The sequence below is a fragment of the Callorhinus ursinus genome, unplaced genomic scaffold (assembly GCF_003265705.2).
Source record: "Callorhinus ursinus isolate GAN/ISIS: 27379988/994484 unplaced genomic scaffold, GSC_fseal_2.0 scaffold9, whole genome shotgun sequence".
Taxonomy (NCBI): domain Eukaryota; kingdom Metazoa; phylum Chordata; class Mammalia; order Carnivora; family Otariidae; genus Callorhinus; species Callorhinus ursinus.
In genome coordinates this window covers 27,234,015-27,522,372 of record NW_027397071.1, presented here as the reverse complement: position 1 = coordinate 27,522,372, position 288,358 = coordinate 27,234,015, and the positions used below count along the sequence as shown (strand labels likewise).

The following is a 288,358-nucleotide window of genomic DNA, read 5'->3' as shown; positions in this document are numbered from 1 at the left end:
GATGTCTTTCACACACACACAAAAATTGTTTTCATTCTCACTTACCATGTAATATACCCCAACTCGAACCTGAGGTCTTCAACTCTACCTGATGACTAAGAAGAATGTGAAGGAAGCAAAAAGATTTTTCATTGGGACTGATCGGGTGCACATCACTAGTCTTTCATTTTCATGTGCAAATGTTGTTTCATCAAAGGTAGGAATAGTGCCCAAACGGCCTTTTCATCTCACACAAAGCTTGGGCATACTCTTGGTGTTTGTTGAATAAATACATGTTTAATCATTGTGGCACTGCCTTTTTTTTTTTTTTTTTAAACTCAGATGCACCTGTTTTTATAAGGACTATTTTTTAAATTGAATTGATTATTTGTTTTAGGGTGATGCAAAACGATCTTATTCTGGTTGCTTTTATAGACTTTTAACAGTCATTAGTTCTTCAGGCAGCAAGGAATTATTTTCCTCCCTGAAGACTGAAATTGAAGTAAACCCAGGGAAATCAGCTTTTCTGGCTACAGTTAGAGGTAATACACGGTATGATGTGAGAACACCAAACATTTTCACTAACACCTATTAACTCTTGAACTTTTTACCAATTCGCTTCACTTCTCTGCACTTAGTTTCCTCATCTACAAAACAAGATTTGTTATTTGACATACATTAAACTTCTTTTTTACAACAGTTTCAGGTTTACAGAAAAATTGCAAAGACAGAGAGTTCAGTTTAGACTTTAAAACAAAATAAAAATGTTACCAGTGATAAAGAAGGACATTCTATAATGATGAAAGGAGGATTCCACCAAGAACATTTAATGATATAAATGAACATGCACCTAACAAAAGAACCCATAAATATGTTAATAAAAAACTGACAGAATTAAGGAAGAAATACACAATTAAGCAACAATAGTTAGAGAGTTAAATATCTCTGTTGTGTTCTTCCCAAAGATGCAGGATGGAACATCACCTATAAATTGGTATGGATATTAAGACTGATGACTCTAGGGCGCCTGGGTGGCTCAGTTGGTTAAGCGACTGCCTTTGGCTCAGGTCATGATCCTGGAGTCTCGGGATCGAGTCCCACATCGGGCTCCCTGCTCAGCGGGGAGTCTGCTTCTCCCTCTGACTCTCCCCCCTCTCATGCTCTTTCTCTCTTTTAAAAAAATAAAAAAAAATAATTTCAAAAAAAAAAAAAAAAAGATGACTCTAGCAGCAATTCAGAGAATGGGTTGGAGGAAGCAATGGTAGAGGCAAAGGAGAGTTGAAAAGCTTTGCAGCAATCGAGGCAAGATACGTTAATGACCTATGAGGGTTCGAGTAACAGTGAAGATGAGGAGAACTGGACAATCTAGACACATTAAAAAGTTAGAATCAGTAGGTCTTGATGATTGATTGGATGTAGGCAAAAGGATTATCAGCCTTACAGTTTGCCCAGGACTAAAGAGGTTCCCAAGACATAAGACTTTTAGTTTCAAAATTAAGAATGTTCCAGGCAAACCATTCTAGTTTTTACAGACCTATGGGGGTACCATGGATATGGATTTTTTCCCACTAACACCAAGAAAGCCCTGGGAAAATGGGAATGAATTTGTCACCCTAATGGGGTTGAAGTTGTAGGTGAGTGAGGGTGGCACTTAATTTCTGGTGCCACTGGTATCTCCAGTCACTGAGACTGGCAAGGCAGGAAAAGAAACAGATTCAGGTGGGAAGAAAATGTTGAGTTTTATTTTTGGACATGTCCAGCTTCAGGGGTTTATAGAATGCCAAAGAAGAAATGTCTAGTAGACAATTAGCTCCTTTTAAGAATCTGGTACTTGACAGGTTCTCTTACAATGATCCCCTAAGAGTCATGCTGTAAGAAGCAATGAACTCTCCTCTTCCTCTCCGCCATCTGCTTGGCTGCCACAAAGCAGCAACCATGTGTGAATGCATTTCCATCCATGTCGACCAGGCTGGTGTCTAGATTGGCAATGCCTGCTGGAAGCTCTATCACCTGGAACATGGCATTCAGCCCAAAGGCCAGATGCCAAGTGACAAGACCATTAGGGAAGGAGACGACTCCTTCAACCTCTTCTTCAGTGAGACAGGTGCTGGGAAGCATGTGCCCAGAGCCATATTTGTAGACCTGGAACCCACGGTCATTGATGAAGTTCACACTGGCCCCTACCCCCAGCTCTTCGACCCTGAGCAACTCATCACAGGGAAGGAAGATGCCGCCAACAACTATGCCAGAGAGCACTACACCATTGGCAAGGAGATCATTGACCTTGTCTTGAACTGAATTTGGAAACTGGCTGACAAGTGCATAGGTCTGCAGGGCTTCTTGGTTTTCCACAGCTTTGGAGCGGAAACTGGTTCCAGGCTCACCTCCCTGCTGATGGAACATCTCTCTGTCAATTATGGCAAGAAGTCTAAGCTGGAATTCTCCATTTACCCAGGCCTCCAAGTTTCCACAGTTGTAATCGAGCCCTAAAATTCCACCCTCACTACCCATACCACCTTGGGGCACTCTGATTGTGCCTTCACAGTAGACACTGAGGCCATCTATGACGTCTATCGTAGAAATCTTGGTATTGAACGCCAACCTACACTAACCTAAATAGGCTGATAGGTCAAATTGTATCCTCCATCACTGCTGCTCTCAGATTTGAGAGAGCCCTAAATGTTGATCTGACAGAATTCCAGACCAACCTGGTGCCCTATCCTTGTATCCACTTCCCTCTGGCCACCTGTGCATCGTCTCTGCTGAGAAAGCCTACCGTGAACAGCTTTCTGTAGCAGAGATCGCCAATACACGCTGTTGAGCCAGCCAACCAGATGGTGAAATGTGACCCTTGCCACGGTAAATACATGTCTTCTGCCTGTTGTACCATGGCAATGTGGTTCCCAAAGATGTCAATGCTGCCATTGCCACCAGCAAGACCAAGTGTACCATCCAGTTTGTGGACCAGTGCCCCACTGGCTTCAGAGTTGGCATTAATTACCAGCCTCCCACTGTGGTACCTGATGGAGACCTGGCCAAAGTACAGCGAGCTGGGTGCATGCTGAGCAACACCACAGCCATCGCTGAGGCCTGGGCTCACCTGGACCACAAGTTTCACCTGATGTATGCCAAACGTGCCTTGGTTCACTGTTATGTGGGTGAGGGCATGGAGGAAGGAGAATTTTTTGAAGCCCATGAGGACATGGCTGCCCTTGAAAAGGATTATGAGGAAGCTGGTATGGATTCTGTTGAAGGAGAGGGTGAAGAAGAAGGAGAAGAACACTAAAGTTAAAAGTGTCACAGATGTGCTGCTTTTACAGGGAAGCTTGTTCTGTTTTGAATATTGAAAAGTTACGCTCTGTTAATTTGTGGATAGCTGTGTACACTCTCATATACAATTACTGACCTATGCTTTAAAACACAATGCTTTGTTACAGACCCAAGCTGTCCATTTCTCTGATGGGCATGAATAAAGTATTCCCCTTGTCTTAAATGAATAAAAGGAAAAAAGAAAAAGAGAAAATTAGATTTTTTTTTTTAAGATTTTATTTATTTGACAGAGAGAGACACAGCAAGAGAGGGAACACAAGCAGGGGGAGTGGGAGAGGGAGAAGCAGGCTTCCTGCGGAGCAGGGAGCCCGATGTGGGGCTTGATCCCAGGACCCTGGGATCATGACCTGAGCTGAAGGCAGACGCTTAACGACTGAGCCACCCGGGCACCCTGAGAGAAAATTAGATTTAAAATATGGCTTGGAAGTTATTGGTATATAGATGGCACCTGAAGCTATGTAAATAAGTAAGACTGCCCAGGAATGGTTTATACCAGAGAAGAGGAGAGGAGCGGGAAGGGAAGTGAGGATAGAACCCTGGGAAACAGCAATAGTTACAAGATATATAAAGGTGACTGAGATGTAGCAGCTATAATGGCAAGATAAACACTAAGAGTACATTGTCTAGAATTCAGGGCAAGACAATGCTGGAAGGATGTGAGGTCAATGTCAAGTGCTGCACACAGATCAGGTAAGATAAAGCCTGAAAATTATCCTTTGGATTTAACAACATGGTCATTATTGATCTCGGTGAAAGCAGTTTTAAGAGAAATGGGAGAGAGGAGTTAGACTGAAGAATGAATGTCAGATAAGAAAACAGAGATAAAGAGAAGAAAGAAAGAAAGGAAAGAAAACTCTTTCAAAAAGTTTCCAAGGAAGAAAAATATAAATGGAATAGATGAAGGGAGATGTGGGGTTAAGGAAAATGTTTTTTATAATGGGTACCTTAGCCCAAGTCTTCTGGGAAACATGCCTGAAGTGAAGATTAAAACACTGTTCTTCATAGGGCACCTGAGTGGCACAAACAGCCAATTCTTGGTTTCAGCTCAGGTCATGATCTCAGGGTCGTGGGATCGAGTCCCACTTTGAGCTCCGCACTCAGCCCAGAGTCTGCTTGAGATTTTCTCGCCCTCTCCCTCTGCCCTTCCTGCTTGTGCTCTCTCTCTAAAATAAATAAATAAATTTTAAAACAGACAAACACTATTCTTCTTTTGTGAGATGCAAGCCCAGGGAAATGAGGGTAAGGAAAGGAGGAACAAAGCAAGGAGGGACACAAACCAATGGGATGAGCTGCACCAAAGCACTGATTGCCACTTCATAATGATCTGTGAAGACACACAATAGGGCGCTCAGCAAGTGTATCTGCAGGCCTTTGTGGAGGGCTGTACAAAGGAAGCACACCCCAGAGTAGTCCCCATGGGGTAGGCAGGAGCGTTGGGAATTTACTTTATCCTTTGCTACTCTTAAATCTCTTCGGTCAATATTCATCCTATAAGAAACTTACTCCTCCACACTTCCAGGCTATGTCATTCAATTCTCTAGCAGTCTTCAGGAAGCCAAATTCCATGCCCTGAGTGTAGTTATTAATCCAATCTGAATAAAACATTCAAGGCCCCCTGGAACAGAGAGCTCAGTGTGTGGGCCACGGGAGCCATGCAGGCTCAAGGCTCCAACTCAGACGGCAGCAAAGGTGCAGTGATGGCAATGGTGCCAGAAAATCAGTCAAAATACAGCTTAGAGAAAAAAGAAATGGAATACATGAAAGCAGAATTAAAAGAAATCATGGGTAGAATAAGAAGTTCCAACAGTTAATAGGGATTTCAAAACATCAAGAATCAGAAAGACATAATATTTGAAGACATAATGGCAGAAAATGTTCTAGAATTGAAGAAAAATCCATGTATGAAGCATGGTATTATATGATGTTGGTGTGCATCTCAGTCTTCACTACCTGTCCTATCTCTTGTTTGAGCTAGTGCTGCACTGATTAATTTCAGGCAGGCACAACCTTATTATACCTTATCTCATGTCTGTCCTGCTCACTTCTCACTTGTTGCCCTGGGGTTTCTGGATTGATATCAAGGCACAGATGCTATGGTACCAAATATGAAAACCCCATAAGTGAAAGGGAGTTAACCTTCTCTGGGGTGACTCTTTGACATCATTTTTCCTCCACCATCCACAAACTTTCAGTGCCAGGTGCTAAACAACACTCACAGGGATAGAACTCCAGGCAGAGGTCTTCAGTCACATTACCAAGTGAGCAGGTACAGTGGGTACAGGGATAAAGCTGGAAGCCATTTCCACACCAGGCTAGCTTACTGTACACAGAAGTGACTGCAAACCATAAAAATATGCTCAACTAAATGATTCCCCAATTAAATTAGATCCCCAAAACATTTCCAATATCACCCAGCTCAAGGGTAAATATGAAAGAGGATATTAGTCTGGGTTCTTCAGAGAAACAGGACCAGAAGGAGATATCTATATAGAAAGAGATTTATTTTAAGGAATTGATTCATACCACTGTGAAGGTGATCTCAAGACCCGCAGTCTGTAAACTGGAGATCCAGGAGAAATAATGGTGTAGTTCCAGTCCAAAAACCAAGGTTGAAGATCCAAGAGGAGCCCATGTTTCAGTTCAAGTGTGAAGGCAGCAGACTTGAGTGAAGTCTCAGCTCAACACTCAAGCAAAAGGAGTTCCCTCTTACTCGTGGAAGGGTAGGCAATCGGCCTTCAACCAATTGGATGAGGACCACCTACATTAGAGAGGGCAATCTGCTTTACTCAGTCTACCAACTCAAATGTTAATCTCACCCAAAAACACTCCCACAGACATCCAGAATGACATTTGACCAAATATCTAAGCACGCCACAGCCCAGTCAAGTTAACACATAAAATTAACCATCACAGCAAGTCAAAGTAGAAGGGTCTAGTGATTTTAACAAATTGCAGTAAAGTATCCTATTTTTCCAAACTTCACAAAAGCATATGACCATATGAGCATTTTGAAAGGCCAATGCAAGTGAGGGGTCCTGAGGCTAAGCTTCATTAGTTTCAAGTAATGTTGAGTGACCTAGATAGTGAGCCTATATAAATATATACCCTCAATACATAGTGTCAAAAGAAAGCACCGCTAATACCACCAGACAGCAGCTTTTGTTCTAAAATTTAGGTTTTGTCTAGTATTTTCAAAATACATGGGCTAGAACGTACCAGGAATCTTCTCCCACCACAGAGCCTGGGGCTGCCGTACCCACCTGATCATGTGAGTTAAACATTTAACTATCCTAAGTCGTCTTCATTTCATTCCATTCATCACAATAATTGCTATAAATACTTCATTTCCACTTGAAACAAATAGCACCTCTTGAGTGTTTGGACAATACTAGATTCCTGATCCTTATCAGAAAAAAAGATACCCCCATTGTCATTTGACATTGTAATTGGTTGAATGATTTTATGCTACACTACAGGATGCAATATAGTCCTTCCAGGTTTTTAGTTAAACTTGATTTTATTCTTAAAGGAAAAATCATTTGTAATTTTATATTTTCTTTATCAAGAAACAAGTTTATACTGTTTTCACAAGATCAACTATCAAGGTAGCTCTGATATCCAGTCCCATGTGAATCAGTCCCATGTGAATCAGCACCACGTACAGAATTGAGCTAGGAAAGTCACTTTCTGAAGGTTTCCAGGGTCCTAACTTTGCAAGTCACCTCAAGGAGGAGGTAGGAAAAGGGATATGTTTACTCTTTGTGTACCTTAGGGAGAACCAGAAGGAAGGCTTCTTCCTCTTCCTCTTTCTCTCCTCCTCCCCCACCCTACCTTCTCTCAGTTCTACCAGAGGGAGATGTTGGTGATCTGGTAATCCCAGAAGCTTCACAAAAATAAAGGCAAAAACTCTGAATTGCACCCCATCATACTCCCAATGGAAAGCGTATCCTGGAAAAAAAGGGTTATAGGTCAAAATCCACTGAGGAGATTCCAAACCAAGACACAAAACAATCCCTCTTTTAATCCTCTACAATCTCAGTAACAAGACCTTCTTTCTCCCTTCCTCAAGGATATCTTCATCCCAGAAGAGGGTACTGTCTAGGCTACTGAAATATTTCTGTCCAGTTCCTGCCCTCATGCTCTAGAATCTCAGGGAAATTGAAGGAAAAAATTAATATGAGGAAGACACAAAGATATGGGTAGAAGTTTAGTATGTTAAAGATAGTATAATAAATGTTTGTAGGGACACCAAAAACTGAAATTTGATTTTCTGGTGAAAGACTCAAAACTAAATTCTAGTGGTTTTTTTTTCTCCCTTTCCTTAAGCTCTCTTAACTGGCACAGCAGATTAATCCATGTTCTTTCCCCATTCCCAAATATAAGCCTTATGTCCGAGTACACTGAACATTCCCAGTTAAGACTATATTCTATCACACCTGTACCTTCTCTTCGCACCAGTCAAGTTGTATGCTCATCAAAAATCAGTTTGTGCTTGTTTTCATTATTCTAATCGCTTTATTGAGTTAAAATTAACTGATGAAATATGTGCAAGAGAAGAGAGGTAGTTTTTTTTATGAAACAAACTGAATGCTTTGGTATAAACTAGATAAAGGCAGTTGCTAAAAAAAATGCTGTCAAATTAAGTGTGAGTGATATAAAAAGATTGGTGAAAAACTTAAAATCTCAAGGGATACTGCACTAAGATTGCTTTGCAAATGTCTTTAAAGTTTTGTGCAGCTTTCAAGAAACTGAAACTGAAAATCATAGACAATGAATTATGATTAAGATTAAAGCAAAAATAAAAACAACTTAGAACACTGAGTGGATTCAAATTTAAAAAATAAAACAAGGCATTAGCCCAATATCAGAATATCGGTGTATGTATGTACATCTTGGAGTTTAATATAAAATAGAATGTCAATGTGTGTCTCATTTTGAATGAGTCCCCACTTTGAGGCTTTAAACTGATTACCATTCTCTAGAGCCTTCCACTGTGCAACACTTCCAAGCTTATCTTCCAAATGCTGTGAATACAGCATTTCCCAATGCCTGCCCAACAAACCAAACTCTGCAGTCTTAGCAAATTCTACATAATTTTGCCTAACTTAATTTTCTAATTTTATTTGCTAGTCATATCTGTAGCCTAACCGGACTCACAATTCTCTGGATCCATGTTCTAATTTTAAGCTCATGCTAGTTTCTTTAATTGGAAGAAAGAGAGGAAGGGAAAGAGGGAGGGAAGAAAGGAGGAAGGCAGAAAGGCAGGGAGGGAGGGAGGAAGACTTAGCTTCCTGATGAGGAGGCTCCAGTGACAGGTGTGAGGCAGTGATGATTTCATCCCATCACAGATGGTCCCAGGGCATCTGACCTCCCACTCAGTTCTAGCTACCCCACTTAGTACATGGATTCATGGTGATGTGCTCAAGTGCTGTCAAATGTGGCAAGTATGGGGAACACATCAACATACATAAATGACATCCATCATGTGGAAGAAAGCAGAATTCAAAAATTCTATAAGCAGAATGTAGGTAGCTAACCTTCAAAAGGACAGATGTAATTTTTGAGTGATGTAGAGAACTAATGTCCATTTGACTGTCTTATTCTATAAATTTGCTTAAGTTCACAATAAAAAGAAATGTATAAACATATACAAAATGTTCTACAAGCTGAAGAAGTTAGTTATAAAGTGAATTAAGGGAAACTAAATTACTCTGGGTTGGGAAGGAAAAGACAGGACCATTAGTTAGCAACCAGTTGAGCCCCAACCTGGGAGTTCTTAAACAACCAACAGACTACGTAATTTCAAATAATTTCTAAAATAACACATATTCTATCTTTTTAGTCCCTCTGTTTCTTCCTCATTCCTGAACCAAAAGGGAACTAATAATTCAATGATTTTTCTATCCTTTTGCATTACCTTTCTGCCTGTAATTTTATTTTTCATTGGTTCGATAAAGTTTTTCTAAAAAATGACAGAATTTTGAATTTTGAAAACTCTAAGCTAGAAAAGACCTTGAGCAATTATCTTCCATTTCCCTACTTTTAGACAGCATCACAACAATGCTATCCCAGGCAGATGATGAGCTATGTTATTTTTTAAACCTCCAGAGGAGAAGATGCTACAATCTCCCAACGTTAACTACTCCCACTGTCAGGAAATTCTTCCATATATCATCTCAGTCTCTCATGCTGCTGTTCAAATCAGTTGCCACTCAGCAGAGCTGAGTCCATATTGAGAAGAGCTGGGCTTCGGCCTCCATGCAGCAATTCTTCATTTGCTGCCACTGTAATGTAATGAGATTGAATTTGCTGTATAGCTTTGAGTTAGCCCTTAGCTTATATCCTTCTCCAAGCTGATTAACCCCAGCTCCCCAACCTACCCTGAGAGTTCATTCATACTCTTATCTGTACTCCCACATCACTTTGTAAGTATCTCTACCAGAACATAATCACAATTTAGTGTGATTATATGTTTGTCTGACTGTCTCCCCACACCTCCTTCTGTCTTATTTGCATACCTATCTCTGTGATTGGCATATAATAGGTCCTCAATAAATGACTACTGAATGACTCAATGAATGGCTGAAATGGCATCCAGATAAACCATTTTCTTCTAACCATTCAGTCACAGCTGTGGCTGTCTTCTGTTAGTTAAGTTTCTTTTGACAACAAGGAACAGAAACCAACTCTAGTAGTTTGAGCAAAAACAGGGAATTTAGTGCAAGACTAGTGTAATACCTTACCGAACCTAAGGAAGAATTAAACCAAGGCTCAGAAAAGGTAGGAACTAGTGCAGTTCCATGTATTTCTTTGGCAGGAGGTGGTGGGTCTCCCTTCCAGAGCAACTTCCAATAACACTGTTGCTCCTCTGGCAAGATTGCCAGTTCACGAGAGCGACAAACTGATTGGCTTACCTTAGAGCAGATGACAGGCCTAAGCCAGTAAGTCATGGTCCAGGAGACTCGTTCCTAACATTGAGATGGCCTTCAGGGTGGGTGGAAGGAGAGCACATACCTGTGCATGTTGCAGCTCCTTAGAGAAAGGGAACCCTGCAATATGGAGCTACCACACGAGGTGCCTCCTACAAATACTCACGGATCCTTCAGGCCGGCTGTCTCTGTTGAGTTCTTATGAGGATGTCAGAGAGCTGAATAAACAAGGTAATTCAACCTTACTTTTTTTTGCCTATTTTTCTTCCAGCCTCTGGTACCATGATTTAAGAAGATAAAAACCTGTCTTACTCAGTTGAAGTGTAAATTTCCTTTCAACTATGGATCAGTGCTTGAGCTAATGACAAATATTATCACAAGATTTACAGCACAAAGAAAAATCTTTCTTTCTGAAATTCAGTGCACTTTGTATGTCACTGAACTGGTAGCAGACTCATACGTGAGATACTGAATGGCCAGGAATAAAAGGGTAGTGGCCAAGACCCCAAACACCCTTCCAGTTGGCTCAGCAAGGTTTCAGCAGCCTATCTTGAGCTTCCTCATAAGGATATTTGTCCCAAAAAAAGACCCTGGAGAAGGAGGGAAGAAACAGTGGGTCAGCTCTATACTAGTAACACTTGGCAATAATTTAGCAGTTTTCAATTTAAGTCTCTTATCTCACTTTATAATTGAATTAAACACCTACAATACATGAAAAATAACCACAAATTCTTTCTAGCTCCTCCCACAAAGAGGAGTCCATTTTCCCAGCCCTTGAATAGCGGCTGGCCTTGAGATTTGGTTTGACTGAATGAAGAAGAAGTGACATTGTGTGAATTCCAAGCATAGGCCTCAAGAGATCACATAAGACGACAAGAAACCATGTGAGAACTTCTAATTTTGGAGGTGTTTGCTGCATAGAAATACATAATCTATACATCACCAAAACACACAGCTAATTTCAGACTATAGTAAAAGAACAGGGATCCAATAAGGCATTTACAAAAATATATATTTCAAAGTATCTCTTGCCTTTTATTTGGTATGCATAAATCTATAATTTTCCTTCAAAAAAATTTTTTATACACATACACACCTATATACATATTTTTATAACCCATCAAATTTATAAGCATATTAATCTTGATTTCCTAACATTTTGAAATAATGTTCATACTTAGAATTTGGCTAATCCAGGATCATTCTTCTCCAGGTTTTTTAAGACATTCAGGCAGTCTATAAAATCTTCTTCCGATGTAAGACCGTTTTCAAAATTCTTGCTACTCTTTTTGCATCATTTACTGAGAGAATTAAATTTATGTTTTATATGTTTCCAGTTCTGTTCTCCTGAGTGAGTTATCTGAAAGTTAACTGGGTAGTTGAAATCTATGGACCATCTCCCTGGTTGTGGAGATTTGGCTTTGTTCCACTTCATCTTCCCTGACTTCTTGATTTGGAGATCTGTCACACGCCCCTGCTGTGAGATCTTCTTTATTCTGTTTTCCTTTTATCTTTACCCAGAGACTTTCAAGAATTCTTCTTTGTTCTTCCTATTTCCATAGTTACTTTGGTTTTTGAATATCTTCCTAGGTCTCATCCTGCTAGATAGAGAAGTTTATGGATGCTTAGTTTGAATATGGAATGAGAGCTGGGATACTTAATGAGTAACACAGAAGCCAGCCTAGAAATTCCCACAGCTGGCCATATCACATGCCCTTCTGTACTCATTATTTTACTATGTTTTTGATAATATTCTGCTTCTCAAAGACTAAACAAGTCACCATTTCTTGCCTTAAAAAAATCATATTCACTTTCTATGGTTCCATCTTTTATTCATTTTTAATCTGATACCTTTATTGCCCTATGTCAGTTTCCAGTTTCTGATTTTCTTTTCTGCCATGATGATTATTTTCTTTCTATTCCTCACTCCCTCTTCCTCTAAGTCTGGTATCTCTTTTTACCACAGAAAAGAGATAGTAATCACCCTGATAAACCATAGACAAAAAGAAAACAAAAAAAAAAACTAAACTCTATGAAACGAGAGTTAGAACATTATTTTAGGAGATTTCTTCAAATCCTACTATTCCTCCATCCACTGGTATACCACAGAACTAGCTGCCCCTATTCACATTCACAACCTGCCCCTCTAAAAAAATAATGCTTTTCTGGAAGAGGGGGTGGGAGAGTGCTCCTTGGGGGGATTGAGACACTATTGACTAAAAACATCAAAAAGAAGTTCTTCTAATTCTTTTTATATGGAGGTTATTAGGTGAGAGGGGAGGGGGGAGAAGGAAAGACAAGCATTTGATCCCATTCTTCAAACAGCACAACTGAGCACTTTGCTAATACAGTTGACATCCACATGCTTCGGTTTCTAACACGCTTTGCATAAACTATCCCGTATGTGAAGAGAGAAGGTAGATAATAAATGAACTTTGTCCATGAAAAAAAGACTTTTAATACACTATACATATATAAGAAAAAATTATTTCCATTTACACCTAAGCAAAAGGGAGTCTGAAAGTTGAAGACCTGACTAATCTCATACTTCTGGTCTCCTGACCACTATGAACTTTTGTATCACACTCTTTTCCTAGAAGGCAAGGATTTATAGAAATCTCTGACTTGAAAGAGTTTACAAATCAGTTATGGAAAAATGTCATACACACAAAAGAGCAAATCATAGCATCATCATCATCACTGCTATTATTTAGTGCTTATCTTGTGCCAGACATTGTTTTACACACAATGATTCATTTAATCCTCTCTGCAGTCTCATCAGACAGGCATTATTCTATCTTCAATGTAGGGTAGAAGTAACTTCAGAACAGAAAGGTTTAGTGACTTGACTGAGGTCACCAGGAAGGTGAATGGTATCCCCAGGGTTTGAAGTCAGTTGCCTAGCTCCAGAGTCTATGTGTTGGGTTACTATATTCTACTGCCTTTCTATGAAACAGTATACAGAATGCATTCCATATTCATGATTTAATAAGTGTGGTCGAGGGTCAGGGAAATTCATATTGAGGGAAAGATAGAAGAAAGAAAGAAACAAGGGCAAGCATTCATCTCACCAAAAACAACAACTAAAAACTAGTATAGAACAGGAAAGTGGGATAAGATTTATTTGACTGGAAGAAGCTAAGAAAAGATCATGGCAGAAAAGAAAAAGAAAGTCTGTGCTTGGCATTTTCAGGAACTGCCATTAGAGCCATTCTGACCAAAGCAGAGGATTTGGGTAAAGGCATAACCATGGAGTGTTAGGTATGAATATGTTGTGGCTGGTCTACAATGAAAAGCTAGGTTTAGACTCAATAATAAACAATGGGAAACCACAAAGTCTTTTGGGAAGGAGCTAAAGTCCAGAAATTTGTTTTGCTGTGATAAACGGACTAGATTAGGGAGGGGAAGACACAAGGTCTGCAGGAAGACGTTAAGCAACTCTTGCAGTCTTCCCTGGTAGCATGAGGTAACAAGGACTTGAACCAGAGTGATGTGGAGGGCGAGGGGAGGATGAAGAGGCCATAGCTGACGTCATTCACAGAAAATTTACAGGTCCTGGTGACAGGATAGGGAAAACACTGGATTTCCAAGATATGACCCATACCCTCGCACAACAAATACTGTTCTCTGTATGGCTCCTGTAGTACTAGAATTTGCAACCTCTCAAATGTGTAGTTCTGAGGGAGTTCAGCAAAGGCATTTGCCTGCAGGAGATGGAAGACCAAAGAACTGTGGCCCCACCCTAAACCAACATGCTACAAGTAATAGAAAAATGAAGGACATGTCCAATAACCGAGAGAGGATTTTTTTAGGAGAAAGGGGCTTTAGCCATTAACAGTGACACCTTGGACAAACAATTTATATTTTCTGAAACTCAGCTTCCTGGTTTGTAAAATGAAACTAATAGGATTTACCTCCCAAAATTGTTGATGCCGTTTAATGAGGCATGCTAAATGAAACCCTTAGGATAGTGCCTAGCATTGAATAGCCACTAAGTAAATGACAATAATTATAGTTGAAGGTATTCTTTTCTGAAGCAGTCACAGACCTGAGGTGCAAATGCAAGCTAGTGTTTCTGTATTTTTTATTCACACATGTTTGTTGGGCACCTACTAGCTCTGTTGGGAAGCATCAGAAACATATAAAGCATAAACATAGTTTATGTCCTTGAGAAATTCCTTGGTAAGAAGTAGAAGGGTTAGGGCGCCTGGGTTAAGCGACTGCCTTCGGCTCGGGTCATGATCCTGGAGTCCCGGGATCGAGTCCCACATCAGGCTCCCTGCTCAGCAGGGAGTCTGCTTCTCCCTCTGACCCTCTTCCCTCTCGTGCTCTCTATCTCTCATTCTCTCTCTCAAATAAATAAATAAAATCTTTAAAAAAAAAAAAGAAGTAGAAGGGTAAGAGTAAAATGTATTAACAGGAGAAATGGACAATACCATCTAAAAAGAAAAATTATAAATCAAAGACTAGGAAGAGACAAAATTCAAGATTGGAATCAAGAAGAGCGTGTATGGGAAAATGTCACAAAAGGTGAAAGTGAAAGAATAAGTCTTAGATTATGCTGAATTTGAAATTTCTGGAAAGATACATTTCATGCTCCACAGAATAATGAGTATCCACAAATAACAACTCTGTAACAACTAACTCATGTATCACTTACTACATACCAGACACTAGTCTAAGAGCTTTATACATATTAGTTCACTTAATTTGCAGAACTTTTGACATAGCTTCTATGCTTTCCCTTGTACAAACGAATAAACAAAGGCCGACAGAGGTCAATAATTTGTCTAAAGTTATTCAACCACTAAATGGTGGAGGTACAAATTAAAACTAGGCACTTCCGGCTCCATAGTCCAGGCTCTTAGGGGCATCTGCAATTAGATCCTGGAAGAAGGGAGGTATTTTATGGCAGACAGATTTCTTTTTTTTTTTTTTTTAATTTTATTTATTTATTTGAGAGAGAGAGAGAGAATGAGAGATAGAGAGCACGAGAGGGAAGAGGGTCAGAGGGAGAAGCAGACCCCCTGCTGAGCAGGGAGTCCGATGTGGGACTCGATCCTGGGACTCCAGGATCATGACCTGAGCCGAAGGCAGTCGCTTAACCAACTGAGCCACCCAGGCGCCCTCATGGCAGACAGATTTCTAAGAGTAAAAGAAAATATAACTCTAATATAGTCAGCTCAGTGTGCTATTTTCCTAGACTAGGTAACCAAGTAGCTTCATGGAATCAGTCCTTCCTCTTTTTCTCATCAAACTTTGCTATCAGGAAAGACTAAAGCAAAACCATGGTTTTGAAGTTCTGAGGAGAAAATTAACAAACCTTGGGCACACCTAGGAGCAAGACACGCCATCTCTGCTTTCCAAGTGAGTGCTGGAATTCTGGAAGACAAAGCTGAGTTTGGGAAGTGAAAGACTGACCATACAAATAATGTTGCAGAATGGGATATGGGTTGCTCTTACACTTAAGATATTGCAATGAAGAGACCCTTCCAGAGTGAGAACAACTTGACTCAGTCAGGGAAGCGAGAGGTTCCCAATGACATGCCAAATGGATACCTGACTACTTGACACAATTCAATGATACACCAAACCCTCATCATTCTTGATTTCTATCCCTGAATACACAAAACAAAGTCAGGAATAATACCAGGAAAATGTTACTGAGTGCTTATTCTGCATCAGATATAGTTCCAAGCATTTTCCATGCAGTACCTAATGTAACCTCCCATTTCTATGTGAGGGGTTGTATGGTTTTCATTTTACAGACGGCGAGACTGAGATACAAAGACCACACAGCTAATGAGGGCTACTGTCAGAATTCGAACGCAGGTAGCCTGACGGAGAGCCCCTGCTAAGCGGAATAATTTATTACATTCAGGTACACATGTAATCTATATTTTTTCTCATTTCTTTTATACCTGGAAGTTTGTACCTCTTAATCCCCTTCACCTATTGACTGGACTGATATTTTTCACACAATTCGGAGCACTTTTCATGCCTTATCAAGGCCTGAGTCAAAAACTCTTGCTCTTAACTGCCGAAGAGCTAACCTCTTCATTAGCCTTTCTCGCGTATTAATCCAGGTTAAGCCTAAATTTTCTCATATTTTCAGGATGATATACGGGTTAAAAATATAGTTATAGGTACATACATCGGCATTGATGCTAGTTCCTAGACCGATTGAGGAAGAAACAATGATTTGAAATTTGAGTTGGTTAGCAAATATGTCTTTAAGTCTATGAGATTCATTAAGTAGTGATGTTTTCTTTTTATGTGGAATAATTTTCTGTTAACTTAAGTGGGACAGTAAGACAGGGAGTCTATTAAGTATTTTTTTCTACTTAACCAGAACTTTGAATAAAACCAGCATGAAAAACTAAAAGGTCTTCACTAAAGTCATATAATGGTTCACCACTAGATGGAGCAACTAAATTTTAAATTTTTCACTCATGGCAAAACTTTAAGCTTGTTTTGAATTTAGTCCTGATGTTAGGTCACTTATCTCTTATCTGCCCCCTTTGTTTTTCTTCATCAGATATTTGGACGTTTATTATAATCTCTGACAGAGAACATTTAATAAAAAACATCGCTGCTTTTAGTGCATTTCATGTTCGTAAACTTAAAGCTCTGTGTGAAAAGATGGACCATAGGCAAATAAAAATTCAGAGTTTCAAGTAAAATAAATTAGAAATTCAACTTACACAGATTTTAATATGCTTCACAACTACATTAGCTGCTCTCCTATCTGCAATCTGCTAGTGAACAATGTGACCCATCCTGTTGAACGAAGCAAAAATTACCTCTGACCCACCCAAACAAGTGTCACACTGTTTGTGTATAGATGTCCTCATGTATAGATGGCTTTGTGTATGCATTAAACAATGCAGGCCCGGCTGGAAGAGCCAGGATGATGTTTGGTAGTGTGGCATAGGAAACACCAGTTTAGGGTCAATAATTTTTGCACAACTGGGGGGAGTTTTTCCAGACCATGTGTATTATTCTCTTCCAGTGAAAGCCACAGTGATCATCCATTCATTTAATAAATATTTATTAAGAGATTATTAAGGTTATCATAATGCCCATATTATGGGCATCATAATCTACACTCACTTTCATCTCAGGGACAGAACTTTGTCTCAGAATTAGGCTGAGGCTGACTGTGCACTGGAAATTTCAGCATTACATGGGTCTGTTCTGGAAAAACAAGAAAGAAGGATAGCTAGAATGAGTGAAACAAGTGTTGAGGACTGTGATAACCAGGGTGTTGGAGGAAGGACATCAAAACCAAATGAGGATTTTGGCTTTCGGCTCGGGGAGGCAAAGGTGCAACTTTCTTTGGTCATCCCGAATCCAGGTTCATCCAACACCAGCCACCTCTGCAATGCCGCCTAAGTTCAACCCCAACGAGATCAAAGTTGTGTATCTGAGGTGCACGGGTGGCGAAGTCGGTGCCACGTCTGCCCTGGCTCCGAAGATCCGCCCGCTGAGTCTGTCTCCAAAAAAGGTTGGTGATGACATCACCAAGGCAACCAGTGATTAGAAGGGTCTAAGGATTAGTGAAACTGACCATTCAGAACAGACAGGCCCAGATTGAAGTGGTACCTTCTGCCTCTGCCCTGATTATCAAAGCCCTCAAGGAACCACCAAGAGACAGAAAGAAGCAGAAAAACATTAAGCACAGTGGAAATATCACTTTTGACGAGATTGTCAATATTGCCCAACAGATGCGACACCGATCTTTAGCCAGAGAACTCTCTGGAACCATTAAAGAAATCCTCGGGACTGCCCAGTCTGTGGGCTGCAATGTTGACGGCTGACCCCTCATGACATCATAGATGACATCAACAGTGGTGCAGTGGAATGCCCAGCTAGTTAACTACAAAGGAAAATGTTTCAATAAAGGATCATTTGACAACCAAAAAAAACCAAATGGGGACAGACACTTTCCCTTTATCCACTACTGTCTATGGGTGTCAACAATGCTAGACATAGAATACTAGAGATCCACGTCAGAACCACACAGAACACTAAGGTTTGTTCTGAACCTCATTGTGTTTAATACAGCTACTTGTCAGTTACATGTTCATGTTTCAGGCTGAGTCATTTTAGTCTAATTTTTTTTGTCATTATAAAGACTTGAATTAAAGAATACTTTTGCCGCTGCAAAAAACAGTGTGGAGGTTCCTCAAAAAGTTAAAAATTGGGGCACCTGGGTGGTTCAATCAGTTAAGAGTCCAACTCTTGATTTCAGCTTAGGTCATGATCTCAGGGGGCATGGAGCCTGCTTAAGATTCTCTCTCTCCCTCTGCCTCTGCCCCCCTTCCACCCCTGCTCATGTGCTCTCTCTCTCTCTCTCTCTCTCTCTCAAAAAAAAATGTTAAAAATAGAACTACCCTATGATCCAGCAATTGCGCTACTGGATATTTACCCAAAGAACACAAAAACACTAATTCAAAGGGATATATGAACCCCTATGGTTATTAGCAGCATTATTTACAATAGCCAAACTAGTGACAGAGCCCAAATGTCCATGGATTGATGAATGAATAAAGAAGATGTGGTGTATATATATTTATATATATTGTGTTTGTATATATAAATAATGGAATACTACTCAGCCATAAAAAGAATGAAATCTTGCCATTTGCAATGACATGGATGGAGCTAGAGAGTATAATGCTAAGTGAAATAAGTGAGTCAGCGAAAAACAAATACTGTATGATCTCACTCATATATGGAATCTAAAAACAAAACAAATGAGAAAGGGGGAAAAAAGAGAGAGAGACACAAACCAAGAAACAGACTCTTAACTATAGAGAACGAACTGATGGCTACCAGAGGGGAGGTGGTGGGGGGATGGGTGAAACAGGTGATGGGGATTAAGGAGAGCACTTGCTGAGATGAGCGCCTGGTGTTGTACGGAAGTGTTCAATCACTATGTTGTACACCTGAAACTGATATAACACTGTATGTTAACTAACTGGAATTTAAATAAAAACTTCAATTTCTTTTAGTTTAAAAAATAAAGAATACTTTCGTATAACATTAAAATTCTCTGTCTAGACCAATAACAGGAGTCAAGATTCTGTTGATTAGAAGAAGTAAGTCAGGTGCGCAGCCCTCTTGCCAGAATGATGCCTCGTTACAGCTTTTCCTGCCTGAACGGAACAGCTGCGCTAATGCTCAAACACTTTCCTCGTGGGCTAGTTGGGGAGCCATTCACCCAAAGACCATTTAATTTTATCTTATTTAGAGCTTGAATAAGCCTGATTATCTGGTTTCTTAGTCCTTAGCAGATCTGAGATAACAAATGAGAAAGAGAATGACAATAACAAATACTTACGAGCACCCATTATTTTCCAGGCATTGTTCTAAGCAGTTTTATTTCGCTTAATCCTCATGACAACCTCATGAGCTAGGTGCTATTATTATCCACCAGGTCACACATGGAAAAAAAAAAAAAAAACTGAAGAGCAGAAAAGCTAAGTAACTTGGCCAGGGTTACACGTGACAGATCGGAGGTGTCCCCGCAAAGAGCTGGGCTCCAGACTTACTTTGATCAACAAACTTGATCAAAGTTTTTCTCATTACTGATAGATTAGAAATTTTCTTTCATGTTCACTGCTCACGATTCCCAACGTCATTTCTAGGACTGTTGTCAAACTTGGAAAACATCAAGTTTTTATCATAAAGCAACTAGTAAGATGACAGAGCAATTCAAGTTTTCTTGGTAGGAACATAAGGTACTCTTTGAATTCATGACATTAACCTATTGCTGGGGCCTTGGAAGCAGCCCCAACAGGTGGTAAGCCCTGGAGCTTAAACCTTAATAACTTCCTGATAACCCCACTTCTGGGTGAGCAGATAATTTCCAATGTGGATTTGAGGAGCCATAGAAAGCTCAGTAGAAAATATGTGTGTGGTGGCAACAGTAGGTAGTTCCCCATAGTGTTATTTGAAGACTTTGGGAATCACTTGCAGTCTCAACAACTAAACCACACAGCATCAGCAACAACTCAGACGCTTCCTCTGGGGTGATAAATCTCTGCAAACAAACTAAAGGAAGCATTGCATGAATCTGGACCATGTCTGTCAGTAAAAAGAGTGGCCTGAGCTATCATAAAATATTGCCCAAAGGGAAAACATACACTTTCTATTTCATTTCCCAAGACCTGACTCCTTTAGAGTGGGTTAACAAAAATGCAGAAGACAAGAAGAGTGCATCATAATAGGTGGTTTTCAAAATCACTGCTTCACTTCATTTAGAGGAGACCCAAGAAATATGGTATTGTAATAGATGGTGTTTGGAGATCACACCTGATAAAACAGTGTATGGACTTTGGAATCAAGGGGACTTAGAATCAGGTCTCATCACCCAGTTTCATAATTTATTAACTCATGTTAGCTTTGTTTCATTTATACCCCCAACCCATACCAATCCCCTTCACCTCCAAGCAATTTTTAAAACAAATTCCAGAAATTGTAACTATTCATTGGTAAATGTTCTAGAAGGTGGAGGAAAGGACTAAAAGAAAGAACTTGGGGCACCTGGGTGGTTCAGTTGGCTAAGCGTCTGCCTTCGGCTCAGGTCATGATCCCAGGGTCCTGGAATCGAGTCCCGCATCGGGCTCCCTGCTCAGTGGGGAACCTGCTTCTCCCTCTCCCTCTGCAGCTCCCCCTGCTTGTCCTCTCTCTCTCTCTCTAATAAATAAAATCTAAAAGAAAGCACTGGGTGTTATACGCAAACAATGAAACATGGAACACTACATCAAAAACTAATGATGTAATGTATGGTGATTAACATAACAATAAAATTTTTAAAAATGCAAAAAAAAAAAGAAGGGGCTTTTTAAAATCAGTTTGGCTGCTATAACAAAATACCACAAAATGAGGAGCTTATAAGCAACAGAAATTTCTTTCTCACCGTTCTGGAGGCTGGAAGTCTGAGATGAGGGTGCCAGCAGTCAGGTTCTGGTGGGAGCCCACCTCCAGGCTGTAGACTGCTGACTTCCAATTGAGTCCTCACATGGCGGAGAGCAGAGAGAGGAAATAAGCTCTCTTCTGCTCTGAGGGCATCAATCCCATCCAGGAGGGCTCCACCCTCATGTCCTCATCTGACCCTGATTATCTCCTACAGCCCCCATCTCCTAATAGCATCACATGGGTAGGGGGTTTCAACATATGAATCTTGGGAGACACCAACATTCAGTCCATAACAACTCTTTAAAAAATAATAATAACCATAATATCTCTCTCATACTTTTGAACTAATAGTAATTCTGTAACATCAAGAAATATCTAGTCATACGCTTCCTCTATTGATGCAAACAAACAAACAAACAAAAAACCCAGAAAACTAAAAAAGTTAAAAAAAAAACAATAAGCTGACAGTGAAAAAGATTATGTTTAAATCTTAGTTTTGCCCAGTTGATGATCATGACAAATTCTGGACTTTGATTCACCTCTCCTAAAATGAAGAAAATGCCCGGCCCACTTAACTCTCATTTTCTCATCATGGTTATGAAGAGCAAGTTACTTAACTTCTCTGAGCTTTAATATCTCATGTATAAAATGGGAATAATAATAACCACCTTATAAGATAGTTTTGAATATTGAAGAAGACAAAACAGATGAAGTACTTGACCTAAGACCACCACTCCAAAAAAATTATATTCTCTTTCTCTTTTGAATCCCAAATTCAACTTAAAACAGCACTGCTCCATTTAATAGTGTACAGTCCATGCTTTGATTTCCTCTCTCATGTATTCACAACAACCTGGAAAAGTAAATAGCTGAGGTTGTATGTAATCTAAGGCTCAGAGAGATAGATAGACTTACCCCAAGTACACAGCTGTTAAATGGCAGGACCAGGATTTGATTAGAAAAAGCTCCTGACTTCCCTTTGTTCTTTTGAACCTGTGACATCAAATGGAAGCTAAGCTTTATTCCGAATATTCTGTTCACTAAGTTCATAATGTTTTTTAATTTCTTTAAGATTTTATTTATTTATTTATTTATTTAAGAGTGAGAGAGAGAGCATGAGTGGAGGGAGGGGGGCAGAGCGGGAGGGAGAGGGAGGGTTCCAAGCTGAGCCCTGGGCTCCAGGTGGGGCTCGATCTCACAACCCTGAGATCATGACCTGAGCTGAAGCCAAGAGTCGACACTTAACCAACTGAGCCACCCAGGCGCCCCTGTTTTTTAATTTCTAAACAAAAATGCCTATATTTTCTCATAAAACTAGAAACAATAATTGCCTATAAGAAACAGGGCAACCTGACCAAAGGCTCATTGTAATTAGTGTTTCTATTGTAATTTGGGTTGCAGGTGACACGATACCCTCCGAATATCCTTGATTTTGTGGATTTAGAAGTAAAAAGTCACGGTGTTGTGGCTTCCCACCCCTGCATTAGGAACCCAAGCATTCATTCACTTCACTCACTCACCATAACTCCTTCCAGGCAAATGCTAAGTCCTTCTCAGCTACAAAACCTGTGCAAAAAATCATTTTATAGCTCAGTAGCTGTGTATGTTTGTTTACATGAGCCTTACATGTTTTTCTTAAGCTGGCTTCTAGGTATTTCATGTCATCTGTTGCTATTGTGGGTGAAATTCCCCCCTTTAGATTTTCTCACTGATATTTGCTGATACATAAGTAAATTGTTGTGAGCCTAGTGTAGACCTGGATGAGAGAACAGAAGCTATGTTCTCAACCCTCTCAGGCAATATCAATAACCATTATCCATAAGGCTGCATCAGAATTCAAAATGACCTCGGACAACTGGAGAAGAGTCGGAAAAAAAGAACACAGTATTGAGTGGGGGCAGGTACAATACAAACAGCAAGGACAAACTAGGCAATCAAAAAGAAAAGGCAGAAAGGAACTGTGGCTATACAGATAGAGGCCAGCAAACTGTGTGGGGTCAAAGTGAATCGTTAGCTGACCACAAATGAGCAAGAAAGCACTGCACTTCTTTCTGGTATGGAAGAACCATCAGGCCAGTTTCCTTGTGTGTTCAATGCTGGTGGATCCTCTACCAGGACATCTGCCAATTCTGACAGCCACTACTTTTTTTAATCCACTCTATTCCCAAATAAACAGTGATTGATGCCACAGAATAGTAATTTAGCAACCCTCCAAATGTTTTAACTATAAAGGGCAAGGCACATTTTATCCTGGTCCTGTCTCCTACTCAGTAGATGAAGGAGCTACACCTAAATCTGTAAGTTTGTTTACTATATTAGATACTCAAGGGAGATAACAAACAAACAAACAAACAACAACAACAAATATCCCCGGGGCGGAACACTTGTGCCTGCTCTTCACACCTGGACCTTATTGGTGAATGACCTTCCTTTCTCACCGTGACCTCTATTGTTGAAAAAAACTCCTCATCCACTCTTGGTATCCTGTGTTAGGTACTGCAGTTCCATTCCTGGCTCCCATTCATGTTAATCCCTTGATGGTGTTCTCCCTGCCACCAAAAACTTCTTATACAAAAATTTTCTGAGGTTTAGTAGACATTAGTCTACACACTGGCAGGCACTATATTTACTGGCTGATACATCAGCTATGTAAAATATACATTACTTCTTTTTTCACCCAAAGACATTTTGCTGAAGAGGTTTTTTAATATATTTTTTTAAATTCCAGTATAATTAACATACAGTTTCAAATGTACAATATGGTGATTCAACAATTCTGTACATTACTCAGTGCTCAGCATGGTTAGTGTATTCTTGATCTCCTTCATCTATTCACCCATCCCCCTACCCACCTCCCCTCTGCAACCACCAGTTTGTTCTCTGTAGTCAAGAGCCTGTTTTTTTGTGAGTTTTTGGACAGCAAAAACTTTAAGAGCAAAGTAGAGATCTTAGAACCTAAGGTAACATGAGACCTATAAAGAAGCATCTAAAGTTAAAAAAAAAAATAGAAAACGGAATTACAGACAAGATAAAGGAAAGGCTCTATGATAACAGGACAGTGGCCAAGAGTGGCCATGTACACTGATGACAAGACAAGATAAAACAGGCTCAAATTGTCACTTAAAAGTCATGCCATAAATGGCAATGTTTTTAGACAGCAGATTTATTAATCATTAAAATGGATTACCACATGAGGTTGTCAAATTTCCTGTTATGAAAGTATAATTTATTAGGTTTTTCTGTTGTGCTGCTTGATTCTAAGAATACTGCCAAGTTCAGTGATCTCAGAGTATTTTTGAAGACACTAGTGGCTAAGCTAGCCACAGCTGAGAAGTAAATAATTCACCTCACTCCTGAATACAAACAAAAGGACGTTGTAGTCCAGATAGTGAGTGCCTGGGAACAATTAGAATGTTTATCTTACAGTGCTTAGTGGAAGAGGGACACAGGGTGTTTATTATACCCAGCAACCATCCAGGACTAGTCTGTGGTGTCTGCTGTGTTTCATAAGGGAAGACAGGGAGAAGCAACTTGAAAGTAAGGTAGGACCTTGTTGGATCAAATGCAAACCTACCTCTTAACCAGCTCTGAGAACAGGCACAGAAGAGATACCCAGCATCTGAAAAACAAGCCTTTACGATTTTCAAACTGATGCTGGTAGAGAGGGACAAATTGACTTAAAGAGGCTTGAGATCGGGTACATGAGTTTAAGGTTAATATAACCTCTTAGAGAAAACACCAAGAACCGGTAGGGAAAGACAATAGCAGTGCTAAAGAGTATAGTAGAGCCTAAAGAATTATTCCATGCTCCATTTAAAAATAAAAAGAGAGTATAGCTTTTCTTTGATGGTGTACTCAGGATTATTTGAGTTATGGCCTCTTGAACTGCCCTCGGTCAGGACAACATTTTTATTTTTCCCCTTCTAGACTCCCAGGATGATGATTACCCAGTTTTTTGTATCACCAGTATATTTTTCCTTTCCTATAATCCTATGTTCTTTTTTTGTAATATGCTTTTTTCTTACTTGAGACTTTTTTCAATTTATTACATTTATGTTAATGACTACTTCCTATCGTTTTAAAGTGAACTTAATCTCATGGAAATGTGCAGACAGATCTGTAATGCAAACTGACTGTTCCTAAATTGGCTGTCTTATTCTTTTCCCACTTTACTTATATCATTTCTTGACTTGTAAGATCACTATATTAGTGGTATAGAGCAATAACAGTAAGGAAGGCTGGTTGCAAAATTGGAAATACATGTGGGAGGGTCAGTTGAGTAATTACAGAAAGAATACCTAGAATACCTATAGTACGGGCGCTTGAGTCAGTGTGGGTTTGAGCAAAACTCCTGCTCCCCTCTTGAATACAGGGAAGTAATATTTTCTTCCTTCAATTTTCTTTTTCAAATTTTTCAGGAGATGTGCTTAGAGTATCAGGTTAATCCTGACCTGGGACAGTAGAGAAGCACTGCCACGGGTGCCTGGGTGGCTCAGTCGGTTAAGCATCTGCCTTTGGCTTGGGTCATGATCCCAGGGTCCTGGGATCAAGTCCCACATTGGGCTCTCTGATCAGCAGGGAATCTGCTTCTCCCTCTCTCTCTAATAAATACATAAAATCTTTAAAAAAAAAAAGAGAGAGAGAGAAATGCTGCCACTTTTTGCATCCTGCTGAGAACAGATCTTTGCACATAGATAAATTACAGGATAAATCAACCTATCTTTTCTGCATAGATAATGGTGACACACTCTTGCTCATGTTCATGGGGAGTCCTTGGTTTGGTTAGACTTTAATAGTTTTTGAGATGTTTTATGAAAGCCCCAAATTTTACAGTTAATAAACACTAACAAGATATTATTTTTAGGGCCATTTTCAAAAGATGAAAATAATGCAATATTTAATAGTTCAATGAAATCTAAAACTATTAGATTTGAATCATGGGATTTGGCAGGAAGAGCAAGAGATTATTACTCTGAAAAGTTAAACCAGATTGCAAAGGGCCTTGTATGTTATACAAACGGATTGGACTTTATCTGGGAGGTAATAGGCAGCAGACTTAGGAGTGCCAAAATCTGATTTGCATTTTAGAAATGTACCTCCAGGGCGCCTGGGTGGCTCAGTTGGTTAAGCGACTGCCTTCGGCTCAGGTCATGATCCTGAAGTCCCTGGATCGAGTCCCGCATCGGGCTCCCTGCTTGGCAGGGAGTCTGCTTCCCCCTCTGACCCTCCCCCTTCTCATGTGCTCTCTCTCTCTCTCTCTCTCAAATAAATAAATAAATAAATAAATAAATAAATAAATAAATAAAATCTTTATTAAAGAAAAAAAAAGAAATGTACCTCCAATGGCAGTGTGAAAGATGGATTACAGGAAAAATGAGGCTAGAGACAAAAACCTTTTAGGGAGGCTTTTTCAAAAGCCCCGAAAAGATGACAAACCTCTAAAGGAGGACCCTAAGGCAATGGCCGTGAGGATTATGAGAAGAAAATTAATCTGAGAGATGTCTGAAAAGTAGGTTCACTACACACTAAATGATGAGTTAGATGACTAGGAAAACACAGAAGTGAGGACAATTCCGAGTGTCCTGGCTTGATCAGGTGGGTGGCTTGTGGTGCCACTAACTGAAGTGGATAATACAAAGGGAAAAGCAGATTTGGGGAAAACAATAAAAATGAGCTTTAAGATATGTAGGGTGTTAGGTAGAAGTACTTTGTTGTTTGTTAGAAATATGGTGTTGATTAGGCGGAAGATTTGAGCAGGATATACGCCTAGGTGATCACCTGACTAATGGGAGTTAGTGTGTTAGTTGGCTGACATGTGGAAAGCCAGGTCCTGACCACTTCCCAGCCCAGGTCACCTATGTGATACATCACAGCCTCACTGGTAACTGTGACAATATGGTGATTTTTGAGAGATGTGCTCTCAGCACTCTCCCTTCTGAGTGTTGAGAAACAGACTTAGTGACAGAATCTCTGAGGATAGCAATATTTAAGGTACTACTGCTTACACTTCAGCGTGTGTAAGAACATCCAGCAAGCTCACTAGAATGAAGATGCCTGGGACCCACCCCCAGTGACCCGGATCCAGCGTGTGATGTGGGGCTCAGGAATCTGCATGTTGCAAAAGCAACACTTGGTGGGGTGCCTGGGTGGCTCAGTCGGTTAAGCAGCTGCCTTGGGCTCAGGTCATGATCTCAGGGTCCTGGGATCCAGCCCCACATGGGGCTCCCTGCTGAGCAGGGATTCTGCTTCTCCCTCTCCTCCCGCTTGTGCTCTCGCTCTCTCTCTCTCTCTCTCTTTCTCTCTCAAATAAATAAATAAAGTCTTTTAAAAAAAAAAAGGCAACACCTGGTGTTTCTTATACACACTGAAGTTTAAGAGGTTCTTTCAGAAGATCTAATAAAAAGGAAGACGAGAGTAGTCAGAACTTTAAATATGTGAAGTTTCCCTTAAAAACAACCATGTGTTTAACTTGAATCAGATTATTTCTTTTGGTTTTAAAATTCATGGTTTTAGTCAAAACCTAGAGATTCGTTTCCCTGGAAAAGTTTATAACAAATAGATTTGCCTGCTTTGAGTCATAAGAGCCTATTTCCCTAGGCTGAACAAGGGAAAAATAAAAAGTTTAAAACAAAACAAAAAAGTGAGAAGCAACTGGTTTACAAATTTTGAAAATGACTAATTTAAAATTGTGGATTATTATACTTAATGGAAAGGATCCTGGACTAAAATTCAGAAAATTTGCATTATTTGGCATTACTATGAACTTTGAGCAAGTCCTTTGAAATTTCTAGGCCTTCCTGTTCCCATTTATCACGAGAACAGAGTTGGGCTGGAAACATAAGATTCTGGATAAGACTGATGTGTTGTCTTTTCACTTGTATATTAGGTTGAGCCAAATGAAAATGATATTAAACCAAAGATGGCAATTTCATGTGGTTCAACATATCTAGGACAGAGCTGACCCTTTAGGCATGACCAGTCCAGGGGCTTTATCCCACTCCATTACATAGTCAGCTTGCTTCATTTTGTCCAACTCCAACTTGCCTTTCCCCAAGGCCAAAGCAGACCCACCTTCATGTCATTCAGACTCTGTGATTTCCATGGACAATATAACCCTTTTCACCTCTGAATTGAAAAATCCTGGAGCAGGACTCAGGTTGACATAGCTTGGATCATAGCCTCACTTCAGCCAAACGATTCCATCAGAGTACTATTATTGACTGAAAATGGATCATTTTCCTACCCCACTGCCCAGAAGGGTAGAATAGTGTGAATGACAGCCGTCAGTTCCCTAAGGAAAAGTGGTGCTGAACAGACGAACACTAGATATCCCCTACACGTCTGGATGTCTCTGGCTATGTCGTGATTTAAAATATACTTTATTCATTGGAAGGAGATATTATGACTAAACTAAACCAGAAGGAAGATTTGGATTCAACATCTTTGTGATTCAGGAAGCTATTTTCTTCTTTTGAATCCATTTTCTCATCCAAAAAAAATGTATTATAAACACCTCAAAGAGTTACTATATGATTATATAAAATCATGTGTGTGAAACTTCTTTGAAAATTGTAAAGCACTGTAGAAGTTAAGAAATCTTTCATTCAATAAGCATGTATTGAATGTCTACTGTGGGAGGGGCTGAGAACATTAAGACAAATACAATATGAGACTGTTGCCCTTTATAACACCACATAAGATCTGGATAACATCCAGTATGTGAATAAGCTCAGTGCATCTTAACTTTTTAAATATTTGAAGTAGACCAAATACTTGACAATTGAGTCAGAGAGTACAGTAGTTTAACAAATGCAGGGATAGCTTATATACCACGGAATAGTGATATGACTCAAAATTTGAGTGTAATATGAATTTCTTTAAGGTTTATTTATATTTTTAGTAATCTCTTCCCTCAAAGTGGGGCTCAAACTCACAGCCCCAAGATCAAGAGTTGCATGCTCTTCCGATTGAGCCAGCCAGGCGCCACCTAAAATGAATTTCTTTAAAGCAGACCTTTCACGTGTTTTACCTCTATACTTTCCACAGCACGAGGTCAGGTTCTGCTTACCTTTTGAACAAATGATTTCTTCCCCAAGTTTAACATTGATTGCCTTAATACTAGCTTTTATCAAAACTGACCCTGTGACCAGTACTCTACTGAATGTTTCCTATCCCTATACACCCTTAAACCTGAATACAGCAATTCTTACCCCATAGTCTCCCTCACATGCTATCTTTAAACTATTTCCAAACAACTCAGTTTTGAACTTGATTCATGTTCGTTTTTCTTTTTATCTTTTCTTGGCACAATTTTCCTATTAAATTGTGTTGTCCCACTCAAGCTTGTGCTTGGAAAAGGGTTGATAAAACTGAGACTTGTCTGTGAAATGATCTCACAGTTCTCCAGCCATTCTGAATTTAAATTACCTGTTATCATTGGGGGCAAACTGATTTCTCACAGTGGTTTACATTCCCATCACCCTGCAATACATTTTGAGATATGACTTTTTGAAAATCTTAACAAGATTAAACGACAAATTATGAGAGACTTTTCAGGAACTTCCTGCTAAAAAAAAATTGCTTGTTATGCACACGAGCCTATATGCCAATCGTAGGTTTATTCAGCACGAACTGGCCACATTGCAGTAAGTTCCTGCCCCACCACAACTGTCTAAAATTCCCAAAACGAAGGCTGGCTTAGTGGTCAGAATGCCACTTATTGCTGGTAGGTTATGCCTATTGCTCTGAGTTTTGTCATGAGTTCTTGAAATTCTTTGACTGGCTTTGTTTATTCATTTCTTTCATCAGCAAATATCTACTTAAGGTTTACTATATGCCAAGTGCTGTTTTTGGCTAGGTGGGTACAAAATTAATAAGGCGTGGTTTTTGCCTTCAAGGCCCTTACAGAGTAAAAGAGACAGAACTAAAAAGATGATTACAATACAGGAGATGCAACGGACGACGGGATCTATAGTTTGTATCTGCCTTCTCGTAGTTCCTTCAGGCAATTCCTCCCCCACTCCCTTGGTCTGAAAGGGCCAATCAGAGTGCGTCAGGAATGGACATGTAACTACCCTAGACCAATCAAAAGCCTCCTCAGAAGTTTTCTGCAGGAGTTAGAAGGGGAGGAGTATCACTATGTTACTTTTGGATCGCAGGATCTAAGGGTGGGGCCTGAAGCCTGTACATGATTTCACTATTCATGTTAAATGCCAAATGAGAAGTTGCTGATGCCATTTTTCCCATCATGTGGAAAGAACCAATCTAGGAGATACCAAAGCTAACACGGAGAAGCAGAGGAAAGCAAGACCTGAGAGATGAGAGAGGCTTGCTGCTCCCTGGGTCTCGTACGCCCAAGGCTATTACTTCCCTGGACTTAGCGCTATGCTATGTGCAGAGGTAGGCTGTCCTGCATTGGTGTGGTGGCTCCATGGTCCTCAGGGATCCAGGTTCCTTCTGTCTTTCTGCTCTGCAATCCTTAACAAGGACTTCCATCCTCGTGTAGCAACTGCATTTTTTAGATGGGCAAAAGTACCATTTTCTGTAGTCCCCATCGTTCCTTAGTATCTCCCAGACACGTGTCCTGTGCCAGGTGTCATTAATCCTCAAGTTCACAGTATTGTTTTCCTTAAGTCCTGCCCACTTCACTCCTATACATAAACCACTTAGCCCCTGTAGGCTTTCAGACTATGGTCTCTGATCAAAAGAGAGAGGGACCTCTACTTAAATATATCCCTACTGAGCTTAGGCAAGAAGTCTAACCGCTCCTTTCTTGTAAAGCTTTTAGAGGAAAAAAAAATAATAACTTGACCCACTAAAGGCAATGTTCTCTACTTCAGGATCATGGGACAATGGTGTATCTATCTTTTGTGAAGGATATGTGGTATATTGCAAGTAATTTCTCGGGTATAGATGTGCTTTTAAAGTTTGCTAATAGTACTCTTTCTTTTTTTAGAGAAGATTTAAGGTCATTGCTATGACAACATCATTCTCTCTTGCATTCTTGTATGCTTTATTGAATGGGGAGGAAAAGGGTCAGAATTACTGGTTAATTCACATAATTTGAAGCCTATTTATGAATATGTATTGAATGTGCCACATATTTGAACTTCATCCTTTACATGTAGCGGCAGCAGAGTATTGAAAGTGTAACCCCGAAGCAGATAGATGTTATGGTAAAGCTCTCAGTGGGATAGGGAGTAGAAACCAATTGTCATCACTAAACATGCAAATTGTTTCACAATTCACATTAAGTGCCAAATGAGGTTAGTGTGTTGGCCAAGTGGGGCCCCTTGTGAACTTTAGTATATGTCAGTAGGCTCTTGGGAAAGAAAGTCCCACTTTATGATTAGGAAGAGAAGATTGAAGTTGGGTTTGGAAAGGGAGTTGTGGGTGAGGAGAGAGAGAGAGAGGGAGAGAATAATCTACCTTTGAGACCACAGCTCCCTCCTCCAGTAATTCAAAAGGAGCAAGCTGTAAACACAGGGGATCTAGGGCTAGGTGAGAATTCCAAATGAGAGATGGTAGTGCCAGAGATGGGGGCTCTGCTACAAGATTTAATGGATAGAAAAAACAGAAGGAATCTGGGCATTCAGGTATAGCTGCTAGCACTAATGATGGAAAAAAGGAAAACCAACTAAGAAAAAAGTGCACTGGAGAGAATCCAGAGAATTTGATGCTAGTGTTATCAACAGTAAGCAGATCCCAGCAGAAGAAAAGTATGCAGTGGATTTTGTAGGAATAGCTGATCCAAATATTGTATGATTTAGAAGAATAGTAAATATGAGATATGAGCCTTTGAGATATATTGGGGACCTTGACAAGGGAAGCGACAGTAGAAAAAATAAGGGATGGATGTAAGAAACACTAATGAAGCAAGAAACAGACAAACCTTGGCAATGGACAATGGGTGAAGTGGGAAGGGAGAAGAGAGGTAGGAATAAAAAAATCACTTAATTATTTTAGGCCTGGATAACCAAAAGAATGAAGATGATCTTCGTAGAAGTAAGAAAACCTGAAAGGGAGACTAGTTTAAGGGGAAAGGTGATGTTGTCAGTTCTAGATAATTTGAGTTTGAGGTGAACCTGAAATATTCAAAATATTCAGTAGGAAATAGGAGGTATGGGGCTGACATTAATGAGAGAGGTCAGTCTAGAATTCTAGATTGGGAGTTATCTCTCAGCGATGTTATTAGAAGCTGGAAAAGTAGGTAAGATCGCTGAGGGAGATGCTAAGGGCCAAAGATATTGTGCTAACCATAAGTAGGTAGGATGAAGATATTAAATTATTGCTTAGAACTTAGAATTGTGATCATTTTGCCTAGATACCAGGGGTCCTTGGTTTGAATTTGAATTTCAAAATTAGGTTAATTTAGTAAAGAAATGAAATACACAGAGTAAGAATATTTGAATACCAGAAACTTGCTCCTAACTAGTGTTATAAGCTAAATCTAGTGTCAGGTACAGTAAAATTTAAGATTTCCAGCCAGGGATGCCTAGGTGGCTCAGTTGGTTGAGCATCTGCCTTTGGCTTAGGTCATGACTGGGATGGAGCCCCGCATTGGGCTCCTTGCTCAGGGGGGAGCCTGCTTCTCTCTCTCTCTCTCTCCCTGGCAAATAAATAAATAATCTTTAAAAAAAATTTCCAGCCAATACTGAATGAATAGGTGACCTTCACATAACATTTTTCCTTAAATCTATTTTGTAATATGTTTTTAAAGGAATTTCAAGATCATTGCTGAATTTTCTTAATCTTATAGTTTTAAGTTAGACAAATGAAATATTCCCTTTCAAGTATAATGTTTAAAGAATTTACTACACTGTATAATCCAAAATACCTATGCTAATGTTTAATTGTATAAAAAACATTATGCAAATGCTTAACTGAATAAGGATATAAGATGTCATTATTAATGACTTGTGAATATAATTAGAAATAAGTGATTAGGAAAAATACCATAGTAATAAAGAGTCTATTTCAAAAGTAGTACATTGAAAATAAGCTCTTCATATGTCCTTTACATACCAGTAGAATATACACATCGTATTCCTGCCTATGAAAATGGTTTGAAATGAAAAGGTAGGGATAAAAGGGTCACAATGGTCTCCTAGCTCTTTTGAGCAATTTTACTATAAAATACTACATTCTATCTATTACATAGATTTGAATAGACTAGGGATTGAATAAAATATATCCCTAGAGGAAGTCTTATCCTCTGTAAAACAAGCTGTAATCTTATCCCAAAAAAGTCATTTATACAAAAGAGTTTTGCTGCATTTTATCAAAGAGGAAAATTTTATGACTATAAAGGAATATGTAGTCAATAAATATTAGGTAAGTCTTGAAAGTATGGCCTCGTCTGTCCAAAACTGAGCCCTGAGACTGGACCACTGGGTCAGAGGTCAAAAAGTAAGGTACTTGACTTATTCCTTATTTGTTGTCTTATAGCTCCCAAAGGTCCCAGGCCTTACTAGACAATGAGTCAACCAAAAAATTTTGAATGAGTACTATGAGTGGGTGTAACAGGGAAAAGAAAATAACCTAGAGGAAGGTATTCAATGTAGTGTCCACTCTAGCTGAGGGCATGACAGAAAACCTAGAATTAATATAATGGTGTCCCAAATCATATTTTCCTAGGAACTGCCTCCTTCTTCTTGTTTGGCTCCTGTACATGTGTTCTGCCTCAACCCATTAATAAATGGATTTTAATATTCTTAGCTGTATCAGTCAATGTTTGTGTTAAGAGAGCATTAGGCTCTGGAGCCAGACAGCTTTGGATCCATTCTGTCTCTTACAGCTTTGAAGGCTTGGGCAGTTCATTTAACCCCTCTGAGTTTGTTTCCTCACCTCTAAAACGTAAGTACTAGGAGTATTTTATTGGGTTGTTGGGAGGATAAATATAAAACATTTAGAATAGTACTTGCATAAATGCTTACTGTTATAATAAAAATATTATCATTACTGTTGACATAAAAATGTATTTGACCCATGCAAATATACACACATACAAATCATGTGTTGTCAAATGTGATGTGGGTCCAATAAGTATAGTGGCCAAAGCAAACAGGTAGGCAGAAAGAAAATCTTCACTTCAGTCTCAGGGAGCCTAACTTAGAGCTGCTATAAGTCCCCTGGAGGGAGGTAAAATTGAATGTGTGTTTATTTTAAATCCTAAATTCCACTGTAGTTTCATCCTCTTTGCTTCTTTGTTCTTGACTGTTTTACTCTTTGTGGATCAGTTAAACAAGCGCCAATAAGGTCAGACAAAGAAGTACAAGATAGCGCAACACAGTCAGGTAAATGCAACAATAGTAGAATTGCAGGGGCAATTTGAACTAAAGCTAGAGCTCAAACCTTACACTCTGCCTGTTGGAAGTGGAAATGAACTTTCTTTTCTGAACCTTGGCTCATCATGTTGATCAGATCCACAAGATAACTCAAATGAAGAAGCAAATGGGGCCCTAAGGTACTCCCTTGATATTTAAGAAAACTGAATTTGGATTACATGTAAACAGATGGACAATTGCTGGACAGAGTTGAATAAGTCATCCAATTAATCTAATTCTAATATATACATGTATCTAAAAATTCTCTTTTTTCAATTGTTCAATGTAAAAATCAGATAGCTATTCTATTTTTAAAGTTGAGAGTGGAGAACTAACACATTTGACTGAAAAAAATATATAGATTTGAGACAAGGAAGATTTTTAAGACTAATTTAGAGGGAAAATATGGATATTTTTTCTTTTGAAAATTTTAAGGTTGTTTTCTTGGTTGGGTTAGGTACAAATTACCTTAGAATTATAGATTTTTTTTACAAGTATATATATCAAGAAAATAAATCCAAACCCTGAAATGAATAGAAGCTATAGCTCTGGGATATTACCCATATTCTACATGTCTTACTTCACCAACCCATTTCAAGTAATTTCTAACCATATGGGGTAAAGAAAGAGGTAAGTAGGGGAGGCTAGGGGGCCTATGTCAGGGGAAAAATGATAGTATATTGAAAAACATATTTTGCCACTTAAAAATTTAACTACTATTTGTCAACAAGCTATCTCCATCAAAGAGACCACATCAATATCACAGCAAGTGTAGAGGTAATGAATATGTAGAAAATCCTGACTGTCACACTTAAAATCTTTCCCAGGAATGTCCTACCTTTCATCCATTAACGCTGCCTTAGTCAAAAGGATGTCCTGTATGAACTGCATACAGATAACAAATCAAATCTTTAACGCCCTGAGTTAGCCCTGCTTTTCATACAAGCCTTTATAGCTTCTGGCCTCATTTACCTTTCAAAGAAAAACAAATGAGTTGAGTGTACCATTATAGCTAAGGAATTTAAATTCTTAGAGCATTTAAGTGATAGAAGGTCCAAACTGAAATCACCTTTCACTTGGTAGCTAGGGCAAATAAACAGGTGCCAATGAAAAATGATTCATTCAGAGTTGCCATTACTAGAACTGCTAGTCTATATCAGGAACCAGTGAGAGGGGGAAAAACGTGTTAGAAGGGTAATGGTTTTAGAAAGTTTAAAAGCAGAGTGCCTGGGTGGCTCGGTCAGTTAAGCATCTGCCTTCTGCTCAGATCATGATCCCAGGGTCCTGGGATTGAGTCCCACATTGGGCTCCCTGCTCCTTGAGGAGCCTGCTTCTCCCTCTGCCTCTGTCTCTCATGAATAAATAAATAAATCTTAAAAAAAAAGTTTAAAAGGAAAAATGTGAGATAATAAAAATCTGTTAAATAATCAATAGACCATAAGAAATTATTTGCTTTATTATTCTGTTAACTATATCCACATAATGCCAAACCAAGAAGTTGAAAACGAGAAAATCTAGCTTATCTACTTTTTATTAGAAGCAAATATAACTGAATTTTGACATTGTACAGTTATACCCGAATGATGTCTAGACAGTGAATTTTGACATATTTTAGTCACAGTGTAAATGATATCTTTAAAAATAACAGACAAAAAGAATTTTTTTGACTAAAAAAATTTAATTTTTTTTACTAAAAAATTTTTTTTACTAAAAAATTGTATTTTTTTAAAGATTTTATTTATTTGAGACAGCATACAAGCAAGGGGAGTAGCAGACAGAGGGAGAGGGAGAAGCAGGTTCCCTGTGGAGCAGGGAGCCCCATGTGGGGCTCGATCCCAGGACCCTGGGATCATGACCTGAGCTGAAGGCAGACACTTAACCGACTGAGCCAGCCAGGTGCCCCTGACTAAAAAAATTTTAAATGAGAGTTTAATTTTCCCTTATTTTGATAATTGTCTATGTTCTATATTTCTTTGTCTTTATTCACATATTGATGACTATATTATTCATAGTGAATTTCAAATTTTAATATGGTTTGCTCAGTATCAAAGTTTATTGTATAGTTGATAAATGTAACGTATTTTATTAACTGTCTCAGTACAAATAATTTTTTTTGAAATGTGTTTCAAATCAGGAAGGCATGCATTTCTTAGGCGAATAATTATTTACTCCAAATACAGATTTTGTCAGCATAACAGTGAAATAAAAAGATGTTGATAATATAGGCAAGCCATTTACCAATATCCATGAAGAATTTATATTAAGATAAATAAAACACAGGACAAACTTAAAAGCATGTCATAGTCTTTTGAGTAAAAGCCCTTAAAATTTCTTTATACCTACAATAGGTGAAATAATATCATTATACCTACAATACTATAGCCTTTAATAAAAATTAATTTGTAAGGTCAGTGATTTTCATTCCTTGTTTTAATATAGTTTTTAGCTTCCCATTCTTAGCATGTAAAAAACAGGAAGCATTTTTCTACGTAGAAAATGAACTCATGAGAAAGCTCTTGAATAAATTCTCTGCAGCCCCAATTTCAAGTCAATAGATTAAGTGTCCACATTGTTTGCCACTAAGTCACAGCTGTCTAAATTGCTTCAGAAATGTTTAGCAGATTGCTTTATAGCAGGATAACACAGTTTGAACCCTAGTTTCTTGAATGCATCTTGCTGAGAATTTATCTCATTCAAATGATGAAGGCAGCTGAAGCATGGTATTTGAATCATCCACGTTTTGCTCTAATAACGAAGAACTTTAGGAAGCTCTCGTTGTGATAGGCAACACACTAAAGCAATTGAAATGTGAATCTTATATTTTACACCATTCAAACTGCTTGTGTATGTGTGTGTGGTGATAAGATACTTTAAAAATAAAATTTCATTTGGTGAGAGGCTTACAGTTAAACTGTAAAAGCAATACACAGATCATGTGAATTACCAGCATATAAAAATAAATATGCAAATGACCGTAATACTCTTTTCCAAAATAGCATCTTTAATAGGAAACCCTTCATAAGAATCATTATAAAGTGACATATTTTAAAGCCATCTTTATATTTTATAAGTACTTATAACCAGCAGTTCTTATTCTTAATTAGAAAATACACATGTTTTCAGCCATACCTGAATAAACTGAATACCTGAATAAAATATGAATACGAAGAATGGGTACATATATACACTTCTACTATAAATTTAAAATTATCAATCAAATAAGTTCTCATCAAGTACTTTCTACCTATAATGAGTTTTACATATACTAAATGCTGTGGAGATTACAGAAGTCTGATTTTTTTTTTCACTCAAGACGCTTCAAATATACTTGGGAAACAAAAGGGTGAATATAACTGGGTCCTAAGGTGTGTGGTTCCCAGATATAATCCCAGCAATCTATAGGTACTCCATAAATATTGTCAAATGAGTGAATGAATTAGAAAAGCTAAACTTTGCTTTTAACTGATCAGTTTCGAGAATTTCAATTAAATATTTCAGAAAAATCTATTAATAGCAAGTTTGGGAAAAGGGCTTATCTATATATCCAGTTTGGAATGCATGTTCCAATTTTCTATTGGCATGTATATCTATTGCTTCCCCTTTCCCTAAAACAAACAAACCGTTTTATTATGCTCACAGATTTGGTTCAGGAATTTGGAAAGGGCAAAGCAGGGATTGTTTGTTTCCTTCATGATGTCTATGGCCTCAAAAAGGATGATTCCAACAGCTGGTGACTTGAACAGATGGGGGCTAGAATGGCTGAGAATGGAAGGTCTGTTACCAAGATGGCTTGCTTCTTCACTCCCCTGTCTTGGTGCCTGGGCACCAAGGTGGGACTGTTGACCAGAACACCTACATATGGCTCACTATGAGGCTTTGGCTTCTCAGAGAATGGTGGTTGAGTTCTAAGAAAGCTTACAGGGAATATTCTAAGACAGCAATTATTTAAACATAGGAACACTTGCTATGAGTGGTAAACACTTATGGTCTTTTTTTTTTTTTTTAAACGGACACAATGAATGTATTTACCTAGGACCTAGAGAATCTGATAGTTAGAGATTTGGAGCTTGCATTTTGAAGTTTGAGAAGTGGAACATTTTGCTGATTGCAAAACTCATTGGCTAAAAATTCTATGTGATGGATCCTGGGAATTGTGCATCAGTGTCCACCCTGCCCTTCTGGTTCAGTAAATGAATTGTGGTTGGGGCCATGACTAGTTAGAAAGCACATTTCTCAGTCTCACTTGAAGCTAGATGTGGTCAAATGAGGACATTTTCATAATGGAATGGGAGCAGAAATCATGTGTAGTAATTTTGCGCCTGGACCTTAAGACATAGGACACTAGATCCCCTATGCTCTCTTTTTCTTTCATAAAGGTAGATCATGGAGTTCCTTGACCCAGCTGGAACCACACAGTGGAGCATAATGCCATAGCAGACAGTAGCACAGTAGGATAGAAGGAACCTGGATCCTTGGATGGCTCCACAGGACAGAGCCAGGCTGATAACTTGGATTACTTACCTTGTGCAATCCTCATGTTTAACAGAATAACAAATTTCAGTGTTCTCTACATGATGTGTTTGGAGCCTCTTCATCACAAAAGTTTAGCTTTACACTAATTCAAATAGTAGATACACATTATTGAATAATAGCTGGGTGCTTAAGAAATGACGGTAGGAAAAGCTACCTCCCTGTTGTCCACCAGGGACAAACCCTTCAAAATGTAGGATATGACCAGTGTTAACTTCTTTGTACCTATGAATTTGTATTACCATTTTACACTTGCAAAAGAGTTTTCCTCTAAAGGAAGCACTAATAGTAAAACAGTCAGTTTTTACGTAAACTTTTTCATATTATATTCTTTTTTCATTTTGACAAGGACAGTTGAAATTTCTCATGTACCACACCAATGTTTCAAATAAAGCCCAAAATCTTGTAATTATTTTGGCAAGGTCATAGATCTTAAACTCTGGAAGCACAGAGATCACATTTGTATATTCACATGTAGAGAAACTTTACTAATCCAGAATCATCAGAGGATCAGGGGATCTGCAAAATCAAATCCGTTTTCATCGTATTAAAATGTTACTTGCCTTTTCACTCTTACTCTCCCACATGTATAAGGTAGAGGTTGTATGACATGGGATGAGGTTCTCACAATGAAATATGAGCTTGTATATTATGTATTTTAAAAATTCTTCACTTTTACACAAACTAATGATGTAATGTATGGTGATTAACATAACAATAAAAAATAAAAAACATTCTTCACTTTTAACTTTTAATACAGTAAACATCAGAAGACACAACCCATAAAAATAAAATCTCTTTGGAGTCTGATAATTTTTTTAAGGATTTTATTTATTTCAGAGAGAGAGAAAGAGAACACAAGTTGGGGGGTGAGGAGGGGCAGAGGGAGAGGCAGAAGCAGGCTCCCCGCTGAGCAGGGAGCCCAAGGCAGGGCTTGAACCCAGCACCCTGAGATCATGATCAGAGCTGAAGGCAGACCTCTAACTGACTGAGCACCCAGGTGCCCCAGAGTCTGATAATTTTTAAGAGTATAAATGGATCCTGAGGGTTAACATAAAAAGTTTAACTTCCCAGTGGTTGTTAAAACTTATTTTCTTTTTCATTACTTCAAATACATAAAACATAAAATGTTACCATTCATTTGGTGATTAGGTTTACCAAGCTAGGAAAATGGTATTTTCTGGCATCTTTTTCAGGAGAACATGTATATTTTGGGGAGAAATTTTCAAACAATCTTATTTGTAATAACAGTTAAGAATCAGAAGAACCTGAAACTGTAACAGCCTGGGAAAGGAGCAGGATTTTCCTGTTAATCTGTTGAGGGTGGAAAAAAAAGAGGTAGACCCAGGGTCAAGGTGAAAGGCATCACATCCTATAGTATGACCCCTCTTAAATCTTTGGTACCAAGATAATGAATTCACAAATGCTCAATGACACTTGGCACTGGGTAAATGGTCATGGGTTGAGCTTCAGGTCCATATCAATATAGGCAGAACCAAGGGACACAGGCAGTGGGGGGAGTGCTGTGGGAGTATTTTAGAGGGTGAGAGAAGCAGGCAACCATGTGTAAATAACCCATCAGAGTCCCAAAAATTGGACTGGGGAAATAGAGGCCCAACTTTAGAGGCTATGAAACAAGTTTATCTAATTTTCTGAGAGACAGGGGAGTCCCTAGCTGATGGTTATCCTAAAATATTTCTGTAATACATACAGAAACACACACACACACACACACACACACACACACACACACACACTATCCCACTCACAAGAGATACTGTCATAGGCCATATGAGATACATGGACCCTTTCTAGTGACTTTAAGTCTAGCAGGAGAACAAAATTGTATACAGAGAAATATAAGTGCCCAGGGGCACCTGGGTGGCTCAGTCGGTTAAACGTCTGCCTTTGGCTCAGGTCATGATCCCAGGGTCCTGGGATAGAGTCCTACTTGGGCTCCCTGCTCAGCAGGGAGTCTGCTATTCCCTCTGCCCTCTCTGCCTGCCACTCTCCCTGCTTTGCGTGCGCTTTCTCGCTCTCTCTCTCTGACAAACAAATAAATAAAATCTTTTTTTTTTAAAGTGAAAGTGAAATGTGAGCACACACTTTAAGAACCAGTAGGAATTTACCACTTTTGTTTTCCTTCTGCCATGACAATGGCTATGTTGCAGATAGAGACCACTCTGTCAGCCCGAGTTCAGAGTGAAGATGACATGGACCAGAGTCATGGTAGTATGTAGCATGAGAGATAAATAAGCCTTATTGCAGGCCATCGAGATTTTTGGAATCATTTGTTATTCAGCATAACCTAGCCTATCCTAACTGATACACATGCTCTATGAGCTCTTATTGCTCAATCTTTTTGCTGTAGCCCCACTAGCCTTTCAAAGCTTACACAAGTTTCTCCCTCCTGCCTTAGAACTTTATCTCTGTTATTCTATTTCTTTGGAAAGTTCTTTACACCCTTTTTTGCCCAGTTAATAATTTACTCACCAGTGAGATCTCAGCTTAAGTGTGAAGTACTCAGGAAAGGACTGCCTGACCTATGTTCAAAGTACCCTGAATTCCAGGCACCTGGATGGTTTAGTCAGAGGAGCATGCAACTCCTGATCTCCGGGTCGTGAGTTTGAGCCCTATGTTGGGTGTAGAGATTACTTAAATAAATGAAACTAAAGAACAAAACAAAACAAAACAAAACAAAAACACCCCCACAAAGTACCCTGAATTCACCTTGTCATTATGTTTCTTTAACTAAACTATAAGTTCCATGAAGACAAAGACTAGGTATGCCTTAGTAAGCATTATATTTCCAGTAACAGGAAGGAAGGACTTCTTTTCTTTCCAACGAGCAGATTTTTCTGCATCTTTTACATATGACGGAAAATGGCCATTCTAATCCTTGAACTCCAGGGCCACCAATTGATCAGTATTCCAGTATTTTACTTCCAAATTCTTAGAATGAGAATCTTGTTGACTAAACTTAGACATGTTCTATCATGATCTGCCCATAGTTTACTGGAAGATCTAGGTCAAGCAGAATCAACATGGCTACAGAGACTTCTCAGGGAATAGGGGAAATTCCCAAAGAAGGGAAAAGGATTTGAGCAGACACCCTCAAAACTATCTGCTGCAGTCACTATAGCTGACTCTAACAATCTTGTTCTCAAAATTATTCTCATCCATACAAGGGAACAATCTCTACAGGGGGTTCCTTAAGGAACAGGATGGTGACAAAGTAGTTCTGACTCTTTCTCTCTGAGTTTTGTCTCTCCTTTGGGATTCTGTCACTTTGATTACCACTGCTACTTCACTTTGATCCCTTGGGAGCAGGGGGGTTACTCTTCTCCTTTTCTATCAACGTTAACATTGGAAAAACAATAACAAAACCAAAACCAACCAACCAAACAAAAAAAAAAAAACCCTTTCCTTGATTCTCCATAATGCTGTTGGGATAGATAAGCCAGAATTTTCAAAAACATTTTAATAAATATTAAGGAAGAGCAAAAGAGAAATGAAAAATACAAGACCATAAAAAACTGTGGCTCACAAAGAAAAGGTTTCTAACTCCTTCCCTGGATATATAGTTCTTATCTCATTTCATTTAGGATCAAAGGGAAAAAGAGGTGCCTTATCAGAATATCTGAATGTTTCACCCCAACAGCACAGAAAATAACAATGACAAAAAAATAAAGTTCAGCTCTACTAGGATTTTTCCTGTAACATGTCTTCCAACTTAAAAAGGAAAACAGGGGTGCCAGTTAAGTGTCTGCCTTAGGCTCAGGCCCTGATCTCAGGGTCCTGGGGATGAAGCCTCAAGTCAGGCTCCCTGCTCCGTGAGGAGTCTGCTTCTCCTTCTCTCTCTGCCCTGCCCCTCCCCCACCCCTGCCTGTGCTCTCACATACATAAATAAAAATCTTAAAAAAAAAAAGGAAAACAGAAAATAACATTTTCTATCTAATTATTGTTAACTGAAACTATTTCTATATGTTTGGTCCTTTCTACCTTTTTTAAAAAAAGATTTTAAGTAAGCTCTACATCCAACATCAGGCTCCAACCCATAACCCCGAGATCAAGAGTCACATGCTCTACCGACTGAGCCAGCCAGGCCTCCTGGTCATTTCTATTTCTTAAAGACCTTTAAATATTTATGAAATATGTTTAAAGGCACCTGCCTAACTAGTGATACAATCCAGTTATTTTTTGGTCTTTAGTTTCTTACATGGACAGTCGTTTAAAACAAGAACAGCAGCAACAATAAAGCTTTCCTCTTTTTTATTGTTAATATAAATTAGAACATAACTTGAAGTAACATATAGGTAGGATTCCCTAAAAACATTTGTAGATGGGGACTGAATACAATTCATCTAAATCAACATGAGTTTCCATTAAAACTTTTTCAAGTGTGTTTCATTCTGATAAGTATGTCCCATGTCCTATCACATTTTTTTCTTTTTAAAAATTTTTTAAAGCTTTTATTTATTTGACAGAGATTTATTTATTTATTTATTTGACAAATATTTATTTATTTGACAGTGAGAGGGGGAACACAAGCAGGGGGAGCAGGAGAGGGAGAAGCAGGCTTCCCTGCAGAGCAGGGAGCCCAACGCGGGGCTCGATCCCAGGACCCTGGGATCATGACCTGAGCCAAAGGCAGATGATTAACGACTGAGCCACCCAGGCGCCCCACATTTTTTTTTTCCTAAACAGAGACTGTGAGCTGGTTTGTAGTTTTTAGCTTAAATTAAACTAATTGTTTAAACTGTTACGTTTTCCAGATTGTCATGCAGTTTTAATATTGTCTTGGCCTCCCTTTTGTATGCACTATTTTCCCCACTATACCTAATCAGAAATAATTCCCATAGTTTTAAAAACTTTTTATATTAGTTACTTACATTCACACATGATATATCAAATTAAAACTGTTTGAGCTCTAGAAATATGTAAAGTTTGAGGTTTTTTTCTGTGGTTAAAAAAATGAGGGACTATAATGCTTTGAGTTCAGTTTAAATGAGGATTCTATTTTATTTTTTAATAAGTTTTGTTTTTAATTTTTATATTTTTGATTTTATTTATTTGTCAGAGAGAGAGAGTCAAGCAGGGGGAGCAGCAGGCAGAGGGAGAAGCTGAGCAGGGAGCCCACGACCCTGGGATCATGACCTGAGCAAAAGGCAGACCCTTAACCGGTTGAGCTACACAGGCATCCATGAGGATTCTATTTTAAAGTATTTACAGTAGCATGGTGTAGGTTAAAACAAGGCTGGGCCAAGCAATTAGATTTAGGTTCATTCTCCATCTCTGCCACTAAGTAATACTGTTGTCATGCTCCTTATTAATTAAGTAAATTATGGCCTATTTTCTTTTACCTGTATTAAGAGTTATGCTAGACATTTTAAGTTTCTTCTAGTTAAAAAAATTCCCTGGTGCTAAAATATCAACATTTTCTTATATCTGAATTTAATTTTTAAAAGAATGCTCTTTGACTATGTTTCTAAGTCCTTACATTGGTAAATTTTAAAAAATATTTTATTTTATTTATTTATTAAACATTTTATTTATTTATTTGAGAGAGAGCACAAGAGGGAAGAGGGTCAGAGGGAGAAGCAGACTCCTTGCTGCACAGGGAGCCTGATGTGGGACTCGATCCTGGGACTCCAGGATCATGACCTGAGCTGAAGGCAGTCGCTTAACCAACTGAGCCACCCAGGCGCCCTAAAAAGATTTTATTTTTAAGTAATCTCTATACCCAACATGGGCCTCAAACCTACAACCCTAGAATCAAGAGTCACATGCTCTACAAACTAAGCCAGTCAGGAGCCCCTTTACATAGGTAATTTTTAATTCTGTCATTAAGCACCAACTATGTGCATGTCAGCCATGTCAAATCCATTCAAGAATAAGGCAAGGCAAAAATTAGCAAAATATATCTGCATGCATTTAATGCCATAGAACTGTACCTTTAAAATTGTTCAAATGGTAAATTTTATGTATATTTTATCACACACACACATTATATATGTCTATACAAATCTGAATGCAGTGCTTCCCTAACATTTTGTGCCTACTCTTTAAAAATTGCATCATGGGCGCCTGGGTGGCTCAGTTGGTTAAGCAACTGCCTTCGGCTCAGGTCATGATCCCGGAGTCCTGGGATTGAGTCCCACATCAGGCTCCCGGCTCAGCAGGGACCCTGCTTATCCCTCTGACCCTCTCCCCTCTCATGCTGTTTTTTTTTTTTCCTCTCTCTCTCTCTCAAATAAATAAATAAAATCTTTAAAAAAAAATAAAAATTGCAACATATTTATTTGGACACAACTCTTTCTCCAAAAGACTCGGTCACTCCAGGGACAAGGACTCTCTTAATCGCAGCTGTAACTCCAGGGCCTCTGACACTGTCTGGCTCTTAGTTACCAGGATGGGCAATTATGTGCTGGCTTTTCCAAGTGTTGCTATTGCATATATTTTAATTATCATTTCAATCAAAGCAATGCATTAAACAAGTATGTTGCAAACATTTAAAATACAGGGCAGAAAATTTCCTTATCACATATTATGAGTTGAGTTCAGAAACTCATAGTGGTCATAAAATTCTAGATCTTTAATAAATGTTTGTCAAGTTAATGCAGGAGACTTGAGAAGACAAAAAGAGAAATATAAGTCCTAGCATCACCCAACAGACCTATTTCACATGGAGTGTAAGAGAAGTACATATTGTTATTTAAGAAATACGCCAATTAAGCTTTTCAAGTAGCTATCTAAATAACCCCCTAACACTTTCTCCAAGTACCTTTTAACAAAGACATTGTATTCCAGCCTCAATCTAAAGTTAAGCAGCTGCCTGAAATACCCATTCACTGCTGAGACAAAACAAAAGCTACCTGTTGGTGACTTTATTGACATTCCCGAATACTACAGTGTCATTTTCTTAAACCAAAACTTACAATACTTAGCTATATGTCACTAACAGGTTAGCTTGGATGTTTACATCAAGGAAAGTTGGCTTTTTTTTTTTTTTTTTCCATTCGCGGGGCTAATCCGCCCGACCTCCAGTTTACTTTCAGTTAAAACAATCCAAGACCTAGTTAATCAGATTCTAAACTCAGTGGAGTTCTACAGCCCCAACCATAGCAGCTCAGTGCTTGGGAAAAGGCATCCTAAAAGCTGACTGCCAGAGATCCCAAGCGCTTTCATTTCTTGAAAAGTACAGACCACACCCCAGTCTAGCCAGCTGTGCACCTTACTGGTCGGAATGGCGCGATGGGAGTGGGAGGGAGCAAAAGGCAAGTTTAACAGCTTGGGTCCATGGGGGGTAGGGGAATAATCTATAAAATTTGAGCCCCGAAACTCTTTAGGTTGTGGAGGTTAAAATGGGGCTCGTTTACGTTAGGCCTAAACTTCGACAAGATAAGTGGCGCTAGGGGAAAAAAAAACAAGAGTAAGCTCCCGAGTATTAGTGTTCACGGTGGGGCCGTTAAACGCAGCAGAAAAGCGGGCGTGTGTTTTTTCTTCCTCTTCCCGCCTCCCAAGAGACGCCAGTCCAGTCCTTTCCCTCATTTTCACCCCGGCGGGGTCCAACGGCGGCCCCCGCCGCGGAGCCGGGTAGGAAGCCGCCCCACCCCCTGCGCTGCTCCCGCCCTCGGGGTCCTCTCCGCCCCACCTCCCCCTCGCTACTGGAGGTAGCGGCCACGGCCGTCACGTGTTCTGGCAGCCGCCAAGTGAGGCCGCTTTTGCGACGCAGTGACAGCCAAATGGTGCGACAGGAGGAGCTGCAGCTGCGGCCGCAGCGCCCCGCACCGAGAAGCTTGAGGCGGCTCCCGGCGTCGCCCAGAGGGAGCGACTGAGCAAACAGAATCTGGTGCGGGCGGCGGCGGCGGCAGCGGCGGGCGGGCGGCGAGGGGGAGCCCGCTACGAGTGCCCTCGCTCCCCGCCGCTCTCCATGAACCGGGCGAAATAAGCCGCGCCTCCAGCAGGGGCTGCGCCTCCATGAATCCCTAGGTTTTTTTTTTTTTTTTTTCCTTTCTTTCCCCGCTCCTCACCCCCCACCCCGGGTCCGGTCCCGCCTTCTCCCTTCGCCAGCGGCGGCCGCGGCCAGGTGCGGAGTCCAAAGCGGAGCGCAATGGCGTCCAACCCCGAACGGGGGGAGATTCTGCTCACGGAGTTGCAGGTAAGGGCCGCGGCCCGGGCGGGAGGCGCTGGCGAAAGAGAGAGGGAGAAGGTCTGGCCGCGGGGTCGGGGGCCCAGGGAAGCCGTAGGGCCGCCGCGCCCCTAGCCCGCTAAGTGCGGAAACTCCGGGATGTCACTCGGGAGCCGCTTCCTTCGGGAGCCGGACTCTCTTTCCCCGCCAGAGCTCTGGCCTGCCACCACTTTAATTTGACTCTACCTACCAGAGGGACCCCATCTCTGTCGTCTGCCTGCAGTCCGCTCCCACCCGGTCCCTGGAGCGGCCAGCTCACCGCCCCCTCCCTGGTGTCAGAGCGGCCCGCGGACGCCCCTGTAGCCCCCTCCCTCCTCCAGGCCAGGCCCCGCCTCGCCTTTCCCTTGTACACCGCTCCTTAAACTCCTTTGAATGACTCCCAAGCTGTTTTCTCGTCCCTCCCCTTCTCCTCCGACTCCGCACAAAGAGCGCCCCCATAACTTCCAGCCCCCAGACAAGTTTTTTCTTTTTTTTTTTCTTTCTTGAAGCGTGTCATACCAAATGCTTGCTTCATTTCACTAGCCCTTTTCAGGTGACTGAATTTCTTTCCTCTAATATGAGGGCTACCTTTTCTGCTGTCTCTCTCTCTCTCTCTTTAACCAGATGATACCTATATGATCCTACTTCTTTACTTTCCTGCTCAGATCCGGAAACTCAGATGCTGATGCTTTTCAGACTTTCTTTTTGCCTCCCGTTTGAACACCAGATAAAGAGCTGCAGAAGTTGTTTACAAATGAGCAAGCAGTAGACTGAGGGAGAATGTTGGGCACCAACATTCTTGCCTGCAGAAGATGAGAACAAAATAGGTCCCTTGATTAGTTGAGTCTATGTCGAGTAGTAATAGTATTGTTGTCCATTTACGGCTAAATAGTTAATGATGTAGGCACGATTTTTGCCCTTAAGTCTATGCTCTGCAAGAGTACCTACGTTGAGTTTATTTTTTATTACTTTGGGGTGTGCAGAGATGTTCACATCTGGATTAAAATTTTATGCTTGTTTTTTGACTTATATTTATTTTGATGTGTTTTACTGTAGACGTCTTCTAGCTATTCGGATATTGGAGATAGGAATTAAGACAAGAAAAAAACATATTTTTGTGCATTACAGTTAATTTTTTTTAAGAGAGTGAATCTGGACACTGAAGGGTTGATTCTTGATGATGCCAGAATTAAGTACTGCAACTGCTTCTAATTATTTTGCTGTTTAAATATATTTTTCGATAGATTTCTTTATAAGTTCGGTTTGTTATGCAGTTAGATGTAGGCTTGAAGGCACTATTATAATATTTGATATTTAGTGAACAAAAGTAGAGATTTCAACAAGGTATAACAATGCAGGGTTACTAACTTGGAATCCTTTGAATCAGCTTTGAATTTATGTCATTGAACGTGTTGCCATATAGTAGTAGTCTAATTACTCTTAGCCTTTTATAAGGTCTTACAGCATACCACATTTGCTAAATGAATGGAATTTATTGTTTCATTAATTTACATGAGCTTTTAAAATGAGGTTTGTTTGAGGCACATTGGAAATGCTTTCCACTGCCTAGTCTTGAAATATGAAAAGCATACTTTGGTTCTGAGAAAAATCCGTAAAAATGGGCAGGAGCATTTTTCTGTGAATGGAGTGGCTTCAGAATTTAAAGTACTTGGCATCTTTATTTGTATTTTATAGAAAATTGTCATAAAAGACACTCATTTTGGCACTGGACCTGAAAATGTATTTTCATATGTATTAAAACACTTAGGGACTTTTAATAAGATCAATTTTGACAATAAGAAGTAAGCAAGTCAGAGAGATAACAAATTTTAAACATGACTATTTAAAAAATGGGATCAAAGTAGGGGAACACTAATCTAAAGTTAGATTTCTTTTAAAAAAAGTATAACCCCTTCCAGAAAAAGAATGATTTTTATTAAGTGTTACCTTGTAAGTTGACAAGTATACCCAGGACATTTTTCTTGGTGTGTTTGACTCCCAGTTTTAATAAAAGCTATTGCATTTGGACTTTATCATGTATATTAAATTAATTGAGAACACTATAACAGCACCTAAGAGAAATGGTGATAAAATTTGCTCACCAAGTTTATCCATCTATTCAAATCTTTTACTGTTATATTGGGTCATGGAACTAGTATATAGTAACCAAATATTTCTCAAACTTGTTCAGAGAACCAGTTTTTTAAAAAGCACCTGTGTTGTTTGAATTTGTTTAAATTGAGAAATTAATATGTAGTTCTTAATGCTTCTCTGACATAACTGATTTTAAGTATTTAAATAATTATGTAGCAAACTTTAAAACTGGTGTTTAGTAGTTAAAAACTGTTACTTTGTCCTATCTTGTCTCAGGAATACTTGAACTGAAAGTTACATGTTACAACCTACTTTTAATGAAATTGATACTTATTTTTAGAAACATTGTATATCCAGCATTTTTTTAAAAAGATTTTATTTATTTATTTATTTGAGAGGGAGAAAGAGAGAGCAAGAGCACAAGAGCAGGGGGAGGGAAAAGCAGACTCCCCGCTAAGCAGGGAGCCCCACACCACGCTTGGTCCCAGGACGCTGGGATCATGACCTGAGCCAAAAGCAGACACTTGACTGAGCCATTCAGGCGCTCCTGCATATCCAACATTTTAAAACTGTTTTTCAAATTATATTGCAAAATTTGAAATACTTTACTACTTGAGTTGGAATTGGCTTATTAATAACCTTCAGTTGTGGAAAGACAAAACAAAATCTGAAACCATAATGTTTTGCCTTGTTATTTACTGTAATATTTCTATGGAGTAATGTTTCTAACTCTTGCTAGAAATTTAGGAGGCTTATTCAACAAGGAATCACTAATAAAGTACACACAAACTTTGATGGCTAGAGGCCTCAATGTATAAGGAATGTTTGCTGTAGTAAAAATAAAAATAGGCTGTTAAAAATATAAACTTAATTGGCAGTTTCTAATTTTTATCTTTTATAACTAGTTTTATCCTGTTCTCTTTATTTTTTATTTGAAGTGGAAACCTAGTGAGATATTTCTTTCGTGGGGCCAAAGAAATTAACGACTGAGCCACCCAGGCGCCCCAAGGGCCAAAGAAATTAAAGTTTATTTTTAAGGAAACTGGATTAATGAAAACTAAAGAATCTCAAAATGAAAATATTGGCTACAACAGTAATTTGGTAGACTGCAGATTCACATATTGAATACCATACTAATAAAGTTACCTTGTTGAGTATCAGTGATTTATATTCATCAAAATGCCTGATAAAGTATTAGGCCAGGAATCTTAAATTCCATTCTCAGCAGAATTTATTTAAGTAGAGGTGACTTGCTCAAGTGGAAGGTTGAGGTAGTTAGCCTTAAATTATAGGAATTCATTTCAAGAAACATTTATTGGGTATCTACAAAGTCTATCCTATATCGGAGGATATAAAGTTGAGAAGATATGACTTCACTTTCTAGAAGAGAGTACAAATAACAGTTACTGAACATTTGCTATATGTCAGTTATTGTATTTGGTACTCTGTCTACCTTATTTTATAGTCCAATAAGGTGGGTGTTGTTATTTCCATTTGACAGATCAGGAAACTATGTTTAGGACTGTTAGGTAGATTGTTCATGGTTACACTGTAAATCTGAGTTTGAAATCAGATCTGGGCGTTTTCCACTATACCGTTTTTTGAGCTGCCTCAGTTCTGTGGACCTGTAAATATTTTGCATTGCAGTGTTATTGATGTGTAAACTTTCCAAAAAATTGGCCAAAAATGTAATTAACCAGAGTTAACTTTAATATAAATGTTGTACTATTTGTTAGTCTCCTCTATAACAAAGAAAAATAATTTCTATGTTCTATTGGTAGTCTGTAATTTAGCAGTGCTTTGTTGTTGGGAATAAGCTGTAGTATTTTATAAAGAATAACAGTGCAAAATAACTTTTTGCAGGTTTTCATCATTTAACAATTACTGTTTCTAGTGAAAGTTGTCTAATGTTTGCTGAAATCTTTCCAGATGATTTTGCATTTCTCTGTAGTGTATCCCATAAGATAAACTTAGCTTTAAAACTTTAAGCCCATGTGTAACCAAGCTATGTGTTTGGCACTTAATAGGCACTCAATACATTGATGAGATGGTGCCCACCATTTGTCACCTACAATGAGAAATGTCTTGACTGTTCTAACAGAAGTTGATTATAGGGGCGCCTGGGTGGCTCAGTTGGTTAAGCGTCTGCCTTCCGCTCAGGTCATGATCTCAGGGTCCTGAGATCAAGTCCAGTGTCGCGCTCCCTGCTTAGAGGGAGTCTCCTTCTCCCTCTCCTCCCTTGTGCTCTCTTGCTATCTTTGTCTCTCTCGCACACGCTCTCAAATAAATAAATCTTAAAAAAAATTGATTATAATCATTGCCCTAAGAAATTACTTTAACATTTTGAATCCCTTGTCCCAAAAATATTCCCTTGAAAAGTTCAAAAGGGATTTCTGCCCTAGTTATGTTACACCTACATACAACACAGTTATTTTACCCATTTGGTGCGAAATTAGGTGACATCTAATTTTGCAGTGATGCTGGAAAGTAGAACGTCTCTGTCGGGATGATTAAGATTTTATGGTGGGTTGAAGGAATGTAGTATGAGAACGTAAGGGTGGATTTTACAGTTCTTTTCTTTTTTTAAAATTTTTTAAAAGATTTTATTTGTTTGAGAGAGAGAGAGAAAGAGAGAAAGCATGAAAGGGTCAGAGGGAGAAGCAGACTCCCTGCTGAGCCCGGAGCCTGATGTGGGACTTATGACCCGAGCCAAAGGCAGTTGCTTAACCAACTGAGCCACCCAAGTGCCCTTCTTTTCTTTTTCAAAAGAGAGAGAGCATGAGTGGGAAGGGCAGAGGGAGAAGAGACAATCTTAAGCAGCCTCCACACTCCGCCACTCAGCACAGATCCTGACATGGGGCTTGAACCTACAACCCTGAGATCATGACCTGAGCTGAAATCAAGAGTTGGTTGCTTAACTGGCACTTACCTAAGTGCTGGCTGAGCCATCCAGGCTGCCCCTACAGTTCTTTTAAATTTTAAACATAATACATGTTCATTGTAGAAAATCTATAAATACAGGAAAGCCCAAAGAAAATAAAAAGTGCTCATAGTTCTGTTACTCAGAGATAACTGACAAAAGTTTCCAACTTATAAGTCCCAAGGCGTTTCAGTCCATTTCCTCCCTGTCCCCCCTTTTAATTGAGATATATTTGACATACAATATTGTGTAACTTGAAGGTATACAATAATTTGATTTACTGTTTTTCCTCCCTTTATCCAATTTACTAGAATTTTAAAGAAAAATGAGGTTCATAGCCTTTTAAGATAGAAGTAGCTGTAGGTTAAGAAAATTTCTTGCCACTAGTTACAGATACATGGATCTGACTGGCTTTATTGACTTTTTATATAAAAACATTTTGATTTTACGTCAGTACTTTGAGATACAGTTGAGAAGAAAAGTAAAGAGTACAGGATAGACTTAGTAATGGGCAATGATACATAGCATCAACTCTTTGAATACTAAATTGATACAATGTGGTTTTTCAGCTTAGATTTGATTATTGCTACTCTTACAGAATGCTGCATACTTTATTGAATAAGGCATGTCTTTAAATACCTTGCCAAACACCTTTTACCTAGGTAAAAGTCTGCTGAAACTAGTGTTACAAAATGATGGCTCTAAATAGATTGTTTTCTATCATCTCTAATTAGTATAATACAGATTTTTTTAGTCTTGTACAACTTCTATTCACAAATGATCGGTAGGGGGGCACCTTCTAGGCATTGTCTCTTTAACCCAGGGCTTTGTGTTTGGTTTCTTGGGCTCTTCTCTTTTTGCTTTTCAAATTTAGCCACAGATTCTTATGCCTTTTATCAGGTTATTCCTATGTGCCCCCTTTTAAACAAAAAAGAGTAGAGTGGTTGTAGAGATAAATATCACTTAAAACTTCCAGATGTGTATAAGATATTTAAATAGGATAGTTACTTCTCAGGGCGCCTCGGTGGCTCAGTGGGTTAACCGTCTAACTCTTGATTTCAGCTCATGTCACTGTCTCGGGGTCATGGAATCGAACCCTGCATCAGTCTGTGTGCTCGACGCAGTCTGCTTGTCCCTCTCCTTCTGCTTCTCTTTCTGCTCCTTTCTCGCAAGTGCTCTCTCTCTCTCAAATAAATAAAAGGATAGTTACTTCGGTATCATTTCCTTGTAAGATGTACCCCGTTGAACAATTATCAAATGTCTGTTGTATCTCAAAAACCAATTTTACTCTGTGACAAGATCATATAACATTTAATGTGATTAACTTTTGATACATAGCAGTGTTCAAACTTGGCAGCAAAGTTGGAAAATTGAAAAGTAATTTAAAGCTTTAAAAAGATATTTAATATTTTGAATGGCAAAACCTACTAGTCAAAAAGCCCCTAATATCTTAGAAAAGCAGAAATAGAAAACTTTTATTTATTTTTTTTAAAGATTTTATTTATTTATTTGACGGAAAGAGACACAGCGAGAGAGGGAACACAAGCAGGGGGAGTGGGAGAGGGAGAAACAGGCTTCCTGCGGAGCAGGGTGGAGCAGGGAGCCCAATGCAGGGCTTGATCCCAGGACCCTGGGATCATGACCTGAGCTGAAGGCAGACGCTTAACGACTCAGCCACCCAGTCGCCCCAGAAAACTTTTATTTTGATACATGTCTAGTTTCTATTAATTTTATCTAATAAAATTTTATTTGAAATTGGCTCTGTTGTCATGTTTCATGTTTCACAATCTCACAAAAATTGTGTAATGTGTATAAATATTGTCTATTTAAAATGAACAGGAAAGCATGGGAGGAATGTATTTGATGATAATAAATACTTTAGATTTGAAAGTAAATGTTGGTGTCACGTTATGAAGATGAACTGATATATAAGAATTACATAACATATACTGTTATTAAGATCTATCTATTTTAGAAACTCAGCAGTGATTTGCTTTTTCTAATTAGTTAAAGCTTTGCTTCCCTGGCTCACAAACACCTTGATTTATTGCAAAGTTGTTACGACAGAATTTGGAATTTGTTTTAGATTATAGAAGACATACTTACATATCTAAGTATCATACATACATGTGTTAAATATCATATATTTTACACATTAATCATATTGTTTTCCCTTTCCTGTAGTTGCTACCTTGGTGATTCTCTAAGAAGGTCCTTGTTTTGCCTGTTTCAGAATTTTCGTGAACTAATTTCATTAAATTTGTTTTTTTGTTTTTTTACTTTTACTAAACCTTAAGTACACTGCATTGGATTAATTATCCATCCATCTATCACTATAATAAGCACCCATGGACCACCACTCACTCCCCACCTCCCAAAAAAACTAGGAACTTAACCTACCCCTATCTCCACCTTCTTGTCAACTAAGGTCATGATCATCTTGAGTCCTGTGTTCATTCTCTTGCTTTATTTGTATATAGCTTTGCTGGATATGTAATTTAAAAGGATATATCTTTTATTTTAGTTGTTTTTATATAATTATGTTAAATATAATCTTTCTGAACTTGATTTTTTTGTTCATAGCGCATGTTGCTATGGTCATTTTAATTTCTGTATAATATTTCATTGAGTAAACTATCATCAACTCTTCCCCTGTTGGATGTTTGGTTATTGATTCACTCACTCTCCCTTGTTGAGCATTTAGTTACGTTTTGGTTTTTGTAATGGTGAACAATGCTATTGTGGACATTCTATGCATTTTTCCTGTTGTATACATGTAAGAGTTTTTATTAATTATATACCTAAAGGTATAATTGCTGTCTCACAGGGGAGGTGAATTCCCAACTCTAGAAGATGATGCCCAACTTCCAATATGATTGCACCAATTTATATTCATATCAGCAATAGATGAGATGAAAGATCCTTTGATTATCCATCTTCTCTGACAGTTGATACTGTCTTTAATTTTTACAGATCAGAAGAGTGTAGAGTGTTATCACATTGTGGTACTGATTTGCATCTTCCAGATCATCATTGATGTAGAACATTTCTTTTTATGTTTACTGGCCTTTTATAGTTCCTTATCAGTGAAATTCCTGTTCAAGTCTCTTGCCTGTTTTTCTGTTTTTCCTACTGACTTATGGGAGTTCTTTATACTCTTCATCTTAATCCTTTGTATGTCTTCTCTCAGTTTGTAATTTGTGTTTTCACTTTATTTTAGGGAGTTTGTGGGAGGGACAATTTTTAATGTTTTAAATGTTTTACCTTTTGGCAAATATTTAGAAACATTTATATCATTGTGATCAGCAAGCCTGCACTTAATATCTATTCTAGATTTGTTACAGAAAGGGTAAAGTTACACAGATTTGACCTGTGGATTCACAAACTGTCCGAATGAACAACCATAGAAAGTCATAAAATATTGTATCACTTAACATGTACCAGGCACTCAAAAGTTAGTTGATTCAATTAAAGAATGAATTTACAAGCAAAAAAGTAGTGAAAATTTTGTGTGCAAATAGTTTATGAACTGCTGATTATTTTCCATTCTGTATCTCTTCAGGGCAAACTAATTATTATTATTATTATTTCTTTAAAGAACAAACTGGATCAGTTACTTAGTTATTTGCATAGCTTGTTAATAAATGCTGGAGTTGATTAGATTTAATGCTGGATAGAAAACAAAATATTATTGCAGAATTTACTGGTATTTATAAACCTGGAATCTTGTCACTGCTGTGGTATCTTTTGGTGAAAAAAAAAAACCCTTAATTTTAGTCAAATTTATCAGTCTTTTCTTGTATTGTAATTGCTTTTTGTGTAAGAAATTGTTCCTTACTTTGGGTCTAATAGTTAAGTACATTTTCTACTAAGAGTTTTGGAGTTTTATTTTTTATATGTAAGTCAGTACGTCTGGAGTTGATTTTTGAATACAGAGTAAAACAAAGGTTTTAAGTTATTTAATTTTTAAAATATTATGAAGTATATATCAATATCTCTTATAATGTAAATTTAAAATAGAACGTTTTTCCATTTTTAAGGCAGAAACATTTCTGAATAGCCTTATTTAATTTTTGCGAGTTAGAAGTTAAGGGTATATCGTACTAGGTTATGTAATGAATTATACTTGAAGTTATCCTTACCTAAATCGTTAGTAAGTCACTTATTCCTTATAGTACCAGTTTGTGATTTTTCTTTTTTGTCATATCCCCTGAAGCCTGTGGTCAATAAGATCCTTGATTTACTTTTTGTTAACTCCCCATCATATTCCCCGGTTGAGGCTCAAACCTATATTTTCCTAAGTCCAATCTATTCCTACTCCTTTGTTCTCAACAAATTGCTCATCTAGTCACTGCCTCTACTGAGTGATACATTTATATATATATATATTTAATAATGTGAATTTCCTCAACTTTTCTTCTCTCGATTTTAAAATTTCTTGGAATTTTAGGGGCGCCTGGGTGGCTCAGTCGTTAGCGTCTGCCTTCAGCTCAGGTCATGATCCCAGGGTCCTGGGATCGAGCCCCGCATCAGGCTCCCTGCTCAGCGGGAAGCCTGCTTCTCCCTCTCCCGCTCCCCCTGCTTGTGTTCCTTCTCTTGCTGTCTCTCTCTCTGTCAAATAAAATCTTTAAAAAAAAAAAAATAAAATTTCTTGGAATTTTAGCCATTAGTTTTTGTTGCTGTTAATCAATTTTAAGGAAAAATTGTTTGATCTCACTGTGGCTCTAATTTCCTAGATTTCTGCTTCCTTTCCATTCTTTTGCAGTATGGGGCTTTCATTTTCCCCTGATTCTTTGCCTTAAAAAAAATTTATATCTCTCCTTTTTCTTTTTAAATACTTTTTCTTTAATACTGTTGTCCCCTCAAACTTCTTTTAATCATCACATTCCTTAAAAGAAATTTCTTTTTTTCTTTATTTTTTTTAAAGATTTTATTTATTTATTTGTCAGAGAGAGCCACGCGAGAGTGCACAGGCAGCGCAGCGGAAGTAACAGGCAGAAGGGAAAGCAGGCTGTCCGCTGAACAAGGAGCCTGAAGTGGGGCTCCATCCCAGGACCCTGGGATCATGACCTGAGCCGAAGGCAGACGCTTAACCGGCTGAGCCACTCTGGCATCCGTTTAAAAGAAATTTCTTAGTTGTGTTTATTTTCTTCCACTTATTTCTTAGCTTTTTAAAAATATTACTTCTCTCGCAATTATTCTGTTGAAATTATCCTCATAAAAGCATCAGTGACCTGCTCCTTCTAGTCCCTTGAGGCAGTTGATACTGTTTCAACTTCCTGAAACTCTTGTTTAAATTAAGCTTCCTGGCCTCTGCACAATATTGGCAACTTTTATTTTATAACAATCTGCCTATATTTGCTACTATTGCTTTCTTTTGATAACTTCCCTAGTTCAAATGTTCTGTTTCTAGCCTATTTGTCCTCTAATTTATTCTTTAGATTAACCACCAGCATTAATCAGTTTGTTTTGTCAGGATTGCATGGAACAGAAACCCATTTAAATTTGCTTAAACAAAAATTGCATTTATTGGAAGGCTACATGGACATCTCACTTTATCCAAGGTGGGATAATTAGCCATGTCCATGACTACTGGACAGGAAACTCTAGGCTTGCTTTCTTTCTAGGGCTACGTGTTCTCCTATCTTTTCTTTAAGTCTGTATACTGATTTATATATTCTGTATACTGGTTCTTTTTCATATGGCCTGCAAATGGCACTCCCAACTTCTGAATTTCCATGAACTCTTCAAGTCTAATATCCGAAGTTAACTGACTCACTTATTCTGTGTCACAATTATAAATTCTTTTAAGTAGGCTCCACGGTCAGTGTGGATGTGCCACAATTATAAATTCTTAATGAGAAAATTTGATTGGCCCTGTATAGAACATGTACTCCTGATCTGGTCAGTTACAGCAATGGAGGGATGAAGTTCTCAGTACCGGTAAGTACCAATATGGCTGCAAGGACTCTCCTATGAGTTTGGGATAGGGACTGTTCTCTAAGAAGGGAGTATAGGTTAGAAAGAACTTCTCTGTTTAAGACCTTTTTAATAACTTTCCATGAATTTTACAATAAAATGTGTCACACCTTCCATTATCCAGTCCTTCTCAATCCTTTCAGATTTTTCTCCTTGCATATTATTCTGTCATATTAAAGTATTTGCAGTTCTTGGAACTACACTGCTTTTATATACTTATGTATCTTTGCTTTTGCTCTAACTTTAAGAATAGTGGTATTGATCATCTGCCTGAAAAGCTTTTGGCAAATTGGACACTCTTTAAAATTCTAAGAAAAGCATATATATTGATAGACTATATGAATATATTCATAGCCTATAATCAAAAATTTTACTTAAGATACATTTTTGATAAGTAATTTTAGTGATAGGTCATGTAGCATTTGACCCATTGGCAAATTAGCTTACTTCCCATTTTGTGGCTCATGTTACAGAATATATCATCCAATATAGGAATTGTTAAGTTATATGTGTGTCTCGCTTTTAGTGCAGGAACTAGGTCTTACTCATCTTTAGTGGCTTATGCTTGATAAATGCTTGAATAAATAAGTGACTGAGTTCGTGACTGATTCTATTACTCTTTTGCTACATCTGACTTCTCTATATTTTTAAAAGATTATCATTCTTCCCTTTCTTGCCCATGCTAGAAATCTGCTGGCCATTTTTTTTTTTAAATTTTATTTATTTGAGAGAGAGAAAATGAGAGAGAGAGCGAGCACGAGGGGGGGGAGGGTCAGAGGGAGAAGCAGACTCCCTGCTGAGCAGGGAGCCGGATGTGGGACACAATCCTGGGACTCCAGGATCATGACCTGAGCCGGAGGCAGTAGCTTAACCAACCGAGCCACCCAGTCGCCTCTGCTGGTCATTTTTGACTACTGTCTAAGCTTCTTGAGTTGATTTTTTTTTTTAATTTTGTAACTTGAATTCATTCATTATTTTGCTACTATCCACGCTGGGGCCTGCATTATCATCTCGACAATACAATATCTTGATACCCCACCTCTTCAGTCTCACTTTGTTTTATTTAGATTATGTACAACTGCCAGATTCTGAAGTTGTCTCCAGCACTCAGGGACTCCTTACTGCCTGTGAGCTCGCCCTAATTCCTTAGTTTAGCACTGATGGCTGTCATTGTTGTAGTCCCAGAATACCTTTTAATTCTTGACTTTTTTCATGTAAGCAGCTTATTTTTCAGGCACTCCATGATTACTGTTTCCTTACATATATATTTTTGCTGTAGTCTATCTACTGGTTGCTTTTTTAAGGTCCAATTCAGATTCTTTTTTTCCTTACTTACCCCTTGTCATGTATATTCTGTCCTCAAAACTTAAGTAGGATGTTTTCTATCTCATGATATTTATCATATATTGCATTGCACTGTAGTTTGTATCCCACCTCCTTTTCTCTCCTTAGTTGAGTGCTTAAAATTATTGGGAATATCTTATCGTTGTCTTTTACCCCTTAGTCCTGAGCAGAGCAACTTGTTCATAGCAGTTACTTACCAGTGTTTGTTGAATAAATAAGTCTCATGTCAGAAAATCCTCAGGTTTTACATGTATTACTTTAAACTTTTTTCTGCATTTGTTTTGGGAGCATAACTGCATTGCATCATTTTCTTTAGGTAGAGCCACTTGACAGGTAACATAATTTTAAGTTTATCACCTTCAATCATAATAATTGAGTTCCCCATCTCAGCTTGAGAATTTTCCATTGGCAGAAGGGGCTGTGTCTCAATACAACTGAAGCAAAAGTAATAAAAGTAACAAGCTTTCATTATTAAAAACATTATAACTAATTCATATTGGCTTATATCACTTAAGACAATTCTACTGAAGTAGTGCTGATATCTCCACTTTATAGGCAAGAGAGCTAAAGTTTAGAGAAGTTAAATAACACCTCCATAGTCGCATCTTAGCCTAAACCAAGATAAAAATCCAGGTCTCTGCCTTGAGAGCACAAAGTCCTCTTAACCCATATACTCTAGTTCCTCTTTCTTTTGGCGGTTTTTTTCTGTCTGCTTTTTATCCCAGTTGTGTCTCTACTCCAGTAACCACAGCGTATCTCCTGTCTGCTCAGGTCCTTACCCTAGCCCTCTACTTTGTGCAGCATCTCTCATAGCTTTCCTTGCCAGTATTTGGTTTTTCATTCAGTTTGTTCTTGATAGCTAGCTAGTTGATGTGAACGCAAATTCATGTTGAAATTTTATCTTCAAGCTTAGGTAAGATAAGTTTGAATCCACAATCTTATATTCTTGGAAATCCCAAGTCTCTTTAAGATTTCTGTTTTCCTGGGGCACCTGGGTGGCTCAGATGGTTGAACATCTGCCTTTGGCTCAGGTCATGATCCCGGGGTCCTGGGATCAAGCCCCGCATCGGGGCTCCCTGCTCAGTGGGAAGCCTGCTTCTCCCTCCCCCACTCCCCCTGCTTGTGTTCCTGCTCTTGCTATCTCTCTCTCTCTCTCAAATAAATTAAAAAAAAAAAATTCTGTTTTCCTGGTGGTGGGCACTTAAGTTCTTATGGCACTCTCTGCTCCCCTGGTTTTTGTTTCTATATGTTCATTGACATGCAAATATTTAACTGGTTTCCACAAAGATACCCATATTTCTCTTAGTCCTCCCCCTCCCCCAGTATACTCTGTTTCATATCCTATAGGTGGCTCCTTTCTCCTCAGCTTCATGTCTGTTCTTCAGTCCTTTCTTCCTTATTTGCCATAGAAATTACAAATTCTTTCTCTCCCTAGGAAGAACAGTCCAGTCTCCTCAGATTCCTCCTCTCAGATAACATAGCCAAATTTCTCAGATGTTCCTCAAACAAAAGGAACTCGTGTATGTCATCGGATAAATTCTTCTTAAAAAGTAGATATACCTTTAAATGGCCAAACTTACTTCTTACTATATCAGTAAAAGTTATCTAATCTCCTATTCTCTTGGGAGCTTTGAGGAGGGGGAAGGATTCTTTTATCTGCTAATGAGTCTATATCAGTTAGAAGTACCTGTTACAATAAAGATACTTGAGCCTATCCTTGATGCATTATCCATTTGGTTCCTGAAGAAAAGGAAATCTCTTTGAGCTTAAAAAAAAAAAAAATGCATTTTTTGAAGATACTCAAGCATGTTAACCACCACTGGGTCATGGACCAGTGGTGTTCATGATGATATTTTCACATTAAGGACAATATATGCGTATGTATTCTGAATATACTGATATAAAATTGTGAATTTGTAAGTAAAGGGGTGGACTCTCCTCCATTCTGAGATTTTGCCATTTCTACTTCTCTTTACTTCCCTTCTTGATGTCAAAATGTACTGTCTCTTAGGAAATGATGAAGATAATTGATAGTAATATCTTAACTGGCAATATAATAAATCAGTAGCCTTATATGTACCTGCCCAATTTCTTTTTGGAATTTACTAATCAATAACTTCAAGGCCTAGTTAATTCACTGACTAGTCTAGTAGGTAATTCAACTTTTGGAGTCCTATAGACTTGGGTTTAAATCTCATATTTAGCACATATTAGCTGACTGGCTTTGGTATGTGTTATTTAGCAACATGAGGCAAGTTTTCTTATAAAAATGGGGATAATTTTTGGCTCAGAAGGTTATTTATTTTTTTGGTTTTTTTTTTTTTTTTTTTTTTTTTTAATGATGTCCATGAAGTGCCTGGCATATAGTGGATAGTAACCCTTCCCTCTCTCGGTTTACATTTTAGGATTACTTCATTTTTATTTTATTTTTTTAATACTTAAGTTGTGTGGCTGACAGACTGATTAAAGTTAGGTGTAAGACCTAGAGAGCTGATTATGCTCTCTAGGCTAATTATTTTCCTCTCTTTTCTTTCTTTGGCACCATAGAAGGAATAATGAGGATAGCTCTCAGAAAGTGTGTGTATTTCCATGGTGTCTTCATTTAAAATAACAGCACTGTGGGCGCCTGGGTGGCTCAGTCGTTAAGCGGCTGCCTTTGGCTCAGGTCATGGTCCCAGGGTCCTGGGATCGAGCCCCGCATCGGGATCCCCACTCAGCAAGAAGCCTGCTTCTCCCTCTCCCCCTCCTGCCTCTCTGCCTACTTGTGCTCTCTCTCCCTATGTCAAATAAATAAAAAAAAAAAAACTTAAAATAACAGCATTGTGAGATTATGTGTGTAAGAATAAAGAAATCATAGGTTTATATATGATGAATTTCTAGGACTGAGCTTTCATTTAAGAATCTGTGGTGTGGGGGGCGCCTGGCTGGCTCAATCAGTAGAGCCTGTGACTCTTAATCTCAGGGTTGTGAGTTCAAGCCCATGTTGGGCATGGAGCTTACTTAAAATTTAAAAAAAAAAAAATCTGTGGTGTGTTATTTGTCATGTAGAAATTATTTATTGCAAATATGGAGCTATAGAAGAATTAAGTGATTTCATGAAACTGTTTAAATTCAGATCTGTATTTTGTTCTTTCCCAGAGGCTTTTGGACTTTTTAATAAAATTTGAGCTAAGATTATATACCTGCAAAGTCCACGGTGGTCCTGCACATTTCAGCACAGAGAGATAGGTTTATGGTAATATACTTATGAATATTAATAATATCAGTTCTGTAGTTGAATATGCTTGAATTTTGTATAAATTATAGTAAATGTCCAATTGTTCGTTGCTTATTGGTTAGCATAACTGACTTCTTTGCTATGGAAACCTTATCTTTGAACTCAAGCATCAAGGTGTTCATTTTATTAAAAATTTTTGTTCTGGTGCATGTTTTCATTGTGTTAAACCTCACAAAACTACACAGAATCCTACAGTTAGTTTTGATGTGTCCTTTTAAGAATGGTTGAATAACCAACAGGAACCTTAAATATCAGATCTAAAGCAAAATTCTTACTTTATCAAGTCCCTAAAAGCACTAAACTAAATTTCTAATAAAAATGGGGGGGGGTACCTTTCCTTTTGCTCTCTGCAGTTGGCAAGATAGTGGATAATCCTTTATTTTAGTAGAGTTTAATGGTAATTATAGAAAAGGAACTAGGGTTGGTTATAAGATACCTCATAAAAAATAGAACCATGTTGAAAAAATTTGAGAATATTACTAGTAGTAATATCACCCGATGTGAAGCATTTTTGAGTTATTAAGCACTTTCACCTGCATTATTTCTTTGGTTCTTAAAATGACCCTCTGAGTTAGGGATGGGGAGGGATTGTATGTACAGTTTTCAGGTGTTCATGTTCACTCAGCCAATGTCTGCTTTAACCTGAACCCTTCTGACTCCTAGTCCTCATTTTAGTACTCTATACAATTCTAGTTTTATTAACTTTAAAGTTGTAGTTTTTTCCTTTAGTATACCTAAAAAATGGTTAATATTTTCAAAGCTATGTTAAAAGTGAATGTGAAAAATATCTTTTTTTTCCTGAGATAACAGAAAATAAATATAAAAGGGAATATGTAATTTGCCACCTAGTTGTGAGTATTCATGGGAGTATCAAAGTTCTTTGTAGTATTTTTATAGCAATAAAAATATTGTGTAGAGGTGTGATTCCAGCAGAAGTAGTGTAACTTCTGGAGAGTTTATCATGGTTTAAAAGTGTGTATAAGATTTAAAAAATCACTTAAAGAAGCTGTTACTGATGTAGTTGAATGATGTTTTCTATATTTATAAATTATATATAAACTGAGAGGCCAATCATGTTACCCACAAAATAGGCTTGTGAAGTGAGTGTTTGATATGCATGAGATATTTTAGTGAACTGGAAAAATACTCATGTTTTATATCTTTTACAGGAATACGGTATTTCTGATGTTAAAATTTAGTCTGCACTTATTTCTCATTTATGTCTGTGCGAGTAAAGATCTTAAAAATAAAAAAGTTTCTTGAAAAGCTTAAGAATAAACTTTGTTTTACAAGTCCTTTCCACTTGAGCATCTAGCAACTTCCTAAAATATTTTGCTGTAATACATTAACACTTAGTGATCATAACATTTGGGTGTAAATATATCAGATAAATTTATATGGGAAAAGGGTGGTCTCTTTTATTTTTGTGTTGTACTTTAATTTTATCTTTCTTTCTTGTGTATGAGTTATTTCTTATTAATGGTGATATTGTCATCCCTACCCTAGTTTTTCCTTGCTATGCTCTTTGTGACCTGAGAGTTGTACTTTATCATGCCTTTTCACTAAAATAGTCTTCTAAAGAAGTTGATTGTTGGACACAATCAACAAATAATACATATCTGGGTTTTGTTTTTCTTACTGCTCAATGTGTGACTTACTCAAGGCCAGCTCTGTTGACAGTCCCTAAAACCAAATTAAACCAAACAACAAACACCAAGCACTCTACAATTCTGCTTTGGCTTTACTTTGTCTAGCCTTGTGACTTCTTTTTTTTTTTTTTTGACTATTATAAAAGTTTATTTAACAAAAAAGTTCAATATGAAAATGCACACGACCTGATTTTTATATTGTAGTAAAACAGGTACTATGGAGGGGACATGTGGAAGCAGTTGATTTCTTCTGATGAACACACCCATTGTTTATACTCTCTCCAAGGCTTCTAACATGATGATACTATTTCCTCATATTACCACCATTCCAATATTGTTCTGTTGCCCACTAGTTGCCATCTCCACACATTCATCTATCACAAGATTCATAAATGGATCGAACCCCTGCAATAATCCTTGGACATGTCTGCCACCATTTAATTTCAGTGACAATTTCTTGTCCATAAATTTTTTCAACTCGGGAGGGTGAGCTTTGCTCATGGTGTCTACTCGGCGAGCTCAAAGATGCCTCCCGCCTTGTGACTTCTTAAAAGAGCTCCAATATACTCTGTCCAGCTTGAGCCTGTAGAATTGAAATGCTCAGCTCTCAGTTAATGGTGTGGTAATGTAGTACAACTTGATTCACTGGGGGGTTCCCGTAAATTTTTCTCAGCAAATCTAACGTTTCCTTTGAGAAACACTTTCTTTCCTTTATTGGTGACTTTATAGTTCCATTTAGCTGTTCTGTCAGAAGTATTTATTTGGTCAAATTGTGATGCCTAATTTTTTTTTTTTTTGGTTGTGATAAAAATACACGTAACATTTACCATCTTAACCATTTGAAGTGTGCAGTTTTATGGCATTAAGTACATTCATCATATTGTGCAACTGTCACCACCATCTATCTCCAGAATTCTTTTTATCTTAGCTGAAACTCTGGTCCCATTAAACATTAACATTCCATTACCCCATTCCCCAGGTCCTGGCAAATACTATTTTACTTTTTGTTTCCATGCGTTTGACATGTAAGTGGAGTCAATCAGTAAATGTCCTTTTATGACTTGCCCATTTCACTTAGCATAATGTCTTCAAAGTTCAGCCATGTTGTAACTTGTCAGAATTTCCTTCCTTCTTTAAGCCTGAATAATATTCCACTGTATGTATATACCACATTTCTTTTATACCACATCAACCCATCCATCAGTGGATACTTGGGTTGCTTCCTTGTTTTTTTTTTTTAATATTTTATTTATTTATTTGACATAGAGAGAGACAGAGTGAGCACAAGCAGGGGGAGTGGCAGGCAGAGGCAGAGGGAGAAGCAGGATCCCCACAGAGAAGGGGGAGCCCGATGCGGGACTCGATCCCAGGACTCCGGGATCATGACCTGAGCCGAAGGCAGTCGCTTAACCAACTGAGCCACCCAGGCGCCCTGGGTTGCTTCCTTGTGATGCTTTCCTTTTAATAAGTATAGCATTGTTAGAGGTTGTTATACCTAGTCATGATCATTTGGTAGTCTGTAACTGTGTCGTTGAGTACTGTAGCCACTAGCCACATGTAGCTATTAAAATTTAAATTAATTAAATATAAATAGAATTTAAAATTTAATTCTTCAGTCACACTGGCCACATCTTAAGTGCTTAATAGCTGCATGTGGCTAGCGGTTGCCATATTGTACAGCAATGATACATAGAATATTTTGACCATTGCAGAAGTTCTATTAAACAGCCATGGTAATGGATGCAAAGGTCTATTTTAATACCTTGAATTTAGAGAAGACAGAGAAGTCCCTTGTGGATTATAGAAATATTTTTATTCACATTTGAATAAGGAAATTTATTCTGTTTAGCAAATAATTATGTCTGTTTAAAGACATTTTTTGCAGTGAGCTCAGAGGTTTTTGTTCACACTCTGGAATGTGTTAAAAATACTTTGCACTGGATGAATTTTAAATAAACTGGTTTTTCAAGTGAAGTTAATTGGTAATCCATGTATTAGAAGTTTATATTAAAAATATGTAAACTGTCATGTATGTGTACATACTAAAGATTTACAGAAAAATAGTTTGAATTTAAAGTCCTGTTTTGTATCCATCATTCTCTTAGGGGGATGTGTGTTAAATTACATTCTTTTTCTAGGACTTGAAGTTTAATTGATCTCAGGTGTAGAAGACAGCAAATGATTAGTAATGATTTGTCTAGTTTCTGCCTATTGATATCTTAAAACAGCTTATCCTAGAAATTCTGTTTTCTCTTTAAATTAAAATTTTTTTTTTGTTGAGCTATAATTGACATAGAACATTGTGTTAGTTTTAGGTGTACAGCATAATGATGTGCATATATTGAGAAATGATTACCACAGTAAGTTTAGTTAACCTCATCAACACATAGTAACAAATCTGTTTTTCCTGTGATGAGAACTTTTAAGATCTATTCTCTTAGCTACTTTCAAATATTTCAAATATATATAGTACTATTAACTGGAAATTCTGTATTCTTAAGCATTTTTACTGTCACTGAGATTAGATGAAGTTTTTTGGTTTTTTTGTTGTTGTTGTTATTTTTTGCCAACAATCTCAAATGACATCTTTAGGGAACTGGAGGAGCATGTTGTGCATGTGTGTGTAGCATTCCCTTTATCACTCTGGATTGTATGTTTTTATTTTTTTTTTAAAGATTTTATTTATTTGAGAGAGAGAATGAGAGAGAGCACGAGAGGGAAGAGGCTCAGAGGGAGAAGCAGACTCCCCGCTGAGCAGGGAGCCCGATGTGGGACTCGATCCCGGGACTCCAGGGTCATGACCTGAGCCAAACGCATTCACTTAACCGACTGAGCCACCCAGGCGCCCTGTATGTTTTTATTAATACCAGTTTGTTGACCTATCTTTTAAAATTTTTAAAAGATATCAGAAGATATTTTTAGATGTTTGAAACAGTTTTTGAACCTGCTGGCTATGTTTAGAATTATTTTAACTTGGTAAAAATTGCTTGAGCTTGAGAATGCATTTAAATCTAGCATTTTTTAGGTAATTAAAAACTAATAAATCCTTGAGTATATATTTGGAAGAGGTTAAGATAAAAGAATAAAATCTTTATTTCTGAGAGTGATCATTTATGTATTTCTTATCAAAAGTAAATAGGAAATTGATCTAATCATTTTTGAAAATCTGATGAATTTTTCTATATCAAAACTTATGACTGTTACTACATTAATTTAAAAACATTTTCTTTTTTTTTTAAGATTTTATTTATTTATTTGAGAGAGAGAGAGAATGAGAGATAGAAAGCACGAGAGGGAAGAGGGTCAGAGGGAGAAGCCGACTCCCTGCTGAGCAGGAAGCCCGATGTGGGACTTGATCCCAGGACTCCAGGATCATGACCTGAGCCAAGGCAGTTGCTTAACCAACTGAGCCACCCAGCCACCCTAAAAACATTTTCAGTTAGAACTAATACTAAGGAATAAAAAATTAGGCTGTTTGTTCTGATCTTGTGGAAAGAAAGGAGTGGTACTGATAACTCTGAAATAGGTATCTTTTTAGGCTTAATTACTGGAGTTGAGCTAAGGGAGGATACCAATTCATACCTCAGCTCTTTTGAAAACAGAAACTTTTGTTTTTCTGTTAGTAATTTGGCTTACAACAGTTACGATTAAAGAGCTGGTATAATAAGTGGCTGAAGCTGAGGAAGTAGGTAATTTCTTAAATCTAGTGTAAGTAGATACCATAAAAAAAACCTTCAATAACCAAGAGACTAAGATAGACTTAAATGAAAGGGAAATTGTTATCTGACTGTAGATATTCTTTTATACAAATAGCAGAAACAAATAACAAACAATGAGTTTAGGAAAAGTTACCAAACCAGAATTTCACAGTTCACTATTTGAATACTAACATTTTGTTTTTATCTGATGACACTTGCAGCAAGTTTTTTTTAATATGTAGGCAAGGATATAATGTATTAATTCGGTCAATTGGAATGCCTATTGTATACCTGCTATTGGAATCAAATATGAGTAAATGAATTGTGGTAGTATTGTGAAGTTAAAACAAACATATTTTTTTTCATTTCCGTAGTTCCCAGAGAAACTTTTTTAATTAATTTCAAAAGTTGTATTATTAAGATGTGTCTTTGAGGACGCCTGGGTGGCTCAGTCATTTAAGCGTCTGCCTTTGGCTCAGGTCATGATCCTGGAGTCCCAGGATCGAGCCCTGCATTGAGCTCCCTGCTCAGAGGAGAGCCTGCTTCTGCCTCTACCCCTCACCCCACTCGGGCTCTCTCTCTCTTGCTCTCTCTCTCTCAAATAAATTTATATTTATAATAAATAAAATCTTAAAAAAAAAAAAGATGTGTCTTTGAGAAAGTCTTCCTGAATGTGATCAGTTCTTATGATCTAGGTAGTCTTATGATTGCCAACTAGATATCAAATGAAAATTTCTTGTTCAGAATTTTTCATTTGTATAAAAAGAGTAGTTAAGGGCTTGCATTGTTGAAAGGATTGTATATCAAAATGGAGCCAGACAATTTTAAGTAACACCATCTACAGCTTTAGAAAACTTACCAAAATTAATCTTTCTTATTACTTAGAAAAAATAATTTTTGAATGTCCATAGACTATACAGAGCAGAGGTCACAGCTAATATGCCTTCAGGGTCTAGGCAAGTAATAAATTAGTGAAGCATGGGGCGCCTGGGTGGCTCAGTCCTTAAGCGTTTGCCTTCGGCTCAGGTCATGATCCCAGGGTCCTGGGATCGAGCCCCGCATTGGGCTCCCTGTTCGGCGGGAGGGCTGCTTCTCCCTCTCCCACTCTCCCTGCTTGTGTTCCCTCTCTCGTTCTCTCTTTCTCTGTCAAAATAAATAAAATCTTTAAAAAAAATTAAAAAAATTAATGAAGCAGGTGAGTGTAAGGGACATACATACATAGTGGGATTGGCAATGACTCTGCACAGGTAAGCCATTATAGAAGCAGCTGGTGTCAACCACTTCTCTGCTGTGGTGATTTGTTTTGGTTTGGGCTCTTACTGCCTTTTTTAGAGACAAGTTCTGAATTTTAAAATATTTGTTCCAGTTCTTAAAAGACTATTAACCAAACAAGACATGTTTGTAGGATCATTTCTGCCACTATAGTGATTTGTCTTAAATCAGATTCTGAAGTGCCTACTGTATTCGGGTACTATATTAAGAACTATAGTTTATACAGAACAACATTGAACCTGGCCTCTACCCTTTAGAACACATTGTTCATTAAAACTTCCTAGCATGATAGAAATCATATATGTGTATGTGTAAATATGTAAGTATACATATATGCTTGTAGACTTATGGTGGCAGTCATTTCTTAATGTGTATAAACATTGAAGCACTGTATTGTACACCTGAAACTAATCTTATATGTCAACAACACTTCAATTTAAAAAAAAAGAAAAATGTTATATATCCTTTTGGTAACTGTTTAATATGGTAGGCGCTAGCCACATAAAATTGTGGCTAGTACAGCTGAGGAATTGACTTTTTAGTTTAATTAAATATACATAGCCACAAGTGGTTAGTGACTACTGAACTGACAGTGGAGCTCTAGAAACTAAATTCAGTTGCTAAGATAATCCCTATTGTCCATTCTGAATTCTTTTGTGTTAATTACCTGGTCCTGTTCTAATCAAAATATTGAGGGAAAGCAACTCTAATATTTCACATTTCCTTAAACCAGAGTGCTCTAGATAATGGCAGAAATAATCCCTGTATAATTCATATTTGAATTAGTAGGGTACCTGGGTCTATAATTTTTCATATATTTTCCCTTTTTTTTTTTTTTTAAAGTAGGCTCCACACCCAGCATGGAGCCCAATGGGGCTTGAACTCATGACCCTGAGATCAAGACCTGAGCTGAGATCAAGAGTAGGATGCTTAACTGACTGAGCCACCGAGGCACCCCATTAAATTTTCCTTTTGATGCATTTTTTACTTATTTTGTGTATTTGAAGGAAGGCCAATTTATTAAACAGTATTAAGTAGTGTATAGGAACAAAACTGATTGTCATTTGGTTATATTCAGTAGCATGACTTAACACTAATGCTGATTGCCATCCTGGGGTGGGGGGACTCAAATGGTTCATTATTAAGTGTTTCCTTAATACATAATGCCTTAGTGACATCCCATAGATCTGCAGTGGTAGCCTACCTGTTATCCTCTAACTATGGTTTTTGTGGTTCAACCTGTCTAACCTGTAGTTCTTTTGTTAATGTGAATAGAAATAAGGAAACTAGTTATGGGTATTACTGCTTCTCTGTAGGTTTTTGTTACCTAACCTCACCCATAATGGAATAAGTGATTTTAGAAACTTTGTTCCACTTGGTAATAAAGAATAAGATAGTTCAAAGTCTTATGTGGCTATTTATCTTCCTTTGCAGTACTGCTTATACCAGTGAAAAAGTTGGTTCTTCATTTTGGAGTATGTGAGCTGATGTATTATGATACAGTAATAAGTCATACTTCAAAATTACCAATTCTAACATGTGATTAACATGTAGTTTTATTAAATATTGGTTCATATTATAATGCCTCATTAATGAGGAATGTAGTATATTTTCCAAATAAATTAGTCTCAATCCTTTAAATCTAAAACTTTGATTTTTTTAACACTGTTTTCGGAAATTATGTTTATATAGTATATGTCATGTTTTGCTCCCTGACTTATATAGTGTACATAGAAAATTGGACTTTTTCTTGAGGTATGCAGTACCTCTTATTTCTGTACCAAATGGCCTTAGTGGTTAGTATTTTTTTTTTCTTCTTTTTCAGTCAGATATTACTTCTCACTCAGTATTTCAGCTTTGAGCAGCCATTTTTTTCCCATTCATTCAACAAATATTTACTGACTACCTTCTATATTCAAAGCATTATTCCAAGTCTTGGTAATATAATAATGATCAAAATATTTAAAAGTGACCAACTATACTTCCCTCTCTTATGGAACTTAAAATATGGAGAGGAAGATAGACGTTAAATAATTATACAAGGATGTTGGGTCTCCTAAGGGCCCGTGAATATTAAGAACTCTGCTGAACCAGGATAATGAAGGGAAAAAGGAAGCCTATAATCCCAGATCATCATTAAAACAAAAGTTGTTTATAGGATTCAGAATGGACGTCATGTAAATTTTGAATTAAAATTAGAACCAGTTACTGTTTTGGAAAAGAAACAATTGAAACAGTTTAAGAATTTGCTATGGATCTTATAGCAAACCAGTGACAGAACCATGATTAGAATTTAGGACTTCTTCGTCATAATCATTCTTTCTTTCTCTGTTGCCTTTAATATCCCACCTTTTTTTGATCATTCTAGGTATTTTTGGTTGTGAAACATTTTTATGTATTGGAAGCATGTGAGAGCCTGAGATTTGTACATCATGTCTTTTAAAATAGAGATTTTCAATTCTATTTTTGATAGAGATATCATTTTTACCAATAGTAATAGGAAATGTGAGATATGATTGGGCTGAAAAAGTGATTTCCATATTAATGAAATAATTAAACCATAGATATTTAAGTTACTGCTTTAGATATACAATGCATTTTAATAAAAGGAATATATATTTGGAGTGCTTTTAGAGTGCTTGAAAGATACTTTACAATTGCAGATAGAAATGTGATCATTTATATTTGCTGGGTAAGTAGAGAGCTGAATCTCCGCAAGTTTCAAAACTGGGAGTAATATGAGGTTTGAGGTTTAAATTTTGTTAGTCAGAATTTGAGGAGGAAAGAACTGTATTTTATGTAATTTTCTTTCATTGCCCTCTACAGTTCTAATATAAACATATGTATGAGTTTGTTGGTTTTTAAAATTATTATACTTGGGGTACCTGGGTGGCTCAGTCGTTAAGCATCTGCCTTGGGCTCGGGTCATGATCCCAGGGTCCTGGGATCGAGCCTGCGTTGGGCTCCCTTCTTTGCGGGAAGCCTGCTTCTCCCTCTCCCACTCCCCCTGCTTGTGTTCCCTCTCTGGCTGTCTCTCTCTCTGTCAAATAAAATCTTTTAAAAAATAAATAAAATAAAATTATTATACTTGGTATATTTATATATGTGTAGGCTTGGTAAGAGAAATGGAAACAATGTGGAAAAATCATTTTTAATCTACTTTTTCCCTTATGAAGACTTAGCTTCCTAATTTCATTAAGATGAATAAACTTTTGTGACACATTATTGGCTTAAAAATTATTTCTGTTTTACATATATATTTTAGTGATTTTATGAGCTTAAAAATCACATTTTCAAGATAATTATAGTTTTTAAATAAATTAAAGTAGATATATTTCTGTGAACTTAGATCTGAGCCACCAACTTATATGAAGCATGGCTTGGTATCTTTGTATCATCAGTGTCTAGAATAGGACTTCAGACATAGTAGATATTTAATAAATTGTTGCTGAATGAAATTATTTTTTTAAAGATTTTATTTATTTGAGATGGGGGAGAGGTGGGGAGGGGCAGAGGGAAAGGGAGAAGCAGACTCCTCACTGAGCAAGGAGTCGGCAAGATGCATGGCTCGATCCCAGGACCCCAAGATCAGGACCTGAGCTGAAGGCAGATGCTTAACTGACTGAGCCACTCAGGTGCCCCTGAATGAAATAATTTTTAAAAGCAAACTGTGTGCTAAGGTATAGGACAGACGATAGATCAGAGTATCTATACCAGTTCTGCCAAAAGCTGAGTATTTATGCCAGAGTATAGTTAGACCAGTTTTGAGTATCTGTACCAGAGTATCTATACCAATTCAGCCCAAAGCTGAATTATCCTTTGTATCTGATCAGGCTGTTATAGGCTACTCCCATCCCTTCCCATTTATGTTTTTGTAGCACCTCATAGAATATGACTTGTAGGAGAAATGTGCTTGCAATTATGATTATTATATTGGTGATATAATTATTTTATGGTGATATAATTATTATTATACTACTATAAAATTTGTCAAGAGAACTAGGCACACCATATTCTGAATTGTTAAGAATGTAGTGTGTGGGATTCCTTCAGATGTGTAATTCCTTCAGGGTTTGTTATAAATTATTAAAAACATTATATTAACATGATATACCATGAAATATAAAGTATTTTAAAATAAGGTTAAGTCAGAATCCGCTTAAGGATTGGGCAGTTTTCACTTGACCCTTGAGCGAATTTCACTTGACCCTTAATATATATTATATTGGGCATAAATTTAAATACACTTAATATTTCTTACATATCGAAGTATACCTGGTAACATGGCATTTCAATTTGAAAATTCTTTTTTTAATTATTATTGAATTAAAATTGACATAGTGTTATGTTTCAGGTGTATAACTTATTGATTCAACAATTCTGTACATTACTCAGTGTTCACATGATGTGTAATTACCATCTGTCACCATACAACTTTATTACAGTGTTACTATATTTCCTATGCTGTAGTCTTCATCTCTGTGACATTTATTTTATAAGTGGAAGTTTTTATCTCTTAATTCCCTTTATTTTGTCTATCCTCCCACTGGCCTCCCCTCTGGCAAGCACCAGTTTGTTCTTTGTATTTAAGAGTGTTCTTTTGTTTGTTTGCTTGTTCATTTGTTTTTTAGATTCCACATAAAGTTGAAATCATACGGCATTTGTCTTTCTCTGCCTGACTTATTTCACTCATCATAATACCATTTAGGTCCATCCATATTGTCACAAATGGCAAGATTTCATTCTTTTCTATGGCTGAGGGCTGAGTAATATTCCTCTGTGTGTGCGTGTGTGTGTTTGTGTGTGTGTGTAAAACATCTTTATCCATTTGTCTGTTGCTGAACATTTGGGTTGTTACCATATCTTGGCTATTTATAAATAATGCTATAATAAACACAAGGATGCATGCATCTTTTTGATTTAGGGTTTTTGTTTTCTTCAGGTAAATGCCCAATAGTGGAATTACTGGGTCATGTAGTATTTCTCTTTTAATTTTTTAAGGAACCTCCATACTTTTTTTCCACAGTGGTTGCACCAATTTACTGAACATTCTTAACATGTTTTCAAGAAAGTGTATTCTCAGAGTAGAACAACTTTAAGAGGTTGAGAGGCCATTACCTGTACCTGTAGTGTTGAAATCCAGACAGAGGATTATCCTACTTTAGATGTCCTTCTGCTGGGAATTCTACAGATTCTGTAACTACTTCCACAGTAATGGAATCCGGTTATCTTTATTAGATACATCTCTCTTTTTCTTTATTGTTTGTATTATTCCTTGTTTTGTTAAAAATATTATAGACATACTAAAAGATGCATAGAGAATAATAAAACAAAACACTTATCTTCACTCAGCTAAAGAAATAAACATTACCATTGCAATTAAATGAGGGTACCTATCTAGCACTTCTTTCCCTCCGCCCCCAACTACTATAATAAATCTAGTATTTATCATTTCTACACCAGAAATTATTTTTCGATGAAATCTCTAGCTCTGAGATTCACCCTCATGGTAATTATAAATACTGTACCTCGTGTCATCAGTGGACATGAAAACAAATATGAAGGACAGTTGGAAGGTTGCACTCAAGTTTCATACACCACATTCCTATCTAATTACCAGTATAATACTTTATCGCTCACTAATTTTTAATTTGTTTTAGCCAAGTCACTTGGCTCTTTCATTGTTTCTATTTGTAACTAGCTGTTACTTATCTTGCACTTAACTAATTAGTTTTACTTACACAGGGATATCCTGTTCTATTGTCTGTATAGTTCAACTCTGAGTAAATGACAACTTGCTTTCTATTTCTTCAACCTGATCAGTAAAATAAAACATTTAATGAGAGTCTCAAGTTTGATTTCCTCCTTCCTTCCTCTTCTCTCCCTTCCTTCCCTCCTCCCTGTCTGTCCATCCATTCATCTATCTGTTTATAATCTTAGTTTGGTTGCCTTCTTTGTATACTTACAGACAACAACAAAAGCATCTCTGGGCTTTTCCTTTTTAACTGTTTCTTTAATATCTCTTTATTGAAGCCCCCCAATTCTTATTCTTATGCTTGAAATAGATATGCTACTATGTTATCTATTTTGTCTTTATTATTTTAAAAATATGTAACACTTTAGGACATTGGATGTTTGGGATGTATCACATCTGTTCTAAATTATTATTTTTTTTTTATTTGACAGAGTGACAGTGAGAGAGGGAACACAAGCAGGGGGAGTGGGAGAGGGAGAAGCAGGCTCTCCGCCGAGCAGGGAGCCCAATGTAGGGCTCAATCCCAGGACCCTGGGATCATGACCTGAGCCCAAGGCAGACGCTTAACGACTGACCCACCCATGCGCCCCTACATCTGTTCTAAATTAAATGTGACACACAAAAAATTAATTTTGGTCCCATCTTTTCTCCATTTTGATGTCCTACTATCCCTTCCCCATTTTCTGGCTGTATTTAGTGATAATGGTAATAATGTTGGCTCTCCTGGTGATTGAATAACTGATAAATGACAGATAACTGTGACAAAGATTTTGGTATTTTACTAATTTAATCACTTTAGTCCTTTGAGACATAAACCTTTGTTCTTTTTTTTTTTTTTAAAGATTTTATTTATTTGAGAGAGAGAATGAGAGATAGAGAGCACGAGAGGGAAGAGGGTCAGAGGGAGAAGCAGACTCCCCACTGAGCAGGGAGCCCGATGTGGGACTCGATCCCAGGACTCCAGGATCATGACCTGAGCCGAAGGCAGTCACTTAACCAACTGAGCCACCCAGGCGCCCCTAAACCTTTGTTCTTAATTGTTCTGATATACTTGTAGGTTTCATTATTTTATTAGAACCTTTGCTTTCTGTCACAGTTTTCTGCCTCTGCCTGAGTAACTTCCCCACCTGTCTACCTCCATCTCATAACCAGAATTTCCACATTTTTCCAAAATGCCCTGGGTAGTGATAAAGCCCCTATTGAGAAGTTCCGGCTAGAGGAAATGACTTTTAGTTCATATTTAGAGATGAAAGAAAAATAAAATGTAGAAGTAGCGCTTAATTTTTTTTTTACTTGTTGATTTTAAGAGTCTCAGTTAAAATATAATGATCACTAATGAGTGTGAGATTATTATTCTTATTTCTTACATTGTTAGGACCATGGACGCAAAACAGAGCTTGTATGTTTTATCTCCTGGGAAGTTCAGGAATGGAGGAGGTTCAGAATGAAGAAGATCCCCTGCTTTACCTTCAGAAGTGTGCAAACAAATAGTAACTAGGCATACTGAGGAGGATTTATTTCTCTGATCATCGAGCTCTGCTTAAATTTTTAACATGGTTAATTTTGTATAAAGGAAATTAAATTTGTATTCCAGCAAATTAATTAATCAAGGTCTTATTGTATGCTTTTTTGTGAATACAGTATATTTCCTAAAAAGTCTTTTTTGCATATTAGGCTCCTAAGAAATAGCTGATAGCTAGAAGGTAACTAGTTGACAACAGGCTTGACCTACATGGGTTCTGAACTTTGGGTGCTTGGATGGACTTAGGGATCTGTGAGCCCTCTGAAACCTCCTCCCACTCTGTGTTTTTGTGCCTATTTGTTGCACACATAGAATATTCTAAGAGTCCATTGCTTTCATCAGGATCTCAGAGTAGATTTGTAATCTGTGCCCCCACCCCTTACCCCAACTCCACATACACAGAAAAGTTTAAGAACCACTACTGGGGGAAAATTGATAAACTTGATCAGTGGAATGGTGATTAGATGCTCCTAGAGTTATTGATAGTTCTAGTACCTGTCACTTGATAACGAGCCCTTTGGTTTAGAATACTGACAAGATAAAGTGTTTTCTGTTTTAAGCATATAAGGGTCTAAGAATGTGGAATGTGAAGATAAAACAACAGGAAAATTAAGTAGTCATTAAAAGGACCATTACTAACAACTCATTTTGCTTACTGTATAATTTTTTTGTGCTTGAACATGCTTGTGACTTAATTGAAAAGAAAACTTGTGACTGAAAGCCCTTTCCATATTATAAAATGTAAGGATTATCTTGATTTCTAACTCTAGTTGTTTGTATTCCCAATACTTCTTTTTCTTTTTGCCTGAAAGAAAGCACTTTTTTTATTGGAGAGGGGTGGAGTTTTGGGTTTGGATGTGGGGGAATTGTTATTCTAGCTATGGAACTTGAAGCACATTTTTTTTTTAATGTCCTCAAAAATATTTACTGATTAGCTATGATGTGTCAGACACAGTGCTGGGGACACAATTGTAAACAAGACAGATAGAACACCTGCTCTTAGAGAGTTTCTCTTGCTGTCAAGCAGGGAAGACAAAGTAAGGATGTGATAGGAAACAGGCATGGATACTGAGGATCACCTCACAGGAGCATTGGGGCAGTGATCATAAATGGTACTGTGTTTTTAACTTTGGTGTCCACATGGTCATTGTGCGTCCACAGAAGTATGAATGATTTTTTTTTTGAAGTATGACTGATGTTTGGAGTGTTCTTGTAACCTGTAATATTGCTGAACTACTTTATTCTAGTAGTTTCTGGTAAATTTCTTGGAATTTTTTTTTTATGTAGATGACCATTTAATCTGCTAATAGGGAGAGTTTTGCTTCTTCCTTTCCAGTCTGTATGCCCTTTGGTCTTATTGAAATGGTTAGACTTCCCATTACTGTATTGAATAACATCGCTGAGAGCGTATGTCCTTATCCTGGTCCTGATCTTAGGGAAAAGCACTTAGTCTTTCACTATTACATATGCTAGCTGTATTTGTAGAATCTCTCAAGTTTAGAAAGTTCTCCTTTATTCCTAGTTAGTTTACTGAAAGTTTTTAATTATGAATGCCTGTTACATTTTGTCAAATGCTTTTCTTCATCAGTAGGTATGATTATGTGATTTTTTCATCTTTTTTCTTTTGACGTGGTGGATTATATTGATGGATTTTTTAATATGAACCAGTCTTGCATAAATGAAATAAATTCTTACTGGGTTCATAATGTATAATTTTTTTCATTACTGGATTCAGTTTGCTTTTTTTTTTTTGAGGATTTTTACATCTAAATTCATGGGAAAATTTGGTTTTTGTGTTCATTTATTTTATCAGAGTAACATTGACCTTATAAAAGGAGTTGAGAAGTATTCCCTCATATTTTCTGTAGAAGATTGTCTAACAGTTATAGGACTGTTCATATTACGTATTTCATATTGGGTGAGTTTTGGTGGTTTGTCTTTTTCAAAGAGTTGGTTCATTTCATCTAAGTTGTTGATTTGTATGTGTAGATTTGTTTTTAGTGTTTTCTTATTCTTTTAATGACTGTAATATTTATAGTCACATCCAGTGTTTTATTTCTGATACTGTATTTTGTGTCTTTTAGATCTTTGTCAGTCTTACTTGAGGTTTATCAATTGATCTTTTTCAATTTTTGTTTTATTGATTTTTTTATTTTAAATTTCATTGTGGTTTCTGCTCTTTATTCTGTTTCCTTCTTTTATCTGCTTTTCGTTTATTTTGCCCTTTTTCTATTTCTTGAGGTGGGAGTTTAGCTACATCCCACACATTTGTTACATTGTATTTTAATTTCTATTCAGTTTTCTTTGTATTTTTAAAAATTTCTTTGGAGACTTCTCCTTTGAATTATAGGTTATTTAGAAGTGTGTTTTTAGTTTCTGAGTGTTTGGAAATTTTTTTACTTTCTGTTGTTGACTAGCTTGATTCTTTTATGGTTGGTGACACGCTGTTTATGTTTAAATTCTTTTTTTTTTAAGATTTTATTTATTTATTTGACCGAGAGAGAGAGCACAGGTAGGGGGAGCAGCAGGCAGAGGGAGAGGGAGAAGCAGGCTCCCCGCTGAGCAGGGAGCCCGATGCAGGGCTCTATCCCAGGACCCCGGGGATCATGACCTGAGCCGAAGGCAAACTCTTAACAACTGAGCCACCCAGGCGCCCCTGTTTAAATTCTTTTAAATTGATTTAGGTATGTTTTATGACTCAGTTTCTGGTCTGTCGTGATGAATGTTCCATGAGCACTTGAAAAGAATATGTATTTTGTTCTTGTTAGGTGGAGTAGTTTATAAATAAAAATTTAAAATTTCTTTTTGATGGTGTTTAGTTCTTCAGTCTTCTTGCTGGTTTTCAATCTTGTAGTTCTGTTTTGCTGAGAGAAGAATGTTGAAGTCCTCAATTACAGTTTTATATTTTTCTATTTTTCCTCTGGGTTCTATCAGCTTTTGTTTCTTATATTTTGAATTTTTGTTTCCACATTTAGGATTACTGTGTCTTTTTGGTGGATAGATCATTTAATCATTTTGTAATGAACATATCGTGCCCTGATAATTTTCATTGCTTTGAAGTCTGCTTCTCCTGGTAATGTAGCCACTGCTGCTCTTATTTTGATTGTTTATATAGCATATCCTTTTCATCCAATCTGCTTATGCCATGATAATCAAAGATAGGGTCTTATAAATAGCCTCTAGCTAGGTTGTACGTTTTAATCCATTATGCCAATCTCTGTTCTGAATTTTTGTATTTAGACCATTTACACTTACAGTAATTATTGATATGTAAGAGCTTAGGTCTACTAGATCACTATTAGTTTTCTGTTTGTTCCTTCTGTTTCTTCCTCTTCTTTCCCTTTTGTTGCCTACCTGTAGTCTACCTGAACATATTTTAGAATACCATTTTTATTTTATAGTGTTTTTGAGCATATCACCAGTTTTTTTTAGAGTGGTTCCTTTGATTATTACATTTATGCATGTGCAAATTATTTTAGATACTATTGGTATTGACATTTTACCACTTTGAGTGAATATAGACTCTTCTACTTAGGTCCCTTTACCTATTTTAAAATCTGTCTTGTTTTCTTCTACACGCATATAAAAACTCATAAGGAGAATGATAGTCTGTTACATTTAGCTGTATTTTTATTCATTTTGACTTCTTTCTTTCTGAAGTTATAAACCTCCCTCAGTTATCATTTAAGTTTGGGGAACTTCTTTTAGCCATTCTTTAAGAATGAGACTGCTGCTGACAATTTCTCTTAGTTTTCTTTGAGAATATCTTTGTTTCCCTTTAATTCCTGATTAATATTTTCACTGGGTATAAAATTTGAGGTTGACAGTTCTGTTCTTTGAGCGTTTAAATTGTTATGGTTTCTGTTGAGAAATGCATCATTTCTCTCTAGATGCTTTCAAAAATGGTTCTTTGTGTATAGTTTTCATAAATTTGATTTGATATATCTTGGCTTTATTTGAATGTTCTTAGGGTTATCCTTTCTGGAGTTTGCTCAGTTTCTTGAATCTATAGATTTATGCCTTTTGGCAAATTTTAGAAGTTAGCCTTCCCCCCTCTCCCCCCGCAATATTTTTTCAGATACACACTCCTCTTCTCCTTTTGGGACTCCAATAACACAAATGTTAGCTCTTTTGTCCCACAGATTTTTGTGCTTTGTTTTTTTCAATCTTACTTCCTTTCTGTTGTTCAGATTGTCTTCAAGTTTAATGAGTCTGTCCTCTGTTATCTTCAATCTGCTGTTGAGCCCATCCAGTGAGCCTTTTATTTTAATTATGTTTTTCAGTTTATAATTAACTTGATTCTGTTTTTCTGTCTTCTCTTATTTGCTGAGCTTTTCTATTCATTTTTTTCATTTTTTCACTTGTTGTAGCATTTTTAACGATGACGCTTTAAAATCCTGTCATTTCAACGTGTGATTTATCTTCTTTTTGGCATATATTGACTATCTTTTCCCATTCAGTTTGTCATTTTCCTGGTTCTTGGGTGAGTGGGGTTTTTTTTCTTTTTATTGTTACCCTGGACATTTTGACTGTTACGTTATGAGACCTTGTATCCTATTTAAATCTTCTATTTTAGCAAGTACTCACTCTGTTAAGATTTAGCACATAGATTCTGGCCTGGTTTTGTGGGATATAGTTGCAATGATCATTTCCTTTCCAGAGCCCTCACAGTAGTATTCTGTTTGCTTTGTGTACTACTTGAAAGCTATTCCAAAAGGTTAGATTTTATGGTGTAGTTCATTTTCTCAAACCTTTTTGCATATGGATTCTGGTCAGCTTGATCTGTGGATTGGTTCTGCCATGTCATGGTTCTATGTAGGACTTCTTATGCAGGTTTAATTAATTCTTTTCTCCAGCTCTCTCCTTCAAGGTATTTTTCCTTTTACTCCACTCTCTTGGGGGTAGTGAGCAGGACTTCCTGTTCCTGCTAGATAGGAGTGGAATTCTTGACTTGGTCCCCACTTGGTCTTCATTGGCAGCACACCACTGGAGGAGGCGATTGTTGTCTCAGACAACCTGCTACTGTTAGATGAGGGGCAAAAGCCCAGAATCCTTTTCATTGTCTGATGCAAGTGGGAGATGGGAGTTTCACCTTGTTTCATCTTCTGTTACTGGACATTGGGGCAGGTCTCTGCTGATATCACATTGGTGAAGGAAGGGAGCATCATCCTGATTTACCTACTTTTGTTGAGTAAGAGTACGCTTGTTCTTAGTCTCTACTTAGGCTGCCCTTCGGGGGAAGCAGACCACACACCCTACTTGGTCTGGTCTCTGTTGATGTCTTTTCCTGGATGGGTGAGGGGAGCCCCATTCTGGACCTTGCTATACCCTTCAGTATACTCACTTCAGCTCGATGGGCACCATACTAACAGGGAAGGAGAGCACCACCTCAGGGTACTTAGCTCTTGCCATTCTGTCTGCTGCTACCAGTGCAGAAGTCCAGACTCTCCAGATCGGGGGGCCATCCATAGTGTTTGGCTGGGATAGGTTGGGTATTGTCAAAAAGGTTTCTGTCCTGCTGGGCTGTTCTCTTTTCACTACTAGAGAGAGAGCAGACTTTGAATTACTTTTTTTTTTTTTTTAACTTTGGCTTTGAAGGTTTGTTTTGTCTGCTACCCAGTGTGGATAAGTTGTGATAAAAAGAAAGTCCAGAGAATTTACCACCTTCTGTTCCACAAGACCCAAAGTTTCTAACTGGTTTGCCCTTTTTTTGCCTCTCAGAGTCTTATGATTGTCTGCTGTTTTATTTCCAGAGTGTTTAGTTATAGTTATCAGGCAGGACTAGAAAGAAATGAACTTGTTCCATCTTGTCCAGAACCAGAAATTTGACAAGTCTGATTTTTGTTTTAGTTTCTCAAGCAGGGACATTTCTTTCTTTCGCTTTATTTGGCTAACTCTTAATCATCTCTTAGGTCTCAGAATAAAATTTGCTTCCTCAGAGAGTCTTAGGGAGGCTTTCCTCAATGTTTTAATCAAATTATAGGTGGGTTTTTCATTGTTATGTCATGTTCTTTCATTGCAGTTGTCCCAATTTTTAATTGTGATTTACTTGTTGAATGTGTGTCTTTTCTCTAGATACAAGCTCCTTGATTGTAAGGATCCTTTTTTTTTTTTTTCTTAAGAAAAGGTACTTAACATATTTAGGATAGTTTTAAATTTATAGAAAAAACTGAGAAGACAATAGAGAGTTCCCACATACCTCAGACTCATTTTCCCCCTTTTTTAACATCATGCATAAATATGGTACATTTGTTACAGTTAATGAGTTTTATTAGAAACTAAAGTCCACACTTTACTCAGATTTCTATAGTTCTCATTTTCCTGCTCCAGCATCCCATCGTGGATGCCACATTACATTTAGTTGCCACGTCTCCATAGACTCTTCTTGGCTGTGTTTCAGTTTCTCAGACTTTCCTTTTTCTTTTCATTCTTTTCTTTTTTTTTTAAGTGATCTTAACATTTTGAGGAGTACCAGTCAGATATTTTATAGATGCCCTTCTATTGGAATTTGGTGTTTTTCCTTATTAGACCAGAGTTCTAGGTTTTTGGAAGGTAAACTACAGTGTTAAAGTACTATTTTCATCATATTGTATCAAGGGTACGTAATATCAACATGACTTATCACTGTTGATATTGACCTTGATTACCCAGATGAGGTAGTGTTTGTCAGGTTTCTCCTGACTATAAAGTTACAATTTTTTTTTTCTCCTCCTTTTCATACTCTGCTCTTTGGAAAGAAGTCATTATGCACAACTGACATATAAGGAGTTTGGGGGGGTTATGCTCCTCTTCCTTGATGGCAGAATACACACGTACACTCTGCCATTATCAGAGAGCTGAGAAAGGGATACAAACTGTTACAGGAGAATCAAAGTATTACGCATATATATGAAACAACCTCACTGAAGAGAGTGGTGGGAAAAGGTGCTAATGTAGGTAACTTGAAAATGAAGGGAACCTGCAAAAGCAAAAGGAAGTGCACGTAAGCACTGTACCGTAGTTGAGAAAGTTATTTCCGATGGGGATATGGGTTAACAGTTCTGATCCTGCTCTGCGTGTATACTGGCATTGCCTAAGTAAGTGGATGGCAAGGAGTAGGAGCCAGGTTTCTCACTGGGAGGAAATTTATAGATAAGCAAGTGAAGGAGGTTAGAATGATACATATAGATTATGGATTAGAGTTGGAGTTGTCATTATATAGTCATAATACAATATAGGTGTCCTTTATTTCCTCACCCCTGTGGATCCAATATCCATTACAGCGTCTAGCACGCATAATAGGTATTCAGTAAGTATTTGTGGGCTGAATGAATCAGTTATGTTTGGCCAGGATGTGGGACACTATGGTTTTAGTCAGATGTCCATAATTAAATCATTCAACTGTTGCCAGGGATTATGGGATCATGTAAAAACATTGACAACCTCACTAGAATCACATGGTTTGAGTGAGATAAGAAACATTTCCCAGAAACTCAAGGGAGAAGAGTATGCAAAATAAGACCAAAAATGACCAGTAGCTTCCTTTGGAAGAAAAGTAGAAATCTGACCCATTAGGTTCAGTTTCGTTGTATAAAATGAGGTTAAAGTAGAAGTGTATACAAATACTTATAAGGAATATTGATCTTGATATTGGAAAAAATCATCTCTATAGATCTGGAATTGGAGTTATCATTACTAAATTAGATAAAATTTCATGTTTCAAAGCAGGAATCTAGGTGTATTTTATTATTTGGGACTCTGATTTCTGATAAGAGAAATCTTTTTATTATGTTGAGTTAGCCAACATATAGTACATCATTAGTTTTTTGATGTAGTGTTCAACAATTCATTAGTTGCGTATAACACCCAGTGCTCGTCACAACACGTGCCCTCCTTAATGAGAGAAATCTTAAGTCAAACTAACTTAAGCAAAAGGGGAATTGGTTAGCACTATGACTAAAAAGTTTAGGGGTATGGGAATATGTTTAAACATGATTGGATTTCGATGCTCCGCTTTTGTCCTCAGTGATCTTTTTCTCTCAAAGGGTTAGCTTTGTTTTCTGGCTATCTATGAAAAAGAAAAGCATTTATCTTCATTAGTAGCTTTAAATTTTTATTGTTTTTGCAACTAGTGTTCTCCGGAGAAGGACTTCCTTATCAGTTTCCTTGAAAAGGGCATCTGAATGGGCCTACTTCAATCACATGACTAATCCTAAATCAGTCACTGAATATAAGGATTGGATACTACTCTCTCCTACATGCAGCTTATGCTTAATTTTGTCACAGGAATGGTAAGGAAGTAAGACAATTTTTCTAAGCAAGTCTATTTTAAAAAGTAATGACTTTATGTTTTATTTTTTAAAGAAGAGAATTGTTGTCTCTACCTACATCCTTCTTGAATTGTGGCAGGGGGCATAAGGTGGGGAAAAAAAAGGAAAAAAAATTTAACATAAAAACAATGTTAGATTGTTATACTTTTTATCTACTGGGATTAAATTAATAATAATATTGATACTTATAATTGAAGAGACTGCTTAAAGTGATCATTATTTCTTGCCTGGATTATTGCAGTGGCCTCAATCACATATCTGTTACAGTGTAACAAACTCCTTTCAAGATTCTGTGGGCATACTAGGTGGGTTTTTTGTTTTGTTTTGTTTTTTTCCTGTTGGTTTTGCCTGTGCTCACTTATACAGCTGCATTCAGCTGGTGCCTAAGCTGGACTGGAATGTCCCCTGTAGCCTCACTCACATGTCTGGTGCCTCAGCTGGAATGGCTGGAACAGCTGGAGTGCTTTGGTTTTCTTCCACATGGCCTCTCTCCACATGGTCACTCTCATCTTCCAGAGTCTCTCTCTAACAGAATACTCTGGACTTCTCTAAATATATTTGGGTTTTCAAGAGTGAAAACAGAAGCTGTGACTCCTCTTGAAGCCTGTGCTTGTGTCTTTCTGCCTGTCATCAGAATATCACTTCCATCACACTATCAGAGTAAGTCAAAAGGCTAGTGTTCAATCAGTGTGAAAGTGGGGGCTACATGAAAATGTGAATCCAGGGAGGCAGGATTCATTTGAGACTACTTTATAACCATCTATATAGCTTCATAGAATGGGTTTCCTTGCTTTTTTCTGCCCCCCCCGCCCCATCTCTTAATTCAGAAGGTCATAGCATATCACGTATTTGCTTAAGCCCGACCCTATTTCACTCAGAGTAAAAACCAAAGTCTTTATATTGCCTACAAGGCCTTACATGATCCTTGGTCAGATAAGAATTTATATTATATCTAAAACAAGAAATCGAAGGTAGGCAGTGTAAGATGTGTGCAGAGTTCAGTAAAGCCGTCAGGGTCTCAGGCTCTACGGGGCTTTGTGCTTTGCCATCTTTAGTATGTTAGGGTTTGTCCTGTTTGTCCCTTACTGCCACACGGTGGCTCCTACATCTTCAGGCCTTGGGTCTGCATTCTAAGCAAAAAGAGAGAAGTAGACACTTTCCCCAAAATGCTGGGCTGGCTTCTCTTTAACAAAAATTGTCATATGGCTACTTCTAGCAGCCAGAGAGTCTGGTGAAGCTAGAATTTTATCTGTGTACTTTGTTGCATCTAGCAGAGTAGGAGTTTTCTCAGTAAGGATAAAGGGAGGATGGATATTATACAGGCATCCAGTACTCTCTGCTTCAGTGCTACCTGCCAGGAACTGCACTGTTACTATGAAAACATACTTCTTAGTCCTAGGCATAGCTATTATGTGACTTAGAAATAATACAGCCAGTGTAGTTGTAATAATTCCATTTTCCATATGAGGAAATTGAAGCTTTAGCATGGTTGCAGTATCAGAATTTATACATAGCCAGTTTGACTCCAAATGCTTAGTTCTTGCCATCATACTATATTCTAACTGAGCTTTCTGTTAAACACACACACATATACACACAATATGGCCTACATTTGTATAAAGCTTTGTTGCTTCTTCAGATTATGTTTGGTTTTCACATCTACCTTGATAAATTGAATGCCTGAAAGAAAACAGGATTGTGCTCTTTTCCATTGCCTAACATTCAGTGAACATTTTGAATAAATGAAGTTAAAAACTAGAAGATAGGAAAGCCAAACATCATTTTGCAGATGAGCAAACAGGTACAGGAAGATGGGGATAACATGCTTGAATTGCATAGCTAGTGACGGAGAGCTGCTGTTAGAACTGGTTTCTCGTTTTCTGGTTGAGAGCATTCTCTCCTGGATTGGATTAGATGGTGAAATTAGAAGATTTATGTCCTGCCAGTATTCATGATTTAAGGTACATAATACCTATTAATTAATGCAAATCAGGTCAAGGTGTAGTTCACATACAAGGAAATGGATACTCCTAGGATCTCCTCTAAGAAGGCAGTAGTGTAAAATAGCACCAAACCACGAGTCAGGAGACTGGTATGGTAAACCCAGCCAGGTCACTGACTTTTCCTTGTTACCTTAGGCAAATTGCTTAGCTGCTTTGAACCTGCTTTCCTCAAAACTAAAACAAGGGAGTTAGGCTACTTGATCTTTGAAGTTATTTCTAGCTAAAACATTATATGAGCCGTTGTTCCCAGTGAGTTTTTATGGGCGCTCTAGCATTTCTTGGCATCTAACAGATCAGACTGTATTATATGTCTGTAGTGTAGAGAAAATAACAGCTTTTTTACTTCTTGGGAACTTGTCCAGTGAGGAGTAAACATCCTTTCCTAGCTCTCCCTAAATGAAGTATTTGATCATAAGTAACAGACCTTTTTCTTCATTTTGTTCTTTGAATCTGATCCTGTTCTTTACTGTTTTTCTTTACTTCACTGTCTGTTAAAATGTAATAATTTGAAAATACCAATCTATGTTTTAGTCTACAGATCAGAATTTCATTATTTTATAAAGTAAAAATAGTTGTATTTATTAAATACATAATTTCACATCTGTGTATTTGAAATACTTGGCTCACACATGATATTGTCTAATTAGCGGAATGTGTAGTCTTAGCCTTTGCCTTAAAATTGTATAGACTCAAAATAACCTAGTTAAATAGCAAATATACTATAGACTATAAGATACCAGTATAAGCTTTACATTTGCCAAAACTGAAACACAGTGGAAGTTATTTTTGGTTTCTTTTAAATAATGTCTTTCCCTCCTTATTAGATAGGCAGCATATGTTCATTACTTAAAAAAATCGAGCAAATTTAGGATACTTTGAAGAATAAAATGAAAATTCCTCTTCATTTTCTTTTTTTTTTTTTAAAGATTTTATTTATTTATTTGAGAGAGAGAATGAGAGATACAGAGCATGAGAGGGAAGAAGGTCAGAGGGAGAAGCAGACTCCCCGCTGAGCAGGGAGCCCAATGTGGGACTCGATCATGGGACTCCAGGATCATGACCTGAGCCGAAGGCAGTCGCTTAACCAACTGAGCCACCCAGGCGCCCCTCCTCTTCATTTTCTTACCCAGAAATAATAATTGTTTTTTTTAAAGATTTTATTTATTTGTATGTCAGAGAGAGAAAGAGCACAAGCAGGGGGGAGTGGCAGGCAGAGGAAGAAGCAGGCTCCCTGCTGAGCAAGGAGCCCGATGCGGGACTCTATCGCAGGGCTCTGGGATCATGACACGAGCTGAAGGCAGAGCTTAACCGGCTGAGACACCCAGGCGTCCTGACCCAGAAATAATTAATATTTTAATTTATTTTTTTGCTAGCCTTTTCCCCCCATTTTTATTTTAAACATAATTTGAAATACAGTTGTGTGTACATAGCAATATATGAGGCTGTACATACTACTGTGGAATAATAAAGGGTGAAAATAAGAGAAATATTTTCTTATTCCCTAGTCTGTTTGAAATTCTTTTGTTGTGACACTTAGTAGCATCCTCAGTTTTTCTCTCTCCCTATAAATTGGTTTAAAGCTCTGCTATTTGTAAGTTTTGTGAGGAAGTCCATGCCTATAACACTGCCTTGTGTATGTTATTGATGATTTTTAAAATTATTGAATTGACTGTTCTATGAAGTAATAGTTTGTAATTATTTCTTAGGTTATATTCCTAGAATTAGGATGACTAGGTGAAAGAAATGACTATTTTTAAGTTTATTGTTACAGATTTCCAGCTTTTGTAAAGACTTACAGTTTACATTGGATTATTGCTAACATTATGATTAGAAAAATCTTTGTCAGTTTCAGAGGTAACAGTAGTGCATTCTCTACTTCCACAGCACAGTTTTTCTTTAATGTATATTAACAGATACATGATTAGTGAACAGGAGAATGGTGTAAATATAACATGGACTCTAGGTTAGTTCACCTGTAATTTTCCCCAGAATGTTAATATTTTGAGGCAGATTAAAAAAAAAATTTTTTTTTTTTTGAGAAAGCCTTAGCAATATCTGAAGACCTTAAGATAAAATCTCAGAGTCTTATAGAAGTTTGATAGTTTTGGGCCTCTGTTGTCATTAAGGGAAGTCTTCTGTTGCTCTAATTGTCATTCATTTGTTGATAAAATGCCTTTCCTCTGTTTATTTCTGTTGTTATTTTCATTTATCTTATTACAGTTTGGTGTGGCTTTCTGGCCCAAGGATTTAAATCATTCTTCAGTTCTGGAAAATTCCCATTCATTTATCTTCATGCAGTACTTCTCCCTCATTTTCTTTATTCTCTTATTCTGGAGCTCTTCCTAGATGGATCTTGGATCTTCTCATTTTATCTTCCATGCCTTTTAATTTCTCATATCTCTGTGTGATGAACTCAGAGTAATTTCCCCAGTTTTCTACCTGCCAGTATACTAATTCATTATCTTGGTCTAATCTGCTATTTAACCTAACCGCTCAGTTTTTAATTTATTTTTGTTCCTTTGAAATCCATCTAATTCTTACTTTCTTACTCATTGGGGTCTCTATTTTATTTAGCCACTTGAAACCTATTTAACTAAAAATCATTTCAGTTCTGTAAATCCTGGGGGTATTAATTTTACTGATGATTTCCTTTTGTTTGGATTTGATCCATTTGATTGAATGACTGCATTAAACATATGGATGATGTAAAATTTAAAATGGAACCATGAAAGACTTAAAATATTTTTTAAGCAAGTATTTTGTGATGCTGAATTTAGATAAATAGGGCATAAGAAAGACAAGGTAAAATAATGTAAACAGCAAAATGTTAGATTGACTAGAATGCAGTGGCTAGCTTATGATTTCAGGGATAAAAGAGATGAGAATTAAGAGGTTTCTTTTATGTATAGATAATTGATGCAGCATTATGAATATTGTTAAGAGTTTAGTTTTATGCTTAGGATTAGTTCATTTTTTTTAATCTTTTATCTGCATACTTTCTGAGCATATTAGTGAATTTTAAAAGGAGTTTGTGATTAGAGGTTAGATCTAACTTTATTTTGAAAAGATGAAAAAAGGTATCTACTGTTTGGGAGTAGGCATGAAATTTTACAGAGTAGAAAACAGTTGTGAATGCAGATGAAAGTGTTAAGCTTGTAAACATAATGTAATATAGATGGTGTAGACAGTTATTACTGCCTGTAATAGAAGCTACTGAGACAAAGATTATCACTGAAGGTTTTCACTGGTTAAATAGCTATTTATTTTCTGAGGCTAATTTATTTTACCTATGTCAGAAATACTATTTCATTGCCCAGTACTGATTCTGGCATTTATGATATAATTGTTTTATTATTTTTTTTAGGGTAGAGACATAAGTTAATAGATAAAATATTTCATTTCACTTGTTTCAAATGCAAGAAAATTATATTTTCCAGTAAATTTCACAGTTTACTGCACTAAAATTTTTAGGAAAGGAGTAATAGAAAGTACTGTAATCTTTCCTGCCTACTGTCAGGGGACATTTATCTTAAGTTACTGATTGTACTGTAGGTATCTGTTGCTCCTTTTCAAAAAATATTTAAACCATGTCACAACAAAAGATGGGAGTAAAATATGGATACTAAAAATTTAGGCCTTTGAAAAGGAAGAGAAAGCAAACATGCTTAGCCACCTATAGTTTATATCTAATTCTAGCTAGTATAGTTGCTATGGTTGAATATCAGTTTTGCCTTTGAGTTTCCTAGAGTATAAGTTCTCTTTATCAGAAAGAGGAAAGCATGAGTTCCTCAGCAGTGACAGACTTTCCTGAATTCCAAAAGAAGAATATTAGGGACGCCTGGGTGGCTCAGTTGTTAAGCATCTGCCTTCGGCTCAGGTCATGATCCCAGGGTCCTGGGATCCAGCCCCACATCGGGATCCCTGCTTGGAGGGAAGCCTGCTTCTCCCTCTCCCACTCCCCCTGCTTGTGTTCCTGCCCTCACAATCTCTCTCTCTCTCTGTCAAATAAATAAAATCTTAAAAAAGAAAGAAGAAGAATATTAAATAATATAATGGACTAATCATTAAGAAAGCAAAACAACTGCTATGCCAGGTATAAGCCTTGCCCTCAAATTGCTAATAGTCTTTGGGATAGTGAAGAGAGGCATTTAATCTAAATTCTAAGAGGGCATAGGCAGGAAATTTCTTTCCCAGGAAGATTTGTGGTCAACTTTGAAACAAGATAGAAGTTAGGCAAAGAAGGGACTAGGAAGAGATAGTTGAAGAAAAGAAGGAAAGGTAGTATATCCCAGAGGTGCAGCATGCATTAGTAGCTGAGCCAAGAGATTGTCTCCAGCAGTAAATTCTGTAGTTTGATAGGATTGGGATTTAGGTAGCAAATTGGAAAGAAATGAGATTTGAAGTAGGCAAAAGACCCTCAAGGATTCACATCAAATACTGATGCCATTTTCATAGAACAGGGTTTTTTGTAACAGCCTTTATATTTTAGTACCACAATTCTCAAACTGTACAACAAGGCTCTCTGGGGTGCCTCAGCACACTCTCAGGATGTTGCAGTGTATTTGAAAATTTCCAGGGAAACACAGTGACACCATTTGTTGGGTATCAATTAACTGGAGTTGGTTAAGTTTCATTATTAGATTATTCTACATTTCCTTTGTATGGAGGAACAGAAAATGAAGGTGGGAGTGTCCAATCTGATTTCAGAGTTTGAGAAATGGTGAAAGTACCCAACATTAATAAGTAACTGTAGTTATTAAAGAATTTTTTTAAAATGTAATGTTTTCTTTCATATTTGTATTATTTCAAACAGCTGCTGAGTTATAATTTAAGTATTAAGTAATTAGGAACTTACTATTTAATACAGAATTGTTAGATATTTCTCTTGGCCTATAGGGCAAATGGAAAAAATTACTGACACACTAAGGTCACCATGAACCAAGAAATTTAGGGAACCTCTAGCATAGTACATAATATTAAAGCACAAATTTATGAAAGCAGTTCATGTTTTCTGAGTCTGTAAGGTTAGAAATAAAGGAATTTATTTCTAAAGGAATGCAATTAGCTTAAACTTTTTCATCTAAGTATTGTTTGCCTCAATCCACTTTACCTGAAGCCAGACAGCAGAAATTTGGCATTTTATTTTTTGACAGTAGTCATGTGCTATTATTTTTGATAATCAGCCAAAGGTAGATTCATAAACTTTGGAAACTGAATAAATGGATGATAGGATTTACATTCCACTATAAGTAGTGAAAAATCTAGGTACTGTTTTAGTCAGGTAGAAGATCATTATATATCCACATAAATAAGGATCAGAAATTTAAGGCCAATTAGGTATAGATCACTTTTCCCAGGAATTCTTCATCTCCAATCCATGGAACCTGGAAATTGTATATACAAACATGAAATTTTCTTTGTTCTACTGTTTTTTTTTTTTGTCAGAGTTCCAAAGGGGTTCTTGGCTCTAGAAACGTTAAGAATAGATTTATCAGTTACTTCATTTTTTGTATAGTATGCCCTTTGGCACAGGGTAAATTGGTCCAAAGCCAAGACTAGATCCCACATCTTCACATCTATTAACTCACTATTCTGCAAGATAACCTGGTTTTTAGTGGTTAAGAACTAGATGTAAATAAAAAGTATTTGCACCCAAGAATTTAAGCAGAACTTATTTGTATGGTTATGATGGATTCCTGAAGAAATTAAGGAAAATCTTTTAATTAATTGGATCTGTGGTTCAAAAGGTACATAAGGGTGCACAGTGAAATGTCTCTTTTCTAGAACCTTCACAAACTCAATTTTTGAGGTAAACATTGAATATGAATGAATATCAGTTTTGCCTTTGAGTTTCCTACAGGTAAACATTATCTCTAATTTTTGGGTTTCAGAAATTAAAAATTTTAAAACCAGTGGTATTATAGTAATGGAGTTTAAAATAGCAAATGATATACATATAGCTAGGACATAACTTTGGTTTGTTTTAAATGTAGATTTGATGTGCTTACCTAATCTGATTTTTATTTTAAGATGAATAACTGATACTGTGTATTATCTTAGCTTCTATCAGTAGGACATAATTGAGACATATTTTCTAGTAATGATGTTTTTGTAGTGAGTCAACCAAGTTATCAATAGGATAGTTAGCCATGAAATATATAGAGTTCTGAATATAGTCTTTCCAAATCCTGATGCATTTAATTCATTAACCAGAAGTGGTCGTAAGGATATAACTTTATTTTATTTTTGCCAATATTAGTTTTTTAAGAGGTTTTTTATAGAAGATCAAATAGAATTGTATCTTAACTATGGAATTTAATAATAATTTTCACTTATTTGAGTGACTCTACGGTGGGCCAAGAATTGTACTTGGAGCTTCACATAAAATATTTTGGATTATCACAATACCTCTGAAAGGTGGCAATATTATGTTGATTTTACAGACGATTAAACTGACTATTTGAAGCGTTAAATAACTTGCTCACGATTCACATTGTAGGCGTTGGGAATCTAACTTGGGTTCATAGGATATCAGAAATCCACTCTCTGTATAGAACCCTAAGATGTTTTTGTGTGTAGATGTGTTTACTTTAATATAAATTTGTCAGATAATGCTATTTAGTCAGTGGGCAGTTTTTGAACTTAGGATTTTGTATGGTAATAATAAAGGTAACTAGTCTGTTGCTTATTAAGGAAATAATTAAATGTAATATACTTAATAAGGAATCACTGAATACATAGTTTTGCTCTTGTGCTGCACATGTTACTGAGCAACTAACTTTCCTAAACTACCACATTTGTATGTTTATTTTTTCTCTGTAGGGAGATTCTCGAAGTCTTCCATTTTCTGAGAATGTGAGTGCTGTTCAAAAATTAGACTTTTCAGATACGATGGTGCAACAGAAATTGGATGATATCAAGGATCGAATCAAGAGAGAAATAAGGAAAGAACTGAAAATCAAAGAAGGAGCTGAAAATCTGAGGAAAGTCACAACAGATAAAAAAAGTTTGGCTTACGTGGACAACATTTTGAAAAAATCAAATAAAAAATTAGAAGAACTGCATCATAAGCTACAGGAACTAAATGCACATATTGTTGTTTCAGATCCAGAAGATGTTACAGGTATATATGTATTTTATTTGATATTTATATAGTGTATTAATAAGAATTGTATCATCTTTGAAATTAATAAGCTTTGTGACATAACCGTTTTTAGCTTTTCTGAAAGTACAGGGACTATATTTTCTCCGATTGTTAAGGTCTTATTTCTGTTCTATTCCGAAGTGCAGTGAGTTGATGGATATGAAAATTGAAACATTTACTTAGAGATGAGTAACACTGCTGTCTACTCTCTTACCCTCTGTCAGTAAGACATCACTTAGAGTTATTTTCCAAGATTAATGTTTTGTATTGAGTCAACCACATGCTCTTACCTGATTCATCCTTGTGATCAGCAACACGAGTTTGCCAGATGACTTTTTAAAAATGTATTGTGACCGAGGGATATTTTTATTCTTTGCAAATGTAATTAATCAAACCTATGACCTTTGTTCTGTGTGCTCTAAGCAACTGAATTAACAACTAAGCCACCAAGCATATTGTTTGAAAAGGAAGAAGAAAAATTTTAAAAACCAAACATTACTTTTTTCCTTAAATATAGAAAAGAAAAATAAAACCCATAAGTCTAACCTAAGATTTTTAAACAGTGGAATTACCAAATGTTCATGTTGGAAATTTTTCAATGATACAGAAAGCAAAAATAGAAAAACTACCTCTCTCCACCTAGGCTCTCTCCTTAAAGGTAGCATTACTAACTTTTTGTTGTATATCCTTCCAGAAGAAAAATTTCCATGTTTGTACCAATATTTATCCATTTATATATGCCTTCTTTCTAAAACTTTTTACTTAAAAAAATCCTACAAGACACATTTATCTAATAGTTTTGTCTTTGCAAAGATGATATTTTGAGCAAGTTTTGTAATCTCTATAACCTTCAAAGTCTTCATTCACAGAGAAAAGGAGTGGTATATGTACAGTAATGTATCCAACACCATAGAAATTTTAGAAGTACCTGTGAGATTAGCAAATAAGAAATAACAGATATAAGCAAAATTAAATTTGATTAAGAAAATACGTAAATGTGACTAAGAACCTCAAATTACCAATCTAAAATATTGGATAAGATACTTCAGATATTTAGTGTACTTAATAAAACTTATTTTACTGCATCAATTTCCACATCTGGGACTTACCTTAGGGATTTCATTTGGAGACACTCTGTATAGAGATTTCAACTTTGTAAGAAGAGTTGAATCTTAAAAATGACAGAAATCATAGAGAAACCAGTCTTCTTGTTTTAGAACTGAAATAATCCCAAAGATGGGAATTAATTTTCCCAGAATAACAAAGTTAGCTAGGAACTCTTCAACTCATCTAGTATTCTCTTACCTACACATTCAATAATTACATATAAGTGGAAATTCATGTTATGAAAATGCTTTTCTTAGCAATATCATGTAAACTTAGAAATAGCTTGTTCTTATTGGAACTCTGCCGAGCTCTGCATTTTTTGCCCATTACTTCCTTAGGAGAAGTCTAAAATAAGAAACAGCGCTGGAGCTTTAAACTCAGTTTATTTAGAGAAAACATTTTTTTCCTCACAGAATACTGATAACTGCCTTGTAATTGGAATATTGAGAGTTTTTGCCACACAAAGAGTAGCCCATTTGGTTTCCTAGTCCCTTTTAAAAAATCAACTTTACTGAAGTATAAATTACATATGATAAATGTACATTTAAGTATATGATTTGATGAGTTTTAACAAATGGATATACCCAGGTAACTGTCACTACAATCAGTGGATCCTGAACATTTCCATCACTTCAGTGGTCCTCTTGTATACATTAATTCTCAGTCTCTAGTCTGCATCCCTGGCTTTAGGCAACCACTGGTCTACCTTTTATAAGTTTGTCTTTCCTAGAGTTTCACATAAAGAAATGACCTGGGGTCCTACTAACAAATTCTTTTTCTTTCTCAAAGCCAATTTGGATATCACTCTGAAATCTTTCCTGACTTTCTCTGATTATCTTTCTTTGTTCTACTTTGTACATTCATTATTGTATCATGTTGCATCGTAATTTACTACACATTTAAACACTAAACCTCATGCTCCTTGAAGGTAAGGACATGTTTTTATTCACCTGTTCTCAAGGCTTATCATAGAGCCTGAAACATAGTAGCTGTTTAGTTGTAGATCTCAAAAAAATAAAAAGAAACCAGCAAATAAAAATCTTGTATTAGTTCTTATAATTAATACCAAAATAGACTTTATCATAGTACTTTAAAAATTTAACAACATGGGGAACAAAGTGAATAAAAGTTTTAAATTAAATCAGAAATTTTCTTTACTGATCTTTGTTTCTTTCTTATTTATTTATTTAAATTTTTTTTTTTTTTTTTTAGAGCATGTGAGCCAGTTGTGAGGAGGCAGATAGGGGCAGATGGAGAGGAGGAGAGAGAATCTTAAGTAGGCTACAAGCCCACCGTGGAGCCCAGTGCGGGGACTCGGTCTCACAACCCTGAGATTATGACATTAGCCAAAATCAAGAGTCAGATGCTTTACTGAGTGAGCCACCCAGGCGCCACTCTACTATCATTTTTAATATTGAATTTTCAGATAATTGCAGGGCAAATGTTATATGAAGTGTAACTTTCTTACTGCAACTTCTTAATACTTAAGTTTGTGTGGAATAAAATTGACAATTTTGTTAAAATTTGAGTTTATTAAAAAAAATAGTTCTCTTTGCAAATGGCATAGTACACAACTTGGTAATAAGCTTTTTTTTTTCTTTTTTCCTCATTACTTATTTAACAGCAGTAAAAGCAACAACAACACAGGATTAAAGGTAGTTCAACATTAATTTTAGGTTCGATTGCCATAAAATTGTATGTGTTTTATATTGTATATTAAGGTAAACAAAATCATTTAGATTAGATTTGACAAGAAGATTCAAGGACATGGTTCTTTGCTTTCAGTTCTCTAAAGTATGTGGATTAATAACAAGTGTTTAGCTAATTCCTTCTTCTCATCTTGGGGATATGCAAGCAGAATGACTTAAGGAAAGAGGGACAAAATTTAAGTCTGCATTGTATGAATAATTACTATGTAAATAGGAGGTCTGCTCTTAATTCACCTTTGTAATAATTAACTCTCTTAACCTTTAGTTTCTTATTTGTAAAAGTAAGGATTTTTATCAGATAAACGTCAAGACTTTTAAAACTCTCTGTTGCATATTATAATACCAAGATCTGATCATTTGGGACCGTTATTGGTGGAATGTATGATTGTTCATTTATTAGCAAGAAATTAATATTTTTGATATTTTCTTCATGCCTATGCCCTGTTTACTTTCTGTATACTTAGTCTTGTTGGTATTATCACTCCACATGGAAATTATGAAGATATGGTTAGATGAGGCTGAATGCACCTTATAAAAAAGATTATTGGATCTCTCTGTAAAGTGGAGTGGTAATCAGAGTCTTAGTTAACACCTGAGACTCAAAAGGAAATATTTGGGAAAGAACCAGGGTCCTGAATATTAAACTTTTGTGTATCATCCCTAAAGAAGAGGGTAAGAAGATGAACCATGAGAGACTATGGACTCTGAGAAACAAACTGAGGGTTCTAGAGGGGAGGGAGGTGGGGAGAAGGGTTAGCCTGGTGATGGGTATTAAAGAGGGCACGTATTGAATGGAGCACTGGGTGTTATACACAAACAGTGAATCATGGAACACTACATCAGAAACTAATGATGTACTGTATGGTGATTAACATAACATAATAAAATTTAAAAAAAAGAGGGTAAGAAAATATCTCATATTTATTAAGTATAGCTAGTAATTTGTATAGTACAAGCCCCTCTGTTTTCATCTTATTTCCTTTTCTTATACTTCTTCCTATTTCCATTTTCTCACGTTCCACCAAACTTAGACTGATTTTTACCTATTGAAGTAGTGGATATTTTCTTTAATATCTAGAATATCCAGAAGGGAAATATTGATTTAGTATACAACTAATAATACTGGAGTTTTTCAGAGGTAACCTTAGAAATTCTGCTAAATTCTGGATATAATAACTAAATTGAAGGAGTTTTCTTTCTTAATGACTAAGGTGCAGTTTATGAAGTCTTTCTTGAATAGAAGTAAGAATTTAATTTTTTTTATTCTTGGCCTATTCACCTAAATATGGCATAGAAATTATAGTTGAATTTTATATTAAAATGTAAGTGTGAAATCTATGGCCTGGTTTGTTATGTAATTCTACATATTTTTTATTTCTGACTGAATTTCTCATTTTGAGGTAAACCATACTTTGTATTAAGTTTTGAATTCTTAATGAGAGGATTGCCATTGAGTAATTGTGATCATTAATTAGCAAGTCACTCTTAATACCCCTGGATTTGTTTCCTCATCTTTAAAATCATGAAATTACATAATTCATAGATACCTAACACTTTCTTTGATGATATACTTTTTTTAAAAAGCTAATACACAGTAAAATTGATTCTTTTTTGGTAAACCATTTCATAAATTTTAATATATGCCAGGTTTATCTAACCACCACAATCAGAAAAAGGAACAGGGCTATTTCTTTCTTTGTAGTCACACCCTCTCCCCATTCCATATCCCCTGGCAACTGTTGGTCTATTCTCTGTCACAATTGTTTGCTTTTCAAGAATGTCATATAAATGAAATCATAAAGTATGTAATCTTTTGAGATTGACTTTCAGAGAATTGCATTTTGAGGTTCATCCAGGTTTTTGCATTTATCAATAGTTCATTCTTTTTTACTACTGAGTAGTAAGTCTCTTATATAGCTGTACCACAACTTGTTTATCCATTAACCAAGAGCTTTAAGGTGGTTTTTCCAGTTGTTATCAATTATCAGTAAAGCTGCTGTGTAACTACCTATTAACAGGTTTTTGTGTGAACATGTTTTTAGTTCACTTTAGTAAATACTTAGGAGTGTGATTGCTAAGTCATATGTTAGAGTATGTTTAACATTATGAGAAACAAAACAGATGAACATGGAGGGGAAAGAGAGAGGGAAGAAAACCGTAAGTGACTCTTAACTATAGAGAACAGAGTTGATGGAGGGAGGTGGGCTGGGGATGGGCTAAATGGGTGATGGGTATTAAGGAGAGCACTTGTTATGAGCACTGGGTATTATATGTAAGGGATGAATTACTAAATTCTACACCTGAAACCAATTTTACTATATATGGTAACTAACTAGAATTTAAATAAAAATTTGAAATAAAAAAGAAATTTAGAAAAAACTCCCAAAATGTTTTCGAGAGTGGCTGTATCATTTTTCATTCTCATCAGGAATATATGAGAGCTCTAGTTGTTCCACATCCTCTCCAGCACTTGGTATTGTTAATATATTTTTTAACCAGTCTAACAGGTGTATAGTAGTTGGTGATACACATTACTGTAATCAGAGGTAGGAAAGAAGAAAAAGTAGCACCATCTTTAGGAGAATTTATGAAAGAACTGTGCATGCCCTAGGTACAAAATAAAGAAGTCTTCTTTACCAGGAGATACAATGTGCAGTTTTCAAACACTAAGATGTAATAGATACAAGCAGTTCTGAAATTTTTAATGCCTAAGTTGCTTATTTAACCTTAAATAATGTTACAGCCCACAATCTCATCTATGCAATTTTTGTAAAATATTAAGAAAGCTAAACCTGAGGTTGTACTAGTCATAGAAGATTTCAGCAACATTACTTTAGTTGATGGCCTATGCCAAAGTCATCCTGAGTACACAAAATAATTGATTAAGCATCCATTAATAATAAGTGAGCATTCATTATAGTCTGAGCAGGTTCAGATGGCTATATATGGTAAGCATATCTGTTTAAACACAAAGACTCAATTGGGGGGGTATATACACCATTAATTAACACATGGCAAGATTCTGGAGCAGTTTTTTTTTTTTTTTTAAGATTTTATTTATTTGTCAGAGAGAGAGAGAGAGTGTACAAGCAGGGGAAGCAGCAGGCAGAGCAGGCAGAGGGAGAAGCAGACTCCCAGCTGAGCAAGGAGCCCGATGCCGTAACTCAATCCCAGGACTCTGGGATCATGACCTGAGCTGAAGGTAGACGCTTAACCTACTGAGCCACTGAGACGTCCTGGGAGCAGTTTATTCTTAAAATATCAATTTATAAGTACCAGGTGAAAACCAGAATACTGGCAGGTGAACAGTAGCTAAGACTTTAGATGGAAGTTTGCGAAGGAGATAAATAGTAAGCTAGTGCTTCAGCATATTACTTTGATTAATTTAAATGTGGCTAGGTTCACTTCAACTATATTTCCTCTTGTATTTTTTTTAATGCGGTAAATAAATAGTCCTTGTTCCATAAGCAGACATGCTGGCTATAACAAGTACCATTTCACGAATATTGTGTACTGGGAGTCAGCTGGGTATAAAATAAAGATCAAAGATTATATGATCTGAGATCTAATCCAGGTTGGACCATTATTTAGTTGTATGGTTACATACCACTTGCATCCCCTCCAGGACTTGTTTTTCTCATTTATATAACCTGGAGGATGGACTATATACGCCCTTTCTAGGGTGTTTTGTGAATAAAGTGTTTTAAAAGCTTGATGAAAGGTCAGTTATGAGCACCTAAGCTCTTCTAATTCTGAACGTGAAACCCCTTGTTGGAGGTAAGTAAAGTCTGAGGAAGCTTTCTTGGGCCTGGGAAGACTCGAGGTCAGCTACATTTCTGTATACCTCCAAGAGAATCAAGGAACCAGTTTAAGGCTAGACCTTAAGTAATCAGGAACCTTTTAAGCATATGGATTGCTCCTATGTTCTAGAACTCTCATTCATCTTGGAAGCCAACTACTAGTTGTGGTTTTAGAAAAAATACTGAAAACACCAAAAACAGCTTATCTGTTGCTCTATACGTTGTTGGAAATACTACTAACAAATTCAGTTTTTATTCATTGTTCTGTCTCTGAAAAATCTTAACCCTAGGGACATTTTAGCCACATCATACTTCCTGATGACTTCCAAAGCAGTACACCTGACTAAGCTCTTTAATTTTGTTACTATTTTGTCCCTCATCCTTTGCATAATACCTGGATATATATGATGTAATCAGTTCTCTGTGTTAAATTCCCTTTGTTGAAAATATGTAACCTGGTTTTTGTTTATCAACTGGGCTCTGAATGGTTTTCCCTCTTCCCATACCATACAACAAACTTAGAATATTAGAACTTCAATCTGCTTAACTCCACTTAATTTATATGCCATTGTTGTTGATATTCTAGTTCTATCATTTTATTTTCAGTTCCACAAATTAGATCTAATTATTTTATGTAGTTATTGTTGGTTTTTAATTATCCATGTTTATCATTTTCCTTTTTTTTCTCATTCTACTTTTCTGAATCTGAGATTTGCATATTTTATCAACTATGGGAAGTTCTTAGCCCCTGGGTTTTTTTTGTGTGTTTTTTGTTGTTGTTGTTGTTGTTTGGTTTTTGGGTTTTTTTGTATATTGCACCTCCTATATTCCCTCTACTCTTTCATTTTGGAACTCCAATTATATGCATGATAATTTCTTTAGATCTATCTCCATTTCTCTAATACTCTTTCTACCTGTGTCCAATTTGCTCTAGAGCATATATATTGTATTTCTAATTTCTGTTACATATTTTTTACTACTAGAAGTTCTGTTTTGTTAATCTTGGTAATTTTTGATAGTCTCTTGTCCTGGTCATTCTTTTGATACCCTTTTTATTAGTTTTATGTATTAAATTAAAAATTAAATTAAAAAATTAAATTAACTTTTCCACATTCTGTATAAGATAATGACAATAAGTGAAATTTTTGCAATGCTACTCCTGTAGCTTTTTTCTTCACTCAGGGTGAATTTTTTTTCTACCTGAGCTTTGTGATTTCTAATTGTGTGCACATTTTCACTGGAACTTCATCTGTGGGAATTCTTTTAGGTCTGAATTTATTTATTTATTTATAGATTTATTTTAGACTGCACAAGCGGGAGGGGCAGAGGGAAGGAGAGAGAATCTCAAGCGGACTCTGCGCTGAGCACGGAGCCTGATGTGGGCCCAATCCCAAGACCCTAAGATCACGACCTGAGGCAAAACCAAGAGGTCATCCAACTGACTGTGCCACCCAGGTGCCTCTAGGTCTGAATTTTTTCAAAGAGGATTTGTATTTCTTTTGGTAAGATGCCTGAAAGCATTATCAACCTGGAGCCCATTAAAATAAATTTTGGGCACCATGTAGATAGTATGATTTCCTGTGTCAAACCTAGATGAGGGCGGTAGGAATTTTTACAGGTTATCCATTCTCCTTTCCCACAGTCATTCCAAGCCAAAGGCAAGTCAATAAATAATTCAGCCATTATGGACGGCACCTTATGAGCTGTCTATCTTTAATTAGGTTTTTTTCTGATTTCATTGCCCACTTTGTAGGTTTCCCCCCACAGCGTGTTCTTGGATTCTTATTATTGATGAGAGCTTAGCAAGTCTCTTTTTATCAAAAAAGCGAAAGCATTCTCCGAAAAGCAAAGCTACAGATGTCTACTCATATTTGCTCTGGAATTGGGTCACATGCACCATGTACTGCCTTCTCCAAGTGAGACTGAGAAATTTTATTTGTTTTCCCCCTTAACTTGCCTCTTATTTTACGCAAGAGAAGAGATTGAGCATGGAGTATGAAGTTAGTACTTAACAGATTGCAAATATTTTCTAACTCTCTTAGGTATCTCATAGCACTTTTTTTGTTTTTGTTTTTGTTTTTTTAGAGTGGGTGGGAGGGAGAGGCAGAGGGAGAGAGTAGACTTAAGTAGGCTCCATGCCCAGCATGGAGTGCAATGCTGGGCTTGATTTCACAACCCTGAGATTATGACCTGAGCGGAAATCAAGAGTAAGGTATTTAACCTACTGAGCCACACAGATGCCCCAGCACTTTAAATTTTACAGGTAATTATCTTTTTAAAAAATTACTTTTGGTGAAATTAATTCCTTAAGATGTTCTCCATTTAATATAATTTTCAAATTTATTGATATAACTTATGATGTTATCCATTTAAAGTCAGCATATATCTGTAGTAACATTCCCTCTTTCATTCCTTATATTGGTATGTTCTCCATTTTTCTTCCTTGACCACTTTTCTAAGATTTCTCTTGTTACTATTCTGCCCCTTCACAAAAAATAAAAAAAAGAAATGACTTTACTGATCCTTTTGTTTGTGTATTTGATTTTATTTTGTTAATCTCTACCCTAATCTTTAGTAGTTCCTTTCTCTTGTTCTCTTTGGAATGATTTGGCTATTTTTTTTTTAACTAACTTGAGACAGATGCTTAGAACTTTAAATTTATTCTCTTTCATAATACATGTTTTCAGGGTTACAAATATCCTCTCATTATTGCTTAACTGCATTTTCCATATGTAAAATTTTTAAAATTTTTTCTTGGTATATAATTGACATGTAACATTGTATAAGTTTAAGGTTACAACATGTTGGTTTGATACATTTATATATTGCAATAAGATTACCACCATAGCATTAGCTGACACCACATCATTGTCATCTTTTTTGTGGTGGGAACAATTAGGATCTAGTCTCTTAGTACCTCTGATGTTTATAATATAGCATTGTTGTTTATAATCACTCTGCTGTGCTATAGATCTCCAGGACCTATTTATCAGTTCCAAGTTTGTACCCTTAAACAACACATCCTCAATTTTCCCACCCCCAGCATCTGGTAACCATCATTCTACATTCTGTTTTATGATATCTCAGCTTTTTTAGATTCCACATATAAGTGAAATCATATAGTATTTGTCTTCCTGGGTCTGACTTACCTCACTTAGCATTTTGCCCTCAAGGTCCATGTCACAAATGGCTGAATAATACATATTCCATTTTGTGTATGTGTGTATACATATATACATACATACATACATACATACACACCCCACACTTTATCCAAACTACTATTGATGGATCTTTAGGTTATTTTCAGATCTTGACTATTGTAAGTAAATGCTTCAGTAAACGTGGGAGGGAGTGCATATATCTCTTGGATATGGTTTTATTTCCTTTAAATATATACCCAGGAGTGGCATTGCTGAATCATGTGGTAGTTCTATTTTTAATTTTTTGAGGAACCTTCATACTATTTTCCATAATAGCTAAACCAGTTTACATTCCCATACATGGATTCCTGTATCTCCACAGCCTTCAAGGAGATTTGTTATTCTTGTCTTCTTGATGATTGAATGTCTTTTGAAAAAATGTTTATTTAGTTCCTCTACCCATTTTTAATCAGATTTTTTTCTTTTTTTGCTTAAGTTGTGTGGGTTCTTCATATACTTTGGATATTAACCCCTTATTAGATAGATGACTTGCAAATATTTTCTCCCATTCTATATATTGCTTTTCATTTTCTTGATTGTTTTTTGCTGTACAGAACAGATTGAGTTTATTTTTGCTTTTGTTGTTTGTGCTTTTGGTGTTATATCCAAAAAACTATTGCCACGACCATTGTCAAGGGCTCTTTTCTACATTTTCTTCTAAGAGTTTTATGGTATCAGGTCTTACGTTTAAGTCTTTTATTTACGTTGAGATACCAAGATTTGTCTGCCTATTACTGAATGCTAATGTGGACAAGACTGCTCCCAGGTCCTTTGGCCTGGTGCTGGATACCACAGATTCCACAAAGGCACTTTTGTTTATAGATGGATGTCTAATTTATTGCTAAAAGTGGGGGGTACAAAAAGGAGGAACATCTATGACACCATGATGCTGATATCACCTAAAGTTTTGATCAGTTTGAGATATTTTCTCATTTTCATTATGTCTGTATTGTCTCAGGAACTAGGTTAAAAGTGTATTTTTTATTTATTAAACATGAGGACTTTCCAGTTATCCTTTATTTATTGATTTTTTTTTTATTAGTTACACTGTGGTCCCTTGAAATTTGCTGAGACTTGCTTTATGTTCTGTGTGTGCCAAGAAAATAATGCATATTCTCCAGTTGCTGGGTGTTATTCTTAGTATGTTTATAGTTTAGGCATTTAACTGTGGTGTTAAAATCTGTATCCTTACCTGGATTTGTGTCTACTTATTCTATTAATTACTAAAAACATTGTTAATACTTAGTGGAATGTAGAGTTGCTGTTTTCTTTTTAATTCTGTCAACTTTTGCTTTCTTTTGTGGCCATATTTTTGAGTACCTACAAACTTAGAATTCTTTTCAATAGAAGGTGACTTGAACCTTCTTTTGCTATGAAATGAATTCCTTATCTCCAGTAATTTTTGTGCTGAAAGTGTCTTTTGCCTGTTATAAATATAGTTTGGGGTTTGGGATTATTGATTGCATGTAATATCTTTTTTCTACTCTTCTACTTTCAGCTTTTCTATATTACTATGTTTTAGATATGTCTTTTGTAAATAACATATAGTTACATTTAGTTGTATTCATTTTTACCCAGGCTTATCTTTTAATCAGTGTAAGATCTTTTGTCTTTTACCTAGGTCATTAGTCCATTATATTTAAATAATTACTGATATATTTGGGTTTATATTTTGTGCTTTCAGTGTTTCTTTCTCTCTTCTTTCTTGGCATTTTGATATGATTTTTTTTTTCAAGATTTTATTTATTTGAGAGAGAGAGAGAATGAGAGATAGAAAGCACGAGAAGGAAGAGGGTCAGAGGGAGAAGCAGACTCCCTGCTGAGCAGGGAGCCCGATGTGGGACTCGATCCCGGGACTCCAGGATCATGACCTGAGCCGAAGGCAGTCGCTTAACCAACTGAGCCACCCAGGCGCCCTTGATATGATTTTTAAACATCAGTCAATTATTTTGGAAATTTGGGTTAATTTGGACTATAAAATGCATGCTTATCAAAGACTACTGTTAATCACTGTTCTTACTCATCTCCATACAATTCAGAGGCCTTAGGATGCCTCCACTTACCCATATCTTGACTTATCTATTGTTGTTGCCTTATTTTTTATTCTAGCTTTCTTAAAACCTTTACATGACTTTTTTATTGATTTTATATAGTCATTTAAAGTTTCTCACATATAAAACAATTTTTGTGCTCTTCATTCCTTATTTCTCTTCTGATATATCAATTTGTATCACTTCTAGAGTTTTCTTTTTAAGAGTTTATGTTTGTGACATTCTTTCCATCTTGGTAGTGTTTTAGTTTTTTTCTTCATTCTTGCAAGGTATTTTCACTGAATTTACAATATAAGCTTGATAACTATATCTTATAAAGAAACTATCATTCTGGGGGCACCTGGGTGGCTCAGTTGTTAAGCGTCTGCCTTTGGCTCAGGTCATGATCCCAGCGTCCTGGGATCGAGCCCCACATCGGGCTCCCTGCTCCACGGGAAGCCTGCTTCTCCCCCTCTCCCCCTCGCTCCCCCTGCTTGTGTTCCCTCTCTCGCTGTGTCTCTTTCTGTCAAATAAATAAAATCTTAAAAAAAAAAAACTATCATTCTGTGTTCTTCTAGCTTTCATTGCTATTTTTGAAAAGTCTGCTGTCAATCTACAGTAGCTTATTTAAAGGTACCCTTTCATTGGCTGCTTTTAAGATTTTCTCTTTGTCTAGGGGCACCTGGGTGGCTCAGTCGGTTAAGCATCTGCCTTCAGCTCAGGTCGTGATCCCAGAGTCCTGGGATCGAGCCCCGCATTGGGCTCCCTGCTCAGTGGGGAGTCTGCTTCTCCCTCTCCCTCTGACTGCCGCTCTGCCTACTTGTGCTTTCTATCAAATAAATAAATCTTTAAAAAAAAAAAAGATTTTCTTTTTGTCTTTGATTTTTTGAAGTTTTACCGTGATGTGTCCAGGTATGGACTTTTCCCCATATATATATATATATATATATCTGCTTGGAGTTGATTGGATAGCTTGAATTCATGGATTGGTATCTTTTATAAGTTCTGAAAAATTTGTCATTTTCTCTTCACATAATGTCTTTGAATCATTTTTCTTTTTTTCTTCTGAAACACAGAAAGATACATTTAGATTTTTTTTTTTTTTTGCCCTCTGTGCCTTTTAATCTTTCATTTTCTATTCCCTCCACCTCATTTTTAAACTTACTTATTTTTCAGTACTAGTCTGCTATTTTTCTGGGTCAGTTTGCTGTTAAACTAGTCCCTTAAAATTGTTAAATCAAGATACTTGTAGTCTCAGAGGGAAAACAGACATGAAAATAGATCATTGTAATACTGTGTAATGTATATTTCAATGGAGGGAAGAAAATATACTTTGAAGACATTGTTAGAAAGGGCATCTAATCAGCTTGGGGGGTGGTTAGGGAAGAAAAAGGTAATGCCTAAGCTGAGTTAACAATGGTATGGAGGAAGACAAGTACATTGCATTTTGGGGGATAGAAAAATATTTTTTTAAAACAAACATTGAATTTGATAAAAAGCAGTAATGGAAAGTTAGCTAACTTCAGCATAAAGCTTTTAATGCCTAGCTATGAAAGTGGGACTTTATTTGGGACCTTTTTGATCTAATATATAAACATATTAAAACCTTGTTATTGAATTTTGTATAACAGATTATATTTCAAATTGTATGATAACGTTTAGATGGTTAGAAGTACAAATAATTCCTGTAATCCCAAACTGGTTTGGTAGTAATAGCAAATAGATACAGCAGATGGAGATTTGACATGAGTCTTAATCATGGGGTATAGTTTTTTAAAGTGGCAAAGTATATACCTAATAGATTCAACATTTGATCTTCTTAGAGTGGAAAAATAAACTTACAGAATTTTTTAAAATTTCCTTTTTGAAAGACGAGAACATTAATAGGGAGTTCCGGCTATACCCCTGTTTTAAAATATGTTTTACCATGAAGAAAAGGGTTTAACAAATATACTGGCAACCATTTATTTTATAATGCTGTAATTTACCATAACCTATAAGAAAGGAAACTGGAGAGAAGAAAAGTAGTTTGTTAAAAGGAAAAATAGGTGAAATCTGAGGGGACATCAGAGTGTTTCTCTGATTTCTAAATGAGTAAAAAAGTGGGCTTTATAAAACCAGACATATCTAAGGTTAAATTTCTGCTTTGGTGTACACTTTTGTGACTTGCAAATTACTTGATCTTTGTAAGTTTTACTTGTTTTTATTTGTAAAGTGAAGTTATATTACAAACCTTTGTGAGTTCCTTTGAAGATTAAATGAGCAGAAATACCAGCTATTTAACTGTGCCCTGACATGTAATTTTATTGAATCTTAAACATTGGCCTAAGCACTATACAGGCTTTATCTTCACAAGAACCCCTAATTTGTGGCTGAGGAAACTGCAACACAGAGATGTGAAGTAAGTATACGATCAAAACCACACCAATTAGCAGTAGCCACAGGATTTTAACCCAGGCATTCTGACCTCCAGAGCCCAGACTCTTAATCATTATGTTATTTCTTATGTTCTTATAATCCTTATTAAAACTGAGGACATACTTTTCCTAAAAATAGTGTTAGATTTTATAATATTATTACAAATTCACAGACTATTAGAATCAGTGTATCTTTCAATGTCTTAGTACGGCCTGTTTTAATGTGCAAGAATTTCTTACATAGCTTCTTTAACAGTTTATAATCTAGCTCTTGTGTAAATGCTTCCAGAGACAAGGGATTTTCTTACATTTTAAGGAATCTATTTCATTGTTAGATAACTTAAAATGTAAGGAATTTCTCTCTATTCTGTGATAAAAATTTTTATCCTCACTACCTTTATCTGTTTGTTCTAATTCTTTGCCCTGTGGGGAAATAGTAAGTAAATAGACAAATATTTAAATATTTAGGCAAGAATCCTTTCTCTTTCTCACCCTAGGCTAAACATGATCAGCTGTTTTACAGAAAACACATTTCCATACTTTTCTCAACTGAGAGCCTTCTGTGAATGCATCCCAGTTCTTTTTTTTTTAAATGTGCTTACTATAAATTAACTTTATATGCCAAATTTTATGTGACTTCAATTTCTTACAAGAGTCTTGTATCATTTATGTTAAAAGGAAGGAAGGAAGGAAGGAAATCTTAACTGTTCACAGATCTGAATCGACCTAACTTTTTAGTCATTACTGTGATCTGCAGTTCATTTATGGACTCAACAGGAGATATATGCTTACACTTCATACAATGACTACTCCTAGTTAATGTTTATTAAATATTTACTATGCACCACGCCCTTTTCTAAGCTCTTTACACGTAATTTTTAAATCGCAATAACCCTGTGAGCTTGATGCTATTTTTACTGTTTAACAATAACAACAATGAGGCACAGAGCTGTTAAGTAGCTTATCCCCTATTATATGGTTTGTACTAAATCTCAGTTCCAAAACTGAGATTCAGACGTAGGTACTCTTAACCACTATGGTACATATGTCTTAGTTCAGGCTGCTTCAACAAAGTACCATATATTGGGTGGTTTAAATAACAGACATTTATTTCTCACAGTTCTGGAGGCTGGGAACTCTGAGATCAAGGTGCCAGCAGGGTCAGAGTTCTGGTAATGGGCTTCTTCCTGGTTTGCAGACAGCGTCTTTTCTGTGTATCCTTACATGACAGAGAGAGACCATCCTCATGATCTAAATACCTCCCAGAGGTCTCACCTCCAGTACCATCACATTATGGTTTCAACGTATGCATTTGGGGGGACATAAACATTCTGTCCATAACAATATGTTAAGTAGTTCATTTGTGAGCCTGATCTGGAAAGTTGTCTATACTTAATATTAGGGTTTTTAAAATAAGAATATGTCACCTATAAAATCAGCTTTTGGAGCAGCTTATTATAATGTGGGGAATTCAGTTACGATAGAAACCTTTTTTGAATTTGAATCTCAGCTAGTAACTGTGACTTTGCCTGTTTCCTGATGTGTAAAATGTGGATAATATCTGTCTCAAGATGTTATTTTAAGGATTAATATGCATACATATACATATTTGTGTGTGTGTAATTATACTGTTACATATGTAAGTATGCATACATGCAGAGTCTAGTATAGTTGTTTACACGGTTTTTAAATGGTAAAAAGGCAGCATAGCACGGCAATTAACAAGGTAGACTTTGGTTTGGAACTGACTTGCTAGATATATGACCTTGGGCCAGTTTCTTAACCACTCTGTGCCCTAGTTTTCTTTTTCTATAATATGGGTGCAGTGCTCATTATAGGACTGTTTATGAGGATTGATGAGTTTATAGAGCACTTACATCAAGACTTACACTTTGCAACATAGTATGTAAATGATAAAATGGTATTTTATATCTGTAACTAGCATAGCACCTGTATTTTTGCAAGTTAATTAACAAATTATGTTGAATTGTTTTTAAACTCATCAGTTTTTTTAAAGGAATATAAAGCCAAATGTAAAACAGTCATTAAAATCAGTTGGTCATACCATCTTTTATTGCACTTAACCCTTAAGCACAAAGGTTAAGTAACTTTCAGTTTAGACAATTTTCCAGTGATTGCCAAGTTACTTATAACTAAACCAGGTCTAGTACCCTAGTCTTCTAAGTTGTTCTTTTTTATAAGCAAGGGACCTAGGGTAGAAAACACAAAATGATGAACTTCGATATGAATAATTTTAGTTATACGGTAAAATTAGTAGAAGTATTTTAACAATAATGGATTACCCAAAATAATTAGAAGATTCTGTTCAAAGTTTTTGTTTTTATTTTAAAATAGACTTGAAGTTTTAGATATCCCCCATCAGCAATGTGGTATCAATCAGTATCCTTGAAACACTTTCCACTGTGACTGAACATCCTCCTAGTAGAAAACAAATGTGAAATCCTTTATGTGTATGTTTAGGTTATTACTATAAAGAATGCTGACATTATATTAGTTCTGTTTACAAAGATTTACTTTAGAAGAATCTGTATAATGTTTAAATATGCTTTCTTCTTTAACCAGTCATGTAGTAAGTAGAGGTTTTAGTTCAGTTGTTGAATAGACAAGTCAAATTATTTAATTTAATTTAAATATAATAGTGTTGGGAAAACTTGGGGCAATGATCTAATTCAGTTTCAGACTCGGTGTATCCCTGGCAGATGATCCTGCAATTCTCCTTGAACATTTTTTTGGCTTGAATTCTTGTATTATCTGTAAGCATAAGGAGATTCCATTTAGGTGACTTTAAGCTCATTTCAAACCTTATAATTCTTTATTCTTTGAGAATATTAACTTTTAATTTTAAGCAGCAATTGGTCCTAGTAAGTAATTTTAACATACTATTTAATTTACAGATTGCCCAAGGACTCCAGATACTCCCAGCAGTGACCCTCGTTGTTCCACTAGCAATAATAGATTGATGGCCTTACAAAAACAATTGGATATAGAACTTAAAGTAAAACAAGGTGCAGAGAACATGATACAGATGTATTCAAATGGATCTTCAAAGGTAAGTACTATAAATATATGTGTATACAGTCAATCCTCATTATTTGCAGATTCCGTATGTGTGAATTCACCTATCTGATAAAATTTATTTGTAAACCCAACATCAATACTTTTGGCACTTTCACGGTCATTCGTGGATATGCACAGAGGGCTAAAAAATGTGAGTCATCTGTTGTGCATGCTCACAGCTGAGATCAAACAAGGTGCTCTACCTTCTTTAAGCTCTTATACTGTAAACAAGTATCCTTTTCATGGTCTGTGTATACCACAGTTTTTGCATTTTTATGCTTACTGTGATTTTGCTGTTTAAACACTGTATTACTAGGATTTCTAAGACCATTTTAGCCTCCAAATTTGAAAGTATTGACAATAAAACAAGTTAGAAACAAATAGTTTTTAAGGTAATATTTTTAGGGGCACCTGGGTAGTTCAGTTGGTTAAGCATCTGCCTTCAGCTCAGGTCATGATCTCAGGGTCCTGGAATCAAGTCCCACATCAGGCTCCTTGCTCAGGAGGAAGCCTGCTTCTCCCTCTGCCTGCTGCTCCCACTGCTTGTGAGCTCTCTCTCTCTCTCGCTGACAAATATATAAATAAAATCATTTTTTTTTAAATTGCTTACTCCTACCAAAACCAATCAAGAAAAAATTTAGCTATATGAGTAAAGGGTAGACAGGAACTTTCCATATTTGCAACTTTCCTGTGAATCTAAAATTGTTCTAAAACAAAAAGGTTATTTTTAAAAAATTTAGACTCTAGTAAGTTTTCCATCACTATAGCAAATGGAAAGACAGGACATTCTAGTGGTAGTGATTGTTTGGAGTAGAGCTGTGGGTTCTTGGGGAATCTGGAATGGGCATATAATTCCTAATTGAAAATCATTTTATGGGAAGCAGTTGTTACTAATAGGAATGTGTCCTTGTTCTGTGGTATAATGTAGAAGAGAAAATGTTGGGAACCACTGAACCAGATTGTTTTAAAGGTTCTTTCCAATCTAAGGTTCTATAATTTCCCAAAAGTCCTAGAAAGGTGGACTTATACAAAATTTACCTTGGTATTCTCAACTAATTTAAAGATCTTGCCTTTGCAAATTAATGTTTCTTTCATATTTTGATAGATTTTCCCTAATATCAGAATAAAAGTTATTGGGTTGTGTTTTGATTTTGTTTTGTTTTATTTAAGAATTTGAAATAGGGGGCAGGGGTAGAATTTTAACTTGGAGCTATGCACCCTGCCTACCCACCCAAAGAAATTTGGGAAGATACTGAAAAGAGAGACGTGTATATGTTAATAAGATTTTTTAAGCTTAATAATGAAAATTAGATTATATGCCATATTTCAAATGAATTTTTAAATTATTTTTAGAGACCTGTATTTGTTTTTACTTGATATATTGTTTATATGATATTTAATAGCATATTTTATTCACTTTGAACACTCATGGGGTGGTAGACTTTTTTTCTGTGTTACTATTTTTAGTGTTGACTTAGTTTTGAACATATTTCATTTTTATCAAATGTTATTTTGGACTTTTTTTGTTTCAAGGCAAATACTATGTTTTGGAACTGTGAATGCATCATATTATGCTGGGTGTTTTAAAATTAAATTTATTCGGGAGCACGTGGGTGGTGTAGTTGGTTGCGCCACTGACTCTTGGTTTTGGCTCAGGTCCTAAGAGCAGGGTCTGCTTGGGACTCTCCCTCTCCCTCTCTCTCTCTGCACATTCTCTCACTTGCTCACTCTCTTAAATAAATAAATCTTTTAAAAAATTAAATTTATCCAGCTACCACCCTCTGGAGTAATTTTTTTAAATACAGTAAATGGATTAGATTGAGAGGTTTATGAACCCCTTGAAGTTAAAGAAAAAGTGAATGTGTATGTTGATAGACGGATGAATGAGAAGGCCATAGGTTTCACTGTATTCTCAAAATGGTCTGTAATTGCCCCTACTCCACCCCCAGTTTGAATAGGTTTATGGAAATATTAAAAGTAAAACAGATAACTTAAGATAACCACAGGTCCAAAATGAACAGAACTGTGAGCATCCTACTAAAACAAGAGATGATTTTCCAATAGCCTTTTATTTTTTTAAGATTTATTTATTTATTTGAGTGAGAGAGTGAGTGGGGGTAGGGCAGAGGGAGAGAGAAACTTTAACAGACTCCGCTTAGCGTGGAGCCCAATGCGGGGCTCAGTCCCACGACTCTGAAATCACAATCTGAGCCGAAGCCAAGAGTCGTATGCTCAACCGACTGTGCCACCCAGGCACCCCAGTAGGTTTTTACTTTTAATAAGGGGATTAATTTGAGAAGGGGTCAGGTAGAGATCCAGCTGCTACAGTCTCTGAGGTAGACCTGCTAGTTATTTCTGTCTAGATTTGGTCTTGTTTTCATTTCGCATCTTTAAACCTCTCATTGGGTCAAAGTGTACCTCTATGAGATTAGGGAAAATTGTAAATTGAAGTTATGTGGAATATTAATTAATTTGTTAAGGACTTAACAGTAAATTTTGATGGGCTCTGAAGTATAAATGTAATAAAGTTAATGCCTTATAACATAATAGGTACTTAACAAATAATATCCCACTTTCAAAAGCTCCACTATCCAAAAAGAGGTATATGTAAATAATTACAATATATAATAGAGGTATGTTCAAGTTACTTTAGAAACCGTGGATAAGAGGGGTGCCTGAGTGGCTCAATCGGTTGGGCATCTGCCTTTGGCTTAGGTCATGATCCCAAGGTCCTGGGATCAAACCCCGCATCAGGCTCCCTGCTCTGTGGAAAGCCTGCTTCTCCTCTGCCTGCCACTCTGCCTGCTTGTCCTCTCTATCTCTCTGTCAAATAAATAAAATCTTAAAAAAAAAAAAAAAGAAACAGTGGATAAGAATCATTTAACTGCCAGAAGAAATCATTACTTAATATGAAATTTGAAGGATGATTTGGCATTTAAAAGGGAATTACTTTCTAGGGAAGACGATGTGGGTAAACACAGCAGATACAGAATAAGGAACTGTTGAATAGGGAATGGAAGTGCTTCTGTGTGACTGTAGCAGAAACTCTCAATTTATTTCTTATCCAATATATCTGAGGTAGGTAGAATACACTTTTAACAGTTGCAGTCATCTTCAGTGGAAGGCCATGCCCTCATGGGTGAGCAAATCTCAATCTCCAGAAAAGCACGTTTATTTTTGGGAAAAGTCTTCCAGGTGATTCCAACAAGACTTTTTTTTTTTTTTTTTTCTGTTCCCCACCAGTAGAGCTTTGAGTGATTTATAGTGAGAGGTATAGCATAATTGAAAGACAAACCAGATTATAAAGTACTTTGGACAAAATTAAGCAGTTAAGATCCTATCTTATGAGATACATGGAGCTACTGAAAGACTTTTAGCAGAGTAAATACATGATCAAATTTAAAGTTTAGAAAGTTCACATTCATCTTTCTCAGACTTGAAGAATTAATTAGAGAAGGGTCAGATATATAGGCAGCAAGTTTAAGTAGGCTTTTGTAGGAGTCCAGGTTAAACATGCTTCATTCCTCTTGTAACACAGTGAAAGCAAAGAAGGCAGAGTCAAGCTATTTAGGTAGCATAAATATATGGTGTCTTGATATGGGGGAGAAGGCTGAGTCAAAGATGATTCTTAGGTTGGTTGTGTAGGCATATTGGTGAATGGTGGTGCTCTTCACAAGGATAGGTAATTCACGATGGAGAGCAATTTAGGGACAGGGGTAATGAGTTCAGTTTGGTGGTAAAAATCATCTTCAGGACTCTGGTTATTGGATTCTGTATGACAAAATTACTACCCCAAACACATCATAGCCAGAGTTGTCCTTTTAAAAGCCAAGTCAGATATTTTCACACTCTTGTTTCAGAACCTCCCGTTGGCTTTCTGGCATGCTTAGAGCAAAATCCAGAGTCCTTATTGTGGCTCTGCAAGTTCATACATGACTTACCCTGGCTACCTTCTGATTTCATCCTTTAAAACACTTTTATTCTCTCTCATCACACTCTAGCTATATCAGCTTTTTTGCTATCTTTTGAACATACCAAGCACAATCTTACCTCAGAGACTTTGCATTTACTGTGTCTCTGCCTAGATGTCTCTTCTCTCAAGTACTTTTCATGCGGCTTTTTCTCTCACTTCTTTATAGTCACTTCAGCAAGCTCTTTACTACTATCCTGTGTAAAATATCAGCCCCCCCATCTCTCCTTATCTCTTTCATTGCATACTACTACCAGAAATTATAATTTACACAATTTCTTTATCATCTTTATCAACATTAGAATGTAAATTTCATGGCTCTAAGTAGCACCATTGGTTTTCAGAATAATCTGAGGGCTTCATAAGCCATGTCGAAGAGATGTTTTCCATTGATGTTTGCAGATGAAAAACTAAGCTATTTATTAAAATATGGGGTTCTTTTTAACCTCTTTAAATGCACCCAGGTCTTTTCAGACCTTTTTCTCATTTGAAAGTATCTAACCATCTATCCCAGCCTCACTGTCCTCAATATTCTAGTCTTGATATAGTCCAATTTCATCTGTATTAACAGCCCATAAAACCTTTCTGGATTCCCTCAGCTAAAATTGATCCCATCTTGCTTTGATTTTCTTTGGCTACTTTAAACATTCTGATACATAAAATAATTATTTGTATCTCTTCAATAAAATTATAGGTTTTTAAAGGTAGCATCCTAACTGATTAATCTTTGTATTTTCATTGGATGTGACCACATTTAATACATGTAAAGTAAGCCATAAATATGTGATGGAAAAATAAAGATAATGATTGGTTTATTTATTTCTGAAATCCATGTGTGATGTAGTTTGTTATAATGGTCCCACTAGACTTGCAAAACAATAATGATTACTTTTTATAAAACAAAATATTATATAATTGGAAAAAATTGTAAATTTTTTAACTTATAATTTAAAAATATTGTACATTCAAAATATAACAGGCATTGTACAGGCATTGTAGAGTGCTGATTACCAATAGAACCATATGAAATTGCTATCTTTTTAGTTCCAAATTAGTCAGATATTGGCATTTTCATATGATTCAACCTAACATACATAAAAATCTTTCCAAAGCCTTAACATAAAAACCAGTATTTCTGTAATTCAAAACCAATTCATATACTTTAGACCTACCTGTCTCTTGCTTTGAATATATTAGGTGTTCAGTAAAAAATCCATTGCATTTCCTAGAAGTATAAAGCTGACCATAAAAATTTATTGAATGCTGGAAAGCATAAGACTGACATGTAGTAACTGTAAATTGCCTGTGACAGGTAATATCCATTGTCAGTTTTAAAAGCCTTCATCATACTTCAACATCTGTGCAGATATTTTAAAATGAACTAATGCTCTTCTTTGCATGTTGAATTGAAATAGTTAAGAATTTCCAAAAAAGTAAATGACAGAACTGCTGTCTTCTCACATGATGATAAAATAATAAAAGGAGTAGCTTAATTGAAAAGCATAGTATTATATAGTTTGCTTAATATTTATACATTTATACTAGGACTTCATTGAAATAAGATAAAATCATTTTTATTACTTTTTAAAAGAGAACATTTTAATGCCAATCAAGTTCTAGGCAATGTGATTTTAGTTTTATCTAATGCTTACAAATCTCCATGTTTTAGAGAGTGGTGTCTTCATTTACATAATTTCTGCAAGAAACCTAAAGCTTGTGGAAGATAGGTAACTAACCCAAGGTTAAAAATACAGTTAAGATTTGGCTCCCAGTCTATCTGATTGCAAAACATATTTGCCCCATTAAATTAGGAGCTTTGGAATACTAAGTTTTTCCTCCTCCGAGGAGGTCTCAAAGAAATAGAAAAGCTATTTCAAATCTTCAGTTTGTCTAATGTACCTAATACTGGAAAGGAAGAATTAAAGTAAAAATAAAGTATTTTCATTTTAAATTTGGAAGGTGAATAGGTATATTCTTAAAAGCATATATAATTAGTCATAGCCGAACACCAAACTCAAGTATTTTTAACGGTAAAGCAGAATTAACAAGTACTGTCTGTGTGTGTGTGTGTGTGTGTGTGTGTGTGTGTGTGTGTGTGTGTGTACATCATGGTGTAAATTGATATTTAAGAGAATTACAGTAACTCTATTGCCCAGCTCCTTTGGTGTAAAATCTAAATATTTAATAAAGAATGAAATCTGACTAGATCTTTCTTAAATTGACTGATCTTAGGAACAGGAAAGAAATGGAAGAAAAATACGAAAATAAATTTGCAAACTGCTTTTTCTCCTGCTGTATATTAACCAACCTAGTTTGGTATTTATCATAAAATATGTCAGCGCACTTTCTTTTTTTCTTATATCAGTATTGTCTCTCACCCCACATCTTCAGCCTCCCCTTTATTCAGTGTTATAATATACTGTGTGTTTTTATTGAAATGATGCTGCACACCTGATGCTTATTTCTTAGTTTCTAGGCTTGAACTCTTCCAGAAAATATAGGTTGATTGTATCCTGTTTTATTTCCAAATCAGTACTGACTGCCTTGGTGATAAAAGTAGAGATACTTAAATAATAAGCAAAAATTGGCCTTTCTTGTGAATAAATGTTTCCTAACTTGATGCATAGTTTTATCATTTCTTTTTTTGTGGATTGAAGACTACTAGACTTTGACAACTGATATAACTAAGCAGGAGATGGTAATTAACTTCTGTTCCTTGTTGACTATGAAATTTTTGGAAGAAATTGCTGTTTTAGTTTTCTATGGCTGCTGCAATAAATCATAAATTTAGTGGCTTAAAACAATGTAACTTTATTATTTTACAATTTTGTAATTGAGAAGTCTCATGGATCTCAGTGAGCTGAAATCAGGCATTGGCAGGGCTGCATTCCCTTCTGAAGGATGTAGAGGAGAATTTGTTTCCTTGCCCTTTCTAGCATCTAGAGGCTGCCCACATTTCTTGGCTTATGGCCCTCTTCTTCTCAGTCTTTGAAGTCTACAGCAATGGGTCCATTTCTTCTCACGTTACTCTGCCCTCCTTTTCTGCCTTCCTTCCACATTTAAGGAGCCTTGTGATTACTTTGGGTCCACCTGAATAATCCAGGAAATGATCTCTGTATTTTAAGGTTGGACGATTAACAACCTTAATTCCATCTGCTGTCTTAGTTCCCCTTTGCCATGTAAGGTAACATTTGCAAGGTTCTGGGATTAGGACATAGACATCTTTGGGTGGATCATAATTTAGCCGACCACAGTTCCAAAAATGGTAAGTTTTTCTTGACTCTCTGTCAGTAACGTTCATTGTTATTGACACTAAACTAAGCTATGATAGTGACATTATTTCATTTAATTCACCTTTCTTGAAGTTAAAAGAAATAGCAGAAGTTTACTCACTATAATTTCCTTCCTTGCTTTATTGAAAAGGTCTTATTTTTTGACATTCAAGAATTTCAAGAAACCTTTCTCATTATCTCACCAATGTTGACAAATGCTGTTTCTTGTTTCCTTTATCAGATTTAAAGGAACACAGATACCATCTAGGATTAGTTATTTTAAAAATTTGCCTACATATGTGAAACTCTGTAAGAGTTTGGGAGAGGAAGTGAGGCATCTATCTTGTCACAATGCCTCTGAGTATGAGAATTATTGACCATGGTATGGGAAAATTCTTTATATTTTGTGTAAAGCAGAAAAAGAAAAAGAGAAAATTACAAATGTGAATATGGAGTTTTTTTAAAACAATAAAATTCACTTGCTTTCTCTCAAATTATGGAGTTTTTCTCATTTATAGCACTATCAGTTTGGTGGCTTTTTAAAATAAATGTATCTACAAGTATATCTATTTATATTTAAAATAAGTATATCTACTTACAGTGTTCTTTTAACTGTTTTTCACTTGCTGATAATTATTTGATGTTACTTAGAAACTATGAAAATGTTTTATTTGTCTTTTCATCTGCTTACCTTTTCAAACTTATTTTAATAGGATCGGAAACTCCATGGCACAGCTCAGCAGTTGCTCCAGGACAGCAAGACAAAAATAGAAGTGATACGCATGCAGATTCTTCAGGCAGTCCAGACCAATGAATTGGCTTTTGATAATGGTGATGGAATAGAGATAAATTGTCATTCTTATTATTATGGGCATCGTGCTTAAATAAATGTTACGTAGGAGAGAAGCAATGGTTCAAAGTTAAGGTGGAGGAAGCATTATGTTTTTTGATCTTTAGTTTTTATCTTTTAGTTTTGATTGCTAAAATGGAAGGCTTTTTATTTCAACATTGTATCTATTAAGTATTACTTGAATGTTTATTGACTTAATAACTAACTTTTAAGTTGTAAGAAATCATTTCTTTTCATGAGTTTTAATTACTACATATGAGAATATCAAATAAATGAATGGTTCAATTGCATTTTTTTTCCCCCCTCTAGCAAAACCTGTCATAAGTCCTCTTGAACTTCGGATGGAAGAATTAAGGCATCATTTTAGGATAGAGTTTGCAGTAGCAGAAGGTGCAAAGAATGTAATGAAATTACTTGGCTCAGGAAAAGTAACAGACAGAAAAGCACTTTCAGAAGTAATTTTAAATAAATATTTTAACTTAATAAATACATTATTCAAAGAATGTAATTATTTAGATGACAGTTGTCTTTTCCCTATTCAAGGCCCAAGCAAGATTTAATGAATCAAGTCAGAAGTTGGACCTTTTAAAGTATTCATTAGAACAAAGATTAAATGAACTTCCCAAGAATCATCCCAAAAGCAGTATTATTATTGAGGAGCTTTCACTTGTTGCATCGCCAACACTAAGTCCACGTCAAAGTATGATATCTACACAAAACCAGTATAGTACACTATCCAAACCAGCAGCACTAACAGGTAGGTTGCATACATCTCCTAATTATTTTTGGTGTATTTTTTTGTGTGTATATCTGGTCCTGGGTTAATAAACGAATAAGAAAGTATGCACAGATTTTTAAAACATTGTGATAAAGTTATACATAACATAAAATTTATTATTTTAACTATTTTAAAATATACAATTCAGAAGTATTTATTTACAGTGTTGTGTAACCATCACCACTATGTAGTTCCAGAACATTTTCATCATCCTAAAAGGAAAACCCATTTTCATTAAGTAGTTACTCCCCATTCCCCCAGCCTCTGGCAACCACTATTGATTTTCTGTGTAGATTTGTCTGTTCTAGATATTTCCTATAAGTAGAATTATATAATTTGTGGCCCTCTGTGTCTGGCTTCTTTCACTTAGCGTTCTCAAGTTTTGTTCTTGTAGCATGTATCAGTATTCCATTCCTTTTTATGGTAAATAATATTCCATTGTATGGATATATACTGTTTTTTTAATCCATTCATCAATGGATGGATATTTGGGTTGTTTGGGTTATTTCCACCTTTTGACTATTGTGAATAGTGTTGTTATGAACATCTGTGTTCAGGTTTTGTTTTTTTTAACATCTCTTTTTCACTTATTTTGGGTATATATCCAGGAGTATAATTAGCAGGTCATGTGGTAATTTTGTGTTTATATTTTTGAGGAATGGTCAGACTTTTCATTTTATGTTCCCAAGAGCACACATCCATACCAGCACTTGTTTTGTTTTTTATTATTGCCATTCTAGTAGGTCCATTATTGGAAGTGGGTAGTGAAATCTCCAATTATTTTTTGTGCCTGTTTCTCCTTTTAATTATGTAATTGTTTGCTTCATGTATTTCTAGGCTCTGTTGTTAAGTACACATATGTTTGTAATTTTTTTATATCTTCTTGGTGGATTGACTCATCAAAATGTAAGGTCCTTTTGTCTCCTATAACAATTTTGGATTAAGAGTCTGTTTTGTCTGGTACTAGTATAGCCATCCCAGCTTTCTTTTCCTTATTACTATTTGCACTGAATATCTTTTTCTGTCCTTTCCATATTTAATCTCTTTGTGTCTTTGGATCTAAAATGGGTCCTTTTAGATAGCCTATAATCATGTTTTTTTAATCAGTTCTGCCAGTCTCTACCTTGTACTTTTAACAGTGTAATCCATGTATATTTAAGGTAATTACCTATGTGGCGATGCAATTCTGATGCTAATTACTTAGAGTTGGGTCAGATTTCATAAGTTAATAGCCCAGTCCCCCACAAGACTGCCCTCCTTTCCAACACAAGTTGTAAACTTGGAGTTTCCCCAACTATCCACACTTTTGACAAACTGGCTACAAATTCAGGGATTCCCACTACCACTTCAGGCTCAGTAATTTTGTAGAACAACTCAAAGAAGTCAGGAAAGCTCTGTGTTTACAATTACAGTTTTATTATTTATTATAAACATAAATTAGAAAAGACGCATAAGGAGAGGTCTGGGGGTCCCAAATGTGAAGCTTCCTAGTCCTCTGCATGTATCACCCTCTTAGCATATCAGTTTCTGTCATCAACCAGGAATCTCACTTTAGCTGTGAGTATCCACAGTTTTTATTGTGGCTTTATTATGTGGGGGTGACTGGTTAAATCATTCAGCCACTTGATTGAAAACAGTCTCTAGTCCCCACCCCTCTCTGAAGGTCAGGGGGTCAAGCTAATATTATATGGCACCAGCCCTCTAATCATATGGTTGCCTTTCTGGCATAACTAGCCCCCATCCAGAAACTGTGCAGGGGCCCATCATGAATCACTTTGTTAGTACAAACCCATCTGAGGTCTGAGGGGCCCACCATGAATAACGAAGACACTGCTATCACTGGGGAAATAACAGCGGTTTAAAGGCTCACTCCTAGGAGCCATGAACAAAACCAGCCAAATTCTTTATTATACAGCAAAAAGGCTTACTTCTACCATTTTGCTATTTGTTTTCTACAGGTCTTAATCTTTTTTTTTTCCCCTGAATTCTTCTGATACTGCTTTCTTTTCTTTGAATTTTTCTAGTTTACCTTTTTTATTCCCTTGTTTCCTTTTCTGTATATTTTTTAGTTTTCTTCTTAGTGGTTACCCTGGTGATTAATATCCTGAATTTATAAAAGTATTTACCACTTTACCATCAATAGCCTACAAAAACTCCACTCCTATATAGCTGCGTCTCCCTGTCTTTATGTTGTTGTTGTGTCACAGATTACATGTTTATATAGTGTATGCCCATTAGATTACATTATAATTATTGTTTTTTGCATCTGCCTTTTAAGTCATAAAGAAAACAAAGTTATAAATCAAAAACACAGTAATACTGGCTCTTATATTTACCTTTTAGTTAGTTTTACTGATGTTATTTTTTCTCCAATTTCAAGTTACTGTCTAGGGTTCTTTCAATCTGAATGACTTAGCACTTCTGGGGAGATCTACTAGTGACAAACTCCCTTAATTTTTGTTTATCTGGGAATCTCTTTATTTTTTTCATTATTTTTGAAGGTTAGTTTTGCAATATGTGGAATTCTTGATTGACATATTTTTCTTTCATTACTTTACAAATGTCATTTCAGTCCCTCCTGGCCTTTGTGCTTTCTGATGAAAAATCAGCTTTTATTCTTCCTGAGGATTCCTTTTAAGTGGTGACCTGCTTCTCCCTTGCTGTTTTGTAAGATTTCTCTGTCCTCGGTTTTTTTCAGTTTGATTATAGTATGTCTTAAATAATAATTTCTTGAGTTTACTCTACTTGGAATCTTTGAGCTTCTTAACATGTAGATTCATGTATTTCATCAAATTTGGGACATTTTCAAACATAATTTCTTCACATATGTTTTCTACCACTTTATCTCTCCTCTCTGCTGAAACTCCATAGTGTGTGTGTATATATTCCTCATGGTATTCCAGAGGTCACTTTATCTCTGTTCACTATTTCTTTTTAAAAAGAACAAAATGTTTATTGGTATACAGACATTTTGGGGGCCAAGAGACAGAGGTAAACACAAAAGCAAGCATCAGCTTCCATGGGTTTCAAAAATTGGAGAGGTGAGGAAAGCATCAGAAGTCAGAGTCTTCCCACCAGCAAACTCCTATGAGCCCTGTCTACAAACATGAATCCTATCTCTCTGGTTTGAACTGTCAAGATTTCTCCCAAAAGCCTGGCTTTACTAAAGCTCAAAAAGAAGCTTCTCATAGGGTCTTTTTTTTTTTTTTTATTTATTTGACAGAGAGAGACACCCCGAGAGAGGGAACACAAGCAGGGGGAGGGGCAGAGGGAGAAGCAGGCTTCCCGTGGAGCAGGGAGCCTGATGCTTTGCTCGATCCCAGGACTCTGGGATCATGACCGGAGCCGAAGGCAGATGCTTAACAACTGAGCCACCCAAGTGCCCCCTCATAAGGGTCTTTAAAGTTACCCAGCCAGGGCGCCTGGGTGGCTCAGTTGGTTAAGCGACTGCCTTCGGCTCCGGTCATGATCCTGGAGTCCCGGGATCGAGTCCCACATCAGGCTCCCTGCTCAGCAGAGAGTCTGCTTCTCCCTCTGACCCAACTCTCTCTCTCTCTCTCTCTCTCTCATTCTCTCAAATAAATAAATAAAATTTAAAAAAAAATATTAAAGTTATGGAGCCAGGCATCAAACTGGTTATTAAGTCTTTAGTTTCATTGTTTTACTTCCTGCTTTTTATTTTGTTATTTTGTTTTATTATTGTTATGTTAATCAGCATACATTATATCATTAGTTTTTGATGTAATGTTCCATGATTCATTGTTTGCATATAACACCCAGTGCTCCATGCAATATGTGCCCTCTTTAATACCCATCACCAGGCTAACCCACCCCCCCACCCCCCTCCCCTCTAGCACCCTCAGTTTGTTTCTCAGAGTCCATAGTCTCTCATGGTTCGTCTCCCCCTCCGATTTCTCCCCCCTTCATTTTTCCCTTCCTGCTATCTTCTTCTATTTTTTTTTTAACATAATGTATTACTTGTTTCAGAGGTACAGGTCTGTGATTCAGCAGTCTTATACACAATTCACAGCGCTCACCATAGCACATACCCTCCCCAATGTCTTATCACCCAGCCACCCCGTCCCTCCCACCCCCCACCACTCCAGGAACCCTCAGTTTGTTTCCTGAGATTAAGAATTCCTCATATCAGTGAGGTCATATGATACATGTCTTTCTCTGATTGACTTATTTCCATAATCATGATATCCTCCACTTCTATCCACGCTGTTGCAAATGGCAAGATTTCATTCCTTTTGATGGCTGCATAATATTCTATTGTATATATACACCACGTCTTCTTTATCCATTCATCTGTCGATGGACATCTTGGCTCTTTCCATAGTTTAGCTATTGTGGACATTGCTGCTATAAATATTGGGGTGCACGTACCTACATTTGTATCTTTGTGGTAAATACCCAGTAGTGCAATTGCTGGGTTGTATGGTAGCTCTATCTTCAGCTTTTTTGAGGACCCTCCATACTGTTTTCCAGAGTGGCTGCACCAGCTTGCATTCCCACCAACAGTGTAGGAGGGTTCCCCTTTATCCACATCCCCACCAACATCTGTCGTTTCCTGATTGTTAATTTTAGCCATTCTGACTGATGTGAGGTGGTATCTCATTGAGGTTTTGATTTGGATTTCCCTGATGCTGAGCGGTGTTGAGCACTTTTTCATGTGTCTGTTGGCCATTTGGATGTCTTTGGAAAAATATCTGTTCATGTCTTCTGCCCATTTCTTGATTGGATCATTTGTTCTTTGGGTGTTGAGTTTGGTAAGTTCTTTATAGATTTTGGATACTAGCCCTTTATCTGATATGTCATTTGCAAATTTCTTCTCCCATTCTGTCAGTTGTCTTTTGGTTTTCTTGACTTTCCTTTGCTGTGCAAAAGCTTTTTATCTTGATGAAGTCCCAGTAGTTCATTTTTGCCCTTGTTTCCCTTGCCTTTGGCGATGTTTCTAGGAAGAAGTTGCAGCGGCTGAGGTCGAAGAGGTTGCTGCCTGTGTTCTGCTCAAGGATTTTGGTGGACTCCTGTCTCACATTTAGGTCTTTCAACCATTTTGATTCTATTTTTGTGTGTGGTGTAAGGAAATGGTCCAGTTTCATTCTTCTGCATGTGGCTGTCCAGTTTTCCCAACACCATTTGTTGAAGAGACTTATGTCCATTGGACATTCTTTCCTGCTTTGTCGTAGTTGACCATAGAGTTGAGGGTCCATTTCTGGGCTCTCTATTCTGTTCCATTGATCTATGTGCCTGTTTTTGTGCCAGTACCATACTGTCTTGAAGATTACACCTTTGTAATACAGCTTGAAGTCCAGAATTGTGATGCCACCAGCTCTGCTTTTCTTTTTCAACATTCCTCTGGCTATTTGGGGTCTTTTCTGATTCCTTACAAATTTTAGGATTATTCCATTTCTTTGAAAAAAGTTCATGGTATTTTGATAGGGATTGCATTAAATGTGTAGATTGCTCTAGGTAGCATTAACATCTTCACAATATTTGTTCTTCCAATCCATGAGCATGGAACGTTTTTCCATTTCTTTGTGTCTTCCTCAATTTCTTTCGTATTTTATAGTTTTCTGAGTACAGATTCTTTGCCTCTTTGGTTAGATTTATTCCTAGGTATCTTATGGTTTTGGGTGCAATTATAAATGGGATTGACTCCTTAATTTCTCTTTCTTCTGTCTTGTTGGTGTATAGGAATGCCACTGATTTCTGTGCATTGATTTTATATCCTGCCACTTTACTGAATTGCTCTATGAGTTCTAGCAGTTTTGGGGTGGAGTCTTTTGGGTTTTCTACATAAAGTATCATATCATCTGCAAAGAGTGAGAGTTTGACTTCTTAGCTGATTCGGATGCCTTTTACTTCTTTTTGCCGTCTGATTGCTGACGCTAGAACTTCTAGTACTATATTGAATAGCCATGGTGATAGTGGACATCCCAGCTGTGTTCTTGACCTTAGGAGGAAAGCTCTCAGTTTTTCCCCATTGAGAATGATATTCACTGTGGGTTTTTCAGTAGATGACTTTTGTGATACTGAGGTATGTACCCTCTGTCCCTATACTCTAAAGAGTTTTGATCAAGAAAGGATGCTGTACTTTGTCAAATGATTTTTCTGCATCTATTGAGAGGATCATATGGTTCTTGTTCTTTCTTTTATTAATGTATTGTATCACATTGATTGATTTGCAGATGTTGAACCAACCTTGCAGCACAGGGATAAATCCCACTTGGTCGTGGTGAATAATCCTTTTAATGTACTGTTGGATCCAATTGACTAGTATTTTGGTGAGAATTTTTGCATCCATGTTCATCAGGGATATCGGTCTGTAATTCTTTTTGATGGGGTCTTTGGTTTTAGGATCAAGGTAATGCTGGCCTCATATAATGAGTTTCGAAGTCTTCCTTCCATTTCTGTTTTTTGGAACAGTTTCAGAAGAATAGGTATTAATTCTTCTTTAAATGTTTGGTAGAATTCCCCTGGGAAGCCATCTGGCCCTGGGCTTTTATTTATTGGGAGATTTTTGATGACTGCTTCAATTTCCTTAGTGGTTATAGGTCTGTTCAAGTTTTCTGTTTCTTCCTGGTTCAGTTTTGGTAGTTTATACATCTCTAGGAATGCATCCATTTCTTCCAGATTATCTAATTTGCTGGCATACAGTTTCTCATACTATGTTCTTATAATTGTTTGTATTTCTTTGGTGTTGGTTGTGATCTCTCCTCTTTCATTCATGATTTTGTTGATTTGGGTCATTTCTCTTTCCTTTTTGATAATCTGGCCAGGGATTTATCAGTCTTGTTAATTCTTTCAAAGAACCAGCTCCTGGTTTCATTCATTTGTTCTACTGTTCTTTTGGTTTCTATTTCATTGATCTCTGATCTTTATTATTTCTCTTCTCCTGCTGGGTTTAGGCTTTATTTGCCGTTCTTTCTCCAGCTCCTTTAGGTATAGGGTTAGGTTGTATATTTGAGACCTTTCTTGTTTCTTGAGAAAGGCTTGTATTGCTATATACTTTCCTCTTAGGACTGCCATTGCTGCATCCCAAACATTTTGAACAGTTGTGTTTTCATTTTCATTGGTTTCCATGAATTTTTTAATTCTTCTTTAATTTCCTGGTTGACCCATTCATTCTTTAGTAGGATGCTCTTTAGCCTCCATGTATTTGAGTTCCTTCCGACTTTCCTCTTGTGGTTGAGTTCTAGTTTCAAAGCATTGTGGTCCGAAAATATGCAGGGAACAGTCCGTCTTTTGGTACCGGTGGAGACCTGATTTGTGACCTAGGATGTGATCTATTTTGTAGAATGTTCCATGGTCACTAGAGAATGTATATTCTGTTGTTTTGGGATGGAATGTTCTGAATATATCTGTGAAGTCCATTTGGTCCAGTGTGTCATTTAAAGTCTATTTCCTTGTTGATCTTTTCCTTAGATGATCTGTCCATTTCAGTGAGAGCAGTGTTAAAGTCCCCCACTATTACTGTATTGTTATTGATGTGTTTCTTTGCTTTTGTTATTAATTGGCTTATATAATTGCCTGCTCCTGTGTTGGGGGCATAGATATTTACAGTTGTTAGATCTTCTTGTTGGATAGACCCTTTAAGTAGGATATAGTGTCCTTCCTCATCTCTTATTATAGTCTTTGGTTTAAAATCTAATTTGTCTGATATAAGGATTGCCACCCCAGCTTTCTTTTGGTGTCCGTTAGCATGGTAAATGGTTTTCCACCCCCTCACTTTCAATCTGGAGGTGTCTTTGGGTCTAAAATGAGTCTCTTGCAGACAGCATATCGATGGGTCTTGCTTTTTAATCCAATCTGATTCCCTGTGTCTTTTGATTGGGGCATTTAGCCCATTTACATTCAGGGTAACTATTGAAAGATATGAATTTAGTGCCACTGTATTGCCTGTAAGGTGACTGTTACCCTATATTGTCTCTGTTCCTTTCTGGTTTCTGTTACTTTTAGGCTCTCTTTGCTTAGAAGACCCATTTCAATATTTCTTGTAGGGCTGGTTTCGTGTTTGCAAATTCCTTTAGTTTTTGTTTGTCCTGGAAGCTTTTTATCTCTCCTTCCATTTTCAATGACAGCCTAGCTGGATGTAGTATTCTTGGCTGCATATTTTTCTCATTTAGTGCTCTGAATATATCATGCCAGTCTTTTCTGGCCTGCCAGGTCTTTGTGGATAGGTCTGTTGCCAGTCTAATGTTTCTACCATTGTAGGTTACAGATCTCTTCTCCCGAGCTGCTTTCAGGATTTTCTCTGTGTCTCTGAGACTCGTCAGTTTTACTATTAGATGTCTGGGTGTTGACCTTTTTTTATTGATTTTGAGAGGGGTTCTTTGTGGCTCCTGGATTTTGATGCCTCTTTACTTCCCCAAATTAGGGAAGTTCTCTGCTATAATTTGCTCCAGTATACCTTCTGCCCCTCTGTCTCTCTCTTCTTTTGGGATCCCAGTTATTTTAATATTGTTTCATCTTATGCTATCACTTATCTCTAGTATTCTGCCCTCGTGATCCAGTAGTTGTTTAGCTCTTTTTCTCAGCTTCTTTATTTTCCATCATTTGGTCTTCTATATCACTAATTCTCTCTTCTGCCTCATTTATTCTAGCAGTTAGAGCCTCCGTTTTTGATTGCACCTCATTAATAGCCTTTTTTGATTTCGACTTGGTTAGATTTTAGTTTTTTTTTTCTCCAGAAAGGTTTCTCTAATATCTTCCATGCTTTTCTCAAGCCGAGCTAGTATCTTTAAAATCATCATTCTGAACTCTAGTTCCAACATCTTACTAATGTCCATATTGATTAGGTCCCTGGCAGTCGGTATTGCCTCTTGTTCTTTTTTTTTTGAGGTGATTTTTTCCATCTTGTCATTTTGTGCAGTGGAGAATAGATGAGTGAGAGAATAAAATGCTAACAGGGTAACAACGACCCCAGAAAAATTTATACTAAACAAATCAGAAGAGACCTGAAACCAGGCGAAAAGAAAGGGAAAGAAAGAAAAAAAAGAAACAGAAAAGTTAAAAACAGACAAACAAAAAACAGAATATGATCAAATATGATCAGGCTGGTGCACAGATCAGTGCCACACACTAGATTTTGGGTGTATTTTGGTCTGTTGGAAAAAAGTGCCTCCCAAAATTTTCATGAAAGAAAAACTTATGTATGTACAAAAATAAGGGTAAATACGATGAAGGGATGGAATATGACTGTAAAGATGAAAATTATAAAAGATTTTATAAAAGGAATTGATAAGTTGGTTGAAAAAAGAAAAAAGAGGATTTTTAAAAAAGGGAGAGAATGTGATCAGGCAGGAGACTAGAACAAAGCCATATACTAGAGATTTAGGGTATATTTTGGTCTATAAGAAGAAACTGTATCCCACAATTTTAAAGAAATACAAACTTATACCAAAAATAAGGGTAACTACTATGAAGGGATAGACTATGACTCTAAAAATGAAAAGTAAAAAAGATTTTTTAAAAAAATGATTGATAAGATGGTTAAAAAAGGGAAAAAATTTTCAAAAAAAAAGTTAAAAAAAATTAACTTTGAAAGACTAATGAATCATGGTAAAAAAGCCATGAATTCTATGTGCTGTATTTCCCTGGCGCTGGAGTTCTGCCATTCTCATTGATCAGTAAACTTGGTCTTGGCTGGCTGTTCGTGCTGATCTTCTGGGGGAGGGGCCTGTTGCCGTGGTTCCCAAATGTCTTTGCCGATTGCCCTGCCCTTACCAGTCCGGCCTAAGTAATCTGCTTGGGTTTGCACTTGGGAGCTTTTGTTCCTTGCAAGCTTTCCGTACAGCTTTGGAGGAGGAGAGTGAAAATGGCGGTCTCCCAATCTCCATCCTGGAGGAGCCGAGAACTCGGGTCCCCACTCCTCAGTGCGCCCCCAGAGGAAAGCAGTCAGTTACTCCCGTCTCCCCAGTCTCCAGCCGCACTCCGTGCTCACCTGGCCTGTGACCGAGCGTTTCTATCTCTGGCACCCGACCCCATGTGTAATCTCCAAACCCAGCAGATCCCTGCGGTGTGCTCCTGCGCCGCTCCTCCCCGGGGAGGAAGGGGAGTGTCCCCGGATCTGCCGCTTGTTGGGTCCCTGCTGGAGGAGCAGTGGCCCGACTGTGCCAAGGATCACGGTTTATGGCAGCGTCAAGCTGAGAGTCCGCTCCTTGGCTTCGTCTCTGCATCCAGCCTCCCCATTCCGATACTGGGGAGCTCTGTTGTACTCAGGCACCCCTGGTCTTTCTGTGACCCCGAGGGTCCTGACACCACACTGTCCCAGCAAGGGTTCCACCCCCTGCCTAGTCACTGGAGCGATGTCCCTCAGTGGAGCCGACTTCTTAAAAGTTAGGATTTTGTGCTCCGCTGCTCTATCACTTGCTGGTAGCAGCGATGGAGGCCCCCTCCCCCACCGTCTATCTTCCCGAATATCGCCTCAGATTCACTTCTCTGAACATCCTACCTTCCAGAAAGTGGTCACTTTTCTGTTCAGAGAGTTGATGCTATTCTTTTCTTTGTTCTATTGAGTTCCTAAATGTTCAGAATGGTTTGATCCCTATCTAGCTGAATTCCTGGGACCAGAGGACATTTAGGTCTCCTACTCCTCTGCCATCTTGCTCCTCCTCCTATTTTGTTCTGTTTTTAATTAGGAGCATACCTATTTAGTGTTGTCATATCTTATTGATCAATTACTCTTTTATCATTGTAATTATTCCATTTTATCTCTGAAAATACTCTTTGACATACAGTTTACTTTGTCTAATATTAGTAGAGCCACATTATCCTTCTCATGCCCAATGTAATCTAGCAAGAATTTTTTCCATCCTTTTGTGTTCAACCTATTTGTTTTTAATTTAAAGTGACATATTTTATGTACATTATATAGGTGATTCTTTTTATCTACCCTGAAAATCTGATTGAAGTTGTTAGTCTGTCATATTCTCCCTTTTTTAAAATAGCTTTATATACAGAAATTGCACACATTTGATGAGTACAGTTTGGTAACTTTTGATATAACCCCCAGAAGTTTTCGTGTACTCTTTATAAACTTTCCTTTTAATATAATATTATTTTTGATATGTCTTTGCAGTCTTGTTTGAATAGCATTTTTCCTGCCCTTTGTAGTTGTTCCTGAAACAAACCTTCTATTTTTCCATTTCATCTCCCATAACAGCCTTTTTAGTTATGCCTGTGTGTGTGTGTGTGTGTGTGTTTGTTGCTTTCTTTAGAGAATCAGGTATGCATATTGAACTTACTACAATCTGTGATCACAGTGTACTCTCTTATGTCCAAATCAGTTTAAGAATGTTATGAAGAAGTATTTTCAAATCCTTCCACTCTACCCTTTTGTATTCTTGTTGTAATATATTTTACTTCTACATATGCCTTAAAAATCATCATCCTTGAGTATTGTTTTAGCTTAGAGAGCTAAGAACTTTAAGGATATCGTTCATTTTTTTTAGAGTATATTTTTTCAGAAAACAAACATTGTCCTATGTATTTAATGACCCATTTATTCTTTCTGTTCTTCATTTCTTCTTGTACTTGAGATTTTCTCTATTATTATTTCCCTTTGGCCTATAAAATTTCTTTTAGCATTTATTGTAATGAAGATGTGCTAGAGTGCCATTCATTCACCTTTTTCCTGTATTTTTCAGCTTCATTTTTTTTTTTTTAAGATTTTATTTGTTTATTTGAGAGAGAGAGAGAATGAGAGACAAAGAGCATGAGAGGGAAGAGGGTCAGAGGGAGAAGCAGACTCCCTGCTGAGCAGGGAGCCCGATGTGGGACTCGATCCCGGGACTCCAGGATCATGACCTGAGCCGAAGGCAGTCACTTAACCAACTGAGCCACCCAGGCGCCCCTCAGCTTCATGTTTTAAGAATATTAGTGGATATAGAAATCTATTTTTCTTTCAGCTCTTTAAAAATGTGATTTTTTTCTGGCTTCTATTTTTCTGTCATAAAAAGTCAGGTATAATTTTTATCAGTATATCTCTTCATGCAATGTCCCTCATTACCCAGCCACTTCAATAACATAGAATTTTATTCACTTTCCTTTGCTTTTTTTTTTTTTTTCTCCTTCTCTGTTCCTATTACCGGGTGCTTTTAATTGAAGTTTCTTCATATTTGCCAATTCTTCTGCCTGCTGAAATCTGTTGAACTTCTCTAGTAAGTTTTTTAAATTTCAGTATTGTACTTTTCTGCTCTAGAATTTCATTTGATTCTTTTTTTAACTCTGTATCTTCCTTAATACTCTCTATTTGCCAAAACACCATACTCCTTTCTTTTGTTTGTTTTGGGTTGTGGTTTTTTTTGTGTGTGTTTGGTTGTTTTTTTTTTTTTTGGTAGGTCTTTGACAGTTGATATAAAGTTCTTGTCTTATAAATCCAGTCCAAAAGTAAGACAGTTAATATAAAGTCCTTGTCTAGCAAATCCCATATCTTGGCTTCCTCAGTTTCTATTAATTTCTGCCTTTCTTGTCAGTCAGCCATACTTTTAATTTTCTGGCTTGCACCATCATCTTCTGTTAAAAACTGGATATTGTGAGTATTAATAATGTATAACTCTGAAAGATATTCCCCTTCTCTAGAATTTCTTGTTTGTATAGGATATAGTTCTTTAGGGGCTTTTATAAGCTATTTTGTGAAGATTGTATTCATTGTCATGTATGGTCACAGAAGTCTCCATTAAATTAGTGGTCAGCTAGTGTTTTGACAGACATGTCTTACAATGCATGCAGGTAAAAAGAGGAAAAAAAAAACTGCCCTGCTTTTGCAGCTGGGCTCTGTGTTGGCGTGCTGGGGCAAATCCTCAATGGTTACCCAGGCATTTTACAACTCTGCCTTTGCTCACACAGAACTTGTAGATCAGCCAGATATGAGAGCATAGGGCTTTCTTGGGTCTTTTCTGAGGATGTCTTCTGTTTCTCCCTTGCCTTCTAATTTCCCAGTGGAAGCATTACAGAGCCCTTATTCCTCAAAACATCTCACTCCCTATGTTCTCTTCCAGGACTCTTAGGGATTTCTTATTGTTTGTCCCAGTTGGTATCTTTTGCCCCAGGCTTCAGTGACTGGTTCATTTGCTGTTAAATGCCCTCCACTTAGCTATTTCTCTGCCCTGAGAGATTTCCTAGTTAGGCAAAAAACCAACCAACCAACCAACCAACCAACAAAAAATGCCTTTGTGTTAGTCCTTCAGGGAGCCCTCAGTTAGGTCAAAGCAGGCAACCATACTTCCTTGAGGATGAGTTTTTCTCTGTAGACTGCTATATTGAAGACCATCACCAAGCCATTTGGGTAGGGGGAGGATGAGGCTAAGGTAAGTTATAATGTCACAGAGCTCTCCCCTTGAGTACTCATTGCTTTGTTTTTATTAAGCATTTGCTTGGTTGCAGTAAACCTTTAACTGTTTTGTAGATTTCTCATACACTTGATTCTAACAGTTTTTGCTAATTTTCACTTGTTTTGTTTGTTTCCCATGTTTCTGTGGAGAAACTGCCTTTTCCTTTAGACTCCACTATTTTCTCTGACCATCAGCTACAGAGGTCTTTATGTCTATGTGAATGCGACATATTTTTGTTACACTGACTTCTCTCAGCCTTAGAAATCCTTAAGTTATCAGTGTGAATGTCAACAAGGGCTTTTCCTTAATAATATCATTCAATATTTTGAAGATGTGAAACTGTTCTTCAGAATTGCATAGCATACTGTCACATTCTAGTAGCTTTAGGTATCTTTGATCAGTTTTATTTTTTATTTTTTTATTTTTTAAAGATTTTATTTATTTGACAGAGAGAGACACAGTGAGAGAGGGAACACAAGCAAGGGGTGTGGGAGAGGGAGAAGCAGGCTCTCCATGGAGCAGGAAGCCCGATGCAGGGCTCGATCCCAGGGCCCTGGGATCGTGACCTGAGCCAAAGGCAGACGCTTAATGACTGAGCCACCCAGTCGCCCTGATCAGTTTTATATTATGGCAGACTAATATATTAAAACTTGAAGGACAAATTTATGATTAAACTATGTTGTTGCCACTATTAGGATCAGTCTAAACCTGCAGTTACCAAATTGAGTTTCTAAATCTGAGGCATCCTGGGATGCCAGAATGAATTCACGGGATACAACAAGATATTTTAACTTTTTGAGGGAAACACAGTGTTATTTCACTTCTTAGGGTCACCGTTCAAACTACTAGCTCAAGGTAGTTAGAGTTTCAGCATGAGATAGAGGTATATTCCTTTCAGTAATGTCATACGTTAACGAAGCTGGGTTTGCCTGCATTGCTGTGATAATAAAATACCATGTGAAAAATCAGTGTGGAATAGAAAAGAAGGTGGCAGTTTCCAATCCAGTTCCAGAGTTTGAGAAGCTGTACTATGTATGCTCAGTAGGTACAAACATCCCATTAGGAAGTTTCCATGGTTATTTACATATGAAATAAGATTACTTTTTCTTTCAAGTTATGTGTATTATTTTTGTAAATAGTTACTAATTTGTTGCAATGTCCTTTGAAACAGAACTATTAGGTATATCTTTTAGACTAGGGGCACAGTGAAAAAATTGAGACACTAGGGTATCGTGAAACAAGAAAGCTTGGGAACCGTTGGTCAAAATCTTCCATTTTATTTAATATGTTTTATATATTTATTGAAGTGTTTATCTTTCCAGTCACATCTTCTATAACTCCTGCCATGAATCTTCTATCACAATTAAACTGGTTTATGCACATTCCATTTAATATCCTTGCCTTATTATCCATCTTCTTATTCTATTCTATTTTTTAAAATCAGAACTGCAATATAGACCTGTGAAAAACAAAGAGCTTGTCATCTACCTACATGTAATCCTAGCCCCTAGCATAGGACACTTTATAGATTCAGGAGATACTTGGTAAAGTTTATTTGATGATAAGGAAGGAACTGTACTTACTACTTAAGTTTTGCCATTGTATGGCTCAGTGCTGAACACATTAATAATATTTGAGAGTTTCTGAATGATTCATTGATAAAATATGGTTGTCAAATATTTAAAAATCAACAATATTTCTAGAAGAGTAATAAAACCACATTTTAGAAAAACCATCTGATATGGCTGGAATTTTTTTTTCCTTTTCTATTCTTGTTGGCTCCTCTCCCCAATTCTTTAACCTCTTCTATTCTCTTTTCCTATTCTTACTGCCTTACTGAACCTTACTCAAAGTGATGTAAATCGCCAGTGTAAAAGGAAGTATCTTACAATTCTTAAGACATTTTGGTTTTTCAAAAATTACTTTAAATTCCTACTGAAACTTATAATTAATTAATTAATTCCTGCTGAACCTTAAACTAAATATGGAGTAACTAGGAAGAGAAACAGTATTGACCTTAATAAAGGATTAGACACAATGAAGAATTATCATGGACACGTAGTAGGAACATTTATCCTCCTGAGTTTCTCACTGCATGCTATTAATTGTCGTTTGTCTCATTTACACTCTGATTCTTTTGTGGTTGTATGGCTATAAATTGAAATTTGCAGATTTAGTGCTATTTTGATCTAAGGTATTGAATTTTTTGGTCCATATTTTGAGACATTTGCTAGTTTTTAGGAAAAAAGATTTCCTCAGAATTTAAAAAAAAAAAATGTTACTCAGTTGTACCAAGATGAAATACTGAATTAGTAAAATGGATATAAAATAGTTTTTCCAGAACGTTAAAAAAAATTAAAAAGCATTTACTTGTTCTAATGAAATTCATAGCTGCTGCTTATGAATACAAACATTTACTTCTTGGATTGCTTGTTTTAAAAATTTCATATTGTGGGTTATAAAAGTAAAAAATTAATTTTAAGCTATTTCTAATATGGTTATTTGCAGTAGCAACTGTGTCACTTCATAAAAGAAACTTCTAGATGCTTAATAAAGAGCTTAAATCCCTTCAGATTTCTTTTTCCTAAGTGAAAGCAGGTGCTGAGCATTGTCATCTCCTAATATATTGAAATTACTAAAATATTTAATAAGCAACCAGGGTTTGAAGTAGTGACCAGATGTTTTCAGTTTCCCCAGGATGACTTTTACAGCTAAGCATTTACAATGAAAATGAGCTAAATTTGCCAGTTTAACAACAAAAATGCAAATAAAACACACAAACACAATAAGTTGTTTCTTTTGAACTAAAATTAAAATGCTGTCATTTATATTTAATCTGTCTTAACATTTACAATTAGAGATTTCCAAAGCCTAACCAAACATGAAATTGAAGCTTCCCCCTCCATCTTTAGTAACTTTATTGAGACATTATTTATATACCATAGGATTCACCCACTTTAAGTATACAGTTTTGGGATTTTTAGGAAATGTATATAGTTGTGCCACCATCATCAACCTCCAGTTTTACTTGAAGAGTATAACTTCAAGGTTTTTGTCATAAATTTACAGTTGTGTAACCATCACAACAATCAAGATAATGAATATATTCATCATTCCTAAAAGTGTCCTTGTGTGCCTCTGTGTAATCCCTCTTTTCTGCTCTTCTCGTGTTCTTCCTACCCACCTCTGTCTCCAGGCAATCACTGACCTGTTTCTGTCACTTGCTATTAGTTTGTATTTTGTAGAATTTTATATAAATGGAATCATACAGTATATACTGTTTTATTTTGGGAGAGGGATTTCTGGCCTTTTTCACTCTGAATAATTACTTTGATATTTATTCATCTATGTTGCATGTATCAATAATCCCTCTCTACTATTGGTAGTATTTAGTTGTGTGGATAGTCCATAATTTGTTTATCCATTCACCCATGATATTTGAGTTGTTTCCATTTTGTATTTTTTCAAATATAGCTATTAATAACATCCTTGTGCAATTTTTGTGTAAATGTAGATTTCAGTTGGGTAAATACCTAGGAGTGATATGGCTGGATCATATGGTAGTTACTGATAATGGATTCTTGACTCATTTATATATCTGAAAAGTCTTCATTTTTGAAAGATATTTTCAGTGAGTCTGGAATTCTAAGTTCACAGTTTATTTGCTTGTTCATTTCCTCAGTACTTTAAAGTTGTTGCTTCTCTGTCTTGCTTTCATTGTTTCTAGTGAGAAATCCACTGCCATCCTAATCTTTGTAATGTGTCTTTTTCTCTGGCTGCTTTTAATATTTTCTTTTTATTATTTGTTTTGAGAAATTAGATTATGTATGCTTCATGTGATTTACTTATTTTTCTTTTGCTTGGTGTTCTTTGAAATTCTTGGATACTTCCTAGGTTTATAGTTTTCATCAAATGTGGAAAATTTTCAGCCATTATTTTTTCAAATATATTTCTATTCCCATTCTCTCTGCTCTTCATCAGGGACTTAATTGCACATATATTGGGGCCACTTGAAGTTAAACTCACAGTTTATATATGCACTTTTTTTTCCCCTCAAGTCTTTCTGTCTCTTAATTTTGATCATTTCTATATCATTGCTATAGCTTCAAGTTCACTGGCCTTTTCTTTGCAATATATAATCTGCCACCAATCCCATCTGAGTGTATTTTTCCTTAAATCTCATGGCAGTTTTTATCTCTAAAATTTTGTTTTGCATCTTTTTTATTCCATGTCTCTATTCAACTTTTTGAACAGATGGAATGTAATTATAATTGTGTGAATGTGTTTATCTGCTAATCCTAACGTTTATGTTAGTTTTGGATTGATTTTTATTGTATTTATTTGTTCTTATTATGGGTCTTATTTTTCTGTTTATCTGCTTGCCTGGTAGGACAGGCAGAATTTTAAGAATGATCCTTGGAGGGGCGCCTGGGTGGCTTAGTTGTTAGGCGTCTGCCTTCGGCTTGGTTCGTGGTCCCGGGGTCCTGGGATCGAGCCCCACGTCAGGCTCCCTGCTCGGCGGGAGGCCTGCTTCTCCCTCTTCCACTCCCCCTGCTTGTGTTCCCTCTTTTGCTGTCTCTTTCTGTCAAATAAATAAAATAAAATCTTTAAAAAAAAAAAAAAAAGAATGATCCTTGGAACCCCTCTCCTGTGAATACAATAAGATATCACTCCGGTGATAATATTATGTTATATGGCACAGGGGACTTTGCCTATGTGATTAAGGTTACTAATCAGTTGGCTTTGAATTAATGTAAAGGGGAATGATCTAGGTAGGCCCAATATGATCGCATGAGTCCTCTAAAAGTAGAGAATTTTCTCTGGCCAGTGGCAGATGGGGAAGAAATAGCTGAATCATGAAAAAGATACTATGTGCCATTGCTGGCTTGAAAATAGAGAGGGCCAGCCATGTAGTGAGGAATTCAGGTGGCCTTTAGAACATGAAAACAACCCCTGGCCATCAGCTAGCAAGGAAATAGGGACCCCAATCCTATGTCTACTAGAAACTGGCTTCTGCCAACAACCTTGAATAAGCTTGGAAGCAGATTCTTGAGAGCTTCCAGACAAGAGCCCAGCCTGGCAGACATGATGATTTCAGCCTTGTGCGATTTCTAGCAGACAGTGCAGGCAACCTACGTAGACTCTGACCTACAGAATTGTGATATAATAAATAGGTGTTGTTTTAAGCCACTATATTTGTGGTAATTGGTAATCCAGCAGTAGAAAACAGATGTGCCTGGTAGTCTGTGATTAGATGCCAGACATTGAGTTTTAGCTTCTTAGGTGCTGGATATTTTTGTATTCCTGTAAATAGTCTTGAGCTTTGTTCTAGCTCACCATTATGTTACCTGTAAATAATTTGATCTGAGTATTGCTTTTAAGATTTGTTATGCAGACCAGAGCATCATTTAGTCTAAGGGTAATTATTCTCTACTCCTGGGGCAAGACGGAATACTTGATCAGGGGAGCCCTCCCCACATCTTAGTTCTACTGCTGGAGTGCTGTTTTCTTTTATTCTGCCTCTAAATTCTAGCCACCTTGGTCAGTTCTGTGTCAGTACTCTCAGTTCTAGCTCCTTAACTCAGGTAGTCCTCTTGGCTGCACCTGAGTTCCCCCTCCCTGCACTATATATACTGGATAGATTCAAGGCAGTAAACTCGAGCGGTCTTAAGTTTCATTTCATTCGTTTCCCATCTCTTGAGTATCAGTGTTCTTCATTGCCTGACATCCAGTGTCTTTAGCACTTTTTTTTCATATATTTTGTTTAATTTTCTTTTTAATTTGAGGATAAATCCGTGCTTTTATACTTTGTTAAAAGTCCTTTGGTTGCTTTAAATAATTAAAATTTTTAAATAAAGTGAAGCTTTAATTATTTAAGTTTAATGGGACCAGGAAATACTCTTCCTAAAATGTTATTCTCTGTGCAATATCTAAAATTTTAATACTGTAGCACCATATTTAAATTCTAATATACTAAGTCTAGCCCAAATGATGACAACGCCATACCTCTAGTTGGCTTCACAGTCATTTGAGCACCTTTGGTATTTATTTGCCTAAGGAAATTGCCATTATTTTATGCTTAGATAATTACAGTCTATAATTATTTGACTCACTAAACTATTAGAATGGAAAGTTAATACTATTTTACATCTTAAATAGAACAGAACCCCGTTTATTTATGCAAAAAACCCTATAAAGTCCTTTTCCATATTAACTGTATAACTACTAAACACAGCTGTTTTTCATAGTCAGATTTCCTAGTTTCTAATTTCTGTATGTTTATTTTTAATAGGCATATTATTTGGCTTTATGTTTCCCCTTCCACATGGTCTAGCGACATAATTCTGTAATTCTTCCCTGTAATTATATAAATGATATAAATGAGTATTCAGACATACAAGAAGTTTATGTAACTTGTTTTATGCCCTGCAGACAGTTTTTGGGAGGTGCTGTTCTTTCCATAAAATTTCTTATAATTGTATTAATTAAGAATTTTCAATAGGTTTCTCTAATTGAAATAGGAAAGATGATTAGTTACCTCACAGACCCTCTGGGAGAAGAGATTTTGTTATTTTAGCATATCTTTTTTTTCTTCCCACTGTTTCTGAATGGATAACAAAGATAAAGTTCTATATTGGGAATTGATGTTCTAGGGCGCCTGGGTGGCTCAGTCGGTTAAGTGTCTGCCTTCAGCATCAGTCATGATCTCAAGGTCCTGGGATCCAGCCCACATTGGGCTACCTGCTCAGCGGGATGTCTGCTTCTCCCTCTGCCCCTCCCCCTGTTTGTGCTCTCTCTCTCTCTCTCAAATGAATAAATAAAATCTTTAAAAAAATTTATGTTCTTATTTGATATTTGTTTATGCTAACAGGTACTTTGGAAGTTCGTCTTATGGGCTGTCAAGATATTCTAGAGACAGTCCCTGGACGGTCAAAAGCAACATCGGTTGCACTACCTGGTTGGAGTCCAAGTGAAACCAGATCGTCTTTCATGAGCAGAACAAGTAAAAGTAAAGGTGGAAGTAGTCGAAATCTCCTAAAAACCGACGACTTATCCAGTTCAGTAACCAGATTTTTTAAAAATCATATAGGATCTGTACAAAGGACTTAGCAATGGGGACAGCAATGGGAAGAGCCAAAGTTGAACAAAAAGCTTTACAGTTATGATTTCTATAATTTAATTTTAAAACATTAAAAGCTGTACTGTCAGGAAAACAAATGCAACCAAATTTATTGAAATTATCATAGAAAACTGAATGACATATAGCATTAATTCTTTTGGAAGAATGAAATATTGAGTATCACTCTTTATGCCAAACTGAAAGTGTTCAGAGGCTGTTAGATTTGTTACATCTTGATTCTTTTAATGGTATAGTGACACTTCTAAACTAACTTTGAAATTTTGATAACTACTGGACCAAACATGTTTATTAAGAGTAGTGGTTCAGTTAGCAAACAAATGGAGGAGTGGGTGGAGGTGGTAAGAGTATTATGCAACAAGTTTATGAAGCACTTTGGAGACATTATAAAATGTAATTATGATATATAACTATGATATAAAGGTATAAGTGGGAGTGGAGGGGGAAGGCCTGTGATAATTCAACCTACTGTAGAGTACAGAGGTGAATATGTCAATGCTTTCCTATATAGAGAGATTTTAGGAAAAGTGTGAAAATAAAAATTGCCTGAGGTAACAAGCTCTATAAATAGTGTAGAGGCTGAAAAACTGGATGATTGCTATTTATATACAAACAAACACACATACAAAATAGCATTTAATCTTTGTGTTTTTCTCAAACACAAAGGATAAGTTGGGAGCATCTAGTGGGAATGTATGTACATATAAAAGTAGCCATTTAAGATTCAAAAGCTTCAGGATTAAGAAAGACCTTACATTCGGGGCACCTGGGTGGCTTAGTCGCTTAAGCCTCCCACACTTGGTTTCCCCTCAGGTCATGATATGAGAGGGTTGTGAGATGGAGCCCCACCTCAGGCTCTGCACTAGGCGTGGAGCCTGCTTAAGATTCTCTCTCCCCCTCCCTCTACCCCTCCTCACCCTCCCCACCAAAGAAAAGAAAAGGGAAAAAGAAACCTTACTTTCAGAGGATCATAAGACTTTTGTTGCTATTAAATGATGGTACTTCTGTTTTAAAGGTTTTAAAATATTTAAGCAAGTTTATAAATTGTAATTACAGATGATGTCTGTGCAGTTTTGAAGCTAGATAATACTGTGGTTGGTCAAACGAGCTGGAAACCCATTTCTAATCAGTCATGGGACCAGAAGTTTACACTGGAACTGGACAGGGTAAGATGAAAACAGTTTACTTGAATTTTCATTATATTTATCATTCATTTTGAATGTAAACTTTCTGTTTTAGAAGACTTTGAGAAGTTTTATTTTTAACACAATAAAAGAACCTAGGTATTTTTGACATTCCTCATCTGGTGAGTTATATAAGTCTTCCTTAAGACAGAGGTGAACTTCAGAGCACTGCAGTAGCTTTTGCTTGTGCAGTGATTTGAAAATGTCTAATTTGTATTAACCTAAAAGACAACCAAGTGAGAGCTAATACTGAAATATATTTATTTTAGTAATGCACTCCCTAACAACTAAGGTGAGTCTTCTGACTCACCACCATTTATAGGTTATAGTATCAAAGCTGGATTTGAAATGCACTAAGGTGCTCACTTACCCAGCCTTCCACGTGTTTCAGTGGCTTTTATGAATGATGTGAATGGCTAGAATGCAATATGTAGCCTTAGAATCCAGTAGAAGTAAACTTGGTCCATAGTAGATTCAAGTCCATGGTGCTAACTTTATTATTTAGATTCTAATCCATCTACTGGAGTGTGGGAAGAAAATATTAGAACTTAACCCCAGTTTTGCCTAAAATATAAGAAAGATATCAAGCTTTTTATCATTTAGTATTTAGGTTGATGATACATTTGTCATTTTTAAATTACATATATTAGTGGAAGCAGATTTATAGTGTTTAATGATGATGTGAGGTAGTGATTACTGCTTTAGTAACCTCTACTTTAAAAATACTTTTCCGATTTATTTTTTTCTTTCCTCATAGCCAGCATCCTAATCAGGCCCTCATCACTGCTTTTCTTGGTTCAAAAACTGTTGTATATACTTGAGCAAAATTCTTCACCTTTATGTATATCTATTTTCTTAGCTTTAATACCACCAACTTCAGTGAGGTGTATAAAAAAAAAATCTTAAACAAGTGGTAAGAACTTGATTAATGTTGGCTTTTTTTTTAATAAGATAATTTACTAACTAATCCCCACATGTCTTAATACCAGACTGATTTTCAAAGAACACTACCTTCATCTTGGCATTCATTCTCTCATTTAGGATCATTCATTTATTCATTAAAAATTATTATGAAATTAGGGGGGTGCTTGGGTGGCTCAGTTGTTAAGCCTCTGTCTTCGGCTCAGGTCATGATCCCAGGATCGAACCCCGCATCGGGCTCCCTGCCCAGTGGGAAGCCTGCTTCTCCCTCTCCCATTCCCCCTGCTTGTGTTTCCTCTCTCGTGTCTTTCTCTGTCAAATAAATAAATAAAATTTAAAAAAAAATTTTACGAAATTATTCATTCATTTAATCAACAAATATTCATTGGTATCTACTATATTCCCGGCACTTCCAGGTAGTAGATTAACAATGAACAAAAAATAAGGTCTTTCAAGATTCCTCAGGGAACTTATACTTCAATGGTCTTCAGTCCATACCTGATTAGTTGCAGAATTTTTTACCATTACATCTGAAACTGTAAGAGTCTGCCACCTCGTTTCCCAAATATACCTTTATTTTGATAATTTCAGTTTAAAATGATGTTGAGGTCTTAGAATGCTGGGCTAAGGTGTTTATACTTGTTGGTATGGGAGATGGGATAGAAGAGACATAATGGAAAAGTTAATCTTGGAATTTGTATGAAGAACGAATTTGAGAGAGGAGGAACTAGAGGTGTGCATATTGGCAGGCAGCCACTCCAGTGCTACAACTGTAATATCAGGAGAGCTTGAAGTAAAATTTGGCAGTAGGATTAGAAAAAGATATATGCAGGAAATAAAGGAAAAAACAGTATTAATACGTAACTAGTTGGATTTGAGTACAAGAGAAGGAATTTGTCTATAATTTGCAAAGAAAACAATGCCACAGTGATTAGAAAAAAACTATTGGAAGGGGATGGGTTCTATACCTAGTTACTTAGCAATTAAATAAAGATGTGGAACTAGAAGTCAGGGCTGGATAAGCAGATTTGGAGATCATCTGACAAGAGGTCACAGTGAATGCCATCCAAGTGGGTAAGATCAATCCATTCATTTCACAAATATTGGTTGAATGTCTTATATATGTACCAGGCTTTTTACTAGGTTCTCGATTTACAAAGATAATACATGCTCATTGCTGTAACAGAACTCTTAGGCACTGATTTTCTGTTTTGTGCCACGCACCATTCTAGACCCTAGTAACAATTGATCAAAACTCCAAAGTCCATATACTTAGGGACCTTATATTCTAATGAGGGAAAATAAATAGTAAACAAGTTAAAAAAAAAAAACTACAAGTACAGTGAAGGAAGTAAATAGGGTGGTATAAGGGGGTGGGGGCCACTTTAGATAAAGTAATTTAGGGAGTATCTTGAGGAAACTACGTTTGACCTGAGACCTGATGGGAGAAAAGTTGTCAGACTTGTAAAGACCCAGAGAGAGTATTCCCAGCAAGAGGAGACGAAATATACAACCCCTGAGGTAGGAGAGAACCTGATATGTTTGAAGAATAAAAATTGTAAGACAGAAGATCAAGGTAAAGTAGATGTAGGTAGTGCCGAATCACTAGGATCTTTGTAAGTTAAGAATTGCGAGACAGTTGAAGGGCTTTTAATAGGGAAGTTGACGTCTTTTGTTTTATCTATGGTAAATGATCTGATAGAAGTAAGTACCATGTACTTTAGAAGCTGATAAAAACTAACACATAGTGGAAAAGAGTTTGTAAAGAAAGAAAACAAAGATCTAACAACCAAACCTTAAGCAGTATCCCAAGGGTAGGAGGAGAAAGGTTTGCCAAAGAGAAGTCAAAAACTTTGAGTTGAATCAGATCATACCTTAGATAAACATTATAAGAGCTTATCCAGTGAATAATTGCAGGAATGGTGAGATGATGAAAATCCTGTTACATATCAGACAATTGAAGAAAAATGGGATTTTTTAAAAGCCTATTAAAGAAGAAATTTAACGAAGATTTGATAGCTGTCTTTAAAGTTAAAAAGAGGAACATGTAGGGAAAAAGTAGGGTAGGGATAGCAATGAGATTTTAATTTGTGTGTGTTTATTCTAATTGATTGGTAGTGACTTCCTGGAGCTCATTGGTAAGGTTTACTGGATGGGTCTTGGTTTTCAGAGATTACACCGATCAAGTAGCAATGTTTGCCAAATTCCTGGGGAAGTGGCAAGTGGCAAGCTGTTGTGCATGTTCCATCCTTGGATTGACTGTATACTTTGTGGCTGTTGAGGACAAAGCGAAAGTCATGGATGGCAGATTTTATTTCAGTACAAAGGATAATTGTTAAAAAATGAAATGAGCTGCTATAGAAAATAGTAAGTTCTCTCTCAATAAAGTTGAATGAGCAACTTATAAAAGAGATTTTAAAGGAATTCTTGTATAAGAAAAAAGTTACACTTCTAAGATTTTTTTTCAATTCTGATATTTTCTCTTTCAGGGTAGAAGAACCAGCATTGTTATGTGCTATAAATTAGCTGTTTAAATAGTTAGACCAGTATAATTCAGTCAAGCCCGCTAGAGAGAGAAATTAACAGTTGGGGTTGTTAGTATAGGATAGATATAGTTTTCATATCTTGTTACGTTTGTGGCTTCTTTCTAAACTGTGTGAATACATATAAATATTTATGACCATAAAATGTTTCTTTCAGTTTCCATTCATTTTTAATGTATTAGATTTGCTGTAACATTGGTTTTGAAGCCAGGCAAATTGGGTTCATTGTCCATCTAGTACTGACTAGCTTTTGATAGTAGACAAGTTATATAACCTTACTACTGGGCATTTGTTTCACCATCTCTAAAATGGGGTTAAAATATGCAGTTAGCCCTTGAACAACATAGGTTTGAATTGTGTGGGTCCACTTAATATGTGGCTATTGTACAGTAAAGTACTATAGATGTACTTTCTCTTATGATTTTCTTAATATGTTTTCTGTAGCTTACTTTATTGTAAGAATATAGTACATAATACATATAACATACAAAATACATATAAGTTTACTATTTATGTTACGAGGTTTCCACTCAACAGTAGAGTAGTAGTAAAGTACTGGGGAGTCAGAAATTATACTCAGATTTTTGACTGTACAAGGGTTGGTGCCTTTAACCCTTGCGTTGTTCAAGGGTCAGCGGTAATCTTTGTAGGACTGTTAGAAAAACTGAGGTAGTGTATGTAAAATCCCTTTCATTGTGTGGCACATTTTAGCCACTCGATGGCATTAATTCTTTCTTTAGCCCTAGGCTTTGATGTGTGGGTGGCTATGAATTTAAGTATAATAGAAGAGTATGTATATAGTAGGTTATGGGGAATTAATTGGTTGAATGTCATTTTCTTTCACTTCAGAGCCTATTTAAAGTAATTATAGGATTTTTGATGAGTGATATGATCAAAATGAACCTCAAAGAGGGGCACCTAGGTGGTTCAGTTGGTTAAGCATCCAACTCCTGATTTCAGCTCAGGTCATGATCTCAGGGCTGTGGAATCGAGCCCCACATCTCATCAGGCTTCAGGCTCAGTGGGGCGTCTGCTCGAGAGTCCCTCTCTCCCTGCCCCTCCCCTCACTTATGGGTGCACATGCGCTCTTTCTCTCTCTCTGAAATAAATAAATAGATCTTAAAAATCTTGATCTTAAATCTTAAAAAAAGAAAAAAAATGAAACTCAGAGAATTATTGTTAGAGGGAAAACAGCTGGTTAAAAGCTTTCTTTTGCAGCCAGGTTATTGTATTTATAGAGTTTTATATTTAAAATAGATGTATGTAAAAAATATATTTAAATTATATGTATGTAAAGTAACACATACATATAAAATAAAATAAAAAAGAACTCAAAAGTAAGTTACCATCATTTTATAGTTAAGGAAGCTGAGCACCAGAGTAGTTACATATTAATAAATGTCAGAGCTGGTACTAGACCTCAGTGTTCTTCAAAATGGATGTTCTGGGGCGCCTGGGTGGCTCAGTTGGCTGGGCGACTGCCTTCGGCTCGGGTCATGGTCCTGGAGTCCCGGGATCGAGTCCTGCATCGGGCTCCCTGCTCGGCGAGGAGCTTGCTTCTCCCTCTGACCCTCCCCCCCCATGTGCTCTCTCTCTCTCATTCTCGCTCTCTCGAATAGATAGATAAATCTTTAAAAAAAAAATGGATGTTCTTTCCTCTGTGGTAGTTTGAATGAGATAGATAACAGTCACACAGAGGAGGAAATAACAATACAATGAAACCTAAAAGAGAGAAAGTAATTTAAAATTACCTATACTACAAGCTTAGAAAACTACAAAGACTGATAACTGTTGATTGGTTGTTCTTTACTTATGGTGGTGATCTTCACCTAAAATTGTTTTTTTTTTCCATGGCTTCACATAGTCTTCCCACTTTGGAGTAGTCCTCCCTTTCAGAGTTTGAAAACAGTGCTTGACCAAGTAAAGCTATTCACCCCTGAGGCCAACTAGATCTTCTAGGTTCCTGGTAGGCATGTTACTTGTCCCTAATTTGATTAGAAACTTATCTTTGGCAGAAACTACATTCCTTATCATGATAACTCCTTGTGTTTACATAGTACATTTCACTTTTTTCATGTGCCTTTTACCCTTTTACTTTATCCCTTATATTTATAGAATATTTATTTATGGAAAATGTTTATTGAAATATTTATAGAAAATGTTATTTCAAACTGTCTGACGTGTTCATGCCTAGCTTTTTGCCTCAAATGTCAAGTTTCTTTCCTACGGGATTCTGGAACTTAATTATTTATACTATTTATATCCTTTCAAGATACAAAGGTCATAGGTCTTTTTGGAGTTAGGAGATACTCTGGAAATAATCTAGACCTAGAATAATCTAAGAAGGCGCAAATTATGTTCCTGGTAGGTCAGGGCTATGTAGAATTGTCTTAGGAGGCAACACAGAGACTTTTTGTTTGTTTGGTATTCTGGGTAAGATATCATTTGGAATTTGCCACTTAAGAAAAACAAGCTTTGAAAATTGCTGATGTAATTCAGCCCCCTCATTTTACAAATTAATAAGGAAATTATGGTCTAAGGATTATAAATAACTAGCCTAAGGTATAATCCAGGATTTGTTATTATTTTTATTTTTACTGAAGTGTAGTTGACAAAGTGTTACATTATTTTTAGGTGTACAATGTAGTGACTCAACAAATCTGTACGTTATTGCTCTGCTCACCACAAGTATAGCTACTTCGCCACTATGCAAAGCTATCATAATACCACTGATTATATTCCCTATGCTTTTATCCTTTTTTCCTATGACTTATTCCATAACTGTAAGCCTGTATCTGCCACTCCCCGTCACCCATTTTGCCCATTCCCTCAGTCCGCCCCCATCCTTCTGGCAACCATCCATTTGTTCTCTGTATTTATGGGTGTGTTTCCACTTTTCATAATAATCCAGGATTCTTTATTTTTTTAATCTTTTTATTAAGTAGTATCTATGCCCAACGTGAGGCTCGAACTCACAAGCCCAAGATCAAGAGTCACTCCAGCGACTGAGCCAGCGAGGCACCCCAGTAATCCAGGATTCTTAATGAAGTCTATCAGTGCTGTGTTCTTTCTGTTCTTCCCAGGTTACCCTTTTTATATTTTCTTGTGAAATTTGGTCCTTTTTAATGTTTATTGTAAATACAATAGTAGCTATGTAATATCTCATTTTCCTTGAATTCCCTCAGTCCTCCTAGGGGAAGAAGCCATAGAATAGGAATACAAAGACATTTTAATTTCTTCTATGTATGAGCTGTCTGACATTGACCATATTGTTCAATCTGAGATGCTATTTTTTAACTTAAAATGGAACTGCAGGGGCCCTGAATGGCTCAGTCAGTAGTGCATGCATCTCTTGATCTCAGGGTCATGAATTCAAGCCCCATGTTTGGTGTAGAGCCTACTTAATTTAAAAAAGAAAGAAAGAAAGAAAAAGAAACTACGAAAATATGTACCTTCTTACTTTTCTGCTGAAATGACACATTATGTTCTCTGAGGCTGTGAGTCCTCTGAGACAATGAACTATGTATATAATCATCTACTTTTTTTCCCCCATCCTTGTCATCTCTTGATCACCAGTCTCCAGTATTCCTTAAGAACTCTGGTTCTTCACTTCAGCATCATTATGGGGCATTAAAGGGAAAAAAAGAACAAAACTATATATGTAAACAGTCTACTTAACATAGTATTATTTCAGAGTTCTTTGAGCACCTCAGCCACAGTATACCTTTATTCCTTGTCATTTTAGCAATGACTTGTTCTGAAATCTTAAATTTGATATGCCAGACTTTCACCATATCTTTTACTTCTCTAAATGAGATAGTTACATAAAGCACCAAGATTAATGGTTATGTAGTAAGTGACAGCTCATGTTGTTATTGTTAGCAGTCTGGCTCTCTTCTCTATTACCACAGATCTTGATATTTGATCAACTATTTCCATTTCCTTGACTCTTCAGGAAAGGACTGAGGAAGGGGCTATGAGCCCCTTACAAATGACATTTTCTTTTCTGTGTACCCTAAAACTAGTGTTACCCCAATCCATGTCCTTACTGATGCCTCCACATAAAGCATTCTTCAATATTGTCTTTATATCAACACCTGTTATGGAAACCCCCAACAGCAAATCATTCCTACCATCTGTCTTTTCTGCTCTAATCTACTGAATGCTGCTGAAATATTAATCATACCTATTACTATAAATTTTAGTTTCTAACCTCAGCTGGGCTTGTAAAAGTTGTCCTGTATTTCAGATCTTAATCCCATTGCCAGAAGCTTTTCTTCCACCTATCTCTTCAAGTCTTCTATCCCCCCTCAGACCCCCCCTTTTTTTAATAATCTTTTTTTTTTTTAAGATTTATTTATTAGAGAGACAGCGAGAGCAGGAACACAAGCGGGGAGTGGGTGGGAGAGGGAGAAGCAGGCCTCCCGCTGAGCAGGAAGCCCGATGCGGGGCCCGATCCCAGGACCCTGAGATCATAACCTGAGCCGAAGGCAGACGCTTAATGACTGAGCCACCCAGGCGCCCCCCCCACCCCTTTGCTTCTGTTTTATAGATAAGATTAAGATGTACCTCTGAAACAAATAATACATTATAGGTTAAAAAAGAAGAAGAAGAAGAAGATAGTAGGAAGGGAAAAATGAAGGGGGGATAGCGGAGGGGGAGATGAACCATGAGAGACTATGGACTCTGAGAAACAAACTGAGGGTTCTAGAGGGGAGGGGGGTGGGGGGATGGGTTGGCCCGGTGATGGGTATTAAAGAGGGCACATATTGAGTGGAATGCTGAGTGTTATGTGCAAACAATGAATCATGGAACACTATATCAAAAACTAATGATGTAATGTACAGTGATTAACATAAAATAATAAAATAAAATTAAAAACAAAATCATTAGGATGCAGCTTCCTCAAATTCCTCCATCACCTGCAAATATTTCTGTATCTTCCTCATTGGTTTTAGAGAAAGAGGTCTCTCTCTATCCTGTACGAGCCTATAAGAATTCAACTTGTCCTCCAGTTTCCATTCTTTCTCATCTCCTAAACCCTGTTCCACCAGTTACCTCAGCTATCACCTATATTTTTTTAACTCCTCCTTTATTCTCACCTCTGATTCTTTCTGCATATGTTCACATTCCTCCCATTAAAAAAAAAATATTTTGCTTCTTCATAGTCAAGATTTTTGAAGTAGTAATTTGTTTTTAAAATCTATTCCTTCCTCTCCCTGTCATTCATTATACATTATACTGAAACTTCTGCTGTAATAGGTCCTGAACAACACACATTACATATAGTGTCATTTAATTATCACAGTAATCTTACATGTATAATTATTATCACTGTTTGGGGGATTACTGAGGTACCAAAAGTTAAATAACTTTTCTTGCCCACACAGCTTAGAAAGCAGTGATTCTGGGAATCTGACAGTAAAGCCAAGTCTTACCTGAAACCAGTATGTTCTTTTTAATAGTGGGCTAATTTGTCTCTTTGTTTCCAGTATAGATTTTCTTAATCCCATATCACAATAATAATGATAAAAGCTGACATTTACTGAATACTGACTATGTGCTGAGCTTGTCTTAACTCTTAATTTTCATACAACTCTAGGTGGTTGATACCATTATTATACATATTTTACAGATAAGCAAACTGAGGCTCAAAAAGGGTAAGTAAGTAACTTGCCCAAGATCACAAAACTAGTAAGTGGTGTCGAGCTAAGGTTTCAACCTGTAGGTTGTTCTGCAGAAATTAATTAAGTATGTAGTACCAGGCAATCTTGATTCTAGAGGCCCCATATTGCCTAATCTGATCTGACCTCTACTCCTCTATATTTTAAGTCCTTTAGTGGCAGCATATAATTTACAAGTTAAAGCCCAAATACTTTTGCAAGTCATACACAGCCCTTCATGACCTGTCTCTGCCAATCTTACCTGTATTTCCCAAAGTATTCCTACTTACATTCTAGGCTTTAACAAGATGGAACTATTTCCTATCCCTACAATATACTTTATGCATGTTTAACTTTGTACATTCTTTCCCCTGTGACTACTGTGTTTTGTCCTCCTTTAATCTTGTAATTTATATCTGAAAACCCAACTTGAGTAATTCTTACCTTTTCTGATCATCCTACTACTATTCCCTTAGGAAAAATTGGTCATTTCTCCCTTTTGTGTCATTGTGCCAGTTGTATATGCCTCTCTATTGCCTTTATTTACGTTTCTTCTCCCCAAGAAAACTCAACTATTTGAGAACAGGACCATACATATTGCTTCTCTATATCTCCATCACAGTACTTAGGATAGGTATTCATTGAGTATTAACAGAATGAATGAAAAAAACTTAATGCAAAATATCTTTAAAACTAAAAAGCATGTTTTTTTCAATTTCCTCTTTTTCCCCCCTACTTCAGCATACCCAGGTGACACACTCTGGCTGGTACAGTGATTCCCAAATAGATTCCCAAAATGACACACATTAAAATCTGAGGGTGGGGGGTGGGGTCATATACAATTTGAAAATATCTTCTTTCTTAACTATTCCCATCCCCCCCACACACACAGCTGAGTCTGACTTATTTCCTTATGTGTTACCTGTTATTGTCCTATAGCACAGTGTCGGCATTTTAGCTTTTTTCTACGTCTGTGATCTTTAAAGTAATGTGCAAAGGCCTACATTTAGTACTGTGAGAAATACAAAACAGCAAGAAATGCTCTTTCCATAAAGTACCCTATAGTCTGGTAGGTTTAAAAAAAAACAGTTTGAGACAAAATAACTATTAAATTGTGTTTCAGAAGCTTAGGGAAGAGTTCTGCCCAACATGAGCATGCATCAAAAATTTAAAAAAAAATAAGGTACAATCACCATCAGTAAGCAGCAATAGATAATGGGATTATTCGTTGTAGAATATAATATAAATGTTTAAATTATTTAAATAAGTAATAGAGGAATTTGAAAACATAAGCAAAGAGTGAATGATGAAAAGACTAGGCAAAATGAAATAGTAGACATCTGAGATGTACTTCAAAAATAATTGGTGGCAGTGAAACATGATTAACCTTGGTAAATTGTTGAAGCTGCCTGGGAAGCAGAATGAAATAAAACTTAACAAAAATGAGAAATACAACATTTGCGATTGAAAACTTAAGTGGATGGGTTAAATAACAGAGGATTTAGTGGTATGGAAGATCAAGCTAAAAAAGTTGCCCTAGTGCAACACAAAGAGACAAAGAGATGAAAAGCATGAAAGAGAAGCTAAGAGACATAAAGAATAGGATGAAAATGACTAACACACTAAGTGGAGTTCCAGAATGAGGGAGTGGAGAAAATGGGCCAGTGGTCATATTTGAAGCAATAATGACCTAGGATTTTCCAGAAATGATGACAAACATGAATCATCAGGTTTGAGAACACAAGTCCCTGGAAAGATCAATAAAAAGTTATACACATCTAAAAACCCAAGGGAAAGACATATGGACTGGATTTAGTCAAGAACGCCCTTGTGAGGGAGATGGATATTTAATTTGGTCTTGATAAAAAGCAAATTTGGACTGGTACAAGGGAAAGAGCAGTTTGAAATCTCATATGACAATATAGGTTTTGGCTGGGGAATAAGACACAGGACTAGACGTAGAAACTATGTATGTAAAGACATAGAGGCAGGAAAGTTTATAATGGGTTTGGAGAAATAGGGAGTCTTTGCAACTTTTTATACAATATGAATTGATATAGATGGGAAGCAGTTTATATATAAAACTGTTAAAACACTAGTTTGTATCATAATTGTTTACTTCTTTCTTATGAAGAGAGCAGAGTCACCCATATCTATAGGAGGCAGACTTTTCAAGTAAATATCACAACCTCATATTCTCCATTGTCTCAGTCTTAACTCTTCTCTCTCTATTTCCCATCCTCCCCAAAGATCTAAGGTTTCCCTCTTTTTGTCACATTCGATTCAGCTGGAAAATCACCATTATTGGGCTCCTGAACTCAAAAGAGATATTACTGTTTCCTGATGTAGTTGTTTTCTGTTTGCCCCTAATGGATTTCAGTGGCCCCCTTCCCTATCCTGTGCTTTGCCCTGGAGGCTGATAGCTGTGAACTTGAACCACTAGGCTCTGACTTACAATGGGAAACGTTAGGAAGTATGAGGGCAGGAGAAGAGGGAAGTCAAGGTGTTTGTTTCCCTCTCTCCTTGCCTATTTTCACAGCATTGGTTCCACTGTGGCTATAGCTCCTGTTGGACAGTCCCTTTTCCAAGGTTCAGTTCTCATTGGATTCTGGTAATTAGTGCCTTTTGCCCATTGAGGCTAGGGGTGGTAATGGATTTCTACTGTTGCTGGAATCAGTTGCTTCCCATTCTTGTTGGTTCTTTAACCTTAATCACACCTCTATAAATAGCCAATTTTTATTTTATTTTTTTAAAGGTTTTATTTAGAGATAGCGAGAGCAGGAACACAAGCAGGGGGAATGGGAGAGGGAGAAGCAGGCTTCCCGCTGAGCAGGGGGCCCGATGCGGGGCTTGATCCCAGGACCCCAGGATCATAACCTGAGCCAAAGGCAGGCACTTAATGACTGAACCACCCAGGCGCTCCTATAAATAGCCAGTTTTTAAAATTCAAACTCTTTGGGGCACCTGGGTGGCTCAGTCGGTTAAGCGTCTGCCTTTGGCTCAGGTCACAATCCCAGGGTCCTGGAATCAAGCCCCACGTCGGACTTCCTGCTCAGTGGGGAGTCTGCTTCTCCCTCTCTGCCCCTCCCCCTGCTCATGCGCTCTCTCTCTCTCTCTCTCTAAAATAAATAAATAAAATATTTTTAAAAATAAACTCAAACTCTTTGAGTGTGCAGTTTCTTTGCTGCTGGGACTCTAACTGGTATTTCCCAAGTCTGTGTTGCCTTCAGAAGCCCATGGAAGGCCAATTAATAGAAGACCAATTAATGCAATATCTGCCATATTGTACGTTTACAAAGTCTTGCCTTTCTTGGCTCTTGAATTTTCCATGCTTTGCTTTTTGTCCCTTTTTTTCCTTTTCAGCAGTGGAGCCTAGCTTTCAATTTCTTCTATTAGAGGCTCGCCAACTTTCTTGATTCACAGCATCCTCAGTGTTCTAGGTTTTGTTTTGTTTTGTTTTGTTTTAAACAATGTGTGTCCAGGCCAGAAGAAATATCCAACGATTTCATTTATTGAGAAATACTAACTAAAAAGCTTCTGTGCAACGAAGGAAACATGAACAAAATGCAAAAGCATCTTACAGAAAGGGAGAAAGTATTTGCAAGTCATAGATCTGTTAAAGGGTTAACATTCAAAATATATAAAAAGGTCTTATAACCCAATAGCAAAAAAAGTCTGTTTAAAAAATGGACAGAAACTGAATAGACATTTTTCTAAAGAAGACATTCACATAGTCAACAGGTACATGAAAAGGAGCTCAGCATCACTAATCAAGGAAATGGCAAGTCAAAACCATAATGAGATAACCTCACAGCTGTTAGATGGCTGTCATCAAGAAGACAAGAGGTAACAAGTGTAGACAAGGATGTGGGGAAAAAGAAACCTTTGTACACTGTTGATGGGAATGTAAATTGGTGCAGCCACTATGAAAAAATAGTATGAAAGTTTCTCAGAAAATTAAAAATAGTACTACCATATGATTCGTCAGTCCCACTCCTGGGTGTATATTTAAAAGAAATGAAAATAATATCGAAGAGCTGTCTGCACTTCCATGTTCATTGCAGCATTATTCACAATGGCCAAGTTATGGAAACAACCTGTCAGCAAATGAATGGATAAAGGAGATGTGAGATACATATGGAACATTAGTCAACCATGAGAAAGAGGAAATCCTGCTATTTGCAACAACATGGATGACCTTGAGGACATTATGCTAACTGAAATAAGCCAGACAAAGACAGATGCTGCATGGTATCATTTATATGTGGAATCTTAAAAAAATAAAAATTAAAAAAGTCGAACACCCAGAAATGAGGTAGAGGAGTGGTTGCCAGGAACTAGGGGGTGGGGAAAATATGGAGAGGTTGGTTAAAAAAAAAAAAAAACTTTTAGTTATAAAATGAATAAGGTCTGAGCACCCAGTGTATAATATGGTAACTGTAATAACACTGTGTAAATGAATTTTTTTTCATTTAAATTCAGTTAGCCAACAGTGTAAATGAAATTTACTGAGAGAATAGGAAATACGTGAAATGATGGATGTGTTAATTAGCTAGATGGGAGGAATCTTCATAATGTATACATATATCAAAATATCATGATATACACTTTAAATATACACAATTTCATTTAAAAAGTTACTTAAAAATATTTAGTATTTATGTCTTAACAAACTAGTACTTTTTGAGTGGAAAAATTGAGAGAAAAGATGATTTTATTTCATTTTTATGTAACCAGTTATTTACTAATGAAGTCTGCCTGTTGTATACTATATAATTTCTCAAAGCATGGAATCAGATGGAACACAGCACCCTTACCTCCTCTTACACATTGATTTTTCGTGTGGAAAAATCAATTGTTGAAAATCCAGTTTAGCAAAGATGTCATCAAAAGGAGTGTCGTACATTCTGATGTTGAAACTGAACTTACCGTGAGCTAGTATTTCTTATGGTGTCCCACAGATGTCACTGTGTTTCCTTTGTAAAGTTAAAATATCGTCCATTGCCCCAAGAGTTCCTCACAGTTTGGAAACTTCAGCCTTCTTGATGCTTCGCTTCTTTTTATGCTAGATGTATGCTGGGTTTTTTTAATTGCAGCATTTTTTAGGCTGTTCTCCTTCCTGTCCTACTTGTAGGGCTGATTCAATGTCTCTTATCTTTTTCTGTTTACTTTCAGGCCTTAAAGAGACTTCATACAAATCATACAGGTGCCTTAGATCTACCACAGTTTTTTCTTTGATCCTAGGTTCAAATTCATAATACCAAATGAAGCACAAGTTGGGACAGAATACTGTCCCATGAGTAGCTCAGATCATACTGCTCAGCTATTTTGATGGTGATTTTACTCCATGTAGAATTTTATTGCTCTTAGAGTTTGACATTACCTAGAAAGATGTCCTTGCTTTCTAGAACTGGCCTGCTTCATCTGGAAAATTGCCAGCAAATAAGCAGTCACACTTAGAGTGTAAATTCAGTTAACATTAGTGACATCACTTTATATAAAAGGTATTTTCCTTTTTAGGTGCTCTTTTCCTGCTTTACCTGTCCAAATCACACTGGATGTTAGGGATTGAAGTAGATTTAGGGTTCCATGAAACAGTGTTAAGTATTGACATAAAAGATCTTAATCTGCTCTAGATCACAGTCACCCTCCCCCCTTAAATTGTAGAGAGTCATATTCACAAGGAACAATGCAAAGTCACAAAATGCGAAGAGCTTTATACCTAAAATCTCAATGTAGAACTCCAGGAAAGCTAGTCGTCCATCTCATATCTTAAGATCTTTCTAACACACTTCAGTTTAAAACACGGAATGAAATGAAAGCAGAAAGAGAAATGAGTCAGTACATTTTATCAGAGTGGCTAGAATAAATACAGATGAAGTGATTGGACCTCTTCTCATCCAGAGAAAGATACAATCTTAACCATGTGTTAAGTAAAGTATAAGAACTTTTAGCAAATACTAATTCCATCCCCAGCATCTGTACCCTTTCATCTGTCTGCCTGTTCCATCACAGGTCTTCCTCCCTGACACTGTGGAATAAGACGGGAGAAAGTGCACCTCTCCTCTAGTCTGAAATAGTGTAGTGTAAATTACCAATCCCTGGTTCAGTTAATTCATCTAGTTTATTTCCCAAAATAACTTCCCAGAATACTTAAACCTTAAATGCCATTTGCTGATCTTAAAAGAATTATGCTCTACTCATATTTCCTCTTTCATGACAGATATTGTCTCATAGTAATTGTGTTTCAGACAGAAGGAGGAGGTGGCCCTGGGTTCACATACTGCCATTTATATCTTTTTCTGATTAGTTACGAGACCTTCTGGTGCATTGTGTTTTTACTCATTTTTTTTTAATGTTCTGTTTTTTTATAAGTGTTCTTTCTCTTTGTTTTCATCGACTCATTATTTAAGGTGAAAAGATTTGTTATTATGTATACTAGAAGCTTATGTAATAGGCATAAGTTCATAAATCGAAAGTTCTTATATGAAAGAAACAACTTATTACTTAGTTGAGCCTAAGGGGGGAAAATGTTTAGCTCTTTTTGTGGATGGTCTGGAAAATCCTGAAAAACAAAGTAATGGAGAGGTCTGGTGCTTTCTAATTAAAATGTATGTAGATTATAACCTATATGTAGGTTAGTTTATGGCTTGACCCCGTTTTTATAAACTGTGTTCTAATTGATTGTTAAAACCTTAAATATGTTTTTCCACATAAGCATTATTTTTAATGATTACAGAGTATTCTCTCATGTGGATATGGTATAATATACTATTTTCTGGACATTCAGGCTGTTGCTAATATGCTGCCTTCTGTGGGGGAGAAGGGTTATAATAAATGAACATCTTTTTGTATAAAATTTACTCTGAATTTCCCCTTCCTACCTGCACAGGCCCCTGCTATCACTAGTCCTATTACCGGTGGTATTCTTTTGAAGATTAAATGACCCTATACTTTTAAAGTGCTACAGTGTGTAGCACACTGTAAGTGCAGAATAAATGCTATCTGCAGACCTTTCCCTGACTCAACATTGGGTTAAGGAAATAAGACAGTTTGAAATGGGTTCTTTGAGAAGAGCACTGAGGTCTTTCAGTAATAGCACAGTAAGTGATACCAAGACTGAAGCTGTGACATGGGGAAGAGTTTCTGTGGTCATTGTTCTGTATTGGTTGTTCCCAATTGTGTATTTGTAAAAAAGGAATATCTTAGCTGGAGACTGGTGGCAAATAAATTTCTTCCTTGGAGTTAAAATATGTAAGTTTGTTAAAATAATATGTAATAGAGAAACATTACAAAGCACTCTTTAAAATAGTGTGACTTTTGTGTGTGTTATCTTTGTTTATTGTATTTGTATTTTATATTTTTTGTGATCTTTTATTCAAGTGTGTGTCCAATGATGTCTTCTGTTTTTTTTTTTAATTATCCTAGTCACGTGAACTGGAAATTTCAGTTTATTGGCGTGATTGGCGATCTCTGTGTGCTGTAAAATTTCTGAGGTTAGAAGATTTTTTAGACAACCAACGGCATGGCATGTGTCTCTATTTGGAACCACAGGGTACTTTATTTGCAGAGGTAATAAATGTATTTTATTAAATGTGCATTACTATAATTGAAATTATGTATGTGGGCAGCATGATGTAGAAGTGGAAAGAGTATTAGGCTGAACTACAGGCAACTTGAATTCTTCGCTCAACTCCACTACTGCATAGGTGTATTACCTTAAGACGAGTCATTTATCCTGTCTAGGTCTGTTTTCTCACCTAGAAAATAAGGAGTTGGGCTTAAATTATATCTAAGATTCTCTTAAGTTTTCAAAACATAGAAGTTTAGTGAATTTCATGAACCATAAATCCAAAGCTGTACTCATGTCAACTTGAATTTTCTTCATTGCAGGTTACCTTTTTTAATCCAGTTATTGAAAGAAGACCTAAACTTCAAAGACAAAAGAAAATTTTTTCAAAACAACAAGGTAGTTACTAAGGAATCAAACATAATGTCTTTTGGTGTATCGTTATACATAGAAGATCTGCATTTAAAAGTGATGCCCATCTTTGTTTTTTGTTTTTCTTTTATTCATTCATTTCTAACTTTTTTAACTAAGGAACATTTCAAACATATCCATAAGTAGAGAGACTAGTACTATGTACCATCACTCAGCCTCAACAACAGTAAACTCGTGGCCAGTTTTGTTTCATCTATATCCCATCTACATACTACCTCAGATTATATGAAGCAAACATAGATACCATATTGATTCTTCCATAAATATTATAGTTAGTATCTCTAAAAGTTCATTCTTTTTTTTAAGAGAATTCTTTTTTAAACCTTAGCCACATGTCATTGCTAGACTTAAAAAAACAAACAGTGCCTACCTACTTATTTTTAAAACTATTTTCACTATTTTGCACCAGCCTTTAATAACAGATGGTTAAGAACTATTTTTTAAGTGACAGATTTTATTTGTTCTTCATAAATTATAAACCAATGAATATGAATTTTTAAATTATGGCTTTTGGTAATCTATAAAAAATTCCTTATTCTGTTTTCTTTATTCACAATATCCACAGGCAAAACATTTCTGAGAGCTCCTCAGATGAATATTAATATTGCCACTTGGGGAAGGCTAGTGAGAAGAGCTATTCCTACAGTAAATCATTCTGGCACCTTCAGCCCTCAAGCTCCTGTGCCGGCTACAGTGCCTGTGGTTGATGTACGCATCCCTGAACTAGCACCTCCCGTTAGGTATGTGGCTACGATTTTTAAGCATCGCTTTTAGGAAATAGTTATTTTTAACATTCATACATACTGCTTACAGTGGGTCTAGTAAAAGTCTGGTTTTTTCCAAATAGTATTTTGAAATTAGTGTTCTGCTTACTTTAAAATAATAAAAAAGTAAAATTGTTTGCTTTAATTTTAAAGCTATTTAAAATATATACTTTTGATTACTGTTTTTGGTGAATTACTTTATCTTCTATAAGTGATTCTACAGTAACCAAATTGGACTTTGATCTTGAACATGAACCTCCTCCGGCCCCACCACGTGATTCTTCCCTTGGAGAAATAGATGAATCTGCTAAATTAAGAGATTCGGATACACCAGGACAGGCAAGGCATTTTAAATCTTGTATAATTTCCTTTTCACCAAATGAATTACTGATAAAAGCATCATACATCATAATGAATGAGATGTACATATCAATTAATTTAAATTGCTTATGTGAACTGTGTTATGTTTCTTGTGAGTAAACATAAAACCTCTGGAAACTCGTGGGCCAGTACAGATGGAATAGGCTGCTGAAGGTAAAAGGAGCATAGGAGCATGGTTGATATTAGATGATATATTGCTTCAAACACTCTTCATCTTAACTTGGTTAACATGATTTCTGGATATGCATTGAAGATGATAATGTGTTCATTTTTCAAATTTTTAAAATAAGTGTAATAATAGAATTAATAACTGTAAGAATGTCCATTTTCTGAATTTTACTTTTCTTGCTAATATTTATATGGACTCTTGACATTTTTAAACTTTAACTTTAACAAATAAGTTGTTTTCTCAATGTTTCTATGATTTAATGAGTATTTAATATTTTATAGGATTCAGAAACTGTCTTTGATATTGAGAATGACAGAAATAGCATACTTCCGAAATCTCCATCTGAATATGAGCCTGATACTCCTCAACCAGGCCTAGGATACAGTGGTATTCGAGAACTTGAGAATAGAAGGTAAAGAATATATATACACAGCTTTGCTACTACATGTTTGGACCCATACTTTTGCCTTATTTTTAATTGACATACTGTTTTCAGATCTCAACCGATGTTTCAGTTTAATCTACAAGACTTCAGATGTTGTGCTGTCTTGGGTAGAGGACATTTTGGAAAGGTAATCTTTTAAGTTTTCTTGGAATGACTACAAAAGTAATGACTCAAATAGAAAATACTTATTTTAATCTCATTTCAGGTTCTTTTGGCTGAATATAAACACACAAATGAGATGTTTGCTATAAAAGCCTTAAAGAAAGGAGACATTGTGGCCCGAGATGAAGTAGACAGGTTAGTTTTTTTTTAATGAAATTGTTTATTTTTCTGAAGTTTTAACTTAAGATCATGAAAATTGATATATATATTGCAACAGGAAAACTTTCCATTTCCATAATATGTGAAAAAACTAATGTATCTATACTTGATATAAGGTAGGCATTAATTATTGTTTTTCTTTCTAGCCAGCTTCTCCTTATGACACTGGTTAGTGGGTACCAAGGAAAGATGATGAAATGTTTAAATTAAGTCTGTTAAGTTTTTTATACTTGGAGATGGTAAAGTGTTTATATGGAACAGGAACTGTTACTCATCTGTAGTTGGATGAGACTATTTCCCATTTCATATTACAGAAGTAATAGAATGTCAGTTACAGGTAATCTGCGCTTAACTGAGTGGTTAATATATTCTGCTTTTTAATATGCACCTGTATCTATTTTTTCTTTCATTTTTCTGAAAATGGTATTTTATAACCAGAACATCTTTTTTTTCTTTTTTAAATTAAAGATTTTTATTTATTTATTTGACACACAGAGACAGAGAGAACACAAGCAGGGGGAGCGGGAGGCAGAGGGAGAGGAAGAAGCAGGCTCCCTCAATCCCAGGACCTCGGGATCATGACCTGAGCCAAAGGCAGACACTTGACCAACTGAGCCACCCAGGCATCCTTAACCAGACCATCTTTCCTGTCTGGGTTTAATAAATGTAAATTGATATGGATACATCTTTATATACAATTTTTAAAATGCACGGACTCGGGGGACAATATTATAATTAGGTTAGAGAATATGCTTTAAAAAGACTGTCTTAATAGGGTGATTAAATACAAAATTATTGTATAACAAGTGGCATATTTATTACAGAAAGAGACTTTCATTTGATATTTATAAGCAGTATTTGTCTTAAACCAATTGGAAGCATCAGTTGATATTAATAGAAGACAGGCCTATATTGAAAAGAGCCAGGACTATGAGTGAAAAGACTGGCTTCTCTGTTCCTGGTTGTTCCTTCTTAATTAATGATTTGACCCCAGGGTAATTCACTGAACATCTTTGAACCTCAGTTAACTCACATATTTTTAAAACATATTTTTTGATAATGCTTTCTTTAATGAATTGTATTAAGTGCTATACACACACACACACACACACCCCAAATTGCTACTTTTCATGATTTTTCCCCATGATATGGAAAGTTCTTTCTTTCTTTTTATGATTTATTTATTTATTTGAGAGATTAAGAGTGCGTGCACTCAGGCTGGGGAGGGGCAAAGGGAGAGAAACTCAAGCAGACTCCACTCTGAGCCTTGAGCCCCACAAGAAGCCCATCTTGGGGTTCAGTCTCACAACCCTGAGATCATGACTTGGGCTAAAATCAAGAGTCAGTCACTCAACCAACTGTGCCACCCAGCCACCCTGGGAAGTTCTTAGAATTAGGATAGATCTTGAAAATGAAGTTTTCCTTTATGTAAAAAAAAAAAAAAACTTCTTTTGGATTTGCCTATTTAGTTTTTACCTGTTTTCCATATCCCTCAATTACATCAAAATAAACTCTTTCTTGATATATAAAACTACTCAGGATTTTGCTGAATATTAATATAATATTCTGTGCACCATAGGATATGTTTAGAACTGTATTTTTATTTTACTGAAGTAGTTGGTTAAAGCAAACTTTTAATCATACTGTCAGTCTGTTTATAACTGCAGTAATAACTAGGGCCAAATATTTTTATTTTATGGAAGAATATTTGCTTTATTCCAGATCTGTGAATGGTAAATTCATTGTTTTCCAAAAATAATAGTAAACTGGTACTACTTCTCTTAATCTTGGTGGTTTATATGGCTTCCTGCTACCTTGTTACTACTACTTTGAGCCAAGTCTTTATAGAAGAACACTTTCTAATTAAATCTAGACAGAATAACAATACTACTATTAAGGAAGAATGTCCAGATTAGAGGATGGAGCTTTAGCCAGAACCTAAGGCTATTACCCCTACTGAAAATTAACCCAGTCTTGGTGAAAGTTGATGAGTGATCCTTACTAACTTCAGTTATAAATCCACATATTCAATAACGAAGTAAAATAATCTTCAGTAGAACTGGTACAAAAACAGAAATAGAAAATCTGGAGAAGTAAAACTCAGTGTTAGAAGGAATTTGAGGAAGGCAGCAAAAAGGAGCAATTAGAGGAAAGCAAGAAAAGAATAGAAAATTAGATGAACATATTTTGAAAAGTAATACATATTTATAACTTGAAATTCTGAATAGTAAACAAACTAATAAGCAGATTGCTTTATATCCCTAGTTCATCCTTTTAATAGATCCATAGAATTCAATGTTATTGCATATTACTGGGGTTTTTTTTGTTTTTTTTGTTTTTTGAATAGATGTTTCCAAAATACTTAGTGACAGTTTTCCTTTCTAAGTTTTCTTTCTCTAGTCTGGATTTTATTATTTTACTTAGAAAACTGCCTTTTTCTTTTTTTAACAGATCATAGAAAATTCCAAATCAGTGTCTTTTTAAAATGAAAATTATGAACTCCAAATGTGATTCATTTACAAAGATTGCATTCTCCACCTACCATTAGTAGAAAATTCTCTGTCCTATCTATGCCCAGTCCTGAGTAAGAATGTTAAATTTATGTCCCTGTAGTCCCTCCTCATTCAGCTTCCTTTTCTTACCAGTTTATATTTCAAGACAACAGAATATTACTGGAATTATATTGGTTGGAAGTATACTTTTGCAGTCATAGAACAAAAGCACAGCTAATCAGATATTGTAAGTATACACTGGGGCACCTGGATGGCTCAGTCAGTTAAGTGTCTGAATTTGGCTCAGGTCATGATCTCAGGGTCATGTAATTGAGTCCAGAATCTGGCTCCACACTCAGCAGGGAGTCTACTTTTCCCTCTCCCCCTACCTCTCCTCCCAGTCATGTTTTTTCTCGCTCTCTCTCTCTCTCAAATAAATAAATAAATGCTTATTTTATGTATAAATAAGTATACATTTATTTATATTTAAAAACCTGTACATACATATAAAATACGTATGAATATGATTCAACCCTAAGACCTTAGTCTTATTACAGTGTTGTTTTCCACTGACCAAAGTAGCTATTTATACAAGTTTTTAAGTTTCTAGACTGTCTATTGATGTACTGAACTCTGAAGGAAGTGCACAAAAAATGTTAGGGTGGAATTAGTCGCTTAGGGAAATAAGATATAAGTACATTAGTTATGTAAATAAAAGCCTAGATATGTTTGAGTTTAAAATAAATAGTACAGACAGTAGCAGCTCAAAGAAAGGGGAACATCATGGTATGCGGATGGATTTAGGTAAGGCCTTGTAAGAGAGTGGATTTGTGCTATTCTTTGGCACATGGAAGATGCTTGGGAATATGGAGAGAAGTTAAATGACAATTAGAGGGAAATGTTATGGACAGAATGAATAAAATTTGAAGTTTTTGAATAAGGTTGGATTGTTCCATGAACTTTTAAGGGGAATATACAATTTAGGTAAGGTTGGGAAAAGTTAGACTCTTACAGAGTAGCTTTTTGGTGTGCTGTGAAATGCTTGAAATTATTATGACAATTTTGGTCTATAAAGAACCTGCCACCTTTACCTAAGAGTCTGAGACATCTATCCATTCCTCATCAGTATTACTAGTCCTCATCAAAGCCTTCCTGGGAATGGCATTAAAGCCATTTAGGAGGCATTCTGATCAGTGATTCTCAATCTTTTACATCATTTACATGTTCAACACAGGTCTAACCTAATACCCATCCATGAAATTAGTGATTCACCCATAATAAATTAGTAATTCACCCATAAATATAAACTATATAGACAATGAAGAGACAGTGTTTGTTATCTACTTGAGCCTAAACATCTTGTCATTTGTTTTTGTCTAAATATTTTATCTACAGTACTCAAAATTTAGATTTATTTCATAAATCCATTGTTTTAGAAGCCATCTTAATCAGTCTTACCCAATTGGACATTATTTTCCCATATACTTAAGAGGTGATGAAAATCAAAGCTATTAACTTTTTTAAAGTCTTCTTTTGAATTTATTTCAAATAATCACTTACTTTGTAATAACACTTAGAAACCTTGCCAAATATATGTAGACATAACCCTAGTTTTAAAACAATTACACTGGGACTTTCTATTTCTGAGTACGTATAAAATCATAAACAGATTGTGTGAAATCAGAGAGAGGGTAAGAGTTTGTCTAGAGTATGACCTTGTTAAGTGGAGTTTAAACACTATTCCATAATAGCTGCATTTACTGTCAGTATTTAAAACTGAACAGATGTTTTAGTTAATCCAGAAGACAACTATATTAACATAGCATTAAAAAGTCCATGTTCCTTCTACACAACAGGTATTTTTTTTATTTATTTAAATGCAGTTAATTAACATATAATGTATACTTGGTTTCAGAGGTAGAGGTCAGTGATTGATCAGTCTTAAATAAAACCCAGTATTATATAAGTGCCCTCCTTAATGTCTATCACCCAGTTACCCCATCCCCTGACCTCCCTCGCCTCCAGCAACCCTCAGTTTGTTTCCTATGATTGAGACTCTCTTAAAGTTTGTTTCCCTCCCTCTCTGGTTTTGTCTTGCTCTTAAATGTTTTTCTACTTAAATTTTTTTTTGAGTCATAGCAATGTAGTCTGGATACCCAAATAAATACTTTATCTTTAAAATTACCTTTTTAAAAAATAACTCCTTAAAAGACCCAAAAGAAAGAAGAATGGATCTACCTCCCTCTAACATTAGCATTTTTTGGCATTTTGAAATTAACAACAACAACAAAAATCTAAGCAATCTTTTAATTTTAAAAATAAAGGCATTGTTAATGCTTTTAAACAAATATTAATGTCAGTAAAGTGCCTATTTTATATTAGAGACATAATCTAATTGTTAATAAAATGTATATTAATATCTTTATTTTGATCAGTTGCTTACAATATGTTAATTCCAACTTGTAGTTGAATAATGTTTGATGGGCGCCTGAGTAGCTCAGTTGGTTAAACATCCAACTCTTGGTTTCTGGTCAGGTCATGGTCTGAGGGTCATGAGATCCAGCCCCGAGTTGGTCTCCACACTCAGCTCAAAGTCTGTTTGGGATTCTCTCGCTCTCCCTCTCCCTCTGCTCCCCCTGCTCACTCGCTCACTCACCTACTCTCTCTCTCTCAAATAAATAAATAAAATCTTTTAAAAAAAGATAATATGTGACCTGGTTTTCTTCTGCTTTGAGTTTTAAAGTCAAGTTGATTACTAAATATTTTCAAGGAAAGAAAGAATGGTATTTTTTGCTATTTAGGTAAAATTAATGTTCCAGAGTCTGTAAGGTTGACCACTGTTCTTTGTAGCAGCTTGTAAGAGTCACGAGCTGCTACAAAGGCGAAACCTGTGATCACTATAGATTTTTACAAATTAGATCATTCTCAAGGAACTTTCTTAAAGCATGTTAATAGAATTCTCTGTGTAGTCTATTTTCCAGTCAGCCTTCGAAATTAAAGTTTTATGCAGCATATCATTACCTTTCAACTTCATATTTTATATGAAAAAATATTTGAATACTATAGCTTATGAATTATAAATACTGTCCTTGAAATTACCTTCATCACAAATTTTATATTTTTTAAATTATTCTTGGGGTGCTTGGGTGGCTCAGTTGAGCGTCCCACTCTTGATTTCGGCTCAGGTCATGATCTCAGGGTCCTGGGATTGAACCCCATGGGCTCCCTGCTCAGAGGGGAGTCTGCTCCTCTCCCTCTCCCTCTGCTCCTCCCCGACCACGCAGGCACGCTCTCTTTCTCTCCCTCTCTATAAAATAAATCTTAAAATTTTTTTAAAAATTATTCTTTAGGTTGTTAAATTCTCACTAATTCCTGATAAATGTTCACAGTTTACCCCTAAGTAAGATTTCTTTAACTATGACCACTAGCCCTGTAGGTGCTACTCTGATACTATAAATGTGAACTTTGATCTTTATGTCATGCTAATATTTTAGTTTTCATTGATATATTTCAATTACAGTTATATATATCAAATAGACCAAATTTTTTAAAGTAAAACTAAGACATATTTTATGGTTTTAAAGTTATAATAGGTAAGAACTTTGCTTATTTTAGAGTTCAGTAATTTTTTAGAGAATGTTACTTCCAACTGGAACTTTTTTTATTTTTAAATGTTTCTCTTACAGCCTGATGTGTGAAAAAAGAATTTTTGAAACTGTGAATAGTGTAAGACATCCCTTTTTGGTGAACCTTTTTGCATGTTTCCAAACCAAAGAGCATGTTTGCTTTGTAATGGAGTATGCTGCCGGTGGGGACCTAATGATGCACATTCATACTGATGTCTTTTCTGAACCAAGAGCTGTGTGAGTATGCTTTAGACATTTCTCTGAGTTTTCTTCATGACAGATTTCTTGCTAGGAAGGAAGAAAGCTCTCTGAACTTTTTTTTTCTTTCCATGAATGGAAAATTTCTGCAAAGAATATGAAAACTCACCTTACTTACCTTTTTGCCATATATAAATGTATTTTACTCTGTTGTACATGTTGAAAAATTTATAGATTACCCTAAATCATACTTGATAATTTAGATACACAGTTTAGGTTCATTTTAGTAAAATTGCTTTTTTTTCTATTTTCTTCCTAGGGAATGCCATCTAGAATCATGGCTTTATTTTATTTTTTTAAAACCATGGCTTTAAATACTAACTATGCTCAAAGTATATTGTTAAATGAAAAAAGAAAGTATAAAGGAGTCTCTATCGTGTATTTATATAAAATATTTATATTTGCATTTTAAAGGGTAATAAGTTAAAAGAATATAAATTAAATATTTGTTTGCATGTGCTTACAATATCTCTGAAAGGACATAAAAGAAACTTGTATGCATATTGCCTCCAATGAAAGGTGTAAAAAGCAAACTTTTCACTCTCTTTTTGTAGTTTTTGCTTTTTCAAATGCATAAAAGTAATAGGAAATACATGAGATTAAAAATACATGTATATATATTTTCTCCCTACTGTTACCCCAGTTTTATAGCTTTTCAAGTAGTGAAGCTAGGATTTGAACCTCGGAAAGTGCTCTGAGTAGCCACACTCTGTATGCCAATGTTTACCAACTTTATATCTCCAGCCCTGACTTCTTGCCTAAACTTCCAACTCTAATAACATTGAGCACCAACTTGACTTCCCTTTGTATGACTAATAAGTATTTCTCTTTGCAAACTGAATTCCTGATTTTTCCCATTTCCCCCCAACCTTACCGACCACTCCCAGGCCTGCTACTCTTCTAATCTTCCCCTTCTTAATAAATGGCAGCACGAGTAGTTCAAGGCAAAACATAGGGAATCATTTTTTTAAGGCTTTATTTTAATTGCAATTAGTAATTGCAATTATAACATACAGTGTTATATTAGCTTCAGGTGTACAATATAGTGATTCAGTAATTCCATGCATCACCTCATCACCTGGTGCTCATCAAAGGTGCTCTCCTTAATCCCCATCACCTATTTAACCCATCCTTCCAACCACCTGCCCTCTGGTAACCATCAGTGTGTTCTCTATAGTTAAGAGTCTGTTTCTTGATTTGAGGGAATCGTTTTTTTTGTTTTTTGTTTTTTGGGTTTTTTTGAGGGAGTCATTCTTGATCCTTTTTTTTCCCCTCACATGCAACATCCAAATTATCAGGTCTGATCAACCTACTTTCAAAACATCCCAAATCATAAAAATCATAAACCAGTAGTAAACCTTTACTGTCTGTATTCTGACAACTGAAATTTGTGCAGCATTTTCACTTTCCCTCCTTTATTTGGTTCTGATCATGACAATTAGAAGTATATAGAGTAAATAGAAGTCCTCTCATACCTTCAAGTTTCAGATGAAGAAATAGAGGGGTTAGTTCTGGTGGTTAGTGATGCTTTCAAAACGGAGAAAAAAGCCAGAAAGTAGAAGGCTTTCCCTGAATATTTAAGGGTTAAAAGCAGAGCATCTAGACTATGCCTAGCCTGTGCTAACTGCACATAGGAATTTGGTTTTGTTTTGCTATGCTCTGGCCTTTTTTAAAGAAATTTAAAATCCAATTCTGCCTTAAGGAACTTTTATTTTTGCTGAGAATACAAGGCATATACAAATGAAACTGTTAAGCCCAATGAAATACAAGAATAAAATGCTACATTGTAGTACTTCAAATCTGAAGTACCTCCCTTTGATAAGACCCCATTAGATTAGATAGATCTCACCTCAAATGGTATTTCTTTGAAATCCTTTCCTGAGTACCCTATTTAAAATACCACTACATTACTAATGCCCAAATCAGATCAGTCTTTTTCTATTTTATTATTTCCATAGCACTTTATTTCTACCTGAAACCATCTATTTATTTTTTATGTTTTTATTACCTGCTCCCATCACTAAAAGGGAGGATGGTGTCTATTCTGTGTATTAGTGGAAATACCTAGAAGTGTAGCTGGCACATACTAGGTGATCAGTGAATTGTTACTGACCAAGACGGTGGCATCAAAAATAATTTGTCTCCTAGCTTTGCACCATTAGACAAATTAGTTACTCTCTTTGAGAGCTTCATTTTCTGTTTCTGTAAAAGATTTAAAGGCTTGATTTGAAGTTTAATATTAAATTTTTAATGTTAAAAGCAAAAATATCCCACATAGTACCTGATACATAGTATAGTAAGCTTCAATGAAATATATATTTTAAACAATATCCCCATTATTTGTTGAGTATCATTAGGGCAATTTGTTTACAAAAAATGAAAAAAGAAATCAAGATATTTTTATAGTTGATATGTTTTGTCACTAAAATAAGTTTCCTAAAAACTTAATATATAAAAATAACTACCTTAAGCAATTTTAGAATCACGTCTGTTTAATGGACTTCAGCTAAATTCTTTAAACTTTCAACAAATAATTATACAAGATCTAATGTGTAACCAAATATTTCTAAATATTTGCATTTTTAAATTCTCCCAAATTATGGTCCCATTTTTTGTAAAAATAAGTAAACATAAAACATAGCTAAATTATCTACCTGTGCATGAAGTGTATTCTAAAAATTTGAACAACATTCACCAAACTAACAAGAGTAATTATCTCTATAGATGGTAGTGTCATTGGGGTGAGATGGATAGATGGATGAATGAAATACTGTGCTTTGGGACCCAGGGATATTATGTGTACGTTACAGAGAAAGTAGATAATGTATTACTTGCACAATTAAGAACTGACCCTCCTAAGTTTTTCCTTGTAAGCTATTCCACACTGAAGACAGATCTGCTTTTTTAAATTAGTTCATTTATTACCTACCTTCTCGTTTAGTAAGCCTGCCATGTGTCAGGCATTGTGCTAAACATTTAGGATAAACACTGCAAAAGACCAACATGGTCCTATTCCTCAAGAGTTAATATTTCTAGCTGGGCTCAAGTTTTCCTAAGATCCAAACCCATTTATGCAATTTCTTTACCTGCCCCAAGGCAATTCAGATTCAACATGTCTAAAGCTAACCTCATTTTCCCCACAAAACTTTGGCTACTTCTCTCTTTACCTATCATTCTACACTAAGAAGGAAAGCTCGAGAGTTATCTTAAGTTTTTCCCTCTCCTTCATCCTCTGCTGCTAGGGAGACACTAAATCTTGTGCTAATTTTAAAGTTTCTCTTGAATCCATCTCCTCCTCTGTGTTGCCCCTACATGGGAGGTTCTCATGGTCTTCCATCTGTACTACCATACCATAACAACCTTACCTATTTGGTTTCCCTCTAGATATCTACCTACTTCTACTCCAGCCTTCATACTACTCTTCCGAAAAATCTTTCTCACATAAATATGATCATTCTGCTCTGATTTAAAAGGTCTGATTCTCTATTGCTAAAAAAAGAAATTTCAGTATCCATAATATGATATTCAGGGTCCTTCACAACTTGACCCCGGGCTGTGTTTTCAGTCTTGTCTCCCACTTCTTCCCCATTCTTACTTTAGCCACAAAAACTTGTTACTGGTTGTCAAATTTACACCTTTTTCACCTCTATTGCTTTCCCTCTAAGGGAATGAATGCCCTGTATTTCCCCCATGAGAGTTCTATACCTTTCACACGGTCCTTCTGCCCTTAAGGTAAATTGTAATTTCTCCAGATCAGATGTGTACTCTAAGGACTTTAGTGACACCACCTGCAGGCAAAGTTAATGGCTTCCATTGTAGAAATTGTATTTTTCTTACTCTTTAATTTTACCCCTGATATTTAGCACATGTCTTACTGTGTCTGGCACATAGTAAGGACTAAATAAATATTTGTGAAATTAGTTAACTACAGAATTCTACTTTGAAGCATAAAAGTATAAACTGGGATTCAAGAGCAGTGGAATTTATTAAACTTCTGATTTATTTCTTCAAACAGATTCTATGCTGCATGTGTAGTTCTTGGGTTGCAGTACTTACATGAACACAAAATTGTTTATAGGTGAGTAAAGTTTTAATACTTTCTAATGGCTTTTGGTGTGAATTTGAATTAAAAATAAGAAAGATATTTTGTGTCTAACCAGCTTTTTAATTTTCTCGTTCAAATGATAAGTGACCTCTAAAAATATTAAGCTCCAGTTCTTTAAAAGAAATAGTTAACACAGTAATTATATGATGAAACTCTTTGTTCTTCTTCTGCCCGTTACCTAATTAAAATAGTCAAATTACGAGTTGGCCTATGATAACAGAATTCACCAACAGTATTCATTCTGGTGCATATTTTATGTTCAGCTGATCCACTGCAGAAAACTTTGATAGACCAATACTACTCAGAATTTGTTCATGATAAAATCAGTAGCTTGTGCCAGAGTATAAAACATCACCCTGCTTCCTTAAGTGTTGCTCTCAACTAAACACTACCTGGTAACATAGCTGATGAATGTACTAGTATAAGCTCCTTATCAAGTTTCAGACCGGTAACAAAATAGTTAATAGCCCAGCAGCCAAGCAGTGGACTATACTTTGAATAGCATTGCTCTAGACTAGACAAATTCAGGAAGGCCGGTGAGAACTAGAAGACTAAAAGCATCAGTTTATTCAAACTTCTAACAGTATTTCCAAGGTAAGTGTTTTCTCATGGTCTGATTTTACTCAAAGGATAAAATATTTTTAACTTAATTTTTAATCAGTTAGCATGGATAGATAGCTTTCTCCTTATTTTACATTATTCTCTTAGCAGGTTAAACCTACACTCTTAGTACTTTATTTATACTGTGAGCTTGACAGTTTTTTCTTATTGAGTGGTGTGTAGGCAAACTTTAAACTTAGTCCAAGTCAGATTTATCACAAATAACAAATTAATAGAACCAGAGTTAAAAATACTTGAACTCCTTCCATGCTTTAAAATACATATTTGAGTAGATAAAACATTCCTTTTTAAAATATATTCTTTTCTATAGAACAGGGCAAAAATTATTTAGAAACTATATTATGTAGAGTAATAAAGCTGCCAAAAGAAAGAAGAGTGAACATTTGTAATAGAATATTTAAATCTCAAATCATAACTTGAAAAACTCACTTTTAGTAAAGAAAAAGTACAGCTCCTATTGAAATGAAATGATTTTTATCCTACATTATCTGATTTTATTGATTTTTTTTCATTTTGCATTTTTTTTTTATCCTGAACAGAGATTTGAAATTGGATAACTTATTGCTAGATACAGAGGGCTTTGTGAAAATTGCTGATTTTGGTCTTTGCAAAGAAGGTAATTGGATATTTTAAAGTTCCTTTTCTAATGGATTACTATTCCTTTGTACTTGGTAGTTTCAAGTTTGTCTATAGAGAGCAAAATGCATTTCTGACTTTAATCTTTATTAAGACGTTACAGACTGTTCACATAACCTGATTATCACATTATTAAAAATTCTGTGGATATGAATAAGGTTAGGTTTTCAGAAATCATAATATAAAACCTAAGATCTTCTTTGTATGATTAATAATTCTGTCACTACTCTGAGAAAACATTGGTTAAGCACCAAATTTTTTACTTTGCTGGGACTGTGCAGAGTACATTACATAGGCCTAATAACTTCTCCTCAGCTTCTTAAAACTTAAAACATTTTTAAATAGGAAGAAAATACGCATGTAGCTCAGAATCCTTTCTATATGTTCAAAAATAAATAAATAAAAGGGAATGTGAATCCGAGGTGGCAAAAGTGTAAAGACTGAAGGCGTAGGCACCAGACAGCCCTAGGTTTGAATCCTGGCTTTGCCACTTATTTGCTATGTTTTTGGATGAGTTACTTCGAACCTCAACGAGTCTGTAATTCCTCTTGTTTAAGAGTATTTTGAGAATTGGAGATATGTGGCCTAGTGTCTAACATACAGTAAATAGGTTATTCTCATCTTGACATTTAATACACTGCATTGTAATGAACATTGTCTGTGTCCCCCTTCTACACTGGGTAGCTTCTTGTTTCTTATTCGGCTTTGTTTCCGTAGCACATGTATAATACAGTGCTTGGCACATCATAAGTATTCTGTGAATGTCCGATTAATATGAGTAGTTGGACGAGTGAATGCGTGAACTTTGTAAATATATCTCCATCAATACCCACCAACCTCTTAATCTGAATCCGATAATATTTTTTTCTCTTATTGGACTTCCCTGTATTGAACACTGTTGATGTAAACACATTTGTCCTTAGCCCATTGCTCTTCACTGCTTATTTTTAACTACAAGCAATATGCTAATGATTCCCAGATCTACTACTCCTTTCCTAACATAAATATTCAACTATCTACTTAACAGCTTTGAATGGCCAATAGATACCTCCAATGCTATACAAACAAAAATAGTTTCTTTTCTTCAAATAGCTAGTTTGTAGTTGATGGTGCCACAATCTTCTCAATCTCCCAACTTGAAAATGTGTTACTATCCTGGACTCTGTTTTCTTCACTTTTTCACATCAAGTTAATGACCAAATTGTGCTGACATCTACCTTCTTAATATTTCTTAAATTGTTCGTTTCCGCTCCACTACTGCCAACTATCATCTTGTTTTGACAAAACTAATAGCCTCTTCACCTTTCCTCTCTAGATTGTTTTTCTCTTTCAAATCTACCTGCCATGTAGTTGCCAAAATGCTAAAAGGGCCCATGTAAATACAAATCTGACCATGGTACACCCCTTCTAAAAACCCTTCAGTGGCTAAGATGTGGTACACAGTGCCCTTCCTGGTCTGCCTGTCTTACCTCTCCAGTCAGCTGTCTTGCTGCTCTCTGCCTCGTACTTTCTGCTTCAGCAGCAATGAAGTGTTGACAGTCTATCCACCAGTATCATCCATCCCAACTCTATTTGCTAATTAATGTTTGCTCATCCTTCAAACTCAACTCAGGTGTTGCCTCCCCAGAAAAGTTACCTGAGGCTCCTCTCCTCTTATCCCACCTCCCAAGCCAACTGTAGGAGCCCCTCTTCAGTGTTTCCGTAATATCTTGCTCTTACTATATCATTATAAAATTATCAGTATATGGGGTGGCTCAGTTGATTCAGCATCCCCAACTCTTGACTTAGGCTCAGGTCATGATCTCAGGTGTGTGAGATCGAGCCTCACATTGGGCTCTGCATTGAGCGTGGAGCCTGCTTAAGATTCTTTCTCCTTCTCCCTCTGCCCCTCCCCTGCGCTCTCTCTCTCTCTCTCTCTCTCTCTCTCTCTCAAAAAAAAAGTGTCAATATATATCTGCTTTCTTCCAGTTTCCTGTAAGCACCTTAAAGACAAGAACTGTATCTTTCATTTTTATGTTTGTACCATTTGGCGTGGATGCCTAGAACTTAACAGGTACAAATATATATTGAATAACCAGACTTAAGAAACATGTTTTTCTTCATTATCATAAAAATATGTAATACATTATAATAATAATAGCTAACAATTTTTGAGCATTTACTATATGCCAAGCACTTTACTAAATGCTTCATAGGCATGATCTCCTTTAATTTGTAACAGTCTTGTGAAGGTAGATAGTAGTATTAATCCATAGATGAGGAAACTAGCCTTGGAGGTTAGACAACTTTTCTAAGCTTCTCACAGCTAACACGTGGCAAAGCAGGAGTTTAAACCCAGATTTTTATGACTCCAGAGCTTGATGTTAACTCCTTCCTTGGAGTTTTACCAATTGAAGTCCTAGCTAATTGGGGGTATTTTCACCTTTCTTTAAAAATACCAGGATAAGAAAATTTATCAGAATGAATTAGATATGGTAACTAAATTACTGTAATTGACATATATTACATTAAAATGTCACAGATTTTATAATACTACTACTATAAACAAAAGAAAGCAAAAAATTAGAGTAGTTTTATCCTAAAAGTATGGCATTTGTAATATACTCTAGTTGTGATCAAAGCATAAAAGGTCAAGAAACATTAGTTCTGTTTCTATCTTTCTTAACTAAAGTTTTCTTAATCTTGGCCAAGTCATTTAAAAGGCTTTTGTAGGGACGCCTGGGTGGCTCAGTCATTAAGCATCTGCCTTCGGCTCAGGTCATGGGCTCGAGCCCCGCATCGGGCTCCCTGCTCATCGGGAAGCCTGCTTCTCCCTCTCCCACTCCCCCTGCTTGTGTTCCCTCTCTCGTTGTCTCTCTCTCTCTCTCTGTCGAATAAATAAATAAAATCTTTTAAAAAAATAAAAATAAAAGGCTTTTGTAGAATATATAGATACTGTATCAGCTTTCTTTAAAATAATGTTTATTGAAGAAAAAGAAACTGGTGTGACAACGTTTACGAAATTTTGCAAAAACAAAATTTCTCCACCTTTATGTGCTAATGTATTTAATTATACTCTTCATGTCTTGGTTCCTAGACTCACAAATTCGTTTGAGAGTTTCAGTCATTATACCTTTTAAAATTTAAAATTGAGAATTTTTCTTTCAAATTCATTCTTAATATGCTTTGTAAGGAGCTTTTTAACACTTTAGAATATATTGAGACATTATCTTCAATATGTACAATGTATATTTGAAATATATTACTGAATTATGAAAAATAAAATAAAATTATGAGGAACATAAATTTGAGAACTAGTTAACTAAAAGATTAATACCGTATCTCTATGACACATTTAGTTAACTTTTGTATTTTACTGTTTTTTTATTTTGATTCCAGTATAGTTAATATATGATGTTACATTCGTTTCAGATGTACAGTATAATAGAATCAACCATTCTGTACATTACTCCGTGTTCATCATGATAAGCGTACTCTTTAATCTCCTATTTCACCCATCCCCCAACCCACCTCCTCTCTGGTAACCATCAGTTTGTTCTCTATAGTGAAGAGTCTGTTTCTTGATTTGTCTGTTTTTTTCCTTTGTTTGTTTCTTAAATTCCACATGAGTGAAATGATATGGTATTTGTCTTTCTTTGACTTATTTCACTTAGCATTATACTCTCTAGCTCCATCCGTGTTGTTCCAAATGGCAAGATTTCATTCCTTTTTATAGCTGAATAATATTCCTGTGTGTGTGTGTGTGTGTGTGTGTGTGTGTATATACACACACACATACACACATACCATATCTTCTTTGGGAGGATTTCATTCCTTTTTATGGCTAAATATTGCATTGTGTATATATATATATGTATATATACATACATATATATATATATATACACCACATGTTCTTTATCCACTCATCTATCAATGGGCACTTGGGCTACTTCCATATTTTGGCTATTTTAAATAAACATAGGGGTGCATATATCCTTTCAAATTGTGTGAGTGTTAAGTGCTAAGTGTTTTTGTATTCTTTGGGTAAATACCCAATAGCGGGTAAATTTTTGAGGAACCTCCATTATGGAGGAACTTCCATACTGTTTTCCACAGTGGCTGCACCAGTTTGCATTCCCACCAGCAGTAACACAAGGGCTCCTTTCTCTTCACATCCTCACCAACATTTGTTTCTTGTGTTTTTGGTTTTAACCATTCGGACTGGTGTGAGGTGATTTCTCATTGTGGTTTCGATTTGCATTTTCCTGATGATGAGTGATGTTGAACATCTTTTCATGTGTCTGTTGGTCATCTGTATATCTTCTTTGGAGAACTGTCTATTCATGTCTTCTGCCCATTTTTTCGGTGGATTATTTGTTTTTTGGGGTGTTGAGTTGTATCAGTTCTTTGTATATATATATAAATATATATATTTATATATATATTTGGGATACTTATATATTTTGGATGCTAATCCTTTATCACATATGCCATTTGCAGATTATCTTCTCCCATTGTCCTTACGTTTAGTTGATTGTTTCTTCACTGTGTAGAAGTTTTTATTTTAATGTAGTCCCAATAGTTTACTTTTGCTTTTATTTCCCTTGTCTCAGGAGACCTATTTAGAAAGATGTTGCTATGGCCAATATCAGAGAAGTTACTGCCTGTGCTCTTTTCTAGGATTTTTATGGTTTCAGGTCTCATATTTAGGTCTTTAATCCATTTTGAGTTTATTTTTTGTATGGTATAAGAAGTAGTCCAGTTTCATTCTTTTGCATGTAGCTGTCTAGTTTTCCCAGCACTGTTTGTTGAAGAGACTTTCTTTTTCCCATTGCATATTCTTGCCTCTTTTGTTGAAGATTAATTGACCATATAATTGTGGGTTTATTTCTGGGGCTTTCTGTCCTGTTCCATAGATCTATGTGTCTGTTTTTGTGCCAGTACCATAATGTTTTGATTACTATAGCCTTGTAGTATAACTTAAAATCTAGACTTGTGATACCTCCAGTTTTGTTTTTCTTTTTCAAGATTGTTTTGGTGGCTAACTCTGGATTATCCAAGGGTTTGCTTTTTGGTATTTTCTATACTATACTTAATATTATTTTTGTAATGAACCAAATAAAATATTTGAAAGATTGATTTTGGAAGATGATAGAAATTGAAGCTCAGAATCAGTTTTTTGTTGTAACTTCTTAGCATCACTTGTAATGACAAGAAAGAGAAAATAAGTAAATAAAATGAAGTATAAAAATTTTATTTATCTTTACACATTAATTAAATAGAGTTACTGTTGCACAGTTTTCTCTATACTCGTCCTTAACATTTTCTTTAGAAGTCTGGTATATCTTGAGTTTGGTCACCATATACAAATGTGGAATTTTAATTTTGCTTCCTAAGGATATCGTCTAATGTTTTATCTATCACCTAGATTTTTTCTTTGCTAACAAACACTTAAATTTTACCTTTTCAGGAATGGGATATGGAGATAGAACAAGCACATTTTGTGGCACTCCTGAATTTCTTGCCCCAGAAGTATTAACAGAAACATCCTATACAAGGGCTGTAGATTGGTGGGGACTTGGAGTTCTTATATATGAAATGCTCGTTGGTGAGGTAAGCACTATAAAATAGATGAAAGAGAAATGAGGAAAGATGATTGAAAGATCAAAAGATGTCATTTATAAATGACTTAATATGTCTCCTGCATAAGTGGAACTTAAGTTTTATACATATTTATAATATATTAATAATTGCCTATGATTCTACTGTCTTGTACTCTATACCTATAACAAAAAGTCAGCTATACATTGGTCAAAATAAATATTACCTTCAGAAAGGGTATCATAGAATTAAAAGATTAACATTTTTCCCCCTCCTCTTTTCTTCAGATTAACTTAAATTTCTGGGGGGCGCCTGGGTGGCTCAGTCAGTTAAGTGTTTGACTCTTGGTTTCAGCTCAGGTCATGACCTCAGGGTCATGAGATCGAGTTCTGCATCCGGCTCCATGCTCAGTGTGGAGTCAGCTTAAGATTCTCCCCCTCCCCACCCCCACTCCCAGCTTGTGTGTGCATGCACTCCCTCGCTCTCTCTAGCTGAAAAAAATTAATTTCTGGGGATAGCTTCATTTTACATAGAAATTGTTACCACTTAGGAAATGGTGAGTTATATCTAATAAATAAAGCAACAATAATTGGTTAATCTATTTTGTTATAAATTATTGGAAATGATAAATTAGAGTGGAATTGGGAAAGGGTAAATATTCAGACAAATAATTGAAAACCGCTTAGAGGGGCTTGGTGATCTTGGGATGCAAAAAAGAAAAAAAAAGCTTGGTTCATTACTTTGCAGTTTTCCCAGCACCAACAATCTTCTTGTACATTCTAGGTGTGAATAAATTAGTAGCTAAATAAATGATTGACCAAATTATTGAATGTCAGAAATTTCTAAAGTTTTACTCTGTATTGTCATTTAATGACACTTGTTCCAAACAAAGGATTTTAGTCTTTCCAAAAGACAGCCCCTTTGGTATGTCAAATTGGAGTGGACACTTAGAAAAGGAGGAAAAGAAATCACTAATTAAAATGTTTACCATGTGCTAGGCACTGTCTTATTGGCTTTATAGATACTAGCTCATTTAGTTTTTCAGCAACCTTTAATGAGCTCAATACTAGTCTTATGCCTATTTTAAGGTATATAAATGGAGACACAAAGAGGCTAACATGCTTAAAGTCACAGAGCTCTCATGTGGTGGAGCTGGGATTTTTAACTCTGGCTCTGTGGCTTCACAACCTCTCTAAACCCTTATGTTTTGCTACCTTAGGGTATGGCATCCACCCAAACTTATTTCTGTTCTTAAGACCAGTGATCCAGATCTGAAAATTTTGACCTCTATCTCGAAAAGCTGTTATACAGTGTTTTAGGATGGAAAGATATATTTTATCCCTAATCCACAGTGGTGTTTGCTTTCTAAGAATGCCAGAAGTACCCATAATAGTTGTTTCCATAAGCTCTGGCATACTTGAACTCCCCCCCCCACTTTTTTTTTCTTTTTAACATTTTTGTTGCTTTGATTCTTTAAATGTTGCATTCATTTTTGTATGAGATGTAGTTACGTTACCAAAAATTACATGCTTGCTTAAAATGTATTCCCCATATTAGAGCTGACGGGCAAAAGTATGAATTTATTACAGAATACTACAGAATTAAGAGCCAGTCAGTTCTACCTCCTCTTATCCTAAAGTGACTGGAAAATTTGGCAGTGAACAAATGTGGAAGCTCTTGTTCTGTGTTTTTTAAAAGAGCTTCTAATTGATTAACCTCCTAATTACTAGGATATAAAAGACAAGAGATCCAGCTCTTCCTTCACAATTTTTTATTGCAGTATCCTTTCTCTTTAGCACCTTATGCATGATAGTTGGGAAAAGAACTAAACTTAAAACATCAATATACTTTATAATTTTATAGCATTGGTAAAATTTTAGCAGTAACTTTTAACTGTGATAAAATGAGGTTTGGCTAAAGTTTATGTTTAATTTCTCTATTATTGCAAATAATTGAAAACTCGGTATATCATGCATTTTCAAATTTGTTTTTGAGATTTGTATTTGTGTTAGTATGGGTTTTGAGGACTGGAAAGACTCCAGGAATAAACTAACTAGGTACTAGGTCCCCTTTCCTAGTGCCAAATGATAATGAAAGTATCAGAGAAATTTAAAGTAAACTTAGATACTGGAGTTGGACTCTTGACATCTGAAAAGACCATTGAGTTCTTTTTATATCTACTTTAGACACATTTGTTAGCATTCTATTTTTAGTTCTGTTAGCAGAAACAAAGAACTTTAACATCTTAATGAATATGTGGGTATATCTTCGCTATTCAGGGATTTGTAGAGTGACATTTTTTAAATTCAAAATTGACTCATCAAATAGACAAAAGTGCTTTGGATTACCACTTAAAATTCTGATTGAGAATCCTTGTGAAATAGAATTTTCCTCTCATTTGCTGCTGTCTCAATCCCAGAAAGAAATTATATTATCCCACATAGTATATATTTCATTTATCTATTTGATTTATCTATTTTGAGTGAGCTAATAAACTAAGGGTTTTTTTTTTTTAAGATTTTATTTATTTATTTGACAGAGAGAGATAGGGAGAGCAGGAACACAAGCAGGGGGAGTGGGAGAGGGAGAAGCAGGCTTCCTGCTGAGCAGGGAGCCTGACATGGAACTTGATCCCGGAACTCTGGGATCATGACTTGAGCCGAAGGCAGACGCTTAATGACTGAGCCACCCAGGCGCCTCCAAACTAAGGTTTTGATAACTGAAAAGTTTGAAATTTCCTTAGATATGAGCAATAAGATTGGCAGCTCAGCTTTAGGAAGTTGGGTTCTAAATTCATTTTCATATATTCCTCAGGTCAAAGATCCTTCTTTTTCCATTAGTACTGCTTTCTCACTGGTGGTTATTCACTAATAACTTTACAGGAAGCAAGCAGTCAAATCTAAGTCATCTCAAATTGTGAGGTAATAAGTCTTATTTCATAGCCACATTTCAACATGGTTGAGTTTATCCCTTTGTGCATCAAATTGTTATACCGAATGTAATTTCACTACTTTTTTTATTAGTATCATTATGAACAACAATTTTAATACTCTGCTACTGAAATGCCCTAAGACTGGTTGTATATAGAGCTTAAATTAAAAATGCCTAGAAATGTTTGCTTTTGAGTTTAATTTTGTTGGCAGCTGCTTCTTAGTCATTATACCTGCAGATCTCTCATTGTATTTTGCTGATTAATTTTCTCTTGCCTGAAATTCAAAGCACATCTATGTCAGATGTATTCCCACAAACTCTGTGCTGCTCTGGCTACACTTATTACCATATTTACCCATTTCCTTCTGTCTTTCCACAAGATTGAGCTTCTTGAGGAGCATGTCGATTATCTAAATATTTTTCAGTATCTAGTAGGCACTCAAAATATTGACTTTCAGGCCAGATAAATGAATAATGAATAAAAATAAAATGGAATGGAATTAAATTAAATTAAAAATGATGTTATATAATATAACCAAATTTGTTATTGAGGTCTGGGAAATAAAGTTGAAGAAGATTTCAATGAGAGTATATGGTGTATCATCTGGGTAATAGTTTTATTGTGTATCTTTTGTGGCTTCTTGTAGTCCTTGTTTTTTTGGTCTTTTGGTAGTTTGGTTTGTTTTCTTCACTACCTGGTTCTTGGTTGTACTTTGGATAGGTGATAAGATTTTACAGTACTGAAATTCATTTTGACTTACTCGAAGATAATTTCTTCTAGTCTCCCTTTCCTGGTGATGATGAAGAGGAGGTTTTTGACAGTATTGTAAATGATGAAGTAAGGTATCCAAGGTTCTTATCTACAGAAGCCATATCAATAATGAGAAGGGTAAGAATTAATGATTTATATACTACTTAAATTTCTTACATTGAAGGACATTTCTCAGGATTTTAGAAGTTGTTTTTCACTTCATAGATGTTGCATGATTTAGACAAACACATACCAAAAGAACATCTAAATCTTTGCAGGTTATGAGAACCTTTATCAGTGAAGTCACTGGTTTTATTTTAACTTTTATATTTTATGTTGTGTTAGCTATTAAGAAGAAATCCTGAGCGGCGCCTTGGAGCTGGTGAAAAAGATGCAGAGGATGTAAAAAAGCACCCATTTTTCCGGGTAAGTGTGAAAGTTTAAAATTTTTTGTGAAACTAGCAATTAGATGTAGGAAACTAAACTGGTCATTTTATATTTTGTAATCCAGCTAATTGATTGGAGTGCTCTCATGGACAAAAAAGTCAAGCCGCCATTTGTACCTACCATTAGAGGACGAGAAGATGTTAGCAATTTTGATGATGAATTTACCTCAGAAGCACCTATTCTGACTCCACCTCGAGAACCAAGGATACTTTCAGAAGAGGAGCAAGAAATGTTCAGAGATTTTGACTACATTGCTGATTGGTGTTAAGTTCCTAGACACTGTGAAACCAAGCAAACTGACTCACAAGAAGACCTCTTAACAATAGCAACCCTTCATTTGCTCTCTGTGCCACCAGTAGCTTCTGAGTTTTTTGTTTAAACACATGAAGATTTCTTTAAAAGTACTATTCTAAAACCTTCTTGAAAGTGGCTTCTTAATGTATTTTCAATGTAAATCTGAGCACTGGAAACAGTTTCATGGAGTTTAAGTGGAGTGAACATCGGCCATGAAAACCTATCACAAATGAATACTTTTGGATCAGTAGTCTATTTTTTAAAAAAAGGAAAAAAAAAACCACTCTTCCACAGTCCCTAGCTATGCCTTAAGTGGAAGGAAGATTAATCATTTCACTTCATTTTTAGCTATATTTTACAAAAAGAACAAAAGGGCTTGGGATGCTTTTACTATTTACACATAGTAATTCTGTTTGAATAAGGCAAATGCTCTTATTTTTTTTTACTGAAATTACTGTAATATCAAAAAAATGTGGTTTGTGCACATTTCTTGGCTTTTAAAAAAAACGAATTGATGTTTTATAAATTTTCTATATTTATTAGGAGAAAATTTTTATCGCCTTATCTTTACCAACCATGTAACAAGCCTCATAGCTTTCCAGCAGAGCTACTTGCCAAACAGTTTTTTGTTTATTAAACCATGCTGAAACAAACAAGAACAACTAAACATCAGCATTTACTTAAAATTTTAAGAATGAGGACTTCTTATTAGCCTGAACCAAGATACTGTATTACCTGTATGCATTCCCAAAGTCTAGACACTTGATACGTTCAATCATACCTTCTTCCAAAATCAGTGAACTAATTACTCCTTTTTTGATATTCATTGTACATTTATCAACCCAGTTCATCTTGTTCTTGTGTCTACTGTAGAAGGGAACTATATCTGTTAAAACATAGGGATTATCATTGTATACATGCTGTGAACATGTATATGTGCAAGTTGTAATGTATTCTGTGTTGTAGGTTTATTATTTAATTTCACCACTTCATCACTTTTGTACAGTGGCCAAGCAGACACCTCAAACTCCAGCATTTATGTTAAGTGCATTTGTACATTCTAGGCCACTGGATCCAGATTTTATATTGGCAGTTACTGAGGGCAAAAGCAATATATTGTAACAGAATGTATAAATATTTTTGATAAAACAGTCTATATTTTATAAAAACTATGATAACACTAAAGCTGTACCTCAAAAGTCTCAAAAATAATTTGATCAAATGCTTTTTACAACTTTCCAGAGGATCCATTTGTGGCTTTTTTAATGCTCTTATAGGAAAGTCTTTTGGCAAGCCATGACTCTTCCACTTGCCTGGAGTTTTTTGGGTTTTTTGTTGTTGTCGTTAGTTTTTGCATTCTTTTCCTTCTAGTCTATGACTTCACTGTTTTTCCTTAATTCAATAATAACATCCTTGATTCTGTGATGAGCATGTTAGGGTCATCATATCTCAGGAATAGCAAGTTGTTAACCGTACTGAATTAACCATTTAATCACAATGATCTCATGTCTTAAAAATTGTTCAAATTTAAATTCTATGAGAAACATAAAAGCACATTGATTTATAGAAAGTTTATAAATATTTCAGCCATGCTAGGGTGTGTTGACATTTTTTGTGTACTCTGAGGACAATTAAAATTGTTCAGAGATAATTCATATTTCCTTCCAAATTAATTATTACCCAGGATTCTTTGGGGAAAAAAATCTTATAGAAACAGGGAGCAATATGTTCTAAAGTTATTTTAAAATGCCAGTTAACTTCCTTGTTAAAGGACAGTAGAGGATCTTAGCTTAATTGTCTGGCTTTAATTTACACAGTATTAACATGAAAAAAACACTAAATACTTTTGAGGTACAGTCTGCTCACCATTTCTGGTTCTCAAATATGCATAGAAAGCAATGTCTAAAATAGGCTTTTAGCATTAAAAACTGACATAGCATTTTGTAACTACACAGTGTACAGAAATTTTTTTTTAATTGAAGTCAATCACTAAAAAAAATTAGAGGGCAGGGTATATCACACAATTAAGCTGAAGAAAGCACTAATATTTTCTGTAGTTTTAAATATATATATATATATTTTAGATTTTAAAATTTTAAACTCTATAGAGTGTAAATATATTTTGCTATTACTGTATGTGTAAGTGACTGCTCAAGCACTTTGTAAGGAGATTATTAGTATATTTTAGAATGGTACACTATGCATTCAAATGAAATGTGCCTTTATGTCATTCTAAGAAAAAAGTGTTTTGCAGTCATAAGTTACCACAAATGCACAAATTAAAGTTTAAATAGATTATAATTTGTAACTTTGGTTTTAAGTATTATTTCCCTTTGGAAGCTTCCTGTTGGTCAAAATATGTATTAGCTCTACTATATTCAAGATCTCAAAGACTAACTTTGCTTAGCTTTCTTGCAAGTGCTTTTTGTCCTGGTAGGGCAAAATCTGATTCAGAGCAAATTGTCCACTTCACTGGAAGTAATGGGAAAGGTTTGCATTCTACCTCAGTAATATCAATGGCATCTTTTATTCAGTGGATATTATAAGATGCCTTCTGTGTGCTATATACTGAGGATATAAAGATGAAAAAAAATCAAAGTCTTAATAAATGAAAAACAGTGTGCATTAAAATGCAAGCACCAGTAATATGTGTAGCATTCTCTTGTTTGAGGTTAACTTTATTTTAGGACCTGACCTTTCCAGAAACAGAATGCTAGTCATTGTATAGTCATCTTATTCAAATATTGCAAATGGAATATTTTAGGAATATAAAATGATCCATGCTATCCCTATAACACAAACTGAGGTCACAGTGGAAATTGTCATTATATGTTGACTAGGTGAAAGCTGCATTATAGATTCAAATCTTAACAGAATTTTTACAGGTATTGTTGATCTTCCCAAAGCAACTGAGGGTGAGTATGAGAAACCCAAAGGAACAAATACCAATTCATGGATCATAATCTTAATTAGAAATCTTGTTTACCTTCCAGCTATCTTTTGAAATCTAATGTATCTCTGAGATACTGGCCTTATATGTATATAAATATCTGTATTTATAAACATACATCTATAAATATATACATGTATAAATAGAGGTAAGTTTTTAAATAACTTGTAAGTGTCAGAAATCTTGCATTATTTCCACTTCTAGTATCATGACTAAGTTCCTAAGACCTCCAATAAGACACATAATTTGAGGCACTGCTGGTCTCATTAAAGGTAAGAGTGGTGTCTGGCAGTCCCTCACCCCAAAACAGACACACTTGAGCATGAATCTGGATAAGCTGGGGCTTTAGCACCTAAGAATTAAATGCTCAATCACGAAAATGAGCACTCAGAAGTTGGGTTTGGAAGCTGAGTCCACAGAGTAGGCCAGAGAAGTAGGAAGTTGGAGAAGAGGATAAGAGCCAGAATGGCAAGGAACTAGCTTTGAAAATGAAGGCATTCAGAAGAAGTGAGTTTGCCAAGAATGGATTTACTATAGCAACACCATTAATAAGAATAACAAACCTTGCAATAGCAGTAGAACTTAACGTTTTGTGTTAAAATCCTTGAGAGGAGCTCAAGTTTCAGTTTGCAAGTCACTGTTTTTCTACCAGTAAAATCAAATGCTTTTTGAAGAAAGCTTCTCCAGAATGGGAACATAGGACTTCCACAAATTAAGATCAAGTAATACACTGCTGAAGATCACCAAACACATGAGAGACAGCAAACTAACTTGAATGAGCACTAACAAAGTAGCAAATTTAGACATCCCCTTCAAAAAATTGCAAATATATGAATTCTCAGATACAAAATATAAAATAGCTACGTATAAAATGTTTATATACCTAAAACTACCAGGATAAACAAGTAAAGTGAAATTTTAAGGAAATTAACATTTTTAAATCCAATAATGAAAAATGTAATTGATCAAATTTGAAACAGTGTTGGTTAACAGCAGATGAGACAGTGAAGAGAGAACTGAAGAACTGAACAATATATCTGAAAAATTAATCCCAAATAGATAAGGAGATGGAAAATATGAAAAGAAGGTTAAGAGATAAGGAAAATGGAGTTGAGACCTGAGAAGACAGAATGGAAGAGAGACGGTATTTCCAGAGATAATGGGCTGCAAATTCACCAGAGATTAAAAAATATCCAGGAACCAGGATATTCTCTGTAAAGGATAAATATAAATAAATGTATGCATAGAACCATTGTAGTGAAACTGTAGACCACCAAGACAACCTCTTGAAACTACCTAGAGAGAAAGGACTAACTTGTCTATAAAAGAAAGAGCTAAAAGCTGACTTCTCAATATTAACAGTGAAAGTAGTAGAATATTCTCTTTAGAGCATTGGAAAACAAAATGTCAGCTTGGAGTTGTGTAGAAAGTGAAATTAGTTTAAGAGCAAATGAAAATATTTTTTAAAGGAGGGTTTACTCTTGAGGGTCCTACTGTAAAGGAAGTGCTTCAAGAAGGAAAGTGATCCCAGAATGATGATCTAAGACCCGAAAAGGCTGTGAGAAAATGGTAAACACTTAGGTAAATTAAAATAAACAACTCAATTGAACAGATGACTTGTTTGTTTGCTTTAAGTCAACAAATTCCAGACAACAGTAGTAAGACAGTTGAGATAGGGAAAATCAGAGCTGAAGTATTCTGTTGTATTGTTGGGTTGTCAAGGTATTAACTTTAGTTAAATGTACATCATGAAATGTCTGGGATGTTCATGAAAAGAATATAGTGCATATAAATTTCAAACCAAGAGATAAAATAGTAGAAATAAATTCACATATACCAATAATCACAATAAATGTAAATGGAACAAACTCACTAGTTAAAAGTAAGGTAATCAATTTTAAAAAGAAAACCTAGCTTGATAACATTGACAAAAAGATACATCTAAAATATAAGTATATAGAGAAGCTGAAAGTAAAAGTATGAGGAAAAATACACGAAGTGAAAACATACCAAGTTAAAGCTATGGTAGCTCTACTTCATATCAAAACCAATTTTAGACCCATCGTGAAAAAATATCACCAAGAGTAGAGTGTTTCTACATAATGATAAAATAGTCAACTCACCAGTAAGATATACTAATTCTAAGCATGTATATGTATTTAATAAAATAGTCCCTAAATGCAGACTAAAGCAGAAATTGATAGAGTTACTAAAAAATACTTAAAATATACCCATCCGGTTGGAAGGTTTCACTTGCGTTATTGGACAATAGACTTTTTAAAGAGGAAAGATAATGTTTGAACAAAACAGCTTGATCCAATGGATATTTATAGAATTCTGCATCTGGCAATTAAGAGATTCCACAGTCTTTTCAAGAATACATGGAACATTTGTAAAAACTGAGCCATAAAACAAATCATAGAAAGTTACAAAGTATAGTAATACCAATTATGTTTTCTAACTGATTAGAACAAATAGATTTTAATAGATTGGGAAAAAATGTTAAAATACCCTTTAGTGGCTCAGAGAAAGAAACAATGGTCATCATTAAAAGCAGCAAAAATGGTTCTTGCAGGGAACTTTGTAAACTAAATGCTTTTTTAGTAAAAGGAAGGTTAAAAATTTATCAGATTGCTCAGCTTAAGAAGTCAGAAAAAGAACAGAAAAACTGAAAGTAAACAGAAAAAGCAGTATAATAGAAACAAGCCAAAAGCTTATTCCTTGAAAATTCTAACAAAATACACATAGCTTGAAAATATGAAAAATGAGAGGTATAAATGCTATTATAATTAAAATATACAAGCAAAGATTTTTGTAAGCAAAAAATACTATCTATGCAAATAAATATGAAAAAATAGATAATCTGAAAAATATAAAAATACTAATCTAGGAAGAAGTTAAAGAGTGAATAATCTCATCACTTAAAGAAATAAAAGCAGAAATTAAAAGTCCGCACAGAGTACACTGGATCCAGATTGTTTTACAAGTGAATTCTTCCAGACTTTCAAGGAAGAAGTTCAAGCATATAGAAAGTTCTTGAGATAATGGGGAAAAGTTATAGTTCCTAACTCATTCTGTGAAGTCACTATAAGCTAGAAAACAAAATATACAAGGAGAGTATGTTACTGGCAAATTTCACTTAAGAATACTGGTAAAACAAAATACTATCAAATCAGATTCAGTGATGTATAAAAATGACACTATAAAATGGGCTTATGCTCATAATGCAAGGTTGGCTTGATATTAGGAAATCTGCAATTGTCATATGCCATATTAACAGATTAAAGGAGAAAAAGTAATAGATTTAGAAAAAGCTAATCTTTTAATCATTTCTGCTTTTAAAGGGGGTTGGGGGATTCTTAAACTGATAAATGGTATCTATATTAAAACAACAACAAAACTAAAATCAATACCATCATCCCATATGAGGAAACATTGAAAGTATCCCCTTTAAAATTGGGGAATAGGACTAAAATGCCTGTCATTACTATTACTTTTCAACATTGAACTATGCTACTCTCAGAAATAATAGGGATTAAAAGAAGAAAACAAAATGGTTACTTGGAGATGATGATTGTCTACCTGGAAAACTCAAGAAGACTACAATTTACTGACAATCATAGTTTACCCAAGATACTTGTTTTAAGATGAAAATACAGAAGCCAGTGATGTGTACACACCATCATCAAGCAATTGGAATACATAATATTTTTAAGACAATGACTTTTACAACAGCAACAAAACTAAATTACATAGAAATAAATCTAACAAAAGATGTGCAAGACGTAAAAAATTCTTCGCTGGGAGACATTAAAGAAGACAAGTAAATATAGACAAATCCTATCTTGTGATGTCAGTTCTCAAAATGCTCTGCAGGTTCAGTGCAACTCCAGTTAGAATCCCAACAAATTTTTGTGGAACTTCATAAATTTATTCTAAAATTTATATAGAAAAGCCAAAAGTAAAGGATAGTTAAATTTCTGAAGAACAAAGAGGATAGGGGATGTGCCCCACCAGATATTAAGAGTTATAAAGGTGTAGCAATTACTGAAGTATTGGTAACATATTACAGATCGAACAGTAGAGTCAAGAACAGACTCACACATATCTGAAATTTTGATATATAAAAGAAACAACGTAAGTGGAGGGAAAAAAAATGCTTCCTGAATAGAAGTAGGAAAATTGTCCATCCATGTGGAAAGGGAAAAAGAAATTGAGTTTCTTTGTCATACCATATGTAAATACTTAAAATGAATTAAAACATAAATGTCAAAAGTAAAACTTTACATTTAGAATACATACAATGTAAATATTTCAAATGAATTAAAACAAATGTCAAAAGTAAAACTTTACAACATTAAGAATATATACAGTGTAAATATTTCAAATGAATTAAAACAAATGTTGAAATTAAAACTTGACATTAAGAATACATACATAGGAAAAGAGCACAAAAATGTAAGAAAAATTGGTGAATTTATCATAAAATTAGGAACTTATTTTTACCAAAAGACACCATAAAGTGAAAAGACAAGGCACAAAGTGAAAGATTATTAACATCGCACGTAACAGAGAAAAAAAATGATAGCTAATATATTAAAAATTCCTAAAGCTCAAGAAGGAAAATAATAGAAATGTTCAAAAGATGTGAACAGACATTTCACATGGACAGTAAACATTACTAAACAGTAATCAGAAACTACAAGACATAATTTGCACACATTCAATTGGCAAAAATTTTAAATTCTGACAAGTGGTAGAGATGGAGTGGAACAATGAGATTCCATATATATTGCTGTAAGCAGTATAAAGAAATACAGCCACTTGGGAAAAACAATTTGGTATTATCTTGTAAAGTTGGGCATTTACATACTTTGGTATCTAGCAATTCCACCTAAGTACTATATCCTAAAGGAATTCTTTATACATATGTACAAGAGTCATGAACAAGAATGTTAATAGCACTGTTTGTAATACCAAAAACTGGAAACAACCCAAATGCTCATTAATGGAAGAGGATGGTTTAATAAAGTGTTTTATATATTTTTTTAAAGATTTATTTATTTGACAGAGACACAGCAAGAGAGGGAACACAAGCAGGGGGAGTGGGAGAGGGAGAAGCAGGCTTCCCGCTGAGCAGGGAGCCCCATGTGGGGCTCGATCCCAGGACTCTGGGATCATGACCTGAGCCGAAGGCAGACGCCCAATGACTGAGCCACCCAGGCGCCCCTGTTTTATATTTTATAATATACATGGTATATGTTTAAACCACAAAATATAGAGCAATGAAAATTAAGCAGCTATAGAGAATAATACGAAACAAACTATGAAAGAAGCTAAAAAGAAGAGGAGACTATGTGCATCATGATATTTTTAAAAGTTAAACACTAAGCCAAATCAAACATAAAGATGATAAAACGTGTTTTGTTTTTAAGCAAGGGAATGTCAAAAATTAAGATAGTGATTATCTGGTGGGGAGGCAGCAGAATATGGTAGTGGTGGAATACAGTGGTAGGTAGAAGTTGTTAGTATTTTAGGTCTTCATCTTGGTCAGTCTTCAATATGTTAACAAGTAATATACCCCTCAACCCCCTTGAGTCTTCACTTTTCTCCTTTTCCAGCTTAAATTACCATATCCATCATAATCACTCACAAATATCCTCAGCTCCCTGCTGCTCCTTGCTTCTTTGTACAAACCTGTTAAACCCCCCCATCCAGCCTCTGTTCAATCCATCTCTGCATCCAAACAGCCATGCTAACCCGTCTCACTACCGTGAAGTGAACCAGTACTAAAGTTCTTTAGTCTGGTGGTTCTCAAACTTCAGCACATACTGGAACCACTTGAAGGACTTGTACATGGGCCTCAGCGCCTAATTTCTGATTCAGTAGGTCTGGAGTTGGGGCTGCGAATTTGCATTTCTAATAAGTTCCCAGGTACTTCTGATGCTTCTGATCTGGGTATAAAACAAGTCTCAATGAATTTTAAAAAGATTAGATTTTTTTTAAAAATCACTTTGATATCAGTATCTACAATCTAAGCACAGTTTCACAATTATGTTTATGTGGAAATTGTTTTCTTGTAGCAGCTTTTGCTTGCTAAAGTAATAAAAATGACAAGAATGTGGATTTCAGCATGCTGATTATTAAGTCATAAGGAGGCAAAGCTATTCACATAGTAAGGAAAAGTCCAGGAAATAGACAAAACTTTCCTTATTATCTAGCCACTATATGTGATCGGCTTGAAAAGTACATAAATGGTCACATATTATTCTTGCTAAAGTCAGCAAGAGAGTTAAAGTCATAAAGGGAATAATCAAACTAATATACTTATGTTTTTAGTAATTGTAAACTCCAAAAACGTTTCTTCTTTTGTGAAGCAGTCAGTGCCAAAAGAAATATACAGTAACACTTCATTCAGCAGCATTTGAAGTAGTTCACAATATATGAATCTGCTTATAGCTAAAGTTTAATCTTATGCAATCAACTTAAAAATTAAAGCAAGAATTGCATTTAATCATAATTTTCCTTGAAAATTATTTAATTTACTCATAAAATTACAGCCAATTTTGACTGGCTTCTTATCAGAATGTAGGAAGTTTGAAAAGTTCATTTTCTCACAATGTGTAACCAATATAGGCAGACATTTGCTGTTTGTGTCTTCCAACCACAAATTTAATATATTTTTTATTAGCTCATCACATTATGGGATACTGGATCATTTGATGCCATGGCTTGACATTTTTCCTTTTTAAAATTTATTTTTGCTGAGATATAATTGACATAACATCGTGTAAGTTTAAAATGTACAGTATTTTGATATTTATATATTGCAATATGATTACCACTGTAGCACTAGCAAATACCTCACACTTAACAAATGCCTTTAAGGGCCATCTGTGTTGTTCCAAATGGCAGGATTTCCTTCTTTCTTGTGGCTAATACTCCACTGTATATATGTAGATATACATACACGCTACAACTTCATTCATCCATTGATGGACATTTAAGATTATTTTCGTATCTTGACCATTAGTGAGTAATGTTGCAATAAACAAGGGGTGCATATATCTCTTTGATATCCTGTTTTCATTTCCATTGGACATAAACTTAAGTGACAATCTAATTGGCTTTATCAATTCATGAATCAGGCAGCATTCTCTCAAGTAGAGGGGAGCAACAAAGGGCTACAGAAAAGGAGAGGTTTTTAAAGACAGGACAAGAAAGTCCTAAACAGAAAAAAAAGGATGATTTTGTGTGAGGTCCCCTTCCTTTGGGGACAGTCAGATCTTATTCAGTGGATTACCTCATCTTTTGGGAGACGGAGAGGGCCCCTGTGACAGATCAGCTTATTGGTGCTGACCAGAAAATTCCTTACTGCGTGATTAAGACTGTATTTCTGAAGGAGTTTGCAACTGCAATTAGGGTCAGTATTAAGCTCCAGTTCGGTGACATGGCCTAGCATTAAGCATCTCCATTTGGGGCCTATGTTTTTCTTTTCAATAGTACCCAGGAATGGAATTGTTAGATCATATGGTATTTCTATTTTTAATTTTTTTTAAAGTTTTATTTTCTCCAGCTAGCTTTTTTTTTTAAAGATTTTATTTATTTATTCATGAGAGACAGAGGGAGAGAGAGAGAGAGAAGCAGAGGGAGAAGCAGGCTCCCAAGGAGCAGGGAGCCCGATGTGGGACTCGATCCCAGGACCCTGGGATCATGACCTGAGCCGAAGGCAGACGCTTAACCATCTGAGCCACCCAGGCGCCCTCTATTTTTAATTTTTTGAGAAACTTCCACACTCCCATAATGGCTGAGCCAATTTCCATCCCCACCAACAGTGCACAAGGACTCCCTTTTCTCCACATCCTTGCCAACATTTGTTATCTCTTGTCTTGATGATAGCCATTCTGGGTGTGAGGGATATCTCAGTGTGGTTTTGATATGCATTTCCCTGGTTAGTGATGTTGAGCATCTTTTCACATGTCTGTTGGCCATGTTTGTCTTTAGGAAAATGTCTATTTGGTTACTCTGCCCATTTTTAATTGAATATCTAAAACATGGTTTATATATAAATATATCTAATGTATATATTAGATATAAATCTAATACCATATATCTAATATATGGTTTGCAAATATTTCCTCTCATTATGTAGGTTACCTTTTTATTTCTTTTGCTGCACAGAAACTTTAGTTTGACATAGGCCCACTTGTTGATTTTTGCTTTTGTTGCTTGTGCTTTGGTGTCATATCTAAAAAATAATTCCCCAGAGACCAATGTCAAGGAGCTTCTTCCCTACATTTTCTTCTAAAAGTTTTGCAGTATCAGATATTATGTTTTTAGTCTTTAATCCATTTTGAGTCAATTTTTATGAGTGGTGTAGGATAAGGGTCCAATTTCACTTTTCTGCATGTGGTTGTCTAGTTTTCTTAATACCGTTTATTGAAGAGGCTCTCCCTATTGAGTGTTCTTGGCTTCCTTGTCAAATATTAGTTGACCACAAGTGCAGAGAGAGGTTTATTTCTGAACTCTCCATTCTGTTCCATTGGTCTTTGTGGTGTTTGTTTGCTTTTCATGCTAGTACCATACTATTTTAATGACTACAGGTTTGTAGTAGTATACAGTTGACCCTTGAACAACACCGATTTGAACTGTGTGGGTCCACTTAATATGCAGATTTTTTTCAATAAACAGAACAGTACTATGAATGTATTTTATGATTTTCTTAACATTTTCTTTTCTCTATTGTAAGAATACACACAACATACAAAATATATGTTAATCAATGATTTATGTTATCAGCAAGGCTTCCAGGCAACAGTAAGTTATTAGTAGTTAAGTTTTGGGGAAGTCAAAAATTATGTGTGGATATGTGACAGCACAAGGGTCAGCACTCCTAACCCTGCATGGTTCAAGGGTCAACTACAGTTTGAGATCAGGAAGTGTGACACCTCTGGTTTTGTTCTCTCTCAAGATTACTTTGGCTTTTTGGGGTCTTGTGTGGTTCCATACAAATTTTAGGATTGTTATTTCTTTTTCTTTTCTTTTTTTTTTTAATATAGGCTCGACGCCCAGTGTGGGGCTTGAATTCATGACCCTGAGATCAAGAGTCATATGCTCTACCAACTGACCCAACTAGACGCCCAAGATTGTTATTTCTATTCCTGTGAAATATGCCATTGGAAATTGATAGGGACTCATTGAATCTATAGATGACTTTAGGTAATAGAGATATTTTAACATCAATAATTCTTTCAATCCATGAACACAGGATATCTTTCCATTTGTATATGTCTTCCTCAATTTCTTTCATCAAAGTCTTGAAGTTTTCATTGCAAAGATCTTTCACTTCCTTTGTTAAATTTGTTCCTAAATATTTTACTGTTCTTGGTGCTATTATGAATGGGATGTTTTTCTTTATTTCAGATCTTTCATTATTAATGTATAAGAAATGCAACTGATTTCTGTATGTTGATTTTATATCCTGCAACGTTACTGAATTCATTGATTAGTTCCAACAGTTTTTTGGTTGAGCCTTCAGCATTTTCTTTATATAAGATCCTATTATCTGCAAATAACAATTTTACTTATTCCTTTCCAATTTGAATGCCTTTTTATTTCTTGCCTGATGTTTTTCTCATTCTAATTTTGATTGCTTGCTGATGTTATTGTAGCCCTATTTCTTTATACATGGGAGACAAATACTGTCTCTGTGTCAAATGAGTCAATCTGTCCTCCAGCATTGGAACACATTGCTGTTTTTTAAGTTGAGCATAGGTTTAAGTGATGGGCTTGTATTTAGGAACTGTGTTGTACATTCCCCTTCCCCAAAAAATGTGTGTGTGCATATGTTTATTGATATATAGATATATCTCAAAACTTTAAGTACTAGAATCACTTAGCACGGTGAGAGGTACACACTGTGAAAGGCATGCAAAATTGAGACCAGCCAAGGGACCGTAAACTTGTCTTTTATGCTCACTCTGAAAGATAGACTCATTAACAGAATAATATAGATGATAGATAGATAGATAGATAGATAGATAGATAGATAGATAGATAGAATAGACTTAAGCAAAATTAGTTATAAAATTTAAGTTATCTCTCTTGTGTGCATATGCATACCAAGTAGGTATAGTCACATTTGTGTAAATTAAATACCTGCTTGGTATTTTTAAGGTAATACTAATTTTGTGGAGTAATTTGTAAAATATCCCTTCTCCCTTCAGACAGTCAACATTCTGTATTTCCTAATCATGAACATACACGAGCAGAAAACCAGAAGTCCAAAATATCAAGATCACCTCCTTGGCACCAGGCTTTCTAGGGCAGTTTAAGTGTTCCTACTTTTTAGATCTTGCCTGTTTTTCCCCTTTCTGCTCAGGTCTACTTCACTCATTCATTCATCATCCTGTATTAATCAGGTCTCTCTGACCTGACACCATTGTCCGCTTGTGACATGACCAAATTTTTCTCCTTTTAGAAGTATAATAGTAACATTTTATAATTTAAGTAGTCTCCCATATATGATCTCATTTAATCCTCAGAACCACCTCTATGAAACTGGTAGAATGAAATAAGCTGCCATAGCTCACACAGCTGCTAAGTGGCAGAGCCAGAACTAGAACCCCTTACTTGCCCAAGTGCTTTCTCTATTACACTACAAACCTTTTGTTTTAGTTGACTTTAAATTTAGACCAGTCAATAGTCAACTCTCCCCACCCCCACCCAAAATATGATGAAGATAAAGTTAACCTCCCCCCTCCCCAGGAATATTGTGAGTGATATTACATACTTCTTATTGCATCACATTAGGAGATCTGTAATCTCAAATTTTGTACACTGTCATTGATCTAAGTTTGATCACTTGGTTAAGGTGTTGATCACCGGATCTTTATTTGTAAAGATTTGTTTTGCCTTTGTAACTAACAGGCAATCTGAGATAATACTTGAGATCATTTAAATATTCTATTTCCCAACAAACTTCCAGTGGTTTTATACTTTCAATTAATTAGCCTCATCTGAATAAATTATTACATTGGAAGTTGCAAAAGAATTTTCCAACTCCAGTTTTCCTTCTACATTCATCAACTGCCTTTCTTCCTTTTGTTTTTTGTTGTGTTTTGATGCACTTTCTTTTTTCCTCCTTCCTTCTCTGCCCCCTACTTTTTTTTTTTTAGTATTACTGTGATGAATGGATTTTTTAAAAATTCTTTGTATTATAACCCATTACTACTATTATTTTTTTGATGGATTCTTAAATTGTCTCAAAATCTGATCCCATTGGTCTTTGAATACCTCCTTAATTTCTTGCACTGTAAGATGTTCTAGACACACTATGGTCCCTGCAAACCTCACATTAGCCTTTTTTTTTTTTCTTTTTAGTGGAGAAAGGATATTTAGAAGCTAAAATCTGATTGTTGTTGTGAAATCATGACTTCTAGACCTTTACAGTTGGTAGAACTAGGAAATAAACCTTTTTAAAAATCATGAGTTCATGCTGATTTAAATGGAGCATCACAGGATTCTTCCCCAACTTACCCTCATTTCATATTTACATCTCTTTCCTGCCACTAAAGACTCTCATTTTCAAGAGTGGGCTTGGTGATTCAATTTCATACTTGGAAAGCAATATTTTTTGCTTGCCTAGAAAAACTTGATTACCAAAGAGATCACTATATTTTATTTGAAAATATATGAAAGTTTAAATGCCTTCATGCCAATGAGAATAAGGTGAATAGACCAGTGGTCCTAAAAAAAAAATCCAGTCTTCACATGATTGTTGTCACAGTTTCTAATCTCTGTTTTCTTTTTAGCTGTTTATGCAGAAATCATCACACACACAAATTTACTTGTCCTACTGTACAGATTCACATTTTAGATTCTCAGTGGAATCCTGTTCAGTGTTTTTTACATTTATAGCATTATGCTGAGTTGCAGTATTTGCCTCCTTGTGCTTTGGATTTCCGGCAGTCCAAATACTATAAAAGAGAGGTGTGGCTTTATTTCTCATCCACAATCCTGGACTCCTCAAATCCAGGGCTCTTTAAGATAAAGTAAATAAATTACAATCTGATTTCTAAGGGACCCTTGTGCCTCCTTGGTACCTGCTCTTTCTTTACACACTGATTCTATTGCCTGACTACTCCCTTGAGTTTGTCACAGTCTAATTAGGATGAGTAGAAAATTAAATCATTCAGTACCGTGAGCATTGGCATATTATGAAGTTACCAGAGGTTCACAGTGTGGTCCTCAGTTTTGTAGGTTCAGAGATATTTATCGGCTCACAAAATGATTGGACTCTGAATTAGAATATAGGTTCTGCTACTTTGTGTAACAAGAGACAGAAAAGAGCAATGACTCGAGTAAAGGAGAGGTTAGTGTGGCTGCACTTACCACAAGGTAATCCTTGTGACTCAGACTCTTTTTAGTTTATTGCTCTGTCCTTTCTAGGTGCCCTAGCCTGCATGGTCCAAGATGGCTCACAGCATATTTCCATTCCAGTCAGTAGAAGGAGGGAAAAGGAAGGAGAGCACACCCTTTTCCCTTACTGGGATGACTCAGAAGTCGCTTACATCACTTGCACTCCTGTTCCTTTGGCCTAAAATTAGCTGCAAGAATGACACATGATTTTTAGCTGGTACATAGTATATGCATGTGTTCTATTACTTTCTAAGGAGGAAGGACATACTAGGTGCAGTATCTGTGCAATCTCTGCATAACCACTCTACATTCTTCTTGTTTTTAGATGCTCATGTACCCCAGGGCTCTGTTCTCAGCCCCTTCCCTTTCTTTCTCAATCATGAAATACAATTCATACGTCACTAACTCAGAAATCATATTTCTAGTCCCAAGTCTTCCAGGAAATTTAGGGACATATATCCAGTTGCCTATGTGACTTTTCCACATTTACACATGGATGGCCTGGAGACAGATTAGATGGCTAATGCAGAGTGTTGACGCCCCCTTCCCACTTTTGCTCTATTATCACTCTAGTTCCAGCTGTTACCATCTTGCCCCTAGGCCTCTTAGCATCTGGCCTCTCACCTTTCACTTTGTCTACCTATAGTCTACTGCCCCATAAAGCAGAGTTCTCTTTTAAAAAATGCAAACCCTCCACTGATTTCTCACCTCTTTCATTATAAAATGTCAACCCTTTACCCTGGCTGTAAAGGCATGATGTGATCCAAACTAAGTCTCAATCTTACCTCATTTAACTCTGGCCCTTTCACTCCCCTCATGCCAAAATGACTTCCTTTTTAGGCTGTAAACCTGCTAAAATCTTTCCTACCTTAGGGCCTTTTCCCTAACTGTTCTCTCTTCCTGAAATGCTATTTCTCCTAATTCTTGCATAGCTATATTTTGATATTTAGATTTCAGCTTAAATGTCACCTCTTCAGATTGATAATTGAAAATGTATCAAAATTGATACTCTGAAAATGTATCAAAAGAATCAAGCATCCATCTGTTTTTCCTGTACCGTTCTATATTTCAGGGTAACCAAATAATTGACACAGGGAGAGTTCTTTTTTTTGTATAGAAGAGTCATAGCTAATAAATGAAGAAACAAATTCAGGTTTAGGAAATTGTCTTTTTGCAACTCCTGTTGAAATATGAATCTTAGCAACAATGTATGAACCTAATTTGGGAAAAAAAATTACAATTTTGAGACCAAATGAGGAGCCATGAGACTACATATCACATGATAGTTTAGTTGGGTATGATAACTGTGGCTATGTGGGGTTTTGGGGTGTTGTTTGTTTAAGTAAACTCTACCCCCAGCATGAACCCAGAGATCAAGAATCACATGTCCCACTGACTGAACCAGCCAGGCACCTCAAGGTTATATGGTTTTTTTGAAATTTCCTATCAGTAGATACTGAACTCTTTATGGATGAAATGGTAAGATTTCTGGAATTTGTTTTAAAATACTTTTGGGGAAAAAAAAGGCAAGAGAGTAGATAAAATAAGAATTGCATAATGTTACTAATTGACTAAGCTAGGTGACAGGTAGTGAAGGAATATTACAATATTCTCTCTGTTTTGAATATGTTTGAAAATTTTCACAATTAAAAAGTTTTTAAAAACATCTCAAAGAGTCCTTTTCCTATGACCTATTTAAAAGTAACTATATATTCAGTCACTATCATATTTTAGTTCTTTGTACTTATAATCAATTCTTTTTCTTATTTATTTATGTATTTGTTTCTCCTTCTAGAATGAGAACACAGGCCTTGCCTTGTTCAACACTATACCCCCAGCATGCAAAATACTTCCAGATACTATTGGTTGGTGTATAGTATTTGCTGAACGAATGAGTTAAATGTGGAACTGAAAAAGGAGGTAATTTCAAATCAACTAAAATAGAATCATTTTATACAGCATTTAGTTGTCATATACTGCTTGCTATCTTAAATTATGATAATGAAAAAAGCCTGACCTGAGAAAAATCCAAGTAAGTTAAGGGCGGATTGAGGGATATTTATCAGGCATCTCTTATTTTAGTGAAGGTGTTTGAGTTTGTTTGATGTTATCGTAAAGTGTATATTTTGGAATTATTTAATGTTGCTTTGGTTATTTAAGGTGAAAAATGTTATATGTTATCCTTATCCCTAAAATAAGAATATTCGATCATGACCTTTTAAAAGTTGTTGTTTGAGGATGATACTCCATCTTGGAGACCTTTGAAATGATGCCTGTGAAGAAAAGAGCAGTTTGAATTGCAGTGGACATGACTGTCTTAAACTGGAAGTTACTTCTAGCCTAGTTAACTACTAACACCTTAGATAAATTAAAAACAGAATATATATGTATTCTGTAATGAGTTTCATAATTATCCATGCTGAGATGTCCAAGTCTAGAGTACAGGAAGGGAATTGGGCTGGAGATGTGAGGGTCATTGGATAGTAGCTAAAGTCACAAGAGTAGATGAGATCATCCAAGGTTGTGTAGATAAAAGGGCCAACCCAGGACAAAAGGGATGAGTAGAAGAGGAACATTCCATAGGGACTTAAAAGTAGTAGCCAGAGGTAGGAAGGCAATAAAAAGTATAAAGTGCTCTCATGGAAGCCAAGGGAAAGAGTGTCTCAAAGAGAAAATGGACAATAATATCAAATATTAATCAGTTAAGATGAGATCTAAGACATTTCCACCTGCTTTAGCAATATGGATATTATCGAGACCATGATGAGAGTAGTTCTACTGATGTGTCCAGGGTTGAAATAAGCTGGCAATGTTTTATGATGAGGATGGGAGGGAATCTTTTAAGAAGTTTGGCTATGAAGGGCAAGGAGATTAGGACACAGAAGTGATTGCAATGTGTTCACATGTGGATAGGAAGCCAGTGAAGAGTGTTGCCAACATGTCTGTAACTCCCAAAGGATCCATGCAGTCTGGGCCTCCAGGGTTCATAATGTCCATCTTCTCTCATCCCAGAGATAGAACTACATCCAATGACCTTAGACGCTAATCATCTTCCAGATTTCGCTAAAGGAAAACATTGATCTTTTTCTGATCAGTCTTGCCCCAAATAGAATTAATCAAATCCTCATTTGTTCACCCCCACCATAACCTGCAAAGATTCTTCATACTTTTTTACGTTTCTTTATTTTTTAAGGATTTTATTTATTTATTTATTTATTTATTTATTTATTTATTTATTTAGAGAGTATGCATGAGTTGGGGGGAGTGGCAGAGGGCAAGAGAGAATCTCAAGCAGACTTCATGCTGAGCACAGAGCCCAACTCAGGGCTCCATCTCGTGACCCTGAGACCATGACCTGAGCCGAAATCAAGAGTCAGACACTTACCCAACTGAGCCACCCAGGCGCCCCATTGCATCTATTCATTTATATACCTCTTTTCTCCAGACACATTTATTCATCTTAGATGCCAAGTGCACAGAACTGTGGCTGACACGGTAGGTGTTTAATAAACAGTAATATCCTTCATTAAGTAGGAACCTTCATTTTTAAAATGAAGTATTCTGTGTGATCATACTGGATCTTCATAGCAATCCCATGAAGAAGCACTGTAAGTATTCTCATATTTGAAATAAGGAAGCAGAGTCTTGAGAGAGTTAACTTGTGCAAAGCACACATTCAGTTGGGAGAGCCAAGACTCAAACCCTGTCTGCTAGCAAGACCCATGCTCTTATGCTCGCCATACTTAATGAGTAAGTGAATGAATGGAATAAAGGAATTCAGAAGGAAAAATTTCCCATAAGTGAACCCCCACACCTGGCAAACATGACACGTACTCAAGAGGATCTGATTGTTCAATAAATATTTTTGTTTGGGAAAAAAAAAACCAAGGAACAATTATAAAACTACAATTAAGTGTAAACTTCCAGGCTGTCAACTACTAGAGCTCCCTTATTTTTCCTTTCTAAAAAACAAAAAAGATTAACATCTATATCCTCTCTCTTTGTTCATTTGTGAACACACTGGTCCAAGAGCTTATTGGTACTAAAAAGATGAATCATTCATGGGAAAGGAAGACGTCTGCCTTTTGCTTTTAAATGATTGCCTACAGTGACCACACAAACTCATTTGTCCACCTCCTACTCCAGACATAAAGAGCCACCAAGAACCTGCACTACGCTGCTGGCCTATGTGCCGCACAGCCTCTGAAAAGAAAAACTCATGGTCCCTAAGGCCACTGCCTGCTGGTATCATGTGTAAGCTGTCCCATGTCTGAAGTAATCTGGGATTGTTTCTGGGAATGTTAGGGCCTGAAATTTCCTCCAGTCATTGATTCATAATTTTATATCACCATTCCATCCCAGGATCCAGACGATTCGAGTCAGAACTTCAGATTTGAAACCACTCATTGGAATCATCTAGCTGGGGAGGCATAGAGAGTGATGAATCAGAGTGTAGGTCCTGGGCAGGTTATCATGCACCTCAGTTTTCTCATCTGTAAGATGCAAGTCGTGATAGTTCCTGCTCAGTGAGCTATGCTGGAACTTCCATGACAGTAATGCTCTTGAACGGCCTTGGCCCCCCTACTTCCTAGGACTTGCAGAAAACAGAACTCCCTCCAGGAAGGATTTAGTTCCAGCTATTAAGTTGCTGAGAGAATCACTGGGAAGACCGAGGAAGCTGACTCCAGACTGAACTAGGAAGAACAGCCGCTGCCCCAGGGCTGGGCCAAGGACTTGCTGCTCATGCCACAACATGGCAGCAGTTGCTTGAAGAATCTGGCAGCTGCTTTTGCTACACAATATACACGAACAGAATGGATGCCATGTGTTCTCCCCCACTGGACTCCTTTTTGAACTCAAGTATCATGTGGGTGCATCTGATTGGTAAGAACTTATATCTAAAATTTTAGCTTCAAAGAAATCTGGTATTTGGGGATTTTTTTTCTTTTTTGGAGGGGTGTATTTTTTGCTTCTAGCCTCCTGTTCAAGAAAGCATTCTAGAAGGAGGTTGAATGTTGGACAAGCCAATCCATACTAGTTGACATAAACTATTAGTGATTACTATTATCTAGTTCAACTCCATCTTAGAAATGAGAAAATTTGGCTCTGGGAGATTTAGTGAGAGGTTCTCAGTCTGATGTTTATTCTTCTAACATGCTGGTTCTTCATTAACTTATAAACCCTTCATTTGGGCTATAAATTTTCTTTTTGGAATGTTATCTGAAATATTTTCTCAGTGATTAAATTTACATGTTTTAATAATTACACTGTATTCTACAAATTGATTTAGACTTACTTAAATCATCCTAAAAGTTGCCTTTATTTCCCCCATCCCCCGACCCAACTTGTTTTTCTTTCAGAATTCCAAACTCTCTTCAGCTTTAAGCTACAGGCAATCAAAAGAAAAGAATCCATTCCATCTTTATTTCAGATCACTCACATGATACAAGGTGGGTTTTTTCCAAACCAGCTCATTTTTTCTTCTGAAAAAGCCATCTTTATAGTAAGAGTTTGAACTTTCTCTCTCTCTCTTTTTAGTTAGTTAGTTAGCTGGTTAGTTAGTTTAAGTAATCTCTATGCCCAACATGGGGCTCAAACTCACAACCCGGGTTTCAAGAGTCACATGTTCTTCTGAATGAGCCAGCCAGGCACCCCAAACTTTCTCTTTTTAACTAAAGCCTACTTACTCTGTTCTAGACACTTGCATAGAGTGGGAAAAGAAACCTAAACAGTTTAGTACTTTACTATTTGATCTATAAATGAATAAAGTTTTAGTCATAAATTTATAATCCCCCCCAAACAAACCAACTCTTTTTATTATATTCAGCGAATTTTCTTTCTTTTTTTATTGAGGTATCACTGACATATGACTTGTGTTATATTTGTTTCACGTGTACAATATGATGATTCAGCAATTGTATATATTGCCAAATGATCACCACAGTAAGTCTGATTAACATCTGTCACCATACTTAACTACAAAAACTTTTTTCTTGTGATAAGAACTTTTAAGATATACTTGTCTTAGCAACTTTAAAATATGCAGTACAGTAGTATTACTGTAGTCACCATGCTGTGCATGACATCCCCATGACTTACTTATTTTATAACTGGAAGGTTGTACCTTTTGACCCCTTTCACCCATTTCACCTACCCATACACCTCCACCTCTGCAACCACCAATCTGTCCTATCTTGGTGTTTTGTTTGGTTTTGTTCAGATTCCACATATAATTGAGATCATACAGCATTCGTCTTTCTCTGACTTAAATTTCACTTAGCACAATGCCCTCAATGTCCATCCCTGTTATCACAAATGGCAAATAATATGGCTGAATAATATTCCGTTATGTATGTGTGTATATTCCATTGTACATATTTTTTTCTTTATCCATTCATCCATTGATGGACACCGAAGTTGTTTCCATATATTGGCTATTATAAATAGTGCTGAAATAACCATGGAATGCAGATATCTTTTCGAGTTCATATTTTTGTTTTCTTCAGATAAATATCCAGAAGTGGAATTGCTGGATTATATGGTAATCCCATTTTTAATTTTTTGAAGAACCTCCATACTGTTTTCCAGAGTGGCTGCACCAGTTTGTATTCCCACCAATAGTGCACGAAGCCTCCCTTTTCTCCACATCTTTGCCAACACTTGTTATTCGTCTTTTCCACAGTTACCATTCTAATAGACGGAAGGTGATATGTCATTGTGGTTTTGATTTGCATCTCCCTGATGATGAATGATGTTGAGCATTTTTTTTCACGTATCTGGTGGCCATCTGTTTGTCTTCTTTAGAAAAAATGTCTATTCGGGTCCTCTGCCCATTTTTTAATTGAGTTGTTTGAGTTTGTTATATGTTTTAGATATTAATGCCTTATCAGATATATAGTTTGCAAATATTTTCTCCTGTTTAGTAGGTTGCCTTTTTGTTGACGTGTTTCCTTTGCTATTCAGAGCTTGTAGTTTGGTGTAATCTCCACTTGTTTATTTTTGCTTTCGTTGCCTTTGCTTTTGGTGTCAAATCCAAAAAAATCATTGCCCAGACCAATGTCAAGGAGCTCACCATCTATGTTTTCTTTTTAGGGGCTTTATGGTTTCAGGTCTTACATTCAAGTTTTTATAATCCATGTTGAGTTAATTTTTGTGTATGTTGTAAGACAGTGATCTAGTTTCATTTTTGCCTGTGACTGTCCAGTTTTCCCAACACCATTTACTGAAGAAACTATCCTTTCCCCATTGTATGTTCTTGGCTCCTTTGTCATAAATTGACATATACGCATGCATTTATTTCTGGGCTCTCTATTCTGTTCCATTGATCTTTGTGTCTGTTTTTATGCCCAAACCATACTGTTTTGATTACTGTAGCTTTGTAATACAGCTTGAAATCGGGGAGTGTGATGCCTTCAACTTTGTTCTTTCTCAAGATTGCTTCAGTTTCAATCTTTTGTGGTTCCAAACAAATTTTAGCATTGTTTGTTCTATTTCTGTGAACAGCCAATTTTAAAGGAAAACTTAAGATTCAAAGAACTTTCTTCACAGCTAAATTTTATGCTATCAAAAGTATAAAAAAAGAAAATTGCTCCTTTGTCCAAATGGGGAGTATTCAGCCTAATTATATGTTGCATGACCAGCATTAGAAGTGAAGGTCTGATGTTTATTTATTCAAAAAATATTTATTGATCCCCTATTACTGGTCACCAGGTATTAGTACCAACTAGAAAGACAATGTCACTGCCTCCATAGAGCATACAATCCAGTAGGGGTACATGTAAGTCACTCGGCAATGACAGTATAGTGTGATCAAGCCTCCTCTAGGGGGAGGTCGAGATGTTCTAGGAGTACCTCAGAAATCCAGACTGGGGAGTCAGTGAAGACTTCCCAGAGGTCTTGGGACATAGCCCGATACCTGGGTAGTAGTGAGCTAAGGGAGGAGGGGGCCAGGAAGTGTTCTAAGTGAGGGAGATATATTTGAGATTGCCCACAGATGAAAGAACATGGCACTTCTTTTTTTTTTTTTTAAGATTTTATTTATTTATTTGAGAGAGAGAGAGAGAGATCACAAGCAGGGGGGGAGGGGCAGAGGGAGAAGCAGACCTCCTGCTGAGCAGGGAGTCCAATGAGGGGCTCGATCCCAGGACCCTAGGATCATGACCTGAGCCGAAGGCAGACGCTTAACTGACTGAGCCGCCCAGGCGCCTGAGCATGGCACTTCTGAGGAGATGAAACTTGACTGTAGCTGGAGTGTATGAATAAACTGCAATGGAATAGGCAAGTACAGATGAGGAATGAAAAGGTCCTATGCCCAGGACTTGTACACACCACACCGAAAGGATGATTTATTGCAAGAGCAGATCTAATTTTTGTGGGGCCAGAAGTGTATACACTTCTGGGGCCCTCTTTAAGAAATCCCTGATTTGTATTTATGGCTACAAAAGTTAAGTTCAGAACCTTGAAAGAGGCCTGTGCCCGTGCACCTCAAGTTTCATTAGCTTCCTGATAAACGGTCTCTGCCTCAGAGCCACTGAAGCGTCTTCGGCTGGCAGAGATGTGATTAGATTTGCCACGTAGAGAATGGATCAGAGGGGGCCAGAATGAAGGCAGGAGCGCCGGGTGGGAGCCGCCTCAGCAATTGTGGGAGGTGATAAAGGCCTAACATAGGCTGTGGTCGTTAGGAGAGAGAAAAGTGGATGAACAAGCACCATTTGGGGGTCGAGACAAAGAACTGGGACCGACTACATGTGGCCCATAAGGACTGTGTACCAGCCACATCCCAGGCATATCTCCCCACCAACGGGATTTCCACTTAGGCTCCAAAAGCCTTTTCCAAGTAAAAAAGGCTTTTTTTTTTTCCCATTTGTGCCCTGCTCTTTCCACACACGTGGAACGAGGGTTTCCTCCTCTCTGAGGCCCGTGGGCTCCACCCTCATCTTTGTCTTGCATGTCTCATTGGATCCGTGCACAACAGCTTTGTCCACCACTTGAATCTTGTACCTCCAGACAATAAATGGTCTGCTTGGCTCTCTACAAAGACATTTAGAATAATACCCCACAGTCAGGAGCGATTGAGATCCAACCTAAGAACCGTAGTTGATGTGATCTGCAGCTGGGCTCCAGCCCAACAAGGGTGTCCCTCTGACAAGCCCCCAAGAATCACCGCTTGTTCAAGCTTCATCCTTCCTCATCTAGGGAACTTCCACACACATGCTGTCATTTAAGACTGAGAAGCATTTTGAAAATCAGCACATGGAGGTGGCAAGAGACCTGGGACGAGCCATCATTTTGCTACCTCCTAGTAGTGTGACCTTGGACGTGTGATTTTACCTCACTAGTGATAGGTGAACATTTCACCCCAATGTTCTCATCTGTTCAATGAAGGAGTTAGAGTTGCTCATTCATTTTTAACCTTCCCTTTCAAGCGTAATCTTCAGTGTTACTTCAACACATAAGATAAGCAGAGCAGAAGCAGGGTGGAGGCCCAGTTTGGGCACAACAGGGGCCTGGGCTTTAGCCCCACCACCACATTTTGGCTGCGACTTTGAGTCTATGATTACTGTCTTCTATCTGCATATTAGAGATAGTGGGTATTCAGTAATGGTTTTATTATTTTTTTAGTAACATTTTTAAAAGGCATTTTAATGGTCCTCTAATAGCATGGACATCAAACCATGGAGGTCTGGGGCTTCTATGGGAGACCTCAGAAGTGGCTCCAGCATGTGAAGATCACCCTCACGTTAATATATTAGAACAGTGAGAGGGGCTGATTGCATAGCAGGTAAGATTTGTTGGCCGCAGCAGTGTGGGAGGGGGTTGAAAGTTCTGGGTCCTTCATTTGGCTTTCTCGTGTCTCATAGCCATAGAGCTAGAAGGAACCACAGAAGGAGTAAGAACATTCCAGAGAAACCTCTGACAGAGCAACCAAGTCTCTGCTTAAGTACCTTCAGTGAAGTATTCAACACGACTGACATGTCTTCATCTGGGAGTTTCATGTAACTCTCCCGTCCTAGACCTGTCTTTTGGAACAATGTAGAACAAACTAGCCTTTCCAACACCTTTAGGAGCATCAGACCCAGTTCTTTTGTGGTTTTGTCACCTATATCGATTTAAAACAAAATATTTCTTGGCAGAATCTTAAATTCAACATACCGTCACTGCTACCTTTTCTCCTGCTTTTGTTAAGTATCTCGCATACCAGTGATCTTCCTTCTTTCTCAGATGTCTGAAAGCATTTATCATTTCCAATAACGGCTGTGCCAGCCACAGGCTGTTGCAGTTCACAGAGAGGGCATGAGAAGTGTTCACAGAAGAGGGCACAGAAGATACTGTGCAGGGGAAAAGCAAAGCTCTGTGGTCACCTTTTCCCTCTTCCTCCTTCACTCTGTGTGAGTTTCAGCCTCCCAAGATGGCAGTTAGAAGTCCCCCCAGCTAGAGAGAGGCCAGTGGGCATGAGGAATGGAGGTTTATGTTTGCGAGGCCTGCTGCGCCTCTGTGGCCTGGAATGGCACTTGTGTGGTGACACCTTGCAATTTTGAGATCCTGATGAAAGGAGTGTGTCTGCGGAAATATCTGGGAGGGGGAGAGTGAGGAGGTGTTTAGGGGGCCAGGGAATCTGTTGGTAGCCCCACAATTGGCAGATGAGATTAAAACTCCAGCAACAGGAAAAGTCAGGGCCATTGACAATTGGAAATATTGGCATGGGGCACAGAGAGGCCTCCTGGCTGGATTAGGACCAGATGGGTAATAGGCTGACCCCCTCAGCTGTTCATCTTGATAATTAAAGTAAATCTTGCACCTGTGATAGAAAATTAGCTCAGAAACCAAAGACAACCATGGGTAAAGTGCATTTGTTGGTTTGAACACAAGGGCTTACTATCAAGAGGCATCTAGTTTAGGAAGCATTTAGTTCAGAGGAAGAGCTACAGAGCAGTTTCTAGCTATTAACTCCTTGTCACCTGAGCTGATATAAAAATAATTCAGAAACTCACTCTGAAGAGCTTTCCCCCAAAAGCCAGATACGGGTATTGCATTGAATGATTTTGTTGATTTAGTAACTGAACAGAATTGTATTTGAAAGCTACAACTAAAGTCAGCCCTGAGGCAGACTCCTGGAAAATAAGCCTCAGCAGCATAGTTTAATAGCAAACAGCACTGAATTGTGTAACCAAGAGTCCGGAGTTAGTCCTATGTCTCCTGCTAAGGAAACTTGGACAGGTCTTCTGGTTTCTCCAGGCTTCTCTAATCTATAAAATGGGGAAATTGGACTAGAGTGTTTGAACTCGGATTCCATGAAACTTACATGGATTAAATCCTTGAACTTGTAGTGATAGCAGAGATTGACGATTAAAGTGGCTTCCAGAGAGTCTTCGTTTTAAATACCGGGATGGAAGGGACCACATTAACTAAGATTTCAACTGTTTCAAGGTGCTAGCATGAAAAGGTCGGACCCATTTTATCTTCACAGAAATTGCCTTGTGTTTCTAATATTCCTAATTTGCTAAAATGTAGGCCCACCCAGAAGTTGGCTTCGATTTCTTAGTGTGATCAGCTCTCAACAAGGTGGGTGTCCCCCGGTGTACGGGGAGATTTTCCACACCTCAAAAGATAAGTAAAACCATGTACAATCACTGGTTTAGAATGTGTCAGATCCCTTTCACTGGTTAGAAAGACCTGGCCATGATTTAATTTCTAAGTGTTAGCCATTTTACCATATGAAGATCAAGTTGTTGCACTCGAACAATCCACAACATGAGTGGATCAGCCAGCGATAAACCTCTATTTGTAACAGCCTTGAAGCAGATGGACAAATAAGGAATAGGTCCCGTTGAGGTGGAGAATACTAGGCGGGGCAGAGGCCAAAATGTGGAATTGCTGGGGATTGTCCCCCTTCCCTAAGTGAAAACGTTCCAGTCGTCAGATTAAATGACTCCCCCAAAGGGTCACTAACAATACATGGATTCCAAACACACCTATCTGCATCGAGAACACCCATACTCAGAGGCTGGTGCTGGGGGGGGGGGGGGGGGGGGAAGAGAGCTACTACTTTACCTTTTGACTTGGCATTTTTCCGTCAATATCTGAAATGGAGTTAAACCAATTAAAGCATGTGTGACACAGGGAGAATTTTTAAAAACTAGAATTTTATTTAAGAGATACTTACCAGAATGTAGACTCCATTCCCCAAACATACCTTCTGCCCCTAGATTAATCTTTTAAAATCAGTTCTGCTGATCCAAGTTTTTTAAATGTATAGACCACAGTGCTATGTACTTCCCTCTCAGGACTGCCTTTGCTGCATCCCAAAGATTTTGAACAGTTGTCTTTTCATTTTCATTGGTTTCCATGAATTTTTTAATTCTTCTTTAATTTCCTGGTTGACCCATTCATTCTTTAGTAAGATGCTCTTTAGCCTCCATGTATTTGAGTTCTTTCCGACTTTCCTCTTGTGGTTGAGTTCTAGTTTCAAAGCATTGTGGTCTGAAAATATGCAGGGAATGATCCCAGTCTTTTGATACTGGTGGAGACCTGATTTGTGACCTAGGATGTGATCAATTCTGGAGAATGTTCCATGGGCACTAGAGAGGAATGTGTATTCCGTTGCTTTGGGATGGAATGTTCTGAATATATCTGTGAAGTCTATCTGGTCCAGTGTGTCATTCAAAGTCCTTATTTCCTTGCTGATCTTCTGCTTAGGTGATATCTGTCCATCTCAGTGAGAGGGGTGTTAAAGTCCCCTACTATTACTGTATTGTTATTGATGTGTTTCTTTGCTTTTGTTATTAATTGGCTTATATAATTGGCTGCTTCCATGTTAGGGGCATAAATATTTACAATTGTTAGATCTTCTTGTTGGACAGAACTTTAAGTATGATATATGTCCTTCCTCAACTCTTATTAGTCTGTGGTTTAAAATCTAATTTGTCTAATACAGGATTGCCACCCCAGCTTTCTTTGGATGTCCATTAGCATGGTAAATGGCTTTCCACCCCCTCACTTTAAATCAGGAGGTGTCTTTGGGTCTAAACTGAGTCTCTTGCAGACAGCATATCGAAGGGTCTTGCTTTTTTATCCAATCTGATATCCTGGGTCTGTTGATTGGGGAATTTAGCCCATTTACATTCAGGATTTAACTATTGAAAGATAGGAATTTAGTGCCATTGTATTGCCTGTAAGGTGACTGTTACTGTATATTGTCTCTGTTCCTTTCTGGTCTATGTTACTTTTGGGCTCTCTCTTTGCTTTAGAGGACCCTTTTCAATATTTCTTGTAGGGCTGGTTTGGTGATCACAAATTTTTTTAGTTTCTGTTTCTCCTGGGAGCTTTTTATATGATCTCACTGATATGTGGAATTTAAGAAACAAGGCAGAGGATCATAGGGGAAGAGAGGAAAAAATGAAACAAGATGAAACCAAAGAGGGAGACAAACCGTAAGAGACTCATAATCTCAGGAAACAAACTGAGTGTTGCTGAAGGGGGGGGTAGGGGGATGGGGAGGCTGGGTGATAGACATTGGGGAGGGTAAGTGTTGTGGTGAGTGCTGTTGTGTAAGACTGATGAATCACAGACCTATACCCCTGAAACAAATAATACATTATATGTTAATAGAAAAAAAAGTTTATATTCTTAAAAAAAAAATGTACAGAATGATAGGAAAAAAAAAAATAAACCGGAATGGTGACAACCTAAGTGGCAAGGGCTAGGGTTTTTATCCCCCTTTATGCTTATCTCCATTTTTCTAGTTATTGAATACATTTGTGTAAGCAGGAAAATGAAAATACTAAACAAATCTTACTACTATACCTGGACTGCAACTGTATTTTATTTTATTGTTAATAACCATACATCATTAGTTTTTGATGTAGTGTTCCATGATTATTTGCATATAACACCCTGTGCTCCATTCAGTACGTGCCCTCTTTAATACACACCATCAGGTTAACTCCTCCCCCCACCCCCCTCCCCTCTAGCACCCTCAGTTTGTTTCTCAGAGTCCATAGTCTCTCATGGTTCGTCTCCCCCTCCGATTTCCCCCCTTCATTTTTCCCTTCCATTTTTTTTTTAACATATAATGTATTGTTTCAGAGCTACAGGTCTGTGATTCATCAGTCTTACACAATTCACAGCGCTCACCATAGCACATACCCTCCCCAATGTCTATCACCCAGCCACCCCATCTGTCCCACCCCTAACCACTCAGCAACCCTCAGTTTGTTTCCTGAGATTAAGAATTCCTCATATCAGTGGGGTCATGTGATACATGTCTTTCTCTGATTGACTTATTTCACTCAGCATAATACCCTCCAGTCCTATCCACGTCATTGCAAATGGCAAGATTTCAGTTTTTTTTGATGGTTGCGTAGTATTCCATTGTATATATATACACCACATCTTCTTTATCCATTCATCTGTTGATGGACATCTTGGCTCTTTCCACAGTTTGGCTATTGTGGACATTGCTGCTATAAACATTGGGGTGCATGTACCCCTTCGGATCACTACATTTGTATCTTTGGGGTAAATACCCAGTAGTGCAATTGCTGGGTTGTCGGGTAGCTCTATTTTCAACTTTGTGAGGAACCTCCATACTGTTTTCCAGAGTGGTTGCACCAGCTTGCATTCCCACCAACAGTGTAGGAGGGTTCCCCTTTCTCCGAATCCCTGCCAACCTGTTTCCTAACTTGTTAATTTTAGCCTTTCTGACTGGTGTGAGGTGGTACCTCATTGAGGTTTTGATTTGGATTTCCCTGATGCCGAGCGATGTTGAGCACTTGATTTCATGTGTCTGTTGGCCATTTGGAGGTCATCCTTGGAAAAATGTTCATGTCTTCTGCCCATTTCTTGGATTATTCTTTGGGTGTTGAGTTTGGTAAATTCTTTATAGATTTTGGATACTAGCCCTTTATCTGATACGTCATTTGCAAATATCTTCTCCCATTCTCTTGGTTGTCTTTTGGTTTTGTTGATTGTTTCTTTGTGCAAAAGCTTTTTATCTTGATAAAGTCTCAAGAGTTCATTTTTACCCTTGCTTCGCTCGCCTTTGGCGATGTTTCCAGGAAGAAGTTGTTGCGGCTGAGGTCAAAGTTTGCAGCCTGTGTTCTCAAGGATTTTGATGGATTCCTGTCACACATTTAGGTCTTTCAACCATTTTGAGTCTATTTTTGTGTGTGGTGTAAGGAAATGGTCCAGTTTCATTCTTCTGCATGTGGCTGTCCAATTTTCGCAACACCATTTGTTGAAGAGACTTTTTTCCATTGGACATTCTTTCCTGCTTTGTCGAAGATTAGTTGACCATAGAGTTGAGGGTCCATTTCTGGGCTATTCTGTTCCATTGATCTATGTGTCTGTTTTTGTGCTAGGACTATAACATACTCTCTTGATGACAGCTTTGTAGTAGAGCTTGGAGTCCGCAGCATGTATTGACTTTTGAGAATAGCAAAAATAACTACTTTAAGATCTAGCTAACTGGTTGCAGCTTGCAGAGAAAAGTCTTTAGTGGGTGGGAAGTTCTGTGGTCAATCACTAGAAACTGGGGGGTCAGAGGAGAGGACCGCTGCCCTCAGTCCATGCTTGGAAAGATGGAGAGGTGTGGTGCACCCCAAAGATGGGGGTGCCCGTGAGGGAGGCACTGACCAGCCTAAGATTCCTTTTATTTTTAATTTTTTTTTAAGATTTTATTTATTTGAGAGAATGAGATAGAGAGCATGAGAGGGGGGAGGGTCCAAGGGAGAAGCAGACTCCCTGCTGAGCAGGGAGTCCGATGCGGGACTCGATCCCGGGACTCCAGGATCATGACCTGAGCTGAAGGCAGCCGCCCAACCAACTGGGCCACTCAGGCGCCCAAGAGTCCTCCTTCTTCCTGGGTTTCGTTCTGGGTGGGATGGATTCTGCCTGGAGTCATCACTACTGTTCTTTTATTTCTCTGGTGTTCTCCCCCAGGTTTGAGTAGTACCGTTGTGTCCTACATTTTGTGCAAAGGAGAAATACCATCTCTCTTCACGGTCCAGTAGCCATCCCCCCTTCCGTGGTCAATAGAAATGAAAGTCTGATCTTCTAAAGTCCCTTTTTGGACCAGAGTGTGAATCTGTCTACTAGACTGCAATAGGAGATGTACTTCTAATCTAGTGCTAACCTCTTGACAGATGTGTAAGAAAGAACTGGGACACCTGCTTTAAGGCAGTGCACTTTACCCTGTAAGGTGATGTTTAGCACGGATTCAAGGCCCCTCACAACTACCTCATTGGTAAAATGGCAAAATTCTGTTGGTTTTTACCTTCAGTGCCTACCAGTTAAGACCCTAAATTGATGTTCCTTATCTAAGAGTGATAGGCAAAACACCTACACCTCCCAATCACCTATGGGGGAGCTGTACTTATTAAAAAAATTCCTGGACATTCCTAGGCCTAATCTATTTTAAATATTCTTTACCCTATGAGTATCTTAGTAAATAAAAATAATTGCAGATAATGCAGGTTCTAGAAAATTGTTAACATCCAAAAATTGCAATCTGCTAATTATTTACCAGCATCATCTTCTCTGCTCCATAAGCTCATTGTTATATCTCTTCAGTCAATGCCTTTCAAGGTCCAGTTCATTACTTCTGGCTTTTCAATATAAATATATATATTTTAGTAAATTGCACGCACCCTCTTTGATGTTCTTGGTGTCAACAGTGGCTCCCAAAGCCTAACTTTGTTATATAAACAAAACAAAACCATATACATGGAAAGAAACAGAAAACAAGGACCTCTATCAGCTTTATTAGCTGCAATGATATGCATTATTTGTAATATAAATTACATATAACATGTAATTATAACAAAAACTTTAGTTTTGAAAAACATTTTATTCAAGAATTACATAATTTCAAATATCTTCCAAAATACAGCTTCCTAGATTGCTACAAAAGAAAGCAAATTCGGTAAGAAATTTAAATCATTAAATATGTTTCACTAGTATATACATACAGAATGCCAAGCAATTAATATTTAGCCCTGGAATGCGTACCATGTCTTTTGTTTTTCCTTATTAAAGAGAGGCTCAATCCAGCACTTGGTACAGGCTATGTACAACAGGCCAAGTTCAGTGTTCAGAAGAGTTTGACATTAGCTGCCTCAATTTACAGCTGTGGTAGTTTGTCCACAGGGGTGTCAAATTTGAAGTCTGTAGGAAACAGATCTGGGGCTCGAGGATAGATTAGCCTGTAGGACTGTCTGATTGTAACATCAGCAACACCAGCAATATCTCCAATTTCTAAAAGACAAAAATCAAAAATTAATTACAACTTCCATCCCATCTCCCTCTACAACCTGTGTTCCAATGTGTGAGATACGGTAGTATAAAATCCACAGTGAAAACCCCAGAGATGCTGCCTTTCAAACCCTAACAATGGAAATCCATACTAAGAGGTAGAAAGGAGGGCTACAGTTGGTAACAGTAATAATGGCAGTATCCCTATCACCTCAAAGGGCTGTCTCGGCCGTGTGAAGACTGCAGGACATGGGAACAGTGCTCAGGGCACAGCACTAGGAGTGAGACCTATTGTATCGGCCGTCGTGTTTAGAATTGACTGCTTCTCCTTCACAGTAAATCTTTCTGAGGATCATGGAAGTAATGTATGAATACTTTCTTATAAAGAAACTCACGGGGCGCCTGGGTGGCTCAGATGGTTAAGCGTCTGCCTTCAGCTCAGGTCATGATCCCAGGGTCATGGGATCAAGCCCCACATCGGGCTCCTGGCTCAGTGAGGAGCCTGCTTCTCCCTCTGCCTCTCTCCCTGCTCATGCTTTCTCTCTCTGTATCTCTAATGAATAAATAAAATAAAAAAAAAAAAACAACTCACTTTATTATTTCCGTGTTTAAAAGTTCCCCTGCAACACCTCTAGTTAATTCTGTTCTTTTGTTAAAAGGTTCTTTTGGAATCATACGTTAAAGACTGACCTAACAGCCTCTTTTTTCTACTTAGTACATCAAACATTATACATCTGCTTAAGACAGATGTACATTCTAACATCATGTGAATGTTTTGACTATTACAGACACATAACACTGAGCATTGAAAGTTCACGTATTTCTAGTCTATTACGGAACCCTAGGAGTAGATCCACTTTTACCCTTCAGGGTCACTGTCACCTTTTTCCTTTTTATTAAAAGTCCAAAGGATGCTACTTGACAATTATTTGGTCATAAATACTTAATCAAAATGGATTTTTAAAACACAGGCTTTAATGCAAACTCATTTTACCACCTTTTCACAGTTCAAATCCTAAGGTTTTATGGATTTTCAGTGTGGATGCCTGCCATCCATGTGCAATGAGCTAGTCTTAAATGTCGTCTGTGTGTAGGACGTCCTAATGCTGTCGTGTTTGCTATCTGTCTTCTAGACATGGAGACCGGTGACTCTCAACTGGCTGCCGGCAAGGGAAGAAAAGGGCCTTACATCTCCAAAAACCCCAAAAACTTCATGTAAAACACAAACAGCAGAAAGTGCCAAGATAAACACTTCTGTGTTGATTAGAATAAACTTTACAACTGGGAATAAAGGTAAGGATACTGCTTAGTGTCAACTTCTCAATTTTACCAGAAGACTCAAAATTTCCTTAAAAAATATGAGTGGAGGCCAAAAGGAATGGATAATGGCACGTTTAAGTAACTAATGGTTGGCTTCTTCTATATAATTTATTACTTTTATTAATAGAACAATGTGCGGCCTAAGCAGAGGTGAACAGGCTGCTCTTACGAGGGTATTAACAGTCAGTGCAGCTAGTCCTCTCACTGCCTCACTTCTGAATTTAGAATTGACTGCTTCTTTTTATTTATAGATCTTTTTGAGGATCACAGAAGTAATTAATGAACAAATGCTTGTAAAGAAATTCACTTAGCGCTTCCTTCTGTTCAAAAGTTCCCCTACGGCAGTAAACTCAAAAATGGCTGTAGAAGGATGAGACTTCTGTCAGCGTCTTCATTAAGAAACTGAGTAACGTTTGAAAGGCGAAAGAAAACGGGCTCCACAGAACGTTATAACCTGACGGTCAGCAGGAATTTCTGATGAGCCCAGCTGTAGGAAGCCATGCCAGGAAGCAGGGAAACCAGTGTGGCCCCCACCTCTCAAGATTTAAAAAGCTAAGTTTTGAGGGGGAAAGAAGGACTATTCAAAATAACGTTTCAGGGTGACAAAAATAACTTCTAGAAATGAAAAATGTACAAACTAAAATACTTAATTTGAATGGGAAAAGTGTGTCCATACACAGTTATGCCTCCATTTTTATTTATGAATCACTTAAAATACAGTATTTTGCTTCGAAGTTTTGATTTTGTTTTGATTCCAAGAAATTTTTTTTTTTTTTTAAGACTTATTTATTTGAGAGAGAACTCGAGCAGAGGGAAAGAGAAAATCTCAAGCAGACTGCCCACCAAGCGTGGAGGCCGACACGGGGCTCGATCTCACGACCCCAAGATCATGATCTTAGTCACCCAGGTGCCCTGATGAAGAAACTATCTCTTAAATGTGGGTTCAGATATTTACCTGCTTTATACTTAAAATGGAAATACAATTACATACCACAGCCTTCACGATTTCATCACTACTCCTCCTGAGAAAGAATCCTACCTTTTTGGGTCCTCTTCTCAGCTGATGCCTGTGAAGCCATGTAAATGGCCGCCGCCGCCACAGAGATAGGGCTCCGTCCAGGAACCAAGTCCAGTTCCACAGCTTTACGGGCTATATGTGTAGCTGCCATCTGTACTTGTTTAGGGAGACAGAGGTTGGAACAAAACCTGGACATGAAGTCCCCAGTTGTAATCAAATCCACACTGGTTTCTAAAGCCTTCAAAATAAGTTTGAAACATCTACCAATTTCTTTCTTAGAAATTCGTGACACGGCACATATTTCTGAAAGAAGAAAAAAGATAAATCCACATAAGTCATACGGTTCATTTAAGAATATATCATTTCTGATTATAAAATACATTCTAATTGCAAAAACGCAATCATGCCTTAAACAGCCTGATTAAAAAATGGGTAGAGGATCTGAATAGACATTTTTCCAAAGACAACATACAGATGGCCAACAGGCACATGTTGGAGAGGGAAAAGGATGTGAGAAACAAAAACCCTCATGCACTGCTGGTGGGAATGTAAACTGGCGCAGCCACTATGGAAAAAAAGATGGAGGTTCCTCAAAAAACTAAGAATACAAATACTGTATGATCCAGCTATTCCACTTCTGGGTATTTATACAAAGAATATAAAGACACGGATTCAGAAAGATTTATGCATCCCTATGTTCAGTGCAGCATTATTTACAACAGCCAAGATATGGAAACAATCTAAACGTCATTGATGGATGGATGGATGAAGAGGTGGTATATCAATACAGTGGATACTATTAAGCCATAAAAAAGAATGAAATTTCATCATTTGCAACAACATGCACGGACCTTGAGGGTATTATGCTAAGTGATATAAGACAGAGAAAGACAAATACCACATGATTTTACTTGTATGTGGAATCTAAAAACCAAAACAAACGAATGAACAAATAAAAACAAACTCATGGACACAGAGAACACACTGGTGGTTATGAGAGGGGAAAGGAGTTAGGGCGTAGGCAAAATGAGTGAAGGAGTCAGCTGTATGGTGATGGATGGTAACCAGACTTTTAGTTATTACTTTGTAGTATAAAACAGATGTCAAATTACAGTTGACCCCTGAACTCAGGGGTCAGGGGATGCCCACTCCCAGCACAAAAATCCATGTATAACTTTTTACTCCCCCAAAACTTTTTTAACTACCAATAGCGTACTGTTGACTGAAAGCCTTAGTGGTAACAGTCAACATCTATTTTGTATATGTATCATATACTGTATTTTTACAAGAAAGCTAGAGACAATGTTAAAATCATAAGAGAAACTACTTACAGTAGTACTACACTATGTCAAAAAAATCTGCATGTAAGTAGATGCATGCAGTTCAAATTCATGTTGTTCAAGGGTCAAATGTATTAATACTGTGTACCCCAAACTCACCTATGGCGTATATGGATATATATGTTATATGACATACTAATTACCTCAATAAAGAACAAATCATGCCTTATAAATGAATCTTTAATCCTCTCAGTGATACTTCCCATAGAGCTAATTTAAAATTTCTCAGTTATTTTAAAAAGATATTTATTTTTAGAGAGAGAGTGTGCGTGAGCAGGGGGAGGTGCAGGGGAGATGGGGAGGGAGAGAGACTCTCAAGCAGACTCTACCTTGAGCACAGAGCCCGGTGCGGGGCTTGATCGATTTCATGACCCTGAGATCATGACCTGAGCCAAAACCAAGAGTCGATGCTTAATTGACTGAGCCATCCAGGCGCTCTGTTAATCCCTCTGTTAATTTAAGTGTTTATCACACTTTAAAGAAGTCTTTTAGACAAGTTAAATGTAGGTTCTTATTATTTTAATATTAATTCCTTTTAAGTTTCAATTCAGACTAGTAAGTTACGCAAAGCTGAAGAATACTTCTCAAGCATATGCATGTGTAATCCCTGTGCTTATAGGCTATAACAAAATGAGATCAAATATTTGACCCTGTTATTCTAAAAATTAAACTACCAAACACTTTCAGAACAAATTTAAGAAAAGTCTTAGTTTTAGCTGCAGTAACCAAAAAGATGATGAGGATAAAAGCCACGGCCTTGTTGTAAAATATTCACTGACGCACGAAAGGTAACGGAAGTCTTAAGCTGGAGTGAACCTGGCAGTGGAAGAGTAAAGACCACAGCGGCAGTGTGAACAGCTCACCTATTTATCATGACTGCAAACTGGACAGAAAATACTAGTTCTCTCAAAGTCTCTAACTCGAGTGTGAAAGTGCAAACTGTATAACAAGAGACAAATGTCGCTGATTTTTTCTAAGGCTTGACTCCTTCACCTGCAGAGACCTGTGCTAGGAGTGGAAATGGTTTTCCATGCATGAAGTGTACACACTTAACTAGTAAGGAAGGCATCCTCTGGCTTATGATGCCAGGCCTCAAAGCCCCCAAAATAGAGTCAGTTCAAAAGATCTCATGAGCAAAGAACACGGAGCTTACGTGGGCTAAAGTGACATCACATGGGAAAATAGCCTGAAAAGAACATGGTTAAGATTACAGAATGAATTTCTGTCAAGGAACAAAAAAAAGAGGCATTTGGAAATGATACTAAGATGGATTACAGTATGTAACCAGGAAAGCATGACAGCTACGTAGTGTCAAAGCTGCTTGACTTTGGTCTGCAACTAAACACTTACCTTTGAATGTCCTAGGAACCCCTTCTTGTCTACAGGCGATATAGAGACAAGCGGAAGCTATGGCATCATTAGCTCTGCCCTTCAGGCTCTTCTGTTCATACACTTGCTTGAATAAATTATTTGTTCGATCCTTCAAAGCAAAGAAACTAAGTTTAATTAACTCTAGGCCATTTAATTAGTTGCAATATCAAAATTTCATGTGTTCATTAAATTATGCTAAGTCAATGCCAGAATTCGCTTAAAGGAGACAGACAAGAACTTACAACTATATTTCGAGGGAGGTTGATTCTGTCTGCCATAGTAGTGATTTCTTTGAAAGCATTCATCATTGCTCGATCAGAACTACTCATTGTTCTCCGATTTTGGTACTTAGAATTGCCAAATTCGTCAAAACTTGCAGCTCCTGTACCCTATAAAACAAAGTTTTACAACTTTATGCAAAATTTTTTTTTAAATCTGAATGAACAACATTTCTAAAAAAACAACTTATATGATCCGACTCCATAAGCCCAAGAAATCTACCCTGTGCCCTCTCCTTATTCCTCAGTAGAACAAGTACCAGACTGAGATGGTTTAAATGAATATCTGTGAGAGAACCCAATAATATAAACCATCACATTAATAGATCTAAGGAGAAAAATCAAAGGATCATCTCCAAAGGTGCTATAAAGGCAAGCAAACAAAACTCAAAAGCCATTTTTTGATATAAACTCGCAAAACACTACAAATGGGTACTTCAAGTTAGAAAATCATTCTCCCAGGCCCAAAGCCAGCACAATGATTCATGAAGAAGAAAGGCATACCCTGTGTTATTGCGCTTCACTTTACTGCACTTTGCAGAGACTGTATTTTTGTACTGTTGTTAACAAATTGAAGGTTTATGGCAACCCTACGTTGAGCAAGTCTACTAGTGCCATTTTTCCAACAGCATTTGCTCACTTCAGGTTTCTGTCACGTGTTAGTAATTCTTGCAACGTTTCAAACTTATTTCTGATGGTGATCTGTGAGCAGGGATCTTTGATGTTACTGTTATAATTGTTTTGGGGCTCCATGAAGTGCATACTTAGAAGACGGCAAGCTTAATAAATTGTGCTCTCTGACTGCTCCCCTGAGCCGCTGTTCCCCCATCTCTCTCCCTCTCCTTGGGTCTGTTTCCTGAGACTCAACAATATTGAAATTAGGCCAATTAATAACCCTATAAGGGCTTCTCTCTGTTGGAGTCAAAGGAATAGTCACATACTTCTCACTTTAAATCAAAAGCTAGAAATGATTAAGCTTAGTAAAGGAAGGCATGTCAGAAGCTGAGACAGGATGAAAGCTAGGCCTCTTGTGCCAAACACAGCCATGTTGTGAATGCCAAGGAGAAGTTCTTGAAGGAAATTAAAGTGCTACTCCAGTGAACACGCAAATGATAAGAAAGTGAAACAGCCTTCTTGCTGATACGGAGAAAGTGTTAGTGGCCTGGATGGAAGACCAAACCAGCCACCACATTCCCTTAAGCCAGAGCAAGGCCCTAACTCTCTTCAATTCTGTGAAGGCTCAGAGACATGAGGAAGCCCCAGGAGAGGAGTAGCAAAGGTTGGTTCCTGAGGTTGAAGGAAAGAAGCTCTCTCTATAACATAAAGCACAAGGTGAAGCAGCCAGTGCTGACACAGAAGCTACAGCAAGTTCTCCAGAAGATCTAGCTATGAGAATTCACGAAGGTGGTACACTCAATAACAGATTTTCAATGTAGATGCAACAGCCTTCTTTTGGAAGAACATGCCATCTAGGACTTCCTGAGCTAGAGAGGAGAGAGAGGTAATGCCTGGCTTCAAAGCTTCAACAGCCTGTCTCTGTTGTTAGGGGCTAATGCAGCTGCTGACTTGAAGTTGAAGCCAATGTTCAGGTACCATTCTGAAAATCCTAGGGCCCATAAGAATTATGCTATCTATTTTGCCTGTGCTCTAGAAATGAAACAACAAAGCCTGGATGACAGCACATCTGCTTATAACATGGTTTACTAAGTATTTTAAGTCCCCTGTTGAGAACTACTGCTCAGAAAAAAAGATTGCTTTCAAAATATGACTGCTCATTGACAATGCATCTGGTCATCCAGGAGCTCTGAGATGGAGCTGAACAATGGGATTACTGTTGTTCTCATGCCTGCTAACACAACATCCAAATCCATCCTGCAGCCCATAGATCAAAGAGTCATTTCAACTCTCAAGTCTTATTTAGTATACACATTTCATAAGGCTACAGGTGCCACAGATAGTGTTTCCTCTGATGGCCCTGGACAGAGTACACTGAAGAACTGGAAAGGATTCACCATTCTAGATGCCATTAAGAACATCCATGATTCATGGGAAGAGGTCACAATATCAACATGAACAGGAGGAGTCTGGAAGAAGTTAATTCCAGCCCTCCTGGGTGACCTGGAGCAGGACTCCAGTGGAGGCAGGAACTGCAGAGGCGGTGGAAACAGCAAGAGGACTAGAAGCAGCAGGGGAGCCTGAACATCTGACTGGACGGCTGTGATCTCATGACTGAACTTTCACGGCTGAGGAGCTGCTTCTCATGGATGCACAAAGACAGTGGTGTCCTGAACTCAAATCTACTGCTGGTGAAGATGCTGTGAAGATGGTTGAAATGACAACAAAGGATTTGGAATATTAACTAAACTTAGGTGACAAAGCAGTGGCAGGGTTTGAGAGGACCGACTCCAATACTGAGAGAAGTTCTGCTGTGGGTAAAACACTATGGAACACATGCTACACAGAAATCGCATGTGAAAAGAGGAGGCAATCGATGGGGCAAACTTCATTATTTTAAGAAACTGCCAGAGCCACCTACCATTCAGCAACCATCACATCGAAGCAAGATCCTCCACCAGCAAAAAAATCATAATTCGCTGGAAGCTCAGATGATGGTTAGCATTTTTTAGCAATAAAGTATTTTTAAATTAAGGTATATGTATTTTTTTAAACATAATGCTACTGCACACTTAATAGTGTAAATAAGACTTTTATATGTACTGGGAAACTAAAAAAAGGCATTTGACTCCCTCTATTGTGATATTTGCTTTACTGTGATGGATTGGAACCAAACCCGCACTATCTCTGAGGTACGCCTGTACTAGGAAAACTGACCAATATAATGTAATTATAATTACATAATGTACCTAGATAACAATTATATCAACTATACTGGTGTAATTATTTTAAAATTAGGCAGAAGAGCAAGAGAGGGGGGGCGCCCAGCTGGTGCAGTCAGTAGAGCACGTAGCTCTTGACCTTGGGGCTGTGAGTTCAAGCCCCACGTGTGGCGTGGAGTTTACTTAAAATAAAAAACATTAAAAATTAAAAATAAAATAAGGCAAGAGAAAAATGAGAAGTACTAATTTGGGAAGGAAGTGATTATTTGCAGATAGTATTTTTGAACACCTAGAATACTCAAAATCACTGTAAAACTGCTATAAATCATAGAATTCATTAGAGGCAAGGTCAAAATTAAACAAATCAATAGCCTTCATATGTATAGCCAGTTATAAGGCAATGAAAGAAAAATACTCCAATTGCAAAACAACAAAGAAGGTAAGTATCTAGGAATCAACTTAAACATGCAAGACCTTTATGAAGAAAACCTCTCTAGAAGGACACATATGACTTAAGGAAATGGAAAGGCATACTATGTTTTTGGACAGATTTATCAGGAAGAAGTCAATCTTCCCTAAGTCAATTTGCAAATCTAACCAAAACCTCGCTGAAAATGACTTTTTTTTTTTTTTTAAACAAAGTGATCCATCCTAATCTTTAAATGGAAAAGACAAGTGAAGAAAATGCTGAGAAAGCAGAGCAGGGAGGAACTAAAGCTACTAGATACTAACAGTATGGTATGACATCTGACTGCCGGAGCCAGGACACAGAAAGGATAGAAAGTCCGGAAACAGTCCCAAATACATACAAAAATCTAGCATATGACAAATATAGCATCTTAAAAAACTCTCTTTTGCCATGTAGGGTAAACAACTGTCAAAGGATACAGGAGGAAACTAGCGATAGTGGTTACTGGTTTCTGACAAGGAAAGGGGGTTGCAGTGGGAACTGAGTTTGGGGGTCTAGGGTAAAGAAAATTGTGTTCTTTTTACATTTGTGTTTGAGTCATGTACTTCCTTTTGAAAAAATTAAACATTAAAAAAAGTCACAGTGTCAATTTGTGGCAATCTGAGATTTTAAAATGTCCTCAGTATACTTTTTCCCCAAGCCTGTAAAGCTAAAGTAAATGTAGAAATCACCCAAAGATATTTCTGAATATAATACTACAACTTTAACCTAGCCTACACTATGTTTTTCAAATTTTATACATACTTTATAGAGCATGAAAAAACAATTAATGACCTGCTTTTTCATAATATTTTCTTGAAAATAGACTGCAGCAGTATACAGTAAGTCCTGAAATTGCATCCCTCGCTTAGTTCTTTGGAATATTGCCACCACTCCTTCCAATTCAGATAAAAGAGCAAAGAAGAGCCAGGTTGCCAGACAAATTATACTGCTGCTTTACCTAACAGCAGCAGCTACCATTTACTGAACACACACCACATGTGTGTTATAAATACTTTACCTACATTCCCATGTAACCCTCAAAATTTCTATGAAGTACTCTTAGTCTCACTGATGATGAATGTGAAGCTTACATACGTCACTTAGGTTAAGTCAGAAATCGACCAATATTAGAAAACAGGCTATACCGAGCTACAGTTTATCTTAGGTAATGTAGGGGGGGGAGGGGAAGAAAAGACTTTCTTTTCTTTCATTCATATCAATATGAACTCAAAGAATTTTTGTGCAAAATGGGCTTCACGGGAAACAAGGGCCTGAGATATAAAGACTCTGTAATCATGACCTGTTGCTCTCCCCTTTAAGGTGGAAGAAATGTGTAAGGGAACAATCATTCACAATAGTATTACTGGTTAAATCTTATTCTCAGGTCAGAATTCCTCATGGGGGCAGTGATGGATACTTTTGCAAAGTTCCCAAACTCCCAGGTCTTTGGTCAGTCCACACTTTATGTTTCCTGCAGAGAGGATCTATTACCTTGCCAATCATGGTAGACAAATCTCCATCACTCAGAAGAGGATTCTGGGAGTCTCCAACTCGGGATGGATCTTTTGTTGCTTTATCATTGCTGAAAGTTCTCCATTCAGACCCCACATCGATAACCCGGTCACCTAAGAATATAAACACAAACAGAAATCTAAATGGTCTTGTCAAGACAGGATTTACTGAACACTGTGTAATACCCAACTCAGCCCTTATTCCTACGAAATCTCAACATGGACATCTAGGCTCCAGCGCAAGTATTACGTCTCAGACATCTGGCCTGAAGCATTCCTTTAACGACTGTGCCAGTCCGATAATAACCCTCTTTATTTATTTTTAAAGATTTTATTTATTTATTTGAGAGACAGAGTGAGAGACAGGTCAAGAACGGGGGTGGGGAGGGTAGAGGGAGAAGCAGACTCCCTCCCGCTGAGCAGGGAGCCCGATGCGGGGCTCGATCCCAGGACCCTGGGATCATGACCTGAGCCGAAGGCAGACGCTTAACCGACTGAGCCGCCCAGGCGCCCCCAATAATAACCCTCTTTGAACATTATGCTATGATTAGTCATATTCTAACTCTTGGAAGAAAAAGAATTAGTCAAAATAAAGACAAATGGCAAAATAAAGCTATTCATATGTGATGCAAAGATAAAATAATATGATTCAGAACAAAAATTTGCAAGAGGCAAGAAAAAAAAAACAGAAAACACTGCTCACAATGGTATTAATGCACACAGTTTCACATAAGAAGTTATTTTCATGGGAAACGCTTTGCAGAGAACTAGGCCTAAACTTATGTTTTAGTTAACTATTGGACAAAAAAATATTTTTTGGCCAAAGAATTTATACAGAGAGTAAAATGTTAAGCCTAGAGCCAGTGAGAACAAAGCCAGGCAGGGAAACTTTTCTTTTTAAGCAAAGAGCCAGTGGCAAAATAGGTCCTGACAAAAAAAGCACCTATGAACAGATCTGGTTGATTACTGCTCTGGATGGGGGTGCTCAGTGGCTAGTAACGTCTCCACAGTGACAAGGGTCACCCCTGAACACCTGCATACGCTGTCATTGTGTGAACATTCTCTTTTAATCCTCACAGCCTCGTAAAGATAGGTACCACTTTCCTGCCACTTTGGAAATAAAATTAATTGGCTAAGATCACCCAACTAGAACTGAAATGTGCCTCAGAACCCAAAACCTGCTGTTCCCTACTGCATCTCTAAAGCCTGAGCTTTTCCACCAAAGTGTGATAAAACTGAAAGCAGGAACCAGCCCATTTGCATTGTTGCCTGAACAGAAAGGAGAAAGAAATGCAAGAAATTAGTTACCTCAGCAATTAAAAGACATTCTGGTACTGACAGTCATGAACATAATGGTTATGAGCGTGGGCTCTACTACTGGCCACTTAGCCTTGGATGAATTATGTCATTTCTCAACTTTCAATTTCCCCAACAACCGTACAATTTAAAGACTATAAAGATTAAATAAATGAATACAGGTACATTGCAGGTAAAGTGATTAAAAAGTTCAAAGTGAGTGCTTGATATTAGCTATTGGCTGCTATGAAAATGAAAATAAGAGGACAGATATTCTGACATTTCACTCCTTTTGGTGAGGGGAATAAGGAGAGGCACCAGTTATAAAACATTTGTCTCCACATCAGACTTTGAAAGTAGCAGAGGAGGCACCTGGGTGGCTCAGATGGTAAAGCGTCTGCCTTCGGCTCAGGTTCCTGGGATCGAGTCCCGCATCAGGGTCCCTGCTCCTTGGGAGCCTGCTTCTCCCTCTGCCTCTCTCACTCTGTCTCTCATGAATAAATAAATAAAATCTTTAAAAAAAAAAAAAAAGTAGCAGAGTACTCTGCTACAGGTATTTGATCAGAGGGGCAGCAAAGAGAAAAGAAGGAAGGAAATTATGTAGACTCTGCTAAGTCTTCTGAACTATTTTCTATGTAGTTAATTAAAATGCTTATACTCCAAATATAATAATCATAATCTAATCCTAGTGTTATATTTAAGAAAGCAGGTAAATGTGCAATGGAATCATTCAACCCTGATGGTTTTGGAATACTTTTTCTTTGAACACTCCAATCACTTGGGAGTAACCAGACATCACTTGGACTATCAAGTGTTCCTGTCACAAGGGAACTGAGAGGTAGGGTCCCCATGTGCCATACCTGTATGTAGTAAGAATGGCCAAGGAAGGCAAAAGCAGGGAGATCAGTTTATGACGCAACTTCAGTAGATGAGAAGTTGAGCAGGTGGCCCAAAATAAGGACAGAAAGGTTAAATGGATAGGACCGTCATGATGGATTACTCTGCTTCCTCCTCATAAAAACAAACATCACTAAACTTGGGAAGCAATTCTAAGATTTTTAAAACTTATCTGAAAGTAACAAAACCTATAATTATAGACTGAAGTCTTACTGCAATATTAACTAAACAAGGCTCTTGTCTCAAGGAGACCACTCTAAAGAGACTGATTTTTCTTCCTTTTTATAAAAGAATAATAATGCTTGCTTACCAATATATATATTAATATAAATATATAAGCAAAAAAAATTACCTGTATTCTCAACACCAGAGAAAACCACTGTTAATATTTTGGTATATATATTTTCTGCCTCCCCACCCCCCGCTTTTTAAAGATTTTATTTATTTATTGGAGAGAGAGCGCGCAAAAGGGGGTAGGGTCAGAGGGAGAGCAGACTCCCCACTGAGCAGGGAGCCTGATGTGGGACTCGATCCTGGGACTCTGGGATCATGACCTGAGCTGAAGGCAGTTGCTTAACCAAATGAGCCACGCAGGTGCCCTATTTTCTGCCTTTTTAATTCATGTGTAGGTTTTTTCCTAAAATTAAATCATATTGTGCCTATTCCATGAAAAGCTCTATTCACATATGTATCATAAACAAAACAAGATTTTTAAACAGTTTGGCCCCTTTAATAGCATCCACCAATTAAAGTGATACTCTGATGTCTCCATGTACTATGTTTTCTTTTTTTTTTTTTTAGGATTTTTTAGTTTATTTGAGAAAGTGAAAAGAGCAAGAGAGAGCAAGTAGGGGGGTGCTGCAAAGGGAGAGGGAGAAGCAGACTCCCCACTGAGCAGGGAGCCCAGAACCCTGGGATCATGACCTGAGCTGAAGGCATATGCTTAACTGACTGAGCCACCCAGACCCCTGTTTTCATTTTTTAAAAAAAAGATTTTATTTATTTATTTTAAAGAGAGAGAAGGCACATATAAGTTGGGAGAGAGGTAGGGGGAGAAGGAAAGGGGCAGAGTTGGGAGGGAGAGAGAGAATCTCAGACAGACTCCCTGCTGAGCTGGAGCCAGATGCAGTGGATCCCACAATCCTGAGATCATGATGTGAGCTGAAATCAAGAGTCAGATGCTTAACTGACTGAGCCACCCAGGTGCCCCATGCACTATGTTTTCGAAGGGAAAAATGTGAATCTAACTTTCCTAGTCAGAGAACATGCGCAAAACAAAAAACTACTATGGCCTTCATATTTGGAGTTACTTGCTAAATTCTAAGTTCAAAAAAAAAATCAAATGTCATCATTAATTTGTAATATTTTAAAGAATGTACTAAGAGAACAGTGTAAATGAAAAGGTCGGGAGGTATGCTCACAACTTTTAAGTCTCTCTAGAAATCTAAAGATGAAGCATCTTGCCTAAGACTTTATTTCATAGCATTTTCCTTTTGGCCCCCAAAATAACCTACATGAGTTTCTTTTATTGGCTGCTTTGTAATGCTTTTAAAAAGAAAGATGGATTAGGGGGGAAAGGGGGTTAGGGGGAAGCTGGCCTAGGATGGTATAAATAGAAAAGCCAGAACTTGGTAGTGATGTAATTTTTCCACATACGTGGGAACAATCTACATGACTCATTCAACAATCTGTGATTTGTGCTAAGAGCCATTCCCTCTTTTTATATTTTACTGCTCAAAACATAGCATTTATAAGAAATAAAATTTCCAAAATAACTCAAATAGCAGATCATGAAACTATAACTGGACCATCAGATGAAGTACATGAGTAACAAAACAGGGCAGACCATTCAGAAAAATCAGTGCATAAAGGATTTTCATTTGAAGAAAACCTAAATGAGGCAGCATTTTAAAAGTTGCTCTGGAAGAAAACTGCAATACATAATCTTTTCAAGGGTAAGTGCACAAAGCAGCCATAATGTTTAGGTATAATCAACCTCTGGCAAAGCAGCAGCCTGCTGATAAACACATGCACACAAACACACACACATATACAAAACCTCCCACATCCTTTCATGTTCTAGAAACAGAGCAGCACGCCAACTTTTACCGGTTCGTTCTTAACCAAACACTGATTTTTGTAAAATGAACACCAGATAAAAAGTCTATACAGGAAAATTTATAATAGCCAAAATAATACCACTACCATAATATACAGAACAGTACTGTTCCTCCATCTAGTGTGTGCCTGCTACCACTTCGATCAGGTTCCTCAGCCAAAAAAGTAAATGCACTCAATATGTATATTCTATATTCCACACATGTACAGTTCTCAATCCATATATTAGAGCAGTGTCTACAGAGAATGAACTAAGATTTTTACCATATTCTAAAGAGAGTAAGTTTCATCTCTTTATTTTTCAAGAACGACTTGAGAATGACTGCCAAAACCATTCACACCAACTACTTTGGCACCTACCTCATGATTTGGCATTTCCACTCTTAAATATTTATCTACAAAAGTCTCATACAAGAATGTTCATAGCAGCATTACTCATGTTACTAAAACCTGGGAACAACCCAATGTCCATTAATAGAAAATGTACACAATGGGATATCCCTCAGCAAACAAACTAACGACACATGCAGTAATGTAAATGCATTCAAAAACACTATTCTGAACCCCTAGAATGTCAGTGACTAAAAAACCATACTATATGATTCTATTTATAGAAAGTTCAAAAACAGGCAAAATAATCTATGAAGAGAAATCAGTACAGTGGTTGCTGTTGGGTTGGGGGACAGAGGTGACGGACTAGAAAGAAACATAAGGGAACTGCTGAGAAGGGAAGGAAATGGTCTAAACATCTTGATTAGTGTTGATTACACCAGTATATGCAGTGTCAGGATGCAAACTGTACATCTGGGATCTGTGCATTATACTGCAGGCAATTATACCTCAATACATCACAAATAAAAATTCACTCCCACCAAAATACTGCTGATTTTGAATTAAGCTGCACCAAGCCTATCCATTATTTTGGGGATGGCAGAACAATTATCAATCTTCTTGGACAAGGGAATATACTTTTTCTCAAGCTCTTCTTTCAGATTATATGTATGTCACATTTATGACTAGATCTAATTTTTTTCTGTTAAAAATCCCATTTTCTAACTAGTAATTGCTATAATATTTTATATGCTTATATTCAACCACTTTTAATAGACTATTAATTTTTAAAATTTGATCTGAATATTCTAGATATAGAATCCCATCAGTAGCAAAGAACTTGTTCCTCTTCCAATGCTTAACTTCCATTTCTATTTTATGTCCACAGCACTTGTCAAAACTCTCAAAACAATGCCTTTGATTTAAAACAGAAATGTCTCCAATATTTCAACATTATGCATAAAAGCAACAGGTGAACCTAAATAGTTATCTATTAAAGCATCATTCTATTCTAATGCAGAGTATCTTATATATTAGAAGTGTGTTGAGTTCATTAAACGTCTGTCATCTTAGCAAACCATAGTGTTTCTTACAATACTATCCTCTTACATTATGAAAGCCAGCCACAGTTGTGTGTGGGCTATTATTCTTCTAGCACTTATGTGTTAAGATAAATAAAGTTATTCTGGAGTAGTAAATAATTTCAGGTCAGTGGCTTAAAACGAAGATTTCTTTCTTATACCACATGTCTATATAGGGATAGGACAGCTTTCTATGCCATCCTCATTCAAGAGGATAGAATTCCTACCACTTGAGACATGCTAGGGGGGTAAGAGAAGGTGGTAAGTTACGCACTGACTTAACAGTTTAGTAACATTTCCTCTCACATGCCCTTGGCCAAAGCCAGTCAAGGAGTGGTGCTTAACTTCAAAGGGGGTGGAAAAGCATAAACATACCATGTGGCTCAAAGGAGAAGAACCAGAAATAACAGCAAACAGTCATCAATGCTGTTGCACATGACAATCAGCAAGTAGAATTAAGCACTCGCTTTTGTGGGATTTATGTATACATTCATAAAAAAAGATTGTTCTAGGACTTCCTTTTTCTGTCACATAACAAACAGAGGAATCAGTTAACTTTAGCAGTTGGTTCTTTGCAAGTCTTTACTAAGGACATTTTTTAAATGTTTAAAAGATACACTCCCACTGGTGTGAGGGATTCTTGATTTGCAACCCTGAGGGTCTTCTGCCACAAATATAACATTTTCTTCTGTTGTATCTTTAATACTTTATCATATTCCCTTGGATCTTCAAGTAGTACCATAATGTATCTTGTCTTTACCACTTTCTCATTCACTCTATATTCAGCTGTCTTCTCCACTTTACTGATTCAATTTCCTAGAATGTTAAGTCAGCTAATTATTATCTATAATAGTTTTACTGTGTTTGTCTCCTTGTGCTACCTTATTTCTTTCTGAAAACATTTAATAGAAATATTACTGAAGCTTTATTTCACTGATTACAAAAAATCGGTTATTTTTCTAACCTTCTTCTAGTAAACTATATCAGGGGTAGAATTTTGTTAAGTCCACTGGATCACTGTTCTTCTTCATTGTAGTTTTTATTCATAAGCCTCACGCTGACTTTTCTGCTTATCCATCCTGTACCGAAAAACTATCAAACCCATGTCTGGTGGTGGCAGTCATGTCAGAAAACCTTCCAATCCACCGCCACCAGGAATTCTCAGTCTCTCCAGGTACCTGAAGTCCCTGGCAGTTAACAGATGACCCAAATAAAATAAATTCCCAAGACTCTAGAAATTTATTAGGAAGGATACAGGTTTGTAATTATAGCAAAAATAATAGTAGCAAAAACAGGATAAAACTTTTTCACATTAACAGTCCACAGTTAACAGTCCTAGACTAGTGTGACCCAGGCTCCTCCTATCTTTTTAATAAGCCATCTTTATCATGACTAGGGTTTGCAGCATTAGATGCCTGTTGGTGGTTCCCTTTACCATGTCTGTATTCTAGCCAGTGGGAAGAAGAAAAAGGGAGGGTATGTCCCTTGTGGCAGGATCTAAAGTTGCACATACCTATTCTACTTACAACCCACTGGTTAGATCACATGGTCATACCTAGCTACAAGGGAAGCTGGGAAATACAATCCAGTTGGGCAGCCACACACCCAGTTACAGTGTGGGGATTCTACTACTAAACCAAGAGTGAAGTAAGAGAAATCAGGCAACAACCAGTGGCCTCTACCACTACAAGGAATAATGAGGTAGGAGAGAAAGGAGATGAGAAAGAATGTCCTGTAGAACCAAGGCACTTTGCCTTATAGTCTAAAGGAAATAGTACACCAAGACAAATATCTAACCTCCTTACCATGCAAGCTATAAATATAAATCCAACGAGAGTTATTTTGTAATACACTATTAAAACCAGAATGGCTTATGGTAACAATCTAAACAGTGCAGGGGAAAACTGCAACATACCAAAAGCAGCCAGAAAGCCAACCCTAGAGAGTCTGATCTTCTAGGCCTGAATTAGACTCAGAATGTTGTTTCTTATTGTAAATTAATAAAGGAATTTTTAAAACAAGTATTAAGAGGAATCACCCTAAATTTCAGTTCTTTCTGCTATCTTCCCGGAAAGTGATTTGAGCATTTTCATATATAACCAGTGGTAGAGAATTCAGAAGTAGGAGTCTTAGAACAACCTTCTCCAATTACTTGTTTTCAAAAGGTAGATTAAAACCATTTAATTTGAAACTATAAAATTTTCCAAAAAATGCCAAGTCTAAAAGTTCAATAATGAGAATGTATTATTCAAGGTGGACAAGCCCTAAGCATTGAGTTTTTTAATTAAAAAAAAAATAGGATGCTCTGGAAAACTGTTTGGGTCAACACACTACAAGTGTTAAATGGAATGCTGAAAATGAAATGCATCATTAGCTTCCACACCTTTCTCAGTCATCTACCCCTTCCTATCATTCCTCCTTACGCTATTTCAAAGAATCCTGACTTTAGTTTAGGGTTCCCGTACATTCTTTTTTTTTGTTGTTTAAAGATTTCATTTATTTGACAGAGAGAGAGACAGCAAGAGAGGGAACACAAGCAGGGGGAGTGGGAGAGGGAGAAGCAGGCTTCCCGCCGAGCAGGGAGCCCGATGCAGGGCTCGATCCCAGGACCCTGAGATCATGACCTGAGCTGAAGGCAAGTCGCTTAACCAACTGAGCCACCCAGGCGCCCCGGGTTACCATGGTACATTCTTAACAGAAAGCTTACATCAGAGACAATTTTCAAAAGCTATCTGATCAACAGATACTTGAAAAAAACAAACTCTACAAGTCAAGAGTATAGTTACCATTTGGAAAGCCATTTGGAAAGGAAAATGCCTTGTAAATTCCATCCCAGAGAACCTGAATATAGCTCTTTTCTCCTCAGATACAGGTAGGTTTGCGGCAATAGCATCTAAGCTAAGGAACTGTAGCTCTGATGGAACGTGCATCCTAACCTCGGTCACAGTAATTTGAGTCATTCATAAACTAACACCTGCAGGCCTCTATCCTATGGGGCACGTTTCTTTTTCCCTCCACTTGGAATGACCTTCCCTCCATAAACCCTTACCCCTACTTAATGATCATGTTTCAATGTAAATTCAACAGTAATTTCCCCAGGAAGTCACTGCTTCCTTCCTTTGTGTTCTCACCAAATTTGGAAGCTCTGGAATAGAACTTTTACCCTGCTGTGTTGTACTAATGCACCCTCTTCCCTTCCACACACTAGCCGAAGAGCTGCTCCAAAGCTTGCTTAGAGCATCTGATCCTTCTATCCCTCTCCCTGACTGGCACAGTGCCTTAACAGAAACAGGCTTGTTAAGTCCTACAGATCGGGATTTGAGTGGCTCTGTCACTTACTAGATGTGAAATCTTGAGCTAATGACCTAAGTACTCCAAGCCTCAGTTTCCCTTACAGAGTGGTTGTGCTGACCAAGTAAAGTTAGTAATTCTCTGTTGCTTAAGGTAAAGTAGCATCTAAATTAAAAATTCTAAACTAGGTAAGAAGGCTGTCTCTGAGGCCTTAGAAGAGGTGCCAAAGCAAGAATTTGAAAGTGAATATTCCTGAATTTTTTCCTTTAGGAAACACTATAATGCAAATTTAAAATTGGTAATCTGGCAATCTTTAAAATGCTACAGTTAGAGAGCATTCCATATGCTAGACCCACTCAAACATAGCTTGCAACTGACTTGCTATGATGAAAAGCAGCTCAGACTTAGAATAACCTGCTTTTTTCTACAAGGTTAAGAAAAAAGAAGTATTTGTAACCCCAAAATATGTATCATTGAAAATTCATACTATACATTTTTTACACTATCTCATTTGATTTTTAACAATTCCTAACAATTCTGAGATGTATGGTACCTGCTGCCTGTTTTGGAGGTGGGGGAGGAGGAGTCACAACTTATTTTACACATGAAGAAAGTTAAGCTTGGAGAAATTATGTAACTTGGTTATAGTTCCATAGCTCATTAACTAGTAGAGCCAAGCCTGGATGCGAAGGCCACTAGTTATACTAGGAACTATGGACACACATAAGATATCTGCTCTACAGGAACTGGCAGTCTGGAGGCATGGAAAACATGAAAACAAAGATGAAAACTCTGAAAATACAGAAGATCTCAAAAAATGTGGTAAATTGTAAGGTTAATAGTACAGATATGTGTTTCTTAATGTTACCGATGTATGACCTGAGCTAGAATTTCTAGAAATGGGGTCTGGAATCTTTATACAGCTGATTCTTAATGCACATTCATGCTTCAGATGCACTGGTATAATCAGTATCCAGAAAGACTTTAAGAAGGAGAGGTCAAATGGGCTCATTTTTCTCATTCAAATCTACCTATACTATTTTCTGGTATTTTCCTTATATTCCTTTTAAGAACAATGAAAGACTTCAGTTTTAAATGGCACACAAAAAGTAGCTTTAACTAGAAATGATACCACGAGATCTAAACACCACATTATTTGAAATCCTAATTTATAAAAGTCATAACCAATTTTGTGTTTTAACAACCATTACAGCAGCTTGCTAACCTAATACTTTGCTGACTATAAACAATGTACAAAGTCAAATTTATGAACAAACTGATAATCTAAATATGATTACACTGCCACCTAGTGCTCAATTTTTACAGTGACACAATCACAATTAGGATTTGGGGGGTAAAAACCCCACAAAACAGTGCTGTCAGAGCCAACAGTTTCATGGTAGAAATGACAATGCTTTGCTTTAAAAATTGACCTTATTTTGATTAGGTGATATCTAATCACCTAATCTAGTGATTAGATATCACTACCAATATCCCAAGGATCAGTGGTAAGATTAAATAGCCAGTGACAAATCATAACACTTTCCATGCTTAAAAAAATCCTGTAATTCAAATAAAAAATAAAATTGACTTTTCCTAGTCAATTAGACAGTTATTACATGTTAAATAGTATTAAAAATAGCCGCAAAATATTGGGAACAACCCAAGTTACAGATGAAACTAAGTATCACACAACCACTTAAATATGGGAGAAAAAATTAAAAGACACTGACTGTTTGACAAACTGTATTTTCCAAAGATGGCAGCAATAATCTCTCTCATCAACATGTTCTTCAGAAACATGACCTAATCTATCTCACACTGAGGGGGTACCTATTTCTCCACCCCTTCCAGTCTAGGTGGGCCCTATGACTGTTCTGACTAATAGACTGCAGAAGTGATCCTATTCCAGGCATTGTCCTTAACTACCTGAGTCCAGCTTCCACGCTTTTTTTTTTTTTTAAGATTTTATTTATTTATTTGACAGAGAGAGACACAGCAAGAGAGGGAACACAAGCAGGGGGAGTGGGAGAGGGAGAAGCAGGCTCCCCGCCGAGCAGGGAGCCTGATGTGGGGGCTCAATCCCAGGACCCTGGGATCACGACCCAAGCCGAAGGCAGACGCCCAACGACTGAGCCACCCAGGCGCCCCAGCTTCCATGCTCTTGAAACACATGCTCTTGGGGTATTTCTCTTGGAAATCAACCACCATGTATGAAATATGACTACTCTGAGACAACTACGGAGAAACTCTAGAGCATGGCACATCTGTATGGAGAGGCCAAAGGGCAGAGAAGAGGCAGAACTGTAGGAGAGAAAGCCATCGGGGGGTTGTGGGGGAGGTGCCTGGGTGGCTCGGTTAAGTGTCTGCCTTTGGCTCAGGTCATAATCCTAGGGGCCTGGGATTGAGCCCCGCATTGGGCTCCCTACTTGGCAGAGAGAGCCTGCTTCTCCCTCTCCCTCCGTGTTCTGTCAAATAAATAAATACAATCTTAAAAAAAGAAAAAAAGAAAGAAAGAAAAAGAAAAAGCCATCATGGAAGTGGGTCCTCCAGGTCCAGCTTGATCCATAAAATCATAATCAACATAAAATGGCTGGTATAAACCACAAAGTTCTCAAGTAGTTTGTCACGTAATTGAAACAGAAACTGGTTCCTGAAAGTATGATGTTGTTTAAGAAAAACTGAAACACTTTAGGCACTGGTTTTGAGACTGAGTGGTGGGCCTCAAGGATCCTATGAATGAAGGCTTGAAGGACAGTGAAAAGAGTGTTGTTAGAGACCGAAGAAAAGGTAGTTTATAATCATGTAAGTTTTTTTTTTTATTATGAAATTATTTCACTAAAAAAGGTGGTAGTCATGGGCTCTGCTGAGAGGAGTAATATATGGCTCTGAAGATAACAACTGAGCAGTATCTAGTGTTGAGTTTGAAATTAAGAGGAGTTAGTGACAACAGGCTGCCTTAAGTTTAAGCACAAATTAAATATTAAGTATAGAGTTGTCAAGAAAACCAATTCTAAGAGTTCCAGTTTCTAAAGTTGTCTGATTACTTAAATCAGAAGCTACTGAAAAAGTTTATTCAATAAAATGGTATAATCTGAAAAGTTTCATAAAAGGTAAAATGTTATGACAAGCACATTCAAACCATGTAAACCAAGATTATTTATTAGGAAGCATATGATGACACCTAAATTTAAATCTGCAATCTACTAAGGGCATAAAATTTGTGAAAAAAGTCACAAATTTTATGCCCTTAGGAGATTGCAGAATATTGGCCCAGACTAATTTCTTCCCTGTCTCCATAGCATAAGAGATAAAGACAGAACTGAGCTGGCAACAGACAGCATACGTCTTTAAACCAACAAATTGATGCAAAGCCAATTAAATATATAATATAATCTCAATTTATGATCAATCTATGGCAGCAATATATGTGTTTGTGTATATATGTACACATGCACATGTATTTTTAAAATTTAGACTCACAGACTGCCATGTTCATGTTCATTTAAGCCCTTTTCAACATAATTTGATGATCTCCTCAGCAAAATGGAACTTTATTAGCAGACTCTTGCCGCCCACCCTCACGGAATAGATTATTCACTTGCAGGACACACTGCAGGTTAAGTTACACAATGAACCACAAATATGTGAATGAAGCTACTGTATATTTTAAAACAGGTGTTACGGGGTGCCTGGGTGGCTCAGTCATTAGGCGTCTGCCTTTGGCTCAGGTCATGGTCCCAGGGTCCTGGGATCAAGCCCCGCATCGGGTTCCCTGCTCAGCGGGGAGCCTGCTTCTCCCTCACCCTCTGCTTGCCTCTCTGCCTACTTGTGCTCTCCCTCTCTTTCTGTCAAATAAACAAATAAAATCTTTAAAAAAAAACCCACAGGTGTTACATCTTATGTCAGAAAAACCAATTATCACAAAAAGAAATTTCTGTATATAGAAAGGAAGTTCAATCAGATTATATTTTTTAATTTTCAAGCCTCACAATTAGGCTAGTTGCTTTAGTTACGATAAAATATAGTAGTTCCAATGCTGGTGTTCAAGACTAATAAGTAAATAAAGCAAACTAAAAGAAAATTAACTTCCTTTGGTTTGATATAAGCAGAAAAATGCAAGTAAAAATTAGGGATTCCAAGCACAAAAAAGCATGTAAACCTTGTGAATTAGATCTTCCTTCTCCAGTTGGTTCATCTTACACAACTATCTTGCTAGTGTGAAGCTGATGGAAGGGCTGATGCAAAATTTCTGCACTATTTTTTTAAATGACTACATTTAGGAGAGCCAAGAAGCTGAAATGATCTTCAATCTTCTGTCTCTGCCTCACTCTGACATACTATCAGTTTGATCTTAATACTGTGGAATTAGAATGCTCTCATTTAACTTAATCGGCAAACATTTCCTGTAAAGGGCCATATAGTAAATATTTTAGGTTTTGTGGGTCAAGAGCCTCAACTGTGGCACTTACATAAAGAAGAAAACTCCACTAATTTTTTGATGAAATTAAAAATTAAAATATAATAGTTTGTTATATTATATATCTACTACTGAGAAAGAATAGAATTCTCTTTTGGGGTGACAATATTTCACTTAATTGGAATTCAGTTAGTGTTCTCTATCATCAAAGTCAATTACAAATATTCATTTGTCAATGCTGTGTTAACAGGATTTTATGTATTTCATTTTTAAAAAAGTCTTGCACACACAGATAAGTACTGCCAAATACTGATATTAATCTGCAAGCATATGATTTTAATTGAGCATATTCATTGCTTGAAAGGCATTTATAGAATTTTATTACATTCTTCTGATATTTTGCCTTTTAACATGTCATTACATTGTAGATTAATCACTCCCAATTGAAGGTTAGGTGGGAGCTCCTTAATTGCAGAGTTAATCGGATTCTGAAATATGAAAATTTCCTTTGCATCCAGGTCTGAAAAACACTGATTAAAATATAGTTTGAGTCTGGAAAATATACCTGCTGCAGACCTGTGTGGGAATGAAGATCCTAGTTCCTGTTTTAACTTCTGACAGCAATGAAAGTATATAAAATACATTAAAGTAATTTGACATTGTTTATGATTCAAATAATGTTAGTTGTTGTGAAACTGACTTTACTACAGTGCAATTTTAACATATAGGCACTGTTTTGCCTTACAATTCTAGGTTGAATTAATTAACTAATATTAGCAAGTCTGCAACAAAAGCTAATTTCTAAAGCCATTCAGTGTACAATAGCAGTGGCTGAAGGTAGTATTGGATTCAGAAAAATTTCAACTTGGCCCTGAGCTCAAAAACAATTACAAGAAAACTTTGCTACTGCTAAGCTATCAAATTACTGTGTGGTAGGCAAGTCGAGATATTCAGCTTCTATTTCTGACAATGATTCACTGAAATGACAGTTAAGTCCATGAGAGTGAATGAAGTTCACTACTGATACTGTTACTGATCAGTAACAGAGATTCAAACCTTTTCTACAATGTATCTGCTGATGAATACAACAAAGAACTACAGGCTTTAAAAATCTTACCTTTTCACCATCTTTGTAAATTTCTCAAACTAAGTCTTCTTCCACATGCATTTTTCGATCAGTTTTAACACATCTTAGAAGATTTCCCCCCCTTCAGGTTGTACTGAATTAGCATTTTTGTAACTTTTTAAAAATAGTTTCTCCTGTAGTTGTTCCATGCAGATGATTCAAACTCTTAAAAACTCTGCACTGACACCTTGAATAAACAACCCAGTAACATCTAGCTAGTCAACAAGAGTCCGGGAAAAATACTTGAAATTTGTCTGGACTTTTAACTGACTATTGATGTTGCTCCCAGGGTCCTCAACTCTTCAAGCAACTGTTTTTGCAGAGAGGCTAATCGTCTTAAATAAATGTATTTTTTCTGGACATGATTCTTCAGCTACCACAATCAAACACGAATTAATTAACTCATCATTGGTAAATGGCTTTCCCTGCATGGGCTACAAATAAGCCACTCAGAAACTTACTTTAACTGCAGCCTTATTTTTATTCTTTGATGTTGGTGAAGAAATTCTGCTATGATGAGATATTCCACTTTACATTTTCTAAATTTTCTGATCATTGTTTTTACTGAGTTGGCATGATGAGTGTTTATTTGGTAATGTCAAAGGTTACTGTATTCTTTTAGCAGAGCTATAGTATCACTGCATAATAAATACAGTGCTTTGCCATCTAATTCAATAACAAAATAATCCACACTCCACTGTGCCTTAAAAGCATGACATTCAAAGTTGCCTTTTTTCTTTTTGTTTTGACACAATGGGTATGCAATGGTAACAAAATGTTGAAGTATGGAGACAGGCTTTGTACTCAAGATGCTGAGGAGTTGTAACTGCATTACTGGGATTTATAGTGCACTGGGCAGCAGTACGACGTGAGGAGAACACCACATCTGGTTTCTGCTGCAACTACTAAATCCTGATGTCATAGTGCGAAAGCAGTCATAGACAACAGATACCAAGCAAGTGTGGCTGTGTCCAATAAAACTTTATGTATGGTTACTGAAATCTGAATTTGATATTATTTTCATATGTCCCCAAATGTTACTATTCTCTGGATTTTTTTCAACCACTTAAACATGAGAAAGCCATTCTTAGCAGGCAGGTCATATATAAAATAGGTGGTGGGTCATAGTATGCCTGTCTCACACTGAACTCGTTTTACTACGAAAGGCAATCTAGGATAGAAATGACTCCATGTAGACAGTGGAGCTTCACTGCCACACTAAACTTCAGTTTCTCATCTCTAACATGAACATAATATTAGTAGTCACCTCAAAGGTTTCTCTGAGGATAAACTGAGTGAATATGTAAATCATTTAAAACAGTGCCCAGCATATATAAGCTATTAATATTGCTTACTGAGGAGAATTCAATTAATTGTAAGTGGATTTTAGTTCCTATTAGCAACTCTGTATGATATAAAACTCCCACTGGAGGTCTGAGGCGAGCAGCCTACTTGGATGAATATTACAGATGTCTCCAAGTAAGACAATTCCATAATATATCATCACCAATGTTTCTGTTATATGTCCCATAATCCTACTAGCACTTTCATTTCTAAGTATTTTTGTTTTTTTAAAGATTTTATTTATTTATTTGACAGAGAGAGACACAGCGAGAAAGGGAACACAAGTAGGGGAGAGGGAGAAGCAGGTTTCCCGCTGAGCAGGGAGCCCGACGTGGGGCTTGATCCCAGGACCCTGGGACCATGACCTGAGCCGAAGACAGACGCTTAATGAGACTGAGCCACCCAGGTGCCCCATTTCTAAGTATTTCAAATGGCTAAGTATTACTCCTTTTTTCAGGTACTAGCTACAACCCCACCATAAGAATAATTTTGAACAGACCATCTCTATTCAAAATTTGGCTATGTATCTGGATAAGTGAGCAAGTAGGAACAAAATGAAAATTTTAAGCAGTATTTTTTTTTTTTTAAAGATTTTGTTTATTTATTTGACAGAGAGAGAGAGAGCAGGAACACAAGCAGGGGGAGTGGGAGAGGGAGAAGCAGGCTTCCCACCCAGCAGGGAGCCTGATGTGGGGCTCGATCCCAGGACCCTGGGATCATGACCTGAGCCGAAGGCAGATGCTTAACAACTGAGCCACCCAGGCGCCCCATGAAGCAGTATTTTTGACAATTTTATACCAGAAATTCATAAATAAATCATTCTATGTAAGTGATTGGCTCCGTTAACTAAAAGGCCTTGGATGAGACTCAGTGCAGATATACCTTTATTACCCTAAAACAAATCTTGTTTAAAGCCACAAAAGTTAGATTAAATTTACTCAATTTCTTTTTAAAGACTTAGTTACTTTGAGAGAGACAGAGAGGGAGAGGGGGCAGAGGAGAGGGATAGGGAGAGAGAATCTCAAGCATACTCCACGCTGAGCACAGAGCCTAATGTGGGGCTGGATCCCACAACCCTGAGATCATGACCTCAGCCAAAACCAAGAGTCAAATGCTTAACTGACTGGGCCACCCAGGCACACCTTATTCATTATTTCATATGCACAAGTTTCACCACCACCACCCCAGCACCCCCATCAAATATTTAAGATTAAGGACTCAGGAGGGATACCCGGGTGGCTGGCTCAGGTCATGATCTGGGGTCCTGAGATCATCGAGCTCTGCGTTGGGCTCTCTGCTCTGGGGAGTCTGCTTTTCCCTCTCCCTCTGTGCTCACTTGAGCGCTCTCTCTCTCAAGTAAATAAAATCTTAAAAAAAAAAAAAAAAGACTAAGGACTCGGAAGACTAGGGACTGGGCTTTTTCTTTTGGATTGGTTGTCTCAATTTTAAATGTTCCTTCATACTCCACATTATGAAATATATACATTTGTATAGACAAAAAATATGGTATCTCTAACTTTACTTTTTTTTTTCCTAATTCTTCTTGTTTGTTAGTTATATAAATAATTACCTGTAGGGAAAAAAAATCAAAATGTATTCATTAAAAGAAACTTTGGGAAATATACAAAAACAAAGTACCCAAAATAGTGATTTCAATTAAAACCATAGTAACTGCTCACCTACAACCAGGCCACATTCTGGACAGATCATATCACCAGCTCTGTAGTCCTCCACTAAAATCGCATCTGGATGGTTTGGACACGTGACTCTTGGAAGAGCATCCAAGCTAAATGGAAAAAAAAAAAAAAAAAGAATTTTTTATATTCTCCCAACCAACACGTAACAAAGTAGTCTTTTGGGGGCAGGGGGAGGAGGGGTAAAGAAAGATTTTGAACACTTTCCCAATACTACACATGTATAATACACTTAAGCTAAATCTTCAAAGTAAACCAGTTACCCAGTTAGGTAACTTTTAATTCCAGCTAGTAATTAACAGATCCCATTAAAATTGTTTTTTCTAAGAACAGTTAGGTTTGCAGACATGGAAGGCTTTAAAAACCTAAATGGAAAGTCAGTCTTTTTTCTCTTAACAGGAGGCTACTAAGATCTTTAAAAATCTTGATTAGCATAGAAATGAGTAGCTACCATAATAACCTGTGACATTTACATATAGTCATCTGGTTTGTGTGACCTACCACTTATTTCTCTGGTTAGAGAATAAATTTCAAGTCTTTTTTTTTTTTTTTCTACTTGCTGGATATCTTAGTAATAGATTTAGAATAGTACACTGAACCTAACAGGTAGATAGAGGAGGGTGATAGATGTGTCTCTGCTGAACTTAAGACCTGAGGATTTCATTTAGTCCAAAAAATGAGTTTGCTACCATTCAAGAAATGGTTTCAAAAGCTACTTTTTAATCTATTTGTGATAGTACTAATTTGCTCAATTATTCTATTTTGAAAATAAAGCAGTCTGGGGAAGACAAATCAATCTTAAAAGACACAAAAGAATCAGTTTTACAAAAGCAACAGAGGGGTGCCTTGCTGGCTCAGTGGGGAGAGCACCTGACTCTTGATCTCAGGGTTGTGAGTTCAAGCCCCACATTGGGTATAAAGCCTACTTTAAAAAAATAAAAATTAAAATTAAATAAAAAGCAACAAAGATATTTAACATAGATTTAGTAGTTATTTCCCTCACAATCATTAAGTGTTTGGTATCATAGAAAATAAGCCCTCTTTAAAAGTTCACTTGGAATACTACAGCACAAGGTTATGTTATGGCCATCACAAATATACATCTAGGGGTGCCTGGGTGGCTCAGTCTGTTAAGGGTCTGCCTTCGGCTCAGGTCATGATCCCAGGGTCTTGGGATGGAACCCCTCGTTTCAGTCTCTGTCTCCCTCTCCCCCTGCTCTCATTCTCTCTCTCTCTCTCTCACTGTCTCACTCTCATGTGCATGTGCTTAATAAAATCTTTAAAAAACAAAACAAACCCCCCCCCCACAAATATACATTTAAAAGACATCATTAACCATTCTTACAGTAAGTAAGCAGGTATTTGTGGTTTTGGATAAATTTTCTAATGTCAACAGATATAATTCAGAATGTTAACTCTCAACATAGGTGATTCCCACTGAAAAACTAATAACCCACATTCCCAAAATGTATATATTCAAATTAACCAAAACATGTCTTGGATCTTTTCATTGGGAAAATGGAGGAACAGAGGTTTGTTTTATAGTCACACTTATTCCATAAATTCCTATTACGGAAATATTTTAATACATTATGACAGATAAATTAAGAAATTAGTATAAATTATGAAAAACTATGTTGAAATAAAGGAAAATCTTAGCAGAATAAAAGTAATGACAAAGAGGCAGCTATATGGCACACAGCATACAAAGATAAGGACTAATATATTTTGCACTGTTAAAAAGTATGTTGTGCACATATATAAATGATATGTAAACATCTCAAAGATACGCTAAGTAAAAAGAGTAAATTAGGGATTTTTAAAGATTTTATTTGAGAAAGAGAAAAAATGTGGGGGAGAAGAAGAGAGAATCTGAAGCAGACTCCACACTGAGCACAGAGCCCAATGTAGGGCTCAATCCCACAAGGGAGATCATGACCTGAGCCAAAACCAAGAGTTCGATGCTTAACTGACTGAGCCATCCAGGCGCCCCTAGGGATTTTATACAAAAATGGAAAAAAATATGAATTACAGTTATACTCAGGAAAAGGTTAACTCTCAAAATGCTATCAAAAGAAACTAAACATAGAGGAAACCACAGGCCATTTATATAAACTTTAAAGTGGGCAAAACAAATCTATCGTGTTAGAAGTTGGGATGTGGTTATCTTTGGAAAGGGGGTAATGGCGGAGGTCACAAGGAGGCTTCCAGGATGCCAGTGGTATTTAATTTCTTGACCTGGGTGGTAGCTATGTGTGTGTGCTCATTTTGTAACTGAACTGTGCACTTAAAATGTCTGTGCTCACTTCACGAAAAAGGTAAAAAGCAAGGTAGCAGACGATGTTTACAACAGACTTTGGGGGAAGAAGAGAGGTTAGCGCTGTTTGTTAACCATGCTTGTTAAACCAGAGAATCATTAGGAAAACAGGAAGAAACTGGTTACAATGGCTGCTTTGGGGGAGAATTAGATGGCTGGGAGCTAGGGAAGAAAAGAAACTGCTTTTCACTTTTCTTCTTGTTTTTGCACTATTTGTGTGTGTTACCTAACCAAAATAAAATGAATCACAATAAAGTAGTCAACTTTAATCAGAATACCCACAGGAATAATACAAAAGAGGAACCACAAGAGTAGGGTAGTGGGGGAAGTAAGGGAGAGAAATGAAAGGGAAAGAATGAAGTCAACAACAACCAATGACATTAAAACAATTTAGAGTCCCTAAGGAACCAGATAAATCCAAATCTCACTTTATAGCTATCACTTATTGGGTGCCTACTGTGTATCTAGTACTACATATATATTATTAATCTTCAAAGCAACGCTGCAAAATAAGGGTTATCTCCCTTCTAAAGATTAAGCTCCGAGAATGATTAGCCTAAAATCACAGAATAGTGGTGAAGTTTAGATCTGAACTGACAACATTTGTGCTTTTCTCTGTGAAAACACCGGGCAGTTTCATAACCTAGTAACTGCATCTTCCTCAGGGGGTAAAAAGCTAAAGGCAGAAATACTAACATTTACCTTTGTTCTCACTGGTAGAAAAACTCGAGATGGACAACTGCAATAACACATATATTTAAGACCTACACGTGTCCAGAAAAAATTTATTTCAAAGATTATTTTTTAACATATGAAGAAAATAAAGGCACACAAAGGAAAGTGTATTCTTCTGGTAAAGAATCAATCACATGAACTTACTATATTTAACTGCTGCAAATTTTTCTTACAAACACAATTTCCTGTCCTATTATATGGAAAAGCTATGCCCAAATATGACCACACTGACCTTTCAGATCTACTGTGATAAGAGAACGTAAGTCGTATTTAGGTGTCTTTGGGTAGCTAAAGTTTTCCACTTACCTACGAAGCCTTTCCCAACAGAGCCACACCCAGATAGAATGATTGAGCATTCAATTACAGAATTACAATCAGTAAACAAGAGTGTCATTGGCTTTAAGAGTTGTTTCCAAGTTGTTTTACCTAATGCTGCCTCCACCAACACTTTTTTTTTTTTTTTTAAGTACAGTAACATAAAGCAGTAAGTCTTAGGAGTTAACACAAAAGGACCTGGACTTCTTCAGTTTGCTATTTTGTGATAATGGCTTTCGTTGGGAACTCTATTTCATAGATAACAAGTTCGATGAAATTATGCCAGAGTTACCTCTCAGAGGCTATAGAACTAAGTTGATACTTTTAATACATTATGAGTTAACTAGAGGCCAATTGTGTGATAACAGGAAATAGATAAGAAATTCTACACTTTGTTCTAACACTAACCTTGGAAAAGTCAACACTGGCATGACTCAGTTTACACTGATGCAAAAATACTAATATTTACCTCATAATGGTAATGAGAGATAATTAGGGTCTACAAGCATTTTTCAGATCACAGGATTAAAGGCTGCCTCTAAGGGCACTGCATACATTTCCTGTAGATATGAGTACATCACATTTTAAAGAATATATTACAGTGACTTCCCAGCATATGTAAGTAATTTTCTGCGGGAAAGATTTTCTTCAGGAGTATGCAGAAGACATTTGTAAAAAAATAAACCTCTTAGAAGGGAACTTATCAACTCTTGAAATGCCCTAGCTTCCATTTCAGAAGGCCTCTGGGATGGTAATCAGTTTCCATCAGGCTGACGTCCCTAACTTTCTAGCTGTCAGATCGATAAGGGCCTGGAACTAACCCTTTCCCGCTCTTTGGAAAGGATGGGCTGGTTGTGCCACAGCTGGAAAAACAAGCGTAGAAAAAATTAACAAGAAAAAACACGGTTAAAATACTCAAAAAGGAGGCGAAACCAGGGGCTGGGGACACAGGGGCCCCCACAGGGTGGTGCCTGGGTGAGAAAACAAGCCGGGACGCTCGAGTGGTAACGCCGACGGCTCGGTACCCCCTGCGACACCCCTGACAGCCCTGCCGTCTGGAAGTGCCTTTGTCCGGCTCCGCCAGTCCGCCGCCTCTCCCCGCGCCTCCCGAGCGCTTTGCCCGACGCGACAGCCCCGGTGGCCGCCTCACAGCTCTGGCACTCTCCGCCCGCCCCTTAGCTAGCCCGGCTCGGCCGGACATACTAACCGGCTGGTAGACGCCATCTTCACGGCCACTGCGATCCCAGCTAGAAGCCACAACAGACGCACCAAGAACAGGAAGAGATTGTGGCGACGAGACGCTCCCAGACGGGCTTTTATAGGCAAGCCACCCGCGCAGTCGTAATAGGGCGCGGCTACGGATCGGGAGAAAGGCCAAGAAAAGTGAGATTCTGTACGCCACGTGCTTTGCGTTTTTTTTATTTTCCTATTCCGTTTCTGTGATTTGCCCTGCAGCTGAGCGAATCAACAAAACTACCTAGGAAAATTCTCAAGGCAACTCTACAAACGGGCTACACCAAAGATACCCTCAACTGGACTGAGTTAAAATACAAAGACAACCCGGCCTTCGTGGTGGGGGCAAAGCCCACATTCCCGAGGGTTTACTACCCACCTCCCAGCCTGCTGTCAGTTAGGCCAGTTTGAGCGCAATCCTTACTTGCCCAGAGGGGCGATTCCACTTAAGGAATTTGGAATAAAGAGAGAAATTCACTTAGGTCAGCCAGAACAGGTGTCAATGCAGACTCTGTCATCAGCTAGCAAGCTGTTTCTTCTTAGGCACATTCCTTCTCCTTTCCGTGCAAGGGGTAATAATATCTGCTTTGCATACCCTTTTAGAGCTGGCAGGAGATGAAACAAAACCTTGTGAGAGTACTCTGCACCCCTGAGGCAGGGAGATGTGGGCCCTATCCTAATTTTTTTCCATGGCCTTTGCAAATTTGGCTGATAGCCGAAGTACAGGGAACTTAGTAGAATGTTTGATACCTCAAAAGGACCCTAGATTTATTAATTAGCCAAACTAACGTCAGAATAGTAATAATAATAACAATACCACCACCAATCTGCTGAAAATAAACCAACTTTGACCCTGTGGGAATCAGAGGAAAGAGGGTGCTCCAGGTTTCTATGGGGATGAAGACTTAGAATATAGTGGCTGCTTTGTTCTCTTGGGCTTGGGACCTAAATGCCACTGAGCCTTCATTGTTTTCTTGAAAGGTGGGAAAGGCTCGCTTCCTCAGAAAGAACAAGGGGTGTAAGAAGCAAAAGTTTAGGAACTGAAATCTGAAATCCGGCTGGAGATGGGAGAACTTCTTCTTTTTTTTTTTTCTTTTTCCAGTCTTCCAATCTGTAATTCTGTAATTTAAAAACTTGACTGTCTATTTGACTGTTGGTTGGCGGGGGGGGGTGGGGGGTGGGGTTCTCCCTTAATATCTGGAAAAGTTTCAGAAATGCCGGTTCATTTCAGCTGTGCCAAATGCAAACAGAAAAGGGCTTGGGGGTGCTCCACCCCATTGGGGCAGGAAGTTTTTATAGATACAGCACTTTGACTTGGGAGCAAAAGGGGGAGCGGAGGAGGAGGGCAACTAGACACCTCTGGAAGATCAAGAATAAGGACCTACCACCTAATGGTTTATGGTAGGCATTCAGTAATGTTTGCAGAAGAAAGAAATCAGAGAAGTTGAAACCCCAGAGGAAAGAAGCTGGGCAACCTGTTAAATTACTTCTGCCCCCACCTGGAGGGTCTCTTATCTGTCATAACCTAATTAGGATTTCTTTTATATTAAAATAGAACAATTTAGGTAGGTCATTCTTTTTCTTTTTTTGTACAGCATAGGCAATTTATATAGCATTTTCATCAACATTTATCCCATTTAATCTTTACATCTGATCCTAAGATTAAAAAACACAACATACACACAGACACACACACACACGCACATGCACATAGAGTTGGGGTTTTATCACGTAGGAATCGTGACCCAGACTAACATGTACCAAAACTTCTGGTTTGTCAGTATCCTCATTTCTATTTAACTTCAATATGTGAATGAATGAAGTAAACTAAGTCATTCAAATCAATAATTTAAATTAATTCATCTTTTTTAACTTAAACATTTATTTTAAAAGTTCACATTACTACTGTAAAATCAAAATTGATGTGCTAGTTATTGTTCTTCTAAAGTATAAAATGCTTTACATACTTAATAAATAATTTTTGACAAGTTTATGATCCACCTAGATATATGTTTTTTTATTTATTGAGGTATTACATACCGCAGAATTCACCTGTTTAGAAGTCAGTGACTTTCAGTAATTTAACGGTTTTTTTTTTAAGATTTTATTTTTAAGTAATTTCTACACCCAGTGTGGAGCTTGAATCCATAACCGCGAGATCAAGAGTCACATGCTCTACTGACTGAGCCAGCCAGGCACCCCTTTAGTAATTTTACCAAGTTGTGCATACATCCCTAATCCACTTTTAGCACATTTCCGTCATCCCAGTAAGAGCACTCATGCCCAGGGGTGCTGGGTGGCTCAGTAGGTTAAACGTCTGCCTTCGGCTCAACTCATGATTCCAGGGTCCTGGGATCAAGCCCCACATCAGGCTCCCTGCTCAGTGGGGAGCCTGCTTCTCCCTCTCCTCCCCGCTTGTGCTCTCTCTCTCCCTCAATCTCTGTCTCTTCACTCTCAAATAAATAAAGAAAATCTTAAAAAAAAAAAAAAGAGCCCACTCATGCCCATGGACAGTTAATGCGAATTCCACCGCCAGCCCCAGGAATCACTTTTCTGGACTTTTCATGTAAATGGAATCATATAATATGTGGTCTCTTGTGTCTGGCTTCTTGGCATAATGTGGTGGAGGTTCATTAAATCTAGCTTGTGGCCTCACTTTTGGAAACACTGAGAGAAAATGACATTTTCCTAACCTAAGCAAGATTTGACAAATATTTGTTTAGAAATTATGTGACATATTCTGCTAGGCTAGGAAGAATGGAGGATTCAATGAAATGTATGGCCAGATCTGACTTGGACTCTTGGAAATGGGATGAAATGCCCAGAATATTAGATAAGCCTCATGTGCCTGGTGCCTCATGTAATAGGTATTACTTCTAGAAATGTGAGGGTTTTTTTAATTTTTCAAAATTTTTATCATGCACAAAGATGTTCAAACACACTAAAAATTAGAGGGTATAATGTAATGAATCTTCATTACCTCTCTTCCTGATTAAACAATTACCAAGATTTTGCCCCATTTGTATCATGTATCCTTTTCTTTACGTCTCCCCTTGCTAAAGCATTTTATTTTATTTTATTTTATTTATTTTTAAGTAGGCTCCATGCCCAACATCAAGCTTGAGCTTATGACCTGGAGATCAAGAGTTGCATGCTTCACTCACTGAGCCAGCCAGGCGCCCCTAAAGCATTTAAAAAACAAATCCCATCTACCACCTTGACTCATACATATTTTAGTGTGCCTGTCTAAAAAATATGGACTTGTAAACCTTTTTTAATATAACATTATAATACTTCCTGTATTACCAATGATATCTTTACACACTGAGTTTTCCATTGGTGGTTGTCCTGGGCCTGCTTTGTGGTGGTTTGGTTTCACCAGGCTGAACAGTAAGACCTTGCTGAAGGTGGCAGGGAGCCAGAGAGGGAAACGGAGGGCCCCACATGCAACTGCAAGAACTGAGGTCCTCATGCTTCAGGCCATCTCTTAGGTACCTCACATTCCGCTTAAGTTATCTCCTTCTTGGTTATCACATCAGGCAAGATATTATTCTGCTCCTTCTAAAGTCTTAGAGAGGTTGAGTAGGTAAAGCGCCCAGAGTCGCATGATAAGTTACTGGTGGAGGTAGAATTCAAAACCAGAAACGCCTGACTCTAAACCTTTCCCCCTTCTATGCAAGCCGACTGTGTAACTGATACTGCAGGACTGTATTCGGGGACCCAAAGTCCTGTGCCCTGGGAAATATAGATTATATTTGTAGAGGCGTTCACTATCGTTTTGACTCTTTAATAAAGACATAAAGTTTTCTTTAAATTCAGATAGAAGTAGTAATAAAAATTAATAATCGTGAAATTAATAATAGCAACATATGCCCCTAGAGTGCTTGCTATGTGACAGGTACTATTTTAAGGCTTTGCATTTATTAACTCATTTAATCTTTCCAACAACTCTATGAGCTGGATACTATTCTTGTCCCCATTTAATAGATAGGGAAATTGAGGCACAGGATGTTTAAGAATAGCCTATAATCACACAGCTAGTAAATGGCAGAGCTGGAATTTGAACCCTGGCAATTTGGCATCAGAGTCCATGCAGTATGCTTCCTAATAGAAACTCAATGTACAGAAATTCAATTTACAGACTTTAGGATCAAGGAATGGATTCAACAAGCAGTGTACCTGGAGCAATCATGTGGGCTTGATTTTACAGGACAGCTGTGATCTAAAATATTCTGATCAGCTGTCTGCATAAAGATACTTGTGTTTGTCAGACTGTGTGCTGCCTACACTGAAATGTGCCTGGCTCATCTCCCATTGCTAAATGTACTTGCATATGCGATCCTGAATTTAACTTTTCCATTTGTTTGTTGATTTATGTGACATCTTTTATTACCCAGTATTGGCAGCTAGCTTGTCCTCCACTTGAGAATAAAGCTAGCCTTTCACTGAGAAAAGCCAGTAGTTTCTCCACATGCTAGGAAGTAGAATTTAGGCTTAAAACATTAATAATATATAAATAGAAAATATTAACTGTCAGTTATCTCCTTACAGGATCAGGGAGGAAGCTTGATAGAAATTAATTCAGTTTTTAATTCAATGTTCAGTGAGTAGTAGTTTTCTTTTAAACTTCTAACGTACTCTGATAAGGGGAGCCTGGGTGGCTCAGTAGGTTGAGTGTTTGCCTTCTGCTCAGGTCATGATCCCAGGGTCCTGGGATTGAGCCCCATGTCGGGCTCTCTGCTCAGCGAGCCTGCTTCTCCCTCTCCCTCTGCCTGCCACTCCCCTTGCTTGTGCTTGCTCTCTCTCTCTTTCTCTCTATCAAATAAATAAACAAAATCTTTAAAAAATCACTGATAAAAGCAAAATGAAACAAAATAACTTTAAAAGGTTCATATTAATAGCCTAGTGACTATTAAAATTAATATTTTTCCAAAAAGATATCATTTGGCATTAAGCCTGTGACATCAAAAGTTATGCTGCACTGTTTAGTGATGTTTTATTCTATGTCTTAAAACCAATATTGCTTCCAATTACCAACTGTCTCATTTTATAATAAGAAATATGGGGAAATTGAGTGATATATGAGATTATAATTTCCTAAAGATGTTTTTAAGCACATTTACTGTAGTGTAGATAAGATTCACCTCTAAAGTTTTCCTAATGGTTTTTTTTTAACTTTTTTTTAAAGATTTTATTTATTTGACAGAGAGAGAACAAGCAGAGAGAGGGAGAAGCAGGCTCCCTGCTGAGCAAGGAGCCCGATGTGGGACTCGATCCCAGGACCCTGGGATCATGACCCGGGCTGAAGGCAGCCGCTTAACTGACTGAGCCACCCAGGCATCCATCTCCTAATGGTTTTTGAGTGCCCTGATGAACTACTGGGAAAAATGAGAACATGAAACATGTTCATGTTCATGTGACATGTTACTTGACACTTTCTTAAAGACTAAATTTTAACATTAGGTATTTACTGTTTCCATGAAAATCACATGCTAAAAAACCTTATTGTGGAAAATAAGTACCTATTTTCAAATGATCTCATGTGATTTGAACATTAAATGAAAACTCTGAAAGTATTAGTTATAAAGGATGACCACGTGACAAGAATATAAAATTGCTCCTCTCATTACTGTCATGCATTGCTCACTATTAGAAAGCAATTTGGCATTACTCCAAGAATGATTTAGACGTTAAAGCTTCTTGAGCCAGTAAGCCCACTTCTGAGAACCAGAGTAAGGAAGTCATCTAAACTACGGGAAGCCATGTTCATGAAGATGTCCATTGCAATGTTATTTATAACAATATAAGATTGGAAGCAAGATAAATGCTACAAATAGGAAGGTTGTAGCTTTGGTAGTAATACTACAAAACAGGAAGCGATCTTTACCTTTGAAATAGGGGAACAATATACAGAAGGTCCCTTAAGTCTTAGTGCAATTTAAGTGGTGAAACCAATGCATGTACCAAGGGCCTGTTCTAAGCAATGCTTGACCACAGCCCATTCTATTACTTCAGGTGCTTGAGAGGAAGCTGCAGTGAGCTTACTGAGGACTGAGGCATCATAATTTTCCTCCAATCTTTGTGACTGACTAATCCTTTGCGCACAGAAGACACCCCATAAATGTTGGTTCATGTGAGTTATTGGTTGAATGAAGTAATATATTTAAAGTATCACTATTCTGATGTTCTTCACAATAATTAGACCAAATTAGTGAGGTTTACCAAGAGGATTTTCCCATTTATGGCTTTTCCTTTTTCTTTTTTTGCTTCCTTCGTGCTTTCTCTCTTCTACAAAACTGTCCATTATACCGGCTCACTCTAGCTATTTTCTGACCTTTCCTACCTACCATTTTCCTCCTTCACATTAATGAGATGAAAGGACCCTGCCCCACACTTGTGAAGTAAAGCATTTGCCACCCACTGTTCCACCACTGATCTTAGTCAAGACGGGTAGTCTGCTCAGTGCCTCATGTTCAGACATCACAAGAGTCCCTGCTCTCATTACTGGTATTATTAGCATCTGAGTACTCACACGTGCTCACGGCTAACCCAGATCTCTTAATGACTGACAGTAAGAGAGCAATTCCCAAATAGAGCTTAGTAGAGGTGATATTTGGTACACCATCAGTTATAAAGAATACCTTTCCTGGGGTGGCTCTTTTCAAGTTAAAGAAAAACCAAAGTAAATTTGAATGTAGCTTTTTAATTAAAACGACAAAGCTCACAATGGGTTAGCTATCTTCCACTGTTTTAGTGACTTTATTCTATGGCATTGGCATCGAGATGCAGCATAAAACATGCATAACAAGCCCATGTCTCTTTTTGCATTCATCTGTTCTGAACACTCAGGCTAACTTTGGAGCCTCTCATCAAATGCTCGCTTCTAGCAGGTCTGTGGATTATCATCTTTCCTCTTTTGGTCCTGTTAAAATCTTGCCATACTCTTACATTAGTGTTGATTTTGCAAATGAGGGAATGGTTATATCTTTCTGCTTTCTTTCCTCTTATGTGGAAGCTAACATTAAAAAAAAAAAGATGCCCCACAAACCAGAGGTCACGAGTTTGATTTTATAATAGAAATCCTGAGAATTTCCCACCAAACTAAATGGTCATACATCTCCACATCTAAAATAACTAGACATGCTTGATTCTTTCAAATATTCATCAAATTGTTCCAGGGTAACATATTAGCTACACTTCAATGAGAATTAAAGTTAAGTTAATGAGAATTTAGGTATGGCTTGTTTCAAACTACTAAACTACACTGTGATAGATCATACTTTTAAGTACTTTTATTTAGAACTCAAAAGTGTTTTGATCTATTAATGGAAAAATGTACTTTTTCATTTAATTGTAAATCCTGATTATGAAATAAAAATAGAGAAAGATTATGTGTCTTCTTAAGATCAATCATCAAGCACTGTAGACAGCTACTCCCATTTCCTGAACAAAAGGTGATGCCTGAAAACAGCAAAAGGGACACCATACCACACTGGTGGTCATTTAGTCCCTCAGATTTCCCAAACTCCCTCCCACCTCAGAACTTTGGCCAAAAGATGGCGCTGTTTCCAGCTCAAATGACACTGCCATATTCCAATCGCATAAGCACTAGGCCTGTTGAAAATATTAAACAAATTTTTAATTTGGGAAGTTAAAAGTATTTAAAATTCTGAGCACAAGAAAAACTGTGTTAAAATTTTTATATGTTCCAATATCTAATTTGCACATTCAGATTCATGTAAATGTACCCGTATTGTACGCAGGCATATTCATCTACTCATGTGTTTTTGTTTTATTTGTACAAAGAGATCATATTCAGTAGTCTTAGTTATTTTTCAAGTGGCAGAAATGAAATGCATTCTTTGACTACATATCAGAATCTATTTAACTATACCACCAATAATGGAGGAATTGGATATTTCCAGGGTTCTGGTTTTTTATTTTTTTTGTATTATGAACAATGCTGTCATGAACATTCTTGTTCATATTTATGAGTGAATGTTTACCTGTTAAAAGAGCATAGAGTACCTATTCTTCTGAAGCTCTTCCAAAAAATAGAAATGGAGGGAAAACTTCCAAATTCATTCTACAAGGCCAGCATTACCTTGATTCCAAAACCAAAGACCCCACTAAAAAAGTATTATAGACCAATATCCCTAATGAACATGGATGCAAATATTCTCAACAAGATACTCGCTAATAGAATCCAACAGTACATTAAAAGAATTATTCACCATGATCAAGTGGGATTTATTCCTGGGCTTCAGGGATGTTTCAATATCTGCAAAACAATCAATGTGATACACACATTAATAAAAGAAAGGATAAGAACTATATGATCCTCTCAATAGATGCAGAAAAAGTATTTGACGAAAGACAGCATCCTTTCTTGATAAAAACTCTCAAAAAGTAGGGATAGGAGGAACATACCTTAATATCATAAAGACCATATACATGAAGACCCACAGCTAGTATCATCCTCAATGGGGAAAAACTGAGAGCTTTTCCCTTAAGGCCAGGAACACGAAGGGATGCCACTCTCACCACTGTTGTTCAACATAATACTGGAAGTCCCAGCCTCAGTAATCAGACAACACAAAGAAATAAAAGGCATCCAAATCAGCAAGGAAGAAGTCAAACTCACTCTTCACACACGACATGATACTGTATGTAGAAAACCTGAAAGACTCCACCAAAAAATTACTAGAACTGATACATGAATTCAGCAAAGTCGCAGGATATAAAATCAACATACAGAAATCTGTTGTATTTCTGTACACCAATAATAAAGCAGAAGGAGAAATTAAGGAATTCATCCCACTTACAATCGCACCTAAAACTGTAAGATACCTAGGAATAAGCCTAACCAAAGAGGTAAAGATCTTTACACTGAAAACTATAGGACACTTAATGAAAGAAATTGAAGAAGACACAAAGAAATGAAAAAACATTCCATGCACATGAACAGGAAGAACAAATATTATTAAAATGTTTATACTACCCAAAGCAATCTACACATTCAATGCAATCTTAATCAAAATAACACCAGCATTTTTCACAGAGCTAGAACAAACAATCCTAAAATTTGTATGGAACCAGAAAAGACCCTGAATAGCCAAAGTAATGTCGAAAAAGAAGAGCAAAGTGGGAAGCATCAGAATCCCAGACTTCAAGATGTATTATAGAGCTATAATCATTAAGACACTATGGTATTGGCACAAAAACTGACACATAGATCAATGGAACAGAATAGAGAACCCAGAAATGGACCCACAACTATATGACCAACTAATCTTTGACACAGCAGGAAAGAATATTCAATGGAGAAAAGACAGTCTTTTCAACAAATAGTGTTGGAAAAACTGGACAGCCACATGCAGAAGAATGAAACTGGACCACTTTCTTACACAATACACAAAAATAAATTCAAAATGGATGAAAGCTCTATGTGTAAGACAGGAAACCATCAAAATCTAGAGGAGAACACAGGCCACAATGTCTTTGACCTTGGCTGCAGCAACTTCTTGCTAGACACGTCACTAGAGTCAAGGGAAACAAAAGCAAAAAAACAACTATTGGAACTTCATCAAGACAAAAAGCTTCCACGCAGTGAAGGAAACAGTCGACACAACTAAAAGGCAACTGACAGATGGGACAAGATATTTATAAATGACATATTGGATAAAGGGCTAGTAGCCATAATCTATAAAGAACTCATCAAAATCAATACCTAAAAAACAAATAATCCAGGTAAGAAATGGGCAGAACACATGAACAGACATTTCTCCAAAGAAGACATACAAATGGCCAACAGACACATGAAAAAATGCTCAACGTCACTCATATATATATGTATATTTCTATATACATATATATACATAATGGAACTTATGATATGTTTCTCTAATTTATCATCTATATCCTCCCATAATATACATTCCATGAGGCCAGGGATTTTTTATGTTCTGTTCACTGCTATATCTCCAGCACCTAAAGCAGAGTCTTGCATATAGTAGGCACTCAACAAAAATTTGAATTTCTGCAAATGGAATTTGGCCCTCAGAACACGTGTGCCGGCTCCTGCAAATGCAAGGAGTGCAAATGCACCTCCTGCAAGAAGAGCTGCTACTCCTGCTGTCCCGCGGGCTGTGCTAAGTGTGCCCGGGGCTGCAGCAGCAAAGGTGCATCGGACAAGTGCAGTTGCTTGTTCTTCAACAAAGATCCACTGGTTCTTTGTTGTTGTTTTGTCTTTAACCACTGGCTCTCTCCTTGGCCCATGTCCCTCACTTAGGAATGATTTCTTGAAGTACCAAAGATTGTTTCTAAAACTGCAGATATGACTAGCATGTCTCAGAGTCTTCTTCCAGGCTTCTGAATCTTCTGTGCGGAGGGATCCAGCTAATCAATAATTGACTCTGATCTCTGGAAGCCCAGTCCCAAGATACAGAACTCAAAGTTGCAATTGGCTCCTGGCTCCAAGATAATTAGTGGTCTGCAAACATTTTTAAGTCAGGTAGTGCATATATACATGTGCAAATACACACACATGCCCCCTCCCCCAAAGCTTGAAATTACATCCATCTCCCTTTTGGGCAGTTAAATATTTTTAATCATGGTCTGCTTTTCTGTCTAAAAGGAAATTGAAAGGATAGCTCCACCCCTGCTCTCCAAGCATGGGGAAATAAGCACTAAATCAATACAACATTTCTGGAAGGCAATTTCACAATACCTATCAAAACGTTTCCAGCATGCCTTTTGATGCCCTGATTCTATTGCTAGGTATTTATGGTCTTTTCTTTCTGTTAATATTTTTTAAATTTAAATTCAAGTTAGTTAACATATAATGTAGTATTTGTTTCAGGAATAGAATTTAGTGATTTGTCACTTACATATAACACCCAGTGCTCATCCCAACAAGTGCCCTCCTTAATGCCTATCACCCATTTAGCCCCTCCTCCCCCTGCCCCCCCTCCAGGAACCCTCAGATTGTTCTCTTAGCTATAGAGTCTCTTATGGTTTGCCTCCCTCTCTGTTTTTATCTTATTTTTTTAAAAGATTTTATTCATTTATTTGAGAGAGAGAGAACAAGTGGTGGGGAGGAGAGGCAGAGGGAGAGGGAGAAGCAGGCTCCCCACTGAGTGGAGAGCCCAACGTGGGGCTCAATCCCAGGACCCCGAGATCATGACCTGAGCGGAAGGCAGTTGCTTAACAGACAGAGCCACTCAAGCACCCCAGTTTTTATCTTATTTTTCCTTCCTTTCCCCTGTGTTCATCTGTCTTGTTTCTTAAATTCCACATATGAGTGAAATCATATGATATTTGTCTTTCTCTGACTATTTCACTTAGCATCATACCCTCTAGTTCCATCCACATTGTTGTAAATGGCAAGATTTCATTCTTTTTGATGGCTGAGTAATATTCAATCGAATATATATGTCACATCTTCTTTATCCATTCATCAGTCAATGGACATTTGGGCTCTTTCCATAGTTTGGCTATTGTTGATAGTGCTGCTATAAACATCAGGGTGCATGGGCCCCTTTGAATCAGCACTTTTGTAACCTTAGGATAAATACTTAGTAGTGCAATTGCTGGATCGTAGGGTAGCTCTATTTTCAACTTTTTGAGGAACCTCCATACTGTTTTCCAGAGTGGCTGCACCAGCCTGCATTCCCACCAACAGTGTAAGAGGGTTCCCCTTTCTCCACATCCTCGCCAACATTTGTCATTTCCTGACTTTTAATTTTAGCCATTCAGACAGGTGTGAGGTGATATCTCCTTGTGGTTTTAATTTGTATTTCCCTGATGATGAGTGATAGTGAGCATTGTTTCATATGTCTGTTGACCATCTCTGTCTTCTTTCAAGAAATATCTGTTCATGTCTTCTGCCCATTTCTTGACTGGGTTGTTTTTGGGTATTGAGTTTGATAAGTTCTTTATAGATTTTGGATACTAGCCTTTTACATGATAAGACATTTGCAAATACCTAGAAAACTAAACAGTTTTCATGAGGTTTGTATTCTTTTATGCATATATTGGTCAACAGAATGCTCTAAGAATAATTATAAAAGTGATGTTATAATAAATCATCTCAGAAATTCATACGCAAAATGGAGTTGTTGTTTTAGAAGATACAGCTCTATGGTTTCAGGCTAAAATATGATATTTATACTTTTAATGGCTAACTAATGAGAGGGATAAAAGAGTTTGTGAAAATAATGCTTCAGACAGGATATCCACTCTCACTGACAAAAGGACAAAATTATTCATCTTTTTATCCATGAGATTTTGCTACAAATGAAGTTTTACATATTATAAGAAAAAATGCTTATCTAAATGTAAAGTAGCAGCTGTGTAATATGATGAAGTTAATATTGATTAGAAAACCCAATTATTTCTACAATTTATTCTGTTGTATCCCAAGATAGCTGTTTGTCAGCAGGTGAACTTCCTATTTAATTGGCATGATTGAGTAATTAGATGTATTCTCAGAGCAGCAATAAAATGAAATTCTCATGTCTTAAGAACATGGTTGAGGTTTTTGTTTTGTTTTGTTTCACCCTTGGGTTTATACAACTGAGACCGAGGAGAATTCTTGCTTTATTTGGGAATAATTTTTGATTTAAATATTTGGTAATTATGTAGTTATATAATTGTTTTCATCATAAGAATGATGGGAAAAATTCACAAATTTGACAAAGATCTGTGATTGTTTGCCTTTCTTTCATACTAAATCCTTCAGGCCCTCACCATCTTTTCCTGCAGGAGCAGGAGACTTCTTTTTTTTTTTTTTTTGCGGTTTTATACATTATTTGCCAATCAGTGATTAGTTCTCATCCACATTAATTGTCTGTAGATTTTTGAAAGTGGTGACAGGTACATAGGTAACCAGTGTGTAGAGCTTGTTTGATGAATCTTCAGAGCAGGAGACTTCTGATTGGCATCTCTTTCTGCCTAAAGGAATTTTTATCAGGTCAGTTTATCTTCCAGAAGAAAAATTTGATCTTTGTACCATATTCTCTATATCAAGTAGTAATACATTCATCTGTAGATAAGAGAAAACCCTACTATAGTGACTTAAACAAATAGAGGTTTATTTGTTTCGTGCATTACAAAGTCTGGGGGTAGGTACTGTGGCTCCAAATTTCTGCTAGGGTCCCAGTCTCTTCTCATCTTACTGCTCTGCCATCCTTATCCTGTAAGACTTCACTCTCTTGCATGAATGCAGTATGGCTGCAGTATCTCCAGACCTTACTTCTACATTCCAGGCAGGAAGAAGTTAGAAAGGTGAAGGTGACAAAAAAGGTGAAGAGGACAAAAAAGACAAAAAGTCTCAGGATGACTTTGCCTTTTATCTTTTCCCATGAACGGAAGCTCTTCTCAGGCACTTTCGATTAGTTGTAAGGGAAGCTGGAAAGCTTAGCTTTTTAACCTCTATGTAGAAGTGGTCAAAGGAGAAGGAGGATATAATTGGCTCTTGATTAGCCAAACCATAATTTTTCCATACTCCCTCCCTCTCTTCCATAAAAATCTGCTGAAATTCATCATTGCTTACTATGCAAAGTCTATATCTCTCACTGTTATATGGCATGATGTGACTCTATGACTTCTCACCTAATTTTGGGAATTTATAGACAACTAATTTTTGCTAATCCACCTGTATTAGTCAGAATTGTCCAGAAAAACAGAACCAATGGACATGTTTGTGTGTATAGATAGATAGATAGATATAGACAGAGATTTATTTTTCAAAATTGGCTCATGTGATTATGGATGCTGGCAAGTCCAAAATCTGCAGGGTGGGCCTGCAGTCTGGAGACCCAAAAAGACAATGTTGCAGTTCAGGTCTGCAGTCTGTCTGCTGGCAGATTTCCCTCTTGCTCAGGGGAGGTTAGTTTTCTGTTCTCAGACCTTCAACTGATTGGATGAGGCCCACTCATGCCTTGGAGGGCAGTTTGCTTTACTCAAAGTTCACTGATTAAAATGTTGATCTCATCTAAAAGCACTCTTACAGAAACATCCAGAATAATGTTTGGTCACATATCTGGGAACCATGGTGCAGCCAAGTTGACACATAGAATTAAGCATTATACCACCCAAATTAAGTATGAATGTCAAAAAAATGACATGTGCTAAAAAAAGGTAGAGAGAAAAAAAAAACCTCATTCGGAAATTGAAATGAACTCAGTATTACCAGACTTGGGAGTTGGAAAAAATGATCAAGAAAGATGAGACTAAGGGAGTAGGAGAGGCCATATCTTGCAGGACATTACAGGCCCTGATGAGGAGAGCAGCCCTTACATTAAGAGTGATGAAGAGTCATTAAAGGGTTTTAAGTCACTTAAGATGTTTGCTCATTCATCTTCCGTCTTTTTCATTTCCCTTCTGACAACCAATGTAGTTTGTATTGAGTTGACCCTGGATTGGCTTAAGATATTTAGCATACCCAATCCCCTTGGCACAGCAGGTAGCTCAGGGATAGACCAGTATAACACAGTATGACCAGTGCTGGAGCTTAAGAGAAAGTGTCCTTTTTTTGCTGGAATTGCCTGTGTGACAATATGACACTTAGAAACTGCTGCAACCAACTTACTATCATAGAACATGGCAACCTGAAGATAAAGCTGACTCAGAGAGGATGGAACTACAGGACAGAGCTTGGTAACAGATTATAATCTGCATCCTGAATCAAGCTATAACTGAAACTAGACTAGTCCTAAAATGTTCAGCTAAGACAGAAAATTCCTTTTTGTTTGATTTGTAACATGCATATGCTTAATATGCTTAATTAATAAATGTAACGTGATCACACTTGCATTTTAGAAAGCTCATATTTGGTCTATAAGGATAATGGATTGCAAGGGGCAAGGGAGGGAGAAATGTTTGGAAACTGGTAGTCTACTTGAGAGATGATATTGGCCTGTACCAAAGCGGTAGCACTTGGGGGCAGAGAGGCGATGGATTTAATAGATAGTTAGGATAATATATACAGGAGTTGGATGTGAGGAGAAGGGTTAAGAATGACTTCTAGGTTTTCTGACTTGAGCAACTGGATTGGTGGCACCATTAATTGAGTGAGGAGACCAGACTGGGTATAGGGTTTGCCTGTGAAACATCGATAGAAGATGACAAACGGAGTGTTGGGTATATGGGTCTGAAATTCAACAGAAAGGACTAGGCTGGAGATACAAATTTGGGAGTCTCTAGCACATAGAGAGTAAATGAAGTGATTTAGTGAGAAAGATGAAATACCAATATTTAAGGAACAGGCAAAGGAGACTGAGAAGGAGCAGCTAAGGAGGTGGGAGGCTATTCATGAATGTGCAGTGTCGCAGGAACAAGAAAGGATAAGATTTAAGAAGGGCCAGAGTGGTCTGCTGCAGTGAATACTAAGAGCTAAAGCCAGATGGGACTAGGTAGGATGTTTCCATCAAATCCAGAACATGGATGGAGATCTTTAGAGAACTTAGCACAATTTTGGGCAAGGAATCTAGATAGCAGAGGGGTGTGTGTTTGTAGGTGTGTGTGTGTGTGTGTGTGTGTGTGTGTGTGTGTGTGAAAGTGGAGTTATCAAATGAAAAAACTCTTTTAGGAGTTATTCCACTTTGCAGTAAAATTTTGCAAAACTTCTGGGCTAAGTCATCAGTTCTTCTTGTTGCTAATACTGACATATTTGGTGCTCCTATTCACTTTCATGTCTAAATATCATCAATAAGCCACAGATTCTCAGATGTGTATATCTCTAGCCTTTTCCCTAAACTCCAAGTTGACTCTCTAGCTGCTTACCCAACATCTCCATCTGAAAGTGAATGAGCATCTCAAACTCAAATGTGTTCAAAACTGACCTCCTGACTTTCCCTCAATCCTGTTCCTCCTGGAGCCATCTTGACCGCAGCGAGAACACTCAGTCCTTCCAGTTGCTCAAGCCAAAAATTGGACTCTTTTTTTTTTTTAATAGTCCAAGTAAAAATTTATTGACCTTCTGAGTAAGAATCCCTACATATTTAAAATGCTCCTAGTTTAGCGTATAGGAGTTACTTCCCCAAAATGTTAGTCACAGCTGGATTGAAGTATTTGGAAAATGTGGCAATGCTGTTTATATAAGTCTGCTATGTTATAAATCTACTGGAGATCCAAAGGGATCTGCCTTTATGGAATTTGAAACAAAAGAACAGCAACAAAAGCTATTGAGGTAGGTCCAGAACGTATTTTAAAAAAAGCAATGAAAATTAGGAAGTGTTTTAAATAGTAACAAAACTTTTTTTTTACTGATTTCATTTTAGTTTCTTAACAACCCACCAGAAGAAGCACCAAGAAAATCTGGTTTATTTCCTAAGACGGTAAAAAAATAAGCTCCTTCATGCCCTTAGAATAGTTGGCACATATTTAATATTAATATTGAAGTAGATGTAGTTGAAGTAAAGTAAAAACTAATGGTAGCATTGTTACAGAAAAAAGAAGTTACAGAAAAAAGACAAAGACAAAAGGCTGAATGAAGCAGGAAGACAATATCCAGACCAGAGTCCAGCGTCAACTGTGGGCACAAGCATGGGGAACATCTGTAAAATGAGAAGATCCAGGACCACATCTGAGGGCCCTGAAGTAGAGATGACTAAACCCCAAAAGCCACCTCAAAGGAAAAGAAAAGAAAGAAAAAGGGGTGGGTGGGTAAGAGCTGAAGTATCCAGCTCACTCTCAGTCAGCACAGGGAAGAGGAAAAGAGGTACCTCTGAAGATGCAGAATACCTAACTCCCAGAGCGAAAGTCACGTAAATGGCTCAGAAAGACAACATTAAAAAAGGAGCTTCAGAAGTTTCCGAAGAAAACAAAGGTATACACAACTTTAAGGTTAGGATTAAATACATAAGGTTTTCTTATTTAACTTATGTCTTTATTTCTTGATATGTCATTTTAAGATTTAGAAGTCTCTACTGTAGAGGAAAAGGATATAGGAGATGTAAAACATGGATCTCTCTTAATGGCAAAAAGGAAGCATAAGAAGATACATAAAGAGGGGTGGAAAATGGGAGAAGAGATTATACCATCAAGAGTACTGACAAAAAGTCGATGAAACAGATTCTATTGTTGGCAACTGATACACTCCATAGACTCATTACTTTTTTATTTTTTAAGATTTTATTTATTTATTCATTTGAGAGAGTGAGTGAGTGAGAGAGAGCGAGTGAGTGAGAAAGCATGAGCAGGGAGGAGGGGAAGAGGGAGAAGAGAGGAGCAGGAAGCCTGACACCGACATGGGGCTTGGTCCCAGGACCCCAGGACCATGACCTAAGCCAAAAGCAGATGCTCAATCGAGCCACCCAGGCACCCCACGGACTCATTCTTTTTTTTTTTTTTTTAAGATTTTATTTATTTATTTGACAGAGAGAGAGATAGTGAGAGCAGGAACACAAGCAGGGGGAGTGGGAGAGGGAGAAGCAGGGTCCCCGCTGAGCGGGGAGCCCAATGCAGGGCTTGATCCCAGGACCCTGGGATCATGACCTGAGCCAAAGGCAGCCGCTTAACTGACTGAGCCACCCAGGCGCCCCTCCCATGGACTCATTCTTGATTCCTTACTTTGTCTCACGTCTCTAATAAACTCCGTTAGCAAATCCTCTTGGTCCTGCCTTAAAAAATATATCCAGAATCTGACCATTTCTCCCCTTCCACTGACACCACGGTGATCTTTTATGTGAATTACTGTAACAGGTCCCCTTATCTCAACTTTTGCTGACTCTATGGTCTATTCTCAAGATAGCAGCCAGAGTGATACTTTGAAGGACCTCAAGAACCTGGAGTCCCCTCAAGAACAAATTATGAGGAATGTATTCCCAACAGCAGGAAAGAGGAATAAAAGGCTGAAGTCTCTGAGAAGACCAAGCACCCATTCTTCAATGAAGAAGGAAGAGGCTGGGAATTCCAACTTAAAGGAGTGCAAGGCAGGTGTGATTTAAAGTTAGGGGCCAACTACTTTGAGCAGCAGCTGCAATAGTGATCACCAGGAACCAGTCAAAGACATAGAGCTAGGTGCTAGGTGTAAGCAGGGCAAACCAATCAAAGCCGATCCTGATGATCTTGTTCTGTCAGTTTTAGATCCTTGCAGACCCTTCTGTCCAACCCCTTTTGGGTTTCACACTGCAGCAGTGTATCTCTAACCACAGTTAGACCTGGATATCTAATACGCATCTGGAAGCCTCAGGTCTGGCCTTGACTTCTAAATTCCTGGAGATGTTAGGCCAGACTTTAAAATTTTCCTTGGTCCAATATTGCACTATTCACGCACAAACCCCATGTTTAAAATCCATGCCTCCCTCCTCCCCAAGCCAACTCTCCTCCTCCCAGCCAATTGGAAAGGATGGTAAACTCTATCCCTTGGTTCACTGAGACAAGGAGTTTGCTGTGAACCAATCCTAGGCCTGACTATTGGACCAAAACATGGAAGCCCTCCAGGGGCCATAGAAATTGTAGAACCCCAAATGTTGGGGTGGGCATTTGAGGCTTCAATGATCATAGTACCAGATTCTAGTATTATAGAACACTGTCTCCTGAGAACTCCAGCTTATTCTTTAAAGATCCTGTGAAGAAACCCTATGAAAACTGTTGATGAAATTCATTCACGTGTTCAGCTGTAGGTTGTGAATTTTCATTGCTGTATGCTATTCCATTTTATTAATAGACTGTTGATGAACACTGGTTGTTCTCAGTTTGGCATAATTACAAACAATGCTGCAATAAACATTATTTTACATGTTAAAAATTAAGTATAAAGTGGCATATCTGGATTAAACCGTTATCCTAACACTATCCTTATACTATGTTACTTCTTTGACCTCACACTCACTACTTTGAGCCTTGGTTATTACATCCAGCCACACCAGACTCTTGGTACCCATTAAACATCCTGAGTACACCCTCCTTCACAGAATCTTTGCACTGGCTATTCCTTCTGGCTAGAATGTTCCTCCTCAAGATCTCCATAATGCTCCCTCCCTCCTCTGCTCTAAGTCTGCCTCCATACCCCCTCCATGAGACCTACCTGACCAAGTGTTTAACATACCAAATTTCTTCCCTAACACTTTCATTCTCCTCTATCCTGCTCTACTTCTTTTCTTCATACAACTTCCATGTATAAGTTTAACATTCAGTAAGATCACAGGATACAAAGTCAACGCACAGAAATCTGTTGCATTTCTATACACTACTAATGAAGCAACAGAAAGAGAAATTAAGAAAGCAATCCCATTTGCAACTGCACCAAAAAGGATAAAAAATCTAGGAATAAAATTAAGCAAGGAGGAGAAAGACCTGTACTCTGAAAACTATAAAACATCGATGAAAGAAACTGAAGATGACACAAACAAATGGAAAGATATTCCATGCTCATGGATTGGAAGAACAAATATCATTAAATTGTCCTTACTGCCCAAAGCAATCTACAGATTTAATGCAATCCATATCAAAATACCAACATTTTTCACAGTACTAGAACAAATAATCCTAAAATTTGTATGGAACCACAAAAGACTCCAAATAGCCAAAACAATCTTGAAAAAGGAAAACAAAATTGGAGGTATCATAATTTCATATTTCTAGTTATACTATAAATCTATACTAATCAAAACATTATGGTACTGGCACAAAAACAGACACACAGATCTATGGAACAGGATAGAAAGCCCAGAAACAAATCCATGATTATATGGTCAATTAATCTTCAACAAGAGAGGCAAGAATATGCAATGGGAAAAAGAAAGTCTCTTCAACAAATGGTGCTGGGAAAACTGGACACCTATATGCAAAAGAATGAATTTGAACCACTTTCTACACCATACATAAAAATAAACTCAAAATGGATTAAAGACCTCATTGTGAGACCTGAAACCATAAAAACCCTAGAAGAGAGCACAGGCAATAATTTCTCTGATATGGGCCACAGCAACATTTTTTGAGGTAGGTCTCCTGAGACAAAGGAAACAAAAGCAAAAATAAACTACTGGGACTACACCAAAATAAAAAGCTTCTGCACAACAAAGGAAACAATCAACTAAACTAAAAGACAACCTACTGAATGGGAGAAGATATTTGCAAATGACATATCTGATAAAGGGTTAGCAACCAAATAACAAACTGATACAACTGAACACCCCAAAAATGAATAATCCAATTAAAAAATGGGCAAAAGGCATGAACAGACATTTCTCCAAAGAAGACATCCAGATGGCCAACAGACACATGAAAAGATGCTTGATATCACTCATCATCAGGGAAATACAAATCAAAACCACAATGAGATACCACCTCACACCTGTCAGAATGGCTAAAATAAAAAACGCAACAAGCGTCAGTGAGGATGTGGAGAAAAAGGAATCCTTGTGTACTGTTGGTGGGAATGCAGACCGGTGCAGCCACTCTGGAAAATAGTATGGAGGTTTCTCAAAAAATTAAAAATAGAACTACCCTATCACCCAGTAACCACCGTACTGGGCATTTACCCAAAGAATACAAAAACACTAATCTGAAAGGATATGTTTATTGGATATGTTTACTGAAGCATTATTTACAATAGCCAAACTATGGAAGCAGCCCAGGTGTCCACTGATAGGTGATTGAATAAAGAAGATGGAATATGACTCAGCCATAAAAAAAGAATGAAATCTTGTCATTTGCAATGACATGGATGAGCCAGAGAGTATACTGCTAAGCAAAATAAGTCAGAGAAAGACAAATACCATATGATTTCACTCATATGTGGAATTTAAGAAACAAAACAAATGAGAAAGGGAAAAGAGAGGGAGAGAGACAAACCAAGAAACAGTCTCACAATAGTGTCTGGCACAGAGTATGAGTTCAATGAATATTTGTTAAAGGAGGGAACAAAGGAAGGAAGAGGGGAGGGAGGGAAGGAGGAAAGAAGGAAGAAATTTTGCCCTGGAGAGGAAGAAATAATAGGGTAGTAGATAGCATTAAGGAAAGGATTTTCTAACATGAGAGAAATTTGGACATGTCTCACTGCTGAGGAAGGGAGCCAGTAGACGCTGAAGATACAAGAGAATGGACTGAACCAAGTGAGAATGTGAGAAGAAATGGTGGTAGGATTAGCACCGGACAAGTCTAGGACTGCAAAGAGCAGAGTTAAAGCCTGGTAAAAACTGTATCAAGTCCCCAGCAGGAGTGGACAGGCTAAAAATTATACATGGGATTTCTACTGCTATGCAGTAGTTGGCTCTTAGGTCCTGGGTTTCCTTCTGCATGGTGGACAGGCTAAAAATTATACATGGGATTTCTACTGCTATGCAGTAGTTGGCTCTTAGGTCCTGGGTTTCCTTCTGCATGACTGGACCTGGTTCTGCCTTCCTACCAATCCCCCCACTCTGCCCCACACCCCTGGATGAAATGAATTAAGGATGAATGCTGGCGCAGATAGGTCATAGGTCTTTTGGTAGGATTTCAGTTGGCAGTGCTGGTCTGGTTGCATCGGCTTTTACATTTTGTTTTTCATAGAAGTGGGAGATGAGGTCATTAGCTGTGATTTAATTATGCTAGTCATGGTGGGCTTTGAATGCAGAGAGAAAGGAGGTTGGATTTTTTTTAATCTTATTTTTTTAAATTTATTTTATTATGTTATGTTAGTCACCATATGTTACACCATTAGTTTTTGATGTAGTGTTCCATGATTCATTGTTTGTGTATAACACAGTATAACACCCAGTGCTCCATTCAGTATGTGCCCTCTTTAATACCCATCACCAGGCTAACCCATCTCCCCACCCCCCCTCCCCTCTAGAACCCTCAGTTTGTTTCTCAGAGTCCATAGTCTCTCATGGTTCGTCTCCTGAGGAGGATGGATATTTTTATGGTGAACAGGAGAGTATTAAGAATTGCTGCTGTGGTAAAAGGTAGAGAAATCTCATGAGGGTATCATGGAAGGATTAAACCTAGTTAAGGTTAATGATGTGCATTCATGGTTGTTGGTATCTGCACAATTGTGTATTTTGTGACAGCAGTGCTCAGCAGTCCAGTATAAGCATGGCATTTTAATCCCAGGGTGGAGTTCTGGGTTTTTTTTGACCAGTTAGGTGAGACAGAACAATGGGCAAATTATTCAGGGTAGCAAAAGTGTCTTGGCTGAAGTGATAGATGATGCAATTGAAGCTGGGCAGGGAAAATATAAGGGGACAGATGGGAATAAAATAGAAGGTTCCATGTGATTATCAAAATTCAGTTGGTATAAAAATCACCTTGGAAGAGCCAGATCCTGAAATTATTTTCAGCAGGTCTAGGGTGAAGACCAGAATCTATTCTCATAGATTGATTCTGATTCTGCTGTAAGAGGGCCATAGACCATTTTTTGAGAAATAGTGTATTTGAAATTATAGTGAGTTTAAAGAAGTGATATTTTGAGAGGAGATGAGACACACCGAGAGAATACTCTAAGGATAGGTGGGTACAGTGTGAGATAACTAATTTATTATCTCATAGGTGGCACAGCCTTAAATGATGAAAGGTTCAGGGTGTACCCATGCGGGTGGGTGGCTGAAGTGGAGAGTGGAGTGGAGGTGAACATTGCCAAAGGTGAGGTCAAAGTACTGAAAGCCTAGGTAATCCATGTGGACTTTGAAGCCACTCTGGGTGATGGCGGTATTTGGGACAGAGAAGCAAAACTGTGAGCAAAGTTCAAAGCCACTGGTAAACGAAGGGGAGGGAATTACATGTGGGTAGACAAAGCAAGGACTTGGAGTTAAAGGGGTGTAACTGGCTAAGAGTTTTACACAATGGTGGAGAAACAGAACTGGCTAACCTTAGCTGAGCGTTTATTAAGGCTTTATCAATCCATTTTATCCTTATAAACTTTATCTAAAGTAGGTGCTATTTTTTAAAAGTAGGTTCCATGCCCAACGTGGAGCTCGAATTCATGACTCCAAGATCAAGAGTTGCATGCTCTACTCACTGAGCCAGCCAGGTGTCACAAAGTAGGTGCTACATTTTATTCCCGATGAGGGAACTGAAGCACTGAGAGGTTAAGTATAAACCAGGGTCTCACAATTCTTACCCACAATGCTACACTGCCTGATGTAAAATGGTAGTGGTAGGTGTTTTCATATATTTCAACTGAAAAACAACAAAACAAAAAAAACCCGGTGGGATTAACATTTTGGAAAACAATGGAAATATTTCTTCAAATTTCATTGGTACCAAAATATTTGTTTTCATAATCCAGCAGATGGCAGCACTAAATAATAATTCTATATTAGGTCATCTAATAGAAACAGTCTGCTTGTATCAAGACTTCTGTCTAGTCCATGCCTTAATGATTTCTTCAGCAGCATCCAGTGTACTATCTTTCTGCAAATAAATGAAATAATCTTATTACATATTAAATAAATTCAAGATGAAGTAAATATTTAAATATAAAAAAATACCAAAGTCAATGGATCAGGAAAAGTCAAGTAGTGATTTGGGAACCAAGTGCTCTTCAACCACTGGTAACTTGAGCGGGCCTAGTTGGGCTCTAGCCCATCCTTGGTGTTCATTTGGGGATCATGCCCTCTCAGGAGATGAGTCATTGGAAGCCTTGCCTGTATAAAGCCACAACTCTGGGAGGAGCATGGGCAGAAACTGGAAAATGTCATCTGTAGCATCTTCCCTCACCTTGGTGGTCTAGTACACAGGTCCCAAGCTCTTTAAGGAGCCTAGCAGCAAATCAAACAAGCCAATTATTTATAATGTTCTATCCCATTACTGCCTGGCTGGAAAAGTGAATGAACCTCATAAGAATTCAGTATTAGAGGAGTAGAGAAGTGTGACACTGATCATTACATTATACTGTTTTGTGATACTGGCTACCAATTTATTGCTACTATCCTGACACTAAAGAAATGTACAACTGGCTTGTGGCCAAAAAGCATCACCAAGAAAATGATCGACAAACTGTTAAATGCAGTTCAGACTGAGAACAGTTTAACCTGATCCCAGCTAAAACCACATCCACCAGTGGGGACACTCTCACTATTTACAACCACTAGAGCAGCCTAAGCAGCCTGCAGTGCCAAACAAGACCCAGACTCATAAATGACACTGATGTCAGCAGCAAATCTGAATGATGTGCTCCTGGGATCAATAGTTATTATTTTTGCTTTCTTGCCTCTCACTGCACCCCCTTTTGCACATGACCTGACACCCCTCATGATGTCCAACTGTAAGCTTGGGAGATTAAAGGACCGAGACTCAGTCTCCACTTGGGGTATTTGAATATCTTTAGGAAAGGAACTCATAAAGGGGAAATCCTTTCCACTTGAAAAATTACATGGTATTTATTGCGTTTACTGCCAACATTTATAGCCAATGCTAAGGTTTTTGAAAAAAATTTTTTCCTTGCTGCTCAGAAAAGTTTGCTGAAAATACGAGTTTACTAAAAGCATTACAATCTGCAGTCTCTCTTCTCCTAAAATGACATTTACAAATATGAAGATGATTCTTTCTGACACACAATCATGGTGAATGGTACTACTAGCTGGCATTTGCCTAACTGAAAATAGGCAAGTTGAGCAAGTTACAGCCGTCATTCATTAAGTTTTGGATAGTACTCTAATGATTTGTTCACTTCAAAATAAAGACAGATTTTGGTAAAGTAGGAAAAAAATAAAACATAATAGCACTAAATGAATATTTAAGTGAATATCTGATCTCAAGTGAAGAGAATTTTTCAAAATAAGAATGAAAAGGCAGACCTACAAAAGGAACACAATCAAATTAATATATAGTTATGGAAACATACCAGAGAGTATAGAAGGGCTTACACAGAATAAGAATCATCTGCTTGTCCTCTCCCTACTCCTTCCTACTATGCCCACCATCCCCCAAGACAACCTTTTATGGCAATTTCTCATTTCAGTTCTAGTGGTTACCTCCAAGATCTAAATAATGCATTTGGTTCTATTTCCTTATTTATCAACTTCAGACGAAATTCACAATTCCCTGCTCTGAATGAGGAAAAATTGTTCATTCACACTACTATGCCCATTCCCTTTAATGTTTCAGTTATAATTACTAATAAAATTCATTTGCTTTTTGAATAGGTAATACCAGCACAGATAAACAGTGAAAACCAAGCTCTTGTTTTTCTCTTCTGCTTTTTCTATTTCTTTTCTCTTCCCTCTCTACAGAATGATTTCATCAAAAAGCCATTAGGTGGGGCTGAGTGAAGCAGGTGTCCACATATGGGGGCAGGGGGAGCCTGGGCGGCCTGGTGCACGATGTTGCAGCCCGAGTGGAATGAGGAGGGTTTCTGATGTGGGTGGCATGAGGTGCTGGTGATGGCAGTGGCAGCGTTGACTGGAACAGGATGTCAGAGTCCAAGCAGGGTAAGCCAGCATCTCTATGTCAGGGTGGCTCCGTGCTGGGTGTTAGAACCTAGATGGGATGGGGCAGGCATCTGCCAAGGTAGACTGGCATGGGGTGTCAGAGCATATGAGGGGTAGAGGATTCCATGCCGTGGGTGACAGTGGCAGCCTGGTGTGCAGTGTTGGAGAGCTGGAGGAGGGCATGTCTGCAAGGGGTGACAGCAGTGGCAGCCTGGTACAAAGTGTCAAAGCCTCAGGGGTGGTGGCTGGAGGGGCTGTGGCACATACAGAGGGACTGATTAAAGAAGTGATTCCATGATGAGAGCGAGGGTTTTTTTTTTTCACTGTCAAAGAGGGGAGTTATGAATATGGAAAATCCTTGAGCACAAGTCATTCAAAACGTGCAAGTAAATCCACAGGAAAAAGATCCCAGAAGTAGAATTTCTGCATTAAGAGGTATGCGCATTTACATTTGGATGGAAATGGTCAAACTAACCACTGCTAAGAGATTTTACAAATTAAACCCCCATTCTCTATAAGAGTGTCTTATGGAAATTTTTAGTTGTTCACTTGTTTCCAAATTAATAGATAAAATGAAATTTTGTTGCAGTTTTAATTTTCATTTCTTGTAATATGACTAAAGTGGGACATCCTCTCATATGTCTGAGAGCTGCTGAGAATGTTACCCATAACCATTGTAAAGTGCTGCTTCTTGGCCTATTTTGCCTTAAATTTCACCTGGTTGCTTTCAATTTCCATTTTCTTGGCATGTTTTGCCACCCTTTTATTTTTAGCCTTTCCAAGAGGTTGAGTCAGCTATGGTAACTTTCCCTAGAGACTTCTCGGTATTGCTCCCCTATCTTCCAAAATTAAATATTGATGGGAAGGGGGTGTGTCCACACGGATCCACTTTCCCTGCCCCCACGAAGGCTTTGGTCTTTTTGTGTAGATGCCAAAGGACTGTTTCTTTATCTTCTTAAGTCCAATATATCTCCGTGTTAATCATTCTGTGACAATCTTTCCTGAGGCAAGGCATTCCCTTTCAATTGCTAGATTTGTCTGTTTTGTTTTGTTTTGTTTTTAATGGAAAGCATTCTTTAAATAAAGCTATAAAATTATTTTCAGGTTCTATTTGTCCCCCCCCCCCCAGGATTCTACATATTTCACTTGTCTTCCACATCTATAATTTTTCTAATATTTTAAAAATCTTTGTTCCTCTCCACTCTTCTTTGCTCACTTTTCTCAATCCTTAAAATGCTTACAGAAGTTAAGTATTCAGTGTTCTCTGTGCTGTTTCCAATGTCACTACCAATGACCAATAGCTTGATTTTTTTCCCTTCAATTTTGTACCCGAGCTCTGACAAGCTGCCATTTCATCTTCTTATATTATGACATTATCTTCCCTGAACTTTTTAAATCTCTGCTTTAATCTCAAGGTTTTGGATTTGAACTATCAAATTTTATTTGCTCTATAGCAACATTTTTCTGGTTGAATATTCTCTTTCTGAACACTTGGTTTTCCCTGTACCTTTCTCCTTTTTCCCTAATAGTGTATTTTTATAGATTCGTAGTTGATTCCTTTTCATTAGTCATTTTTGATTGAATTACCTTTGTAATCCCCTACTGCTGGCACACCTACTGTTCCTGTTGTTCTGGGTAATGAATATGCTACCTACTGACTTTGTCTATGATTTGAAGATGTGTCTGCAGACTGGTGTAAGTGAGGAGCCAGGGTAGCACTAGAAGACAGCAGAAATTCTCCCTGGTTCATAGTAAAGTTCAATATGATTGATGTGGGGACTTCAGTGGTGGGGAGGGGTTTTGTTGGTTTTTTTCCTCCCACCTAATTTTAGTGGCTACCTCCAGTTGAATCTATCTCCTCCACATCGCCCAACAAAGACTGGAGCAAAAATGACAGGAGTCAATGGGAAAATCTATAACCCAACGAGAATCTCTTTTCCACGCTGCCCCACCTAGGTTCTAGATGATATAGCTGTATGTTTCTAACCTGCCTTGCATGATGCTAAATGAGTCTGGAGAGGCTCCAACTGCCAGTGTACTTATTGTCCTATTGTTCTAGATGAGTAGGTTGCCTGCTGGCACCGTTTATAACTTGAGATGGAGACACAAGAGACTTTCTAGGTGTCTTCCCTTTACCTTCACTGTATTTGGAAACTCTTCATCATTTACTGGGGAATTTGTGAATCTGTTTTCCTTTCTCCTAGCTGTTTCTGATATTTCCAAGAAGAGAATGGGGAAGCACAGTGTTTACGATTTTAAAACAGGAAGTCTTAAGTTACTTTTTTTTCTTTTATTAGTTCTGCTTATAACTTCAAAAGATATACCTCTATATCTAGGATCCACTGTAAGATGAGAATATTAATGGCCTTAATCTCTCTTCTACATTTTAGTCAATTAAATTTAGGTTGTTAACATTTTTATTCTCTTCTGAACGAGTCTTTCAGAGTTTGTAGACTGTCTCTCAAAGTTGAAAACAATGTTTACATCATTCTGACTAGGTTTATAGATGAATACGTTGGTAAAAAGAGTTTCTGGATCTTATTAAGCCTGCCTTCAGTAGCAACGACATCTTAAAAATTGCAATGATATATATATTCAAATTTTTTTTAAAAGATTTTATTTATTTACTTGAGAGAAAGAGAGTGAGGGAGCATAAGCAGGGGGAGTGGCAGAGGGAGAAGGAGAAGAAGGCAGGGAGCAGGGAGCCTGATTCAGGGCTGGATCCCAGGACCCTGAGATCATGACCTGAGCTGAAAGCAGCTGCTTAACCAACTGAGCCACCCAGGTACCCCTCAGATATTTTTTGAGTATAGATCTGATGGTAAGCAAGTCACTCAGCTTTTATTTGTCAGGAATATACACTTCATTTTCAGTTTTAAAGGCTATTTTCCTGGATAAAGAATTCTGGGCTGATATATTTTTTATTTCAGGACTTTGAGGATGTCATTTCATTGTATTCTGGTCTTCATTTTTTCTGATAAGAAGTTGCTAAATTAATATACATGGGAAGTATAGTTTTTCTCTGGCTGTTTTCAAGATCTTACCATTACCCTTGGTTTTTAGCAGTTCAAGCGTAAAGTGTCTTAGGGTGGTTTTCTTTATATCCTGTTGTCCTTCACCGAACTTTTAGATCTCTAAGTAAGTTGCTTTTCACAAAATATGAGGAAATTTTGGCCATTACTTCTTAAAATACTTTTTCTGCCACATTCTCTCTTTTTTGGTACTCTAATTACATGTATTATCACTTGATATTGTCTCATAGACCTAAGACTCTATTCATTTCTCAAAAATAATTTTTCCCTCTATTTTTCAGATTGGATAATTCTATGAATCTGCAATTCAAGTGGGTCCTTTATTCCTGATATCCTCAATCCTCTGTGTGTTAAGCCCCATACATTCTTCATATCAGATATTATACTTTTAAGTTCCTGAATTTCCACTTGATTTTTTTTATAATTTTAATTTGTTCACTCATTATGACAATGTTTTCCTTTAATTTCTTGAACATACTTTAAAGTCCTTGTCTGCTAATTCCTCTATCTGGGTCACCTTGTGATCTGTTTCTACTGACTGCTTTTTTTCTTTATTAAAGATCACATTTTCTTTTTTCTTTTTTTTTTTAAAGATTTTATTTATTTATTTGAGAGAGAGCAAGAAAGAGAGAGCACAAGCAGGGGGAGGGGTAGAGGGAGAGGGAAAAGCAGACTCTACACTGAGCAGTGGGCCCGACGGAGGGCTCGATCCCAGGACCCTGGGATCATGACCTGAGCCGAAGGCAGATGCTTAACCGACTGAGCCACCCAGGCGCCCCAAGGGTCACATTTTCTTATGTCTTCACATGTCTAGTAATTTTTTATTGCATGCTGCATATTGTATTGTTACATGGTAAGGAGTCCAATTATGCTGTAAATACAGTAAATTCAACACTTCAGAGTGTTGAGTTTTGTTCTGGTAGGCAGTTAATTTCATGGCAGCAAGCCAAAATTAAAAAACAAAACAAAACTGCATATGAGCACATCATTCCTAGCAAGAGAAAAAAAGGTGCTTTATAAATCAGAAGGAAGGACATCATAAATGTGGTTTTGAATAGAACAGGGAACTTACTTTTATGAAGCAAAATCGCACAAACTTCTCAAACTGTAATTTGGTCTCTGCATTACAGAATGCTGAAACTGGAATGGCTGACAGTTTCTGAAAAATGAATAGAAAAATAAAATAGGAAAACTACTTCTAATTCAAATTTAATTTTAGGACAGATAAATGTTAATAAGAAACAGATACTTCTAAATATCCACAACAACCTCCAAAAAGAAAAAAATGTTTTTAAAATCCTCCACATAGCCATAAAGGGAATATCATTTAACAAACCTGTAGTTAACATTGTTCAAAACATGTCAGTAAGTATCCTTCATATACAATACAGCACAGTATCTCAAAGTCCAATAAATACTACCTTATTTTTAGTCATCCATTTCACAAATTTATAGTCATAAGGTTCATTGCTGTCCTTCATATCAGAGAGGTCTGCATCTAAAACAACAATGAAAATTAGATGGCCTATTATATCTGAAGGCAAGATGTATTTCATTTAAATCTGTCAAGATTCAAAATATTCTCAGAAACTACTGAAGTCTCATACTATATGGTGGGTTGGGAAGAGAAAAATTCACAGATAGGTTTTGTTTTGTTTTTTTTAAGAACAGTTATTTCCAAGAATTATGTAATTAATTACATTTTCTATTTGCCCTTGCAGCCACAGAGTTCAGTCCCAAGTTAATGCTAATCAGTATAGGAAAAATTTGTTTCCTTCCCCTCCTATGTGACACTGATTCTTTATTATATACATTTCTATTTATATATATTATTACATAGAAAACTTTTTAATATAAGTTAGTTTAAATGCTTTTTGGAAGCAGATCAAGTATATAAATCAATTATTTTAAAAATAATTCATGTTGGGCAATCCTCTCGGGTCCCCTCCCTCCTCGGGAGCTTTGTATTGTCACTTAGCTATCCCTCGATAAACCTTGCTCTGCTGCCCACCAGAAAAAAAAAATTAAAAAATGAATAAATAAATAATGATTTTTAAAAATTAAAAAAAAAATTCATGTTGAGGGATGCCTGGGTGGCTCAGTCAGTTAAGCATCTGCTTCTGGCTCAGGTCATGATCCCAGGGTCCTTGGGATCGAGTCCTGCATCAGGATCCCTGCTCAGCGGGGAGCCTGCTTCTCCCACTGCCTGCTGCTCCCCCTGCTTATGCTCTCTCTCTCTGACAAATAAATAAATAAAATATTTTAAAAAATAATAAATAAAATATATAAAATAGGGGCGCCTGGACGGCTCCGTCGTTAAGCATCTGCTTTCATCTCAGGTCATGATCCCGGGGTCCTGGGATCGAGCCCCGCATCGGGCTCCCTGCTCAGTGGGAAGCCTGCTTCTCCCTCTCCCACTCCCCCTGCTTGTGTTCCCTCTCTCGCTGTGCCTCTCTCTCTCTCTGTGTCAAAATAAATAAATAATATCTTAAAAATATATATATAAAATAAATAATAAATTAAAAAATTCACATTGAAAATATTATAGATTTCCAATTCAAAAGCAAAACTAAAGGTGATGAAAACAGCTATTTCTTTGTATCGTTTCATGAAATGAGCTATACATTTAGACGTAACATAGGAAAAGCGATTTCTTAAACCTCAGAGTATAGGACATCTTAAGGGATTTTATATAAGAATGGAGCTTAGGAGAGCAAAACATATACAGCTTTCAGGCACTAGGACAGCAAAAATCTCTGGGCATCATGGCTTCTGCTTCTCGCACAACAAATGAAGAAATAACAGTCACCATTTGGTTATAAAATCAAAAGTTTCCAGACTTATAAAATTTGGTATATATAAAAGGCTTTTCAAGTTCAGTGGAATATAACTTTATTGCAATAGAACCTTAAAACAAACTATTCGGCCAACTTCTGTCAGAATAAATTATGCTTTTAAATGTACTATTATTAACATTATAGTTTGTTTTTTTTTGAAGAAAATCGGTTATATATAAAATGTTATCATGCTTCTAATTTTAGACTAGTATGGCATGTCAGAAGTACATAAAACAGCTTCAGGTAATATAAAGACCATTGCTTTTAGGAGACAAAACTATTTGGAATCTACCTATGTGACTTTAGACAAGTTATTTAAAATTTTCTAAGTCTTCACATCTTTAAAAGTGGAGCTAACAATGCTTTCTTCAAAAGGGTATTTGAAAGTGCTAGGCATGTAGCAGACTTTAATAAATATTATTTTCCTTCTTTACTTCATTTTAGTATATTCTAAAATAGCAAACATTCCCCGATAGCACCAATGTTCTAGAAACCTTATTTTTCTTAAGTAAAAAAGAAACTAAAATTTTACTCAGAGGAACACTGGGTTCATATATTATTTCATGTACTTGTGTTTTAAATTCCACACTAGAACAAGATGATAGCAAATTCTGTGTTTAATGGGATACCTAAAAGAACTGACTCTATAACCATGTTAACAGTCACATTTAAGATTCAGGGATCTAAAATTCAAGATGATTACTGAAAAAACAAAAAACAAAAAAACAAACAAAAAAGCACTGACATTCTGAAAAGCCATTTTTCCATAGACAAAATGCTGACATAGTTTTGACATCAATCTTTACTCCCTAAAAATTCTAATACAATTTCACACATAAGTTTCTATATATTTGAAATAAAAAAACCCTTACAAACCTAGCAAAGACACATCAGCAATTATGAAGTATCCCCCATCAGGAACTATGGGTTTTAGGCCAAGACTTTCAAGTAAATGTATCATCCGATCTCTTTTTACTTCTAACTCCTTTGGCAAAGAATTAAAGTAACACTCTGGGTCATCCATGCGCTTGATGTCAATCCAAAAAGCTTGAGCCAAGGCTTCCTGCATGTTAAGATCGAAACATGTGGAAAGGAAATACGGTAATGTTATTTATTGCTGAATTTATTGGTGTAATAAAAATTGCCTGAGTCACATTATTGGCAAAAAAAAAAAGGTTATTCAGGGAATTACAGTTGAATTCCTGTGAACTTACGTTAGACTGTATCAATTAATGGAGGAATCAGTTACACGTAAATGATTAAATCTAATGTGAAGAACTGAGAATGAGCCGTGAAGATCCGAATTAAAGAAGAGGTATTGTATAAAGATGGCTTACTTGGAAATAAAAAGACATTAAGTTATTTTCCATTGAGGGGAGCTGTGGAATGACTTGCTAGATCTAAGTCTGAAAAATGACCAGAGAAATGATGAACTAGCCAGCCTTTTTCCATTACCTTGGAGGATGTAGTGGAAATGAAAGCTGACCCACTGTGTCACTCCCCATAGATATGCAATCATTCTAATCTGAATTCTAATCCCTGTTCTAATCACGTGTATCCCAGAAGTGTCTAAGTGCCACAGGGATTAGAAAAGAGTGTCCGGGGTATGTGGAGTCACTTCTGTACCATTCCTCAAGAAAGCCAGAAGTGACAGGAGAGAAACTGGGAGAAGGGAAAAAAAAACAATGTTGTTAAAGATCATGTAGATGTCTCAGGAGGCAACAGGGTAGGAAAAGGTAAACAAGTCTCAATCAGGACACACATAAAGAGCAAGGATCTGTACAAGCAGGAGGGCAGAAGATTGTTAGGTCAGTGTGAACTGAAACAACTTAAAAATACCGGTTTCTCAGAGCAAAGAAGGAAAGGTAAGCAAATAATCAAGAACCTGGAATAGTTGAGATAGCAGGGCAAAGTGGCCAAATTTTAAGGAAATTAATCAGAACCAAGAGGTATTAAGAATTAAAGGATAAAACATTCATTCAGTAAACATATACTAAATACTAATGTTAAATATTGGCTGATAAAACACTGGGGGTATAATGGTAAATGAGATAAACATGGTCCTTGCCTTTATGGAGATTCCAGTTGGTGTGTACTGGAGGGGGTATGTGGGAGGGTTGAGGAAACAAATACATGAAAAAGGCAAGATATAGTTTGTTCTGTTGGAAGAACTGAGTCTGGTGTGGCTCAAGAGTAGCAAGAGAGCGTGGAAAGAGATGACATGGAGAGACAGAAGGGTAACGTCACTGAGAAGACTGCATGCCAAAAGAAACCAGCAGGAAAAAAGAATTAATCATAATTTCCCAGTACTAACAAAATCTTGGATAAATAACGATCAAGCTGCATCAGCCTAGGAATCTGGGGTTCCCCTGGAAGCATGGGCCAGTTTCCAAACATGGTTGTCTGAGTGCATGGAAAAATCCAGGCACTTGGTTGAAATGGATGACCAGAGGGGTCAGGAAAAGATGTTCCAGATTCTTAGCTGCATCTTTCTTGTTCTCAGCAACTTATTCACTCCCCATAGCAGGAGATATTGCCCTAGAAAAGTCAAAGCTCAAGAGACATAATCATCTCTCCTAACTGTACTCTTATACTGGACTTCTCTCTTTTTTTCATGCCCCACATGTGACCCAATGGCAAATGCTGTCATCAAAAACTCTGCCTTCAAAATATATTCAGAACCCAATCACGTTCCACCATTTTACCATCCCTATATTGGTTCATTCAACTGCTGTCTCTCTCCTGGATCACTTCAACAGTCTTTTGACTCAATAAAGCAGCCAGGTCCCTTTGATAAGTTAGATCATGTCACCCTTGTGCTCAAACTCTCCAGTGGCTTCCTATCTCACTCAGCTTTTACAGTGATGAACCTGGCCTTATTTGATCTGGCTCCCGGCTACCCCTTGATTTACTTCCTCCTACTCTTGTCCTTTGATCATCCCATCCCCTCTCGTGCTTTTCACAGATACAAACATGACAGCCAGACTGCCTACCCCAGGGCCTTTGCACTTGTTTTTCTCACAGTCTGGAAGGTTCTTCTCTAGGTAACCCATGTGACTACTTAAGCTTCAATTCATAGCTCAGATGTCATTTTCTCAGGGAGGCTTTCAAAGATTACTCCACTTAACATTGTATACTCTCCCTCTTAGCACTTTATATCCTTCATCTTCCCTGCTTTATTTTTCTCTATTGCATCTACGAACACCTGACATATTATTAAAATATTTACTTCTTTATTAGCTGTGCCCCCACTAGGCCTTAAGCTCAAAAAGAGCTTTTCAGAAAGAAATTCCTGCTGTATCTCCAATACTCAGTAAATATTTGTTGAATAAGTGAATGGATTTATTTTGAGTGGATAAAATGAATTTAATATTATATAAAACCAAAAGTCAAAAGTAGTGTTTATTAAGACATTGCTTTAGAGAGTCATTGGAGAAAGAATTTTAAAATAAAATTTTTTTCTCATTCAATAGATCTTTTTGACAGGAAGCAAAAAAGTAAATTTACTGTAGCCAATGTATTTCACTCTTCTGGCTTTTTAACGGCCTTCCAGATAAAGAAAATTTTTTCAGTGTTCTGATTCACAGAATGATGATACATAGATCCCTGTTTTATAAATATATAGTTAAAAAAACCAGAAACAATATAAAAAGATATACATTAAAAAGTCTTGCACTCACCCCGTCCCTATCTACTCATTTCACCTATTCCTCATACCCCTACAATTGGCACCTTTTTTTTTTTTTAAGATTTTATTTACTTATTTGACAGAGAGATAGCGAGAGCAGGAGCACAAGCAGGGGGAGTGGGAGAGGGAGAAGCAGGCTTCCCACGGGAGCCCCGATGCAGGGCGTGGGGCTCGATCCCAGGACCCTGGGATCACAACCTGAGCCGAAGGCAGATGCTTAATGACTGAGCCACCCAGGTGTCCCTACAATTGGCCACTTTTACTAGTTCCTTATGGATCCTTCCAGAGATCCTTTAAGAAAATACAAGCGAATGGTTTCCCCCTGTCTTATACAGGATATAGCATAAATACACACTGCCCTGCATCTTGCTTTTTTTACTTTACAGTATATTCTGGAAATTTTTCCATATTGATCATTATAGAACTTCCTCATTCTTTTCCTTTCTTTTCATTTTTAAATAGTCATGGTGACAGACAGAATGGCTCCCAAAGGTGTCCAGGTCTTAAAACCCAGAACTTGTAGGGGCACCTTGGTGGTTCAGTCCTTCAGCTCAGGTCATGATGGCAGGGTCCTGGGATGAAGCCCTGCATCAGGCTCCCCACCCTTTGAACCTACCCCCTGCTTGTGCTCTTGTTCTCTCTCTCTCTCTCAAATGAATAAATTAAAAAATCTTAAAAAAAAACAAACCCAGAACCTATAAACATGTTACCTTGCATGGTAAAATGAACTTCGCAAATGTGGTTTAAATTAAGGATCTTGAGATGAAGAGATTATCTTGGATTTTCTGTGGGCCTAATACAATCATAAAGATCCTTATAAGGGAAAGAAAGTAGAAGGAGAGTCAGAGTCATGTTAGAGTGATGTGACCATAAGCCAAGGAATGTGAGCAGTCCCTAGAAGATGGAAAAGACAAGGAACAAAGTCTCCCTTACAGCCTTCAGAAGGAATACCAGAATGCAGACACCCTGTTTTGAGCCATAAGACCCATTTCAGATTGTTGACCTCCAGAACTGTAAGATAAAAAGATTTGTGTTGTTTTAAGCCACCAAGTTTGTGGCCATTTGTTACAGAGAAATAGGAAGCTAATACAAAATTCATATAATATTTAAATGTTTGGATAAACCATGGTTTGTTTAATTAATTCTAAAGATGGATAATGACTATCCCCTATCTTCTGCAATAAATGGCCATACACATACAGAGCTTCTTATGTGTACAGATAATAACTACAGGGTAAATTCCCAGAAGACGGATTGCTGCTTTGTAATGCACGTACATCTATAATTTTGCTTGGTGTTGTCACTGTCCTTCACAGAGTCTGTAGTACTTTGCAATCCCACCAGCAATGTATGAGTATTCAGAGTTAAAACTTGATGTATTTAAATAAACAGAAAAAAGCTGTTCTTGAGAGTAATGAGTATCTGTCTGCTCCTAAATTCCCAAACAATACTAGAGGCCCAGTTCAAAAAGGGCATCATGGGTAGAACTAAGCCAATGAATACACAGCCTAAAAATAACACCTTTACCAAAAGACTTCAACCCCAAGTTACTATTAATACCTACCTGTAAAGGAGTCGCACAAGTATAAATGGTGTTTTGTTGAACTGTCTGTAAATGTTTTATCAAATGATTAGGACCAATGGACCAGCCAAGCTGGAAAAGGAAAAGATAAAAAGCAGATTTCAAAAAACAAATCTAATTGTATGTACCAAATCCGATAGAGTAGCTCAGCTTAATGTAATTATTAAATATATGCAACTCTAAAATGTTCATACTATGAAAGTAGTGCAGTATTAGTATTTACTCATCATTTCAACACTGTTCTTTTGTGAGAAAGTTTCCCACTGGAGTCACTAAACTCTGCCTTCAGAAGGTAAACAGTACCCTTAGTTGCTATTATCCTTTTCTTTTCTAATTTGCTACTTCTGATATTCTGAAGGTCTAAAAACTGGTAACAAAGGTTATCTGAATTAGGCAAAAGTAACTCTGAATGAGGGCCTAAGGGACTCTTCCATAAGCTGGTTCTGCAGGCCCCATTTTTAATACTCCCTGCTTCCTGGCCATGTTCAGGAGAGGCCAGTTGGAAGATGACCAAATTTCAACCGGGTAAATCGCTGTTGTATTACATAGTGCAGTGCTTAAGTACGTGGATTCTGAAGCTAGACTGCCTGCACTGGCTTGACTTTATTAGCAGTATAACCTCAGGCAACTTACTTCTCTGCACTAGTTTTATTGCCTGTAGAATGGGGATGATAAATTATACTCACCTCATAATGCCATTATGAGAATGAGCATGTGTAAGGCACTTAGAACCTGGCACATAGTAAGTGCCAAAATATTAGTTATTATATTATTTTCTTCCTCCTTTTATATTAATACACAATAATCTGAACATTTTTTGCAAAAAAAAAAGAGTGCCATCAGTTCGTGACTTATAAAATGAAAAATTACTTATTTTTTCTGCCATTTACAATGACATGGATGGAGCCAGACGGTATTATGCTAAGCGAAATAAGTTAGTCAGAGAAAGACAAACACCATACGATTTCACTCATCTGTGGAACTTAAGAAACAAAAATGAGCAAAGGAAAAAAAAGAGAGAGAGGGAGGCAAACCAAGAAACAGACTCTTAACTATATATAGAGAACAAATGGCTGGTTACCAGAGCGGGAGGTGGGTGGAGGAATGAGGGAAATAGGTGAGGATTAGGGTGGGCACTTGTGAGGAGCACTGGATTTGTGCTGAATAACTGCACTGCACACCTGAAACCAATAATACACTTTATGTTAACTAACTGGAATTTAAATAAAGACTTTAAAATAATAAACAATCAGGTCTCAAAAAGGATAAAGGCCAACATGAAAGCTGAATGAGTAAAAATAAAGAAAAGATCAGTAAGTATAAAAACCTGTGTAAACCGAATATACATGCATTTAAAACACACATATACAGAAACTCTACGAGAAATAAAATACATGCTCATTTTCAAGCAATTTCATTCTTCTGCACCTTACCTTCCAGCCAGTTACACTGAAAGTCTTTCCAGCACTTCCTATTGTTATTGTTCTCTCCCACATACCTGGAAAAGTAGCTAAATAGGAAAGAGAAAAGAAAAAGGTTAAGTAATTGCTTTCCAACCAATCTGTATTCAGTATAATCTAAAAACATAAAGGTAGTGGTCAGTGTATTTCAGTAGGTTTTTAAATATAATGTAACTCTAACCCAAACACAATTGAAAATGTTACAGTGCTTGAAAACACTGTCATATGTGATAGATTAAGTAATTTTAAGGAGCAAAATTACTTCCAGGGGCAGGAGTGTCAATAGGCAGGGTTCCAGACAGGGGTTGCACAAGCATGGCACCCAGCGCTCAGTGTCAGTGGTAGCTGAACATTCAATATTCTCTTCCTGTGGCACCCTTTTGGTTGTGGTCTGGCTAGTGTTTACTCACGTCTTCTCTGCCCATTTTGCGAGTCTATTTCTCCAGGCTTCCTAAGGCAATGGTTCTTAAAATGTGGTCCCCACACCAGCATAGCAGTCTCAGTGGGGAACTAGTCAGGAAGGCAAATTATTGGACTGCATCCCAGAGCTACTGAATCACAAACTCTGGGGGTAGGGTCCTGCAATCTGGGTGTGCATGTGCGTGTGTGTGCGTTTTGCTAAAAACTTGGAGATATAAATCCCACATGATAAAATTCACTTCTTTAAACTGTCCAATTCGATGGTTTTTAGTATATCTGCAGAGCTGTGTAACCAGTTTTAGAACATTTTTTCACCCCAAGAGAAGCCCATACCTTTTGGGTATCACCCCTTAATATAATTTCCTTGGCCAAGAGCCATGGCCAGGAGCATTAGAACTTGTGCCTGAATGGAGCTCATCTAACATACCTAGTCCCTCCATAATGCACACCATGGCCTTCCTGCATTAGCCAGCACTTCAGCACTATGCAATCACCATGAAAAGGACATTTGTTTATAGTATGAGCTGAAGTAAGAAGGCAGAGTGTTGCCTTGTTGACCTCAACTGAGAACACGTGTATCAGGTGACTCTAATTTTTTGCCCCTTTCTGCATGTTTATGAATGTGAAGTGCCAAGAGTATTGACTTTGGGGTTAAAAATCTATTTCAGTGAGTAGGTGATTCACAAATATGGATTCCACAAATAATGAGAAATGACTGCATAAATGTTCTCAAGTTGATTGATATCTTTAATAAAATCATTCATTCTTGTGAAATGAAATTCTATCAAACATTTATTAGCAATGACCAGGTGCCAGGGACTATGCTAGGTCTAGAGGAAACAAAGATGAGAAAGAAGCAGTTTCTGTCTTCAAGGAGTTTAATGTCTAGTGGGGGTAGGAGAAAAGTAAAACAACAACCATAATACAGTGTGGTAAGTGCTGTAATCGCAACAGGCATGGAGTATCATGCAAGGACAGAAGAAGGTGTAAGGGGTAGCTTTCTGCAGCCAGTAATGCTTGAGCTGAGACTTGGAAGACCACATAGGCCTTTGCCAGTCAGAGAAGGCAAAGAAAGGTATTTGGGGTGAAGGGAATGGAGCTAACGAAGTCATGGGGGTATAGAATGTAAAAGCTTGTGAATTTTGCGGGACATTGGTAAACGATTCCCTTGTGAATCTCCTGAGAATGCTACCTACACTGTTCTTTGGATTCCTCAAGTAATTTAGTCGTGAAGTTCTTCACATGCAATCCCATGAGTTTTTCACTTGTTTTGTAGAGGAACAGTAGATACTCTTCTATTGTTCTAAGAGTTGGTATACACAAAGAGAGAACAAACAGCCATTTCTGTGGGGTCTAAGCTACGGTTTTCTTCATCTTCTCATACTTAAGTAAAGTAGCTAACAAAATTTCCAAAATGAATTCATACATAATCTTAGTCCATTGTGAAACACCTGGCAATATTTGTAAAGGTAGGAAAACTACATAAACCGGAAAAGTTACAAGTGTATTCTCTGTGGAGTATAACAAACCCCAAAAAGATAAATGAAGAAAATATTTAGAGGGTCCATTAGAAGAAAGAATATTCTAACATTTAATATAAATATATCATATCCTTTCAAGTTTTGAGACATCTGTAGTCTTCCAAAGTAATCCAAAAGAATACCATGACACATGTCCCACTCTCCTATTTGACCAGAGAAAATCTAAACACTGTATAATGCAGAGTATCACCTCCTTTAAAATAATAATATAGGGGTGCCTGGGTGGCCCAGTCAGTTAAGCATCTAATTCTTGATTTTGGCTCAGGTCATGATCCCAGGGTGGTGAAATCGAGCCCTTCATCAGGTTCCACGCTGGATGTGGAGCCTGCTTAAGATTCTCTCTCCCTCTCCCTCTGCCCCCCCCACCCCATGTGCATGTGCAGACACATTCTCTCCCAATAAATACATAAATAAATAAATAAATAAATAAATAAATAAATAAATGAAGTTAATATATATCCCAAACCAGGAAGGTCTATTAGTAAGAACAATACTTAGAAAGAAATTCTTTG

General features: G+C 36.9%; 3 protein-coding genes and 2 pseudogenes across 7 annotated transcripts in view; 2 read left to right on the top strand and 3 right to left on the bottom strand.

Annotated features, from left to right (window-relative positions):
* The first annotated feature begins 1,914 nt into the window (after nucleotides 1-1,914).
* On the top strand, nucleotides 1,915-3,334 carry LOC112824281 (tubulin alpha-1A chain-like; annotated as a pseudogene).
* A 43,431-nt stretch (nucleotides 3,335-46,765) lies between these two features.
* On the top strand, nucleotides 46,766-190,977 carry PKN2 (protein kinase N2). Its single transcript, XM_025872132.2, has 22 exons — nucleotides 46,766-47,180; nucleotides 93,834-94,134; nucleotides 111,337-111,491; nucleotides 119,455-119,572; nucleotides 119,901-120,046; nucleotides 120,135-120,348; nucleotides 140,581-140,766; nucleotides 141,904-142,013; nucleotides 158,587-158,730; nucleotides 159,052-159,127; nucleotides 159,726-159,900; nucleotides 160,137-160,263; nucleotides 160,756-160,886; nucleotides 160,971-161,046; nucleotides 161,125-161,216; nucleotides 167,419-167,595; nucleotides 171,632-171,694; nucleotides 172,882-172,958; nucleotides 178,431-178,573; nucleotides 182,274-182,381; nucleotides 182,589-182,669; nucleotides 182,755-190,977. Exons 1-22 carry the CDS (start codon nucleotides 47,133-47,135, stop codon nucleotides 182,956-182,958), a joined length of 2,952 nt encoding a protein of 983 aa, XP_025727917.1. The 5' UTR covers nucleotides 46,766-47,132; the 3' UTR covers nucleotides 182,959-190,977.
* Nucleotides 64,583-64,975, bottom strand: LOC112824346 (small nuclear ribonucleoprotein G pseudogene; annotated as a pseudogene).
* Nucleotides 190,978-215,098: 24,121 nt separating the features above from the next.
* On the bottom strand, nucleotides 215,099-248,040 carry GTF2B (general transcription factor IIB). The gene is made up of 7 exons (XM_025872133.2): nucleotides 247,903-248,040; nucleotides 243,314-243,420; nucleotides 225,711-225,844; nucleotides 220,896-221,042; nucleotides 220,633-220,762; nucleotides 217,964-218,245; nucleotides 215,099-215,607 (listed from the first exon to the last, which is right to left on the bottom strand). The coding sequence occupies exons 1-7, from the start codon at nucleotides 247,917-247,919 to the stop codon at nucleotides 215,474-215,476; spliced, it is 951 nt and encodes a 316-aa protein (XP_025727918.1). The 5' UTR covers nucleotides 247,920-248,040; the 3' UTR covers nucleotides 215,099-215,473.
* A 22,675-nt stretch (nucleotides 248,041-270,715) lies between these two features.
* The window catches only part of KYAT3 (kynurenine aminotransferase 3), a 63,339-nt gene continuing 45,696 nt past the window's right edge, over nucleotides 270,716-288,358 (bottom strand). For all 5 annotated transcript variants that reach the window (XM_073896374.1, XM_025872134.2, XM_025872137.2 and 2 more), the window contains 6 exons: nucleotides 285,859-285,935; nucleotides 284,408-284,497; nucleotides 280,032-280,218; nucleotides 277,740-277,816; nucleotides 277,391-277,477; nucleotides 270,716-271,268 (listed from right to left, as the gene is read on the bottom strand). In XM_073896374.1, coding sequence (XP_073752475.1) covers nucleotides 271,206-271,268; nucleotides 277,391-277,477; nucleotides 277,740-277,816; nucleotides 280,032-280,218; nucleotides 284,408-284,497; nucleotides 285,859-285,935 — 581 coding nt within the window. In that variant the 3' untranslated portion in view covers nucleotides 270,716-271,205. The remainder of the gene's footprint in view (nucleotides 271,269-277,390; nucleotides 277,478-277,739; nucleotides 277,817-280,031; nucleotides 280,219-284,407; nucleotides 284,498-285,858; nucleotides 285,936-288,358) is intronic.

Bases quoted from the DNA above. Each gene is read 5' to 3' on its own strand.
- GTF2B (XM_025872133.2), bottom strand. The intron at 225,845-243,313 runs GTGAGCAGTTAC...TTATATTCTTAG, and splicing joins AGAATGTGGCCTGGTTGTAG to GTGACCGGGTTATCGATGTG. The intron at 215,608-217,963 runs GTAGGATTCTTT...TTTGTCTTTTAG, and splicing joins TGAGAAGAGGACCCAAAAAG to AAATTGGAGATATTGCTGGT.
- PKN2 (XM_025872132.2), top strand. From the start codon at position 47,133: ATGGCGTCCAACCCCGAACGGGGGGAGATTCTGCTCACGGAGTTGCAG. The intron at 158,731-159,051 runs GTAATAAATGTA...TCTTCATTGCAG, and splicing joins AGGGTACTTTATTTGCAGAG to GTTACCTTTTTTAATCCAGT. The intron at 171,695-172,881 runs GTGAGTAAAGTT...TATCCTGAACAG, and splicing joins GAACACAAAATTGTTTATAG to AGATTTGAAATTGGATAACT.